This window comes from Tyto alba, unplaced genomic scaffold, assembly GCF_018691265.1.
Source record: "Tyto alba isolate M040663 unplaced genomic scaffold, T.alba_DEE_v4.0 Super-Scaffold_8, whole genome shotgun sequence".
In the NCBI taxonomy this organism is placed as follows: Eukaryota; Metazoa; Chordata; class Aves; order Strigiformes; family Tytonidae; genus Tyto; species Tyto alba.
The window spans coordinates 8,454,324-8,707,713 of NW_024881329.1; the positions used below are offsets into that span (position 1 = coordinate 8,454,324).

At 39.1% G+C, this 253,390-nt stretch overlaps 5 protein-coding genes and 1 non-coding gene across 19 annotated transcripts; 3 read left to right on the forward strand and 3 right to left on the reverse strand.

Moving 5' to 3' along the window:
• Positions 1 to 227: 227 nt before the first annotated feature.
• On the reverse strand, positions 228 to 46,564 carry SCUBE2 (signal peptide, CUB domain and EGF like domain containing 2). 3 transcript variants are annotated; one of them, XM_033006939.2, is made up of 23 exons: positions 46,521 to 46,564; positions 44,278 to 44,463; positions 43,673 to 43,795; positions 43,112 to 43,237; positions 38,693 to 38,827; positions 32,809 to 32,934; positions 32,317 to 32,433; positions 31,346 to 31,435; positions 29,590 to 29,706; positions 28,461 to 28,583; positions 26,497 to 26,613; positions 23,941 to 24,063; positions 23,331 to 23,447; positions 22,632 to 22,781; positions 21,824 to 21,928; positions 20,430 to 20,585; positions 19,868 to 20,071; positions 10,725 to 10,892; positions 7,942 to 8,103; positions 6,572 to 6,769; positions 5,791 to 5,943; positions 4,626 to 4,705; positions 228 to 3,876 (listed from the first exon to the last, which is right to left on the reverse strand). In XM_033006939.2, the coding sequence occupies exons 2-23, from the start codon at positions 44,285 to 44,287 to the stop codon at positions 3,724 to 3,726; spliced, it is 2,853 nt and encodes a 950-aa protein (XP_032862830.2). In that variant the 5' UTR covers positions 44,288 to 44,463; positions 46,521 to 46,564; the 3' UTR covers positions 228 to 3,723. The 3 variants fall into 3 exon arrangements, with proteins under 3 accessions (XP_032862830.2, XP_009963427.3, XP_032862831.2); XM_009965125.3 differs by lacking the exons at positions 44,278 to 44,463; positions 46,521 to 46,564 and having other exon boundaries at positions 22,632 to 22,718; positions 43,673 to 43,933; XM_033006940.2 differs by lacking the exons at positions 20,430 to 20,585; positions 21,824 to 21,928; positions 22,632 to 22,781; ... (1 more) ...; positions 44,278 to 44,463; positions 46,521 to 46,564 and having other exon boundaries at positions 43,673 to 43,933.
• Positions 46,565 to 51,671: 5,107 nt separating this feature from the next.
• Positions 51,672 to 123,819, reverse strand: DENND5A (DENN domain containing 5A). 6 transcript variants are annotated; one of them, XM_042784768.1, is made up of 25 exons: positions 123,575 to 123,819; positions 116,062 to 116,109; positions 103,592 to 103,663; positions 102,888 to 102,997; positions 101,522 to 102,182; positions 95,114 to 95,301; positions 83,852 to 84,169; positions 81,462 to 81,677; positions 80,292 to 80,526; positions 79,689 to 79,839; positions 78,842 to 78,935; positions 75,613 to 75,744; positions 73,799 to 73,951; positions 72,854 to 72,958; positions 70,527 to 70,611; positions 69,048 to 69,132; positions 67,906 to 68,034; positions 63,971 to 64,092; positions 61,902 to 62,047; positions 61,211 to 61,329; positions 59,838 to 60,019; positions 58,920 to 59,002; positions 57,717 to 57,840; positions 56,487 to 56,655; positions 51,672 to 55,787 (listed from the first exon to the last, which is right to left on the reverse strand). In XM_042784768.1, the coding sequence occupies exons 1-25, from the start codon at positions 123,681 to 123,683 to the stop codon at positions 55,604 to 55,606; spliced, it is 4,020 nt and encodes a 1,339-aa protein (XP_042640702.1). In that variant the 5' UTR covers positions 123,684 to 123,819; the 3' UTR covers positions 51,672 to 55,603. The 6 variants fall into 6 exon arrangements, with proteins under 6 accessions (XP_042640702.1, XP_042640703.1, XP_042640704.1 ...); XM_042784769.1 differs by lacking the exon at positions 116,062 to 116,109; XM_042784770.1 differs by lacking the exon at positions 72,854 to 72,958.
• Positions 123,820 to 125,288: 1,469 nt separating this feature from the next.
• Positions 125,289 to 141,468, reverse strand: TMEM41B (transmembrane protein 41B). 5 transcript variants are annotated; one of them, XR_006164628.1, is made up of 9 exons: positions 141,250 to 141,466; positions 139,506 to 139,623; positions 138,230 to 138,358; positions 136,391 to 136,484; positions 135,407 to 135,511; positions 132,604 to 132,742; positions 131,490 to 131,718; positions 128,052 to 128,171; positions 125,289 to 127,205 (listed from the first exon to the last, which is right to left on the reverse strand). XR_006164628.1 is itself a non-coding variant. In XM_033006823.2 (7 exons), exons 1-7 carry the CDS (start codon positions 141,329 to 141,331, stop codon positions 131,549 to 131,551), a joined length of 837 nt encoding a protein of 278 aa, XP_032862714.2. In that variant the 5' UTR covers positions 141,332 to 141,465; the 3' UTR covers positions 128,712 to 131,548. The 5 variants fall into 5 exon arrangements, 2 of the variants coding, with proteins under 2 accessions (XP_032862714.2, XP_042640636.1); XR_006164627.1 differs by having other exon boundaries at positions 125,289 to 128,171; XR_006164629.1 differs by lacking the exons at positions 125,289 to 127,205; positions 128,052 to 128,171 and adding an exon at positions 128,356 to 128,416.
• A 20,929-nt stretch (positions 141,469 to 162,397) lies between these two features.
• On the forward strand, positions 162,398 to 201,924 carry IPO7 (importin 7). The gene is made up of 25 exons (XM_033006808.2): positions 162,398 to 162,654; positions 171,828 to 171,909; positions 173,550 to 173,703; positions 174,042 to 174,200; positions 177,038 to 177,194; positions 177,835 to 177,924; positions 178,341 to 178,435; positions 178,543 to 178,627; positions 183,010 to 183,144; positions 183,658 to 183,757; positions 184,816 to 184,892; positions 185,244 to 185,360; positions 186,148 to 186,237; positions 187,333 to 187,498; positions 188,213 to 188,373; positions 189,258 to 189,386; positions 191,007 to 191,073; positions 191,153 to 191,278; positions 191,591 to 191,688; positions 193,108 to 193,203; positions 194,197 to 194,417; positions 194,523 to 194,728; positions 195,939 to 196,145; positions 196,515 to 196,631; positions 198,911 to 201,924. Exons 1-25 carry the CDS (start codon positions 162,571 to 162,573, stop codon positions 199,006 to 199,008), a joined length of 3,117 nt encoding a protein of 1,038 aa, XP_032862699.2. The 5' UTR covers positions 162,398 to 162,570; the 3' UTR covers positions 199,009 to 201,924.
• On the forward strand, positions 186,432 to 186,613 carry LOC116965103. Its single transcript, XR_004409158.1, has one exon. It is a non-coding gene; the product is annotated as a small nucleolar RNA SNORA23 (small nucleolar RNA).
• Positions 201,925 to 204,596: 2,672 nt separating the features above from the next.
• On the forward strand, positions 204,597 to 246,228 carry ZNF143 (zinc finger protein 143). 3 transcript variants are annotated; one of them, XM_042784775.1, is made up of 17 exons: positions 204,597 to 204,696; positions 205,919 to 206,004; positions 218,068 to 218,186; positions 218,934 to 219,026; positions 219,497 to 219,580; positions 219,790 to 219,870; positions 220,669 to 220,865; positions 224,788 to 224,862; positions 229,193 to 229,312; positions 230,330 to 230,405; positions 232,306 to 232,431; positions 235,396 to 235,575; positions 236,720 to 236,947; positions 238,186 to 238,334; positions 239,919 to 240,080; positions 240,905 to 241,051; positions 244,199 to 246,228. In XM_042784775.1, exons 3-17 carry the CDS (start codon positions 218,075 to 218,077, stop codon positions 244,280 to 244,282), a joined length of 1,914 nt encoding a protein of 637 aa, XP_042640709.1. In that variant the 5' UTR covers positions 204,597 to 204,696; positions 205,919 to 206,004; positions 218,068 to 218,074; the 3' UTR covers positions 244,283 to 246,228. The 3 variants fall into 3 exon arrangements, with proteins under 3 accessions (XP_042640709.1, XP_032862773.1, XP_042640708.1); XM_042784774.1 differs by lacking the exon at positions 204,597 to 204,696 and adding an exon at positions 207,619 to 210,048 and having other exon boundaries at positions 204,710 to 206,004; XM_033006882.2 differs by lacking the exon at positions 205,919 to 206,004.
• Positions 246,229 to 253,390: the final 7,162 nt, after the last annotated feature.

Genomic DNA, 253,390 nt, shown 5'->3' on the forward strand with positions numbered 1-253,390 from the left:
TAGTAGCCAGAAATATGTGCACCATTGAATAATATGGGGAATTGTATCTTCATGGGTATAGATGCAGGCTAATAATATATTATGTGAAACAGAATGCTACAGTAAGCAGATGTTCCCAGGATAAAGTCTATCTGATGTGCGATACCTTGCTACACAACCATTAATTTTGTCACAAAACTATTATTTAGCACAGCAAAGACAATTAAAAATATTACCCAAGGTTCTCATGCAACTAAAAGTTCACTGGTTTATTTCTCTTATTAAGAGTAACAGTCTGAAACATTTTACATTAATTTACAATCATGAAAAAGATCCTTACGCTTATCTCATGTAGGTGACATTATGTCATCCAGTTAACACTAATTATTATTTCAAAAGTTAAATCCTGTTTTATAAGGTTAAACACTTTTTGAATCATTTGTTGCCAAAAAATAACATCAGTCTACAACCACACAGAAAGTAGAAATTAACATTTCTACAGAGCCACTACCATCGCTATGAAGATACAATGCCAAGTGTTACAACATTCTGCAACAGTCATCCCTTCTCCCAATTTTTAAGATGGCAAAACATTCCTCTTCGCTTTTTCCTGCACACACAGGATCTACAGTAAAAGGGGAAATTTTGATTCATAATGTCAGATCAAGTGCTTCTGAGTCATTTACTTTTTATGCAGAAAACAAACAGGGCTCTGGAGCAAAAAGGATACTTCTTCAAGAAAAGGCAGGTTTTTCTCCTCAACTTTACACCATACACCACACTGATACACTCCTCTCCTTCCACAGACAATAATGAAAATGGCCCGTGCACACAGGGGCAACAGAGAAGCAAAGCTGAGATCCACCGTACAAACCAAAGGCGAGACATTGGTCCCAGAGCAGCCGTGCAGAGCTAGAACAGCGTGCCAAGATGAGATGCAGTGCAATGAACGCAGAGCTCAAGTCAGTAACTCATGCACAGAGCAAAAAAGACCAATTTCACCAATTAAAATATTTGGATGTTTCACAACTTTTGTTTTCCTGAACCCTTGTTGACACCAATCACCCCGACCTGTATGTCACTTAACAACACAAACCAGAAATGTTCGGTTCTGTAGCCTTCTTGTGAGGGAATACAGCAAGAACTGGCTTACCTCCCTTGGCAGGGAGCACACAGACCACAGCAAAGCCACTCTGCTGGGCTTGGCCCAGAAGCTGGCACACCATGGTCCTCTCCTCCCAGCACCCCACCAGCAGGCCTCTAACTCACCCGTGCACTCCAAGCAGAGCTGCAGCATCTCACCCATTTCAAAATGCTCCACTGCCACACAGAGATGGTTGGTGGGTCGTTGCGGCTCACTGACACACTGCATCTGGCATGGGAAGCCAGGAACAGGAGCGAGATAGGGGCTGTGCAGCCAGAGGGGAACTACCGTGAAATACCTTCCTGGGATCTCACCACAACAGTACACTTCACCACAGACGTAGCAAGCCTTTCTCACCACCTTTCCTCTTGTTTTGGCATTCCTCAGCCATTCGTCTCACCAATCATTCTGCCTCATACCTTCCTTCTAGATAATCCACGTCCTCCCTCCCCACAAAGGCAGTGGGGATGCCGGTCAGGATGAAGCACACACGGACCTCTGCTCCTTCCCCTCTGTTGTGCTAATTCACCCCCTGCCTCCCTCTTCCCCGCCAAGCCTGTCTGCTCCCCTTGCTGCAGGTCTGGCAGCCCCGTTCCTGGAACGGGTGCTCACCACCCTGCCACAGAAACCCACAAGCAGCTCTGGAGCAGGAGCAGGAGCCCCAGTGCAGCCAGTGAGGACACAGTTCTCCCTCTTGGCAGTAACACAAGCCCTTTCCCCCCTCGCCCAGACCGTGGCAATTCTTTCAGGGCACCAGCAAGAGGAACACAGCGTCACATCGCCCCACCCTGAGAGGCTCTGCTCCCCAGCTGTGGGCTAAGGCCGCTGCCCCTTCCCGTCACACCACCACCAAGACGTGTCCTTACCACACGGCAGGCTGCACTGCCTCAGAGGCCACAGAACAGGGCTGCCACGGCACGACAGTTCAGCAAGGCTGCATTTGGTAGTATTCATTTGCTCCTAGCAGGGTATGGAAGAGATTCAGACCCTGCCTGTTGATGAGGGTTTCATCTGTCACACTGCGGACGTGGTATTATTCACATACAACAGTTAAATACCACATACCAATGCAATGAAACCCAGGGAGATATAACTCCACACCCTAGGAAATGGAGCATTTGTCCTGGCTACACTGTGAAATCTCAGTACCTTTCCTAAGGGGGCACACAGAGGAAGCTGGGCACCCACCGCACCACTCAGCACTGCCAGTGACCGAAAGACAGAGGTCGTAAATCCACCTCCAAATGAGCAGGACTGCGGCCATCCCCCTTCAAGACAAAAGGCCCAGAAGGTTGATTACACTGAGGAAACTGTTTGCATGGCCAGAGGACAGCAATGTAATGTAAGTGTGGACAGAAAAGCACTGAGACAGCATTTTGATCAACACAGTTCTCCCTACAGGCCCTTTCAGAAGAGCCTTCCCTCACATCAGAAAAACAATCTGAGGAAAAGGACACAGAGTTTGGGAATCTTGAACAGCATTTTGTCATAGACAACTCCTGTAGCCACAGTCTGGTTGAGGAATATCTTTGTACATCTACTTTTCTCCAGCACGACAGGGAAAACAGCCCTTCTCTGCTCAACAAAGTCATTGCAAGGTGCTGAGACAAGGTAAGGAATATAAGGATTGAGGCTCATATAAGAACCTTATACAGGTTTAAACAGTGATGTACAAGAGCATAATCTATACAAAGCCTGCATTTAAAATGGAGCTTCTGTGTTCAACTGCAGGTGCTCAGAGGACAGAATTTTATACTATTTAGAAGAGCCAGTGCCTCATGCTGTTCCAGGCCCATGCACAGGGAGAGCACTGGGCTTTAGCAAAAAATCTGTTCTGTTGTAACATATGCAGCCAGACCAAAATGGAAGCGTCCAGCAGGTCAGGGTCTGTTTTCCATTACTGTGGTGCCCTGGTTTTATTCTGGTATCACTCCATTTAAACCAATAGGTCATTAGCACGAACACAGTGTGATCCAGACCCAGAGCATTCAAGCTAATATTCAACCCTTTGCTTATTCCTCCATATGCCTCATACAACATAGAGTTCAGAGAAAAATTACACCTTGTGCAATTCTTAGATTCACTGGTTTGGACCAAAACTATTTCAATCTTAGCTCTGAATTTCCTGTGTAGAAAAAGTTAAGATAGACATCAATCTTGTTCTCACTTTCATCAAGACCAAACATGAACCCAGTTTTGTTGAGGTAACATGCATTAATGGCAGCCCAGAGTTCATCCCAAACCACACTACTTAGCCTGTCTGTCTTCATTAGCTTTTAGAGTTACTGACGAAGCAACAGGGCAGAGGTCTGCTACAAACTTCTGCTTGGCACCATTCAGTTACAGAAATTATGGGCAGTCTCCAATTCAGAGACCCATAAAGTATACTTGGTACCCAAAAGGTATTATCTGGAAAGGAATCAAAATTCTGTTCACCAAAATATTTGTATTAGCTGAGAAAGCCAAACTCTGCCAAGAATGGAGCTGGCAAGCTTCCCTGGAGTTTCTCTGCCAGTGTGTAAAACACAGAAAGCAGCCCCACCTACCACAACCCCTCTGTGCATGCCCAGGGATGGTTAATTTTTTAACTACAGTGCCAACTATTTGTATGGCCTCAAAAATCTGGAAACTTTAGAGCGCAGCAGCCGAATGAAAGATCTTGGGAACATCTCTCTTGACTCTTGGGCTGTGTACTTGAAGTAGTTCTGTGGATGTGCCAACACGTCGAACAATGCTTTTATCAGTTTTTTGTCCTAGAAAAAGGAAAGCAGATTTTACAGTAATTCCACAGAGGAGATAGGGTCACTATTACTAAAGCTTAATGACTCATCAAATCCTAAAAGATTACGGGCATTTTACTTTTCAAGTACTAATGTTTCAGGGGTTCAGAAACTAGTGGAGCAAGGCTGACATTCAGGCCCCAGGGAAGTCACTGGAATTTCACATCCCGTCACCAGGATTTCTCCCTTTCTCATACTCCCAAGAACAGCATACGGTGGGGGGGAAAACAAAAAAAAAAAAAAACAAAAAAAAAAAAAAAAAAAATCACAAACCAAAACACAAACCAAACAAACACTGGATTTGATATCCAGCAAAAGAAATGTTTACTTGGGATGTCATCTATTCAACTTGCTCATGCAGCTGTCCCCTAACCAAGGTCAAAGAAGTGAAATCCACAGATTTCCCACAGATTTTTTTTTTACCCAGGGAGGAAAAGCCCTTGTTAATCTACAGACTACAAGTAGCAGCACCAAGTGCTTCTCTAAGATATTAAATCCCATGTTTTCCTAGTGGGCCTGATCCACCTTGAATCCCCCTGGGCAAAGGGTCTCATATGCGTTGCTCTGCGCAGTCAGCATGTGCTGATTTACCCCACTTCCTTGAAGTAGCACATGTCTAGTGCATCAAGGAGCAGATCTGATGCAGAGCAGGAGGCAACCTTATTGGCACAAAATAGTGTCATTTTCAATCAAAACCAACATGTTTAGTGGAAGGAATATACCTTAAGTATTTCTTGATGATTTTCAGATGCATAAAGTCTACCATCCCGAACAATGTCTTCTATTAGTTCTTGGTAATCCTCTATGGAGAATGCACAAGAAAGTAATTAGCAGGTTCACTTCACTTACATACTCAAACCTCCCTTGGTTACACATGTATTCCTAGCCCCAAAAGACCCAGTAGTACTTGGCCCTTGTATTAGCAGTCAGAGAATATTGCAAATGCGTTTCTGTAAAGAAATTACAAATACTATTCACTATGAAAACAGTGTACTCTGCTGAGCTGCTCAGCATCAATCTGTCAAAAGCAAAGGAAATCATAACGCACCTAGGATTGTAGTGCATACTGTAGTCAAGTAGCCTGCTTCAAACCAACTGCACTGGAGAAATTTATCTGTAAATACCCACAACCTTTTACTGACTACTTTCTACAGTAAGAAGTTAAAAAAGGGGTAAGAGGAAGCTTTCTTAAAAGCCAACCTCCCTGGTTCAATGAAAACTTGAAATGCTTCAAAAGGAAAGGTTTCCCCTGAAAAGTTAATGTTGATGAAGCTCTGCAGACCACAGCAAGGATGAATCCTTCACAATTAATCTGGTGTGAACAGAAATGTGCCATATCATTTCCACATCACTTACACTGAAGTGCAAAGACTCAGCTCCAGTTTCACTCCTGGTGACTCTGACTAGGATAGGGTGAAACACTTGCCCCTCAAGCTTCTTTTCAATATAGATATTTTGCTACCTGGTACTGCATTACAGATAGTAGCAGCAACACAATAAATCATAGACACTTGGGCTCTGCCCAATTCCTAACTGGGGGGGACTTTGCTGTCACCTGAAGCAACCCAGAACTGGGAAGGCACAGAAATGCATAAAACCCAGATTCTGGTTCTGACCTCTGCATTTTGCAGGTTGGAGCCCAGAATCACAACTCTTTGTTTAGGTTGGTAAAAGATTGGAAATACAGTGGCACGTAAGACTGCAGTGCAATGCAGAATTCCTTAAACTAGCTTTAAATGGAAACAGCTACTGGAAGTAGTCTCATAGTAACACTGCTGAGAGTGTTGGGTTACCCTGCTGCTTAGCAGGGTCAAGGAGCCCACAAGGAGTTCTGCACTGCTGCAGCTGCACTGGTCCTCATCAGCTCAGCTGCTGACATCCGCTTACCATCATACGTTACATAAGGAACTTGGAATCCTTTGGCACTGTTCCCTTCATTCGACTTGAACTGGATCCACAGCTTCTTAGACCTAGAAGTGAAAGCTATAGGACGTTCGTAGGTTTGACAAGTTTCATACGTGGTCACTGAGTTGGAAGAAGCTTTCAAAGAAAACACACAATAGGCAGTTATCTGACAACACTTCATACTAATGAACAATTAGAAAATACGTTAAACTACCATGACAAGAAATGCTTGCTAGTGTTAAGAAAACTTCTCAAAATGTGTCAGGCCATCAGTGGATGGCAGGCCATCAATGAGTGACTTCTTGGTCAGTAATATTTTCCCTTTTCCTAAAAAACAGTCTACTGTTTGAAGAATGTGCCTATTCTATAAACTGAAGCTGTTCATTCATCCGTCAGGCACCTGTAGGGACTAGCAGGCATCTATTCTTTCCTAACCCAGGCTAGAATTGCTTAGCATAATTAATGACTAGTTATCTTGAACCATCTACCACCTCTTAACAATATTTCTCTCAGAGTTCACTGACACATCATAGCCTTGCACCCTTGTTTCACCTGAATCTATGGAGCCAAATATCATATATATATCAAATATCAAATATAATCCTACCAAATAGGATTTCTCAATCTGTCATTTAAAGAAATTTCTACTCTTAAGTAGATGCCAGCCAGGCTACATTTAGTTTATGTAAACAGCAATGCATGTGAGAAACCTGTGTTGCACACAGATAGATACCATATGCCTCAGTAGATATTTCAGACTTACAGCTTTTTCGCATCACCAGGTAGTCTCCACACTCATCTTCTATTGGTAGAAATATTTCTGGAACCACAATGAGAATACGGCGCTTTGGCGGTGGGTTAATATTCCAAGTGCACTCAGTGTTTGCAGGATAGTCCCCAGGATAGTTTGGTGATTCAATATATCCAGTGTAATCTCCCAGTTCACCACCACACTGCCTATCTGAAAAAACAATATAGTATGCAAGACTAGGCAAAGTGAGGTCATCCTACAGCTCTCTCTGCAGTCAGAAACAGTACATGGCTGACAATATATAAACTTTTCTTTTGCATCTGATGCAGGTACAGCTCTCTTTGCCCATTTCACTTCACATTGATTAAAACACGAAGGCAGAAGCAGGCAACAATGTTGAGACATGAAATGCAGACTAGACCCAGTTAACACAGCCACAGTGGCAAGGCAGTTGTAAGAGGACAGAGAAATGGTACAGCAAGGATGCTCCACTTGCTTGTACCAGACAAAATGTTTTTACAGAAGTATCAGCTGAAGTCTAACTGGAGTCTGAGGTGTTTTACTCAGGCACCATGCCTGCAGCAGCACAAAACAGGGAATACGGCAGGCCCTTTCTCTGAACAGATCAGCATTGCTGGCAGTAAGAGAGGGTGAACTCCAGTGCAGGATGCTTTGCCTGTGCTCCCCAACTCTGTGTGGGCACATGGGTCTGGGCTCTACAGCACCGTAACAGCGATGGGCGGGTGTGACCTGCCCAGGGAACAGATTCTTTAAGTGAGAGACATGCAGTGCCCAGAAACATATTTCTATGTATGTATGTGTATATACATCTGTGTGTTTATAAGTGTCTCCAGAGGTGGCTCTGAGGAGTTACCTCTCTGCTTTCTCTTTTCTCTCTTTAATTTACTCTCAACTTCCCACACTACAGCTACATAATCTAGAACAGTGGTTCTCTTTGCAATTGCCTCTTTCAAAGGTTGTTATTAAGAAGAAATGGTTACTAGGGCTATTAAGCTTTGTGATCCAACTTCCATTCCTTTTGATAGAAGGGAAAGAAATCAGGGCACCAAGAGCATGAACTCTGGTATATGATGGGAGAAAAGATTTAATAGCAAGACCCAGAGTGAGCCAGCACCAACTGGCAAGACACAATCACTTACCTTAACAAGAATGACGGGACCAGTCTGCAGAAACAGTCTCTCATGGACCTCAGTAAGCCATGCAGGATGAGAAGCAGTCAGGCAGCAAGAGAAGCAACACCACTGCCTTCTCTCCAAGCTCCCTGGAGCAAAGCTAAATTTTGCCCTTAGGTATACTCTGAATATTAATGGTCCAGTCTTTTTATTTGTAAGAGTTCATCAAAACCATCTTGCTATACTTACTTTTGCACTGTGTTATATTTGTTGACCCATCAAAATCAGTAGTGGTGTTTCCAGGGCATGAAATGCAGTGATTTTGTCCAAACTCAGGCTGGTATGTCCCAACTGTGCAGCGAATGCACCGATGAGTTGTGGTGTTATAAAAATGGCCAGGTGAACACTGAACTGGAGAGTAATTACATATGCAGTATGGTCAAAAAAAGTGGCAGTAGCACATTAGAATGTGATTTTATACATTTTTATAGGACCTAGTACAATTTCAATAACAGAAATGTCATATTCATAAACAATGAGGGTAATAAAGCAGAGGTGATTGAACAGATTTTAGTTTACTGGGTCACTGTGGAAGTTCAAAAGTCCCAAACGCAACACTACAGCGCAGTTCTGTGTGGAAAGAGTAATAAAAGGTATGGGGGACTGAGTATAACTACCATGATTTTGTAAGCAGGACACCAAGCAGAAGAGTGTGTTACCAAATGGTCTAGCCACCGTCATTCAACTTAGAAGATGAACTGTATGTGGAAATACTAACTAAACCTTTCCTTCCTGCCAGCTAATGCCAAGCAGCAGGTGCACTGCTGCTGCACCCTAATATACCTGTGATCAGCTCACCACAAGCAGAGGTGAAAGGCTTTGGCCTTCTACAGTTGGCACATTGCACCAATATTACTGACTAAGCTGCTATTGCTGCCTTCTCTCATGATCACACACCATCTTGCGACAACAAGCCATGACTCAGGGTACAGCCACCTCCACCAGATCTGCTGCTACTTTATTTCATCATGTCACGTAAATCATTGTGTAAGCTAGACACATAAGCTATCGCCCTCACAGGGCTTGCTGAGAGTGCCTCCTGCATCACCAAAGCCAGACCCCATTCTGACATACAAACTCTTTCATAAACAGATATTTATGGAAGCTTTAGACATGAGATAGACAGACGTATGGGAAAAATCCTTTCTAGCAGACTTGTAACTTTTTTTCTATATGCAGACAGGAAGATTTTCTTCTCCCATTGCAATCTAACAATACAGGACCTCAAACACTTTTGCTTACATCTCTAATACGCTTTTCATTTGGTTTTGTTTAGCTATTCAGCATCTATGCCCATCATCATCTGTACTGAAACCTAACAGAAAGCAGGCAAGAGCATCAGCCGTATATTATCTTTGCTCTTAACCCCATCAACACCTTGTTGCTTTTTGCTTGTCCTTTTTCTTTGTGGGACTAAAAAAAAGTTAAAATAAAATCTCTTCCTATTACTTTTACCTCCTGTGCTAAGTTCCCCTCTCTCAGCTCATCATCAAAATAATTTACTACCTTGCCTTTCAAATGTAGTATTTTGTGCTGCACAGTCCCTTTTTCCTATTCATTTTAAGCTCTGCTTATCCCCAAAGAACTCTAGTCTTGTCGAGCTTTGTAAACTGGCTCAGCCTGGAGTCCTTCCCTATGTGCTCCACCCCCCAATCCAAATGCTTCAGATACAAGTTCCAAATAGTTCTTGCATCTGTGATTCCATGTCTCATGTGGCCTCTTCCACATGCAAATCCCTGAGCTCTTCATTCCAGTTAATACAAAAAATTCCTTTAATCTCCACTCTAATTTGAAAACTGAACCTCATTTATAGACCTGTTAACCGCATTTATAGACCCGTTTATGTTTACGTTAAATAAAACTGAAATCAGTTCCTCTTATCCTGATCCAAGGTTTTTAACATGTTTTTTTGTGCTTTAACTTTGCAAAATTAAGTATGAAACAACAGCATCTGTGGTTTCAATGATTCTTCACTGAAGAAGTCTATTAGCTATCACATTATTACCGGTAATATTAATTCTTCAACTATACTGCAAAATTCTTCTATTATGTTGCAATTCTCAATAGTAAACATACCTTAACTGACACTAGAGAGATCTCTTAATCCAAAGTACTTCCAAATGTTTGCAACAGGACCTTATTTCTACTCTACAGCAGTAGGTTTTCTATTAATACTTTTTCTTCAGGTGATTTTAATAAAAGTAATGTTCTTTTAGCTATGCTTTAAGACACCAAGCAAACCATTATACTGATTAACATTTTGTCTCTCTCCATGGACACATATTTTTATCAGCATTTTCAAAGACAACTTCATAGCTCTCTTTCAGCTTTTTACATTTTAGAAAACTAAAATGCTAACAAAATTCCCTCATTTTTAAAGATATGATACCCACCCAATTTTCATTCATGTGAGGAAAACCTTGGGAGCTGATTGCATGTCAGTTCTGCTGTGATCAAATTTAAAGGGCTGTCAGAGGTACTGCAGGGTTAAACTGAATGCTACCTTTTAACGTATATCTCAAGGCATCCAAGCCAGTTTATCATTATAAACATGAAGAAATTGTTTTCTTATTTATGCACCAGGACTACAATTCCCTCCTTCACATTTTTTTGTTGCTGCTGTGCTCAAACCCAAAATGTCAACAAGGCATACTGGGCTTGTTTTTTTTTTTCTTTAGTCTATTTTTTTTCTCCCTGCTGTTCCTTTGTAAGACTTCACAGATCAACAACTTCACTGACCAACTTCAATGTATCTCCCAAACCCTTCTCAAGTATTGAAAAAAATCAGTTATAAAAAGAACTGAGGCTTTATTGAGTTTCCTTGCAGACAGGCCAGGCCAGCCAACTATGAGACCACTGGAAGGAGAGATCCTTGAAAGGAGAATGACCCTTCTTTGAATTCCCCATTTGTAGCAGCAGCGCTTACTTTTGCCTTGGAGCAACGTAGTTCATAAAATGAATCTTCACCCTACCTTTGGTCTCACAGTCCTGAAACAAGAATGCACTGCTGTGTCTTGTTGTTAGACCTCCTCCGCAGGGAAAGCAGGATACTCTCCCAGCTTCAGGCTGGTACGTTCCAAGGGGACATGGCAGACAGGGTTTGAAGCCGTCGGGAGAATATTCACCTGGTGAGCACTGATCTGGAAGAGGAAGAACACACTTGCTTCAACCTGTACATCATAGGTGAAGGTATGTTAGTGAGCCTGCACGGGACCTGAAACCCCTGGTGAAACTGCTGCCCTCTATTGAGAAGTGGGAGCCAGGGTTTCAGAACTGAATACTCACAACAGACAGAAATTAATACATTCAGTGTACTCTGTAAAACTGAAACAGACACTGATAGTCTCTGGTGCTAGTGAGCTCTTCTGTGAGCTGGAATGGCTTTCACACTTCATTGCAAGGCTACACTGGACACGAGGCCTATCCAGTACTCTGTTAATCTGTACAGTGCAATTATGTAGTGATTATTTCTTCTTTCTAGCTAAAGAACTCTTGGAATCCTCCCAAATGAAATAATTTAGTACTGAACCTAAGATGCCAAAAATGTACTTCCAGATTTCTGTAAGTATTTTGATCTTAATAATATCGAATATTCATACTTCCTAACTCTTGGTGTTACCAAATTGTGTGAAAAGCTCAAGTGCAACAAGTAATTGTGCAAATTCACTAAACTAAACATTATCCATGCCTAAAAGTCCTTTAAAGCAGAAATATTCTTGACCTTCCTCTGATACTGGATCTTGGATAATGATTGGCTGTGCACCGAATTACTGTGTTCTGTATGGTGCATAGATATCACTAGCTCAATCTGACTGATTTTACTTAAACACACACCTCAATATTATCTAACAAGCCCGGCGATATTTATGGGTATCTTTGAAAAACTTCAGGACTCAAACTTTTCACAAAAGAACCGGCTTCAGTGCCAGTATTTAATAATTACCCTGCTCTGGAAAGGCACAAAACACTGTTGCAGTTGTTCAGCTGTGCTGAAAAATTCTGTCCTTTTAAAGACCTGTTACGATAATAAACTGTTAGTTTTAGTTTATAGCTCCAATAAATCACTAGTGAATAGCTGTTTTGTTAGGAAGTTAAACTGGCCTTGGCTTCATTTCAGGATATATGACTAACAACAAGCAGGGCATTAACTACCGGTCATGATCAATGATGAAGAGTTTTGTTTATGGCTGATACACCGAGTGGAGTAGTGAGTGTTCCTCCTTAGCTTAAAAATAAAATACAGCAGTTTAAGCAATACTCTGTAGCTTATCAGCGAAAGCTAGTGAAGAAGTCTTAGCTCTTGGTTCTGACTTTCCACCACACATCACTTCTGCTCTCATAAGGACCCATATTCATTTGCTCCCACACTTTTCAAGCCTTTCTTCATTTTATAAACATTCCTACAGAACACTCATCTCTGTACTCTTTGTGCAACTCAACAAACATGAATGAATTAAGGCTTTCATTGCAGCACTCCTAATAAGGTAAAGAAGGAGCACTATTTACAATTTCATGACAAGGAAAGACAATCCAGGTTAGTAAAGGTGATTCTGAGAAGTGGCTACTGACTTCAGAAACCCAGAAGCAATGGAAAGACCAGTGCAAATCTTCTCCTTCCTTCAAAAAAATTCTACGGCTCTATGAGAAATCAATGCTCTGAGTGGCATCACCAGAGACTATCTGTTCTCTGCTATCTCCCCTTAACTTGTCTTTTTCCCCTTCATTTTAATCACATCAAGTTTGGGGTGGTTTGTTTTTTGTTTTGTTTTTGTTGTTTTTTTTTTTTTGTTTTTTTTTTTTTTGCATTGGGATGTCTTTGTTTTGGTTTTATTTTGAACAGAATGCTACTTTGACACATGTAAAACCATACAAATTCAACCTTAAATTGTACTTCAGGTTTCCTGAACTTGCTCAGAGTCCAGCATAACAGTAGGCCAGTTAGCAGAGCTCAAAGTAAACCTGTCCCAGGCAGGAACCAAACCCACCACTTAGGTGGAAATGTTACATTTGAGAACTTATCCCATGAGATCTCTCTTGACAACTTATCTGCACCTTACTTGCCTTAAAACTGCATATTGTAAAACTGTTGATCTCCCTGTGCAATAAAACTGAGTTAACCTAAATCTCCCAGGATTATTTTGCAAAGTGCCTAGTTTTTGAAAATTTGCATTGCAGAAGTAAACTTAAAAAGATTTCCTCAGGCATCACTGAGATGCTCAACATGAGGCATTCTTAGATGCATTTCATGACTGAATTCTGAGAGCAAGAGGAAGGAGGGGCAGAAGCATCAGATAGTCTGTTTCTGTGCCCTACCTCCATATTGAGAGCTGTGAGCTCCAGCTACTTTTTGGTTTCCAGGACTCTGAGGACTGGGGCAAGAGTCACAAGTTATTTATCTTTCCTCATTCTGTTAAGTTTTATTAGGGAATAAAACACAACTTTCTCATTCCCCATTTTAGTACATTCCCACACTTCAGTTAACTAGCAACAAGAAAACAATACCAGGTCACTAACATTTAGTGTCTGTGGGTTCAAAGCCAAATTAGGTGGTCAGCAGCTAGGCTGCCAGGATAATGTGCAACATGATACAAAGACTATGTTTACACAAGTATTAATGCTGATCAACTGTCAGGACTTCTGCAATTTGGCAGTTTCCGTGTACTGAAATAAGACCTTTTGTTTCAACTTTGCTCAGTGTTAATCTCAGGTCCATTAGGCTGCACTGGAGCTACACGCCAACTGCTTCAGGCCCTGTTTCCCTCCTGTCTTCCACTGGCACTGGCTGTCCCAGGGATGCACTGTGGCAGGTCAGCAGGCTGGTTGGCTATGCCTGAGACAGTGCCTGCAGAGACACAGAGGGCTGACACAGCAAAAGGCAGGAACTGTGCAAAATCAACCTGGGAAAAAAGAAAACTTTTCCGTTCGATCTGAACCAATCAATTCAAGTATTTAATTTAGATTTTCCTGAAAGGTGGCGACAACAGAAAGAAAATTGTAAAAAGAAGTCCAGCTAACTACCACCGCTGTAATAGGGTGTGTAAAACCAGCTGAAAAAAAAAGCTGTGTACAGTGCAGTGGTTACAATTGTGAACTAGCTTGGAGAGAGAAAAGGATCAAGCGGAAGGACAGAAGAGAAGCTGACCCAGCATGGACAGAAAGCCATTTAATTACTACCCAGATCTTTCAGTATGAACTACTGCTTAAAAACAAGCATATCTGGACAAGAGCATCTTGCTGGAGACAAACCAGGCTGACAGAAGACTCCATCTGGAGGAGCAGTGGGCTTGTTCTGTGTGCCCATGGGGTGTGGGTTCACAGAACACCACCGCCCTAGCTGGCCACTCTGCTCAGAAATCACTGCACATTGTTATCAGAGTCCCAGCATGTGCAGTGGCCTTCCAAGACAGAGCAGGCGAGGGGAGCACTGGTTGCTTTTACAGAGGAGGTCACTGGTTTATGAAGCAGCATATGTGGTATGCCCCCTGGAACTGGGGAGAGTAGCCCTACATAGATAGGCCTATGAGGGCACTGCACATGTATCCATATCTGATGTTACTTTGTGCAATAATGAGCCTTATTCTCAAAGGTGTAAAGCACCGCTCAATTTGAAATCAATTAGACTTGAAACAAGCAAGCAACTCTGGATTAAGTTTATAAAGTATGTAAAATACTGAGACTGGGGAAATTAAGTTTTAAATATTGCTCTGCCTAGAAAAATGCATAACCCTGTCTTTCTCCCACTATGACTTCTGAGACACACCAAACACTTCAAGCCTTAATAGATCCTATGTGCATATGAGAAAAGAGGTTAACACATCCAGATACAGATTTAGCAACTTACAGTCTAATGAATACTCATTATTCAATGCAAATATTAAAACTACTCCAAGTGACGCTCTAGGTTTAATGCTTCAAGTTAAATATATCAGTTTCTTTACATGCCTACATCAAACCAAGCTTTTCGAAGCGGTACAAGCATCCAGAAAATTTGACCCGCAAACACATTCCCTGTAAACTGCTCCCAGCTCCACCCCATCTTCCACCTAGAAATGTTCTAAAACACAGGCCACTCATCTAATCCACTGGAGCACAGACCAGAGGTAATGAGGAAAGCCTGTTTAGAAGCTCACAGCACTCACCAGGGCCCAATTTAGCCTAACAGACAGACTTGGTGTTAGGTTCAATTATAGTAACATTAATTATAGAGACATTACATCAACACAGAAATCATCCCATGGAAATCCATAGGACTGGGCATGAAATTAGGATGACACAAATGAACCCTCTCTAAAAAAAAAAAAAAACAACAAACTAAAAAACAATAATAACAAAAAGCAGCCCTAAGAGTTCAAACTTTTCCTGCCATTTGTTTAAATTAAAGCAAAAAAGCTTATGAGCTTCATTTCACAAAACTAGAAACTGCATGGTCCCACCTGACACATGGAAAATACCCAGTCGAAACAAGATCTGAAGATTTGCAAATAATGACATTAAATCAGAATTCCACTGGCTGGCTTTGCTCTTTTTTCAGAAGCCTGATTGTTTTTCTCCAAATGAACAAAAGAACCAATTGCCTCTAGTAGACTTCGTTTCTGCAGCCACTGTCTTTGTTTATCTTCAATACCCACTAAAAACCTGGTCTTGAGTGTCATGCAGCTGTTTTAAAGGAAAAAAAAAATGTGAAAGCTTTTCTGATGCAAAAACAAGAAGAAAGCTGGGGGGGGGGGAGCAGGGGTTGGAAAGAGGGGCCCACAGGGAACCAGGATTAACAGTTACAAAGACATTTAAAGGCTCTTCCCTTCTTTTCAACACTTCAGTCTTTGAGCCTTTGCTCCTATAGACAAATGCTGTAGTATTTCAGTGACTGAGAAGGTGAACCCCATAAAGGAGGTCATGATCTACCAATTCACTATTTTCTTAAGAATGATGCCTTGACTTTATAAGGAAAGTCACAAACAACTGATGCAAATTGATTCTGAAGCGGCATCCTTTAAGTTATTGTGTTTTAGCATTTCACACATTTAGGTCACATGAGATGGTTATGCATCCTAAGGATTTGTGTCTTAAATCTATGATTGTCAGAGCAAGCAGGTTAGCAGAAAAATAGCACCCTTTCTCCCATTTGATAATCCATTTCTTCTTGTCAGATTTTTTATAAAATTGTAAAAAACCCTGCAACGTACAGTTCTTTTATGTAACACAACTATTCACTGTAACAAATGCAAAGGCAGGTAGCACTTTGATTTTCTCTTTAAATATCCCTCTCATTGTTTTATAATGCCAGAATCATACCACATCTAAACTTTGACATGTGGTTCATCATTTTGTATGAAAAGTTAATATTTTATTTGCATCCTTGAAATTAAGGGGACAAAACTGCTTAATGCTAAGCAATTAAATGCATTAACACCTCCCACTCAAGATAAAGCTGTGCAGCATTTACATCAGAGCAGTGTCTATACCAGCACTACTCATGCTTGCCATTCTCTGAAGTGGCAGCTCTTGGGATGAATTCACTTGCGACTACCGTGCAGCAAGGGCATGCTCACGTGTCCTTTTACACACCAACTTCAGGCAATGGTACTTTTCATTGCTTCCTTCCATCTCTTAAAGTATTCATCTATCCAACACAAAAAATACCAAATGGAACAGGCAAGGTGTCCTTTCAACTCCATGGGGTGCGATCAAGGTATGACAGAGTTTTAAGCAATGGAAAAGCAGCTAAAATTCTTGTTGTTTCTCTCTCAGTGAAAACTACCTGAGGGCAAAAGGGTCCCAATATATAACAACTTCTCTTTCAAAATGAAGGTTTCTGGTAAATCAGTTTCTGATAAGAAATTGCTAGTATTTAAACAGTTGGTCTTTGATTGTTAAATCTGTCCAAAGTCTAGCTCATACTGGAAAATGAATATTTGTAGCCAGGTTAGTGAATGAAACTGCATTTTCCCCAAGACAGATCTCCTCCTCTTGAACAAGCATGTAGTATTTACAGCATCTTCAGATGGTTCATCCAGTCTGGAAGCACTGTCATTCAAACATGCATGGGTTTTACCGTAAGATTTAATTCAGTGTGGAAAGATCACACTCCTGCTATGAGAATGCAGTGCTCTGGGAAGGTTGATGAAGGTTCCATTTTGCCTTATGCATTTCCTGTAATATACATTAGTAGAGTAGGTCTCTGCTTGTTGCTCATTGGAAACCATTCACAGGATTTCATGGTATTAATCAATGTGAGCCAATGCTAAATATGCTTACTCATTGATACAGAGCTCACACATAACAAGGTAGACAAATGCAACACTTGAACCTCTAAAGCATCAAAAAATCCCAAACAGAACTGTATGTTAAACAGCAAACTGGAAGTAAGATACACTACTGCTCAGAATCAGCAGTGAATTCCCTTTTACCATCAACAGATCTTTGAAGAACAACAGACATACACATGCAACCATTCATCACATTGAGAATGATGCAATACCTTTGAAATCACATCTAATCTGCTCCCAGTGCCCTTCTGGAACTTTTATTCTGTGCTGTGCCCCACTGCGGACAGTAAGAGTTAAGACAGGAAAATCAGGAAAAATACTACCTCACTATAAGCATGAAACCAAGTGAAGTTTAGCTTACTGACACAGCTGCAGGCCAGTTACCTAAGACAAAAGCTGTCAGAGCAGGAGTTGGACTTTCCCTCTTATACTGCTCAGATACAACTGTTTCAGACAGTGCTGTGCCAGAAGTAGTCTATCACAGGAATAGGACCAGTACAAGACTATCAATAAAACTATATTTAACATAGCCGTAACTCCAAGTATTTTGTTTTAAAAAATGCATCTGAAAACAATTAACTGAAACCTGCACTTCATTCACTATCTGTATCACAGAAGGCTTGTAAGTCCCCGGACTTACTTTTTTCCCCTCACTGTTTCCTGCTCCTCTGGGTCAGACTGAGCAAAATCCCTTTGTCAAAGTTCTCTTCCTGTCCAGAGACGACACCCACCACCTGCACTGAATCCATCTGCTGACCTGGTATCTCTTGCTATGGAGTCACTTTCTCCCCAGAATCATTAGCATGTCTAGATAAGCAGGGCCCCAATCCTGTCCAGAAGTTCTCAACAGCTCCGCAACAAAAAAACGTGACTCTCCCACGCACATTCCTGAGCTAGATTCTTCCTCCTCTTCCACACTGCTCCCACTCCATTCTCTTCTTCCCAGTCTCTTTCTTAGCTCCTCCTGACTGGCAGTCAAAGCAGCAGCCTCCCAGTGCCGCCTTTACCATACACACTGGGACAATCAGCTGCTTCTAAGGAAATGAGGCGTATGTAACAACACTGCCTCTGTGTGTACTTTTGTGTCCCCTCAGCAACTAGTGAAATTTCTGCTCGCCTTCCAGCAATATGACAAAGGATGCAGAGAGGTTTCAAAGATACAAAGTTTCTGTATGTTTAATATAAATAAACGGGGAACATGCAAGTGGAGGAGAGAGACCTGCATCCATGCAAATAAGGCTTTGGTGCAAATTCCATCTTGTGTTTGATCACCGCAAATCTACACAAGGATATGGTCTGAATACTTCAGCTAAAGAAAGGAAGATTAATTTAGTGATTGCACCTCTTTAGGCACAAGAAACTCAAACTGTAAGGCGTGAGATCCACAGGCAATCATATCTTACTGATTCCATTGCTCACAGCAGCACCTGTTAGGATGTCCAGAGCAAACTGTGGCACCAATTCAGTGACAGAAGAGGCCTGACTTTTACAAGTTGCTCTTCAAAACATTTGTCTTTATATGCTCAGTGTCTCTGTTTTAACCACGAACAAGCTATTTGTGTTCACCATACCAAGGAGTTTTCCAGGCATTCTCCAAAACCCCCCTTTCTCTCTGAACTAGCACAGAAATACCATATAAGCTTCTCATTTGTGATGAGAAATTAAACTGGTTTTGCAGCTAAAAAAAATGTCTATTTGTTTTTCCAACTTCTAATTGTAACTCACATTGCCTTCTCTACCTGCACTATTTTTATCTTACTCATTGCCAATTTGTTCAGATGAAATCACAAATGTCTTGAAAGCCATAATGTGCTCTGTACAATGGACTGGAACAGTTTTTCAAAGCATTCCTCCAGTGTCCATAATACAACAGCCTGAAAACATCCATGTAAACTCATCTTGGTGAACTTTCCGAAGTCTTTCAGACTTATTACAATGTTACCAAAAAGAAAAGAAAAAACTTACAGCTTTTTCCAACAGAATTCCTGAGTAATTTCCTAATCTGCTTGTTTGCACAGATGTTTTAACACCAATTCCTTTTTCTATTCTACAAATCCAAGTTTTTCCAGAGTTAGCAAAACATTATTGGAAAACCTATTCTGAGGGTGACTCTGGGTTGTTGCTGGAAGATGCACTAATTCAATCTGACAAGCAATTTAAAGGCTTGCTGATTCACAAAACCACCTACATGCTGCCTACCCTATGCAGCCTGAATTAGCTGTCATGGTTGTTAGGCCCCTGTTAAGATAACATCTGACCCCTCTCCTTAACTTTTGTGCTTTGGAAGCATTTATTATGGGCTGCATTACAGTGGTGCCCTCCAGTGCCACGATAATTAAGATTTTTCTTAGTACTGGCCTATAAAACCCCTGTTCTCCATTAATTTGTAACTGTCATGAAGATTCTCTGGGACTCAGAGCATAACGAGCAAAGAGAATGTGACTATCAAACTCTGCTCAACGTTTTGTTTGGAACAGGCAAGAGATGAAATGTTAAGTTCAGAAATGCAGTGTTACACTGGGTATTAAATGTAGTATTAAAAAGAACACTGGTGATGTCAAGGCCATTAGTGCCTGATATTACTCCCATGTTTTCTGCCTTTAAGCTTACTGTAGGCTGTGCATCACCTATAACAAAGTGCAATGCACTGAGTCCCTTTTCTACTCTGTAACACAGCAATTGCCAACAATAAATACATAAAGGGGCACATCTCAGTAGCACAAACAGTAACCCCTACTTCTTCACACACAGCCCTGGACAAGCATCCCATGATCCCCCCCAAGCTCACCAGAGCTGAGCAAAACAGTAAAACAGAGATGATGGTTTGTTCCTAATTTACATTTACTTACCACATCTATTACCCACATGTATCTGTCCTACACCACAAGACTGCTGCGGCTCTGACAGCTTGAGAGACTTTCTGGCCACTTCGTGGTCCATGCCAGAGACACGAATGCGGAACTGGTCCCTGCTGACTGTCTTCCGTAAGGTTCGAATGGTTTTACGGAATCTCTTTTCAGTCTTTTTCCGAGCACAGCGCACATCACATGTGTCTGAAAAGTATCAAGCATGGAAGCTGATATAAGTGACCACGCACAAAAATCCACCAAATTCAAAAGACCAACCAATGCAAATCACTGAGAAAGCAACTTCTGTGAACAAGTCTGCAATCCTTAAGGACAACACCACCAGGCTAGAAGAAAATTAATCAGATCACAAGACTTCAATCTATGGGTAGCTCTTTGATCTTTGAAACCATCCCTCACTATTTTTGAAGCAGTACAATTTATTTTCAAAACAGGAGATACTTTTTATTATCATTTTGCATATAGATAGAAGTGAAAAATACAGAAATTAAGGAGCAATCGGCAAGAAGCTTCAAACCGCACCTTGGATTATTTTCCAACCAACCTGTCACCTCCTTTTGGCTTGTTTCAAGCTCAAAGTCCGCAGTGATAAAAATCTCTCTAGTCGTTGTCAGTCTACTGAGGGCTCCATGAACTTTCTTGCCAGAGCTGCATGTTAGGTTTACATAGTGGAAGCTCTCCATTACTGAATTATGTCTCTCTGTATGAACAAAATTAAAGGAAGCAAAAGCTTGGCCAGCTATGTTATTGAACATTCACTAGAGCTCAGCTCATATGTTGTCAGGAAGAATTAAAGGGGAGTAAATGATCAACTCCACATGCCAGTAAATAAACCATCTGGCCAGTTTCTCAACTGGTACACCCTCACATAGAATCATGACTCCAGGGCACCTACAGATGTACTGTCAAGGCTGAGACTCTGGCACTGCAGCGGGTCTGGGGCAAGATCCACTGCTCAGATGAGAGCTGGGCTGCAGTGCTCAGCCCGCTTCCCCTGGATTTTGCTAGCAGGTTCTAATGAATTGCCTTTGCTTTATGCAAGGCATGTTAAAACCACGACACTGCCTACATCAGGAAGGAGACTCGAGGGAAAAAATTTTGCACTCATATGAAGCATGTGAAGAACATGTTAGCTTATACCGGTGTTTAAATTAAGTAGTGTCTATGTACACAGGACATTCAGACACCATTTTCAAGGTTTCAATGAGGAAATAAGATTAGTTAAAGAAAACATCCAGAATAAGCTTTGGTTCTGGAGTATATAACTCTGCATTGAGCATCTAGTGTAGTTTCTCACTGTTACTCTTCTAAGGACAAACAAACTGTCATGCTGATTCATCATACTGTTTAGTGACTTCTTCCCCCAGCTCTTCAGCTCTTTTTTTTTTTTTTTTTTGAAATGTACTCCTCCTCATTTTCTGCTGACTTTGTAAATTCCCAGGCTATATTTTCTGCCTTGGAACAGATGGAAGAGCTGACTTCACTGTGTCCATCTGGGGCTGCTGAAGCATAAAAGGAAGACAAGAGAAGAGGAATAACTCTTTGGGTCAGCATAAAAGACCAGGAGATGCTTCACTAAGGCATCAGACAGTAAGGAGCAGGTGACAAAGGAAAGAACAGAAAGAAGGGAGAGAGAACAGAAAGGAAAGGAAGAAATCAAAAGAATGGTTGATTTTACTGAGAATTTATTAGCATTAGTACAAACAAAAAAAAGGAGAAGGGCTTTCCTAGCAAGACTAAGGTTATCACAGGGAAGTCCTGCGATCTGAAATAACTATTGCAAGAATCATGGCTGGGAAGGAGTGCGATTCATGTGTCAGGGAAGAGGAGAAAGTTTGCAGTCCTCTATTCTTTGCTAGGGGTGTACGTCATATCTGGAAAGCACTTAACCCCCGAGATGTGGCTCTAACCTGCTTACCTGCATTTTTATATTCATACCTGGTATCATCTCTTCCAGACCTTCTTGAAACATCTCAGTCTTTTTCAAACTACATTTTCCTTCATTTAATTTAAAGGTTACGCTTATCTTGATGGCTGAAGTATCTTCAGGAAGAAACAATGACAGATTATTTTAAAAAAGGAATAGAAAATTTCGATAACCCTAATGCCACATCATACTGATGACATCAAAAATATGCTGTTATAAAGTGAAAAAACAGTCATCACAGAAAACTTATTGACACCAGCTTCCTCTTGCTGTGAAGCTGGTTCACAACTGGAATTGAATCAAAGTGTGATAGTTTTTTAGTCAAATTAAAAAAAAAAAAAAAATCAAGTCCAGATCTGCTATTGGGTAAATCAAATGAAGGTTAGCTGAAATAAAGGAGATACCCCAAACAAATGCAGAAAGTAGTTTATGTCTGAATAAAATAGCACCTCTTAGCAGTTTAGCTTTAAATGCTTTCTCAAGTTTACTGCCCAACAGCTCTACCTAAACATATTGTATGTTGCCAACACTGTCCAGTTTGGATGTCTAAAAAGACGCGTAACACTCCTGGCCTAGCTGTTTATTTCACTGCTGATTTTTTTCTCTTTCCTTATTTTTAAGTCTTAGTTTGAGTGTTGCTGATGAAGCAGTACAAGGGGAATTTCCTGCTGTAATCATGAACTGCAATCATGAAAAGGAAGAAAAAAAGAGGGAGTATAAGGGAGAGGAAAAATAGAAAGTCAACAGAAACACCCTTATTTCACAGTTATCTATTAAAAGAAATCGGTCAAATCATACAACAGTAAGTCTAGTGATTACCCTGCCAGCTGGATGCATTTGTATTTTGCTGCTTTTTCTTAAGCTGAGATGACTTGCCACAGGTGAGGGTGTAGGCATCTTGTGTTCCTAACAGACAGACCATACAGACAGACAGTAAAGACACAGGCACTGTGCACAGACTGAAGACTCCTGTAGTATAAAAGACATTTTTAATTTGTTGATCATCATCATCACCTTTGTCAACAATGTTGTTCATAAAATACTCCATCTAGGAGCCTGTGTCTTCCTCAGCAATTGAAAGGTTTCAGGAAGAAAATCAGCATCTGTCCCATAAGCACTGGCAGAGTCTGCATGCTGGGTCCTGTGGGGCGGAGGGGCTGTGCGGGCAAAATCTCAGACCCCACGCAGGGATGGAATGCCTTCACCCTATTCAGCAGCAGCTCTCAGGGCCAATTAAGGAATGGCCCAGGGAGCACGGAGAATTCTGCCCTGTCCTCCCCAGCTTGAAAAAGACAGTTGTCATGAGAAGGGAATCTGAGGGTAGAGCGGTTATAAAAGACAAGGAAAGGGGGGCTTTCCTGGGACACTGGCAGGGATATAGCCCTTTATTATCTATAGTGAAAGAGGAAAGGTCCCTGTTGATTGTCTACTACTTGGGGCTTCCACGAGAGTTAGGAGGTTTGCTACTCTTACACCCTCTACAGAATTGTATGCTTGTTTTTATTGTTTGTGACTTACCAGAAAATACCTGGACATCCGAAGAGCAGCTTAAGAAGCATCTATCACTCCCACCGCTCTTAATGCAGTGCAGCAATACCTTGGGTGACACACTACCAGGCAAGGGACCCTTTGTCTCTAAATAGGATTAAACAAATACTCACAGAAGTAAAATATCTACATACACCCTACTAATGAATTGGCATGCAGCTGCTTTTGTAGCTGGTACCTGAGAGCACTCATGCAGTTAATATGCTGTTTAGACAGAAAATCAAAGCAAAATAAAATCACTGGAAGATCACACCACATACATAATTTCCTTTTAAGCAAAGCTATCATCAGTAAACCTTCTCATGCAGAGAAACAAAAGGAAATAAAAGAATGAGCTAGATAAAAGCACAGGAAAGAAAGCATCAAAATCCCTCAAAGTATCTCCTGTTTTTCTGGGGGGATTGCTTATTTTTACCAGTTTCAACATCAGTACCATCATGCCTCACTAAAAAGTGAAGTGGAATACCAGGAACAATGACTCATACCGCTTAACTGGACAGATCAAGATTTTCAGATTTGACTATAACCACATGGCCATCAGACACATCAGGAGCAGAAATGTATTTACTAGGTACCTTACCAACACAATCCTTTTTATTCCAGTGTAATTTGTAGTTAGAGTGACACAGGCATTCATAGTCTCCCAGCGTGTTCACACACAGCTGTTGACAACCACCATTGTTGACACTACACTCATTAATATCTACAGAGGAAAAGTAAAAATACATTTAAAAAGTCACTATTGCCAAAGTTCCATACTCTAACTCCACTAGGTAAACATGTATGCAAATACTACTTAGTAGGGTTTGGAAAAGACTTCAGGAATGCTATCTGGACCACCCACCTTGAAATAATTTTGTTTTCGTGGAAATCCATTGATAAATATCAAAATGGATCAAATGTTGTCAGAGAGGAGATGTTAGGTATGTCCTTAAACCACATAATTAAAAGAATATCCAGCCTCAGCAATATGGTAGCAAATTAACTCAAAGAAAATGAGACTAAATTGAGTCTGCATTACACTGTGTTTGGATAATTAATATTTCTAATTTGGAATAAAGACAGATAACATGGACAGGATTCATAATGATCAATCCTCCAAAGTTCTCAGATAGATACAGCTGCTGTGGAACACTATTTGACTCCATGTGGGCAAATAACACCACTGTATCACCATCGTCCCTTTTGGCAAATTATCCAATTTTTGGGCCATGCCCTGCCCAATAAATGGCAACAGAAGGAGAAACCACTGACAACACAACATACTGCCTTTGGTGCAAACTTGCATGCTGATGCAGAATATACCATTCACCAGTGTATCCCAGAGGTCAAGACTGGGGCCAATACTATTTATCCTCTTCATTAAACCTGGGTGATGGGACAAGAGTTCACCCTCAGCAAGTTTGCAGATGATACAAAACTGGGAGGAGTGGCTGATACACCAGATGGTTGTGCCACTATTCAAAGGAACCTTTACTGGCTGGAGAAATGGGCCGACAGGAATCTCATGAATTTCAACAAAGAGAAATGCAAAGTTTTATGTCTCTGCTTCTCAGATCCACCCTGATGACTGCTTCATTTGTCTCCAGTAGCTTTACGGCAATTATACATACACCTACAAAGCTGCCATCAAGAAATCTCTTGCAAGTCCCAGAAAGTTTGTGCAACTGAAGGTACTCACTTGTACGTACACTTTTCTCAATGGAAATATCAAGTTCTTGTCCCTGCTTTCCCCGACCATTTGTTCCCCCCTCTAGACAGGTAACAATTTGGTACAAAACAGTGTGAAACAGATTATAAAACTGGGCTGATTTTAGGGGAAAAACATACTACTAAGAGAACTGAGTCAGCAAGGGTAGGAATGAGCAGCAGAGGAATAATGGGGAAAGAAGGGAACACCTTAAATTGGTACTACTGCCTGAGATACCACAAAATCGTCCCAAATCTTTTGTTAGGATGCTGCATGCAATGGCAACCTATTATCGCCAGCACTTACTGACTTCTTCCACATAAGTCAGAAGGTGTATACTCAGTATCCCTACCAGCTTTGACACAGCCTGTGATTGCCAGTAAATGAAGGACTTATTACGGTACAAGGATTAACATCTTCTGCAGAGGAGTACGATATGAAGAGGCCAATTAGCAGCCAACAGAAAAACTAAAGTTCCTTTTCCTCATTGGTGGCCAAAATAAATTAAATTAATACAGAGGATTTAATGAGAACAGACTTCTTTTAGCAAGTAGGACACATGAATAGCGTTACTCCTCATCCAAACAGGTTTCCCTGTTCATCAGGATAAAACGCAGTGATGTTGTAGCCCTGTAATCTTCTTTGTAGACTTTCTAGAGGCAGAGATTAGAACAGATCAGGCACACAGAGATCTCTGAATTGTTATCTCCAAGTTCAAGTGTGCTCATTCTGCCTCAGAAATAAATAGGTCTTACTCAAAATTTAGTAAGGAAATGGAGTCAGTAAGGTCTTGCCTATAGCTTATATAAAACAGGTTTAATTCCATTTAGTGTCCAGTTATTCATGCTTCCTGATGTTAATTCTGGGAATTTGTCACAGAAATATTCACACTTGACACACACTGAGGTTCTGTGAACAACTTTCTCACTTTCCTTGAATTTTTCTTGTAGGAAAAACATAAAAGAGTATTAATCTTGGCCAATGTAAATCAGTAGTAATACATTAGCTAAATTGCAATCTATATCACATGAGGATCTGACACATGCACAAGGGCAACCAGCAAAACCTTAATTTCCTAGGTCATACAGAGCTTCCTGTTCTTTTAAGTCCCATTTCACTGACTTTTCACTGAAGTCAATGAGACTTCTGCATGTTAAAGTTCTATCACATTATAGCTTTCATATCCAGGTGCAAAACATATCAGTTTGTTCTAACAGTCACAAGTGCTTTCTGGATGCAGGGTGGGAAGGGAAAATCACTTGAACAAAGACAGAAATGAGCAGGATTAGTTTCAGCTTTTGCTGTCTCTCCTTATCACGGCCAAGAGTAAAATTTACTCTGTAAGCTTACTGCATATACATAGGCTTGTGTCTTGCACAGACACTAATCAGACCTGTGGCAACAGCACTCTATCATCATGGCCTGTAGCGTCCTTTTATAACTCACCTCCACAATGTGTGAAGCCATAGAGAGCATATCCTTTGTTGCAAGTACACTCAAAGGTGCCTGGATGATTGATGCATGTGTGGTCGCATGTCCGTTCAAATGAGCATTCATCAACGTCTGCAAGTTTTAAAGGGATACATCAATATCTTTCAGCCTGACAAGGGCTGAGCTAACAAGGTTGGAAACAGAGATGTGCAGATTTATGTAAACTAAGCAAATTCTTTTAAAGCAAATAACGTAACATAATGAAATGACAACTTTTAAAAGAACAATTAGTTTGCCAAACAAGCTCTTCCTTGGCAAACACAAAAACTGCTGCAACATTTTAACAATTATGTTTGAAATAAATTATTTCTCTTCTATAGGAGAAAAAAAAATATGCTGACAGAACTCCTATTTCATTAAGAAAACTCTACATAAGTTCTGCAGAGAGAGATTTACAAAATAACATATTGCCTTTGTTTTTTTTCCCGTAAATGAAAGCAAAGGCCACATTTTTAACTCTATATGAATACGCAGTGCCTGATTTAAGTCTGCCGAAAATCACCATGTTCTCTGAGATACACCAGAAGACAGATGACTGAAATAATTTGATTAATTTTTCCACAGATCCATTATACTGTATATTTAGACTTCAATGTCTGTCTCTAAAAGCTGCTGAGATACCTGTTTTTTCCAATGTAACTTTTCCTTGACATTACAATCACTTTGCACACATCTTCTTTGTAAAGCAGTTAGTATAATAGCCTAATCATGATCTCAGTGAGTTGAATGGTAAAAAGGTAAGATTCCCATCACTTTCTGAGGTCTTGAATATTTATTATACCATCAAAAGCACCTGCAACTTCTGTGCAAATACATTATGCATGCCATGTAAGAATGTTGCAAGATACAAAAAGTTCACATCAGCATCACTGACGTATTACATCATTCTTTTTTCTTGGGCTTTGGCATGCTTCAAGATACCACTTCTGAAACAGTCTAGGGAGAGCAACAGAAGTGACAGGGACAAAAAAAAAGGGAGGTGCAAGTCTTTAAAATACGTTCATAAACAGATTCCATTAAGAAAAATCACAAGCTATCTTGAAAATCTTATGGTTTTACAGTAAGTTTGTACCATATAAATAGTTGTCCTTCTCTGTCTGGTTTAAAAAGGATAAGAATGCACCAAAAAACGGGTGAAAATTATTTTCTGTTGGCCTGTTCAGCTTTCTGAAATTCATCATTAATGTCTGATGGCTGTTGAGGAAATTGAATCATTCACCTTCCTATTTGGCTGATAGGCCTTACATTGTTTCATTGTAGCTTTTCGAAAACCACAGACCATTTTGATATTTGCATTTTAATGTATTTAAGCAGCTTAAATAGGATTGCTAACTCTATATGTACAAACCACTAAACAGAAAAGCAAATATGCTTTGTTAGTCACACAGGAGAAATCCATGTCCTCTTAAAAATCGAATGCTCTGTGATGTTTTAGGGAATAGTGATTCCAGCCTGTCTACAGGACTACAATGTCATAGATCACGTTATATATTCTTTTCTTTAAATAATGAACTCATGGCATCTAAACATCCCATTAAGAAAAAATAATTTCACTGCAATGGTGAACTAGTCACTAAGACAGAAAGAGATATTGTCTGTTTTTCCTGTAAATTATTTTAAGATCATTAATAGAACAGGGGGGAAGAATTATCCTCATAAACCTTTTTAATAACATGCTATCTCTGTCGCTTCCAGATAATAGTTCACTGTGTCATTAAACATACCTCCTACAATAGTATCAAGCCAACTGTATTAACTCAACAGCTGTTTCAGAAAGGAAAAAAAAAAAACAAAACAAACAAAAAACACCAACACAAAACTGAAGCATGGAAATTATTCTGGAGTCCATTATCACTTCATCATTGTAGTAGATGTCCAAGCCACGCTGATTTGTTCTACTGCCTCTCCAGTGCACATACCTTGACAAGACTTCTCATCTGTTAATAATTTAAACCCTTTTCTGCAGCTGCAATCAAAACTGCCAACACTGTTTTTACAGAAATGATCACAGCCTCCATTGTTGGACTGGCATTCATCAATATCTGTAACAAAAGAAGTGCTTCAGCAAATAAACACAGTACATTCAACATACTTTCACTGCCAGAACCAGAAAACAGTCACGTCCAATTGGTCAGAGAAGCCCAGAAAAATCTAGCAAGACTACTACAAGTTTTAAGGAAGATCAGATCCAGCTCTTAAGAATGATCTGGCCCATTCAGCTCCATGACAGTATTATTTGCTTTCATTTAACATATTTAACAGTTACTTCTGTGTACGTGTATTCACAGAAGACCATTTCCCTAAGTTCTGTTTGGAAACACTTTGACTTAAATGTTCTCTAACAGGTTTTAGCTTTTTAAACATTCTCTCAGTTTCCTCTTCCTAAGCCCTGCAGAAATCTCAGACAAAAAAGACTTCCTGAGCTACCCTGTCCTTTTCGTGCCAATATTAGAACAAGCTCTTTCTTTAATACTAATTGACTCAGGCATGGGGATTCCATCATTTTTGCCCAGCAGAACAATCTTAACATCTAATTACTGTAAAACGTATTCTAATATAAAACCTAAATGTCCCTTTGCTCCTTTGCAGTAATCTTGTTAGAGCTGCTTGGACCAGTATAAGTAATTCTACTCACATATCCCTGTTTGCACATTGATATTTACTTACAAACTGCTTTAATACCCAGCTGACTGTGGGTAAAATAGCAGACTATTGGACTGTATGCCTGTAAGAACCTACACCCCTACCCCTCCCACAGACTACTTTTCCACAGACCTGTATCACATCCTACCAAACATGCGCGGTGGAAAACTGAAGTCATCTTGGCAGGAGGGGTGAAAGTGGTGAGAGGGAGGGCAGAGCAGCAGAGATTCTCTGCACATGATGTATCTGATGAGATGAAAACCATGCACCTACCCCGGCTGCGGTCCTTTCTTAGGTCAGATCACACATACTGGCTTTCCTCTGGACACTGGATTACCTTCATTTGCAGGGGAAAACCTTACAGCAAGGTGTTGGTACACACGTATCCATGAGTATAAAACTCACCTTTACATGTCTTCCCATCAAACTGGAGCGTGAATCCAACAGGACAGCTGCAGTGAACTCCAGTTGATGTATCTTTACAGGTACGATCACAGCCACCATTATTTACTGCACATGTTTCTAGCCAACAAGATAAAGCTGAAGTTTGCTCAGGGTAACAAGTGGTAACAAGAAACATCATGTGATACAAGGCACAGTTCCCAGCACACTGCTATTCAACCACATCTAGTCTAGTATACATGAGTAACTACTAAATACATGTGTGGGCAAAATCCCTGCCACAGCTATGTCCACTTTTTTGAGGAGTATCTACAAACCAAGATATTGTCTCTGGATATGCTCATCCTTAAACACAAATCCCTGCTCCTAGATGATGAATCTGTTCCTGTCAGTCTGTCTCCTTAAGCCTGTACTCAACCCTGGCTGATCCTCTGACACTTCCCATCAGTGCTCAGACACCTGGTTACACTCAGCACTACTAAACCAGTTTTCTTAAATCCCTCCCAACACACCTTCACAAGCTACCTGTGCTCCCAATCATGGTGGATTACACCCACATTGAGCTTTCCTTCAGGCCTGTAATTCAGGTGCCATCTCAACCTAACTTTCCTCTAACTTCCCCCTATGCAAACTACGTCCAAATCTCAACAAACCTTTCTAGCAAACACCCCTAAAAACCAGTTCTTCACATCCAACTAAACAGAATTAACTCACTCTTTGTCATTCATCCTCTTGCAGTCGGCATAGCCACCTCAGTCAAACAACCTTTTCACTGACTGGACAAATGCAATTTTATGCAGCACATATTGATTCAGAGAGCTGCAAAGATCGTTTTCTATGTCTGCTTTTTGAAAATCTCTCTTTCTAGCTCTGTCTCCGAGTTCCCTGCAGCATCAAGCATATGGTACTTATTCTCAGGTTTTGAGACCTTTACTGGTTTACTCCCTCCCAGCTTCTCATCCCACATTCAATACTGGGAGGCTGCGTCCAACCTCCATGTGAAGACAGAGTGCCTCTTCTTTCTTCCTCTTTCTACAGCAATGTAATTTTTTTGAAAATGAGGCTATTAATTTAGATGTCTGAATATGGATTCAGGAACTCAGAGCTAGCCCTATACTTCTGGTAGTTTCTTCCTCAGCTTCCATGCCCCATGCCTTTTCTGTGGCAAATGCCAATAAGCACATTCAATCACCCCGATATCCCGGAGTAAGGGCTCCTGAGAGGTGGGCATCCACTGACCCAGCTGTCCTGAGACCACTGTGATTGTTTCTCATGCCAGTACCTTCCCAGTAGTGACAGACCCTCAGAGGCTGGCACTCTGGGCCAGCTGCAAACACCTCTAGGAAGAATAAGATGGTCTTGTATCCTAACATGTCCTTCTAGGTGCAATCCACACTGGGCCCAATCCTCTTCCATGCAGAAGTATACCTTCTGTTGAAGAGAAGTAGGTAAAAGACTGCTTCCTTCACAATCACTTGGCTAAAACTGTAGCACAGATGGGATTGTACTGCACTCCCATGATGAATTGGAACCATGGAAACATACACTACTTCAAGGGCAAGTTCCTGACACTTTCTACTGACTGTCACAATGTACAGTTTCTTATCCATTATAGAATAATATTATTTCCTTAAAAGGATGTAGAGCATCTCAGGCAGAATTCAGTTCAGAGCTATGATGGTTGCAATAAAAAAAAAGCAATTCTTCAATCTGAAAGGTTTCAGCAAACAACAAAATTATTTTGGATAAGCACTTTTACCCATAAGCAACCGTCGCTTCACCCTCTTGTCCACATCAGCTCCTGCTGTAGTGTTTCCCTCAGAAATTTCAATAGCAGCCTCTTCCGTCTCTGTAAGGAAGATGAAAAAATCAAATGAGTAAAGGTGCCCTGACCAGAAGTCTCATCTGATATCCAATACATATACACATGCAAACAGCTGCATCACACACTGAATTATCAGAGACAGTTGGAACTGACTAGGCAGAAATACTTTTTTTTTTTCTTTAATAAAGTAGTAATTAAAATCATGAAGACCGTTAAGTCAAAACCATGAGAATTCTTTGCTTTTGCTGCCTACTTAAAACTCACGTTTGCTTCAGTATTCTTAATAAAACAGAAGATGTGCTACAGATGTAGTGAACAGCAACAAGATGAAAGACCTAACTGAACTGTCATGAACTGTTTTGTTAAGAGCACACTGTCATCATCTATCATAGACTAATACAAGGACCAGTCAGTTATGCCTGAGCATTTGATTTCAATCAACAGACAACAAACTCTTCCAGAGACTGGAAGAGTTTATAAATCTTAAGTGCTTTCTTTACTGAATAACTGCCTTGCAAAAATTGTACTTTAATTGAATTCAGAGTTATGGTTTTAACACACATACTGCTTGGTTACACTCTCTGGCTCATGCTATACAAGAAACTGAACCTAAAACATCCTAGAGGGAAGGGAATCCTCTTTGGTTAGTGACAGGCCTTGTGCTTCAGAGGGACCAGTGATAGTTACAGACTGCAGTAGTACTAGGTAGCTACTCATATAGGGAGGCATAAGTTGCCTGGACCCAACCAACTCACTCATGGACTAGCGGGTTTCTTAGTTTTAGATTCCTTGACATTTTCTAGCCATACTATTATGAGGAGCATTAATCATGCACACACGGCAATGCCACACCACTCTAGAGCTAGTCATCAACAGAAAACTACTTCCTTCCACTGTATACTGACCCAGGCAGGTTTTCCCATCCGCATGCATGATGTACTTGGGGTGACATCCACAAATAGGACCATTATCAGCATCATCACATGTATGTTGACAGCCACCATTTCCATGATTACATGTTACTGGGAAGAAAATATATGTTACACCTCACAAGTACTTCCAGCATCTTTGAAAGATGGTGTGCAATTTTGTTTCCATTTGACCATCCAGTCCACTTTCCTAACATGCTCCTTTCCTGGAAACGTCTGAGACTGAAACACTGCAGAGCTCTCTTGTGGAGCTGAACTTCCCATCATTGTGAATGATGGCACAACTCCCAAACTACAGATGCTGGTGTGAGTGTCCAGCAAAGCCACTGTTTCTAGTTTAATTCAAAACGCACACAATTTAGGCATGTCATCCCAGTTTAGCTATAACATACCAAATCCCATATCACTGCAAACAGAAACTATTTGTTCACTTTGGGAAACCATAAGCATATGCAGAATGTTGCATACAAATGCAGCTCCTCTGGTTCTTGGACAGTTCAAATCCTGGTCGGCATTCACAGGCAACTCCTCCTTTGGGTGTTTCTCTGCAGATGTGGGCACAGCCATGATCTTTATTCATGCAGCTCATGCCTTCTGCAAAACAGGACAAGTGCAAGAGCATCAGCATCCTCAGCATCTCCGTGTGCAGGCAACAGCCAAATAAAGTCAGGTCAATACGCACACAGACAACAGACTGCTACTTCTGGGAAGACTCTACAGTGTTAGAACAAGTAGTATAAGCTTACAGACGGGAAAGGCAAAGTGTCCTATCCTGCAAAGTCAATGGCCCCATGGTTTCTCCATCTGATCTCTTCTGTGGCCACATTCTTTGACTACAAGGTCAAAAAGCAAAATCCCTAGATTTGTACAGCATCTGCATTCCCATCCAGTGCTCTCCCTTTATACCAGTGTTTATAAAACCACTTAATTTCTTTTATAAGAATTGCAAGATGGCTGATACATGGCAGGATCAAAGCCTAAAGTGAGGTTCTTATTTCTCTACTTAAATGAGCAGCCACCAAACACAGTAATGCCTGGGCTGACAGTCACAGAAGTCATCCCTATTTCAACTGCTGGCCTACAGAGCAGATTTCCAAAGTCATAACCTACCTCAGCAGTGACCAAGTGGTGACCAGGCAGACATGCAGATTGTACAAATGCTGAATGTCAATTCTTTTTTTTTTTTTTAAATTATTTTGTTTTGGGTTGCTTTTTTTTTTTTTTTTTTCTGTTTTCAATAAATACCTCCCAACATAACCCCACTGGGTTATTACTGGTCACAGTGTTCTGTACTTCTACGCATCTTCCCAGTCCCAGCGCCTGTTTTAACCAAATGAAAAAGCAACATGACACTAGTGACTTTCTTCCTTTTGGTGCACTTCCTAAAAACATCTTGTCATTTTTGCCTCTGACAGTTACAAGCTGTTCATGCACCAGCACTCACTGACTGCCAGAATGTCTTGTCTGGTCTTTGCAAAAAGTTGAAAGTCTATTAAACAGGGAGGAACGTTTCCTAGAACTATTGTAAAAACCTCTTTTACCTTGCCCCATACACACACAACTTAAAACTACATAGCTGCTGGCTGAGTTATCAAATGGGATCATTCAACCAAATTAAAAGAAGAGTTTTTCTTCTAACACTATACCACAGATTTTGCTGAAGTCTTCTACAGTGCTACAAAATTGGGAGAGCAGACAACTGAATGCTCTCCTCAGGTATATGGAGAACACACCTTTGCCATCAAATTCTCTGCCTTGGTGCATTTGGCTTTTATAAGACACATTACACCAAACCGCTCTTTTTTCTCAGTAAGAACACTTCATTTGAGAAGAATAAGTAGAGCATACTTTGGCTGCGAGGGCTTATCCCACATTACCTCAGTGAACTTCTACTGAGCTGAGCAGATGTACAATTGGAGAGAGAATGAAAAGAGTGACCATACTGCTAAAAAGGGATTGTGTGAACATTTCCACACCCTATATATTTTTTAAAGTTACGCAACCCTTTGTGCAGCCTTATTACTAAATGAAACAAAAGCACGGTATTGGCAAGCAGAGCTCAGCTCGTCACCATTATTCCGCTACACTTCAATTAGGTCCTTGCTCTGCACACAACTACTCTCGCCAACTGCAGCAAAAGCTACAGTACCCTTTCTCTATTAAGACAGCTTTAAGCAACAAAAGAATGGATATTGCAGAGCCTAGATTATTCTGCTCTACTGGCTTTTTGATGCCTTTCCCACAGTGAGGACTCTGTAGAAGTCTAACAAAACAATGACACTTCAAATCCTGCAGCACACAGACACAGCTCAAGGAGCCCACATGAAAGCTGCCATCCCTTATTGTGCTGTCAGTCAAGGAAGGAGACAACCTATGAGGCCACAAATTAGCCTCATTAACTGTTGTGGTTTTGTGACATTTCTGTTCTTAAGTATGCACTATGACTTGGTCTGTTCGCTCAGAGGCCTTAGAAAGCATTAAGAGAATTAGCAACTTAGTTTCTGTTAACAAAGTTATTCTTTTGTCTCTATTGAGCTACCAAAGGGAAAACTGTTCAAGCAAGTACTTTGGTAAAGTTCACTGACATCAGACAAATGGTTTAAATGCTCAATTTGGGATTGCTCCATCCTGAGTGAGCAGAATTCAATCAGGTCTCCACAGAAAGCTACAACCGCACTTCCCAAACCAGGGCACATTTTAATCACAAAGTACCCGTTGTGTGACAAGGTACATGACCAAACCCACCAAAATCTAGCTGACCCGAAAGACAGCATTTCATAGAAGATACAGACATCCACACATTTTAGCATTTACCATGAAGCTGCTGCTTGTTTCCAAAGGTAGTATAAGATTTCTACTCAGCCCCATTTTATAAGGTTGCATTAAAGAAATGTATGTAAAACCATAAATGCTCTGTGGCTGCACACTGCTTCATGGACACAAAGACTCCCAGGTCACATTGTTCCAGAGCTGTTGCAATGGCAAACTGTGGTCCAGAACCAAACTCCAAACAAATTTTGGTCAAATCCCACCACATGCTTCCCAGACACACAATTTCTCTTGCAGAAGACCCTGACCTACTGACACACAAGTGTCATGGGATGGATGAGTCTCTCGATTGCCAAGCTCACATCCAAGAGCTGAATCCAGTGCCTGCCTGACCTAGCAAACCCCAAGCCAGACAAGTCCTTTCTGATGACTGGACCTTCACAAGGCTACTCAGCAAACATCAGTGAGAGCTGATCACTCCTGCCACTGGCAAGACACGGGCAAAAAGCCAGCACGGTATTTCCCTATCAGGCCATGTTAAATTAATCTCTTACATGTATGATCTGTGTTTAAATATCTCTTCTTTACGCAGAAGGTGTAGGGACATCACCACTAATCTGTTAAGAATGTTAAGGCTCCATTTAAGACACATTCAAACAGGCGCTCGGGATGACAGAGGGAGAGGATGCAATTGTACAAAGAACTACCAAAGATTCTGAGAGGCACCCTCTAATAGCCAAATGGCGAGAAGCATCAGCACAGACAGCAGAACAGGACATCCCAGGAATGCTTTAGTCTTTTTTCAATGCTTTCTACACCCTTGTGTTAAGGCAACCTTTTCCAAAAAGCGTTCTAGTTATCACTGTTCTCCACAGTCAGAAGGGGTCTAAGAGCAACAGCTGAGATGGTCCCCTGCGTACAAGCTTTCAGTCCACACAGTGATATCAAATGTGGCTTTCATCTTGCAGGTCCAATTTGCTCCCGTTGATTCAGCCCAACAAGTAGATAGCTATGACTGTGAAATACCACAAGGGAGAGTAGCAAGATTTGTCATCTATAGCAATAGCAACCACAAGATATACATAGTTACTAATGAAAAACTGCTTTCCTTCAAATTTTTGTCTTCTCTAATACGGAGCAAGTTAAACATAGAAACAAGCTACATGTGCAGGGCTGTCCTGTCAGCTACTGTAATAGCCTCCCAAAGTAAATGCATTCTCCCACATATAGATGAAGAAGAATTTATTCAGAGTAGCCAGCCACGGAAAAAAATAGGATTGTGCACAACTTCTCAAGGCACTCAGAGTTCCTGTGGTTTAAGCAGGCATGAGGCAGAACCAGCAAGCCCCTCAGAGCACTACTGTGCTTCAGACCAACCCAGTTATATCAGATGAAAAATCAACCTTAATTATCAAACTCTCCTCTAATAGCTGCTTGACCTGGAGTCCCATGTCACAGTCAATGGCAGGGAACCCAGAAGATAATTGCAGATAGATTGGAAGGGTAGGTGACTCTTAGGCTCCCCTGTTACACCGGTCATCAGGAGCAATACAACAGCCCCAAGACTCTCTGTTTCTCCTATCTCAACTCCCATTCCCTCTTTTTCTGTGTACATAAAGGCCAGTACTGCAGACCACTAGGAAGGCCTCTCAAGCACTGATGTGTGCACTCCCTTAACTGGGCTGGAACCCAGGGAAGGAAATAGTCCCTTGTATTACAGATAAGAAGCAAAACCGAATAGATGGTCTAGGCAGAGGGTACCAAACGCTGTTTCAATCAATGCTGTGAGGTCTCAAAACAGAACTAATAAAGTATATACACTCAGAACTGCATACACAAGGCAGAGAACAGAAGACCTAGTGATGAGCAGAAAAGCAGAGAACAAAGTGAGCAGAAAGATAAAGCAATGAGATTTGGCTTACAACAGATCTGCCCACCCAAGGCAAAAAAAAAAAAAAAAAGGTGGGGAATCCCGTGGAGCACCTTCACAGTAGTGAGTGGGAGGCAGGAGGGAAACAGTCACAGCATGATAACCTGAAAAAATGGCTTTTAAAAGAAACAAAACAAACACTTCTGTATTTTAGTACAAAGAAAAAAAAAAAAGCACTTTGGACAAAAACAGTATAAGGTTTTTTTCTTAAGACTAACTTTCATAAAAATGTATTTTATTTAGTAGTTTTTAGGAAAAAATGCATTTTTTTTTCCTCTTGTTTTTCAAAGAATAAAAAAGACTAAATTAAGTGGAAATTTGGTACTACAGAAAAAAAGCCTTTTTTTGCCAAAAAGATAAAAAAAATAACTGCATCTTTAGAAATAAGAGAACAGAAGTAGAATTCCAAAGGTACGATTTAGGGAACAAACATTTATAACAGCAAATGTTGCTGCTGTTAGTTCAGGAGAATAGAAGGTACTCAAACTGCAGCAAGTAAGAATAAAGAGTCTGAAGTCCAATGCCAAGGGAGGAGAAACAAGACAAGGAATTCAAGCAACTGATTTTCAACCTTATATTCATCATTCATGCACACACACAAACACACATATCACTGCTAGCAAGGCAACGTGAAGGGAAATGCCTTGCCCCGCCACTGCAGCCTTCCTGCTTGTCCCCCGTCCTGGCTCAGCTCCTGCGGTGGCAAGCTGAGCAATGCCCTGAGAAACCACCAGGCACCAGCACACCCCGTGAGACCAGGCCCAGTACCAGAGAATCAGAGAGTACAAATTCTTAATTCAAACAAAAGATCAATTCAGCTCTGTCAAATGACAGCCACCTCAGTGCACTCATCTGTGTATGGCCATATATGTCTATAAATGTTGATTTCTTCACTGTGGGGATTTTTAAAGTGAGGTTTGTTTATTCATGCTCAGATTCCTCTTATAGTCATGCCAATGATAAGCCACAGATTAAAGAAGGTTTTGCAGCTTCAAATACTTCTTAGTAAGATATTCCATGTACAGTTCAATGGACAACTCCCTGATCTGAGCAACCACTTTAAAGTATTCCCTAAGGGCATCCAAAATAATTTTGTTCAATTCGATGTCTAACTAGATATCCAAAGCTCTCTGATCTCTCAAGGGTCGCTTCATAAAGGTTTCACTCAAAACAAAGAACGTGATTTGAATACCTTTGGGGCTGACAAACAATAAATCTCTTAGCTGAAACCTAAACACTGCAGATGGAATCTAAAAAGTACCCGAAGGTAATGCAGGTATTGCCCTGTTATTAAAGCCAATGGAAATGGTCAGAACTCACTGTCCTTCAATTTGTTGCTATACCCTGGATCAGGACACAGCTTAGTTGCACAACAGAGCGTAAAGTACACTGGAAGTACAGCAGTACAGCCTTTACAAGCACAACACTGCAGTCATATAGGTGGGATCAAAGGGGCAGAAGGGATGTAAAGAGTCTTCAAAGTCACTTAGAAGATTCTGACACACTGTTCCTTTTAAAAGGAGCAAGGACTTCAAGACCCTTCACAGCTTTGAAAAATTCAACCGCAAAATACTTTTGAAGCTGCTTTAGAGATTTTGCAGTTAGCTTCTGTCACAAACTCCTGCTCGGTGCCTGGAGGGAAGCAGCCAGTACCTTCTGAGCGGTGGATGCACGTATGCTGGTTATCACTTAGAAAGAACCCTTCCTTACAGCGACATTCGTAGCTCCCCACAGTGTTGACACAAACATGCTGGCAACCACCGTTGTTGAACATGCATTCATCTGTATCTGAAAGAGACAGAGAGAGAGAGAGAGAGAGAGATCAGCTTTGTACTAACACCAATACACTCATCTCAGCAGCAGCCGCTCAATAAGAGGTATGGACTGAACCTACTCTGCATGTAACCACCCAGGCAGCTTAGACACCTCAGGCTAGCCTGTTCCTGTTGTGCTGTCACCCTTGGGAAAGTGTATTTTTGCTGCTGCTCTTCCCCTGTGAACAGTTTGCCCAATCAATCACAGGCCTCCCAAGAAATGTGGGCTGACTAAGCAGAGTTACTGGCTACAGCTAAGGCAGAGTAGCCTTGGTGGAGCCAGAAGCAGGGCTCCACACTACACCTACGTGAACATACTCTGCCTCTCAGTGCAGCTCCATAGTAGTACTGTTCAGCAGCCTAGCACATTTACATCTAGGCTGAGCATCCATAGATGGTTCTGTCTTGCTCAATGGGACACAACTTTGGTTCCAAACCCGTCCAAGCTATAAAAGGTGTTTTTCCAGAAAGCTGCTGTCATGGTTTGAGTCCAGAAGGCAACTGAGCACCACGCAGCCGCTCATTCACCCTTTCTTCCCCAGTGATAGGAAGGAGGAAATGAAGCAAAAGGCTCAGGAATCAAGATAAGGACATGGAAGAACTCACCCATTACAGTCAAAAGACAGACTTGTTAGAGGAAGAAAAAGAACATCGATTTAATTAAAACACTAACAAACCCAACATTTAACAGACAGAGTAAGACAGTGAGCAGCATTACCTCATCTTAAAAACACCTTCCCCTCACCCCTCCCCTTCATCCCAGGCTCAGCTCTGTTCCTGATTTCTCTACCTCCTCCCCCACAGCGAGGCAGGGAATGGGGTTACTGTCAGTCCCACCGATCCTTTGTCCTCAGGGGGAGGATTCACCACATTCCTCCCCTGCTCCACGTGGTTCCCCTCTAACTGGAGACAGTCCTCCACGAATCTTCTCTGACATGAGTACCTCCCACAGGCCACAGCTCTTCCCATGCCATCCCAGCATGGGTCACCTCCACAGGCTGCAATCCTCCCAGCACTGAACTACAACAGCAGGGGCTTCTTCTTCCCACAGAGTCCCGGCCTTCTTTGGGTGCAGTCGCCCGCTCTGGTGTGGGCTCCTCCATGGGCTGCAGGTCAGCCTCTGCTCCACCAGTGGCCTCCATGGGTGGTGGGGAGGTCAGCCCTGCCATCTCACCATGGGCTGCAGGGCAAGAGGGTCTCTGCTCTGCTCCAACGCACCTCCCTGCTCCTTCCTTCCACTGACCTTGGTGTTCGCACAGATGTCCTCCTCACAACTCCCACTCCTCCTCTCAGGTTCTCCTTCTTAAATATGTTACCGCAGAGGTGCAGCCACCACTGATAATTGACTCAGCCTTCGCCAGAGGTCTGTCCAACTTGGAGACAGGGGAGCTCTGAGAAGCTTCTCACAGGGTCACTGCTGTAGCCCCCTCCCCTGCTACCAAAAACTCCACCACACACACACACAAACCCAGCACAGCTCCCCATTCTGAAGCAAAGGTGGAACAAGAAAAACACAAACTTCAAAATAAATTTAGCTTAAAACCTATCCCCTGCTCCTACTTTCACTCTAGCTATAATTCACACATCACATCTATTCTGTTGCTCAGTTTGATTTATTATCCTCCTCCCTCAACTCTAGGTCATCACCACTTACCATCAAGACTGCTGCTGTGCTGCCTGACTGCAGTCAAGGACAAGAGCAGAAGTTCTGGAAATAGTTTTAATGTTGATTCAAATATTCAATATTCAATATTCAGAGCTTCAACAATACCAGAGAATATAGAAAGGCTCTGCTCACTAGATAAGCAAGAAAAACATAGAATAGAAAAACTTCAGCTAAGCCTCTGAGCAACAGGATGTTCATCCCAACCTCCAGTTCTTTAGAATTTTACCCCATAATAAGTGCACGTTTTTGTAATCACTACCAGCAAAGAATTTTCCTACTCTAATTTTCAGAAATGCCAATTTCAACAGGAAGTAAAAATGCTCAGTTCTTTAAAAACAGGACAAAATGTTACTGAGACAAAGCACTGGTCTCATTTGCAAATTCATATGGAACATGATGTTTGCTCCCTGTTCTGTTTATTGTTCCTGTGCTAACAGTACAATGTTTTTAATTTAACATTGTAGCACTTCTAGCATAAAACAGCTGTTTTCTAAAACAGGAGGAAGAGAAAGGCTTTTAGTAGGAAGCATAACATAGTATTACAACAGATTTAATTTCTACTGAAGGGAATGAGTAAACCAATTGGATGCAAAAGATTGTGACCTGCTGTAGCAAAAAGAGTAGCTGACATATCTCCATCACAGAGAAGCTATTTTAGAGTTCTACAGCGATGTAAATGTGCAAACAATCATGAATAAACAGGCACTATGAGTCTTTAGTACTACAGATTTGAACTCCAGCAGATGTTTCTGTCTTACAGACCTTGGAAAGCTTTCAAAAAAATCATCTCTTTCCAACAAGTAATTGTCTATTTGGCTTAAACCCAGGCACACAGCCGAGATCTTCAAAACTAAGGGTGAGAGGAGGGCAACCTTGGCGTGAACAAAGTAAATAAACAGATTAAGAGAAGATGTGATCCAATTTGCTGCATGCCAAAATATTTATTTAACATTTACATCACATCTCAAAATTGGCAGGTCAGTGGTAAAAACTTCACTGTACATCAATGACGTCTCATTTTATTTTAAAAAGTCTGCCATGCAATACTGAGCAGCTTTGCAGTAACACAGCAGGTGGTAGATTTTGGTCTAAGTTATGTCTAGGTCTTACTGATCACAAACAAGCCAGCTGAAGTACGCTCTAGAGAGACTCTGGATACAAAGAGAACACACCCTTTGGTGGCACTGTCAGAGCCAGTGTGTGCATCCACATTCAGCCCTTCAAGGTAACCTTAACTGAACTCCACTGTGTGTTTACATAGATGCACTAGAGAAAAAGAAGGTGGCCTTTCTATTATTTTAAAGTATCAGCAAACATTTTGCTTCCCTCTATACTTTCTTTAGTGAAATACTTGGAACTTTGCGACTTCATCCTCTCCTCCACTTACGCGGTTAATGTATGGGCACGCACCAGGTTCCCAGCAGATAAAATCCAACACAGTCCCACTGCAGACTCCGGAGCTTTTCTGATTTGTCCCAGCAGAAGATACAGCCTAGGGATGGTGTGATCCCCAACCTGATATGCCATACACTAGCGGGAAATACCCTAGCCAAACTGACTACAGTCTTGAAATTATGCTTTGAGAGCAAGTTTCCCTCTGACTGACATGGGCATGGAAGCCTGCCCGGGCACATCCACACTCAGTGCAGCACAAGAGAAAAACTGAGCCGTCTCTGAAAAAGTAAATGGGTCAGGTACCACAGCGCAGGGCAGAGTCACACAGGGTACCCAGTGCAGGCCCTGGAAGCAGGACAGCTTCATCAACATGAGGCTCCATCCCAGGGAAGTAACTCCAGCAGCACCCCACACTGTCAACAGGCTGGCAACTCATGCATTTCTCTACACTACTGCACTGTGTGCTGAAGAATATTATCACAGTAAAACCACAAGGTCTTGTTACCCATTTTTAAAGATTTTCACCTGCGGTGCACAAAAAGGAGGAAACGATCAGGGTCTTAAATAAAGAAAAAGAGAGTGTGAGAGACTGTGTGTGTGCGCAGGGTCAAGGGAACGTTGCCAGGATTGAACGCGCTTCCAGAGTTGTGTATTTTGCTTCCCACTAACCACCCAAGGGAACTCCAAGCATTTGGCTTAGTCCCTCTGTGCTTCAATGGCCTCTATCATATACAGCTATTGCACACTCCTAATTGTCCTTTCCTTACAGCTTGCATGTCAGGAAATACTCAGGCACAGCAAGAGTGAGAAGCCCACATGCTATAGTTGTATATGAGAGAAGATTTCCAAGCCTGGAAACACACCGGAGAACTGATCCTAAACTAGCTTTGGAGCAGAAAAGACAGTGAAAGCACAAGTTCTTTTACATAAACCCATTTAGCCTAATAACAGATGCCACTTCACATTGTTTAACCCAAAGCACTTAACAGAAATGTAGCACAATTATCTTCTTCATTTACAAAGCAGAAAGAGCCACAATGGGAGGGTGTATCAGTACCAGGAACTCCTTAGTCCCATATATAACATTCTCTAGCTGAGCTGATTCGGCCCAACAGGTCACCAAAGCCTTTCCCATGGATGCAGTTAAAGGGTTACATTAACATCACCACTCACAGTGCTCACCAACACACTTCTTACCCAGGCAGTTGTGGCCATCATGAGCCAACATAAAGCCATCGTAGCAAGTACAGCGGTAATTTCCTGGAATGTTAAAACACTCGTGGACGCAGCCTCCATTGAAGTCGTTATCACATTCATCAATGTCTAAGGAATAAAGCAAAAGTCAATATGATGGATGCTTGCTTCAGTGCCATAGACAGTTAGAGATGTGACTGTGCAAATGTGAGCAGCAACTGCTGTCCAAAATCATCACTGTCTTGCAAAAAGACTGTAACTTAACACATCACTTGCTGAATGTTTTTATAGAGTGACAAGAATGCCCTGAGATTCCCGCGTAGCTTTATCTTGTAGTTTTTAAGTCAGCTAGTTACATAAACAAACAATTATTAGACCAAGTGATAAACCATGAAATCTGTTTGCCTTTGATTTTGCAAAGAAGTAGTAAAACAGGTGAAGAAACAATGACTATTTTGATTTAAAATCACCCTCCATATTCTAAGCCATTATTTTTAATGGCGCTGTCTTCTTAGAAATACCTCACCGTGACACAGGTAGAGCATAGTGCTTCCATCACTTTACCTTCACATTTCCTCCCTTCGCCAGTATACCCCACTTTGCACATGCACTTGTACAGCTTCGGGGTGTTTTGGCAAATAGCATCTGGGTGGCAGTCATCAAGCCCCAGGGCACATTCATCCACATCTGTGAAAAGACAAGATTCAGAAGGTGGAGAAGAGGGCGTGTTGCCTGTAGGCATCACTGATGAGATGAGGTAAGGCTGCGCGCCTGCTGGTGGTGCACACCCGCTCACCACGTGTATTTGTGAGGACAGAAACATGCAGAGACCGTATCTGAACTTAGATTTGTATAATGCTCTACCTGCACACAGATGTATTTGTATGCAATTCAGATAAGCTTGTGTTACACTTTTGTACCCACTTATGAATACATCCAAAATAATCTATTATGGGCTAGATCCTCCATGAGATTTAGCTGAGAGTTCTACAGAGACTCATTAGAGACTGTTAATCTTTCTGGTTAACAAAAAACGGTTATGGAAAAAGTTCTATGATCACACCCATGACATCACCCTCAGAAAGCCCCAGTGATTTTTAAACTAACAAGGGCAGTTTACAGAAATGTACTTTCAAAGTCACCACTAACACATTAAAAGACTGACTTACCATTAAACATTTGTATAATTTATAAATAATGCCAATTTTTTTTTAATATAAGAATAGTATCTGGTGAGCAGCATTGCCAAAACACCTGGCCAGCCATCACAAAGCACAGCATACTGAAGCAAAATATCCAGGTGGAAACTTCAGAGCAGAGGAAATGAGAAAGGGAAACACCAACAGGAAGATGTCCTAGAGACGAAGAAGTGCAGACAGAAGAAGAGGAAGAAAAGTTATGGGCAGCAGAAGACATCAGCAGAGGCTTTTCATACAGCAGAAGAGAATCCAAACACAGAAACAGGAAGATTTCCAGCAACTGGCTAAAGGGAAAAAACTGCAGAAGCAGCACCCCACCTAGGTACAAAAAGTGCCTCCTAAAATAACTGGATGAATATCAGTAGGAGGCAACTGCTTAAACAGTCAGCCACTTTTTATAGTGGGGATCACTTTCTAACAGGGAATTGCAGCCAGCACCTCCCTCACGTACAATTATAGCATTCATCTTTCCCGCCCCCCCCAGTCACAAAATATGCCTGTAGGTACTGCAGCAGTTGCCAACTTCAGAAAGTATTAATGTAGTTTTAATGCCTCATGGTGTTTGGCAGCGGGAAACAAGGCAAAGAGCCAGTGCTACAGCAGCAGTGCTCTCCCAGCTCTCAGGTGCACAGAGAACCAGTAACAGTGATGGGGTCCTTGAACAACACCTCCAGAGAGCTGGGGGAAGGTGGAAAACAGCCGGCGAGAGTGGCACAATCTGCTTCAATGCAGGAAAGTCAAGCCATTAAAAAATAGGGGAAGCAGTGATTTGAGAGAGCAAGTCGTGCCAGGAGGGCTGCAGGGAATTGCTGAGGGGCCCCCGGCTAGTGGGAATCAGGTAGATGGGGCAGGAGGACAGGATGGGCAGGGAAGGGAAGGCAGCGGGCAGAAGGAAGCATTAGCCACAGGCGCTGGATGCACAGCCCCTGCCCAGCCGGGCCGGGGGTCACAGCTGCCCCAGCAAGGAGGGTGCCGGGGAACACAGACAGGGAGAGGGCTTCTCTCACAGCTACGGCACGGAGACGGTTGCTAGATCTCATCCCGGCGGCAAAACGGCCGTTCTGCTCCTTAATTCTTACACTAATCCTCCGTGGCGTGCAGCGCGCAGGGAAGAACAGCAGCTAAAGCCCCCAGCATTAATGCATGCAGAAGCATGGAAAAGAGAGCTGGGGGGCGGAAAAAAAAAAAAAAAAAAAAAAAAAATCACTAGGCACAGGGAGTGAGATTTCCTCATGTAGTGACAGTAGCCTGAGCTGGAGAGACCCTGGAGGAGGGAGACAGTGAGCAAACATCGCAGCCTTAAACTTGGCAGTAAGGCGGGCGCGGAGGAGGCTGCAGAAGAGTTATCGGGTTTATTCCTCGGCGACCAAAGCCAGATTAAGCCGCGACAGACACCGAGTTCACTTCCCCGCTCCTTCGGCAGAGGCGAGGCGTTAACGGGCGCCGTGCCCCTCGGGGGCCAGCCCCGCTCGCAGGCGGCACCGCCTGGAAGCGGGCACGGGAGAGCCACCCCCCCGCTTCGGTAACGCTCCCCACCTCACCTCGGGCACGGCGGCCTCCCCCCGCCCGCCCGCCGGCAGCCAGGGCCGGGCGCCCCGCGGGGCCAGCCGCTGTCCGGGGCTGAAGGCGGGCGGGCGGGCGGCACTCACCGGGCGGCGGCATGGCGGCGGCGGCGGCGGCCGGCGCGGGCAGCAGCAGGAGCAGCAGCGGCAGCGCCCGCGGCCCCGCCGAGCCGCGGCGGCCGCCCGACCCCATGGCTGGCGCTGGGGCTGCGGCTGGGGCTGGGGCTGCCGCCGCCGCCGGGCGGGAGGGAGGAGGCGGGGGGAGGCGTCTGCGGGCCCGCCTCGCACTGACAGCGGGCCGAGCGCCGGGCCGCGCCTCCCGCCCCTGCCCGGGCCTCCCCCCCCCACCCCCACGCACAGCCCCCCCAGCACACATTCAGCCCCTCCATCCACCGCGCCCGCGCACCCACCCGCGGCACCGGCGCTCAGACACCTGCGCGACACCCCAAACACAGATGTCCCGGGGAGCCGGCGCTTCCCGAGGGCGCACCTAATACCTCCCACGCAGACCGCGGGTGCCAGCAGCGAGTGTGTTTGAGCCGGGGCTCCCCTTCCTGGGGCGGCCCGTGAAGCGGTCTCGGGCTAGTAGAGACAAGCCCCCGCAGGGGTCCCGCGTGCCTGCATCCTGTCACAGCCCGCGCGTACACGCACCTCGCCCCAGCCGTGCTTGCGTTTCTTCAGAAACGCGGTATTACAGTTTTCACCGAGTAATTACACCCCCCTACAGCGCGTGAAGTCCTGGTTGTAGGGCTGTACCACAACCCACCCATCACACCATCCCCTCCCTGCCAGGGATTTCTCACAGATGTCCTCCCTTTGGCAGGTAAAAGTGGTCTAACCATTATTCACTGAAACTATAATTTCCTATACGTTGTTTGACCTTTCAAGGGGGCAAGCACAAGCAGGCAGTGTTCTCTTCTACCCCTCCCTCCCATCCACATTTCGCTGCCTTTTCTCTTTTGTTTTGTTCTGTGAGAAATACCAAGCTATTTCTAGTTGCAAGGGTGGTTTATACACATTAGTAAATCTTCAGAGTGAAACTTTCCCTCAGTCTTTGTCTTTGTTCCCTTAATGGTAGCTATAAATTACCACTTTCCTTTCTCACTGGAGCATCAGGCTTCATTGCTTCTGAAATGATCAAAGTTATTCTCTTTTAAAATCCAATGAGAAACAACCTATTGTATCTCCTGGTCAGTTTCAGTCTTGGTCAACTCATCTATAAATGCATAAAGCTGCTCATTACACACTCCAAGAATTCTCTAGTCCCACACCATACCCCAAGCCTCCCCTCACCAACAGAAAGTAATAAACGAATTAAGACTTTCTCGACAATTTTCCATGATCTTATGAACAAACAATCGTACTTACAATGGGAATTCAGACATCCACGCACCTCTCCCCTGGGGATATCAGTCAAGGTGTCTCTACAAACAGTTCTCCCAAATGCAGGTGACTACAAGCTACCTTACAGAAAAGCTGTTACATATTTTAGGCACTTTCTAGTCAAGGTTCCTCAATGAACTTGACCAGTATTAATTTAAAACTCATCATTCATTTGATGAAAGACAAAATCTACATACGAAGAGTATAGCAGAAAGACACTAAAGAGCCATACACCCAAACCAGTAAAGCTCTCTCAGACACACTGAAATTGAAGCATCTTATTTACTTCTGTAAACTAAAGTGACCCACAAATACATGGGAATGCCCAAGTTAGATCGAAAGATCTCAACACAGCTTGGAAAACAAACAGGAACAATACTAAATTTATCTGAGATTTATGTATAAGAAATGGTTTCAATAACTAAAAGTGCTTTGTGAAGGATCCTATTATTTCACATATAATAATTTCTTTATGATAAAGAATTGCCATTAAAATACCTCTTTGAAGACACAAAACAGACAGAAGTTCAGACCTCAACTCCGATGTCTCTCTGTAGCCTTCTTAACTATTTCTGTTCAACTACAGACTCACAGTGACAGATGACAGCACTGAGTACTAAGATCTTTACTGGGAGAGAGATGCTAGAAAAATTCTTAAGACTCAACTTCAGCAGTAAGGTAAGTATGGTGAAAGAAAAACAAACATACCAGGGGCAGTTCAACAGAAAGAGAGACCAAATAGCAGTTCGGGGGTTTTTCAGCAATTAAAAATAAATTAAAAATCACTAAGTTTTAGTGAAGAAAACACCTACTGGTAAATATCTGCAAGAAAAGTATGGGAACAGGGTATTTTCATACATTATACATACTGACCCTAAAACCAATAGCAAAGTTTTTGCTCATGTAGATACTACACCGCATTTTAGTCTTGAACAAAATTTTCTTAGCGTTGCATGGACCACAGGGTCACTCAGTTACGTTTCACAGATGCTTTGGGGAAGAAAGAAGTTTGGGTGGTTTATGTTTGGAGAAAGGCTGCACATCAGAAAACTTGCCTGCTTTTTCCAATTGTACCAATGTGTGTGCTACCTTATAATCTTGCAAAAGCTAGAACTTCTTCCCACTAAAACTGTCAGCTCTCTTTGGACCACCAGGAGCACAACGCTGCTACAAACATGGTCTGCTGCTCCAAAGGAACTCTTCCATACAGACAAGATGATCCCCAATGCCCCCCTGTCCTCCTCTTTAAATATCACTCGAAGTTGCCTCACACTGAGAGATTGAGACTAAGTGCCACTGAGCATCTGGATGTAAAAACTGCTCCAGAAATTCTGCACCTTATCTCCTGAGTGGAATACTTTTGTCTGAAAATTCAGGATAAAAACTGCTTTGTGCCTTCTAATCCTTAGTAAATTTTATTATTTAATGATACGCAAACATTATTTTAAGACATCTAGATTGCCATTTCATTTGCATTTTAATGTAATGAGAAGTAGTGTGCCTGCTGGGCTGAGCAACAGTGCATCATATTGACCCAAAATGTAACACGAGTGAACAAGCATAATGAGTGCTTGTGACAGAAGCTGAAAACAACTGGGGGGTGGGGGGAGATGCCAGAACAAAAAAGGGAAAGGGGCTGACAGACGAGTGAGGAAGTACTTTCAAATATTTAATTATTCCAAAGCTTTTCACACACATTACATCGCAGAGCTGTAGTTTCACATCTTGCACACCTCTGCAGGTACAGTCTTTTAAGCAACTGCTTTCCTTTCAAATGAATCACTCACTCAAACTTTTGCACTTACTTTCCATCTTAGTATCAAAGGATTTTCCAAGCTATCAAATAGGTTGTTGAGTTCTACGTAAAATAACACATCTTCAGTAATTAGTGTTCAGTTTTGCAGTTTAACCGTGGCTTTCCTTGGGAGTGGGAGCTGCACATGGCATCTCAAACAGAGAGGAAATCTGGAGTTCCTCTGGTCACAAGTCTAAAAGACCCTCCCACGTAATTTATGCTACTTGTCTAAGTCTTTCTATGCCACTGGTAGAAAAACTTCCCTGAACCAAACCTTAGATCCACCAGTGATATTTTAAATGTTGTAGGATCTGCTTTTTAAAATGCCACTGTCATTGAAATGAAGAACAGTTCCTGTTTATTACAGGACTGAATACAGTATGTTCTATTAATGAATATACATCTTTGAGTTAAAAGGAAAAAAAGGACACTTTTTGCTACTTGAAATAACTTTTAGACGAAGACCTGCTTGGTGCAGCTCTTTGACACTTGTATTTCTTTGAGAGAACTTTCCAAGTTGTTGCTACAACAAATCGTAACACAAGTGCATTTCTAGAGCCATGTGCTTGGACCAGTTAGTCAACAATCACTGCCTAGCACTCAAACTCCCCTCTCCAACAGACATTAATAAGCATCACCTTCTAGAAAACCACCTCAGACCTGACATTTGGAAAAGAGCTGTGAACCCAGCAGCTGCACAACACACTTTGCTCACCGAGGCCCCTGTCCTTTTTGTCCTTCCCCCTTGCAGGAAAGTCTGAAAGATTCAAGGCCACCTGTGACGAAGTGAAGGTGTTTCTGAAGCTGTGCTTACCTCTCACTCCATCCGGGCCTGCCCCACGTCCATCCCCGCGGTGCCTTGCAGAGGAATTAGAAGCAGCAGGTCTAACAAGCCTAGGGAACCGAGATGGTCTCTGTTTCCAAGAGAGGCAGGTTTAGCACCTTGCACAAGCGCAGCACACCCGGCAGCAGGTCCCCAGTTCACAACTGCACCCGCCGGCCCTGCCCAAGGCTCAGGCCACCAGCACCACCGCATGCGAGCATGGGGCAGGCTGCGTTCACCCTCGCAGCATCTCCCCCCGCGTGCCCACAGGATGACACCATCAGTTGACAGTAGTGCAGAGTCATCGCCAGCTCAGGAAGACTGATGTGGTTTCCCCAAGAGAGATCTTAACACTTTTTATTTTGCTTTGCTTAAAAAAAAGCCTCCACCACAGACCAGGGGTGTGCGGGGGAAGAAACAGAGAGACGTGAAAGAGACGTGAAAGAAGCAGAGATATCTCCAAATAATGATAACACGCCTTCCCTTCTGCATATTCCCTGATGGTATAAAACATCCAATAATGATCTCATACAGTTTGACAGAGTGAACCCCACCAACTTCAGAACAGTTCTAACTTGAACCACTGTTCCCAGACTGATAAAATTATCTTTTGTATTTGTCAGCTTCAAAACAGAAATCTGTCAAAGCAGAAGTTAGCCATTGCTATCATGCAGTTCAGAAGAATAAGCAAATCTCTCAGGCTATAGCTGACAAAAGAGAGGGTAGGTTCCTAAAAAGACAGAAAAAATAACACACGTGAAGGATATGCTCTTTTTTGCAGGCACTGGGCTACTAAGGAATGGCAGAAACAGTACAACATGGGGGAAGTGGCATTCAGCCTTCTTACCTGCTTCCTGTCATTGTACATGGGGAAGAACCGCAGAATCAGTGACTGAGGTTGGAAGGGACCTTTGAAGGTCATCTTGTCCAACCCCCCTGCTCACGCAGGGATGTCCTGAAGAGTGAATTTTGAATGAAGCAGGAGATGAAAGCGAGTAAAACTGACTTAGTCTCTCTGCTTCTCACACAATTGACATATAAAACTTTCAGAACATAGACAACAGAAAAGTTACAAAAGCATAACCACAAATTAATTGTGCTCACACTTGTTTACTACTCCACTCAAATCTAAAACTTAGATTTAATATACAGTAAGGCAGGCAGAACCAGTTTCAAGGTGAGATAAACAGAGCACTATCTAATGAACCAAGATTATATTGGGCTCCACTGCATGGGTATGTACCTCAAATAATTCAACAAGTGAATGAAGGGTGAGGGAAGGAACCATACTTTTGCTTCTAGGCCAGTGCAACCCCTCCACCCAGTAATTCCTTCTCTGGGACTATCTGTCAAATTAGGTCTCACCCTGGGCAAAGATGGAGTAAAAAAGTAGGAAACAGGTAATGGAGGCAATAAAGCTTGGGCACACACATGTGCCACAGATGTTGTCAGAATCTCAGAGGTGGAAGACAGTGCTATTTTCTCACTTATCCTTATATTTGAAGCATTAGATAGTTACATCTCTAACAATTCCTGCTTCTCTATATGGATCCTCTCACCAGGCTACACTGGTGCTGGGAGGCAGGCATTTAGTTGAACACATCAAATATAAAACTGCATAAAAAAAACATCTCCTGAAATCAGACACTAAAATGTCATACATACCTGCAGTCAGGCAAAGAAGAAAAGATGATTAGCCAAATTATAATAAGAGGCTTTTGAAAATAGCACATTAATGCTATTTTTCATGTTAGAAGACAAATTTTATTGCAATTCAGCAAATGAGCTACACCTGTAAAACTGTTTTGTATATCCAATTCACATTTAATGTCCAATGGATTGAAATGTCACAGGAAAAATAAAAAAGGAAAACAGTACCTGGTTTTGTCATTATCATGTAAACTTCAACACCCACCCTTTAAAAAAACAAGCCAATGATTTCCCCAAGTAGTAAAATATAAAGTTTATAAGGTATTAATGCTTTATCTTAGTTTAACAGCCAAACTCTAGGTAAAAAATAAAGAACTACAAAGATGTGAAGTACGTGTACAATATCTTCAAGTATTTTCAAGTATCCTATAGTATCTTGCACTACGGACAAGAATCATTTAACAATATACAGAAAAAGTTAACTCTGAATAGTTGCACTGCAAGGATCTTAACATATGCATGAATTCAAAACACATCAAAAATATGGATCATCCATCTAGAAGGTACCCCCCTTTGAACAATTTGAAAAATATTCTTCATAATGAAAAAAGTTGTGGTATAGTCTTCAGTTCATGAGTATGTTTTCAGCTACAGAATGTCAAATGGTTAAGTTTACGGCAGGTAAAGACTTTTTTTTTTTATAAACTTATCATCATAGTATTTCATTACATTTAAGTCAAGTCTTTATTAATTCTCATTTTCTTTTTGTAAAAAGTATCGTTGTATCAACTTTGACACCATTAATCAAAGAAGCATAAGTAATTGGTAGGTGATAGCCTGCTTTTGTTTCCTCAAATCAGGTATCAGCCTGTAAACATGTTTGGCCAATTTAGCACTATATATTTACTGCATTATGAATTACTTATTGTTTATCATTATATTTCTCTCTACGGAATGCACGTGTGCTGTTAAAAAACCCATTCTTTTCCCATTAACTCTTAACAAAAAAACAGCATAGCCACATTAACCTGCACCTATCAAACCTGTTCCCTTATTCTAGAAAATTAATAGGGCAAAAAAAATGTTACAATTGCATTATTCTATAGCTCATTTCTGAACAAAAAATGCAATGCAAATTTTAAAAACGGAGACAGATCTGACAGAGCTCTAGTTAAAGAGTGAAAGATGCTGACTATGCCATTTGTTCCTATACAGAGTCATCCTGGTCAGCAGAGCGACATGGAAGGAGCAAATGCTGGAACCTAATGTTACTCCGTGGGCCTGATGCTGGCTACACCAACGAAAGGAGGAGGTTGGCTTGTGGTAAACACTGAAGAGTGGTAGAGATTGTCTTCTACTACAGACTGAACTGTTCTTAGATATGCCAACCAAATCTCTTCCCAAAACCCTAGAACAGGCTACCACATAGCTATATTTAATACCTGTCTTCCTTGGTGGCCTCTGGATCCAACAAAACCAACATTTTTCTGCTGCGTTTCAGAACCTTCTACTGGTCCTTCAGTGGAACAAATCCTTCCAGACTTGCAAGTCCATAGCAAAAATGCTCTGAATCCTAAAAGGATTAAGCACAGACCCCCTGTGAGAGAAGGAGAAGGGTCTATCACAAAGTCGTCTTCCCTGTGAAAATAAAGTAACTGAGGATCTGGGAAGATGGCCTCTGCATCTTCCTTTTGCATCTGGACAGCGAGCACACAGGGTGCTGTCACTGACAGACAGCACCATCCTCATGTGCTAGCCAAAGAACCCACCACTTGGGAATTTGGAGACCCTGGCCTGTGTCCATTCCAGGCATCACTAACTGTCATCATGAGGCCAAAAAGATCCACACCAAAGCAAGCCATTAAACCAATGGTATCGTGCCACTCTAGGTGAACTTCGGTAAAGAAAAAAAGAAGAAAAAAAAAAAAAAAAACACCACCTTAATTCTGGGTTAATTATCTCATGCAAGGTAAAATTAATCCATACTTAATACTATGGGAGATATGGTTTTAACAGGATCAACTAATCTGTTAAGGTCAAAATAATTAACCCAACTCTCCCTTCTTACATAGACATATTCCCTGTGAAATACACAGGCCTAGTAAAGTAGGCTTAAATATAGCTGAAAGCACTGTGGATTTTTTTTTTTTTTGCTATTATTAATACATAAACAAGTAATCTGGGCCAAGTATATAAAGATTATCCCAACATATTAATACATGAAATTCTTAGAATAAAGTATATCTGTTTTATTTTTGTCCTTCCAAAGCTGAAAAAAAAAACAAACAACAAAACCAAACCTGCACACACAAAATACTTCTGTGAAATGCTCCTGTAAGCTCCAGACTGTGAAACAATTCACACCCACCCAGCATGAGGAGTGTCTTTGACACCTGCATCTTCCTAATGCTACTGTGAAATCAAAAAAGAATCTCACTCTGATTAGTAGTGACAAAGGAACTTCTCAATTTAATAATGAAATAAATAGGACAAAAGTAAAAATAGTCAAAAATTTAATGCATGTTCTATACTTATAAATTATGGAAATAAAACTATCACAAGATGTGACTAAGCTGTAGATAAAGAAAAGGTGCTACAACATCATATGAAGCAAGAAACTTGGACTCTGCTTCTCAAAGGAGAGACAATACTGAGATAAGTTTATACAGTGGAGACCTCTTAAATACATAGCCCTGAATTTTTGTACAGTAATTTGTGATGCTGATAAAACAGCCTGTTCTTAAGTCACATATTAATTTCAAAGAGATTTTTATCAGAGGATTCAAATGAACAGAGGTGCCTTTAGGCATTTGTCAGGTTCCAGCTCTCCAATAAATCAAGCTTTCAAAATGTTTGTGTTTTATTGTAAAGTGGACTACAGCTTTCTCCACTAAAAACAAAAGCATCCCAAATGAAGCAGACTCTGACAGTAGGACCCAAGGCATATTCATTCAAACAGAAAAGAAAAAAACGTTACTACTCACTGTCTTTTCAGAAAAATTAAGAAATCCTTATATTTGTTAGTAAGGTATACCATTATTATTTCATGGGGGCATAAACATCTTTATTTAGTCACCTGGCATTTGGGGAACTGATGTCCCTCTTTATGAACAGTTAAGAGAATTACCAGCAGCAACCATATACCAAGCTTCAAAAGGCTGGTTCAAGTAGAAATATTTTTGTGTTACAAACAATTATTCCAGGTTTTTCATTTAAGGGGGCTGCACTGTAAATTCTGTATTGCAACATAAAATAGCCAGTTGTATCATAGAAGATTTTTTTTTTTAAGACAAAACTTACAAAACACAATGATAGGTTAAATAAATAAAAAACATCAGTTAAAAAACACACTTAATTTCTTCTGTGCAATTACGTACCAATATGAAAAATATTACTTTGATCTCTGCACATTTCACGGTTCAGTCTCCTGGATTTCACTAAAAATAATACTGACGACAAAAATAAAGGAAAAAATGATTTGTTGACAAGTCAGTGCTTTGGAGCTATTAAAAAAAAGCACACATCGGATTTGTAGTTCTCTTGCAGCAAAACATGACCCAATACGTTAAAAATCAAACGTTGGTAATAATGTTAATATATAAAATATTAGTTTAAAAACTATAGAATGACCTTCTCAGCAGAAATGGAGTGTATACATTGGGGTCTATGACATACAGCATATCTGAAGGCAAGTTCACAGAATGCTGAAAGGCTCACTGCACATTTTCTATGGCAAGGAAATACTGCAGCTTTAAAATAAGCTGCACAATACTCATCTCTATCTCTTTCACATGAAAGTGTGTAAAAAGCAAATCAGCAAATAAACTCTAAAATATATTTATACCAAAATCCTCTTTTTTACATTGAGTTTACAGCTTCTATCCATTTGCCTGTACTATTTTTGGAGTTTCCTTCAAGAAAAGTCAAAGTTGCATTTCAGGGCCATGAACAAGTTCACGATACAATGTACTGGCAGACAGAACATTTTGCATACTAACGAGATTCACTCCTTGTTGCCTTTTTTTTTTTTTTTTTAAAAAAAAAAAAAAAAAAAAAAGATAGCTTTTCTTGTAGGACAAGAGGTCAAATATCGATTCCTTTGACAAGAGATGCCTCCAGCGTAATGTTGAACTCCTGCAAGGTCTGCAGCACTCGAATCAAAGAATTCACAAGAGTATGATCCTTAATCAGTGCTATGTCTTCATACATCTGGGCTGTAATCGGGCAGTCTGCAAGTAGGGCGATCCAGTGATGCAAAAGGTGGTCTCTGACAAAGTGGCAATTTGCAATTTGGAAATAAAAATAAAGCCAAGTTAATTTCTCATTTTCGTTGACATAGTTTTTATTCTCTGCCTTCTAAACAGACCTACCATCTCCACATACTTTTATAAAACAGGGAAGGGGGAGTCTGTGGAACTTGTTTAAGTAGGGAGCATCTGTGAGAGACATTTCTAGGCTTCCCACCCCTCACACCAAAAGATATGGTTCCCAGGAGGCCTGGAAGTCCCAAGCAGGCTCAAAGTCACTAGCCTGCTCCACTGCTTCTGTGTCAAGAGGCTCCGAGATGGTCCCAGCTTCCCTCCTACACTGAGCAGGTGGAGGGTGGAGAATTTACTCAGCCATTAACTGGAGAGGCCTCACTGATGGATGGTTTTCTGTCTCTATCTTCTGACCTTGCTAGCCGTACATGAGAGGGAGGCTATTCACACCAGCCTACTACCTTTCTCTCTTGGTTCAGCTGCTCAGCGCTCTGGGTTACTCAGTTTTGTATCTCAGACTTCCCACATTTCACATGCCTAAGAACTCAGTCAGGGTGTGGTTTATTTGATCCTTCTTCAGTAACATCAGGGAACTGTGTAAGTAATAGCCAAACTGGACAATCCAGCAGTTGTGTGGCTTTATCTTACTAATACGCAACATCATTTTATTAAAATATCAATAACAACAACAATAAGTTTCCTTATACCTGGCTCCAAGACACACCAGCATCTGAAACTTGCCATCCTTCCCAATGTTTCTAGGGGTGTTGTTGATAGCAGTGATAAAGCGACAGAAATTCCTGGCCCTTGTTTGCCAGTTCTCTTCTGGGACCATCTCATTCTGCTCAAGGGTCTCATAGTATGTTTGTGCTTTTTCTTAAAAAATGGTGGGAGATAATGAAGTTTCATCAGTGCATATAGTAAGTCCTAAAATATCTGAAATATCATTCTCCTGTGCTTGGAATAAAATAATTAGGCACTAAGACCTTCAAATTCAGACTATTAAATTTAATACCATCTCAGTATAACACCTCCCACCGAAAGCATGCTTACAAATCCATAAGGCTATCTGATGCTCATATCACACCATTGGCAAATAGCATGAGTGTCTGCATCATGGAGGGCACAGCTAAGGGTGAAAGGCCTAGATTCAATGCTCATCCAGGAATTTCCTGAATTATTACATTTAAGCAGAGATTTTTTCTGTTTGATTCAGTCCTGTATTCCCACGTGTAAAGCTGGGATTCCACTTCCTTCCCTCTGAACAGCGCTAAAGAGGGTCTTGTATCTACTGAATTTTGAGATGCTACAGTAAAATGATGATACAAGAAAAGTGATGTCAAAGCACCTACTCAGAACACAGAAACAGCAATAAAAATAATTCCTTCTCTAAAAGGTGTTTGTGTACTCAGTTGGTTTATTCAGCCCTATGTCACAGATCACTGCGTGAAAATCGTATGCTTATGTATCCTTTATTTAATAATGTATCCTAAGTTGAATAATGTATCCTTTATTTCAATGTCCAGTAAGTACAATTAGCAGGACATTCATCTGTTGTGCTTTATAAGGCAACTCAACCTCCTAAAAGTGTGATTTATTGCTTTCACTATGCTCAATTAAGACCAAGGTTACCATATGTCAATTCACCACCTTATTTAAATAATTATTCCTCACTAATAAGTTTCCCTTACAGTATTACTGCTAGAAGGACAAAGTCCAGTTACTGTATTAAGCACAGTGCCAACTTTGGCATAAGACAGATGCTCTTCCTCTTAACAGTACGAGCTGATAAGAGCTCTTACAGCAATTCAGCTGCTGAGATGCCTCCAGGAAGAATGCTGTTCACACCAGCTGAGACACAGCAGCAATGATAAGGAACACAGATGGATACATTTCAAAGACACTAACAGGCTCTGGTATATCTTCCTCCCACTTACCTAAGAAGTCCCAAATAAAGACGTTTTTGAAGAGTCTCGGTGATTTAAATCCATGTTGAAACACTTGCTCAAGAGCTGAAACAAGACCACTTTCTCCACACAGCAACAGTGTCAGACTTCCTCTCTGCCAAGTGCACACAGAAAGCACACACACTTATTCTCTCAGTCTGGGACACAAAAGTGGCTCAAGCATCTATTACTGAGACCAGTTTTTAAATAAATAAGTGCCCAAAGTTACAGTCTACTGTCAAACAGTGGCCTCACACACGATGGCCCAGTTCTCAAGTCCCAAGCATTCAAAAATGTGTTGACCTCTCTAAGAACAAGGCTGAAGAGAGAGCAGGTTTTACCTATAATAATGACCACTGTACAGAAAATGAAGAAAATAGTTTCCTCTTTTACTAAATAATAAAGATCACAGGTCCAGTGCCTCACACTGCTTCTCAACAAAACCAACGTTTAATGCAATTTTTAAACCTCAGAAAAACCCCAAGTTCTTCTTTACGTGATGGTAAATTCTATTTTTGCAAAACCAGTGCATGGCCACTTGAGATTATTGTGTAAATATGATCATCAACCAGAATTATACATGAATTTGCTGTGCTATACTGAACTTAGAAAAGATAGGTGCAGAAAGAATAGGAGGACCTATTTGTAAAAAATTAATGACTTTTAATAGATACCCATATGGGAGCCAACATATAGAAGTGTACTTGTGCTTCACTTGTGTGGGGAGGAGGTGGGGGTGGGTGGGTGGGTGTGGGTCTTTTTTGTTTCTTTTGGGTTTGTTTGGTTTGTTTTTGTTTTTTTTTTTTTTAATGCCCCATGGGTTTTCATGTTTTAAGTAGCAAAGATAATGCAAAACAGGCATTAAAAGAGGTACTCAGTTCTCCATGTGGATGTAAAATTGCCAGTTAACCCAGAGCAAACTAAACAGGAGGCAATACTCTTCACAGTGGTATAGGCAGAATCCTTGACAGAATTCAATTAATAACACAATTGCCAATACCAGAATGTTAACATTTAAATTAGCAAAATGCTCCAGTTAGCAGCAAAACTGAATATCTCATTTTTGCTCCACTTAAGGAATTTTCAAACAGATGGCTTTTGATTCATTTTAGTTATTTTTGTTACATATTCTCCAGTGCTTACTAGTAAGATTTTTAAGACAGGAGTGCCGCTACACAGACAACTCCTCCTCACCTCCTTCTCTGGTTTGTGGAAATGCTTGACAATACCATTGACAGCTTCACCAATCGCTTCTTGTATCTGACCAGTATTTAACTCTGCAAAATAAAAAAATATATTCAGTCATTCTGTAGCAGCTTTAGAAACTGTACAAAAAAGAAGAGAAGCATGAACCAGTATGACTTATCCTGTTACTGAAAAGGTGCTGGACTGTGGGTAATAGAAATCCAAATCTACTTTTATTTACTGTGGAGGAGGTAGAAATGGAGATGGTTTGTTTTTACATCAAAGTTAACACTGTGGTGTTTCAACACAACAACAGGTGGAAATGAGTTTTACATATTAAGTGAATTTTCAGATCAGGGCTCAAAGCTAAGCAGGAACTGTGCTCTGATCAGGACCACAAAATCTGGGCATTCTGGAAATACTTACTGTGGCAGTTTCACTGTAAATCCAAGCACGCTTGGGAGCAAAGTAACCACCTGATTTATCAAGAATAAGACAATCCCAGGACAGCAATCTCAACAGAAAACTAAAGTCCATGAATAGAACACACTAGCAAGATTTTTCATCCATGAAGGATAGATAGATAGAGACAAGACAGTAAATTTCTACCTTCCTCCATAGCAATCATTCCACAGATGAAGGACAATACAGAGGCCACCACTAAGGCAGCTAAGCACTGGACCAGGAGTCCAGAGACATCTCCCTCCAATCCTGGAGGCTTTCAAAATGAGTATATAGAACAGGTTGATCAGGACTGTAATTTGGAAGTCAGCTGGACTTTGAGCAGGGTGTTGGCTAGGTGAATTTCACAGGTCCTGTCCTCGACACAGTTCTAAAATACAAGTAAACCTACAGTTCTGTTTGTAAGCAGCTCTCCTCAGGCGATGATGCAGCACTGTCCAAGGCAAAACATCCCCCACCACTCACTTGGCTTATTGTTTGGAGATATAGTGACAAATCTTCTGATCATGCTTGGTGACTGCTGCAGAGGAGGGGTTCGGCACTGCCGCTCATCGACCTCAGTGTGGGAAGTTAGCAACTCTCCCACCAGGATCCTCTCCAAGCTGCCATCATCCATTCCCTTTCCAAGCCACCTTCCACAGGGAAACCTAAGAACATAAAGGAGATGTGTGGATCAAGTCCTTCAATGCCGATCCAATTCCACAACAAAGACTTTCAATTGCAGCTGCATAACACCCAATTCTGCTAGTATAGTTATGAGAAATACGCCACTTGTCTAGCAACAAGTAACAGTCTTGGGTTTGGCTTGTGCCAGCAGAGGGAGCAAAAGTAAAACAGCTTTTCAGTTCCAAGTTTGGACTAAAAGTTGTACTAGATGATCAGCAAAGCAAACAGTGTCAGATTTTGTCTTGTATCCTAATATGTAGCACGTGATTTGAGGTCCTCAGAGGAAAAAGAGGCATAAGGTATTTCTACACACTATATATGTGTATGAATACACCCGTGCTTTCACTGAATACGTTACATAGTAGGCCAGACACAAAAAAACCCACAACCCCAAACACATACTTAAATGCCAAAGCACCAATACATCTACTGAAATTGGGATATTAAATCAGATACTAGAAAGCACACAGGCTCACTTGCTCATTATCACTTTCTATGAACCAGTGTTGTTGTCAGTTTAATCACCTTAATCAGAAAACTGAACAGGATCCAAAACCTTGCCTCTTCATTTAATTACAAACAAACTGGCACGGAAAACTGATTAAACTTACTGGACAGTTTGTCAGCAACATGACCTTGACAGTTTCTCTAAACAAAGGACAAGGCATCAAACTATGCTGTACATAACACAAACAAATTTAATTCTTACTGTAAATTTTGTTCCTTTACTTTCACTACGCAAACACAGGTTTCTAACACTCATAAGCCCTTGTGTTCCAGCTTGTGCCCAAAGGTCTCTCTATAACACCTAGAGCCTGCAGCCTTAATATAAAATACCACCTATATTTGGTAAGCGGCAAGCTCTAACTTGCTATTTCTTCTGTAGTCTCGAGGCAGATTATTTTTAAGATGCACAACAGTCAACTCATCTTCTCCACTAATGTTTTGAGACTGGACATGAACATCTACAAACTAAAAAGTCTGTTTAATATTGTAAGAATCATGACCTGTTTAATGCCAGAAGCCAAACGATCTTTCTATGCCTTCAGGTAGCAGCAGCTGTAGACACAGAGTCCCAGGAGGTAAGACCTTTCAAATCAAACAAGCCCTACTGTGCCTGCTTCCCGCAGAAATTCTACTTACCCAACATGAAATGTCAGGATTATACTTACTTGTAAGTATGCCCTGTTATTTCATTTCTGACCATAACATATTCCACTAGCCACTTGGCATACAGCCCTGAATTATCATGTCCTATTTGCACTGTGGTCAGTTTTCCCAGGTTCTGGCACTGCAAATTAAACAAAGAGTTTGTCAGAGCAAACTGAAAGAGAGCAGCATGCTGGAGGAGTAAATTTAGAGAACATGCTCAGAGAGGGAATCAGATATGTGGTTCTCCTTTCTGATTGCATGACTGATTCTGTGCTTTTTAGGGGTAGGTTGCTTTATTTGCTTCTGCTTGCTTTGTTTTGTTAAATACTGTTTTGATCAGCAGAGGGAACATCAATTGAACTAGATTTTTCAATTAAATTTTACCCAGTGCATGCACACACACACACACAAATCCGAGCACAATCACTTCTTTGTTTCCAATAGAAGATATGACACCTCCCACCATTACAATACAAAGTTGTGATATTAAGACAGTCTTGTCCACTCTTGAACTAAGGATTTGTCAGTCATTTTGCTCTGCATGCTATAAAATATAGATGAAGTTTGTTATGCATAGGCACAGGAAGTATTTGTGACTAACCACATCAAATAAAGATACGAAATGTATGGCAAGATGGTACAGCAAAGCGAGAATTTAAAACTGAACAAATAGAACATCCAAAGCATTATTTTGTATCAAGCAGTACAAACCTCAAAAGTCATTTCTAATATATTCCTGGGAATCTGAAGGACTCCTGTTTCACCCAGTTCTCCTGAGATACAAATCCAAGGATTGGCTGTAAACATTGAGCCACCAAGTTTTTTGCTAGGAACAATCAATATATGGTATGGTATCACTGCAAACACAAGAAGAAATAACACTTCAAAAATGAGAAGGATAACTATGTAACCTCTTTAATGAGGAGAGGGGGAAAAAATAAGTCATAAAATAATACTGCAGTATCATGAAATGTTAAAACATCAGAGCTGCTATTTAATCATGCTAAACACTTGCACACTAAGCACAGACTGACAATCAGGAAGTGTACACACAGCAGTCATTAAGAAGCAGAGCTGATAGCAAAACACTGTCAAGTGAAAAAAGAAATATGGATGGAATAATGCCTTCATATGGGTAAAATAATTTTTCATTTACCAGCCTCAAAACATGTCATGAAGATGGTTACTTGTCCCAGCTTAGAGACAAGGAAGACAGAATATTCATGTATCCAGGACTACACTGTAGCTCAGCATGCAACTCCTCGCTCAAATCCTAACTGTGTGCTTCTGCCTGTGCACGCATGCACACTGCACAACCAACACCAATTCCCATTCAATGACTACCCAAAGCCTTTGTCTGCAGGACTTGCTTGCAGAAGCATTCACTACTGTGGCTGAACAAATTCAGCGAAAATACATTATAAGGCTACAAGTTTCTCTGTACGATGTTGCTCTTAGTTACGCTAACTGTAAGACTTCTTGACTGTAAAGAGAACAGACAACTTTTTTCCCCCCTCTAACTGGCACCACACACATGCTCAAATGCCTTCTGGTTCCCTGGTTTACCAACAACAAATTCAACACAGTACCACCTGAGTTACTGCCCCTTCTCTGGCTCCCGAGGCACATGCTCCTTGAGGAAATGCACATGCTCTTCAATAGCCTAGCGTATCATGCACAGACCCCTATTAACCAAACTTCTATAACAAAATCCAATTTTCTGAATGGTCATTGTGTTGCTTGGCGATATGCCCTCCTTTTATAGTGCATAAATGGATTACAGTTAGGGCTTTTCAGCTGAGGCACTTAATACATTTCTCCCTCAATGTCTCCTCAGCTGTCAGTGCCCTCAAGAAAGCATTTGGTGGTTGGATTTTCTTAAAAGCTTGATGCTTGCAGCATTTAAGAATTAATTAAAATGTTTCTCTTTTTATTTTCTGTGCAGATAGACTTAAAGCAAGTGACAGTTTAACTGCATCCAGCAGACCAGATTTTAGCATTGCCCAGAACTTGCCCACAAGAGCAAAAACTATTTTGCTTAGACATCTGCTTGCTTTGTCTTTCATACACAGAAATATGGATTGTAACGTATCATCAAGCCTGAGGGGTCCTTTCACACAATCCCAACCCCTATTTTATAAGCCTTGCTAAAGTCTTTCCTCATTCTGCCTTACCAGTGAGGTCCTTTTGCAGGAGGTCACATATGCATGAGAACACTGAAACACATTTAAGCATCAGCAACAAATTAAAAGTTTCTATAGGGAATGCTTTTAAGAAAAAAAAAAAAAAAAAAAGCGGTACTTCAATGTGTTGCAGAGTTCTGATACAGCCCTCAATGAGCATTTCATTGTTATCACAAACTCAGAGACAGGCATGCAGCAAAGTAGGCTGAGCATGAAAAAGGGAAATTTTTTTTGCTTTCTTTTTAATTCCTAGCATGAGATAATATTCTTACCTTGACAGTGAACAATCCATACTGTTCTTGTTTAGTGTGATGAAAACAAGCCCATCACAAAATTTTCTGTTGAGAGCTCTCCCCCAACTAAAAAGATTAAAGCTACATATTTTACCAAGTTAGAAACTAAAGCCTTTAGTGACAGAGACACACACTACTGCCCACCAGAGAGGATCACAGAAATAGTGATACAGCATAGACAGATGGATACCAGGAAGAAAGAAGAACAATTACAGCAATGCACGTTGCTCAGAGACGTTTAGAATTTTGGATATGGACTCAACAAAATCTTGAAATCAGAGCTCCAGGGAAAGCAAATACTTACAGATTGTTGTGAAAACATTGGTAAAACAAAAGTAATCAACAGCATTGAATGACAGGAGATGATATAAGAATTGTTCTTTCTCATCATCACAGCGGAGGAATGCATAACGCTTGTAGAGTTTTCTGACAAAGCAAAACAAATAATCTGTCATAGTAACAAGATGCTTTCAGTGAAATGTTTTCTATTGTGCATATTTATTAAGTAAACTATGAATAATGTGCAAGCAATTATGAATGACAAGTGATACTGGTAGTGCCAACAGTATTTAATGTGCCAAGACATGTCGACACTCTGCAAGCCTGAAGTCTCCCAAGTGCATCAGTCTAATACATTATTTACCACTCCTTGAAAGCAAGGTTTGGGGTGGTCTAAGGGTCTTCTCCCACCCAAAACTACCCCAAAAATATGGAAAAGGGAATTTTGTACTTCCTTGGAAAAAATTCTCCAACTTCTTCTGGCCACATAAAGTGACAGAATTCAAGTAAAGAGACTTCTTCTAAGTTACTTTCAAGAAGATGGTGACATGGTAGAGTCTTCCAGCACATGACATAAGATACTTAAAACGCTGTTTTCAAAGGACACTAGAGCAAACACTAGGGCTATCTGCTTGTACTAGGTTATAGTGCCTACAACCACCCACTCATTAAGCTAGAGAATAGATAGCTTCAGTGTTGACAGTACTCAGCTCCTGACATAACCAAAATCATAGGCATGAAAAAGTGGCCTGAAGTCCTACTGTTCCCTTTTATTGGGTTGCAAATTTTTTGCTAGGACCGCAATACCATACAGAACTGCAACTTCTTTTAAGTGGAAATATCAAAAGATGTAGTTCAGTAGCTCTCTCACTAGTGGAAACACTATCACCTATGCAGAAGAATGTGCTAGAAACGGAAACAATTTTACATACTTACAGGAATTACTCAAAAACATTAGAGAATTTAATACTGCAAGTCTTGCAGCTGAGAAACCTTGAAAAGAATTTACAACCTCAACCTTTCCAAGTACAAATTTTGACTGGAAAATACCCTTAGCGTTACACATTTATATGTAACAATCACCACTATTTTTGTTAATTACACAACCAACAAAAAATACTAGTGTTGGTGAAAAATCATAAAAGAAGAGCATGTCAAGATGCATCAAAACCCAACTGACACTGGAGAAATATTCAAAACATCACAAACGTATGAATTAGGTATTAGAAATGCTGAGACAGCCATGGATATGTTGTTCTTGCCAGGGGGGCATCCTGACAACTCCCCTCAATTTCAGGTATCAATTACAAAAAAGTCACTAAGCAACTCAAAAGCCAGAAATCTACAAAACAAACAATTAAGATTAACACACACACACACATACTTTCTCACTTATATAACAAACATAACACTGGAGATTGACAGGAATGGAAATAAAGATTCTGAACCTTACATCAACATAACCTGCCTGTAGCCACAAGAGTAGCAAACCCACAAAGGTCTCAGAGGTGACCGTGTCCATGTTTCATTTGAACACTCTGAACCACATGTTTGGACAGCCAGTCCACATGGGCATGTGCTGTTCTGCCTTTTCAAAGTGCAAGATTTCTCAGTTTACTTGTGCACATGAAGGTCTCAGAGGAGCAAAGCTATGTGATTCCCTTCTGTTCCCCAGCTCTAGTCCCTTTGCAGACTAGAAAGAAACCATACATGTTTTAGTTTTTATTTTTTAGCAAATACCAAGTGAAGAAAATGGGTTAATTAAAATATCTAACAGTTGCTTCAAGAAAGAACAACACACAATCATGTTAACTGTAAAATGGCAGAAGTTGCATTTACTTAGTACTTCACTGAATTTGGCACTGCTTCCTCTAAAAACAAATGGAGTACACTTTAAATCCATGCTGCCTAGAACACTCTTCTTTAAGAAGGATATCTAAATATGCAGCACAAAGCACACACAGTTACAAAGAACTGATGTCATTCCTATGCAACTTGCTCCTTTGCCTGTCACTTTCATCTTAAATATATTTTTGCTGCTATCTCATTCTGTTCGAGAGAATCACAATCTGACAGACAAACAGTGCATTGGTCAGTGTTGAGAGCTGGGTTTTTTCTTTATTAAGGCAGGGGGTGCAGGGAGAGGTGTGGTGGTACATGGAAGGTCCTCTCACAGCACTTGTTCTGTATGGGACAAGCACTGCTAAATTTAACCTGATCTGGACTGTTGACTTCACTGGAGAGGCTTAACTTTCATTTAGAGATACAGGTAGATTTATTAGCTATCCTCAGTCTGTCCTGCAGCTTTTCTTTGCTTGCTATTGGAAGACCACACCTTCATCAGAAAGTCCAACATAATTCAATACAAGGCAAGTCTCAAATAATTAGCAGTTGGGATTGCAGGGGATTGGGGGAGGGAAGACATTCCTTGGATGGTGGTGGTAGTGGGAGGAGAGGAAAGGAAGAGTAGACAGCATAGGCTAAACTGTCTTGAGAAAGAAGTCTTCAGTTAAAGCTAATCACAACTACTAGAGCCCATACAAAAGAATGCTTAATTTCCACACAGTAATAGTATATCCAAACTTATCAGCAATACACTTTTTTTTTCTGCATAGGTTATAGTAAATAAACCTCACATTGTTACTCCTAAAACAATTAGTATTAAATATGGCCTGTACTCTGATTTGTGTAATTACTTACAAAATAAATATTTAAGTTTACAAAGGTAATATAGTATACATATGCAGAATGCAAAGGTCCTCATGCTGAGCATTTCCCCTTTTGGCCTTCAAGATGAGTACTTACAAGAAGCACTAGCACAGAGTACTTCAACAGAGTTTAAGCCAGCAATATTTGGAACTCTCTATGGCTACAAGTCTTCAGTTTTCACTCATATCCCCCTCCCCCTTCATACTTTATATACTTCTCCCATTTTCTTCCTATAGGACAATTACTCTTTAAGTAGTGTTTTGGGTCTTAATAGTTGGATCCTTTCCTATTTTTTTTTATGACTTCATATACATGAAAGTTATGTGTTTTGAAATGTTTAGAAGTAATAAAAACAAAAAATGGATCATAATAGCACATGTTTGACTATTACAAAAGCAATTCACTTTATGTTCCTAAGCAGGCTATAAATGTAAAGCATTTACTGTGTAGGAGAGGACAAACAAAGCTGAGACACTGTCAGTTTGATCTAGAGATGTGCTCTGAAAGATTTAAATGGAAGACTTCAAAAGATTACCAGATCTCATCTCGAGCTTACTGCCCCAAAATGAGATGCAAGAAATGATCACCACAGCCTTCCCAGTTATCTTCAAGGTACTGTGTGCACACCATTCATCTGCTCTCTCAAAATCAACTTCTGGTGTGGTTTATCTACGTTGTTTTATGTGGCACTGAAAGGAGTTACAAGAACATCTCAGATTTGGAAACAGAATTGAGAAGCTAAGGAACAGTCACTTCGAATCACACTAACAAGAACCACAGAAGCACATCTGCATGTGCCTTTACACTCTTCATATCGTGACAGAGCTGCAATGAGGACTAAAGCTACACTTTGCCATGCATTGCAAAAACACACAAACAATCCAAGGAAAACAAAACATCCCATAGTTACAGAAAGGGTGTCAAGATAAAAAGCTTGACTTGCCAAAGAAGTGGCATTTGGACTTACGCCCCATTTCATTTAATCCCTAGCAATTTTTGAAGATTTCACCTCAAAGTTGCAGGCAGTTGACGGTGACAGAATTGATTCTGTATCTGATGAACCCCAGCACTGAATTATAATTCCTAAATAGTTCATACACAGGTACAGAGACACAGTTGGAAGGCTACTTTATTCTATTGCTTTTGCACACTGCTAAGCAGATGAAAGAATAGGAACTTTGGGGGTTTTGAAGTCAAACAACTAAACAGGTTTAATTTTTGAAAAGCTTTGCCCAAAATAAACCATCTTACTTTGTGAGTTCATGATCTGAAAGCAGCTGTTTTAGATGCCTAGAGAGCAACTTCTTTTCCATAGAGAGACGAACCCAGGCTCTGGCCTTGCCAACATCTGTTTTGATCTCACTAATGTTCTGGATATGCCTGGGGGAAAAAAAAAAAAAAAAAAATATATATATATATATATATTCTCGGTATTTTCAAAGTGTGACAGTTCTTTTGAACCAAGCTAGGCTGAAGAAGAAATTTTGTCAAGAATGCAAAATATGATGCAAACTACTGAACTACTAGAAAGAGAGACATGATCACGTTAATATTCAACTACTACCCAAATTCCTTGCCTATCTAGCTCAAAAAGAGTAAGAGCCTGAAAAGAAAATATCTGCAATGCAGTGCCCTATTTACAAAATTCTAAACCAGGCCCATTGCCTCACATGATTTAAGAATCATTCTGGACCTTATCACTGCAATATTTATGCCTGAGTGCTTTGGAAAATTAAATACTGTCTTTGCATGCTCAGTAGTAATTTTTCTTGCATGCAAGCCACAAACTGTGTATTTTAAAAGAACAAGCATGTCCCTTGAAAATCCTCAATTCACTCCTCCCTGCTGAAAAAATCAGATGTTGGTAAGGAAAAAGGAGGAAAGAAAAATACTTTCAAAATTAATTTAGAAGTTCTGCATTATTTTCTGATGTACTGAAAAGGCGGCATTGAGCAGAACTTGTAGTTTTATTCACACTACAGTATTCAATGTTAGATAAACACATTCTTTAGGATCAAGTAAGTTCTTTAAACTGCTTTCTTCACTGAGAAGCAAAAACAAGCTCAGAGCTATGTAACCAACTTGGCAATGACTGGGAAAACACATATGCTACACCTGCACCTCTGTGGAAATAAAACAATACTGAAAACTATGTTAGGGTATTTCTATTTCTAGCTATGACAGAACAAAATCTCTATAGTATGAAACATGTTTTTGTAAAGGCCAGTGAAAAGGTTGCACTACATACTTTTAAGAATTTCAGCAGATTCCTTCCCCACATCCCCCTCCTGCCATATGAAACACAGACTTTTCTGTATGGTACACATTATACATAGAAACAAGTATGCAAATCTCATGGATTTTCTGTGTTGGTTTTAATAGTTTAAACTCACCTCATATCTTGGATGAGAGAGATTCTAAGAGGTGACATGGCTGGACTGGTATCAGACTTCCTCCTTTCTGAATCAAGAAGTATTCCTAGATTCAGAAGAACAGTATTCCTTAATAGTAGAAATCCATCTAAAGATTTTTACATCAATATAAAAAAGAAGGTGAATTAACAACAACTTGCATTCTTCCATTACTGGTGACTCACTGCTTTGTGAAGATATTGTGGCGTATTTCCACTTGAAATGACATGAAAATCTACTATGCTACACAGATGGTTATGCAGATCAGCACACACTGAGCATTAACACATTAATGGGCTTAGATTCAGCTGAAATTAGTATGACATCAAATGGCTCAAGACACATACTAATCAACTATTACTTTCTAAAGACTACCCTATTTTCATTCTGTGTAGTAAAACTGACTGGCACTGTTGACACCAGAAAACAGTGTTCAACATGTTTTACTCAGTATACCACATATATGCTTAACTAATCTATCACTTTGCATGCTCCTGTAACACTACTACTTTTTAAAATAGCACATTCTGGGTTTTGAAAGCAGTATTACTCTTATCTTTCAAATTCCACTCTAGAATCAAGTTGTATATTACATACAGCCCTTGACCTCAATCCTAAATTAGAAAGCATAAAACCAACTGTAACTTCAGTTTGATATGCAAAACCACTGTGGACCAAGTGGCATTCAGGAGACCTTAATACTTTTCAAATCTTTGTTTCTGATGGCTTACAGGACCTTGTGCATGTTAGCAATGCTCAGCTCTTTGTCTACAGCAACTTTAAAAGAAAAAAAAATGCACCCATCGCCTCCCCCAGACCCTTCGTTCTCTCCAAAGTTATACCCTATGCCCCAATCTGACACGAGAAGTAGTGTTTAAAAATTACATTAATAACCTTGGAAACAGATTGTCAGTGGATCTTATGTGCAATATTTCTTTTTACTGCAACACTTCCTATAACAAAAAATAAAATATGTTTCTTCAGTGTTTTTTGTATTTTTGTAAAATGTCTTTTTCTTTTAAACAGTAAGTTTACTATTCAGTTGTTTTTCAAGACGGAATGTAAAACTTCAAGGTGTACAGCACAATTTTATGTGCTTATGCTTGTTTTCCACCCCCACCCATAACATATTATGCTTTGCCAGTCACTAAGTGACTATGTGCCATATGGAAGATGGTATATCAGAGCAATTAATTTTAAAGCATATCTTTGAAACATCTGATATTGCTGGTATCTGACTACTACAACAGTCAGATACCAGACCCAAACAAGTTAATTTTTCACAAAATATATTGAGACAATATATCAGGTCCATATTAATTCTGTAGCGGATAGAATACTTGATTCAGTTATATTGACTGAAGGATATTTCCAAGAAAACAACCTCTGCATGGTGAAAATCTGCAGGCAGCTCTTCCACATATTTTTTTATCATCTTCTTCCAGTGGAAGCCAATCTTACCTGAGGTACTGAAGCTGCCTGATGTAGTTTTTCTCTGTCTGTTTTCTAGGTAATGTAACAGATGAGACCACAATGCAGACTTTCCCTAAAATTAAAAAAAATATTAAAGAAATCACTACCAGCTGAATGAAAAAAAAGAAAAAATTTGTATCATCATTGACAGTATCAGCCATAACAAAAACTTGCTTTAAATATCTTTCTCCCTATATAGTAATTGGTAAAAAACAAAAATGAGACACAAGTTGGAGGTGCTCAGCAGCTGTAAAGAGGTTGAGAAAGAAAAGCAAGAGTCAAATTACTGGGTTCTAACAATTCTGATAACAGGAAAAAGTCAAATGAACTTCAATGCTCATAGTTCATTAACACAACAAGAAAATATGTAAAGGCTTGTAAAACACTATGTGCAGTAGAGTCCTAAGTCTAAGGCCATAACCTGTACTATGCTAACCCTGCCTCTCCAGCAGTGAAATGACAAAAGATACAGAGCCAGCCTGAGCAAACCACCTTACACCCAGACCAAGTCTTGTGCATCTGTTCCCTTCAGGGTAATTCAGGGCTACCGATTCATCCTGTCAATTTTTAGAACCTCAAAGGATCGCCCTCAATTTCATCAGGCAAAGGACTTGGATAATCACAAACACAGTATGACAACCCAAAACACAAACAGGACAACGAAAGCTTATCAGCAAGAATACTCCAGATCTACACATTACAAAACCAACTTAAGTGTTAAAATTTGGAATACAGCGTTTAGGCCAAGATAACCCTTCAAATGATGTTAGAAGGTGCACCTTGCTCATTATGTTGCTTTCTTAAGCCTCTGGTGGCTTAAAGCAGCATGTGTGGAAATCTTTCACTGGAAAACTGAAAAGATTCTTGTATTCATCCTAGAATATTCTGCATGATAAACCAAAAAGCTTGTAAAGCCACAGAAAGGCAGCAGTAATTGAACAGGGGCTCTCCAGCACATTAATCGGAATCACTTACAGAGCAAATTAATTAGTATTATTCATAACTTTCTTAAATTATTATATTAACTTGAAATCCCAGTAAAGATTTAGCAATTATGCATTTTAGAAAAGCAGTCATATTATAAAGCCATTTTTTTATTTGTAACTTTGTGCAGAAAGAAACCATGACTGTAAAGGAACAGTTGTCAATTCAGCACATAATCTAAAATCACATAAGTGCCTTCCTAGAGGTGTAGTAACTATGGTTCAACTCTGAAATATTTTTTTTTTTAAAAACTACCTTTAAAAAAGTTTCTAAACACTTCAATCTTATAGCTCACTACAGTTGACATAAAGAACTAATGACCATGAGGGATTATTTCAGAAGTGGCATGCCTCCAGAAAATAAAGCCTAGAGTGTCTGTAATATCTGTGTTGAGAGAAATCTATTCAAAATATGCATTCGGTGGTAGAGATACAAAAAAATCCTCAATGCCTCATGTGTCTACCTGACAGATCCAACATGGAAAGCCAAAATTGCAAGTCTTATAAATACATAAAAAGAGAACATGAAAAATATCAACCAGGGAACAGTTAAATCCAAAATGGCCTTTCTCTCAATAAACACACACATGCATACACAGTCTAGTGTTTAGCAACTAGCTGCCACGGCAAGGAAAACTATAACAGATCACACAAAGCAGCAAACAAAGGATCCTGCAGCAAATAGATGTCAACAATCATGATGAATGTAAGAACTCATGCAGTATATATCTGCCCAATTCCTTTACCATCATGTTACTCTCCTTTAACTTCACCAAATAGCAATGTTGATGCAAGCTGTATCTATAAGGGAAAGGAAGATGGCCTAAGGAAAGCAGTGGGACAGACAACGGGCAAGGGAATAACCAAGGTCTTCTGGAAGTTCAGACTACTTCAATCATTAGACCCTACATCCGACAACTCTCTGTATTGCTCTGGGCAAAGGAAGGTGTGGATTCATTTTACATGTAGAATCAGTAGGTAGCTAATGTAGGACTATCAGGGTTCAGCAGCAGGGAAGAGGTAAAAGCAGGGATTGGTGGAAAGAAAGCCATCCTCATTACTATTGTCTATAGAGAAATAAGAGTCTTCCTTGGCTCATTATTGAAAAATAACATAAAATTGATGTATAAAACAGCAGGCTTTTGTGTATTTAATAAAGGCCAAAACACACAAAGAATTAGTGGTGCTTTTTTTTTTTTTTTTCCAAACTGCAGATCATAATATAAGATGCACTGTACTTCCTCCATCAGGCCTCTACTATATTCCACCACTCTATTTATTCCACCATTCAGCACTCTTTGCCAACATCTGCAATCAATCCAAAGCATTAACCTTATGTAGGGTTGGCCGTCTGGTGGTCTGAAAGGCCCAAATCTGAGTTGAAGCAGAGTATACTGATGCTCTGTCTTCTAAGACGAAAGCAGTACAGCTTCTATCCTAAGTGATATACAAGAGGGAAGGGAGAGAATCACATAATAAATCTTCACACAGAGAACTGCTATATAGTTTGAAGGAGAGCAGATTTAAACACTGGTGCTTGGGTGCTGGGAACAGAGAAACTGAATCACAGTTGTCTGGATTACGTACATTTACTCTGCACATTCTTAAAAAAAAAGTTATAATCATCACTGTCCTTGCTATTCCTTTGCACAAAGAAGAGGAAAGGATAAAGGCCTTCCAAACTCCATCTAATCCCACAAGTGACTCCAAACAGAAAAGCATGACAAACAATTATTAATTTCATATGAAAAACATCAACTTTAACTAGTGATCTTGTAAACATCACTTAACTGTCGCTACATCATTCAGAAAGAACCAAATAGCAAGGGTTTTATTCTTAAAAACTAAATTATCCTTCATGAAAACAAATTCCCCATACCATATCCCATTGACAGCACCTTTAGCACATGCTGCCTTATAGCCTAGGCAACTTCATTAATTAAAGTATTAAGAACACAAAAATAGTTTTATTTACCATCCTATTAAAAAAAACACCAAAACCCACAAACCAAATCAAACCAAACAAAAACCCCAGGTCTTCCAGGAAGTCAAATGTGGAACACATCTGCATGTGCATTTGTACATATCCCAAAGCAAAAAGTGGAGACAGACAAAGGGGCAGTAACTGACATTAAAAAAAAAGCTGGGACACACACACAAGTATTTTAATATGTCTATATATACACAAAACGTATCCTCTGAAAGCAGAGGGAGGAAGAGCATAACATGGCTTTTGGAAAGTGGGCTCTGCAACATACAGGAGTATTTGTTCCTCACCTGTTTGACTTGCAGACCGTGGCTCCATATCCTTTCTAAAAGGTCACACAGACTGGCTATCAGGGTATTCTCTTCTACACCTGTGATATTCACTTCACCATGACCTAGCTCCACAGCTTCTCGACCCATTTTTTCAACCAACATCCTCTTGGTCTCAAAAAGGACAAGGCAAAAGAAAGTTAATTCTTTCCTCGGGAACTGCAAAGATCACTTACACTTTTTCAATAACCAACAAGGAAGCACACAATAGCAGAGATTTGATAGAATAACTGGGTGTACACAGAATTTCTGAAGCTAGTGCAGGACTACATTTCTTCCATCCCTGTTTTTCAAGCCATGGCAGCACGAGTGTTGATCACTTTACAGCCTTTCCGTTTTTCTTTCTAACAAGGGGCTTGCAACAGGCACATAAGCCTCCACAGAGTAAGCCCCAACAAAGTGAACAGCAGGCCACAAACTGACAAGCTAGAGGCCTAGCAACAAGGCACTACAACAGAGGTCTTTGGTGGTTTTTAAGCCTGATGGGTGCTGGGCTGGGAGCAGTACACTCCATCCGCCTCCTCCCAAGGGAAGTGAACATGCCCAAGTGCTTCCAGGTAGCAGGGGCCTATATCATTCCTGTGAGACCTTGTTCTGTCAGAAAGAGTATATGCATTTAAGTCAAACCCATTCTGGAGTGCATCTCCTGACTTTCCTGATGAGCCACATTCTCCTAAATCATGAACAATTTCACACTAGTCAACAATGCTCCCACCAACTCTTACAGTTTCCCAGTCACAATATATTCATCATATAGCTATCTGGAAGGGAAAAAGGACTAAGGAATCACTTCTGCTCATCTCTTAAACATATTTTCACCTTTGTTGCTATTCTAAAGTAGCTCTCAAGTAAGTAATACTCCCTTAGGCACTTGTGCAGAGTCTTAGTTGACATGAAGAACTCCAAGTTAGTCTCTAGCTTCTCCTGCTCCTCACCTGCCCTAGTAATTGCTCTCTCTGCTAACAGCAGGCTCACTACATTCACTAGAGTTGCATTCCAACACTGAAAGAGCCAAGTATATCTTCAAGGACTTTCACCACCATATGCCTCTATTAAGTGAAGGGGATTATTTGGACGGTTTCATACATACAGAAAACTAAAGTGAAATCAGAAGTAGATGCATGTATTAAGCATGGTTTTACAAAAAGTTGTATACAATTGCTATATTACCTCCACTGACTTCAGGCAAAAATGTGTTTATCTGATAATTATTGTCTTTACTGTGTTAGTATAAACATTAACATTTAATTCAGATGAATATATTGTCCAATATATACTGGTAATGCAGGCCTACAAAATAATGCCAAATTTCTTTGTTAAGTGCTTGAAAACTTATATTTCAGAAGTTTGTTAAACCCACTTCCTTTAGTTATGAGAAAAGCTCCTGCATTTTCACCACAACCTCCTCTTTTGGAATATTCACGCTTGTTGAAATAGGATAGTCTCATTAGTGATAACTGAAATATGCTATAATTGACATGGGCAGCCCGATGATAAAGACCCATCAGAATACTCAATTTCTTTCCATCACTTTACATTTTCCATCATAAATCTGCTGGCAAGTTTCAACTCCTTGCAGAATTTCTAAATATATTATCTCTTCATGAATTTCTCACTACCATGCAAAAATTTTTAGATGGATACCATGCAGAAGTCTTTATAGGGATAAAGCAGAAACAGATGGCAGAAGAGGGGGGTTCAAACATATTGGCCATGAAATGGTCCATAAAGGATGGAAACGAGGTACAAGAGAACAGAATTATTCTCTGTATTACCTTATTTCGGCACTCCTTCAACAAGCCTTCTACAAACTTCCAGTTTGTTTGTGCAATTACCGATGGAGAGAGATTAGACAGTTTGGGCTGCCGAATAGTGCTGCCCAGATTCCTGGCTTCTTGGATGTACTTCTGTATTGGGGTACAAAATTGAGAAATAGAGATAAAAGTGCGAGTAAGACTACTTTGCCAAGAGAAATAGGTAAACGTATCTTTATAACCCACTCCCCTGTGCAATGAGAAGGAAAGGCTCACATCCCCTTTCAGAAAAGGCTCCTTTTTATATCCAGCATTATATTGGGCTGAGACACTTAAGGTACTATTTCACTGGAGTTCAAATCTCCATTTATGTTGTCTACCTAGCATTAGAACACACATTGCTGAATAACAAAAACACAATACAGACTGCCAAGGATATTTAGATGCATAGAGATTCAATTACTGCCACCACCACTGAGAATCATCTTGTTATTTTTTCATATAAAACCAAAGTTTGTAATAATTACTCAGACCAATACTATTCAAATGGCAGACTTGTCTACATGAGGACTGCAAGAAAATTTTGCCCAGAGCTTGGCAACATCTGAGATCTGTGCTGTGTCCTTGCATTCCTGCAGATCTATTTCTTACCCACCCTGCCAGTCTTTCAAGAAGCAGCTGCAAAATGCTAACAGCTCTCAGTTGTGAACCATCCACATTTTTGAGAGCTTCTCTGCTCCTTCCATCAAGGAATTGCCATTGTTTTCACCTCAGAGACAAGAATAATGATAAATGTTTGGAAATCTGGGTGATCACAGATTGGTTGGGGTACAGCTAACTGTGAGTAAATGATAAAGAGAAAGCCCTGTACAGGCACTGACAGATTACCCAGGATTAGTACCAATTGCAGATTAATAGGTAACTTCTCTAGCTTACACTGAAATAATGACCAGCTAAAAGTCAGTGGACAGATTTGTCAAGCACAGTATGATCTTTGAAAGAGGGGAAACCACACCTTCTCCATCAGCCTTGCAGTAAAGAGCTATGATATATACATTTAATTATGCATCTTTATCCAGAACTATGATTACAGCCATATTGTGCATTGGACATACCAGATAACGCTCTGACACAGATTTTATAGAGGGCATGAAGGGCCAATCATGCTGGTCCCAGTCTAAACATAACTGCAACTGAAGCTCTGACACGGAAAAGTCCAGGTGCTGGCAGGACAAGTTGGTAGCAAAAAGCCAAGCAGACCATGAAAAGTTTAAGTGGTAAGCACATATGAAGTAGTAAAAGCAAGCATGCAAAACAGAAAAGGAAAAGAGTGAAGACATAATACAGTGCAGAACTCCCAAGCATTCAACATAAAAATAAATTTGTAAGTAATTAATCTGAAAGGAAAAAAAAGAAAAGATAGTGTTCAGTCACTGCACTAGTGTAAACTTCGCCCTCCACTGGGCACAAATATTTGCAAGTTAAAAGCCACCAAGTCTCAATTCCAACCATTTTTGCTGGCTGCCCCAAAGCTTCAATTTGTCTAAAACTCAACACTACACTTTGAAACCACTGACTCCTGCTCAGCCTGATCTCCAGTGTTCATCTCGAAAGGGGTCCCTCCTCATTCTTTCAAACTTAATAGAAAAGTTTCTTGTGACCTGGGAGAAGCGGTCAGCACTCAATCAGTATTACATAATCAGAAAGGTACAGCATAAAACCCTAAAACACCAGCATGTCTTAACCTGGCTGTTGGTACCCTCACCTGAGCATGTATTTTTAATTTTTATTCCTCAGAAATTATTTGTCTCATGTAACAGAATAACTCCTGTAGGATAATCAACTTGTGAAAAGTCAGGTAAAAAACACAACAAACTAAAAATCCCAGAAACTAGAGGTATACTTTTGCCTTTGTAATTACCTAATTGATATCTCAGAAGTTTATATGTGCTAAACTTCGTAATTGTAAAGAAGCAATAATGAAATGACAAATCAACTATTCTTCACTTGTTATTTCTAAGTAAAAAGTACTTCAGAGTTATCTAAACATATTGAACATGTCAAAGCCAGAAACTACTCAGTTATTCTTTTTTTATTATGCATTCTTCTATTACATGGTTATGAATGACATAGATGACACTATACTTCAACAAAATTTTAACAAACTGGTAAGAAAATTATGGAAATGAGTACATTGGAAAGGCAATTAAACTCATCATTACCATAAAAGCATAAACTGGACAGACAAAGATATTTGATTTTGACAACACTATCCTAACAGACAGAAGACTACTTGAAAATTCCAAATGAAGCTTTTCTGAAGATATTTAACAAGGCAAAAGAATATTGTCCTCAATGAACACCACACATTTAAACAAAAATAAACCTTTGGGGTTACTAAACAAAAAAATGAATTCTGATATTTTAAACCAGACTACTCTTGGAAATTACCCGTACATCAATACCCAGTGTAATAGTTCACAGTCTATATGATATAAATCAGAAACTTTACTGTAATTACTTGACATCACCCAGATCTTTCAGAATCCCCTCACCACAAACAATATCTGTGTCAGCTGTAGAAGCACTGGTGAGAGAAGTTATCAGTTCAGAAGGTGGGTAAATCAGACTGTGCTGTGTAAAAACAGGCAGACATAAACTTAACAGTACAGGTGGAGTTCACATTCCCACCTTAGCATGAGGCTGTATGTCAATTTGCCACCTTAAGACTTCTTTTATGGTCTACAGAAGAAAAACAGGCAACTCCAAAAGGCAATACTTCTAATTTTAGGATTAAATTAATCACTCTCTGGATGTGGCCATATTTCCTCCACCAAACATACAAAAGCAGCACAGGGTGACTGTTATCTTGAGACAGGAAATAGATGGCTAGAAACTGTTAAGACTAATTCCCTCCTTTGCCCCCACCCCTTTTTTTTTTTTTTTTGTGATTTTGTTTTGTTTTGTTTTTAAACTTTAAATCATGTAATAACATTTTCAGGGAACTCTCCTATACATGGGACGAAATAAATTTGTCCTGAGAGGGGGTAAAAATGGCGTAACTTTTAGAGTAAGCAAACTAAGTATTTTTGGTCTGCTAAGGACCAGGAACTTCACTGGTATTAAGCACATAAAAGGCAGAGCAGAGATGGACTGCAACTGTCTAGACATTTCATTAAGGTTACAGAGCATTATTCATGCATTTAGGAAAAATAAAAAAATCAGATCTCTATAGTTGAACAATTTTCACCTCTCTCTGATCATTGTCTAGACGCAGGTGCTCTGTGTGTTGCTTCTGTCTGTCCTTCCGCCTCCACTGTGCAGGAGCATTTCTCTTTGTCCACCTACAGTCAGAGGAATATTATTAAACAAATGACAAGAGTTAGGTGAAGGGCAGGGGCAACAGGGGAAATAAGTTTCTATCTTATTGTATACTGAACATGTTGATATCAATTACATCAGACAAATGCAGCTCCAAATACACACAAGGAATCTCTATAGAAGAATCCAACATTGCACAACTAAAGGATTTCAAAAAATTACATTACATACACTTGCTTTATTCATTCCATTCTTTAATGATATCCAGTTATAATTTAAACCTTTTTCCTCTTCCCTCAAATTTTTTGTAAGACATCCTAAAATGTTTGCTAGCTCTTAACTGAGATCCAATAAGGAGATCTGCTTTTATATCAGCAGTAATTATAAGTAACTCGAACTGCATCAACTATTACCTCAAACATAATAGGGCTTTCTAAAGTAAATTTACTTCTGAAATTCCAGATTTAAAAGAGAAAAAACCAAAACAAAACAAAAACCCAACAAACAAACAAAAAAGAGACATGACTAAAAAACCCACCATATACAACCCACCCACATAATCTGAGCTGTTCTCACCTTAAAAAAAAAAAAACAAAAAAACAAAAAAAACAAAACAAAACAAAAAAACGAAAAAACACCAAAAAACACCAAAAAACACCAAAAAAAACCCAACCAACCAAACAAAAACCCACTGATTTTGCTTTCTAGTATCTCTGCTTTAGTATTATTCTATAGATCTTGCCAAGATATAACACCTGTTGTCCTAGCTTACTCACTTATTGCTTGCTGGTCCGGTGGATAAAACATCAGACTGAAGCTTGGGAAAAAATCCAAGTTCATATTTCCCTTGTCCAATTTTCATGTCCAGCAAGTGTGGGTGGACTGCAGTGTGATCTATTTTTGCTAGCCTTAACTCAATAGATTTCTCTGAAATAGTGAGAAAGTTAATCTTTTTTTAGAGGTGTCTTAATCAGACATGTAGTCACACATGCTCAACTAAAAGTCGATCTCAAATTTAAGAGAGGAGGTGAAAGTTTCTTCCTGACCCCAACAGGTACACTAATTCAAGAGTGTATTAAACATCAGAAGAATCCCCACCAAAAGGAGAAAGATTTTTAACTTCTTAAGCTCAAACATTTTTCACACAAAGCATGCAGGAAAACAGTTGAGTTCAATTAAACCTTACATTCATTTCATGTCATATCTCAGCTTCCTATATGACAGTTAGTTCCTCTCTTAAACTTTACACCTCAGCTTTTTTAGTCGATTTTCTTTGATGTTTCAAAGCATTAAACTTAACTTTAACCTAACACCTACAACAAAAAGAACTGACTAGTTTTATTTCCTTAAGTGTCAAGAAAGCAGCTTATTACTCTTACCAGCCTCATCAATGGTTGTGCATTTTTGATACATAGATGTGCGCAGAGTTGGTGTCCTAACATTCAGCAGCCTAATTTTATCCACTCTAGAATCAAATACTCTCAAAACAGGGTCTTTATCATCTTCATCATGGCACATAATCTTATTGTCAATAAAAGATGCAAACATTTGTGTCTCCAGGAATCTTGAGAGGAAAGGCAAGTAAGGTTCGGGCTGGTCCGACAAGAAAGATGCCTAACAGACAATAAGGGAGAAGAGTGTTTGGGAGTCTGCAGAGAGATACATATCCACCAAAAGCCCCAATTTTTCTAACCAAGGATGTATTAAGAGTGCTTCGGTGCCACTGAAAGCGTAGTTTTATTACCCACATCAATTTTCTCTCTGAAACAGTCTATATGAAACCAGTTCGATAACAATCACCTACTATATAGCACAACAATTATTAAACTGTGATTTTATCATGTTCTTAATCTTCTTAAAATTTCAACAGAATCCCAGAAAACCACAACAACAGTACTGCAGGTATGGATATTATGTTCTTCTGGCTAGGCTCAAAGCTTATGAAGTTGATGAGAATCTTTTCACTCGATTTGATGGGAATCAGATTAGTGTTTTAGCAGGTAGTGCTGCAACATAATCTTGACACACGTGAACTATCCAGATGACAAATATCTGATCTCCAGTAAAGAATACAGCAGTAAAATTTGAAGAACTGGGTCTTTTATCTCCCTACAAAAGAGCTAGGAATACATTTGGTACACACGTACGTAAGTGTTATGTGGGGTCAAGGCTTTATTCATTCACATATTCAGCAATTCCTCTGGTTAGAAAAAAAAAAAAAAAAAGTAATCACTACATTTTCACTAGTAATAGTTAACCTTAATGGAGAGGTTAGTCATAAAGTGAGGCTTTCTAAGATATTTTTCTACAGCAAGCTGTATTCTTCTACAGTATCCTTAAAAGACTATCTTTATCTTTCTAAGTGCACATATATATACATTTTTCCACATAACATACAAGATGTGCCTTTTTTTGGGGAACACTGAAATTTAAGGAAGAAATTACAATTTTGACAGCACCGTTTTCCATTTTATGGCCCAATAAACAAAGTCTTGGGTTTGAATACTGGTTTACTTTTTACATTGACCTATCTTCCTATTACAACTTACCTTATCAAAGTTCTGCATCTGTTCCCTGTTTGTAAACCAAGACTCCTTGTCCTGACTGGGTTGAATAACAAATACTTCATAATCTGCAAACATTTGTGTAAAGCGGTTGGCAAAAACTTCACGGATTTGAATGTTCAGCTGGTAAATCTTGAATTCTTCTTCATCACACTGAATTTTAAGGTCCTTTTTGCTACTGGTCTCCTCTCGCACCTCCAACTGAGAAAGTAAGGGAACACACAAAAAAATGTAATGTTGCTTTGTTAGGTATTCTAGGTATACATGATCTTAATGTGCCATTCAGCTGCTACTCAAGTCAACATTTCAACAAAAAATAAAAATTACTTACTGTTTCAAGCACTGTAATAAAACACCAATATAAAAAAAAAAAAAAAACCCTAGAAAGAAACATTTGTCTATAAAAGTTGTAATTTCAATAATAAGCCATAACATATTCTACTGCTGGTTGCACTGCATATACTTTAGATTAAAATAGCATAGATAACAACCACATACAGGCCCACATATGCCATCTACTTAATTTACTTTCTTTTATCCTTTAATCACCTGCATAGACTTTTTAGGGGGTTTTACTACCCCAGCATATTGGGCAAATACTTATTTCTGTCTGGTGTAACACAAGTTCAGATTTAGTACTGTTAGTTTAATACATATGAGCTTTCAAGTGAAGACAGAGATGCACAGTAAAAAGAAGCTGTGCATCTCTAGTAGCCAATTTCCTGTAACCTCAGTCATTAGCAGCATAATGAACAATTAATCACTACACAAACTAGAGTAATCTTTAATAAAATAAAATGCATTTTCAGTTAACACGTCAGCTAAGATTTATGAAAACAGCAGTATGAGATTCAAATATTCAATTCATATTAGTTTTGATAGGAATTGAGTATCTAAAAAAAAAAAACATCAAAGCCACAAACATTCATGCATAAGTCTGAACACGTTTGCTATCCCTGCCTTTGTTAATTATTATAAGAGGCACCATCACACATAATTAAGACATAATATCTAGAGCTTACAACATCTGCACAATGATGCAGTTGCTGCAGCTGTCCCGTGCCCCTTAAAGCACCTTGGTTATAGCAGTCCAAGGCCAGCTATAAATAGCATCCTACAGCCCTGCCCTCTGCCAGAACGCACTCTGCTCTTCAGCCAATTCTTCTAACCGCATCTCTTAAGTAGCACCTGGCATCTATACAGTCCTCATTAATTGGGTATCTGGCATTAAAGCAGGCTTTCATTTATGTATTTGAGAAAATTTTGACAGCTATAACCTATACACTTCTATCATCGCATAAAAGGCTAGTAAAATGGGACTTTAACTACAATGGAAGAGAATACAGAGTAGATAAGGCCTAAATGTGCAAAACTTACAATAAATTAAAAAGACCTGTACTTTTCCCATCACTTCCTAATCCATTCAGGAAAAGAACAAAATGTTCTTACCAATTTTCCCCTGAACAAGAAGAAAACAATACAAGAGAAAAACCTGAGAAGAGGAACACAGCTGATCTGAGCATCTAACCCTGTCCAGAAACTAAATGCTTCTTTTTGTAGGCAGCTCGCTCCCCACAAAACAGCTCTCTTCCCCAACCTGTTGTAGGTCACACAATTTCTACCTCTGTTTGGCCCCACCTGTAGCCCAAGTTACAGTCACACGGGTAGGAATCAGACTATGCAATGAAGAACTGGTCAAGATAATTTAAACATGCAAGAAATAAAGCCTTTGTTGAGAAAAATCTTCATTTCACAAAGGCTCAAAAAACCTACAGTGGTCTTTCAGGTAATACCTTTCATGCAAAAAGGGCCACAAATTTTTTCCCCAGTTCTGATCACCAGAAAAATCTAACAAGGGTCATCACGAGCTGTGCACATTCACTTGCTGGGAATCAGACACTAACGTACTTCAAAATACCAACCAGGAAAAAGCCCCAGTATCCCTGGGAAAAGTATATTATATACATGCAAAATTAAAAATATTCTACAAGCAATGAGAAAGAAAGATACCTACAGAAACCAAGATTGTTTTCCAACTTCAGGATTATCTGAATGTCAGTTTTAAACATGTAAATCATAAGAAATTGGTGTAAATTTAGAACAAATATTAAAACCAAGAACAAACAGTCAAGGTGCATTTTTAAACACATTATCTTGGCAAAGAAACACTTGGAGGATAGCCAAAGGCTTCTCTGCGGTTAAACCCCATTTCTTCTCTCCCCCAAGCTTGCCCTTGTCTCTACAGATGTTCACAAGGTTTCTGAACATGTTAAAGATCTTTCTGGTGAAGACAGACAAAAAGAGTCTTTGGACCATGACTTCAGACCACCTGCTGCTGCGGGTCCAAAGAGAGTGCAGATAATTTCATAGCTTACCTTTTCTAGACTCACACCTGTTCTTTTAACAAGTGCTTGGAGTCTTGCGATAGTCTCATTTTCCTTTAGCAACTCATAGGAATTCAAAGGCGATCCTGCTATGTTCCCATTTCTTTTATCAGAAACCAGGTCACATGCTCTGAGGCTCTTCATCTTGGAGGCACTTTCACTGCAGTGAAGGTTTCCCTCAGGTGGAATTCCAAAAGCCATTAGTATCTCTGAAATTTCCTGAACAAACTCAAGTTTATTTGGGAACTGTGGTAAGTCTTCTGGCAGTTCGATGAAATGGTTGTCTACATCCACAAAGCACAGGTTAGCCTGGGATTGAATTCAGAACAGGATACCATTACAATATCAGTAAGCACAACGGTCATGTTTTATTCATCTTTGAGTTTTGTGCTTATTAAAAGAATCAAATACACTTGCATTTGTTTGGCTATTTTGTAAAACAGACTTGCCCCAATGATAACTGAACTGTTTGGTTGCCTTTGAAGAAAACAGCACAAATCCTGCATTTCCAGGTCTTTCAACTAAGAAGACTTATTTTAAAGTTGTTTACTAGGTACAAAGGGGATTGAAGCATATATTAGGTACAGATCTGTTAACTTTTTGATACACATACAGCTAGATTTTAAATACATGATACTCACAATGCTATTTCATACACATGCACACATAAGGAGATGACTGCCTGTTGATTCAATTATCAATCCACTCCAAGAGATTTAACAAATGACATTCTAAAAGGTGTACTGCAGAAGCTATAATAAAGTAATCTTCTATTTTTTTGTAAGCAACTTGAAAATTAAGGCAATTCCTTGAACAAGTTTAGAAGTTTATTTCCAAGAGGAAACAATGAATTGAACTAGTTTCAATTCTGTTTTCCTGTTCTAATCTCCATCTCACTTACCATCAAAAAAGACCAAGAAAAAAAAAAAAAAAAAAAAAAAGAAGAAAAGAAAACCACCTATGTGGCTTCCACAGCAACATCAAAAGAAGCTATGCATCTTTCAAGGACTTACCTCACCCTGTATTCGGTGAGGGGTGGTTTCCCCTTTTGGCTTCTGCATTGCAATATCCGTATCAAATGGTTTCATGACATTACATAATTACATACATCACAGCAACAACCCCATTCATGTATGAAATCTGCTTGAAAAGTTAAGTACACAGAAGAAAGTTTGCTTTTCTACAGAAGCATTTCAGTTTTTCTTCATTACAGAATTAACATGGACTGCTTCTTTTCTGTTTAGCCTTCCCTACAGAAAATCCCTTCATCCAGATTATGGGGTACTTTCAACCTAGCTTCATCACATTTTTCTAGGAGGAACACTTGAACTCAGGTCTAACTATAGCTTTGCAGCAGAAATATATATTAAGTCACGCAAGTTAACAGATCTCCAGTTATTTATTATGATTCAGACGTCCAGAAGGATGGAAGCATTCTCACAATTTAATAGGAAAGAAAGAATGGGAAGAGATTATGAATGAATGATGGATGATTTCAGAAATCAGAGCAATGTACACAAGCAGTGAAGCATCAGTAAGGACAAAGTAATTCCAGCAGGATTTTGCTGTGAGACTGATCATAAGTAGACTAGAATAAACTGTGCCTAATAAGACCCCTTCATGTACGTAAACTGTTGTGAAAACATACTTAACATTAAAATAGTGTAATTCTTGTGATAGATCTAGCTCTCAGCATTTTTACTGAAGAGATCTAGGATGTCAATTCTCCTTAAAACACAAATATCTGTTGTGCTTTATTTCTTGAACTTCAACACTATAATTCTAAAAAATATTGTAATTCTTGAAGCAGAACTCCACTGGGCCTATTACACTAGATTCGCACAGAACTTTGCATGAAAAAGTCTAATTTACGTTCTGGCACATTATTGCCCATAGTTACAAAGGCACATAGAAGAATTCCAATTCTCCATTTCCAGATGTTTTAGCATTTTAATACTGGGATTGATTTCTTATGCTCAAAGGAATGTATATAAAAAGTTTAGTAGCTCTTATATAGATCCTTTCCTGTAAATTAAATCACAAATTGAATTAGGTGTTGCAAAAGAATCCAAGGTCAATAAACAGAACTAAGACCTTGATTCTGAACCAGATTCTGGTGTACCCTAGAAAGCTTTTATTTTCCCAATAGGGCAAGTGTCATTGTTCAGACTTCTCCAGTATCAACATTGCTCAAACACGGCAGGCTGTGTGTGGGTGCGGATCCAGCATGGCAGCTCCAGTGGCAGGCTAGGGGTGCACACAGAGTGCGTCGGCTCCCCCTTCAGAGAAACATTTGGCACAAAGAGACAGTATGTAAACAACCTGAATTTAGGAACTTCAAGACCCCCATAATATACATGGTTCTGTGATGATTAGAAGTCAAGTCAACCAGTATTTATCAGAACACTGTAAGCACTGCAAGATATGAGAGAATTAAGGCTGCGAAACTAGACACAGTGCCCACCAACTGGTGCTGAGGTATGCCGGGTTTGTGTGGCGGGGGTTTTGGTAGTGGGGCAGGGGCCTACAAAGGTGGCCCCTGTGAGAAGCTTCTCAAAGCTCCCCCGGCTCTAAGTCAGACCTGCTGCTGGCCAAGGCTGAGCCTATTAGCAACAGTGGTTGCGCCTCTATGATAACATATTTAAGAAGGGGAACCTGAGAGGGGGTTGGGACTTGTGAGGAAGAGTTACAAGAAGGATATCTATGTGAACACCCAAGTCAGTGGAAGGAAGGAGGAGGAATGGGGCAAGGGGCACCAGAGCAGAGACCCCCTGTGCCCCACGGTGAGACAGCAGGGCCACCTCCCTGCCACCCATGGAGGTCCATGATGGAGCCAAGGCCAACCTGATGTCTGTGGAGAAGCCCACCCTAGGACAGGCGGCTTCACTCAAAGGAGGCCAGGACTCTGAGGGGAGAAGCAGCCCCTGCTGTTGTGCTTTGGCACTGGGAGGACTGCAACACACAGGGATGACCCATGCCAGGACAGCATAGGAACAGCTGTGGCCGTGGGGAGGACTCACACCAGAGAAGGCTTGCGGAGGACTGTCTCCAGTGAGAGGGGAGACATGTGGAGCCAGGGAGGAATGTGCGATGTTCCCCCCCACCTCCTGAGAGGGAAGCAGCAGCAAACCAACTGTAACCCCCATCCCCTGCCCTCTGCACCACTGGAAGGGAAGGGGTAGAGAGATCAGGAGCAGAGCTGAGCAGGGGAAGAAGGGAGGGGTGGGAAGAGGCAGTTTTTGGATGTCTTACCAATGTAGAGATTCTCGTTTCCACACTGAAAATAAGCTCCTTGCCAATGAAGAAAAAGGCAAATTTAATGCTTGCTCAAACTGCTTATAAGTATCTAGGTTATTCTGGCGAATTCTTCCAACATTTAAATATCCCTTCTGCAGAGTTTCTCTTTAAGAGCAATACAAATAGTCTGAACACTCTTAGCCACTCATGATGATAGCTTATCATGCAATTTAATATTACATTTCCCAGAATTTGCCCTATATAGAAGCATTAAAAAAAAAAAAAAAAAAAAAAAGAAGTATGTTAGTGTGCAGTAATACTCTAAAGAGTGTAAAGAATATTTTTGGGGACGCTCTACACTTATTTAGTGATTAATAGCCCATAAGATAGAGGACTACCTAGAGCAGTATAAGCAAAGTAGATTCAGTAGATTGCTTTAGCCTCTCTCAACTTAGGGAGACTGAGATCATCCTCAAGGACTGCATAAGCACTTCTGAAAAGGCCGTGTTCCCCAGGGAACAGAAACAGCAAAGACACCTCGCTTCACTAGCCCGTCAAGAGGTATAAAAGTAACATTTTTCTGTAAAAATTAAATCGCAAGTAAATAAACTGCCAGTAACAGACACCAAAACAGTAAGTCTCACAATGCTGCTACACTCCAGATCCAACAGAACAGACTACCAGTAAGAACTGAGGGATCCCCTCCCTTAAAAAGCAAGAAAAATTAAATGGCACTTATTTTTTATGAAATTGTGGCCATCTAAAGCATTCTGCATGCCAGGAACTGGGCAAATACACAAAGCAGAAAAATAAAGGAGTTCTTCGACCACAAAGTTCTAGTCATTTTCTTTCTGGAGGCAGTGCAGTTAAGTGAGATGTGAATAGGTGACAGCTCTGTATGTTATCCTAGTCTATGGATACACTGATCATAATTTTACACATACAAAATTAAAATTATATAAAGAGAAGATATTTAGAAACATGTGTATATAGAAATATCATTTAAAGAAGATCCTTAACTTAGTTGATTTGTATTTCAGGTCTCTAGAACAGTCAAATATTCTTTTCTTTGTTGCTGACGTATAAGTTTTCTGACCAAAAGAAAATCTCCAGTAGTTACACACCACTTCAATAGCAGATTGTTACCAGAGAGGACATAAAACATCATCATACAATTAACTGTTCTCCTGAGACACAACACTAAGGAAAAAGGGCATCACATCCTCATTTAAAAACCTGTCTTTCCCATAAACTTTTATCATCACAAATAACGGGCTGTCCAAGTGCAAGTCTTATAAACCTTAGAAATGTAGGTGCGAGTAAGTCATTGGTCACGTATCTGATGCCAAAGCCTGGTTCCCTGAGGTCAACAGCACAACTTTTCACTGGCTCAGTGGGGTCTGGACTACACCCATCAATTCCAAAGCCAGAAGACAATTGCAATTCTTTAGTTTGACCTCAAGTACAATAAGGGCCAAACCCACACAGATCTAGCAAGACCTGCATCAAGCCCATATCCTTCCTTTCAGCTCTGTTTAAAAATATAGAAGGAAATTATTTAGATTCTGCCAAAAGGACATGTAAGGAGGAACTAACATTCACTAATGATGAGTAAGCTCCCCACCCCACTGACATCCTAAAGAGAAAACAGGGTTTATTTTAAACATTAATATATAATTACATGGTATGCAAATAGATGCCTACAGCAATTTAGAACAGTCAGTTCTGATAGCACAATCACCACTACTTGAATTCTCTGTGCAGCTCAGGTGCTCTAAGTACAGGTTTTCACATCCCCTTCTAGACAGTCAGTTTGAAACATAGTTCTGAGTTAAGGCTTCTGCTTGAATACAGCACTGAAAAACTAAAGATCGTTCATCTACAGCATTTCTACAGCATGTAATCACCTTTGTGTACTAGGTCCCAACCTTGCAAATAACCACCCACTTAACACACAGAAAACACAGATACGCAAATTTATACACACACAGCAGGCTTGTGGAAAGTGTGTTTACAAGGGTCCTAAATTCTAAAGGATGCTCCTGTGCCATTTCTGTAAGCAGACGGTGACCTTTTGCATTTATTCTCAGCACTGCTGTTCTTCATGACAACCCAGAATTTGTGACTGAGAACAACATACAGCTGCAGCTTTCAGAAACATGAATTTAACTCCTCAAGTGGCTGTTTAACATTGAAGTACAGGAAAACATAAAACTGATATCTGCCAATAAATTTGCAGTATTATCAAGGATCTATCACACCACCAGATAGCCTGAGAATGCATACAAAGCAGTGATTCTCTTTCAAAATAATTATCTTGCTCAGTTTGGTCTAAATGTGTTGGCATCAAGAGGAAAAAAGGCTTTTCAAAAGATTTTTCTTGTCTTCTAAAACAGCATACAAAAATAAAACCATAGACAATTTTTTAAGATTTAGCATTGAACATCTTTTTAATGGTTGAAATAAAAATACTGAGAATAAAGGTCTGCCTTATACAAGCAGAGAACTAGACTTCAGCTTTTAAAACCTTTCAACTTTTCTAAAATAAAAAGCTATTGTCCAAGACCCTTGGGATCACTTAATTAAAAACAAGCCTTTTAAATGAGATTCTACTTTTGTTTGATTTAACCAGTGTTGAAAGACTCAGTGTTGCTTATTTTCACTCAAAATAATTTCAATCTCCACCATTCTCCTCCATTAGAGTGGCAAGATGCACACGCAAATCCAGTAGCATGAAATGGCCCAGATTAACTTGCTTGTTAAAAATATATTGATGTAGCACTGTAGAAGTTTCTTTAAAGGGAAATTCAAAGACACATCAGAACAAACTTACTTTAGTACTTGCTGCATTTATGATCTGCAAGAAAGCTAGTTTAACCACTTTTTTGATCAATTTTACTGATAGACAAACCACACTTGCCAGCAACATCTGAAACAGCTAAATGTTCTTCCCTTCCGCTTTGATTTCTGAAGCACCTTATTCTAGCACCACTTCTCCCATGCCCCCCGCCCTTTCTCTTTTGGGTTCCTTACAAGCCTCTGATGCAGCTATGAGTGAAACCACAAGGTTACGGAAGGAGCCCTCAGCAAAGTGGCAATACATGCAAGAACAAGCTTAACTTTAAGTGCACTGACATGTACAAGAAACTCCAGTCTTTTCCACAATTTTACTGGGCTACAGAAGGTCACGTCTTCAAGTCATTGGTGAACTTCAACGAGTTCTTCATCAGGCACTGGTTTTTGAGGTACCAAATGGATAGTCTAAACTTGCATTTTGCTGAAGATTTTAATCATCATCTGACAAAACATCAACTTCTAGGATACAGCTGGGTTTCCATGCTCCCATGGTAAAACATTCCCTTAAAGCACCATATAAAAATATGGGAGACTGCCACCACAAACAAAACCAAGCCTTACAGCATGTGCACAAGACTTAAACCAAACCTGACCGAGTTAGGACAGTAGTATTTTCACATATATTAGCTTAAAACACTTTGAGCAAAACAAATTAGTCTTTTAAAAAACTTAGTTACAAAACCACAATCAAGAAGTCTACAGTGACACTGAGGCATCCACACTATGCTAGATAGCAATATTATATTCTTCCACAAGGCCTTCCAACTGAGAAGCACTAACGAGATTTTCTGCCAAAGCTCACTTCTTTGGCCCTTGTCTAAATTAGATGCTCCTTTCTATAAAAGCAGCTGTCCCAGGCATCCATGTAAACAGGTGAGCAGAGACACAGTTCATGCAGTTTCAAGACAAAGAAAAAAAAATTTTTTAGAACTCAGAATAAGTTAAAACATAGAACAGTTCTTTATATACCTTTTGTGCTAAGTGAGGAAAATTCTGATACTTACTATTATCTATGAATCAGGAGCCTAGAGGCAGGACATGGAAATTAAGTTCTTCATATTTCACCCCAAGGATTTCATAAAGGATCATATACATTCCAAACATTAGAGATAAGCAATGTTAAATACTAATATCCCTTTTGTTACTGATGATAAATTTCTCTTTATTGAAGTACAAATAATAGAATCCATATGCACTCTTCTACTGTTCTACAGCACCACATTTTATTCATGTTTCTTGTCACTTTCTATATCAGAAATTAAGTGTAGAGTTTCCTTGGCTCTTTAAGTGAAGGATATCTGAAATCCTAGCCATAAATCAAAGTAGTTTTGATATGAATCTGTAATCTGCAGTTTTAAATATATTAAAGCTGACTGATTAAATTATTAATATCAGAAATACTGATACTGAGCAATAGTTTCACATAGTGAGACCATCATGCACTCTGAATTCTGTTTTACACTTTAAAATGGTACATTTATTTCTTGATGCAACAGAAGGTTTTGGGGGGTTTTGGGGAAGTTCTTGTTTGTTGGTTGTTTTGTTTCTTTTGTTATTGTTTTTTGTTTTAAAGTAAACCCTCTACAAAGAAAATCTCAACAATAGTGAGCTCCTGTTCTTCCCACTCTATTTTGCCTCTCAGATAAGCAAATCTATTGGTAGAGGATAACTTTTAAGTCACCATTGAAGTCTCCAGCACATGTGTGAGCCCATTTCTATGCCATAGCTACATTCTCAGCCTGCAGTGCTAAGAACTTCAACAGTTCACAAGAAACCTTAGTCAGCAGTGACTACCAAGGGGACTTCTGAAACTAAGTCAAACCCATTGTGTACAAAGCTTTAGAAGCTTACTCTTCAAATAAGAAAGAGAACAGCTGAAGCTTCAGAAGGACAAGTCTAAATCCTGCAAATTCCATCATGTGGGCACATTGCTGCTGATATCTCAGTCCTGTGCGTCCTCCCCTCCCTGCCCTCCCAAACAATTCTGAACTCTGTAAGATACTATGAAAAATCTACGCCTCCACCTTCATCAAAGGCTATCCATAAAACAAAATGTAACTTGAGGTGCCAGATTAGTTTTTTAATACTACTTTGATTTCATTTTTAACATCTTTGTTAAAAATATGCACGACATCCTTGTCTCTAAACTGGAGAGACATGGATTTGACAGATGGACCACTCGATGGATGAGGAATTGGCTGGGTGGTCGCACTCAAAGAGTTGCAGTCAACAGCTCAATGTCCGAGTGGAGAGTAGTGACAAGTGGCTTTCCTCAGCGGTCGGTGTTGGGACTGGTACTGTTTAACATCTTTGTTGGAGACAAGGACATTGGGATCAAGTTCACCCTCGGCAAGTTTGCTGATGACACTGAGCTGTGTGGTGCGGTGACACGCTGGAGGGAAGGGATGCCATCCAGAGGGACCTGGACAGGCTGGAGAGGTGGGCTCGGGGAAACCTCATGAAGTTCAACAAGGCCAAGTGCAAGGTCCTGTCCATGGGTCCGGACAATCCCATGCACAAATCCAGGCTGGGTGATGAGTGGATGGAGAGCAGCTCTGCGGAGAAGGACTTGGGGGTACTAGTGGATGGAAAACTGACTGTGAGCCATCAATGTGCACTCGCAGCCCAGAAAGTCACCCGTGTCCTGGGCTGCATCAAGAGAAGTGTGGCCAGCAGGTCGAGGGAGGGGATTCTACCCCTCTGCTCCGCTCTCGTGAGACCCCCCTGCAGTGCTGGGTCCAGCTCTGGGGCCCCCAACATCAGAAGGACACGGAGCTGCTCGAGCGGGGCCAGAGGAGGCCACGGAGATGCTCGGGGGGCTGGAGCAGCTCCCCTGGGAGGCCAGGCTGAGAGAGCTGGGGGGGTTCAGCCTGGAGAAGGGAAGGATTGGGGGAGACCTTCAAGCAGCCTCCCAGGGCTTAAAGCGGGGACAGGAAAGGTGGGGAGGGACTCTTTGTCAGGGATTGTAGGGATAAGACAAGCAGTGACAGTTTTAAACTGAAAGAAGGCAGATTTAGATTCTATAATAAGGAAGAAATTCTTTCCTGTGGGGGTGGTGAGACAGTGGCCCAGGTTGCCCAGAGCAGCTGTGGCTGCCCCCTCCCTGGAAGGGTTCAAGCCCAGGTTGGACGGGGCTGGGAGCACCCTGGGCTGGGGGAAGGGGGCCCTGCCTGTGGCAGGGGGGTTGGAACTAGGTGATCTTTAAGGTCCCTTCCAATCTAAACCATTCTTTGATTCTATCATCTAAAAATGGATCAAGTACCTCACTTTAAACCTCCAAAGTAAGCTGATAAAGCACTTCAAAACCATTTACCTTTTAAATAATTGAAATACCTATTTGAAATTGAAGTATGTTAATTTAATTGGAAGTATTACAGTGATTTTAAAATGAGTAAATTCTTTACAGGAGGAGGACAGACTTTTAGAAGCTCGTTATAACAGTGAAAATATCCACAATACATATTAACATGCATATCCATGCATGCATTTTACTTCCCCAGCTATTCTCTCTAAAATGTATACTAACCATATTAATTAGGCCCGTCAGTACATCCACAATTTTGTAAAGATGTAGTAAACCAAAGCAATATACTGTTTTCATGGCAAGAACATACACTACTCTGTTATTAATTATACCAGTGCAAAAAAAAGAGAGGGAGAAAAGAAGGAAATCGAGATATTAAATACTTTAGTTTTCACAGAAAAACATAACACAGTTTGAAGAGAAATTTTCCTTTGAACTTGCCAGGAAAAACAAATGAAAACTATCAGCATATGGATTTGAGGAAAAGAGCAATGTTGGCATGGTGACCAGACTGAAGGTTCACAAAAATATCTTGTCTTTAATTTCATGCAGCTTTTCAAAGTTTTTTTTGTGTCAAGCTATGTTGCAGCACTGCCTCATAATGGAAATAAAAAACACTACCACAAAACCCTCTGCCTGCCACACTTCTGCTTTCCCAGTAATGTGAAGGATAATAGAAGAAAACAGACAACCAGAGAAAGTGGCAGAGATTAGAGAATCCTAGGAGTGACTTTAAGCAGGGTGTTTCCCATGGCTTACTCAGTCCCTTCCCCACAAAGTTAAACCTACAAGCAAGCACTCTCACAGACTCTCACAGGGGCCGGACCTGTGCTATGCCACAGCTGCAAGCACTCACTTCCCACAGGGCTACCTGATAGAGGTGTCCAGCTTCATGACAACAGCCAGCCAGACCATTCTGTAACGCTCAGCATTTTCTATATACAGGAGCAAATAAACCATTCAGTGGCAGAAGTCATTCGGGTGACTGATGCAACTGACTCACAAGGCAGCCAGACACCAGACACCGGCCATGGCTCCTGCAGACAGGTAGTGCTCAACCACTCTTGATCCCCTGATCCTCACAACCAGCTCAAACTCAATCTTGGCACATCCCTAAAAAGAGTATCAGTGAAGCGAATGATGGGATAAAGTAAATAAAAACAACCTCTAAGCAGTTTGAACATATTCCCAGCCTCCTGTATGAGTTGCAGAACCTGTACAGACCATTTGCTTCTCCTTGATACAGTGGCTGGTGTTAACAGAGCCTCACTACAAAGGAGGACTTCCTGAGCACTACCTCAAGTAGCACCCGTTTGCTCAAGTATATGCAGACTGCATTCTAGAAAAAAATTTAAAATGGTTTTGGTGCAGACACCTGACAGGCTGGGCCCATGTAAGCCAACCCCAGCTCAGAAATGCAAGGAAACCCAGCCTAATGTCACACAGTCAGGCACCAGCCCAGCCCAGCAGCCAGTCAAGCTTTGCTCACTCAGCACCACACAAAAGCAGCTGTACGGGCCTTCTGGCCACAGCTGGTGAAGTCACACTGCACTTCCTTGCATTTCCTAGCACTACACAGCTAGGCTTTGCAGCACAAAAATGTTCCTTCTGTAACCCCATTGCACCAACACCTGTAAAATTACAGTTTAATTTTATCAGAGCATACAGTTTCCAAAACAGGGGTTTATTTTCACCGGATTTTCTCCAGCATTTCCAAAAAATAAAGAGCTATCCCAAACAAGAGCCAGCAAGAACTTCACACTGGCTATTACATTTAGCACTAGTGTTTTGGCTCACTTCTCACTTCCTTCATAGTCATGTGGAATATTTAATCAATTGAAACAAGCTCCTCTCACCTCTTGAGGAAGTTCCAGCTTTGACCTGTCATCCAGCCCATTAGAGTGCAAACCCATGAGGTAAGGGACAGGAGCATCGAGAAAATGAAGGAGGGATGCTGGAAGTATAGGAACATACACATGTTGCCACTGAAATGGAAACATTAGTGCTGTGATAGTCTCCGCCACAGTCATCAGTCTCTGGTAATCTGAAAAAGATTAAGGAAACAAAAATTTCTTTCACAAACATTTTAAAATAAATTAAAGTTAAATAAATTAGTTTGCTTTAAAACAGAAACCACAAAACCCAGTAGAGCTGAGCAGCATCTTAATGAAAGCCCAGACTTGCACACCCCAAGCACATTTTGCAGAAACAACAAAGAGCTCAATGCAAAGTAGGTCATTCAACAAGTCATATGCAAATGAGCAAACTGAGTCTTAGCATCCATTAAATCACCTTCTGCTACCTATACCAGGGTTACCAGGAACACTAAGTATGGAAGTAGTATTGTAATCAACTAAAAAACACACTAGAAATAATTTCTCTTCTCCGTCCTTATGGCTTTCTATGGAAGCCTTGGATGAAACCCAAGGCATCTGGTATCTCCCAGATAAACATTTTTTAAAAGACTGTTTAAACGTCTCTAAAGAGTGCTGTACAGTAGCCAATCCAATAGCGCGACTGAAATAACCGTGTAGAAAATAAAAAGGATCATCTTTGTTCATCCTTTGCAACGTATGACCAAAGTCTCAGTTCAATGTAAAAACAACTCAACTCCTCCTAGAATTTAACAGCAGTGCTAAATGCACCTGTGCAGCATGCATACCAAAAGATCTTTTTATTCAGCAACTGGTGGCTAGAGCAGTTAACACTGCAGTATGCTGGGCCAACACCTTGCCCTCCTCTTTTATACTACAAAACCATCTTTAACAGGTTTTGATATCTACACACAGTTAAGGAGGAAGCAATACCAGATGAACTCAGAGTGTGTGGTCTAATACAACTCCTGGAACATTCACACTACTTTTGAACTGCCAGGCTGGAAAGAGTAGAAAACAAGCTCACAAGACTAAGACAATTCATACCTTCAGTCAAGCTATAAACATAGTACAAACTGGAAACACAGGATGCCTTTTTCATGATGCTGCAACAATATCTAATTCCAGCCAGGAAAGCAGGGGGATTGGAGGAAGAGGAAAAAAAAAAACTAATATCCTTCATGTGTGTTAGGGTGGGGGGTATGCATGCCTTCTCCTAAAATGTTCATAAAACTACAGACACTATGAAAGTGGAGAAGACACTTGAATACACAGGTGTTGAGGTTTCTGAAGTTGTTGCACACTGTTTCAGAGTACAAATGAAAACTGCAAACATAACATTTGTTCTAAACATGCTCTGGGGAAAATTAAGCTTAACTGCTTTCTAAGGTTACAGCTTTAATTCTATCCTTTAGCCATCCTCCACTCAGACTTCAGATAGCAGAAGACAGAGGGCCAAGAAATGCAGTTCCTGGCATTCATGATTAATTTTGTTTGAAGACAAAGTTGCAGAGTTTGGGATCTGCAAAGCATCCCACAACCCAAGACCAACTCAGCACAGATTCTGCTAACATCAGCCATAATTCTGCAATCTAGGCCTTCAATTTTTCTTTTCACATCCAGCTCTGCTGGTGGAAAAGGTTACTGCACAGAGCTACTTGTCACTGCCTCACAGTAGATATACTGAGACTGATGATGCCTTCAACCAAAACAAGTGAGAAACACTTAAACAGTTTAAAGTTTTTGCCAAAAGCTTACTTGGACTCAAACACGTTAGGGAACAATCAATTAATATCACCGGCAGCACTCCCCTATTCTGCTTGGATACCAGTTTCTGCCTACGCAATTACTTACTGGTTTGCAGCTTTAATCACAGCCTGACTGCAAAGAAGTGATGAATTAATTATAAGCTTTGGGAAGAAAAAGAATCCATTCCATAACCTATTTTCTTCAGCTTTAAAAGGAATTTTAAATGTAGCCATAGATATACAAACAATCCAGCTGGTTCATATTCAGCTTGTTTATCTGAAAGAACAAGTCTCAGAATAGAAACAGTGTTTTCCTATTACACAAAACCCCTCTGTCTAAATCCTGCCAGCTAATTTAAATACAACTTCTCCCTCTGTCATTAAGCTAACTTTAGTATTAGCCTTTCAAATTAATTACAAAGTAACATCAGTAATACAGAATTTCTATCCACTCAGCAGCTACTTTGTGAAACCCAGCTATCTGCAAATGCAGCTCTCTGATCCTGGATGTCCACATGGCTTAAGCCATTCCCAACTATTTGGCCTGCATGCTCACAGCCTGCAAGTAACATTCTGCAGGCTTTATGCACATCAGAAGATGTTGGACAAAAGCAAGAAGCCTGCAAACATAAACCAAAATAATCTAAATGTTTTCTCAAGTTACACCTATCCTGAAAGGGTATGGAGATTTTTTTTATTTTAAAAAAGAAGAAAGCAACACACTTCTAGTACCAAAGCACTACATAAGATGTTAAAAAAATGTCAAAAAAACTGAAATAGGGAAGATGTGCTTCAGTAGTGGTTTTGCTCTTATTTTTGAAACTAGAATATGCTTATTCTGGTGCAAATGACAGAGTCTTTTGGCCTCGTATTGTACAAGAGCACTGGTAGGGAAAAAATGACATATCACTAGGGCACTATTAATTTGGAAAGTACTTAACTGATCACTGTACAAGGAAAAGAAAAAACCATTTGATTTTAACATGGCCTCTTAAGAACACAGAAAAAGGCTGATTTGTTCTTCTAACCAGCTACTGTAAGCAGAATACATTATCCCTTAAAATGTGTATGAGAAGTAATTTACACTAATATTTACCTATATCTAGATATTTTTATTGATCTGTAAAAAGCAAGTAAATCCAGGAAAAAGAAGAATTGAGGGGTCTTGGGTCTGGAAAGACAGCAGAAGGATGGGAAGAAGGTGGCAGCTGTAAGAACCATGATTCTACCTCACCGTTCTCACATTCTACCAGAGAGAAGTCTTTCCAGTGCCTACAGAAATTCTCCGACTTAGCCAAATTTAAAACCATTACATGATCACATTCTGGAAGAATTTTTCCTTCTAATCTTCCAACTTCATGGATCACAATGAAAAACTGTTGTATTTGTCAAGCAATGTCTATTCCATATGCAACTCCCATATTGCTGCTTTAAGGCAGAGAGTTGCCCCCACAGTGGTGGACCATTACCACAGATGAGTTTCAGTATCTTCAGAAAGTATATGGATAAACCAGAAGGATGGGCTACTTGCAGGATTAAAGCTTCTCTTTAACCTGAAGGGGAACAGAAGGGGAAAAAAATATACCTACAGACAAGCAGCATGCAATGCAGTTCAGTCATGAGAATAAAGCCTTGCCTGGAGAGCTTGCTTTAGGCATGCCTGTTCATAGCACAAAGCATGGTGTAAAAGAAACATTTCTCAATATTTTTTTCTGAGCACAGGTATTCAGTATGTTAAACTCCTTAGAGAAAACATACATTTCTTTAATTGGGCCTTTTCCCTCAAAAAAGAAGAAAGAAATGCGGTTAGTAGAAGCAGTGGGTAGAAGTACTTACTATTCATGTTCATTTCTGCGTCTACCAGTCTGATTAAAGATGTGTGCATGAAGCAGCAAGTTTCCTAAATCATCAGAGGTATAAGAAAAAAATGCCCTACATAAGAGATTAGAGTTGGGCAAAATGGGACTAATACTGCAAAGAAATAAAATTAATACTTTAAATCTCCAGAGTGAACGTAATTTTAAGCAAATAAAAAAAAGATGGGGAGGAGCGATTCAAAAGCAATGCAGAAAAAACCCTTTATTTGTGCTTAAACATGACAGCAGACAGCAAATACCCTTAAAAAAAAACTGTTCAAGATGACAGTCTGTGGCAGTGGTGAATTCCATTTCTCCTTTTATTGTTTTTAGCTGTTTAGAAAATCGCCTCCAAACAGATTTCACAGCTGTCTTAATTCAGCGCACACTTTTCAGAAGAGTTCTAGGCGCTCTACAGAGATAAGGAATAAGTCCATTTCACAGATACAAAGGCAACATAAATTGCAGGAATGCAAACCAGCTCCCACAGAACCATCTGGTGAGGGCACTACCGAAGGCCTCCAGCACCACTGTGTCTGCCAGAGATCCTCAGCACTGGCTCAGCACTAGGAGCAACTTCAGATTCTTCCCTGTCTTATATGCACATGCATTCCTCTAAAACTTTTCTAAGTGGGAAACAACTCTCTCAACAGGACAATCAAATCAAGGTATTCACACTGCTGCATGGGCAAGAATGTGAGCAAGACCTTACAAAAGATCAAGCAATTTCCAATTCCACTTAGAACTGAGTACACCATCACCTGTATCTCCATTCAACACACCCTGTTCTAAAAACAGCAAAATTCAGATCTTAGTGAACCATACAGAATAAAGAACAGAAAGTATTAGTATATTCCAGTTTAAAAAAAAAAAAAAAACAAAAAAACACAAAACAAAACAAAACAACTACAAAACAAACAAATAAAAGCAACAAAAACCCACAAAAACCTAAACAAACCAAAACAATGCAAAAGAAGGAAACCTGCTGCCTGGATCCCTTTGAATTCTCTGTGTGTGCAAACAAGAAAGTCAAGTGTTCCAGAGCTATTTTGAGCTTCTTCAATTAGCCACTGATCAGACACCTGGAAAGTGTCCAAGAAAAAAAAGTTGAACCTATTAATATAACTTGGAAAGAGAACCCAGAATACAGAAGCCAAGTCCAGAAGCGAGCTGAGCTCCAGCCCAGGAGAGAAGAGTACTGGTAAGGTGATGGCCTGACAGAGACCAGGGAACCCTGTTCCACCAAGGCGATGCACACGCTGCTTTTCCCTCCCACGGTGCTTCCCAGCAGGCAGGCACGTGCGGCTCCGTCACAGGGGGTCTCAAGCACAACTACAGTCTGGGGGGACTGCGTTCCTCTTCAGGTGGAAGAGCTGATGTTTGAATCTTCCACTGGTGGGACACAGGTACCCACATAAAACTCTCTCTAAATCTCAAATATATAAACACCTAATCCATTTATGAAGAAACCGCAAGTATTTCTAGATTTTCTATGAATAATAAGCAAATTAATTTGTTTTTTAAATCCAAGAGAGTAATCACTATCAAGTACAATAAGGTTTTTTGACTGTGTTTGAATTGCTGTATAGTGTTTCTCTGATAGTTAACAGTGTTTATGCAATGCAACAACTGTGACATAATGCCTTGCTGCCATTACACACTTTTAATCACCTAGACTATACACACAAAATCCATCTTTGGCTTTAGTTTGTGCACACATCTCAACACACAAACATCTGTATTTCACGCTAATAAAAGAATGTTGCTAATAACTGCAGGTTATATTTTATAAATACTTACCATTTGTACTTTACATATTTCAGTGACAGCTGAATGGAAGAAAATATCAAAACCAAATTTCGGTAACACCATGGACTATCCCTGGAATTGCCTTGGGGTTTTCTAGGCTTCTTTACCATTACTATAAAAGTGCTCAAAATGCAGCCCGTCTACTTTAAACCATACTGTTATGGGTGGGTGGGCCTGGACTAGTGTTAGTCAGCTTGGGACGAAAAAAGGGGAAAAATTATCTTGTGACAATTCCACATACTCTCTGTTAGAGTAATGGGATGCAGAGTAAGAAGCCAAATATTCACAGATTTCAACACAGATAATGGATACTACTACCATATTACTTATTAATTGATAAACAGATGCTGTTTCAGCTTAGTTGCCACCTATCCTCTTCAAAGAAAGCTTTAACTACGCAACTTCAGCAATAACTGTTTCAAGGCCTTAACAGAGATTTGGGATTTAAAGTCAGTCAAATAAAACTTTTTTCAGGTAATTTTATTTCAATGTAACAACTGAAATATGACTTTGGGTACTCAAAGAGAAAATTATATTTGCATCATTAATTCTTCTCCAGAACTACATATAATTAACTCTGTATCTTCTCAGAACACATGGATAGTTTGGCAGAGATTGGAGGGAATTCTGCTAAGTAGCTGGAGAGGAACATGGGAGAAGGCATACTACTCTATCCAACAGCACAACATTTCCAGAAACAACAAAAAAAGGATAGTCAGTCCATGAATACAGATTATATGAAAGCCCAAAGTTTTAGGTATAGGTGTCTAAAACCAGGAGCCAATGCAACATTCTTTACAACTCTAGTTCTTTTCTTTACATTAAAACCTGCACATAGATCAGCCTGACTGCATTAGCATGCTAATGCTACTTTAATGCATCTACTCTGTTGTTTGTGTGTTTTTTTAAAATTCAAGAAACTAAAAGACCATGTGCCAATACACTACAAGATAAGAAAACAATAACCAAGTACTCACGCTGTGAATAAAGCAGTATCTGAAACTCCAACAGGGCACATGTAAAGAGTTGAACCACGTTTTCTACTCCAAGCAATTCAAAAACTTCTTTAACCGGAAAATCAAATAATGGTAGTTCACTGGTGCTTGGCCTCTGGCAGATAATTGGTCCATAAACACCTGAAAATTTTAACGACCTTCCTGCTGGAGGAAGAGGAACCTCATAGAGAATATTGTAGATGTAGCTTTCTAAAGGTAGAGGTGGCGGCTGAGGTGAAGTCACTGCTTGGTGAAGTTGTTCTAGTACTTTCTTACAAGCTTTCATGAAAGACATTGGAGTAATTAAACAAATGCACTTTGAGACATAGAGTGTGTCTCTGCTGATGTCATAGGAGTTAAAACGCTGTAGCTTTGAAACAGAAGTGCCATTGCAGTCTCCAGTGCTGCTGCAGCTATCTTTGTCATTGGTGGGTGGAGTACGAAGAATGTCATATTCAGCATTGTGCATATGATACAAGGTCTGCATTGCACTGCAGATCTGTTTGCTAGTAACTTCCTCAAAAAATGTGAGAGAAAATCCAAATGTCCGAGAGCCATCTTCACGAGTAATAATAAAAGAGTGGAACTGAGGTTCTCTGGAATCTGCTTGTGTCTTGAAAGCAAGCCCCTTAGGCATACACAGCTATAAAAAAGGGGGGGAGGGGAGATAATATCCATTAAAACACACTTTTCTCTCCCCCTGTCTCTAGAAACATTGGTGAAAATAGGATTTAGAATCCACAGACTGCCACTGCATTTCACTTCAAATTCTATCAAGTGTTACATCTCTGTACAACACAGTAATACGCTTCTAAATCAGAAAAACTAAATGAACATATTAAAAGGGTTGCATGCAGTTTCTACTGAAACTCATATCCACTTTGTTACCAACCTCAATAGGAAGAAAATAATAGAAATCAAACTGAGATGAAGGAAAGTATTTCGGTCACTAAGACCAGAAACCTGACAGAGAAAAGTATTGTATTTTAGCTAAATTAAGAAACCACACCGCATTCCATTAAACAGAAGAATCATGCACAAAGAAGATTCATTAATTGCAGATGAATTTATTTCTCTACCACTTCTCTACAGTGTAACAAAAAAGTTGTAAAAGAACAAAAATCCCTCCTTGAGACTTATCACTTGGCAGTTTTAACTTAATTTCCTTTTAAAAATAACCCAATTAAATGAAAAGGCCTTTTGAGCCTGCACAATTTAGAGAAATTAATTATTATTTAAAATTTACAATAGATCTCATACTTTTTCGTCAAAGAAAACACAGATGAATGCCTTCAATTGTTAAGATAGGTTTCTGTGTTAAATACAAAAGCTGTTAAGTGATACTGACCATTCCCACAGCATCCTGGTCAAAAGGGTTCCATTCAACATTCTCAGGATAGCGAGCAAGAACTTTGGACTTAAATGTGCGTCTTAACGGAGTCTGTTCAAAGTTTTCCCCTGCGGGTGAAAGAAAAACACAGAAGTAAATATTTCATTCTCTTCTTAAACTCAAACAAGGCCAAAAAGCAGGACATCAGCAGGTAGATGTGAGGATAAGTGAATTAAGCACACACTCCTTTTAAGAGAAACAGAAAATGCAAGACAGTTAGTTAGCATATAATCAGACTGAAGATATTAGCAAGGATTAGCACTGTAACATTTCTATGTCATTAAGTATCTGTGCTTTTCCTTAAGCACGACTATCTTGAGATTGCAGTCATGACAGCAATTCTCTAAGCTACTCTTCAGATACTTCAGATTCTTGTTAAAGCATAGCTAAAGCTTCAGTTTCAGTGGAATTTTGTTACTGAAGGAAAGCACAAATAGACAAGATGCAAACATGATGCAAGTTTAAGATAGACATACAAGTGGCATCACAGTTTCTTCTTCAAGACTTAGGAAAAAAGGGTATCCACCATCTATTAGAAGAAGTTAGCTGTGAAGAAAGAGTCTAGAAGGTTAAGAGATCGAGAACCACATAAATGCCCATGAAGATAGGGTATCAGATGAACAGAATATTGTGTGCTTTTTTCCCCACACTTTTTCCTTTACCTTCTGTTGCACTTGAAATGAAACGGCTGGCACCATCTCGGGTTTTAGAGGCCTGTATATACTGGCATAAAGCTATATAACAAATAAAAACAACACTGCATTATAAATTTTATACTGTCGACTGTAATTACGTAGCTAACATATACCAGTAAAAAACATGTAAGTATTCTATACAAAATTAGCATGCATAATAGATAGTCTACTCTCCTATATGCTTCTTATACATATACAAATTTCTCATTCCAGGTACGTATTTCTTGAAGGAGATTATCAGTATGTAACAGAAGCTCATAGTTCCTGTATACACAACCAGAATATTGATGCAGCAGTAGGAATCAGTTGCCTGTTAAATGAAAGTTTTACATGCTAAACTATAAAATACTTCCAAAGAGCAGATGATGAAACTAACTCCAAGGACAAGACTATTTCAAGGCCTTTAGAACTACATGAATTTAAGTGGCATGGTCCAACTTTTCATAGATGCTATCCACACACTAGACTGGCTGATACAGTCTTGTTTATAAGCTCTCAGATTTCCCCTATAGCAATGACTGTTCACTGTGATAGCACAGACCTTTCCGCACTAAATATTCTGAATGTGTGTAGTTGCTTTAAAAAAAAAAAAATGTGCACAACTGCGTATCTTAAAATAAACTTAGCTATCTTACTAGAATGCAATTAGCTAAATGAGCATGCAGCTGTTGACAGCTGCACTAACAATCAGGCACAATTGCATGAAATCATAAGCTTTAAATAAATCAAACTATTTCAGCAACACCTGCAAAAGAGAAAACACACTTTAACTCCTCACTTGTTTTCTTACAAGCAGCAATTACATGGCAATACAAACTGATTTCAGAATTGGTTGGGTTTGTTCCGTACTTTTACAGTAATATATAAAGTTCAATTTCTAAGGCAACTTAAAATCTTTATTTTGTACAACATTTAATTCCACAAAGTATCCATACACAGAGATGGTTATAACACTGCCTATAGATAAAGATTCTAACACACACATTATACCAAACAAAACTTCATTTCCACAGAATGTTTAAAGAAGTCCTTTGACAGTTGAGAAGTCATGTAACTCGATTTTCTTTAAACTAGGTCTTAAATATTACCTCAAACGGGGAACTTACCCTGAATCAGGACCTAGGACAGGTCTCAATACCCAAAATATTCACATCTATTTTGCTAATTCTCTGATTTTTAGCACTGAAATTAAAGAAGGGATTGTTTTGCGTGTTTGAAAAAAATACAGCTCAGCTGATTTTCATACCAAACCACTCAGCTACATTATTTATTACTTTGCTCAATAATATCATTGTTCAGAGAGGAAAAAATGCTTATTTGGGAAAATATGAAATATGTATAGAGAGGGGGATAGTTAGGAAAAAACAGAGCACACAACTTCACTGAAATATAACCATCTTGGGAAAGAGCAGATTCATTGACAGAAAGCATAACAACACTTCTGCAAGAGCTAAAAACAGCCTTAAAAGATGAAAATAAGCATTTAAAGAAACTTCCAACCTCCCAGAAAAAGAAAGAAAAATGGACATTAATGCCACACCACTATTTACTGACAGAAACATATACTCAAGAGAGCCCTCTGTAAAAAAGGCTTTAAAAAAATAGGTCAGGAGACTTAACACACCTACTATTTTCTATATTTACATCTGTGCAGCTGATGTAATGCCAACTTTTAGATAATTGAGGAAAAATGTCAGACACTTACTAAGCTGTTTTTTTCCTGTTTTTTTTGCTTCCACATACATATAAGGGAGAAAATACCTGAAGGCCGAGTTTTCTCCTGAACTTGGAAACCACACGCCACAGTCACCGGGTTCACCTATGCGCAAGGTCACACGTATCTTGGAAATAAAATCTGTGACTCAAAGACCTTTTCATTAAGATGATTAATACTGGAAATTACATGATGCCGCTCTTCCCTTCTGATAAAAATCCAAAACCCTAACACCAAATGGATGCTTATATCTTCTAAGAAGTCTTGCTCCATCTCCTCTGAAGAGACACTGTCCAAAACACACACTAATTAATGAAAGTACTAAAATCGATTTCAGGAAACCCATCGAGTCCTGATCCAGACAGAAATGTAAGGCAACACTTACACGCCTTCCTGTAATTCATCAAACAACCTAACTGTTGCACAGACACTGCTCTTGCCAGAGTGCCTCCATATTACATTTCTTTTCTAGAGCCACTCAACTCTGATACTGTATTTGTCATGTTGACTTCCACACAAGTGTGACGCTCATTTTCTTTCACAGCAGCAGCGTCTTCCATGTCCAGCTATCTCTTTTTGTAAAAACCTTCATGCATATAACAGAACAAACCACTGGACCTTCAGATTGGGCAATGCTGACTTCTAAAGATGCTGATAGGGCAGGGTATCTCAGTGACAGCTCACCAACAACACCTGGAAAGTTCAACTCAGGAACAGAAAGGTTATCTGTGCTACTCAAGGACACTGGCTACACTTTATTCCTGCCACTAGAACTCAAGAGAACCTGAGACCAGCGAGTCCATCGCCTTGGCTCCCCCTACACTTCTCTCACTAAGTAGCTAGTGGTTGTCACTAGATAGCCATCAAGAGACAGAGAAAAAAAAAAAAAAAAAAAAAAAAATCACAAACAGTATTTACTTATACCCAGAGTCAAAAAGCAATTAACTCTAAATTTCTAAATTTATGATCAGTTAGAAGTCTCAAACACAAACACTCTGCTCCAGCAAAATACCAACTGCAGCACATCTCCAGCAGGCAAAAACAACTCAGGGTTTCAAGATCTGTCTGTGTGTGAATTAGGCATCTGATTAACTCCGTACTAACTGAAATGGTTTTAATAAAAACACTGAAGACAAGAGCAGGTTTAACAAATGCAGGAGACAAACCCATCAGCAAAAACGGACAATTTTATTCTAGAACTGAGAAAATGAAGATGTACAAGATAAACTGATAAAAATATGATGTATCCCACAAGTTTCAGAGTGAGTACAAGTTTCCACACTTAGCAACTATCAAAGGACTGCAATCTTCAGATCATCCTTTTCGTAATGTTCCTCTCCTCTAGCAGAAGTGATGGTTGGAAAGTACTTCCCTTACTGATCCGAGTTACAATAAAGAGGTCTTCAAACATGATTTCTCTGTAAATAATTTATTTCTATTGTCCAAGTTCCATGTAAAAGAGATTATTTTTTTTTCTCAATGGAACACTGTATTGCCTGCCGAAGACTAGGGAGGCTTTTTAAACACATTTGATGATCCTCACATACACATTATCACTCCGCTGTTCATCACAGCATCCAAAAAGCTCTACAAAATTGAAGATACAAACCACCCCATAGACTACAAACTTGCAACCAATTTGGTTTTAAAACAGAAACAGTAACCAAATAGCTACAACTATACGATTATTTGTCAGGAAGTGTCATACAACATATACAATCCATAAACATATGAAACTCCAGGGAAAAAGGAAAAAAAACAGGAATACTTCCGTAAGTTTCAGGCCAATATGCTTCTCAACATCAAACCTTCAAAATAATAAGAATCCCATTGTATTTTGTAATGTAAATAGTATCATAAAAGCACAGAGAAACATAATTTCACTAGGAACTATACAAATCCACAAACACCAGTTTAGCATGAGACATAGTGCTGCAACTAGCAGAGGAATGGCAGTGAAGCAGAGAATCTCAGAATTTGTTTGTCATTGAAAAAAACACTGTCTATGGCATCCCACTCAAAATAGGATCAGTGAAATTATTTGGACTAAAAATAACTAGAAAATGAAGAGGGGGTTAAAGATTTCACTAACCCACTTTAGCCCATGTCCACCGCTTTGTAACAGAAGGGAAGCAAAGACCAAACCACAGACAGAGAAGTTCTTAAACTGGTGCACTGAAGAAAACATGGGACTACAGTAGAGGTTTAATGATCAACATGGATAACTGAGTAACTCCTAAAGCAGCTGCTCTTCCTGCAGCCCAGCTTGCCCACCTGCAGGCAATGCCAGGTAACAGTCCTCAACACCAGCAACCAAGGGCTCGGGTAATGCCCTTTCCTTCCTCTCCTGTCCTTCGCACTTCATCAACCCCCCAAGGTTCCACCACAGGGTGAAAAAAGAGTGAAGATGCTATAGCAATCAGTGACTTGAAAAGATTTTATCCATCTGAACTGTGGCAAAAACAAGCTATTCCCACTATTACACTATGTAGGCAGTCAGCCTCATTAAAGTCCTATATTGCTCTCTCCTTATTTGTTACCGTGTAATTTAAAAAGACATGCATAAAAGACTTAAATTCTTAGAGTAAGCTTATTTATCAAAAGGGAAGTCATCGGCTAGGCATCACCTCTGAGGCAGTCTCCCTGGCTGAGGGAAGTCCAGGACATCGACTGCTGCTGCTACCAAGACTGCTGGCTTGGCCCAGCTCTTCCCATGGCAGGCAGAGCTCAGCTCGCAAGCAGTCTCAGACTAGAGTGAGGTACACTTAGTACTGACTGGATTAAATCTCACTCAAGAGGCAGGTAATTCTCCAACCCCTCCCTCTCACATCGCTTCAGTAAACTGAATTTGATAGACAGTACTGCATGCATAAAGGGAACTACAAACCTCCTCACGATGACCAAAGATTTGAAGCACACTATATTTAGTTGGAATATGTAGTTAAAACCAGCTGCTTTTCAAAGCTGCATTGAAGCTCAATGCCACTCCTCTAACAGTCATCTAATACAATTTGCAGTGTATGGAACCCTAAGGCTTGACAGACTAACAGTTCTAACAATATTTATACCACCTTAAATGATGCTGGCCTACATGTCTAATTTGGATTTACTAATTCCTAATTGCACATTAGAACAGCTAATGCATACACTCCAAGTACTGCAACTACACCTCATTTTATTGAGTGATATTTTACTGAGTCACCTAATACTGAATGTAAGCTGTATCACAATGTAGATCTGTAGTGTACGCTGGCAACCTCTCTGGCTCTCATTTCTATGCTCCTCCCTGCTCTCACCTGTATTACTTTTCTTGCTGCTCAACCTGTGAGCAGAAGACAGCTGCATCTGTGTCATGGTCTGATGAGAATTAGCACTTAAACAGAGATACTACATGGGAGTTTCCAACTTGTGCAGCACAGCATTGCTCTGGAAATTAAATTATCCATATCAATGGATACCACTTTTCTACAAGATTCTAGAGAAAAAAAAAAGTTACAGAAACTAGAATGAATTAAAGCATTCTTCGATTCAGTAACCTGCAAGAGTCTATCTACCAAGTCTTCTTCAGCTTTGAGGGATAATAAGAATAAAAAGAGCGAATTCTGGAAGTCTAATTTTAGCTCTTTCCTGATTTACCCAAAGAAGAATCTGATTCACTGCCTTCAGTATTCCTCTTCAGGAAAAGGAGGGGAGAAAAAAAATAAAAAGGTCTTCCCAACACAGTAATAAGAAAAATGGCTAGGTTATAGCATTTGCAGTTTTAAGTACTACAGGTTTCAACTGAAAAGTGGATTTACTCTATGTGAAAGATGAAATTTTGAATTCTCAACGAAAGAGGAAGACAAGACCTTTTTAAAGGGCTGGAAAATCTGACTTAAAACTCTACCATCATAGACACACACCTCTCACTCCATTCCCTTCCCTTTTTTGACTATGGCATTTGCAAAGTTCTGCTTACAACCTGAACCACAGGAGAGTGCAATTTATGGTTGCTATCACTATTAGCTGCATGTAACTATGCTAAGTAGTAACATATTTCCTATCAAACCTTCATGTGTAGTCATGAAATGAGCCAGATCTGTACTGAAACCTCTTAATACACACACTTTAAATTCAAGCTATGCCTGCCAAACATATACATCCTTTCAGGTAGCTTATAGCAACAGAAGCAACACATATCCAGATGGATTGCTTTCAAATTTCTAATGCCAATTCACAAGAAAACTTCTACATGATTGTAACAATTCGATTTTCCTTGCTGAGTAGCTTGTTTCTTTGTAAGTATGCTTCTAACCCTAGATTTTTTTTTTTATCTTCAAAACATCAAGCAATGCATTCTTCTTTGTAACCTACACCATGCCATGCAAAGTTTCCATTCATGTAATAAGTTCTACCTAGTACAGAACAGTACTGTGTAGCTTAGGATATCCTTAATTAGAAAGGGCAAACGATCAAAAAAATGCCAGGGATACTCTCAAAACAAAACTTTTAAAAACTGAATCACAGCCTTTTGTATATGGTGCCAATTCACTATTTGGTTTTAGTTTTTAGCAAGTGACTGCAGTGCTGCAACCGTAAAAATTACACAAGACTAAGAACTGTATGGGAACTTCTCCCTGCATACTGGCTAGAAGAAAGTCTTTGAGCAGCTACTTCAGAGGTAGAGTCTAGCTTAATTTTCTTTCTCTGTTGATGAAGAAGCTACCCTATTTACCATAAAAAGTCCCCAATAAAATAACTAAATGGTCACACAACACTGATTTTAAAGAATTGTTAATACTGCCACCTTCATTTGCTCATCAAGTCACTGATCTGCTCAAAGTAATTACAAAACAAAGACATCCATAAAGCTCTACTGATTCTGATTAAGTGGTTTGTTGGTTTCACCCTGCCAAGCAGCTTCTTTAAATTCTTGTGATACAGCCTGTTATTAATTCAGTTCCTTTGGTCTTGGTGTACATTTATTGTATACATGACATCTTCAAATAAAAAATATTAGATAGCATGCAATCAAAGCATTAATCTTGTATTTTCCACATAAGGATACTCTTAGAAGAATCTTTTAGTATACAGAGGCTGTATATGTGATTTCTGCTGCCATTAAAATTAATGTCTTAATGAAGTAAATATAAAACAGCTTCAACATAAAACAGTCATATTGCTGTAATTAAGTAGATGAGTAAGAACAATGAGAGTCTGTACCAGCAACAGAAACTATGAGCCATACACTTAGGGCACCTCTCCTGTACTATGCAGTACGCTGGAGAAACTGAACTTAGGATCCAGAAGACCCTACAGAACCCCACAGCCATACCCTTTACCTCTGCAGCTTCTATACCACAGTTAAAAGAATCTTGCAGTGGTGGGAGTCATCCCAACTTGTGCAGGGTGGGGGCTTGAGACTGAGCTGATCATGACAGGTAAAGAGTGGAGGTTTTTCCAAGTCAGAAGGCAGCCAGCAAGGGGATTTGAACAGTGCATGATGTATAAATGCTATCCAGAGAACAGACTAATTATATCCTGCTTTCAATTAAAAAATATAGCACAAAGCCATACTTAGGTGAAAATGGACATCATAGGACATTTTGAAAACAGTCTTTTTCATTCTTGGATTTTGGGTGAAAACAGAGTAACTGCAATAAAATGCCTGTCAAAGCACCTAACACATGGGGGAAAAAAAGCCTGAATTGTTTCCAAAGATACAAGAATAACAGCAGGCCACAACACATTTAGAATTAAGTTAATGTAAAACCAGCAGTAGGATTCCTGGTTCAGCCAGCAATCATTCTCAGTACACACAGTAAGGCTATAGATATTAAGGTAAATAATTACATTTACTGAGCATAAAATTACTTCAGCTCTAAAATTCATGGTCCAAGTCCAAATAAATATAGTTGGCTGGCAAAACAGATAGTGCGCTATTTCTGGAATCCACACAGTAGAAAGGATGGAAGTATGATGCAAATGAGGGAAAGGGGTGGGGGGGGGGCAGGAAAGGAGCACTCAGGGGAAGAGGTGGTATGTACAGAGAGATTTGAGGACTTCTTGATTAGTCAAACTGACAGATGACCAATAGTTGACCTGGTTACATTGTAAAAGCAAATACAGGTGCTTAAGATGCACACAGATATCGAAAGACAGACAAACCAAGAATGAATATCTTAAAAATCAAAGGCAAAAGAATTCCGTTAAAAATAAGACTGGCTGTATTTCCACTGAAAATTTGGAAATTTCCAATGGAAATGATCAAATATTCTAAGTCTTAAGAGCAAAACTGGGATAATCAAACAAGTAATTAAATTATATGGCCTGTACTGTACTAAACATGAAACGAGATGGCAATCTGCTGATCCATTCTAGCCCTTAAAAAACAGACAAGAAAAGAAAAAAGCAAAATCCCCAGATCTAGCCTTCTGGAGAGCAATACCATTCTGATTTTTCAGAACCCCATATTCTAATATTGAAAAGCCCTTCTAATACATACCTAGAGAGCTATTAATATACTAATAATTAGCCAAAGTTTATTTTAAAGTCAAAACAAAACAGTAAGTTTCTCCACTTCCTTCTTTAACAAATATTAAACTATATATATCTACAAAAAAAAACCCTCTACAATGTAGGAAATAAACATCCAAAGTTTGGCAGACTAAGGTAAGATATTCATTAAACAAGAATTCTTGGAATAAAAAGCATGATTCAAGAAAAGCTGCAGCTGCCAAATCTGTAAGCAACAGCCACTCCATCAATGCACAAATGCCTTCAGATTATTACTTGCTTCCTTCCTTCCAGTTCCTCCTCCTTAAGCAGAACTGCACGTACTTCTCATTAGAGAGGACTCCCTTCCCCAGCAAACCTCTTCCTCGGATATACACAAGAAAGAATTCTTCCCTTTTATCCTAAAACACATAAACCCTCTGTCCTGCACTTCTATCCCCCCTTCCCCCTATTGCCAAGAACACCTGGCATAGCACAAACTGAAGTGGTGGTTAGACCAGTTAATTTGCTACTGGAATTGGGACATTAACAGTTTTTGAAGTGGATCAGGTTATTCATATGAGAAAATCTTCAGGACCACTTCCATTTTACTGCAGCACTGCTGTTCAAGCAACCGCAATCAGGGGTTTCGTTCACTGCCTCTAATGAATCAGGGGGCTCAATCCCTGTCTCTAGTGGCTGTCACTCCATTGGGTTTGTAACAGATCTACAACCTATGATTTTCACATCTGGGAGTTCATCATCTAAAAAATTGTTTTTGCAAGTAACTGCTCTACTTTCCCTGACAAAAGAGCTAAAAGGTAAAAAAGTCCACTGTCTGCCTTTCTAAAACAAAGGTGCAAATATGCATTATGGACACACTGCTCTCTACTTAGGTACCTATCTTAAGTGCAGCTGAAATAGATGTTGGGTGGAGTGCCATCCTTCATCTGTAAAAGTTGAAGGACTTTCTTTAGAGGAAGTACAGAGAAGAGGAAGAAAATAACCAGAGTGATGAAAGGCTCTCTTTTTTTCTTTAGCCTGTTTGTCATCTAAGGAACCCAAACTTGTTTGTAACAATCCCTGATCCCAATCCCATGAGAACACATTCCTTTCAGCATACAATATGCATTTGAACATTCAGTGGACAATACAATTCCTCCTCCTCCAGCTGCTAAAAAGGCGAGAAGGACAAAGAGACAAGTTAGCTCTCATCTGTTGACTGTAAGAGACCCTGTTGTTTTCCCATTTTCTTTTGCTTTCCAGAATTCAATAATTGTAACACGAATTCTCACTGTGAACTGAAATAAAAAAACAAGAGTTCATTTCACTAACTGGATATTTAGTGCAAAATCCACTGGATACAAATAATCTCTTGATCATCCATTGCTTCAATAGCATAAATTCTTCCAAACCCTCTATGGCAAATGAAAATTTAGGAGTTAATAGATATCCATTCATCATTTGAATTTCAGCATTCATCTAGTTGGTAACAAAACATATTGCCACACACACTCTGGAATAGTTTCAAATGTTGCAACAATGAATTTAAAGCACCACAGAAAAACAGCTGAGGACATCTGCATTCTGTGATTGTAAGGTCAGGAAACCAAAAGCTTTTGTTTTTATTTTTCTGGTACCATTTCAAGGGAGGCGGGAAGAGGTGGAACAGGGAAGTGGCAGAAGAAACAATCAAGCACCTAAGGCAGCTTTTTAAGAAATTAACAAGAAAATCTCCCCAAAAGTCTTCAGCCTGCATCTTTAAAAGCATCCTAAACCATTTTTTGGGGTGTTGGGTTTCTGTTCTGTTGTGGTGGGGGGGTTGTTTTGGTTTGGTTTGATTTTTTTACTATTTTGCATGTAACACAGGAAGACAATGTATTTTCATCAAGACTGCCTGACAGAAATTTTCAAGGAAATGTTCTTAAAAACAGAATTGTTTCACTAAACTACTTTTCTGCTTTAGCCACAGCAAAAAGACTCAGAGAAAGATATTTAAGTCTGTCTCCAACTAAACAGAAGCAGCACTCACAATTACAATGATAGCCATGTTCTCAACCATGGGGGCCGGGGGGGGGCGGTGCCATTTCCATTACACAGTAGATCTGAAACACATACAACAGAAGACACTACGAAAGGAAAAGGGTGGCTTATCTTCAGAATAGAACACAATTCTTTCACTTGTACTAGAAATATAAAACAGAAGTGGAGATAAGTGTATTTTAAGTATATTTAATATAGAAATCATCTGTTCTCCTCATGCCCATATCAGATTGGCAGACCCAGTGAGACTGCTTTGGGAAAGCCTGAGCAAACAGACACACAGACCACCTCAGCCAGCCCTCCTGAACCATGGTTGATCTCCTTGTACAGTGATGTGTCCCATCCAGTTAAATGTCCCTACTTTTTGCGCTCCTGTTGCCCTTCAACTCCATCTCTGACAACTAACGGAAACACATCTGTGTAAAAACACAAGGACCAAATGTTACTGAAGCATCCATCCAGCCCTTCAACCAAGTATTTCTATTGTTCTGGGATACCACTGAGGTTTTGCATTGAAGAGGAAAGCCATATTTTAAAACGCATGTGAAGCCTTTCAAGCAGGTTCCAGTGACACACACAGGTCAGCAAAATACAAAAAGCTCACCTATACAACCATCCAAGTGTATGAGTCCTGTCCAGTATGTTCACTTTGTTATCTAACTTTTAAAAATAGTGTTTTGCAGTAACCTGCCTTAATAAGGACTTACACCCTTCTCCCCGTCCCCCCCCCAAAAAAAAAATACCCTGTAAGGAAGTCATCAAGTTGCTTGATGGGTTTTTTCCTATTTTTAAAATTGAAGTGATTTCTAATACCAGAAAATTAATCAGATATGCTGACAGTTTGGTCAACAGATATGACAAACTCTGAGGTTTATCTTAGCTCTGGCTATACCCTTTTTATCCTCTCACCAACCATTTCTCTTGAGCTTTCTTCCATTAACATGCACCATATCAAGCTTACCTTCCTTCTTCACAAGGCATGATTCATGTTTAGTTAAAAAAAAAAAAAAAATGTTTTCAATATGAAAATCTGATTAGAACAGGAAGAACAAAGTCCAGTACTTTTACTCAGTCCTGAAAACACAAATCACAAGTCCAAGTTAACCATTCTAACTGTGTATCACCCCTTTGTTCAAAGTCATAAACAAAAGATGATGGCTTGAGGTTCTACAGAACCAAGATTATGGAATAAATCCCTTCTCTGGTCGAGCTTGAAGGAAACAAAACATTATGTTACATATAGTTTTAACTGTGGAAGACTTTATATGAAGGGGAAAGAAAAGACACACAAATAAAAAACCCAAATACCCCCCTCACACATACATACCACACAAGTACCTCCCAGAGCACGCTTGGTCACTCATGCATAATAGAGTCAGGACTATTTGTGGAGTGAATTATCAAAAGAACATTCAATTCACCTCACTCAGTGGTTACGTCCCGATTCCTTCATTTCCCAAGCCAAGATTAGGCCCTGTTTATAAGGCCTCACCTGTGAAACGGCAGCCCTTCTCAAGGCTGCTAAGACATGCAAAGGCAGACCTCTGGGTAGGGAAGGTTAGTTGGTGGATTCTGAGCATAATTCCAGGGGAGACATCAACACTGTGGCAGCAATCCAACGCTCACCGCCTGCGATGACCTCGCAGCGTGAAAGCGACCTCACAGAGCACAGGTAACTTGCACCCTCTGGATCACAAACCCCTCAGAGGTCAGGTCAGCATTCTGCAGATCATTCACATGGATTTCAGTCTAAAGAACTTTTTGAATATGGCCTCCAACAGAGCTGTGCTTCAGGGCGCCTATGACAATTCAATCAAGGGCTGTGCGTTACCAACCTCTTTCCTCCCACCGAGGCCTGGTGCTCCCTGGAACCCGCTACGCTGAACCCCGTCCAACGGGACTAGCTAGTGCTCATGCAGGGGAAGGAGGCAGGAGCACACGACCACAGTAGGGACGGGGCTGGGGGGGACACCACAACTACCTACAGTTAGATTGTCCTGGGCTACCCAAAATCTCTGCCAGATTCATTCTCAGAAATGACTGAGATACTGGAAAACAGAAAATTTGCCAGCCTTCAGCAAAACTTTTGAATGAGTTATTTCACATTTCAAGCTCCCAGACCACACACATAAAAGAGACAGAAAGGGACATGACAGTCTTAGGCTGGTTAGAGCTGGCACTGACCTTGTTAACTTAAGGGACTTACCTCTTCCCCAATGCAATTCTGATGACAGCTCAGTAGGACAGTGCTGGGCTTGGGGAGCAAAATCAGGAAACAACAGTTGGTAAGGGAGCTTGCAGAAAGTAGCAAGTTAAGGAAGAATAAGTAATGTATGCAAATAGTAGAATAGCTCAGAAAAATTTATGCTTGTAGGAGATAGAAACAATGCACAGATCGGTACATTGCAGCAACCTCAAGATCTCTGACCACATATTTCTGCAAGAGTGCAACTTTAGACACAAGCAGCAGTAACTACAATTGCAAAAAAACTTTTCCAAACTCACCTGAAGTTATGCCAAAAGAGTACCTGTTTCTGCAAACCCAACCTTTTTTCTTCACTCAAACACTGAAATATTGCTATATCTGAAAACTAAAAGGTTGCTTAAGACTGCCATATTATCTGTCTGCAGATCACTTATCTGTGAAATGCAATAAAGTTTCTTTCTCAAGATGCTTCATTATCAATATGTAAATGACTCAGTGCAAATGTACACATTGTACCTGATGGTGGCTGATCATACAACCAGTAAAAAAAAAAAAAAAAATAAACAAAACAAAACAAAAAGGCAATACCCTACGATTCTACAGGAAAATTTCAAACTAAAGGTCTTTTGCCCATCAAACCATAAGCAAACTAGCATTTTCCTGGAAAGACTAAGAATCAAGCCTTGAGCAGAAGCACTCCAAGTAAATTCTTCATCATTCATCAGTTTGTGCTGAAATGCTTGATAATTTCTCTGTGTAATAGTATTTTAAGCCTCCCAGGGTTAACATTCCAGTTTGCTACAAATATAACTACAAACCACAAGTCTGAAAGGGTTGTCAAGAAATTCAGAGAGACTAATTACTACACAACATACATCAGTAAGTAATTGCTTCTGACACTGTCACTTCATGTGCATTATTTCTGCTATATAAGCCCTGCAGGTTAGAAGGAATTCAAAAGACAAATATGAGAAGTCATTACCAAGAATACTCAAGTAGGACATGGCTAAGTCAAAAGGCAGATAAAAACATCTGTAGTGTTTTATAACTACAGGATCAATAATTTGAAGATTATGTAGAAAAAAAGTGAAGTTTTATTATTTGCAAATGGCAGTACTTCCAATGCAATCCATTTAAGATGTTCTCTTTGTGTAGTTTCTCTCTTGCAAAAGAAACTGCAAAGAAAACAAAACAACACAAAAAACCCCAAAGGAACAAAAAGCCAAATCAACCCATTTTTGCAGGTATGCCTTGCTCTAATAAGGTGAAATTAACATGGCTTTTTTAAAAGGCTTCAAAAGTCAAACTTGTAAACTTTAATTCTTTAAACACTGTTTTAGCAACTTTACTCTATTCTCAAATCAAGAACCTCTAACTTTTATCCTCCAAATAAGCTGGATTTGTAAATGAATACTGAAGGGTGGAAGAATGAAGTGTTTTGGGGGTTTTGAGGGGATGATTCTATAAAGCACACAGCTCAGTTTAACCTAAAATACAAAAATTATAATCACAAGATTGGCATTATAAAGACACCGCCTAATAAACTGTGGCTTTAAATGTAGTTCAGCAAAGTACAGCTGCTTCCCCCTTACATCATCTCTCCCATTCTTTATTCTACATATCAGCTACCCTAGCACGTCTGCCTCAGTTCCCAAAGAGACAAAAGATCTTTTTGGCACTCAAACACGGCAAACAGCTCCAGCTTCTTGGGAAAAGATAGAGGGGGTAGGGAGGAGCGGAATAAACTATTATCTGGATTAAAATGTTTCACATGCACCAGTGTAAATCCAGCCAAAAGTTGTTGCTATCTACTGCCTGTCCACAGTGACCTCTGTGAAAATAGTGTGTGGTCTCAGCTTTGGTGCTACTGGAGAGGCCCCCCACAGAGTTAACACCTTGGTTAGCAACCTCAGAGGAGCAAAGAAACTGAAAAACCTCCCTTTCAGTCTCAGAATGAATCCACAAGGGAAGAGGCACACCATTAGGGGACTGTGGGAAGATTGCACCGATACCATCCCTATCATGGACGAAGAGTGGAAGAGAGTCAAAAAAACAAAACAAAAACAAAACAAAACCCCAGAATCATAGAATTCTTCAGCCTTTGGAAAAATCAAGCAATAGCTTCCACCAATGCAATTCACTTCTGCAGCAAGTGTTGGTACTACTACCACAACAAATATAGAGAAATTTACATCCTATTTACACAAGGAATAAACAGTACTGAAGAAGAGCTTCACTGCAAGAATCACAGCTGGCTCCAACCCCAAATGTCATGTCTTAATTCCAAGATAAAAATGCCCAAAAGAGGAAAATACAAAACAGGTCACATGTCAGTCAGAAAATTACACCCGCTAATTTAAATTAAGCTTGCTCTTCTTCTTCTCTTTCCCTTTAGCCACCCCATACAAATAACTCTGAGGCAAAATAAAAGCCTGCAACTATTTAAGTCTGCTGAACTTGGAAACTAACACAAGTGCTGATAACAGCTTTACTACATGGACTACCACAAAGGAAACTACTACCCCAATTCTGAAATACTAAACAATTTATTGGTTTAGATGTGTGACAAATGCCTTCAATCATTTCATCACACCCATATTTTTTAAAAGTTTATATTGATACATAGTGCTGTTAAAATAAACCCTACCAACAGGAAACATATGAAGATAAACTGTCCTTTTAAATCTGAATCTAACAAAATAGACAAATAATGACATTTCAAGTATAGACAGAGGGATGAGATGAGACATCTCTATTTTACTGGTGAGGAGAAGCACTTGCTCTAATATCAATTTGTAAGATTAATTTTGACTGGAGCTAGGAGAATACTACATACCAGGTATCGTCTACCTTTAGAATTTCATACACCAGCACTTATAAAGTGGCTACTGTGCCAACATATAGATGCCTTTCTCATAAACAGCCCTGTTATGCTACATAATCTACACACACACATATCTTGCCTTAACACCATTAAAAACAAAATACAAAAAAAGGTATGAGAGATGAGGAATAATTAAAATGGTATCACACCATCATATACTAGAGTGAAAGGAGATCTAATATGGATTCTGAAATGGCAGACGAAGGGTGTCTACATACAGGAAGGATATTTCCTGGACACATGGGCTTCACCTAACTCTCATTTTCTCTTCCTCTAAGGATGAAGCTCACGATCAGACAAACAACTCAAAGCACCATGGTAAGGGCCTTGGCAAGAGGAACACAAGCCCATCTACTGAATAAATTAATTTTTGGACCAAACTTTAAAAGACCAGCCCAGACTGGGAAGAAAGGCAGAAAGAAATAGAGGTACTACTCTATCACTATTTCTCCTTTGTAACACTGCTATTTCTGAATTAACTATTATCGTATTTATAATATGACATTCAAGCCTCCTAAGGCATGTGCAACAGAACACCTTAGATTAGAGTCTGGTGTCCATATATTTGGTCTGAGTTCTGTATTTCAGAATAGCAACTCCCAGATACAATCACAAACAAGCTCTACTGGCAAGTGATTGTTAAAAACTAACACACCACAGAGGAGGAAAAGAAAACAAAATCTTTAGTGAAAAAGAACATAGAACAAAAACTACAACAATTCCATATAGTGCAAGTATTTCCACCATCATTCAGAGCACATCCAACTAGCTCAGCACTAAGGGACTCCAGTTGAAAGATGAGATGAAGCACGAATTCATTCTCATTACCTTTCCAGGGCATAGTCATACAACCTAAATTAAGAAACCCTATCATAATGTTGCAGCATTACAATAAGTTATATTACACAAAGAAGTTTTTTGGTAGTTGATGTATTTCATTATTTCCTGGCGGACACAAAGTTGACCATGAGCCAGCAATGTGCCCTTTCTCCAAAGAAGGCAAATGGTATCTCAGGCTGCATTTGTCAAAGCATTGTCAGCAGGTCGAGGGAGGTGATCTTTCCCCTCTACTCAGTACTGGTGAGGCCACAGCTGGAGTACTAGTAGCCAGTTTTGCTCTCCTTAGTCCAAGAGACATGGACATAGTGGAGAGAGCCCAGCAAAGGGCCACAAAGATGATTAAGGACGTGGAGCATCTCTCATATGAGGAAAGGCTGAGAGAGCTGGGACTGTTTAGCCTGCAGAAAGGAAGGCTCAGTGGAAAGTCAATGTATAGAAATACCTGAAGAGAGGGTACGAATAGGCCAGAGCCAGGCTGGTTTCATGGTACCCTGTGACAGGACCAGAGGCAATGGGCACAAACTGAACGAAACACATGAAGCTCCATCTGAACATCAGGACACAATTCTTCACTGTGAGGGTGACCAAATACTGGCACAGGTTGCCTAGAGAGGCTGAGGAGTCTCCATCCTTGGGGATATTCAGAAATCATCTGGACACAGTCCTGAGTAACTGGTCCTAGGTGGCCCTGCCTCAGCAGAGGCCTGGACTCAACAACCTCCAGAGGTCCCTTCCAGCCTCAACCATTCTGTGATTTCCTGTATGTTGGAAACGTACCTGTACCAGACCTTTGCAGCATACTTAACAGATTTCTGTCATCACTTCTGGCATATCAATACCATCTGGAAACGTGGAAACGCCTGTCAGCTCCTCTCTTGTCCAGCTCAGCAACTGACAGTGGATTAAACTTAAGTTTAAGTCAGTTTTGGGGGTTTTGTTTCTTTGTTTGTTTGTTTTGTTTCACTACCACCTAGTACATTTTTTCTATCGGCTTTAACAAGTCAGCCAGTGGGAACACAATTATCAAAATAAGAAAGGATGCTCGGATAAGCAGATGACTTGAATATGGGGGATAAAGAAGCCCTAACAATAGAGAACATGCTACCTTTAATCCATGCTAACCAATAAGTCTTAAATACAGTCTTTATATTAAAAGCAAACAAACATGTATACATACACTGTACATTTTCCATCAGCCAGGTAACTTTTTCAGGAAAAAGTGTTACAGCTGTGCTGTTTAGTAAGCTTCCAACGTACAAAGGAAAAACGCTACTAGAGCTGTCTCTTCAAGCTAAGTAACTAGACTGAGCGTCAATTCATGATATTATGCTTCTTTTATAAGTCTGCAGAAAATGCTGCATCTTCAATATTAAGGCTGAATACCTGAAACACAGAGTTTCATTAGCTTGGTGAGAACAAAGTCTGCCGGCAGCATCCTCAGAGGCCCCGGCAGCGACTGCCGGCTCCCTGCGGCGGTGGGGTAGGGATGACATCATGCCAGGCTGGGCTCCGGCAGCCCTGACGCAGGAAAGCCCTGGAGAGACGCTGTGCCCGGCTTCCCCGTGCGGGGGAAGCATCCCGCTCCCCACCCGGCACCCACCAGCTGAAGTGCCAGCGCCTCCCTCCCAACAATGGACGCTTATGAAACGAATTGTTTCAACAGTACAAGGATTCAGAATCTGTTGTTCGGAACACAAATGAGAAGAAGAAAAAAAAAAAACAACCACACAACAGCGAACAATAACCCTTTCATTCAAACAAGAAAGCCTTCCAGGAAGCACAAAGTGTTTCAAAGCTTGATCCAAAACCCACTGAAATCAACAGAGGCCCTTTCCATTTTTATCAGCGGACACTGGAAGAGGCTATAACCTGAGACACAATTTGAAAGCATTATCAGTCACGTGATCATGCATTATTAATAACACAACAAACTCAAGAAAATGCACCGGAATTCCAGCTAGCTCATACGCTGTGACGTTATCATAGATTTACCCTCCTCCCCCTTGTTTCCTCCCCTCTTTTTTTAAACCCTTTCCTCAAGTCACACAAAACCCCGTCTCCCCCATAAATACTAAAACCTATTTTCCCCCAAAACCCACATCTCATCACAAGCAACACCATTACGGTATCACGGTGGAATATCAGAGTCCAGGATACATTGCATGCTACAGCTTTATATACTACAGATGTAGTCCTTGACCGGGAAAGCAAATACAGAAAAAACATCATGCTCCAGCTTTCAGACCTGTGCACTCTGACAGAATATTTTAGAAAAGGCACTGATGTCTTCCAGTTTACTACTGGACAGCTAGCTCAAAGTAATACACTGCTGATTTTAAATTTAATTATGTGAGGCCACTTATTCATGTTCCTATCAAGATCAGGGAATATTACTGATCGTGCCTTGCACCACATTATACAAATAAATAGATCGTAAATGAATGACAAAATTATCATCAGAATCTGTTTCCAACCCAGAAATTTTGTTTACTTGTGATTTAATCAAGAGAAATCTGTGGGGCCTCACATACCTTCAATGAAATTGTATTGTATTTTGTTCTTCTAGATTTCTTAAAGTAAGTTGATGCTGTAATTTAAAAGGCCATTATAGAGCAGACCATTATGCTGTATTCACTCTTCAAGTCTCAAATTGTAGTCTACAGTTATTTTAACATTAGACAAACATGAATTCTTTTAGGGTAAGGTACTGCTCAGCACGAGGGACAGATAAGAAATTTTGTTTGAAGTCATTAAAAGGGAAGAAAAGAAGGAAAGTTTCCATCATAGCCAAAGTTCAGAAGAGTTCAATGTAAGAAGTTGGATCTAATAACAGAAATTTCACTCTGCAAAAAACAAGTGTTTATTGGGGAGGGGGATGTTAAATACAATGATGTAAAAAAACTCTCATAACCTCTTACAAAAAAAAGCTAATTGGGGAAAAAAAAAAAGGAAAAAACATATCATTGGTCAAGTTCTGCACCCAAATACACAAAATAAGTACTGATGTTCGGTCTGGTGTTCACCATCACATTTCTGTATCTTTCTGAACAGTTAAAGACACTGAGCAACAATCTAATTTAACTGAAGCCAGTACAGTGAACCTAAACCTGAAACAAGGTGTTGCTAAAACAAAGACCAGATTTTTAACCTTAAAAACGCAGGTTTGATACAGTGTTGTGGGACAGACTGATATGGTTTAGATGCATATTTGGTGCAGACACTCTCACCTAACAATTTCTCGCTAATGCGATTTGATACGGCAGGAAGAGAATCGTTATCCTATGCTGCAACAAAACTTAATACAAAATAGGCAAAAAGTCTTCACTTTCTCTCCAAAATCTGATTCATGAAGACTACCTGCGTGTTTCAAGTGTCCAAGAGCCTGACCGAAAGTTGATAAATGCAACCAAGCTCCGAAAAGAGCGCAGCAGATCGCTGTGAAGCCAGAGATGACCTAATGTAATGCCATCACCACCGCCACACAACCTCCACCTCGAGCAGGCCGTTTAAAAGCGGCACTCCCTCGGGTTTTTGGAGAAGTTCAGAGCACTCCTACAAACGCACGGTTGCGCGCAGCCCGGCGCTTCTGCACGCCCAGCGCCCGCGCAGCTACGCGGGCAGAAGCGCTGCCCGCGGCGGGGGCGGCGGCGGCTCCCCCCGCAGCGCCCCGGGGCCGCCCGGGGTCCGCGGCGCGGGGTGGGGGCGAGGCCGGACCCCACCTCCGGAGCTGCCGCCTCCCGGCCCGGCCGCTAACGGCGGCCGCCGCCCCCCGAGCCCGCGGCCACTCACCGGAGAGCTCGTCCGGCTCCAGCCCGGTCTCGGTGTCCAGCCCGCAGATCACGAAATAGTCGGCGAAGCGGCCGGGTGCCGAGGAGCCGCCCCCGCTGCCGCCGCTCATGCTGGAGCCCGAGGGGTGCGCGGGGCTCAGCGGGTGCGGGCCCGGGCGGCGCCGGGCGGCGGGGCTGCGCCAGCTGCGCCCGCCGCCTCCATGATGGAGCGGAGCGGGCAGCGCCGCACGGCATTGTGGGTACAGCCCCCAGCTGTTCCCGCGGGGGGGGGGGGGGGGGGGGGGGGCGGCCCGGGTAGGGGAACCGCAATGCTGCGCCTGCGCCCTGGGCCCGGGGGATGACGTGATGCCGGTGGTGCAAGCGGGGGGGCGGGCCCGGCCCGGCGCGCGCCGCCTGCCGTTCCAGCCCCGGCGGGTTCCCCTCAGGGACCCTGCCCCCTACGCCGTGAGGGCGCTGCCGGGGGCTGCGCGCTCAGAGCACGGTTTTGGGCGGGCGGTGCTCGGGAAGCACAGCGGGAGCGAGTTCGCTCATCGCCGCTCCCGGGCGGCTGCGGCCCCGCTGGGGGCCGGGGCAGTCGTGTCCGGCGACTGGCCCAGGCCACGGGGAGGGAGGCTGGATGCAGGGGCAGGGCGTTTGAGACTGCCTGGGTTTAGGGTTGTTAACGCCTACCCATGCTCTGAGCCCAGAGCACTTCTTTTCACTGACCCCAGAAAGATCTGAGGCAGCTTGGCTGGACTAAAACTTGGTCTCCAGGCAGTTCCCCTTCCTATCCTCACTCAGTTCTCTATTCGTGGCTTTCACATCAGAATTATTCCCTATCTTGTAAGGCTTACAAGGTGAGAAATTAAAATGTTTCAGCCCTTTAGGATTATTATCTAGGACTGCCCCAACTTAAGGTTGCATCCATAATGCTGAATTCATCAGATATTAACATGCTATCATGCATGTGAAACTTGACATATTTGAGTTTACATTGCCAAGACATTTTGAGTTCCTTGCAGGCACTAGAGACAGCAGCACATGTAAGACTTCACTGTCAATGGTCTACAGCTTTTTGCAGTATAATAACGAAGCTCTCGTTCCCTTTTCGCCCTGTGGATTGTGAAAAGCTTTTCCATCCTTCTGGGAAACAGGAAAAAGTCTAAGAAGCAATGGTGCTATTAGTATTCACTTCGTTAAGACTGTATGGGCCACAGCATGGGTTATCAATGAATGAAAGTACTGCTTAGAGTTGATTGGCAGTTCAATTTTAAACCACTAGTGAACCTAAGGGAGAGATTTCAATAAAGATAGCAGGATAATTAGGAGCAATGTTTGAGTGAAACCCTCAAGTTAACTCTACAGTAAGCACATACATTTAGATTACATTGAGCATGCCTGGTGGTTTGCAGAAGGCAGCAACAGTGAACTCAACTAGCTAAATGTGGTTGCTCTTATTCTGCTCTGGTCTCTAGCCCATTCTTGCACATTTTACTTCTCAGTCTGCTTTTGATGTGGCAAAGTACAATATATTCAGCACGTGGTAACCTTCTTTTGAGTAAGCCTGAACTGTAGTTTAACTCTTATCAAGAAGAGTCATATCCCAAGGTTCTCAAAGACTTGCAAAAAAGTCTAAGGAAACAACACCTACAGTGGGGAAGGTATGGGGGTATGCATTTGTGAAATAAAGAGTAAAACAGGGAAACAAAACATTTTTTACTTGCACTTTACTCTTCCAGCAGTAACGACGTATTTAAAAGATTTATCAAATAAAGTTAGTTGGTCCAGTAAGCAAGCAGAGGATTACAAGAAATACCGTTGAACAGCAATATTTAAACGCACATATGCCTTGCTATGGAACAGGGCAAAGGACAAGAAATATTTCACTAAAAGGAGAGTCTCAGAGTAAGAAATTCAGATTTGCTTTTAATTACTACAAGAAAGGAACAAAAAAGGAAGAACTGCACAAACCAGACTCAACAAAAGGTTAATTAATCAAGATAGGTAAGTCACCAGAATTTCTGCTGTGAAAAGCTCATTCATACTTTGTCAAATAAAATCTCTGCTTACAGCCTATTATCTCTTAAATCTAGGCATTCCATAGATATACCCAAACAGCTAGAGCTTTCTCCTCCCATTTTGTCAATGACTATCTGTCATTGTATCTTCCCCCCCAATTATTTTATTTCTGAAATACTTTTGCCTAGTGACCACAAGCAACATCTGTGGCATCTAATTCAAAGACTAGTAGCTTTAATCTTTAATCTGTCAGTCTTTTTCAGCAATGTTCCCATCACAGAAAACACCCAAAATACAGCAATTTTGACGAAACTTTGCAAATTGCTTAGATATCCTTGAATAAGGCAACAACACTCTAAACTACACCATGGATTCCTGGAAGCATTCTTTATGATGCTGAAAAAAATCTGTGGAATTGTGAAATCTGTGGAAACTATGACTCTTTAGCCAGAGAATCATAAAGATATATGAGTAAATTGGAAGGGAGTTAAAAGATTCATTGTCTTTGGCAAGGCTACCACTGTTGATTCAGCTGCTGTTTTCAATGGCAAAGATTGGGATTTTCAAGCTAAAGCCTTAAGAGAATAGTCTTTTTAAAATAGTGAAGACAGAACTTAATGTGAACAGATCTTGATTATTCCTCGTACTAGTTAATTCAGACTTATTTTGCCAACAATCACAACAGTGATTATTGTAAGAGTTTATTAAATCAGCAGTAAGAAACCAGAACAGCAAATTAGTTTCATTCAACACTGCTCACAGAACTGAAAAAGTCTGAAATAGGGTATCTGCCTTTTTTTTCTGTGCAGCTGTTTCCAAGATGAGTTAAGCTTAGAAAGGTAACAGAGCTCAAAGCATAAACACATTGCCACAGTTGTCAGGGTGCCAGTTGTATATGGTATCTTCTAACGACTTCGATTAAGATATTTACCCTGGATTCCTAAAAAAAAAAAAAAAAAAACCCACAGCCTGTGACACTTAACATTAAAGCAACCCTCTCCAGACTGCACAACAGGACACTTGAAAGTGGCTGCACTTGCTTAATAACAACGTTTGATGCAAGTGATATCCATGCAACAGACTTCTGGAATACAGCCTGTACACCAGATCACGTAACACCCATCCTCCCACACCGGGGCACAGAGCAGAAAACTGTCACATCAAGGTGCTGCACATTTCTTAAGCTCCCACACAGCCTTGTCCCTCTTCTCCCCAGCTCCAGGAACTCATACCCGGTGGTGCAGCTTGTGAGCAGGTCAGAGATGCATCACACAGGTGTATCTCCTACAAGGGCTCTCAGAGCCTCAGATGGGCAGTGGCACCAGGCCACTTGTCAGAGAGGTCCAAGTTGTTGATACCCAAGCTGAGGGCAGAGGGCAGGAATGTCAGTCCGGTTTTGTTTGCTCCCGCTTTCACTTACACTTGTTGAGGATGGTGCCCCAGTCTAAGGAGGCAGAGTCCTCCAAGATAGAGGCAAAGGCCAAGGCACGAACAGCCAAGATGTCTCTTGAAAACATCCAGTTTAATAAGATCTGCACATTTCCCACTCGTGGGAGGCCCAAGACAACACGGTGGCTGCAAAGACAGCCCAGGAACCCCTGCAAGAGCACCAGACCCAGATTCTTCCTTGTGTACTACAAAACAATGAAACATGAATTATTACACTAGGTGGAATATTTTTAAGAACAGGAAGGGAAGTTACAGTATGTTAGCAAACATACTACGCTCTTATTCATATTAATTGCCATTATTAAAAGGCCACAGCTTCTTTCAGTTTAAGTAACCTGGAGCTATAAAGCCACCAGCTGAGAGTTAGACAGAAATATGTGTCATTGCAAGACATCAATTAGTCATAAAAATAATCAGAACAATTGACTTCTCTTTGAGGGAAATTTGAAAAGCTCACTCCGGATCCTGCTCTCCTGTCAAAGCTTCTTTCGCTTCCCTCTTAACACTGTCATACTAAAACATATTGTTCACAAATCTCACGCTATGACAGAAGGAAAGCATTCTACAATTTGACCTGTATTCTTTTCAGACTTCTGGGAAAAAAAAAAAAAATCCCATTTTATTATCCTGCAAAAGTTTGTCCCGCACTATGAAAAACATTCATTACATATTTGAGGGATAGTTTGACCTCCTCTTTCTGGCACTGCCTCTGCAGTGGGTGCTAAGTAATGGACAGGCACTCATGGGACAGGATTTGTTCAGTGCTGAACTCGATTTTGAATAGAAGAATTTGACAAGAAGGTATGATTCTTGGCACTTTAGTTCTCAAAATTCCCAGTGATTACTCCATTGTTATTACTTACAAAAATGAAAGAAAAAAAGGTAAGAATCAAGAAGAAATGCATTTCCTCTTTTGCCCCTTTTTACTGTATTTCTAGTGCAAAATACTAGAGATATGAATTTCATTCCTGTGGCAACAGCTCTCACAAAGGCTTCTATTTCAGTTAGTCCTTACATTTGTAAAAATGTACCTGGAACAGCTGCTGGGTGTTTCAGTCCATGATCAGCTACCTGGTTGAGTCGATTCTGCTGGTTGTTCAGCTTAATCCAGAGTAAACTGCACAGTATGGGGCAGGCAGCATACTTCAGTTCTAATGCAAAACAGAGCAATCCATGCTGCATTTTAGTTACTATCATAAAACTAGGTTATCACAGAAACCATAAATGGTAAATAACCTCAGGAACCACACACAAAAATCTTCAAAGTAACCTAACGACAAAAACTGTGTTTTGACTGCATAATAGCATAACTCACATTTTAAAGAAAAACTTCATTTTTTTTTTAACTTTCACTTATTTTGTCTTAACCTTTCAGCAAGCTTTCAGCATCAGTTTTCTATACAAGGCAAAAAAAAGAATTTCATAAACTGGACGTAACAGAATATTAAGGAATGGTGAATAAAGCTGTAATAACTTTAGCACATAACCCTTCCATCAGGAAATCATAAAAAACCCAAATAAAATTATGCAAATGATTCTGTTTGAGGAGATAAAACAACTAAGACCCAATTGCCTTCCAGTGCAAAATACAGAAACTTGTCAAACTTACTACTGTATGTGAGAAATTAATTTCAGAAAGAAAAGGAAGTCAAGTTGACATAGGTGTTGTGAAATAAAGGTAAAACCAGAAGAAATCTCATCTACAGATGTAATCAGCTCAGTTTAATTTTTAATCAGTCATTAAAAATACCATTTAAGAACTCATCCCTTTTAAACAGGTTAATAAAAAATTAAGCTTAGTGGGAAGTTCAGCATGCTTCGTTGTACTCAAAAATACAATGTTTCATGTTTTATATAATAGCTTTATTATCAAATGGCAAGAGACATTTAGTAATGATGTCATGCAGATATCACAAAAAATTCCAAAAGATAAACAGGTCACCTAAGAGGTCAAAATTCCTTGCAACTAAAAATAAAGCTACATCTTCCTGATTTCCCGGTTTGTTTTATGGTAGCCACTGTTTTCCTGTCAAAATGTTATGGCTATCACTTGGATCACTTGCTGGATTCCCTAAAGGAAAGAGTAGGCTAGTACAGTATTCCACAGCACAGTGCTTTTTTGCCTTTTTCACAACCCTCAGAAGTAGTCCTCGTGGGGTAGGAAACTGCCTGAGACTGTTGGCAGCTGAAGATAAACACAAAAGGGACAGATTCAAAAAATGCTAAGGTTTTGCAAAAGGAAAGAACCTTATTTTCAAACTTTTTGAGGTCTTAAGGCTTTTAGTCACTGTGATGGGAACCCCATCTATGGCTGAAACACAACACATTTTTCAGTAACATAGCCTGATCCCATCTACACAGTGAAATGAACTCAGTGAAAATGTCAAGTGATAGTATGATTCACATTAAAATGAAACATAGTTCAGTCCCTCCTTTAGTGTCAAGATTCCACCAAAACATTGGCTTTATACAGCACAGAAGAGATTTTACATCAGCATCTGTTATTGACCAAAAATTAAGACAAATTTTGAGAAAAGGACAGTAAGTAGTAGGTAATTTATTCTGAGAGTTCATCTGCATGAAAAATCAACTATGCAGGAAAGTATGCTGTAAATCTACAGCAACTTCACACTCAGTAGTCCAGGGGACACTTGTTCACAACAGCTAAATTCACACTCAAGTTTACTATGGAATAAATCCCCTGGGTAGATGACCTCTGAGATTAGAACTGCAGCAATAACAATAATCACTGTTCAGTTTTAAGTGCCAATAAAGTACACTTTTAGAGTAAATTCTAAATAACAAAACAGTTGCTGAAGCTAAATGATCTTACAATAAATTTGCAAACTGAAGTGATATAAATTTCCTTACCTATGTAAAAGATACCACTTACTGTGCAGCCTGGATTTACAATAAATTTGCAAACAGAAGTGATATGAATTTACCTATGTAAAAAATACCACTTACTGTGCAGCCTAGATTTAAATAAAAGACAAATAGTGTATCAATAATATTTACTATATATTTACATGTAATACTGTGATGAAATGAAAGAATCAATTAACATTATGTTACAAAAAGAACAAAACCCTGTAAAGGTACCAGTACCTTTCACATTATCACATTTATGGAACTGTTCTTTTACATTTCAATGATCTATCATATGATGAGTTAACATGAGGATACAGATAAACTCTTCAGTCAGAGCATATGCTAACGTGTCAACTCCTATTTCAGCAAGATACTTCAGGGGCACCAACTTAAAGCATATAAGCAGCACTGGTTTCAGTAGGATAAAACGTAAATGCACACCCGAGTTCCTTGCTGATCAGGGCCTTGTTTTATGGGATTCCATTGACAATACAACAAACTACAACAGTTACAAGCATACAAGGGGAGGTATCATACACTTTACTGAGTGAATAAATGTGCTTCTACATAAAGGTGAATCACAGTAACTGACAATGGGCAACCAGCTGATTTAGACAATTGAATCATCTTTTCAATTCTATATACACTGACACAAGAGCCTTCCATTACACGATGCATTGAACATTATTTGGAATCAGCTCTTTTGTAAGAACTGCACCAATTTGTGTACCTGACATTTCTTCTAGCTAATCGAGCTGCAATGGAAATTTTATATGCTTTACATATTGCTTGAGAAATGGTAATGAAAGTTCTATGTGGTCAAACGATCATTTTCTTAAATTGGCAGGATAAATCTATGCAAGTGAAATACTGGCAAAATAATCAACATTTAAAAATTAAAATTAGAACTTCAAAAATCATCAACCAGCCATGATAAAAATTCTAACCTGCTCTCTCCCTTGCTATATCCTCTCCCAGAATAAAACTTCACAGAGGACAAGAGGGAATGATGTGACACTTTGCCTTTGTTAATCCAGTTAGTAAAGCAGATATAGGTTCAAGTATTTTAAATCCACACAGCACTAATAAATAGAAGTAAACAATCAGGATGAGAATATTATTGTAGTTAAAGTACTGCAAAACCCCTTTCTTTGAGTGAGCACCATTATTAAATTATGCTATGATTTTGGAACTCCCAAAGGCAAAAAAAAAAGATGAAAAATATTGTTGATGGGAAATGTACTCGGACCAGATCGCATGCAAACCTACAGAGAATGTTACAAAATTGGACTGAATAAAGGGTTTTCTCCTGCAAGGTTTAGAAAGCATTATCTGTAGTTTATGTCTACATGACTATTTTTGCTCTGCATATAATCAGAGCAAAATGTTACATCTGTGTTTTCACCTCCCTCATCCTGATGGCCACACACACACACCCTCCCAAAGTAAAACACTGATAGTTTGGTTACAAAACTATTTGCAGTACATTTCTGAACAAAGTTCCTTCAATTTTAGGCCTCATGTTCATTTAAAGACACTCTTATCAATTATACGCCTCCCCTTTAACTGCTTAAGATCCAATAGAAAAGCAAATATACAAATATCAGAAGTGCTGATCCTGAGATGAAGTATGGGAAATTCTGGTCCAGTTCAATCCTTATTCAAACTTCTGTTTCAGTTTCTTTTGAAAGACAGCTGGTAGAATGGAGAGGATGGCTAGAATCATGAGAACAAAGACAGAGTTCCAGGAAACAGCTTCCCCTGCTGTTGTAAGTTGGTACAGCGTTGTTCCTGCCTTAATGGCTACAAAAGATGGTGGTGCCACACCTGGAGCAGGGAATTAGAAAGGTAGGAGGGCAAAGGAAAACAAAAAAAAAAAAAAACAGCTTGTTAGGGTGAAAAATGGGAAAAAGAAAACAAATTAGTCATCCAACTTTTAACACCAAAAATTTCAGGCTTTGTTGCCTTGTACTTTTTTCTTTTTAAAAAGGGGGTGTAAATATAAAATTCAAAAGACAAAAACCCCTTATCAACAGAACTGACTTTGTCATTTTTAATACTTTTAACACCAACTCAAACACCAAAGACTAAGAAAATAATCTCTGCTCTTTAGACTCTGCAGATTTCAAGTTGTCCGTCTATAAATGGGTTTTGTAGAGTTCAAAGAAGTTTATGAAGGAAAAATATGGACCATTTCCTAAACAACAGATTACAAAGTATTTGCAAAAGTATGCCAATTACAAAACTAAAGTGTTTAGCACTACATTAGTTAAATTATTAATTCACTCCTAGGAAGATATATTATGATGAACAAAATGGAACGGGAAGGGAAGAAACAATTCTTCAGATAAAGTCACCTACTTGCTCACACAATCATGCTGAGCTCAAAACAGGAGCCTACAGAAGATCACAGTAGTATTATAGTCATCAAGTGGAACAAAAAGTTACTAATAAAGTGTTCATATGATGTATGTTTCTGTAAGCAGGTAATTAGCCTGGGCTCATTACCTCTGATCCAGCACATCAGAATAGTCATGACTACTACAGTCTTTCAATGCTATAAGCTCCACACATCGAAAAGTACACTAATATTCTAATGTAACCTTTCAGCTGCCCAGTAGGTGGTGATCTCTGCTGAACAATGCATACAGAGAGAAGCAAATAGCCCTTCTGGCTACCCCCAAATGTCAGTTCACTAGCCAAAATTCTTACCTAGAAAAGTGCCAATGAAAAATATTTTCAATGGCACGTTAATGACAGGAGATGTTATATTGATAAACCAATTGGGAAGAAAAGGTGTTATTCTCAAAAATATTATGTAGTTAATGAGGTGTTCTCTGTGTCGTTCCACCTGCCAAAACAAAATAAAAAAGAATTAATAAAAAAACATCCCTGTCTTGAAAATACACAATGATTTTGCGAATAGAGGTTTTAGGGGGCTGAGTTTTTGTGGGGTTTTTGTTGTTTTTTTGTTGTTGTTGTTTTATTTTGTTTTTTGTTTGTTTTTTTATATCTTTTGTAGAAATTCACAAGTTGCAAACATAGAAATCAGCTAAACAATGAGTGACTCAAGGAAGAGTCATCAGTGAATTACCTGTTAAATAGTACAGAAGTTAGTCTGGAAATACCAGTCTGTGGTAGAGCATGGTGATAATGTGTCTGAACCAGACAACTTAACAGCAAATGAGTATAATTTGACTCAGCAGCAGGCCTAACACTAACCAGCACAGCAACCTCTGTCTGTCTAACTGGAGCCCAATCAATACTGCCAGCGCGTCATCCTGACTCTAAAGCTTTTGCAGAAACTAGCAATGAAGCCTGTTCCTCAACCCATTCTATCCTCACTCACAATCAAACCTGAAATATAGCTGTATTCCTCACCTGCAAAGTTACACAGGTCATGGCTCTTAAGTTCCTCAGGTGGATGCTGCCAGTACAGTTGCAAAAACCTATCTACCCATACATCAGCACATTTACCCAAAAGCAACCACAGTAGCCCCAACTTTATTCACAGTCTTAATTATATTCTCAAATCTAGCCCAGCTCCTTACACTAGTACTACATCAAAGCCTCTTCTCCTTCCAGCCTGGCTTTCAGACATCAGCCATTTCAAACAAGAACTGTAACCTCAAACAAAGTTATAAGGGTAGTAAAGCATCCACCACTTCTGGCCTAATCCCAACAGACCTTCACTAAGCCTAAACCTAAACATGGTCATCTGGCCCCAGATGAAACCAAGCATGGTCTGATTGCAATTCCATCTCAAATCTCACATAGCAACCCACCCCAGTCACAACCCTGGTTTTATTCCCCAAATTTAGCTTTAACTGCAAAACTAAAGTCAGTAGCCCTGCTATTGTTCAGTGATACCATTGTGGGGGTGTTATTATTCTTAGTGAAGGACAAATATTTAAACATTGATTAATTTTGTATATAAAACATCTTGGCTCTCTCAAGCATGACATAGTCCAATTTACCTGGAAACAGTGAGATATGAAGTGCACATGTAACTACCTAAATTTAAATCACGTATCTAGTTCTACTAATAGAAATAGTAACCATTTGCCATTTGGAGAACAGCCTCAAGATTATACTGCGATATTAAGATTTACTTGGGGAAAGAGTCAAAAATACTACTATATTATTTAATTAGATTAACTGTGCAGGACAGCTCCACATCTCACCTAATGAAGAACAAGTTTAAAATATTTTTGTGTGATTCAAAAATCTTGAACAGACGACAACAGTTAGTTGCACTTCATACTTGCTGAAAAAAAATAAATTCTGTCTGAACACGTTTGAGTATCAAAGCAAGAGACATGACGTCAAATACAAATCACGCTATGATTTTGTATTGCAAAATCTTTAACTTCATCTGACAATTAACACTTGCTTAAACTAATATTACCAGATACTGTAAGAGAAAGTTTCTAAACGCTTCAACCACAATAAGATCTTCAAATTAAGGTTTTGCAGTCATACATACAGCAATAGGCTTTCTTCCCCCATAAAAAACAAACCCAGCTTTCATTAGTTCTGATGCTTAGAAAGCTATTACTCTAAATTGAAACTAGAGAGGTTTCCTATGGACATTAGCTAAACTGAAGGGGGGTAATCAGTTGCAAACTCTTCCTAGGTGAAAAGAGCTTCCTCACAGGAAATACCATAAAAGCAGAAATACTCCCCACTATTTAAAAACACTCAGAGAAAGGTGTCAGAAAGGAGTCAGAATTCTTTCTTTGAAACAAGATACATGAGCACAAGACCCCCTAGTTTTTCATGCTATTCCACTATACATTTTTGATCATAAATTTCAGCATCTCTGAATTGAGAGCAGCCCTGGGGAAGAGGACTTGGGGGTGCTGGTGGATGAAAAAATGAGCCAGCAATGTGAGCTTGTAGCCCAGAAAGCCAACCGTGTCCTGGGCTGCATCAAGAGAAGTGTGGCCAGCAGATCAAGGGAGGGGATTCGCCCCCTCTGCTCCGCTCTCATGAGACCCCCCCCTGCAGTGCTGGGTCCAGCTCTGGGGCCCCCAATATCAGAAGGACACGGAGCTGCTCGAGCGGGGCCAGAGGCGGCCATGAAGATGCTCATGGGGCTAGAGCAGCTCCCTGTGAGGCCAGGCTGAGAGAGCTGGGGGGGTTCAGCCTGGAGAAGGCTCCGCAGAGACCTTTAAGCAGCCCTCCAGAGCTTAAAGAGGGTACAGGAAAGGCAGGGAGGAACCCTTTATCAGGGGGTGTGGGGATAGGATAAGGGGTAGTGTTTTTAAACTGAAAAGGGGTAGAATCAGATTCGATATAAGGAAGAAATTCTTTACTGTGAGGGTGGTGAAGTGCTGGCACAGGCTGCCCAGAGCAGCTGTGGCTGCCCCCTTCCTGGAAGGGTTCAATGCCAGGTTGGATGGGGCTGGGGGAAGGTATCCCTGCCCATGGCAGGGGGGTTGGGGACTAGATGGTCTTTAAGGTCCCTTCCAACCCAAACCATTCTATGATTCTATCATCTGTAAAACTTTACCTGTTCTGACCATTTTACTGCTTTTTCTGTTAAATATCTGTATACAACAGGACGTCCCACTAAGTATGAAAGCATATAGCAGAATGAAGCTCCAAGTCCTGAGCACTAAAAAAAAAAGAAAAAAAAATAACAAATGAGCAGAAACTCGAATTGATCTTATGTCTTATATCCCTATTAACTACACTGGCTAGATGGACCCTGCTTCTATAGGGCCCTCCATTGAGGTTGAAGGGCTCTCCTTCAGCAGTACATACACACTCACTAAGAATGTTGTTGACTCAAGACAGTTCCTTGATTTCCAAGACATTTAGATCAAACTTAACATTCAAAGTAGACAATGTTGATTACTTTACAGTTAATATGGAGTGCCTCTGCAGTTTTATTTTATGATTTTGAACAGTGAAAGCTTTGTAAATATGGGGCACAACGGCATTAAAGAGATTCAAACTTGAAAAGTGATCAACTTGATCCTCTATACCTACTCAATTATCTCATTCTTATATACTAAGGTTCATTATGACTGTATCTTTTGTACATGACATTTTTTGAAGCTTGTCAGTAACATACATTTAATATCTTAAGTGCCTTGGGTATTTAAGCCATTTAAAAACAGTTGTGTTTTGCAGTGCAGTAACTAAAATGCTGTACTGTAATTCTGTTCAGAAATTACAATCAGATTCTGGCAGATGCTAGACAAATATAAAGTAAAGGAAACTCTGGTTGATTCACACTCAGATGCCTCAATTATTAAGAAAACTTGGAGAAACAGTTTAGTCTTTTGGATCATCAACCAATGCTAGTGAATTTTGTGGGTAACGCCATTCTTACAACAGAGCTGAGTGAGAAATCATTCATTCCTCAAACTAAAGCATACCCCTGTTTCACTCAGACTCTAATCATTTCAAACAGGAAGCTGTTCAGATGCTTGGTTGTATTCTGAATAGATTGAAATGTATGCCCTCACAAACTATTTTCCATACTTACCAGACAAACAAGAAATAACGCCAGCGGAAAAGGATAAAGAAACCCTGACAGGATACTGAGAAATATAGAACCAGGAATAGCAAATGTTTGCAAGCTGAATACATCTTAGTTAAGAAAAAAACATTTTTAAAGAGCTACCCAATTCTGAATTTTATAAGCAGTCAGGATACATATTACAATTTTAAAAGGCATAAATATAAATAGGCATAGCCTCTAAAGATCTTTACTTCAAAATACATTTACAGAACAGCACAAGAAGCCCAAGCACAGGGAAACAAGGGAGAGATTCATTATTAAACATACAAAAACAGAACACTAACTAATAAGCTGTAGTACATTTTTCTCTTTATCTGTGCTACAACTGACATTGGGGATTTATTGTGACATTACAGGAAACACACACTTCTGATTTTCCATTGTTGACTAGAGATAGGCAGTTTTCAGATATTCTCTCTGAAAAGTTCACAGAACTGTCTGAGTCTGTAACTACTATGAGTTTCGTGGAAGACTGGCATGTATGAAGGCAGCTACTATTTCCTTACAAGTAGGCATGCTGAAGTCACTAGATAACTAGGATGTAGGTTCACCAATTTCAGGCAGGATTTTTCAAAAAGGCAAAAATTAAGTTTGTGCAGCATAAGCAAACAGGCTGTTGAGTTTAAGGCTTGCTAGGCATACCTGAGACTATGATGTATTGCCCACCTTGGATAGAAATCTTATAAAGCAAAAAAAATCTACACACTATTTTATCTGAGTTGAACTGACTTATGTATCAAAAAGCCAAATAATCTTTCTTATATTAAGTCCATTACAACAAATACAGCTTTTTCTACACAAGTGTCAAGGTTCTGAGATAACTGTAACATGCTTGTCACCGATCAGAGTCTACTGCTGAGACAGTAAACGTCACATCCGCTGCTCCAGTAGTTCAATAAACTGGCAATTTCTGTTCTACTTCTTGTTAATATATAAACTCTAACATTTTAATTTGCTTCATAAATTTATTATTTGTGAATTACACTTAAAAAGGACAAGCTAGAAGATAGTTACTAATGGCACATTTGGGGCTGATTTTTCTCTGTTATGAAAGCCTCCTGCGTTAAAGTATGAAATGGACATCTTATACAGCTTTTAGAAGTTATTAACCTTTAGTTAAGTGTTGCAGTTAAGAGTGTGTTTAATGATTAATTAATATATTCAGCAGTCAGAAAAAAAGTTCACACGGAACACAGGTAGCCATTGTGTCTTCCTAGGCAGAAAGTACTTCAGAAATTTAGCGCTCTCAAAGGAAATAGAGATTTGTTTTTTGAACGTAGGCACCAGAGATGAAAGAAGGCTCAAAATGCTTTCCTTGAGAAATGCTGTAAAATACTCTGTAAATGACTCCTACATTACACTTTCGAATGTCTCAAGGAAGAACAATGCAGTAGTCTCAATTTTCCTTTAGAATCAACAGTCATTTCTAACCAGCAATTCAGTTTGCAATTAGAAAAGTTAATACAACATTAAATGAGACCAAGTATAACATTAAAGCTAAAAATCTTGCCCATAAGAGACACAGTCAAGGTGAGCCTGCATGCAAATACCCAACAGCATGTACATGCATGCACCAATTCCCTTTTACTCAATTTGTTCTAACAGTCCAAAAAGCATACTGAAACACAGAAGAAATATTTTTAAGCTCAAAGATTTTTTAATATTTTTGTCTATTTATAAAGACATCTAAGTATGTTAGCCGTCTTCACTTATGATCAAGAATTTAAGTGTCCATATTTTTCATTTATTTTACAGAGAAACATGACTACATCAAAACTGCCTTTTATGTCAGGAAAAGGATACAAAACATATGTGGCAAAATAAGCCACTAATACTTGAACATAAAATGTGTCCTTATATCTAGACAGGACTTTTCCCAAGGCCTTTGCATCATCCATATCTCTAGGAACCTTTATGCATTCTCTTTCTTCCCTGAAAAAAAAACAAAAAAAAACAAAAAAAAAGCAGAAATGGTGGTAAATATAATCAAACGGTATAGTAAAATTACTTACTGAATAAATAGGTAATTAGATACACTACATCACTATGCTACAACCTCAAACAAACCACATGATTATTGCTGTCATAATGCTCTCAGATGAACACTTAATATTTACAGTATGTTTTGTATTAGGAAATCCTCAATTTTAGGTATTTGCAAATCATATTTTTTTATTCATTACAATAATCTGCTTCACTTCTAGGATTGTGTTTTTCTTCTTACCAAGTAATGATCAAAAAGAAATCATTACTCAAATCAAACCTTGGCAACTGAACACTGGTCAGCGATTCAGCCAAGAACAACTGTAACTGCCTCAACACTTGGGTCATAACATTTGAAGTGTGGCAAGAGCAGCAGAGCTTTACCTCACAAACAAACAAAGCTTTAAGAGCAAAATCACATGTCACACCTTAATCTGGTGCAACCCTGGGCAGCACAGTTGAATGTCCTCTCTTCCTCTGTATCAGACTTAGTGATTGGACTGTTGCAAACTGAACTTGTTGAGCAAGTTAATCAGACAGAAAATTAAATACTAAAAGAAAAAAAGAAAATTGTCAGACAAGCAGGCTTCCATCTTGTCAAACTATCTACCTTCCCAACATGAGTATCAGATGCAATGAAAAGGAGAAAAAGAGAAAGTGACTCTTAGCTATATAGGAAGGTAGATGCCCCCTTTTGATAACAGCCTGGAGTTATACCAGCACACAAGGAATTTTAAAATAAACCTAGCCCTAACCAAGATGATTTGGCTCTCAACTGAAGAAGGTTTAGAACACTGGGCATTGCCATTGTTAATGTGATGGGGGGTAACTTTTCAAAACATGATATCTCAACTGCCCAACAGAAACCTTAGGTCAAGTCCAACTCTGTTTACACAGATCCTACCAGTCAGTATTTCAAAATCAAGCTTTTCATCCTGACATAGTAGATTATAAACTCAAATTCCCTTAAAAAAAAAAAAACAATTATATCTATAATTAACATGTCAGTTTAAAAATCACTTAACCCCCTGTAGGCTCCTCTACAATTTGATACTGAATGAAAAGCAAATAAATTAATCTTTCCTGACATACTTACTCACTCAGCTGTGGAAAATTTTTATATACCAGGAACATAAGGAAAGCAGCTGATAAGAAGATGGACACTAAAATAAGAAGTGATGTCCGAGCTGATCCACCTTCTGCCTGAGCTTTCCCTGAAATTAATCAAAAACAAAGTTAAGAAAAACAAACCAAAATAATACCACCACCCTCACATCTCACAACAGATTTCAAACTTATACTTTAATAAAATGTTAAGGTAAGCTCTCTGTGGACATAACCTTCCCACAAATACTTTCAATAACATATACAAAACATCGCTCACATTCCCTGAAAGCTTTCAAACAAATATTAAGTTCTTAGGCTGGCAAACATCCCACAGAAGTCAACTCCTACAACCCATAATAATTTAAGCCTCAAGTAAGAAATACATTTGTGAAGAAAAAAGTAGAGCAAAATAAAGTAAGCCAAACATATTTCTTCCTTTTTGCCACAAATCTTCTGCTAGTCAACTAGAGATTTAGCTTGAAGTTACACCTTCAGTATTTACTATGCAACTTTGAAACAGGATCTTTTTTTTTTTTTTTTTACCTCCTAAGGAATACCCAGCACAGCCACTAGCCAACGAGGTGAGATACACTCATCAGAAGAAAATATATGTAAATGCACACATACTGGCCTGGGATATACAGTTCTCAGACTTAGGAATTACACGTATTTTACATTCACATAAAAAGATTTCTCTTGCACATGTCTAAGTCTTTATTAGCCTTTAAATACTTATGTAAAAGAAGCAATAGGAATACAGTAAGTGACACAAATACTTATTAGACTGCTTTTATACTTTAGATTTTTACTAATATGATCTTATATATGCAATACACTGATTAGCACAACTGCAGCAATGCACACAATTAATTTAAACAGAGAAATAATCAGTAAGAACTCTCTGCACCCATACTAAGGTGTGCATGTGCACACATATTAAAACACTCCCCCTCCTCAGATACTGCTAGACTAGCACAACTTTGCAGTAAGCAAAGCAAGTTCTCTTGGTCACCTGAAGAACACAAAAAATGCCAAGACTGTGTTTTCATTCGCAGATGCCAGTGGCATGACTACCCTGCCAATGCACAGCATTCAAGCCGGTGGCACTGCCACCTCACTGTTGTGAAACACAGCAAAAGGATGATGAAACCCACGAGCAAAACAGGGCCCGCCGGACGAGCTGGCAGTTTTACTCGCTTTAACATTCTGAGGTCAGAGTGATCCCACAGGTGTGTGCTGGCTCTGCTTGGGCTGAAGGGACAGAAGGCAGCATCCATGTAGCAGTTACAAGCATGAATAGCTCACCAGTGGCTATTTTAATAATACCTTCTCCAGAGAGAAGGGAAGAAAAAAAAATAAAATAAAAAAAAAAACACAAATAAAGAATTATTTTTAAAAGCAACTTAGAGGACGAAAAGGGAAAATACAGCAAACTGCACTTCCTGCCACTGCCACCTTCTGTATTACAGCCGTGCCGGCAGTGGAATAACACACACACCCCACACACACACACGACGCCCCGCGTGTCCCCCCACTAGCGGAAGGGGGGGAGTGGGGCGAGCAGCCGCCCTACACCGGCCCCCGACGCCGCCGCAGGCAGCGGCTGACCGGCCCCGCCGCGGGAGCCCGCCTCACCCCGGCCCCGCTGAGGCGGCCCTCCCGCCGCCGCTCGCTCGGGACGGGGACGCTGCCCGCCGCCCGCCGCGCACTCCCGCCGCCCCAACCCCAGGTACCTTCGAGAAGCTGCCGCTGGTGCCTGGCGCTTCCCGCCGCCCCCTGGCAAGGCCCGCGCTCCGCCGACCTCCGCTGCGCCATGGTTCCGCGCCTCCGTGGGGCCCGCCGGCCGGCGGAGCAGAGTCAGGGGAAGCCTCGCCAGCCCCGAGCGCCCCGGGAAGGAGGCGGGCCCGGCCGCTCCGCCTCACCCCGCCGGGTCACGCTCCCACCCTCCCGCGGCGCGGCGCGGCACGGCACGGCGCATGCGCGGCCCTGCCGTGCCGCCTGGGTGAGATGCCGTGACGGGTTTGCGCTGCCGCGCAGGGCAATACGGGAGCACGTGCTCTGCGTCCCGCCGTGAAACGCGGCTGTGAGTTAGTGGCGGTAAATACGGTAATGCCTGCCTGCGGGGAATGTCCGCGGCGGTACATACGGGAATGGGCCTGCGCTCAAAATGGGTAAATACGGTTGCGGGGCTAACCCCTCAGCGCGGCGGGGCCCCGGCCCGGCCTCCTCGGCTCCGGCTGGAAATAAAGGCCGGTCGCGCCTACGGGAAGCGGGATAAAACCTGACTGCGGGCTTGTTTTACCCCGGTGATGGCGTGACGCGGGAGCGCGGCTTTCCAGCTGTCAAGAGGGGTTGGCGGCTTCCCTCAGATCGGGCGGCGGGAGCCCCTCGGCCGGTGGTTGGGGCGGGGCGGCGCTCACTGGGCGCGGCGACACTAGCGGGCTCTGAGGAGAAGCGGAAACCTTAATTGATTTTTACGGTTAGGTTTTTAGGTTTCCGAGCCGGTTTATTCCTCTCTTTCGAGAAAAAAGCCGCAGTGTGTCTGATGAGACGGATTATTGCTCTTTCCCGGGAAGAAAGAAAACCCCTCCAGCTCGCTCAGGATTTTCTTCACTTCCTGTCAGTAAGAAAGTTTGAAATCCCTCAGAACAACTAGAGCGTCATGTCCCAATGGTCACAGATTCCTTGGCATTCAGGCCGCATCTGACCTCGAAGCACCTATTTCCTCAGGCAGTCCTTGGGCAATAGGGCATCTCTTAACCGTTCAACTCCCCCCGCCCCCGCCAAGGGAGCAGTGTCGCCGCAAGTGTTCTCCAGGGAGAACACTGCAGACAAGGCACGCTGCATAAGCTTCTGGGCAGCCTTGGTGGCTGAGACAGACAGTGTGTCACCCTCTCCCCTTTTCCAGCTGTATCTGCTTTTAAACCTCTAGGCCTTCTTCGGTTTTTTTTTGTTCGTTCTTCTAGAAAGGAAGCTCTCATGAGAGAGCTGGACACTGTTCTAAGATTTAACTTCAGCCTCATTTATCTGAAATAGCTTGGCTGCAACTAACTTTATACCATGACTAGACATACAATTTAAATTACTTGTACAGAATTCAACAGATAAGTAATTTTATAGCAGTAGAATGTTACAGATTGTATTTCTTGAGATCATAGATCTTTATAAAGCAGTGAGGAAGGTGCAGTTCAGCAAACCTCTTAAAAGCATTGCTTTATTCCTACACTGTACAAAACCACTCGTGTTACAGTGTAAGCATCTAGAGGAAGTTGATGATTCATTTAAGATCTAGATAGTCTAATACGCTGTTATACAAGTACAGCCCCTGACAAATCCAGTGGGAGGAAATAATCCAAACTATAAATTGTGATCGGATTCCAAATAAGGCTTCAATTTATGAAGCTTTAATCTACTCAGAATTTCTTATGTTTAGAATCACATTATTTAAAATTATTTAATTAAATCGTGTAATTCATTATTTTAATATTTTTAATTAATAGTTCAGAAATGCTAGTGCCCTGAGGAGCCAGTCAGGTCTATGAATTTGTTGCTCTCGTCATTGGTGCCAGATGACAGAACCCTTTGTTTTTTCAAACTCTTTCACTAGAAAATTGTACATACTAGCAAGATGGGAACTGCTGACAATGTAGCAGACAGCACTTTTCCCCTTATTGTAAATGCACATCATGTTTGTCATCTTTTTTATTATCCCATTGCTTCTGGTACTCCAGGTGAAATGATTCAAACACTGGGACTTCTTTATTGTCTGGATAACTCCTGACAAAACATCAAATGGATACTAAACTGAAGAACGTTGGAAGTAAAATTGTAAATCGGATTCTTATTCAGAAAAATGTATACCAAGTCATCCTGAAATAGAGAAAGAGCACATACTGAAAGATGTAAACATATGTACCATGATTTAAAAGCTGTAAAGTGGGTTCTAAATGCTGCAAGAGTTATGTCTTATTTTGGTGTAGTGGTTTGTACAGTGGGGCATGAATCCCAGTTTGGCGTGTTTGTTGTTCAGTAATCACTCAGCCGAGGAGTCAGGCAGAGCCTGTTGCAGTGGATGTCTGCCATCTAATTAACCTGCTTTGTATTGTGTAGCCCCTTTGTGTTACCCCAATGCAGATAAGCTGACAAGGCAGGTTAGGCTAACATCTGACTCTTGCTAAAATCTCTATAGTTCCTGCTGTCCAAGCCACCACTGTAAGACATGCAACAAACAATTAGAGCAATACAAATTCGCTCCATATTTCCCCTTCTATTTAGTACAAGCACATGGCCTGCAGATGGTTCCCAGGACGCTGATTCTGCAGTAAGCTCCCAGTGTTAGTCTATGTCTCATTAAAAATAGAGAAGATAACTCTAATCAACCTAGTATTATGGAGCTCCAGCTTTCTGAGTTGTTGCCAGAGTGAAATTTAGAGATTCATTAACTAGATCACTTTGAAGTTGAAATGTACTGCATACTTGTATTTGTTAGACTAGATTATCAAAAGATTGTTAGACTGTTTTAGGCTGTTCTTGGTTCTCCTCGAGGGGGTTACTGCTGCTGTGAATGTGGTGGCTGTTTTACTAAACTTTGAAACTGTCAGTGGCATTTAGTACCTGCTGACAATTTAAATAGTTACCTCCAAAGATGTCCACACCTAACAAATATCAGCAGAAACTCTGCATTCACTCAAGGAAAAAAAAGGGACATGTCTGGGGAATGTTCCTTATGCTTCACTCCATAAATAAAATAACTTAGAACCTCTATTTAAAACATTAAATTATATTTATTTACTGGAAAGAAAGCAAAGAATGAAAAATACCACCATAAGCCACATCCCTTATGTGTTCAGAGGATAAAGAGTTTGGTAACTGGAACTCAGTGAGCAATCAAGGAGACTTTTGACACATGGTTGAGATCAGCACTTCTGGAAACAGCTTCACAGCGTACTGAGCACAATAGCTGTGGACTGAAAATAGATTTACTCTTTTAATATATAAACTATTCCCTATACATAATGTATACCTTCATAAACAGCATAAAATCTCCTCTGTCTTTGGAACTTCTTTCTAAGCCCTTCCTGATACAGAACATGTGCTCCACAATACTTTGTTCAGCAGAGAAAGAATGATAGAAGTGCTCTGGTCTCCAGAGTTTGATCAGTGGCTTTACCAGCAGGAGCAGCACTCTCCGTGCTTAGAGGCTGTAGGCTGAATGAGGCAAGTACCCACAAGCTTTATATGAATTGGGTTTTAGAAAATATACCTTAAATGTATGAGTTATGTCAAATTATATGTGAATCAAAAGGAAGAATGATTTTTTGACCTGATGGAAAGAAACAAAATATATTGGCAATTACTAGGGTGGCAGCTAAGTGGTCAGCTGTATGAAGTCACTTCCTTCTGTGGGTGGTTGGATGGAACGTTTTATTTTTATCAAATTGAAAGAGCTGTCTTCCCACAGCACAAAGAACTTGTATTTGCTTCTTTTTAAAATCATGCCTAGATGGACTGATGGAGCACGTGCCATATGGCTGAGTCATTGACACTGCTGATGCTTTGTAGACTGAGTCATGCTAATTGTCAGCAAGGGGAAGGAGGAGGAGAGACTGAGAGTGATCCTCCTACTCCTGAGAGCTTCTTGCTGAAAATTATCAAAAATGGGAGCATTAATCAATAAATAAATCATAGGTGTAATTTCTTGAGAAGTGCAGGTTTAGAACCCTTTTTTCCTAATTTCCCCTATTATCTTCTTTCTGACCAGCAAAAAGAAAACTGCATTGTTTTAACATTTTTGATGTATAAATGTGGCAAGAAATTACTCTGTTTCAACCAACAGCTTAAACTTCAGAATAAAGCAGCTGATTTTGCTTTGTGCAGATCAGGGTGCTACTTTGCTGACATCTCAGAGAGGTAGGAGCTTGCAAAAAAAAGTTGTAACAACCTGAAAGGCAGATGACACCAGAGCTCATCTCCCTGCCTGAGACCATTCCTGGGGAGGTGACGGAGGGCCCAGCTGTGACACTTAGCTGGTCAGCCTCCCAGGGTCGGAGTGCCTGCTAGTGCCTGGGCCCCCTCGTAAGCCACTGCAGAGCCTGAATGCTGTTCCAGCAGAAATGTGTGCAGAGATGGCACGGTGGCTCACATCATTTCTTACGTTTCTCAAAAGGACTTTGCATAGGTGCTTTCTTCCTGGTACTTCCTCCCTGGCCTGGTTAGGATTAGGGTGGACAAAGCCTGAAGTTTATGAACACTCAGCATATCGTTTGTGGTGGGTTGTGAGTCAGTCACGGCTCAGTGATGGTGCTGAGTTGTCTCTCAACATGGGTGCTGGGGCTGTTGCATGCAGAGGTGACAGTGACTTCCCCAACATAACAGTAGTCCAAATGAAAGAGAAAGTACATTGCTTGAACCAGTTCAGAAAGGAGGGTAGCCAGAGGCCCTGCTCTTGGAGCACAGCTGTGGGAAGGATGTTGGCAGTCTGATACAGTTGTTCTGAGGTAACAAGAAGAGGTCTGTAGTATAACAGTACCTACGTTCAATACCCAAGGGTCTGCTGGAGTAAGATTGCCCTTTTAAAAGTTTTGAACAAGCTTGTACTAGGAGATTCATTTTACTCAACAAAGGAATTTATATTCTGTGGCAAAGGCATTTTTTAATTCCACCTTTGCCTTAAAGGTTTACAGTCCTATGAAACCTGTATCTGGAGTGTGTTAACCAATGGAGTTACACCATTGTAATTCTCCAAGTTTGCAGATGTTCTTACTGTGTTAGAGAAAGATCTTTCCTCAGCTTCGTTTATATCACGTTGGAAGGAAATCGAGACAACAGAATCAAATACACAACTACACTGACGTAACTGGTAAACTAATCTGAAGTACACATGGCCTTAGTGATTTTTTTACTTTATTTTACCAACTTCAACGTATTTGTTTAAAGATACTATCAATATGGTATATGGACATTGTTCCAAAAAGTTGGCATCAATGTATTAAAGCACATCTAAATTAATTTAGCTGTATAGATGCAATGTTTGTATATAAACAAGCTTTAACAGAGTTAGCAATTTTTGAGAGAGTCCAGTTCTCGGTATGGTTTTTCTGGAGTACAATTAAAAATAAGCTTGAGTACTTTGTAAACTAAGCAATACCTCTGACATTTATTTGACTGTCATTCTGTCCAAATTCTAATTTAAACCAAATAAACCTATGTCCTTTGCAAGGAATGGGGTTTGAGTGTTTTGATGAGCTCATACAAAGAGTTTGAGGGTGTAACTGGTGAATAAGCATCTGCACAGAAGACAAGTTAGGATAGAATGCACCGATTAAAACAAATAGAAAAATGTCACCAAGTGAGATAAATAGAAATAAACACGTATTTGTAGCTGGATACTTCTGTTTGTGTGACTGAAGGATTAGAATTATCTTGGTGCCAGAAGGAGACTTAAAGCTTTTATTTAAAAAAGTGCCTCAGGACAGAAGCTGAAAAATGAATTAAACAGCAAATGAGAGCGAAACCTGTAAGGATTAAAATGAGTTGAATCTGAAATCCAGAATCATAAATGTTCAGATTCATTTCTCTCCTGGTATTTTTTATAGAAGGTATGTTTTTTAACTCCTATTATATATTTTATGTACAATTGTACATTTTATGTACATTATGTATGTACATACTGTACATATGTACATACAACACACTGTACACAGCTTTATGTACAAATATACAAAATATGCATTTATTAAAATAGTATGTACCTGTTTTCATTGCTACTTAATTAATTAGAAACACAGTAAAAGAAATAGCTGTGATGTTTCTATTCCAAAAGGTAAAAATAAAAGCCAGATTCTTAGTTCTGATGCAGCTCTTGTCCCTAATTAATAGTTCATAGATCACCTTAAATAGCCAGCTGTATTTTTTTTTTCCTATTGCATGTGCCAATGGTGTGCATGAAATGGGGAAAGAAACTTTTCTGGTTAGTCTGCTCATATCCTAGATTTGAATGCAAGAAGACAGGGATTAAAGGTTATTTTGCCTCGCTGGAAATTGAGTGAAACATACCCTGTAATAAGTTTATGCCATTCCAACTAAGAGTCATGTAAGCTCCATCAGGTTCTTTAAATGTAGTACCGACCTTCAGAGGCTTTACTCCTGATTCTTTTGTGGTTTTTTTCCCAGACTCGGAAAGCACTTTCTCTAAAAAGACAAAGCTCTTATTAAAAATACCTGGAAAAGAGGAAGCTCTCATCACAGTACGGGGATTATCTAGTGTTCTCCTGGCATAAATAACTTACTGTTTGTAACAGGAAGAGGGCTGAACAACTCCACCTCACTCTCAGTGAATGACCTCATCCCAACTTCTAGTCTAGCCTGCAGCATCTGAGTTCTGGAAATAGGCTCATGCAGAAAATATGTTAAAGAGTTCAGCTGATGTCAGCTCTTTAAGATAGGTAGCAAGGGAAGTAAAAATATTTCCAAATCAGGAAGATCTTTCTGGCACCTTATTCTGTCTCGGCATCTTCTTCAAAACTCTCTGCAGACAGCCGTGGAGTACAGACATCCCACACAGAATGGAGCACAGCGCTGTAGGCGGAGGCCAACATGAGCAGCAGTCCAAATCACTGCCCTGGACAGACAAAAGGGAGACAGCGCACAAGGAGAGTGAGTATGCAGAGCTGCAAGGAGAGTCCTTGCTTGACTCAAAAACAGCTGCACAAGACATCAGCCATGCAGCGCTTGTCTGGGGTTGAGGTGTTTATAATCTGGCATTTATCGTGATAACTATCACATTTGTGAATTTCCATGCAGAGAATGTATATGACCTTATTCTGGGATACAGCCATTAGTCATGATTCATATTTAATACTAGGTTAGGATTAAATATAATTATCAAATTTATACGCTGTCTGCAGCTGAGTTTATACTAACATAGCTGAAAATTCAAATATTCCTTCTAAGGAGGAATATGTTCCTTCAAGGATTCCTTCTAATGTATAACAGTGAGGTAGCTGGACATACCTGTCTGCAGGGCAAAAGTTCCCAAATTAAATCATTCCATGCTGGTAAAAACACTTCTCTTTAATCTGATCAAAGACTCAATTTATCTTTAGATGCCATTACATAATTTTCAGACAGTTTTTACAAACTCAGCCCCTACAAACATGGAATCAGAGTTTTAGCTCAGTTAAATTGGAGTCGGTTATATATTGAAGTGTTGGCAGAAATTTCTGTCTTTTGATTCTTGGTTTTGGGCACACAAATTTAAGAGGGGAGGGGGTGAAGAGTGAACCTGAGCAGGGATCTTTGGTGTCACTGAATAATACTATTTCTGTGGGGTTTTGCTGGTTTATTCTTTGTTGGACTAGTTCCTGAATGGTATGGCCACAGAATTGTTCAAAAGTAACACTGAGAATGGTGTACTGGCAGAAAAAAAAACAGTCAGAAATGGAGATTTCCAGTGCCCATTGAAACAGCCTGTGTCCGAGGCTTGTTCTATCCAATCTCAACCCCATCACTTACCGTCACCTTTTTGTGGGCCATGTCACTGTTCCTCACGTAACCACACTACAGTATCCAGCTGTATGGGCCTTATCTGGAAAGCTTGGGGTTCTTGTGAAGGTAACTCACAAAGATCATTGGTCTGGAGAGCCAGCTTCAGGCCACCTCCCAGTATTGAACACATACTGGGTGTGTAGCTTTGACAGTGTCTAATCTGCTGGAGTAATTACAGAAATTATTGCAGCAGAGTGCAACTGGGTGTTCTGCTGCTTTTCCCTCTATCCTCACAAAGGCCCAAGTGGAACCATGCCCTGGAACTCACCCAGACTTGAGCGCTCTCCTTGTGCTGTCAGGTTCTTAATAAGTAGACAAGGGGTCAGATCACTGTAATTGCCTATTGACGTTTCCTTTCTGCATTTTGCTTTTGCGCTCTAAGTAGCCTAAGCAGGTTACACTACCCTGAAGAAAGCTTCCTTTTATTCTAGTTTGCCCTGAATCATGGTCCTAGCTCTGTCCCCTAGTGCTAAGAAGCTAGAGGGGAAAATGTGCTTATGAAAAAGAATTGAAACTAATAAGATGCAAAGCAGAGAGTAAACACAGTGAAAGATAAAAAATGAGAACTTGTTGAGATCTGAACAGAAACCAGTCCAGCTTCCTCATTTATTCTGCAGCTCCCTTGGAATGTGGTCTTTATACAACATGCCACTTGGTTACCTGAACTGGGTTACCAGCAGAAAGGGTATGTCAACAGCCAGTTGCTTAATGGTATTGCAGAGTCAAATGGTTAAATTATCAGTGATCATCTTCCATCTTGTGCTCTGAGTGCAGTTTTAATCATCCTTTGATGTTAAGTGGTAAATGTGTTTGGCTTGGAAAAGGAGGAGCCAATCAGCAGTACAGGCAAATAGTTTTGAAAACCAAACCAATAAAGCATAAAATGAACTCTTGCTTCAGTGTTAGGAAGGATTTGCATGTCTTCTCATTAATTAAATAACAGAATGACCTTAAGCAGTGTAACCTGGATCATGGTAACCATGCCTGGCAAAGGAGAAATTATAACGATGGAACTTTCCAGAAGTGCAGAGTATCTGACTTTTGACCTCAGCTTCTCTGAAATTCAGGCTCAGAATGTCTCAATGTAGTACTATGTCATATGACACCATGTTCCTAGGGGTTTGTGTTCTGGGAATTCATTTCTCTCTCACCTACATAACTTGGTAAACAATGTTATGTCACACAGGGAGAACATGGTTCTGGTTTGATGGCAGAAGCAGACTGTTTGATATGACACAAAGCCTTACACACCATACTGGATAGTGCTGTGAGTGACCAGGGCAGTAGTTTACTCATCCTTCTTCTGACCCTTATGAAATCATCAGCTTGAAGTACAGCTGCTTTTAGTGTTGCTACTGAATCTATTCTCACCACCAGTGTACCCACAAATCGCAGCAGGTTGGATGATGAAAGCCATTCACTGCTCATGCTCTGAGAGATCACTGTTTTCATTGCTGAAGAGGATCACTGCAGAGACATTAACCTGGAAAGTGAGCATGTACATGTCTGGGATAGGAAGCGAAGAATATGTACTTCATCACAGTGGTACAAACGCAGAGGCTCTTCCACCTGCTCACAGTGGGCCATTTCTCACAGCACTGATGGTCAACATGCAGAATGGTAAAAAATGGCTGAATCTGGAGGCAGTGCCCCTGCTCAGGAGAGAAAGTGGATCATCTCAGAGGCTGTCAGAAAGCACTTGCTGTATGGAAATACTGTGGGAGAACGCTATGATCAGGTAGCTGAAGGTTTAGTTCTGCAGTTTTTCCCAATTTGCACTGGAAACCTGAATGAAGACTTCCAAAATCAAATGCACCTTACTTTGCAGAATTAATAATTTTCAGATTTACGTAGCCTGACCAGCAGTTATTTGCAGTTGTCAATGAACCACTGCAGGCAGAAGACTGCAGGTTGGTTGATCCTTTGCTTTATTTCCAGGTATTGCTCAGGGGTCTCAGAAGATCAGAAGAGAGAGGTCAGAGTTTCTGCTTTGATTGAAAATTTCTTCTTAGAGGAGGCAGAGAGGAAAACTCAGGAATCTTTGAAAGTAGAAACCAGACAGACAAATACTTGGAGAAGATGACATAGTGAGTGGTTAGAAACACCATTTGAGAAGAAAATGTAGAACAACAGTTCTGATGGGGAAAGAAAGATGGAAAAGTGTGTTCAGGTAATATGGGAGTGTAAGACATTGTAGAAAAAAGAATGATAAGAAAAAAGAAGTAGGAAAACCCAGTTTTCAAAAAAACCCAAAACTTCTGGTAAAAATATTTAGAATTTCTAAATATTTCCCATATTGCAAGGACTCCTGCGACCTTCACATAAATTGCATTAATTATATTTGAAGTTAGGAGGGGAAAAGTTAATAGGATAATTTTTCTTTCCTGTTATGGTGTGTTTCACAATTCACAATTGTCTATGGTCTAATGGATTCATCAGAATACATCCAGATGTCATGCCATACTTTGTTTGCTTTTTCTGTGAGATATAAAATGTCTGCAGTGAGAGTGTCCAGTATTTCTCCTGATCTGCCCTCTAAGGTCTAAGTTCTTCCAGAAACTTAACTGTTCATAATAAGCGGCAAAATAAGCAGTCCACAAGGAACAAACCTTTCACCCTTGCTATATGCAACCACACACATAGTTAGTTTTTAAGAAATATATTCAGGTCATCATTAAGCCTGTATTTTGCAATGGAAAATAATTAAAATTCAGAGGAACATCAAAGGGGTCAGAATGTGTTTAATTGAAACATTTTAGAAAAGCTGCCAACATTCTGAGAAATTAATTGCTATACAAGTATTCCTATGGGAAATTATGAAATTAATTGAAAAAGCTATAATATGACTAATAGCTCTTACTATCGTAATAAATGAGCATCATGGAGTCAGTTGTTAATCAGGATTAGAGATTAAATGGGGATGGTCTGATAAGTGTAGACTGTTTTCACCTAAGGCAGTTCTGTGTAGGGAACCACTTCATTTCAATCTTAAACATTATGCACCCAGTCCTAGACAAGTTTCCTGTCAAATAGCTTGGCTGAATGCAGAAATCCAGATCTTCAAATATTTGTGATAGGATTTGCACACATTTTCTACTGCACACAGTACTAGTTCCTTTTTGCCTGCGGACAGACTGCAGGATCAGCTCTTTGGCCCACTTCCCACAACAAAACAGGCTGAAGGCAGTGTCTGCAGAAAAGAAACGTCAGATGCTCGTGTAAGACACAATTAATATGATGTAATAATTTCTGGATAAGTAAGGCTAGTACAGGGGAAATGAATCTATAGGAAGACTGATAAGTGGTTTTATAAGTAATGAAAAAAGCTGGTATGCCATTATTGTATAGAAATCCATCTTGTAGCTGAACCAGCATGTTCGCTTTTTTATGTGGGATTCCTTCTCTACTAGTGATACAATTCTATACAAATACTCTAACAAACTTTCAGCTTGATTTAGCTGTAGTGATTTATTATTTTATCTTGTCAACCCAGCAGAAACATGAATGAAAATTCGTTTCAGATTCAGAAGCTGGGAATCCTGCTCAGGAAAGGCCGGGAGTAGAACAGCAGAATGTCGGCAAGCAGGAGCCAAGGTGTACCAGGAGCACCCAGGGAGGAAGCTGACACAGGCCTTTGTTATCCTGAGAACATGATGTTGCCCTGTATGCATCATTCACGTGCCTTCAAAAGGTGAAATGAAGGGCCAGTGTTTTCCACTTTGTTTCTTCACAAAACACATGGAAAAGACACAGAGTCTCGTTCAGCCGAAGACATGGGCATTGGCAATACACTTGTGTTTCCACACACATTCCCTGCCTTGCTGTTGCAGCTGCTGGAATTAGCATGCAGCAGACATGAGGTATGTTTGTCCCACTGGCCAGGCTAACTGAGCTAATTTTAATCTAGCTGTTGGCTACCAAGAGCCTGGAAGCCCCAGTTCTGTACTAACTCAGATAGCTCAGTCGAAGATAACGCTAATACATCTGGGCTGCTGCTCGTGCAGAAGCTAAGATAAAGGTGTGTGTCCTCTGTGTGTGTATGTCAACAGGCAGACACCCAGCTATAGCACATACCCCAGCTCTCCCACCTATTATTACACATAAACAGGGGTGCACGAACAGTCAGTCATCAAGAAACACATACATGTGCCCACAGGTAGAGCGTAAAGTTGAATAACATAGATTTTATCACTTGTTTTAATATCTGTATTTCTTTAGCCATTTACACATGTCAGAATGGGTCCCATGTTTACCCCTCCTCAGCATTATAACTGCTTTTCTTAAATAAGAAAATATTAGTATTTAAAACAATATACCACAATAGAAAACATATTCATTCCAATTTGAAGAGCGATACTGAATTGTAAAAACTTGCAAAGAATAAAGACTGTGAGTCACCTAATAGAAGTGCTACTCGAATAACATTTAAAATGGAAGTAAAAGAAGGAGATTAAAATAATTTGGTCTTATAACAAAAAAATGTACTTTTAATACACTCAAATGCTGATATTTATCTTTGATCTATCTAAGAAATACACATCTCCACACTTTTCAACCCTGATTTTTTAAATTGTAACTCTTTTAACATAAGCAGCTATCTAAGGCTTATGATCTATAAAGCTATTTCTAATAGAAAAGTGATTTGGTAAAGGAGTAAGGTACTTTTATGAAATCCTATTTATTTAAAAAATATGTATCAAAAGTTGTGCTTCACTTAGTGTAGCAGGAATCAAACAGAAAGGGGTAATATGTTTCTTTTAGTACATCTAAGTAAACTTTCCAGTTTATTTGCTGCTCACAAACTGTATCTGATCTTAATTTTTCTCCCAGTCATCTGTAAGCACTTCCCTGCCTGCCTCTGGGTATTTCTTTGATGCTTTTATTATGCGTCATCTCAAACAGGCAGAGAATTCACCAAACTACAGTCAGTCTCCTTTATTTCCAGTCAGACCCAAAAAAATGCCCTTGGTTGTGTGGCTCCCATTCTTCACCTGCCCTGTGTGGGGCCTCTGCTTTAACACAGTTCTGATTGTTTCAGCTATATATTCCATAAGGGAACCAAACTGGTCTTACACTTTTCCTGCATAAAAGGCTTCTTTTCTGTTTCCCCTGTACTATGCAGAAATCTGCTAACTACCCTCCCATATGCTTTACTTCTCTAAAAGATAAAATATTTACGTATCAAATCAGGGAGTACAGAGAATATACCTAATTGCCTGGCCTAAATTTTGATCTTAAAATTTTGCCATAGAATGGATTTTAAGGATATCTGTTTGGCATTGAACAACTGTCATCTTGAACTTGCTATTTATGAAAATTAAACGGGAAAATTTTAAAAGGTTCAATATAGTCTCTTATTTGAAGATAAACTATTATTCATGACATCGGCTTAGTAGTATACATAACTATCTCCTCAAGTTTAGGAGGGATGGAAGGAAAGGTAGATCTGAAAAGCTGGAAAAGTAAGAAAAAGGAATATTGTACCATGTCAGAAAAAAAAAAAAAAAAAAAAAAAGTTGTATTTTTTACAATAAATATATAATGAATCCAAAATGTGCAATTAAGACTGTGGTCATCATAGAGATCAATCATATTTACTGATTTCTCATACTTGGATGAATGTTAACCCAGCCATTTGATGTCCTTCATACTGCATAACAGTCATAATGGACTTCTTGACCCAACTTCATCCCTTTTACCTCTTCGTCTTTTCTTACACCTTCTTTTCCTATATCACTTCCTTCTTTTCCACCTCTGATATTCTTTCCATCTATTTTCTCCTTTTGCTGCCTCCATATTATTATTCTCTCTGATACACATCCTCGCTGCTACTGACATCCATGCTGCTCACCAGGTGTGGAAAACTGCATAGACCAAATACCTACTGGCAATTTAAAGTGCTTGAAGGAAACCGAGTTTCCCAAGGTACCGGCTTGTGGTGTCACCTCACAGCAGCATTAGGAACTGATGGCCAAGGGCGTGGGCAGCCCCTGGGCACTCCAGAGGCTCCTCAGCATGGCCCTGGCCAGCCCTGGCTGCCCCACAGCCCCCCTGGCAGCCAGGCCTCGGGAAATGCTTCACGGGCCGTTACAGCTGCTGCTGAGGGGCCACGCTGGCATGCCTTCCGAACACAGACGTGTCACGGAGGGAACTGCCTGGAACTGCACGGACTGGAATGAGTTAATAAACTGAATGCTATATTACTAAGCTACTGAAGCTCTTAAGGTGTGTTATGTAGTTCCTTGCAAATGAAAAGCTTTTCCTAAGTGCCAAGAATTTATTCTGAGTGAATTTTTAATATAATAAAATCCTAGTTCTGTTCTACTGTACTCGCTGTTATTTCATCAATTTAAATGAAAACAAGATTCGATTACAAGGACTAAAATTATTCTAAGCAGGTCTAATTTGAACTGTCTTATTAAACAGAAATACTATGCTTTGATAAATGTACATATAACTTGCAAAAGCCTCACCTGAACACATATTTAATAATACAACTAAAGTTATAGCTTAAATATACCCTTTTACTCTTAGGAAGTTTCAGAAATTTTTGCCTGTTCCCCAGCACAAATGTTTTCACAGCTATTTCTGAACAATTTAAGTTTATTGCTGAATCTTGGCTGTAAAAACTGCATTAGAAAGCTTGTGTTTTAAAAATCAGCATCCACTTGAACACTACGAAATCATGGATGCACATCCCTTATACTTAGACTTTCTATAAATTTGCTTCCTCAAAATCTAAAGTCCGCACAACATTTGATCCATAGATGTCCATTTTAGGAACCATCATCAAAAAATCAGATGAGCTTGATGTCCCAGTTAAGGAATGGTGAGGAAAGGACATACTTGTTTCTTGCAAAAGTAAAATAAAACCATGCCCATAATGGACATAAAGAGAAAATATTCTTGGAGAACACAGTGATCACAGACATTATTCTGAGGACACGTTGTATTCACTTGCAGCAATTCTGTGATCTTCAGCATGACTTTTAATTTCATGATACTAGAACACATTCCATTCAATGCATTTGTAACTGCTGTGGTTGTGCAACTGAGTTAAAACCATGAGAAGAGCATAAACTGTTCATGCCATCTTAGTGCCAAAAGTTCCAGTTACTATCTCCTGCTTATACCTCCACGGTGTCACAGATCCACCATTCTGCAGCTTTCTAAGTTTGGTGTTTTCCCTAAGGGCCATGAAATTCAATGTTTTTGTGCACAGAATTCACCATTTTCTACTGTCCAACATTGCCTGTATCTATGTGCCACTGAGGCTTATTTGAAACGGCATCCTTTTGTTTCATTCTTCCTGCATGGAGTAAAGTACTTTTTTGCAGTTTGGCAGGGAGTTACAGAGCTGGAGAGAACTCCATATCATGATAAGAGAAAACTAAAACCATAGATGCATATACAAATATAAATATACAGGCTGGGAAACAGTGCATGAGGGAAGAGGAGGTGAAACTGCTGTAGCTGCAGACACTCTTGCTCCACCACCTGTTGCACAGAGCCTGAAGCAGGTTCTGGGTTGGATTAGCTAGACTTCCACGTTGTGGAAACTGAGCCTTCAGGAGGAGATACACCTACCTTAAAAGCAAACAGCAAAATCCAAACCATCGTGCAGTCTATGACCACATCATCTAGTCCAACATCCTGTACAGTACTGGCAATTCCAGTTTTATGCACATATTTTTTTATTAAAGCCCTAATCTTGTCGGTGTGACTGAAGCACAGATTGTGTTTTCACTAAAACATATCTTCCAGAATGGCATCCAGTCTCAGTCAGAAGACATTGAGAGACAGTACTGATTACTGCCACTGGGAATTTGTTTCAGTGATTGTCGAGTTTCATCTGTTAGACATTTGATCCTGTTACATCTTTCTTCACTAAAGAGCTGTCCTGTACCCAGTATTTTCTTCTTGAGGAGATATTGTCACCTTTTTACCTTTTTTTCCCAGCTTGCTGCCCAGAGTTAACTGTTAAAAGTAAGAATTGATGAGGGAGTCCTGCATCTTTGAAGAGATGTTTAATTAAAAAAAAAAAAAATTTAGAAGTCCAGTTTTTCTTAACTCAGAAGAATCACACATCAGAGGTTTTGGTTTCTGTGTGTTGTTCTTTTTTTTTTTTTTTTTTTTTAATAAGCCATTGGTCTAAAAGCTCTACAAAATCTCTAAAAAAGCTCTATCTCCTTGGCATTTACTCAGGACCTTCATATCACCGGCTCTATTATAGTGACTGTTTCTTTGCTGCTTCATCTCAGCATTTCTACTCCTGTTGTTCTACTTGCATACACTTCCAGCAGCTAATGACCGAATCTTGTTTTCAGCCTCTGTCCCTCGGGAAACCTGTTTAAATATGGGGTTTAGCATTTGCTCAAGCCTTGCCATCTGGCTGGAAGGGGCTGGGGTGCCTGCTGTTTTTTTTTGGCAGGGTGGAACAACTATTGAGCTCATGACTGCATAAAGGAGCTTAGTGGCTTCTTTACATCCATCCTGAACAAAATTTCATCAAAGTTTACCTTAGGGGTGAAGCCAACTCCTAGCTCACTAGAGGGTATTAAAGGGAGCTGTGCAACCACGGGATGGGCATGCTGTGGCATCCTGCTCTCTTGGCTAGAGCCAACCTCGGAGCAGGGACTCCATACTGAACCACCCTTATGCTGCCCACTAAATCTGGGCTTTATCTCATCATAGTAGTGACATACAGTAATCAAGACTCCACACAACTTTTGTCTTAAACCTAACTTGGACATTTCAAATAGATCTCAAATAATTTTTGTGGCTATTTTATATAACTGAGTTTGTAAATACTTAAAAAAATATAAATACTAGAGCTATTCTCTGGCAATGTAGCTTCTGTTTCTACAGCACTAGAGGGAGAGACAAATCACTTCCCCACTCCGCCTTTTCAAACCTCTGTTTTCAGCTCAGTGACTGCGCTGTCTTTTGCCACAGTGTCCTGCTGGGAGCTCATGTCAACCCGCGTGCCTATAGTATCCCTGACAATCAGGCAATAGAAACTGGCCTGCATTTTCTGTTCTTAAATGTATAACCTCACATTTGGCTGCATTAAAGTGTATTTCTGTTTGTTGTGCAGGTTACCAGCTTGTCCCTTCCATATAGGATTGTTTTGTTTATCTTATGTCATCCTCACAAATCTGCAGTGATTTTTATGTTTATTTCAAAACTGCTTAAAGTAAGCAAACAGCAGCTAGTGGCATCAGTAGAAATCCAACAGAAACCAGTCCCATAAATAATCCTTCTTCACTTAACACCTTTTTACCAAGAACTGTAATTTAGCTAGTCCTCAGTTGCTTCTATGTGTGCTCAGGGTTACAGCCTACTATGATATTTTAAAGCAAAGAAGTCTATTCATTCTGCACCATTTTCCCAGCCAAACTAGAGAACTCCTCAAACAATTAATAACTTTTGCTTGACAATTTTACAACAAATCATGTTGACTATCATCAGTTTCATTTTGTAGTTTCATATCTGAATCCCATTTGAGTTTTTTCTTTTAAGACTAATATAAAGTTATATGCAAACTTTGCATATTAGCACACTATTTCTGTGCATACTTTTTCCTTCCTATTGCCATCTTTGACTTAGCAGAAGTAGCACCAGCTTTGTGTGCTGGTGATTCATCCACTCACTCCATGTCCAAACCCCCTTTGGATCTGTAAGACTGGTAGGTATCTTCACATGCAAGTATTTTTTTCCAAATCCTAGGTTGATATTTTGAATGCTGCTAATGCAGGAATACACTGTCTTTGCTTATCTGGAGTCAGTTTGGCTGCTGTCAAATCTGTTTCGGCACAGAACAGCTGATAGCAGCATTTATCAGTTACTATCTTTTCTTTGGAATATGTAGATGGCATAAAAATTTATGCAAAATTTTTTTAGAAAGATCTAGTGAAAGCACCCAAACTTGACGAGGCTCAAGAAAGACCCTCAATAGCTGTTCTCCCTTAATATACAATTTTTGGCTTCTGGCTTTTCATTTACCGTAAAGAGAATGGTACCCCAGAAAGGCATACATGCTAAGCAGTGCTCTGCAGTCAGCTCCAAGGGAGTATGCTACTTTATTAAAGCTGACAAATATTGTCTTTGTTATTGTTCCAACTTTCCAGGGAAAATATACATGACTGCTAAACCCAAGACAGTCTATGAGAGTATGTTTATCTTCAGGAGTAATCGCAACCGATTTGTATCCAATGTTTGAGGCTTGTGCAATACCACATCTGCCTTTTATGAGATAATTTGAGAAGCTCAGTTCTCCCACAACAGCCTGAGGTTGTCTACAAGTATTCATACACAAGAGAGAACATTACTGGGCAGCTAATCTCTGTAGCGTGTATACTTTTTTTTTCTGTTCTGAGACCAAGAATTTGATGAGGCTTGTCAGGCTAAGGGACACATTTCTATCCAATGTTAACTCTCATGATTTGAAATCTGACTTAAAAAATAAATTCTTATTTCAACTCATCTGTTGCATCTTGAAAGATATTTATTCATGCTTTGGTAGGATATTTTTCGCCTCCTATGTTTGCTAAACAATTTCAACCAAAGTCCTCACTAGTTGCTGTGCTGTGCTGGCTAGGCTTAAAGTCTCTTTTGTGCTGCTAATATCGTTCAAAGAAAGTATCTGACAGAAGCAGGTATATTTATTTCATCCCAACAAAATTTCATTGTTAAGACGCCACAGCTCACCAGTCCCTTGTACTCTGATGACAGCCATCATCTGTTAGGTTCCCCCACTCAAACTGCTAACGTCTGTTTTCTTTGATCTTTACTATTTCATCTCCCTCTTTAACACTACATTTGCCACAACACCCGTGGCAAATGTAATCCACCAACAAATCATTCAGACTTGTGATAAATTCTTTTCTAACCTTATGGATGTTTCTTCTTAAAGCTGGTGTCCAATCTACATGAAATGTCCATCTTGACCGAATCTTGCATTTATTAATTTCTGTGAAACACTTAAGCAATTAATCCTGCTGTGAGGTTAGTTATTGTTACTATTTCTGGGCAAGCAAAGATGCAAATGCAAACACCCTTGTGAATGCAAACATTTCTTGACGTACAAAGTTTTCTCTTTCAGAGTACTCAGACTCCAGACAATTGCTCACACCTGCATCGCTTCTTTTTATCCTCCTCACTTTTGTAGACAAATGGTAAGAGCTCCAGTGATAAGCTTCTCTAGCCACAGCACCTCTGCTGACAATGGTTCACATCCCATTGTGCTTTTCTTTGCAGTATGTCTCAGCTGTGTATCAGACAGAGTATTATGTATAACCAGCATATCATGAGTTCTTTGCCCTCTGAAGTACTTATTTTTCTTTTTAGAGAAGAAGTATTCTGTTTCATAAGTTGCCGGATCAGCTTAGCATCTACATTCTCTCTGGTAAGAGGCGTTATTGCTTTGCTTCTTTGATACAAAAACCACTGAGATTTGATCTTGTTATCTGTGCTGTGACACAAAAGCATGGAAAACACTTTGTTGTAGCATTTTTTAATGGTATTGAATCTACAGTATTTCACCTTGTTTCACATTTTGGTCTACATCTAGAATCGGAGTGTGACTGCAGATCTGGATAACTTATAGAAGAACATCCTATGACATCATGTCCTGAAATTATGCTATATTGCCGCTTGGGTCTTCTGGACCTTTATACCTCCTGAGCTTATTTAGAAAGTCGGCCACTCATTGCTGCTTTGTGGTTTAGTTTTATAAATAAGGCACTCATTTTCATACTTGCAATAAAAAAACCCATACAAAAGCATGTATATAGTGTAAATCACAGTTCTTAGTATTATGTAAAAAAACAAACCAAACCAAACCACCAACAAACCAGTAGAAACAAACTGAAAAATCTGGGTTTCAGTCCAGCAACAATCACAGAAAAGTTACTAATTTGAAAAATGTATATACCAAAGCAAGTCTGTTAAGCTGTTTCATACATGAAAAGACATTCTAGATAAACCTGACTAGTGCAGATTTTGCCAGCTGAGATGGCACTGGTTAAGCCGTTCTCTGGGACCGTGGCCAACTGGGAGAGGATGGCCTTCAAAGCTAAGCTGGCTCCATCCAGGCTATGTGTTGGGAACAGCCTGTGGCCCACACCAACCCCATGCATGGGAAACGTTTGCAACGGCACTAGGGCAGTAGGGTGGTAAAGGGAACCAAGTTTTAACGTGGCATTTCTTGAAACTGTTTAACTTAACTGGTAAAGAGATAGTGCCCTTTATCCATTTTCTAATTTGTATCACTTTTAATTTATATTATTTTCTATACGTATTTGCATTTCTCCTTTTCTAATTGATGTGTAGTTTCTTTCTTAATGTGCCTTCATTTCAGAGTTGTTCCAGGATGGGCTCTTTGTGAAACTTTCTTGATTGTATTATCTGACTGTTCAATAAACTCCTTTCACAAAAATAACTCTCGGAATTTCATGTATATCACTGTGTGTCAGCCCCCAAATGAAGACATGACAGTGAATGGCTCTGTATACTGTTGATTACATTTTACAATTCACCACGCGCCTAACATAAGTGGTGCTGCTTATTTGTGAATTATTGAATTGTGAATAAATTTTATTTATTCATGTAAGTGAAATTATTTTGGTGACTAAATGCTTGTAGGATAATGCCTGCAGAAGCAACTTACAGAGGACCAGCTCAAACCGTTCAGTTCTGAATCTGCAACGGAGTCAAGCCCTCCAGAAACGACAGCCCTGACTATATTGATTTTCTGACAAATTTGTGACACATCTCCGGAACTTTTTTTTTTTTCCTTCTTCTTCTTTTTTGCTAAAACTAGCAGAACAAAAGGCTGGATTTTTCCAAACGCTAAAGAATTTTTTGCACCCCGTGCCCATTACACAGCAAGTGCCTTTAAAGGAAGCCCATGCCCCCACGCGCCCCTCCTTCCTCACCAGCCATCTACAGCGCCGAAAACGGGGCCCGCCGGTGCTACCGGGCGGGACTTTCGATAAAACACCGGGTTCCGCTCGGCGCGGCGGCCGAAACGGGGGCAACACGTGTGGCGGGCCCTCCCCGCCCGCAGCGGCGGGAAGCCCAGCGCCGCCCAGCCCCCGCGGCCGGCGGCGCGCCCCGCTAAGGCCCGAGGTCGCCTTCGCGCCCTTCCGCGGGCCGGCGCGGTGCCCCGAGCACAGCGCGGCGAGGCGCGGCGGCGGGCGGCGGGCCCCCAGCCGCTGCCCTCGGCTCCGGAGCCGCTGCCCTCAGCCCCGGCTCGGCCGCTGGACTACAGGTCCCGCGGCGCCGCGCGGGGCGGGGCGGGGCGGGGCGGGCGGCGGAAGCGGCGCCGCTCCCTGGCGGCGGCGGGGGCAGCGGCAGCGGCAGCTCTATCCGGGCCTTTGGCGCTTTCCCTTCCTTTCGCGCCGGCGGCCGCTGCGAGGCGGCGGGTCCATGTGCGCACGGCGCGGCGCGGCCCCGGCCCCGGCCCCTGCCCTCCGCCTCCTCCTCTTCCCCCCGCCGCCGCCGCCATGGACCCCAACACCATCATCGAGGCCCTGCGGGGCACCATGGATCCGGCGTTGCGGGAAGCCGCCGAGAGGCAGCTCAACGAGGTGAGGGCGCCGACAGGGGCCTGGGCCGGGGCCGCGGCCGCCGCCGTGCTGGAAAGCGGAGCGGGAGGCAGGGGCCGGCGGCGGGGCCGGGGTCGGGGCAGGCCTGGGTGAGGGGGAAGCGGGGCGGGGGCGGCGGGCACGGGGGGACAGGGCTGAGGGAGTGTGCTTGTGTGTGGGGGGGGGGGGGTGCGGGGGGGCTCCCGCTCTCTCAGCTCCGGCCCCCCGCGCTCTCGGCCCCTTCCCGCCGTCGGGCCCTGCCTGGTGTCACGGAGGCGGCAGGCCGGGCCCGGCCGCCCGTCTCGCATTGTCCCCGGCACATGGCAGCGGGGCCTCCGGCCGCGGCCGGGCCAGGCCATGCCGTACCGGGCGGGGCTGCTCAGGGGGAGGGGGGGCGGATTTAGCGGCAGAAAGCGGTTGGCGTTGGGGAGGAGGCCCCCGTTGCCATTCTTGTCGGGAAGAATTTACCTCCATTGTTTTCTTGATCCGCCGGGGAAAAGATAATCTATGGAGAGATGTTTAAAATCGTCGGTGGCGCAGGCCCCGGGTGGCTCAGAGGCTGGACCCCGTCCTGCCTGGGACTTTCTCAGGGCAGTCTTTGGATGTGGAAGGCAGTAATTTGTCAACGGGAAAGGAGGTAGCAAGACCCGCATCACTTCATAAGTGCTGTTAGCATAAGAGTGGCTTGGGCTGAGTTCAGAAATAAATCTGATAACCTGGCGTTATTTGGTGTTCATACAAATCCTCTGGACTCCGGGTTCGGCAGCGCTGCCGAGGTAGGTGTGCTTCCTGGGTGTAGTGTCAACACGTGCCCAAAACACGGGAGAAGACAGGGTTCCCAATCCAGGTATGTAATCTGCTTAGACTACATTCATGTGTCATACTGGGGGTATAACAAAGCTAGCAGGTCTTAGTTCCACAGGTTTCAATTTTAGAAGGAGGTTATATTTTTGTTCTACTTGGCTCCACCTGGCAGGTGAAGACTTTTTGTTACTGATGAGACGCAGCCACAGGACTTTTAGACATTTTAGAAAAAAGGTGTTCCAGTGTTTGAGTCAGAGAAAAGGTGATAGCTTGATGGGAAATGAAGCATAAGCCTGTGTGGTACCTTTAGTTGGCCTTTTCCACAAATGGTTTTTCTTTGTTGCTCTTAAGCAGATTTTAGCCTGACAAAATACATTTAATGCAACAGATGTTCAGTGGAGCTTAGATGAAGGTGGGCCAAGTGTTCTGCTGGCAGTAGAGAAACTTTGAAAAACTAAAAGTATAGCTTCTCATACTGTAAAAATGTGTAATTAAGCAAGATTCCTGTATGTCATTTAATAAGTTGAAGGGCGAATAAAGATTAAGTACATTTGAAATAGCTGTAGAACGACTCAATGTTAAATGAGGTTTGTGTAAAGTAATTGGCTCTCTTTATGCTTTGGTAAAAAGTATTTTGGTGTTTCTTATTTAAAACAAAAATGAAAATAATGTAATTTCCTATAAATACAGTAATATATATATATAATCTTATGCTGGTTCCAAAATGCAATTTTTTTGTGTTCTATGCATGTCAATATTGATATATAGTAATGTAATTAAAATCTTTTAGCTGTTTTCTGCAGGTATTGAGTTGCTGAACATACAGGAAATTATGTTCTCTGTCAGTTGGGGTCTTCAGCAAATGGCTAACTGTTACATGAAGGACCATGCTCACTGGCAACTGGCTTTTGTTCACACTTTTGAATCAAAACATCATGGTCTATCATGTACTACACGAATATGGAATTGGTATAAAATACAAATATCTGTACCCATTTAAAAACACCAGACATTATTGAACCAGTGCGTAAGAATTCTTTAATGTTGGAAATGTAGCATCGCTGATCTTTCACAGACCTTTTGTGATAAAAATAATTGTTTAAATCAGCAAGCATTTGTACATATATATAGTTTAGTCACATGTGTGGTCTTGGGTTTGCATAGGTTTGTTGAAGTCAGTTATGCATTTTCTTGCAGGATACTGATCTAAATTTGTTAACTGTTCAGGCAGTTGTGTTACCAGTTACTATTTTATTTCGGGTATGGGGTCTCTTTCCCTGTCAGCATGAAATCATCCAGCAGTGAAAGCTATTCTTGCGCGTGGCCAGGCACACACAAGTTTTTTTATAATTTAAGTTTAGTAGTTGTCCTTGGTTGACCTTTTAGTTTACCTTTAATTTGTCTGAAGTGCCTCTGAGCTGATGGGACTGGTTTTCAGTAGAATGGTCATTTTACCTTATCAGAAAAGAACATGCTTCGGTCAGTAATTGATATTCCTAATTAATGGAAGAGTTAAGTATCTAGATCCGTCTTCATCATACCCTATCAATCAACAAAGTTTCCACTGACTGGAGAAGGGAACCGGGGTATATGATTCTTGATTTGTCCAGGCTTTGTTATTTTTCCTTTGTCCGTGGCTAAGTCATTAATTGTTCTATGCTTTATTTCTTTCACTACGTTTTATGAGGTTACATTGCCAGCAGATAAAATGCTGTGAGAACTTTTAGAGTTGACATATTCTATAAAAAAAAAATGCAGGCATTTCAGTCTTGTTGGATTTACTTTCCTCACCGTGGGAGTAAGTTATAGGAAAGAATACCACTGACTCCTGTGTCTAACACCTTCTCATGTAATTTCCAGCTGATGATGTACCCTGAGGTGTTTGCCCATCTCTGGCCTTCTGTTATAGGGGAAAGCTATATTTTACAAGGACTTGCAACCAGACTCTTCAAGTACGCTACTGGAAAGTAGCAAGAAGACGTTGTTACCTTTCGAAACAGTCTTTGTACTGCGTGTATAAAGTCTTTCCCAGAAATGGTGATGAAAATAGATATTTTTAACTATGCAGCTATGGAATGCTACTCTGAAAATAATACACAGTGTTGTTTCATCTTTTAATATCAACATATTTATAAAGACACAGTTGCTAAATAATACTTCCCTTGTAGGTTTCTTCTTTGCAATTCCAGGGAATTTATAACTTAACTGTTATGTATGTCTGGTAAGTATCTGAGATCAACCCCAGTGTGTATGAGCTATCAAGACATCTTTTTAGAGTAACAACCCAATTTTTGTGTCTGATAATGTTTAAAAAAAACCACACCAAAAGAGCAATCCCCAGTAATGCATACTTTTTTAAAGTCAAAGCTTAACAGAGTTTGTTTAGGAAAAAGTTACCCTGTTGCTTGACTGAAAATGTGCCTTTCAGAAGTTACGTTTAAGCTTTTTCACGTTCTAATATAAGCAACGGGAAAGGAAGAATGCTTTAGTTTGTTGACTAGTCACTATAGCATGCCATCAGTTTAACAGAATGCTATAGGGCCTAGTTCAGTGTCTTTCATTGCTTGCTTAATAGATACAAATGTCAGAACAATTGAATGATTAAAATAAATGATTTGGACTCTGAACTACTGGAAGCTTTGGAGTGAAAGGTTGTCAAATGGGAAAAAGCAGGCTGCTTATTATGTAGTGCCTTTCACTCAGGAATTTCCAAATGCTGAAATGCTATGTTTTAGATGCTTTGGGGTAGGTGTTTATAGTGTTATCCCCATCTTAATTTTTTTTTTTAACCTTTTCTAACACAGTCTTGGTGTGTAAGACCTATGGCTATATATTGTAGGGTGAGTAATAACAAGAACAGAGCATCAGTCTCCTGGCTTTGATCATGGGTTCCCTTTTAAAGTTGTTAGTATGACATTTTGCTGGAAGTACTTGATTATTTTCACTTCCCTTATATTTGATCTATATATTTGGGTGTGTTAGATGAGAGATGCTTTGGGGAAGGGTGGTTTTAAACTGTATGTATGGAGCCTGATCCAACACCAGAAATCCCCTTGGGGGCAGTAAGGAACCAAGGGAGCTTTGTCTTCATTAGGCAGAAGTTACAGTCTTGATACTTGTTAACCAGTACAAGGTAAAAACCTAGCAGACAGGGCGACTTGCCACTTTATCATGACTTGGCAAATAGTTACTCTGTGTGCATAGCTAGCCTTTGCTAAGAGCACATTACTTTTTCCTCTGTCAACAGAAGAGCCAACAGGCTTCAGAACGTGCAGACAGTATTCTGGTGAAATGAGCATCAAGGATGTTTGCAAGATCTGATAAGCATGTATATATTTTTTTGTGGACCTTCCACTGACTGGATCTACATATACATTGTAGCTGCATAAGAGGTGGCAGGACTAGCTTGCAAAAACTGGGGGTCAGAATGACTGCCACACCTGCTGAGTTCTTAAAAAAGAATTGAAAGAGTGCTACAGGGCAGTTTGCTGATTCAGCATGGCCTTACAGTTCCTGACCTTACCTTTCTATAAAAACAACCAGTTTCATCTCAGTGAAGTAGTTGTGTTTACCTAGTCCTGTTATGTCCTAGATCAAAAATTGCATGTAGATTTTTTTCAGAATTGGAATAGGGGAGATGCGTTGAATTTGTATTTCTTCAGCTCCTTTAAAAATAAATTTTAGCCTTTATTTAAATGCATGCTACTTTGAATAACTATATAGATAACCTAGGTTCTAGTTCAGCAATATATAGTAAGTATTACCCTTCTGTTTTGCCTTTTTGGTAACAGAAAAGGAGGTACCTATAGTAGTATCTGTTACGGTATGTTGAATTCTTAATGTCCAAGAAGAATGCACAGAGGTCTTTTTACCTGAGATGAAGCTTCTTGTTTTTATCACTTAATGGCACGCAGCCTTTGTGTGAGATATGAATAATTCTGGTATTAAAGATGAATGTAACTGACTTCAGTGAGTATCATTACTGGGGGAAAAAAAGTGCTTTTCTGTATTATAATTAACTGTTGATAGTTCGTATGTTATGAACTGGTCTCTTTAATGTTAGCTTCAAACTTCGTTTATATTTCAGATTATGTAGCTGGCATGACACTTTTCTCAGAAGTGTGTTTTAGCACATGGTTAACACTAACCCAGCTAGGAAAAAATGCAGTGGAATATGCAAAAAGATTTTATGTTCTGGAACAGTGATTGATATTAACAGACAGTGTTGCAACGTTTGTGGTCTGATAGAATACATTCCTCAGCTAGTGAGGCTGCATAGCAAAGATTGCTCTTGGGAAAAGTCCCTGAATTCTTTGGCTCCTAGACAATAAAGTCATACTAGTGACACGGCATGTTGGAGGGTTTGTAAGGGGGAAGGACTTGAGATGAGTTTTGGTTTTGTTTTTTTTAAATGTTTTTACATGTTGGGAAACCAACTTTGACTGTGACAGAACCTGTTGGTTTTTTTTTTTTTTTTCCCAGTTATCACTGTAATTCTCCAGTTTGTATTTGTAAACAGGGAGCAAGAGAATAAGACAAAGTTTTACCAGAGTTGAAATTTTAAAGTCATAGAAATTGTTTCTATTCTCCACGCAGTTTAGAGTATGTGATAGCAACCATTGTGAAATTCTGATTGGATTTCTTACTTGCCAGAGCCATGGGACTTCTGTGTAGAATGACACTACTTGCCAGTGGCTTTCACTGACATGACATCAGCATGTCCATTTCTTCTGGAGACTGGGGTGTGCATGGGCCAGCAGAATCCTCTACATTGACATACTTCCCTGATAGACCTTTAATGAATCTTCATCTGCAGCTCCCCTTTTGTATAGAAAAGTAATCTGGCTAATAGCATGCACTAAAACCGAAAGCTAGTATTTGTATAGAATATGTACCTAAAATATGTGTGTGGTTTTTTTGTTTGGTTGGATTTTTTTAGCAGTGCTATCAGTGAAGAGGAACGTGGTGTCCTGAGAGGCAGACATCTTTTAAAAATACTAAAGATTAAAATAGCTGAAATGGATGTGTTCAGTATTTTTTGAATGCTGTAGGTACAAAATTGGCACCTATGTGGTGTCTTATTTTAAGTTTCATTGTTTTTTCCAGATGCTGATAAAGCACTGGATGTTATTTTTTTAATAGTAAAGCAAAACAAGGGAGCAAGTGACAGATTATTGCAGTACCTGCGATTCTATTTCACCATTCAGTATGCACATGCCTCATATAGCTGTCCTTACTCCTTCCCACATTTCAGTTTCTCTGGGACCACCTTCCTTTCAGTGGCATGGGAATGGGGTCATTGTAAAAAGTTTGGAAGTCCGTTGTATTCCATATAGAATGTTTAGAAGTGCTAATGTAGCTCTGTGTGAATTTAGTTATGACCTGAATGGGTTAAGAGGAGGCTTTGGAAAGTACAAAGTGTTTTACTTATTCTACTTCGTATTAAAAGCACAAATTTTTTTATAGTCTGAATCTCTGCTCTGAACCACTAAAGGTGATAAAGTAGCTCATCCTCATGGTTGGTTGGTGTCTTGAGATGTTAATAAGCAAGGATGATACTTGTAAGATTTTTTTTTTTAAAACCCAAGATAATGGTATAGGTGTTTTGGTCCTACCCTTTAAAATGTGTTATAGTTCAAATAATCCAGTTATATATTAATCCCACATACTAATATAATTGGCATTTTTAGGGAGCTTCTGTAGCTTGCTATAGGCATAGGCTCAGTCCTGTTTTTTTAATGCAGAAAAGATTATTATTTGGTATTGTATTAAATTTCACTGTGTGACAGTTGTGTACACTGCTGTCTTTCTGTTTCATTTTGCTTTTGAGACACAACATTTTTGTATTCAGTTTGTTTTGTTCCCATTAGTTTCTTGATGTTAAGCAATTTCCAAATTTTTTATTGAAATGGATAAAAAGGATAGTTGTCATGTGTAATGAAAAAGTGAAAGTAATCCTTCATTTTTAAAAATATGGGATTTAATGCTTTTCAATTTCCAAACATTACATTGCAAATTTTCACTATTGAAAAGGTAGCTGTTAAGTATATCATAGTCATTGTAGAAAGACATCAGCTTGCACTTTTAAGTCCATTTTAGGCAGACTGTAATATGACCTTATTCATAGGTGACTTAAAGGTTATTGAAACCAAAAGCTTTCTTCAGCAAGTTCATAACACATTTAAGTACAGGAGTACTTCCGCTGACATTCATGTTAGGCATAGAATTGAATCCTGTGCTGAATTAGGGGCTAATGTCATTTGCTGTGTGTTGCAGAAGTGTGTCTATTGATGTTACTTAAGAAAAGGAAATTAATTGGCCTGGAGCTGTAGTAGAAAATAATAACAACAAATAATTTTTATTTTAAATGTATTTGTAGTCAACGAATACTCCTTTTTTTTTTTTTTTTTTTTTTCTTTTCAAAGTAGATTTGCTTCTTCAGGACTTTGGGGATATGAGAGGGATGTGGGTCAGAAAGATGCATGGTCATATTGCAGTGTCAGTTACTCCCAATTCATCAAAACACACTCTACAGATAAGCGTTTTGGTTGGACCAGTTGCAGATATTGCTTCTGTGGGTTTTCTATAGTCTAGATTTTTAGTGTACAGGATGAATATATGCAACACTGTGTTAACATTTTGGGAAATTCTTAAGTCAAGTTTGTTCTTCATTTAAAATCAGTTTTAGATAGTAGGAGATAGAAAGCAAGCTGTGCTAATCAAATCTTAGTACAAGTACCTGGACAAATGTCATGTCCCAGGCTGTCCCTTTTACACTTGTTTATACTAGAACGTATAGGAGATATTTGGTAGGGAAAGTTAAAGTTGGAGAGAAGAACCTGGTGCTGTAGATAGTGAGCTGGGCAGTGTTACACAGTTAGGGGGAATGCTGACATCAATTCATACTGTCAAAACAGCTTTTGGTCTTACTGAAAGAACAGAAAGGTGATTTCTGATTAATTCTCTTTATGATATTAATTTGTTCTGCTGCAGGAACTGAGACAATGATTTGTGTTTGATAGATGGATAGTGTAATTTCAATAGTTTTCAAAATACTGTTTTGTTTGCTTTATGTAGGGAGTATTAAACTGAGTAACAAGTAGGTAAGAGATGTTTTAGTTCCTAAGAGTTTAACAGGTTATGTAGATCTATGCAGTTGTCTTTTGATAGAAGTGTTGCAAAGAATGTATGAAACAATATTGACATGTAAATGAAGATAAAGTAGAAATATATCTTGGCAATTTGAATCATGGAGTAATTAGGTTAGAAGGGAGCTCTGCAGATCATCAGGTCCAGCCCCCTGAAGCAAAGCTGTTTTGAAGTTAGATGAGGTAGATGGTGGCTTGTCCAGTTGAGTTCTGAATACCTCAAAGGATGAGCTCCCACAGCCTCTGTGGACAGACTGTTCCACGCCTTGGACACCCTTGTGAATTTTTTTGTTTGTTTGTTTTGTAAAATAGGTATTTCCCTCACTGCAGCTCATGTCCATTGACTCTTGACCTTGAGGAAAATTATGTTGTTTTCTAGTTATAAAAAGTAAAATTAGTTTTTAAGGATTACAATTCACTTTTCCCAGCAGAATTAATTTAATATCTCCAGTTTTTGATGCTTAGGAAAGGTGGGTAAAGGATGCTATAATGATGTTGAGGTTAGTTTCCTCATATTGACGATACAATATAGTATTTAGTGTATCAATATCATTTCTCATTATTATAAGAAAAATCACGTTCTGTTTTCTGTGTAAGTGAACTCTTGCAAAGTTATAACTCTGCAGATGTCACTCCATTTAGGTCTCCATACTGTTGGTTTGCTGTTGTATAGTTTTGCTGACAGTTGCTGCTGTGGTGCATAAATGGTCACTTAAAGCTGTTTTTTTCTGAAAGATGAACTATGAGTTGGACAGGCTTGCTTAAAGCTGGGCTTAGTTTTAAAACATAGTTGCCATCTGTTTCTTAGATTATTATATAATGAATTCATACCTTGTTAAAGGTCACTGTAAACTTGCTGCACATGGCTTTTTCTGGCTAATTAGATATTATTCTTTCAAGTAAGTATTTGTTCTGAATGAAGAACATATTTGGTGACTGTAAAAGGCTGATTCCTGAAGCCTGTTCAATGATTTCTTCAATTCTTATTACCTTAAACAGTAGGGTTTTTCCTCCCCCATGCTGTCTTCAAAATACAGTGAGCATGAAACTTTGGAATGGTTTGGTTGGTTAGCTGACTACTGTGAAACTGTCTGAATTGCTGGTATTCTATTGATTGCATTACATCATTATAAAGATATTGTAAAACCTAACATGAGTATTCTAAAACTTAACAAGCTATGACTAAATCATGTCTTTTTTTTTTTTTTTTCCTCCTCTCTACAGGCTCATAAGTCAGTGAACTTTGTTTCAACTCTGCTTCAGATCACTATGTCTGAGCAACTGGATTTACCAGTGAGACAGGCAGGCAAGTTTTCAAATGTTTTTTCATAGTATCTACTCTGTTAGTGTATACATACAAGTACATATGCAGATACTGTTAAAGATCTCTAATGGTTTTAATCTCAAATACTCAAAAGTTGGGGGTTGCTTGAATTACAGTCATCATGAACTGTATCTGGCACCATACACTGAATAGGGAAGACAGAAAGAAAAGGCGGCTGGCTCTTCCGTGATTGCTCCCGTTTATCTGTAGTGAGTAATGGTCTTGGGGGAAACAGCATGGTTTATGATGCTAGTATGTTTAAAGGAGGTAATTTAATGATGTACTAGTAATGCTAATGTTTCTAAACATTTTTAAGTGGAAGAAATCAAATTATGTCGTTTGGAACCCTGCTGATTTGCACATGAGCCATCAGTAAATTTGGATATTGGGTGTTGAATATTAGCAACTCCAAACGTCACATTAAAGCTGCTATGATTACTTGACAGAGGTTTCTGATATGATACTTCAGTGGTTTTTCTAACAGCTCAGGAAGTGTGATCTTGATCACTTACTAGGATCTTCCATGTAGTAGACTGTTATAAGTTGTAGCATAAGCCTAACCTGCATTTTCATCTTACTGCTTAGGGGTACCATTCAGATGATGACTGAAAGAAGTTACTGCCTAACATGTATAACATGCAAAGAAAGGGGAGGTTTGAAAAAAACCTGAAAATTTACCCTCCATGTAAGCCAATTAAAACCCAAAGCAGTCTGTAGAGAGTGGAGACAACGCATAGTATACAAACAGTGCATGTTTTGCAGAGCAATTAATGGCATGATAAATCCCACTGAGGACAGATTGAAGTTTGCATCATTTCAGTCTTGTAGTAACACATATGTGCTGAGTGTTCCTTACCTTTCCACACCCTTTCAGAACCCTTTGGTTTCTGAATCTTCAGAAGGTGCATTTGAAATTTGGAAAGAGAAGGTCCTTTATGGACTTGTACATAGAATTAGATTAATAGTAGCTTTGTTATTAGTTGATCATTTGAGATTTCCTGTTGAATTTTGTAAATCCTTTTCTTTCCAAGTGCTGTAATCTATATTCTGCCACATAAGCAGTTTGGATTCGGTTGTCAAATGGTAAGTGCAGGCATTTGTGCTGGCAGCCTGATTGCTACAAAGTGCAGTGGCCCATAACCTTGGTATAAAGGAGCTCTTTTTCTCTTTAGCATTCACTCTTGTATCACAGACTTAAATAGTTGGGGCTTTTGGGTTTTTTTTTGCTTACAAGGGATATTTTATATAGTCATTAGTATTAATTAGCTTTGTTTTAATGAAAAAAATGAGAAAATAATTATAAAGGATTTTTAAGAAGAGTCTTGCTATAATGTTCTACAACTATTTATCTGTAGCACAAATAAGTGACACATTTAGTATTTTTATATGAAAACACCGTTACAGAACTAAAAATACAGATGTCACAATAAATGGGTAAAAGAGTATTAACCTAGTAAATTATTAGATTAATAATTTGCATGGTTTATGTATTTTGATTCTCCTACTCAGAAGTGGTTAATGAATTAGTAATTTCCATCAGTTTTGCTCTAAAATAGATTTGTTTGCAAAATGTGTGTTTATTTTGTATGGCTATCAGCTGATTTGCCACTTTTGTCTCGCAGGGGTTATCTACTTGAAGAATATGATAACCCAGTATTGGCCAGATCGTGAAACTGCACCAGGAGAGATTCCACCTTACTCCATCCCAGAAGAAGATAGACACTGTATTCGTGAAAATATTGTAGAAGCCATTATTCACTCTCCTGAATTGATTAGGTATGCAGTTTTAACCTGGTTATGAATTGGCTGTGGTTTCTGACTGTTGGTTTGGGTTTTTTTTGCACAACTAAAATCACCTGCATACTAAGCATCATTGTCATACACTGTGCTTCCTAAGCATAGAATTAATGTAGATGGAAAAACAGTTTTAAGCTTGTGTAGCATGTAGAAATTTTAAGTTCCTCAAATAGAGAATATTAAGCAGAAAGTACAGAACCTAAACCTTCTAAACAAAACTTGAAATAAGTTTAATTTTGGCAATATTAGCTGTTACAAGACCACAAGAATATTATTAAAATAGTAACTTATTTAATTGTTGTGCATTTGCTTTCTAGAGTACAGCTTACTACTTGCATTCACCATATTATCAAGCATGATTATCCTAGTCGCTGGACTGCAGTTGTAGAGAAAATTGGATTTTATCTTCAGTCTGACAACAGTGCTTGTTGGCTTGGAATTCTTCTTTGTCTTTATCAACTTGTGAAAAACTACGAGTAAGTTTTTTCTACCATATAAAACAGAAGAATTAATATATTTGTATTTTTTGTATTCTCTATGTATATAGGAATCATGTAGAATTGTGTGTGGGACTGGGCAAAAGTGATAGAAATCTTATTTTAGCGAATACTCTTGAATACTCGTTATACAGGTAGTGGCTTAGATATTTTCTCCGCTAAGAAATTATATCAAAACTGCTTTCATTAACAGTTTGAGATTGGAAAAAAAGAGGGTGTTTTAAAGCTTTAATTTGGTAGTATTTTAAGGATTGATAGCAGTAAGAAAGTCTGATCAAAATCCTGACTTTCGCAGAAAATGTTTTATTATTTAAACTGGGTTTAGACTCTTAAACAATTTGTACTCTAGGTACCAGTGAGAGTAAACATATAAAGGTTTAAAAGTGTGAAATCTTGAATGCTAAGAAGTTCAGAATTAGTCCACTGACTTGATTATGATGAGTTTGATAGCCTCATCCAACCCATCGTAAGAAATTTTTATCAAAGCCCACTGTTCTCACATATGCAAGGCATTAGGCTAGGATACAGGTGAATGTTCTTTGCTCTGTGTCTGGTATTATGTACAGAGCTTTAAAGCTGAGGTTGCACTTACAGAAGTTATATGGAGCTTAGTTGCTGCTGTGGCATGTAGGAAACTCATTTCAGCTGTGTCAGAAAAGTCCACTCCTGGAGTCAGGGAGCTGCAGTAGTGGAACTGATGGAATCCACAACTTACTCTTTCAAAGCACTGTCATGCATAACATTTTTGTTTCCAGTACTTGATTTAAAATACTGCATTAAAAAATTTCATTGTCTTAATTCTATGAATTTTACAGAAATTAGTGTAAAACAGGTAAATATCAGTTTATCAACAATCTTTTTTTACAGGAATGCTATAAAGATCTTTTGTAATACCATGTTTGAGTGTTTTCAGTGACTGAAAATTGCAAGTCCTGCTAGGGAAGGAAAATAAACTAATTTCTCACTTGATTTTTTATTTCAACTACTTTAACCAAATATACAGCAGAGATCTATGAGATATAAAACGTGTTCACTGATAGTGAATTATGATTATAGCAATCCTTGCTTACGGAAGAATTTTGATATGAGCACAGTCATTGCATGGTTAACTAACGTAACAGGTATGTTCATAATAATAATTGATCGAACACACAAGCTGAGGCCAGCAACTGCTCATACTTGTTTAGCTTTCTGGTGAAGTCAGCAAGGGTTGCTTTCACAAATCGTGTAGGAATATGCACATTTCATTGCTTAATAATATGGGTGCAAGCAGGTCTCTGTAGAATTTGTTAAATTACTTATGTGAAGTTTTGGGGGGAAAAAATCTGCGTAATGTTATGACTTTGATCAAGTTGTCACTGCTTGAGTTGTAGGAATATTTAGCTATTGAATTATTTTTCTTAATGTGGAAGGTAAGTATCTTGGGTCTTTTCAACATTTATTTATTTTTTTTCCTGCAAATCCAGCCAGCAAGATCAAATGGCTGCTTTTTGCATTGTAATTTTTTAATTTTATCTGATCTTTTTCAATTGTATCTTTTGCAGAAATTAGAAACTGAGTTTTCCTAAGCGACATTTAATCCTTATACTTGGGGTTTTATTTCAGAAAACACATGGGAACGATATTATTGAACAGGATTTTGGAGCTCAGTGTTCTGTAGTAGTTTTTACAGAATGTGCCATCTGGCAGCAGATGGAGTAGACTGTATCTTATATGTCTGCAAATTGGCACTGTTTAAGAGGCTGAGCATTAATATATATTATTAGTGTAAAGTCTACCAAAAATGGATTTTAAAAAACAGATAAACAAAAGAAAAACCCCACCACAAAACAAAAGCATATCAAAACTGAATCCTCCAACCCAAAAGTCTCCCACAAGAGTCCAAGAGTATTATAGTATTACTTGCTTAATCAAAACGTAAAGCTGTACAGTCTTCAAGTGATACTTTATTTTGTTCTTGTCATCACCAGTATGGACAAGATATTATTCTGCTGTGGTAGCTCTTGAGTCTATAAAGACTTTCTTCTTCGTAACTTAAAAGTTGAGGGGAAGATATCAAAATGCAGCTTAATTTCCTTTCAGGAATTTTGAAAAGCATTGAGAAAGGGAATGGAGCATTGTTTTCAGCATGGGCAACTGGTGGACTGTCACCAATATGGGAAGGCCTGAGGCAGTATTTCAAGGGGGGTTACAATCAAAGCCTGCTCCTTGTCTGCCACATAGCCTTGAAGCCTGCATTATCTACCAAACTGTTAGATCTAGGCAAATTAAATCATAAGCTGTGAGAGACATCAATGGTAGACTGTGAGGGACTTCACAGTTTACTTTCTTCAGTGTCAGTGAAGTAACCTAGCTTCTGGAAATACTCTGGTAAATTGTGAACTCTGATAAACGTCTTTCTGGAATTTTACTGATTAGCCCAGTATCTGCCATTCTTGGCAATAAATGTGTACCTTTCGCTTGCACTTTTTGTAGTGCTCTGACTGCTTTTCACCATAGTAATGGTGGGGCTGAACATGCTGTGGTATTCAAAGTGAGTAAGTTGGCAGGAGTGCACTACCAGCAGAAAACCGATATGGATACATAGTGGAGCAATGAACACTCAGCATTTTCCTAAGTTGCCTTTTACTGTAACGTTGTCTGGCTGTAGCTTTATTTCTAATTATGTAACAAGAAATTTTTAGGGTTTTTTTAAAATCCCATGCTGTTATGAACTGTAATATAACCTACTTGTGTCTACACTAGGGAAAGGTGGACTTTTAAAAATTCAAAAGCTACCTGAAAGATGTACAAAACTAGTTTGTTCTTATCTGAAGGTACAAGAAACCAGAGGAGCGGAGTCCTTTGATAGCTGCAATGCAACATTTTCTACCAGTTCTGAAGGATAGTTTCATTCAGCTCTTGAGTGATCCATCTGATCAGTCTGTCCTCATCCAGAAACAGATCTTCAAAATATTTTATGCCCTTGTCCAGGTAAAAAATAAGCTTTGTATATAAGTGCTCAGTAATTTCATTTAAAGCATTATGCGTTTCCTTAAAATAGTAAATGACAGAAATACTAACAATATTAGGTTATATCTGAATCACCCTACTATTCGACTGTGGTATGAATCACAGGGGGTTTTTTATGCTTGATTGTGCCGTACTGTTACTTTTGTACAGTGCTGTTTCTGTTGGGCATTAGATAGAATTTATGCATGCCATCCTCTAAGGTAGAGTGTTTGCTAGAAAAACAATTAGAAATCGGTTTTCTAATGACAGATCTTAGAGGCCAGCCTACATAGAATTACCAGTGTAAATGCAGCAGTTTGGAATAAAACTGTTAATATGCTGTTAATTGCCTCAGAAAGGACTGTAACATCCATTTAAAGTCATAGCATTGCACAAGCAGAATGAATTGGAGTAAAGACCTTTAGCCTTTGAGGATATTGAGGTTATAGACTAGGTTGTGCTCTTTAGCCTGGTTTTCTGAGTCATTTGCTAATCTTTCATGGCAGCTAAGTGTGGACAAAGATTTGAAAGAGGTAAAAATAAAACTGAAAGTAACATTTTCAGATTGCTTTATAATGAATTTATTTTCCTTTTTTTTTTTTTTTTTTAATATATAAATAAGTACACATTACCTTTGGAGTTGATAAATCAGCAGAACCTGACTGAATGGATAGAAATCCTGAAGACTGTTGTTGATAGGGATGTACCAGCTGTAAGTGGATTTTGACTATTTGTATTTTTAAGTTTAAATACTTCTTCATTCATTAAAATGTTAAAAAATTTAACTTTATTTCTGCATTCTTTTTTCTTAATAGATGCCAAGAAAATACATTTTTAAGCTAAGTAGGGTGTTTTAAACAGACTAGACAAGTTTTGGAAGTATGAATCTTGTATGGGAGTTCTGTTGTTTTAAAATTATAGCACAACTTATTTTGGCTTCTTGTTTCAAGAATTTCTTGACCATTTATGCAACATATATCATGGGATTTATTTTTAGATATGCTGTACTTTGTACTTATATAAACCTAAAATGCAGATGGCAGGTTAAAAGCAAAATGTGATATATAGTTGTTCAAAATACATAGAATTTGAACTTTCTGTGAACAGGTTGTGTTTTTTTTTCTAAAGGAAACCCTTCAAGTTGATGAAGATGATAGACCTGAGTTGCCTTGGTGGAAGTGCAAGAAATGGGCTTTGCATATCTTAGCTAGACTTTTTGAGAGGTATTTTCTCTTCCATTATTATTTTTTCAAAAAATTTTTTTCAAACAAATATTCCAGTCAATAATGTTGCTGCACCCTTGAATTTGCATGCTTGCTTCTAATTCTAGGTATGGAAGCCCTGGTAATGTTTCCAAGGAGTACAATGAGTTTGCTGAAGTGTTCTTGAAGGCTTTCGCTGTTGGTGTTCAGCAAGTAAGAAACCTTGAATGTGGGGAGTATTAGGATAAGTTTAGAGTTTATGGTAGTGATTTCTTATTTCATTATTTTCTGAAAAGGCTTCTTGCTCTTTTTCACAATTGAGATTTTAAAGCACATTAGTATGGAAAGCACTGATGTCTGTGGGTTAAAAGAAAAGAATGATTTAAAAAAATATTATTTTGCCATGTAGGATAATTCACTAAAAATAGCCTATGTAGCATTGATAATCTGTGGATAGAGTAAATGCTGTCATATAACAAGCCCTCAGATGAGCTTCAGTTAAATGCTATCAGTTGTTCTCTAGTTATGTGGTATAATTGACTTTCTTACCTACCCTTTTAACTCTGATTATATAGTTCTTCTTTGACTCAAAATCAGTAAATATTAAGCTTGCTAGCCTTCTACAAAAGCCTGATCAAGCAGAGGCTCACTTACAAACAGGTAAGTCTGGTCACTTTGCACTTACCTCCCTGTCTGGGAGTTGCCACTTCTAAGGGTCTGTTATACACAAAGCATACTCTGAACTATAGCAGTTTCTAACCTGATGTATTAATGTTATGCCAAACTATCCTCAATTTGCCTTTATTGGAGTAACTTCATGATTCAGGAAGTTCCACTACATGGCAACATCCTACAGGTTTCCTGGAGGGACAGAATGGACTGGTGGGGCAGGAATTGTCATCTGTCTTTCCTATAGTGCATGTGTTTAAAGTCAGTAATTTGAACTGTTTGAACTAGCAAGAAAATTCCCATGAATATTACAAAATTTTTAGATGTGATTCTTGGCTCCTGGCTGTACTGCTGATTTATATTATTTTGAAACAAGTTTTATAAAAGATGCTCCAAGTAGTTTTTATAAAATTTCCTTGTGTTGGCTCATAAATCTGTTTATATTACAGTGATTAGGTTGTAAATACAAATAGACTATTCATTTATTAAACTCTCAGGGAGCAGAATGTTTTCTTCAAATCCTTTAATCAGGAGAAGAACAGTTCTTAGTTCAGGTTCAGTTTTCTAAGTTCTCATTGCTAATGATGATGAATTACAGGACCTTAAAGAGGGAAAGTATCTCCTAAATATATGTTTTTTGAAGGTCAGCGAAAGTACTGAAAGGGAAAAGAACATTGTCACATTGAGTGTTAGGAAATATATCCCAACATTCTACTTGGACCAGTGGAGTCAGCATCATCTTCTGAGTTGCTCATCTGTCACCTGTAGATGACATCAGCTAGATAATTAGTACATGTTCTTTAAGACCTTACTGGTTGCTCTGCACTTCCCAGATACAAAGTTCTCACAAGACTGTATGGGCAAAAGAAGTCTTTGGAAAGATAAGTTTAAACAGTTCAACAAAATACTTCAGTGCTTTTTCTTTACATTTTCTTTGAATCAAATTTGATCCTTACTGTTATTGCATCTAGGAAACACCAAGAATTCAAGACCTTAAAGAAAATTGCTAAAAAGCAAGATTTAAAATGCTTACAGTTTCTTCCTACACAATAATGTAACTTGTTTAGAAACACATTATTTTTAAGGTGCTGTTCTCTATTTCTGTGTGTATGCTTAAGAAATTGAATCCTTCAGATAAAAGTTATGGAATATTTTTGAACAGGATGTATTTCTGCACAAAAATCGGAAATGTATGAAGTACTGAAGAATACAAATTCTGACAGTATGCTTCACTGAGTTCTCTTTTCTAAGTGCATGCACCCTTTTACTAAAGGAGTAATAGATATGTCATATGGGATTTCAGGTTTTTTCAAGTATAAACTTGAAACATATGGCTAATGTTATTCTCATAATTACTTCTCACTGATTTTTCTTTTTATCTGCTCTCTATCTTTTTGTCATGTGCATGTCACTGATCCCCACCACCACTACCACCTCCACCATCCCCTAAAAAATGCAGTACATTCAGCATTAGTTCTAGCTAAACTCTCTTAAGCTTTGCCAAAACAGGCTGAGCTGCCTAGCTGGAATACCTTGATTCTTATCCCTTAAGTTAGTAGCAGTTTTGCTCAAGACATTTCTAATTTTGAAAGACCTGATGAGCCAGAACTAAGCCCTAGTTGAATACTACTGCTTGGCTGTTCCTTGGCACTGCTGCAGAGTTTTCTTTATTTGCCCTGGAGCCTCCATCCCACATCCTGCTTTTCCTCACTGAAATTCTTGAACCTTTTCTTAATCTTTTTAATTTCTTATTGCATCTGAATCATGAAACTGCTTAGGTTTGTGAAGAGAGGAAAAAAACATTTATCTGAAGTAGTGTTGGTCCAAAGACTGTTTATAGGCCTCGGCTTTGTTCCAATTTCCAAAGACTTTTCCCCATCCCTTCATTGACTGTGGATGAATTTAGGCTTTTCCATGTGCTTTCCTGTTATACAGCAGAAGCTCTCTGTCCCCCCAAAAAAGAAACAACAACAAGAAAAAACAAAAACAAACAAACAAACAAACAAAAAAAAAAAAAAAACCAAAAAAACCAAAACACAACCAACCAACCAAAAAAACTTCAGATACTTCTAAAATTCAAATACACCAGCAAACTGGACCCTCTTATATAAACTTTTCCACAGAGAAGTTTGTATTACTATACGTTATGTTCTAGTTTGTTGAAGACCTGGGATTACTACTTTTCCCTAGAACAAAGAACTGCTAATTTCTTTTTTTTTAATTTTTTCCTGAGCTGCCACCATGATGTGACTTAGGCCATGGAGCCTGTCTCAGATCCATGCATTATAAAAGTTCAGTGTATGATGTTAGTACAGTGATGGTGATTTCTTTGTTGCTTATGTTGAAATTCATAAAGACAATTTTTAGTGTCATGTACTCTGTGTAAAAGAGTAAGAAACCCCAGTCTTTATTAGTTTCCTAATTACTTCTGGAAAGACTGTATCTAAGGTTTACCATGAAGGTAATGTATGTTGCAGAATTGTTCACATGTTTAATCAATTTTGTTGCCAGTTTGTTAGACTCTTTCTAATGATCAGAGTTCTTCTTAATTGACCTAACTTAAAGAAGCATATTAGCCTTATCACATACTTATGTTTTCCTGATTTTGGAAGTTACACGTTTCTGTCAATGAAGGTGTTGTTTTTGCAGAGAATCATTTTCTCTTTTAGTTAGTTCACAAGAGACTAAAAAGGAATTTTGTCATATGTATTATTTGATAATCCTTGAAACAGCTGCAAGTCTGAACATTTGCTTGCTTTTCCTTTCATATCCTAAGGTGATATCTAATGCCAGCAAAGCCTTGTAGTCAGGTGAAGGTAACAACCAGTAATTTCTTTATGAAGTCCAGGAGGCTTTTAAACATGAGCAGCTAAACTTTGAGGACCGATAATGTGTCTAGAACTTTTAGGACAGTTAATGCATCTAGAGCATGAAACAGTTTGTAAAGCTATGAATTTCATGGTGAATGAATACATCCTAAATTCAAGTGTGAGGAGGCATCTCCTTTGGGAGAAATGTTTCTGTGTATGTGTATTAAATGGTACCAATGGAATTACTTTTCAAAATAAAGAATCTCACTTTGCCAAAATGTTTTCTTGCTGATATTATAGACTGATAGATATCTTTTCAGTTCCTTCAGTTTTGGATTTTTTTTTAAACACTGTTGGTTTATGTGAAGAATCAAATGAAACCCTGGGAATGGAATTTGTAATTCCTCTCCAGTTAGTACTGCTGCTTTTGAAGGTGCAGTGTTGCTGCTGGCCTAGACTGGGCTACAAGGAAACCCCCTTGCATTACCAATACCAAACTTCCAGTGAACTGGAATTTAATTACTAGTAATGGTCCCATGTCCAATTCATGTCTTTATTTGTGGAGAGCCATTGACTTTAACAAATGTAAATCCCTGTGAATAGTTTTGAATGCCACCTCAGGAGCACTGTGGCCAGAAAGCCAAGGGGAGAGGCTGATTCATCATTCTTCATAGACATACATTCTTCATACAGCATCGTTGGTGTAAGGCTGCGCACAGGCAAGAATCAGTAGACTCTGAATGTAGAGTATTTTAGCAATCCAGTGTTTGGGCATGAATTTCTTCCCCAGAGAGTGGCAAGATATAATAATAAGCTTTTGAGGGAAAGGTCCCTTGGGCTATGGTGGTGATGAATTAGCATGTATGTTTTGTCTTACTAAAGGATCGTATTTTTAAAAGATGTGTAGCACCTGATATGAACTGCAAATTGCCTCATATAATTAACAGTGACATTTAGTAGAAGGATTAGTCAGTACCCATTTTAGTCTAATGAATAAACAGTGAGTTTTTTCTTGGATTTAGAGGGGTTCTTACGTAGGATGGTGAGGGAGAACAGAGTTCTGGTAAAAATGGTCTGTGCTCAGTATAAGCTATTGATGATATCTGATTTTTCTAGGTGTTGCTGAAGGTGTTGTATCAATACAAGGAAAAGCAGTACATGGCTCCTAGAGTTCTGCAGCAAACACTGAATTACATCAATCAAGGAGTGTCACATGCAGTCACCTGGAAGAATCTGAAACCTCATATTCAAGTAAATGATTTTCAGGGTTTAATACTTAGATGACTCAGTAGTACATGAGTCAGCTTATTTTGGGGTGTTTCTAGCCTTGCTAGAATTCAAGTTTTAGGGATCTCTGTTATAAATTGCTGCTGGAAAGAGTTTAATTGTGTTCAGGGGAGGTTATCTTGATACATGAGCAAAACTAATTGCTTTTTTTGCTCAGTCCTTTGTACTTTAACATATTAAGCATTACAGTGTAACACAGCAAATTTGGAGATGGTGTTAACTACTGAATTTATGACATTAATCATCTCCACATACCAAAGCAAATCTAATAGCTTGAACTGTATTGTAACTGTACCTTAAGGTAAAAGATCGCTCTTTTTGTAAGGTAGCACATAAAACACACTATGTCCACATAGTTTTAGAATGTTACCATTTTATATGAGAAGTGACAGAATGGACAAACTCTGAACACAGGGCAGAATAGAGAGGTTGATTTAGTAGTGCTAGCCTGTTCTCAACTTTTTTTTTTTATTGCAGGGAATTATCCAAGATGTTATTTTTCCATTGATGTGCTATACAGATGCTGATGAAGAGCTTTGGCAAGAAGATCCGTATGAATATATTCGCATGAAATTTGGTGAGAAATTGAAATCTAGTCATGTTAAAATATTTCACACAAAGATGGGTTTTTTGTAGTTTTGTGTGAAAATAGAGGTGGCTTTAATCCGTAAAGGGAAAAAAAAAAATATATAAAACCAGTTTGTATTATCCAAATAACAAAACTTCATGTAGTTAACTTTTGGATATGCTGGTGGAAATGACGTGACAGTCCACATGTGTTTCTGCACTTGAAAAATCAGCTAACTTTAAGTTTTTGTTAAGAGTCAAACAGTCCAGGTCTCACTGTCAATAACTATGTAAGTTTAATGTTATTAAGTTTAAGTTTTACAACAGCTAATATTTTAGGCCTTGGAGTTTTAATGATCTGAAGAAATTTCACACATGGCACAGGTCAGAACAGGTTTGCCATAATGGTAAATGAAACATTATGAAATAAGGTTAGCATTCCAGACTTAATTTCATGTGGCTTGCTACTTTGTTGTTGGGGTTTACTATAAGTTTATGCAGTCCTTTCAGGCTGGGGAAGAAAGAAGATACTTCAGACTTCCTGAACAAATTCCTCCCTCCGCTAGGACTTTTATGTGGCTAGAACAAGGAATCTTGATAGGTTTGAGAGTTTCGTATCCCTCAGATCAGAGGCAGACCTGTAAACAGTACAGATAATTTACAAGGCTCTGATAATCCTCTTCAGAGAAATAAGCTGAGCATTTTTAACTCAATCAATTATGTCTGCTTGCCTATACAGCAAATAATATATATGTCAAAAACTGGCCGCTGTGTCTGCTTCTACTGTTACAAAAGATTTATCTTAAAAAGCAAGGAAGACACAATTTCAGATTAGACATGTAGAGCCAGCAATCATGAATAAGGTGAAATGTATGTATTGGGAGGCTCCAACCATGTGTTACCGTTGCTTGGCCTTACAATATCTCTATTAAGAAAGCTTGATTAATGACCTGAAAAAAAATGGAGAATTGTTGCTCTTTTCTTTCCTGTTAAATAATTAGATTACAATAGAATTATGAACTGTATTAAAGGACCAAATTTTATAGCTGTTACATGTTTACTTAATAGATGTATTTGAAGACTTCATTTCTCCAACAACTGCTGCTCAGACATTATTGTTTACATCATGTAGTAAAAGGAAAGAGGTAAGCTATTCAAGGATTTTATTTAAATATGTTAGCTAGATTTAGTTTATAGCCTCTATTTGCTGAAAGAACTACTAATAAAAGTTAACTTTTCTGCTCTCTATCATATCATAGTACACTAAAATTCACATTTGGTCTTAAATTTATTTTGCACTGGTCTATTTGTGATTTTTGCCAATTCCCCCAGGACCTATCTATCAAGAATGTTGTGTGCTTATAGCAAAGTCATAAAACATTATCCAAATTCCAGCCTTGGAGCAGATTATTAGAGATTTAAGCATTTCTGAGTGCTGAGAATGGTACCTGAGACAATTGATAGAAATACTTTGACTAACCTTACATGTAATCTAGGTCTTGCAGAAGACAATGGGCTTTTGTTATCAGATCCTTACTGAGCCAAATGCTGACCCTCGTAAGAAAGATGGTGCTTTACATATGATCGGTTCTTTGGCTGAAATTCTCCTAAAAGTAAGCATAACAAATCTGGCGGTTCTTTTTGTTCTTTTTTTCCCCTCCTTTCCTTTTTCACATAGAGTGTCTTTACAAGAAATGAGAATAGCTCTTTCAGTTTACAAGTTTCTCAGTGATAGCCAGTTTGTTTTAAAGCTCTTAAATGTAACTGTTTTGATTTTTGTTGTCAGCTTAATGACACAAGTTTTATTAGGTCATGTTCAAGTTCAGGTTATTGTTTTAAGTTCCTTTAAGTCCTCTGCTTCTAGTTAGAATTACAACACCATTTCCTGCGCTACACTTAACTACATTCCCCTTTTTTGTGGAAGGAAGGGAAAAAAAATCCATCCAGTGAGAGGCTGTTGATTTAATGAGATCTTTTCTATGTATAGAAGAGAGGAAATAAAATTAAATTAGCAACCTTGCTTGATTATAATAGTAGCAAAAAAGATGCAGGGCATGGACTTGTATTTGAACCACGATTCGGAAAAGTTACCTTGATCACTTTGGTTTTTAATATCAGAGTAATGTGCTGCCAAGCAAAAGGTGTCTTGGAGTCAAAAAATGACAGGGGGAAAAAAAAGAGTCACCATTTTGACTGAAAATTATAAAAGTCCATGTAGGATCCAAGTTTAATTACTAATTTGGGACTTCATTTTTTCTTAATGGACTTCAATAAAGGGAGGAATTAGAAGTCTGAGGGGTTTGTTACGCTGGTCACACTTATGTGTAACTTTTTACTGGATTAGAAATTCATTTTTATATGAAGTCTAAAACTGATGTGTTTCTCTTCATATTCTGATAGAAGAAGATATATAAAGATCAGATGGAATATATGTTGCAGAATCATGTGTTCCCTCTCTTCAGCAGTGAGCTGGGTTACATGAGAGCACGGGTAAGGAACTGTAAGATTTACTGTTAAGATACACTCTTTGTTCCAACTGAAGAGTTCAGGAATAATCTTTAGATTTTTCCCTCTAACAAATGCACTCCTTTCTGCACCTTTCCTATTATGCTTATTTCACAGTTCAATCAGTATCAGTCTTTATGTGTGATTATAGATAGCTACTGTGTAGTTTTAAAATGGCTGCAGAATTGTGTGCATAGTTTTCCATCTGTGTCTGGTGGTACTGTCTATTTGTGTTCTGCATTTAGACTGTACTGCTCACACAAAACCTGTGGCCAAATATGAACTTGAGAACATAGTACTGGTCTAGTGATGTCTGAAAGACAAGCCTCCCACTGGCCAGCCTCCACACTCTCGAACATCTTAATCTGTTAAAAAGTTTTTCACTGTCTTAATTCAACAGTAGTTGGACTTCAGATTTAATAATTTGTGTAGGTTATGGGTATACAAGTAGTCGATAATCCTGTTTGTAGGCTTTTGTCGTGGTTTAAACCCGGTTGGCAGACAAGCACTAAGCAGCCACTCACCTTCCTCCACCCAGGGGATGGGGGAGAGAATTGAGGGGGGTGTATGTAAGTTAAGGAGACTCATAGACTGGGATAAAAACAGTTTAATACTTGAAATATAATAATAATAATGAAGAAGAAAAACCAACAACCACAAATGGGTAATGCATAATGCGATTGCTTACCACCCACCAACCAGTTCCTGGCTAGTGATCCCAGAGAAGAGAAGATCCTGAAACTACAATCCTGGAAGTGAGAGCCCCCTCTTCCTGGCCAATCCTCCTCTATACACTGAGCATAACCTTATATGATATGTAATATTTCATTGGCCAAGGTGGGTCTGTTGCTCTGGATCTGCTCCCTCCCAGCTATTTGTACACCTGCACATTGGCAGGACATGGGAAGTTGAAAAGTCCTTGATTTCTTAGCAACAGGTGAAAACATCAGTGTATTATTAACAATATCTCGTACTGAAACACAGCACTATTCTAGCTACTAGGAAGAAAAATTAACTCCATCCCAGTCGAAACCAGGACAGTTTTGTAACTCTAAATTTGTTCAACATCTTTTTTTTCAGGCTTGTTGGGTTCTTCATTATTTTTGTGAAGTCAAATTTAAGAGTGACCAGAATCTCCAGACAGCTTTAGAACTCACAAGACGGTGTCTGATAGATGATAGAGAAATGCCTGTGAAAGTGGAAGCTGCAATAGCACTTCAAGTTCTGATCAGTAATCAAGAGAAAGGTAGCCCTCTTCCTCAAAGCTACAACAAGCTTTAGTGGGATAGGCATTAATATTGCAATGTTCAGGGAGAATTGTTCTCTTCTTTCCCAGTGTTAATTCTTGCAATTGTACTTCGCAATCACTTACTGTAAATTCTAGCTGGAAAAATTTATATTTTTTATAAATAACATTATCGCAACTTCATGGTACCATAAATCCAGTTTTACAGCATCTAATCATTGATCAGAAATAGTGGCAGTATAAGCATATCTGTCTCAGCATGCATTCATTCATGTTAAAATTAATTACAAAAAAAAAAAAAAAAAAAAAAAAAAAGGTTGTCTTTATCCTGGCAGGCTTTACATGCTTAGTATTCCTGAAGCTGGCATAAAAGCCACAAAGCAAACATAAATTCTATATCAAATATTCGGCTAATTTGACAAAAATGTTTTTGTACCCATTCTTGTTCAATTAAATTTGTGTTGATAAATAATCTGGCATTCCATAAAGACTGTAGAACTCCAATTTTCATACTTCAGTTGTGATCCTCTTGGTATGCATTTTTATTTAAAAATTGTTCGACATGTTAGTATTGCTATAATGATTTATACTAGACATGACTTTGGCATATTAATGCCAAAGCACTAAATATTAATGAAGTATATATTGATTTTCTTATACTGATACTGTACTTTTGTAAGAATATAAATTCAAATATTTCCACTTGCTTTACAGCTAAAGAATATATTACTCCATTCATTAGACCTGTAATGCAAGCTTTACTTCATATTATAAGAGAGACTGAAAATGATGATCTTACTAATGTGATTCAGAAAATGATCTGTGAATATAGTGAAGAAGTTACCCCAATTGCAGTAGAAATGACACAGCATTTGGTAAGACTTTCTAGTGACTTAGGAAGATGTTTACTATGTGAAACATTGGTATCTGAAATTAAGATAGTTTTCCATCAGTCAATAGCTGTTGTTACTCTACTATGCTTAAATGCATTAATACAAGTAATTTTCTTCTATATTTAGACTGTTTTTTCTCAAAAGTGGTTTCATAACATGAACTAAATGGAAATATCGAATAACAGTTGTAGAAATGTTTGAGAAATCTTTGTACATATTTTCTCCTGATAGTGTTAATGAATTTTGGTAGCAGATTTTAGGCAGCCTCTACAATGTGACTTGGGTTTTCTGTTTTAAAATGGGAAATTAAAGAGGAGATTTTTAAATAAAAATTTGCTGTGAGAATAATCTTATGTTGTATGTAATGTGAAAATAAAATTGAATCTGCAGGAGAAATTCAGAGCTTGAATGGCTGTATCTATCAAGTTGTACTAATTGTTTCAAGAGCAGAGGCCAGCTCAGTGCTTCCCTGTTAAAGGCCTTTGCCTTGGAGTTAACACTAAATTGTTTGTGTGTCCTCTCTGGGAATGTCTGCAAAGTTGTCCAGTCTAGTTCAGCTACCAGTTAAACCTTGTGTCATAAAAACTTCTAGAAAATGTATTCTTTTGCATGGGAAATAATGTCATTTATCTTTTTATTTGTGAATGGATAAAGGATGACAGCTCAAATGGCTTAACATTCAAATTTTATCAGTCTTGAAAACAAACTCTGGAATGGAGCAGTCACCTTCTAATATTCTTACACATTTTCTTAGCAGAAGTTCTCCTTAAATTATATAGAATACCAGACTTGCACAATTGTTTTTCATCTCCAAGCATGTCCTCATTAAATGACATATGTATGGGTTGTTTTGCTATTACATGCAGGCAATGACATTTAACCAGGTGATACAGACTGGACCAGATGAAGAGGGCAGTGATGACAAAGCAGTGACAGCAATGGGAATCTTGAATACTATTGATACACTTCTCAGTGTAGTTGAAGACCACAAGGAAGTAAGTAAAAATTACTTCGAAACTCACAGGCATATACGTATAGTTTAAATTTCAAAGTCTTTTGTAGTTCAAGTGTTCCTGACATTGTTATCTGAAAAACTGTATTTTCAGCCAAAAATATTTTAAAACAGAAAACAGTGAAGTACTTTTCATGCAGTGAAGTTGTAACGGAGTGGGTCAAGTTTCTAACACAATACATGTGGTAATAGGGTTGCCACAGTATTTTCCTTAAGAATCCAGGTTCTTGTTCAAATAGGCAGAAGCAATTTGTCTTCAATAGATGGAACTCTGTCAGCTCATCTGGAAAAACTCATCTGATTTCATGAGGTCTGCCCTTCAAAGAAAATAGATAAAACTTAGGTTAGCTCTGAACATTGACACTGCTGACTTAGTCTGCCCTCTGCAGCAGAATCAATGTCTGTAAATACAGCTGTTGTGGCTATGATAAATGATCGGGTTTTTTACCTGCCTAATCTGCACTACAGAATTCTCCAGGGTGATGAAAACTTTTGTTATTTAGTTTTGTTGTACTGAATGAAGTAACTTCTGTCCAGAGTATAGCTTGTTCAAAAGATGCTATTCCTGATTAAAATCCTTCTTGACAAAGTTAGCTACTGTTTTTTGATAAACACTTTGTAGTTTTTTAGTGACTGAACAGTTCAGTAATAAATTGTACCCTCAGGGCTCTGAAGGCTTTACTAAGGAAGCAGGATAATACAAATTCTGAATGTCCAAGGGTGGAATCCTGTGCTGCCATGCAATAAACCAAGGACCTGTTCGGCTCATTTACTTGTTGCTAAAGCTGCTCAGCAAGCTTTCCATGTACTTGTTTTTGTCAGCAAATTCTTCCTATCTAAATTAAAAATTTGTGTAACAATATGCTATTCCTGAGGAACTCAATTGTAAAATGTTGATCAGTAAATATTTAAATTTGGCAACATCTCACAGAGGATGACCAGTGTTCCAAGAGATAAGGTATTTAGCTGGTTAGTTTCAAATCCTGTTCTGCATACCTAAGACCAGAAACTCAACACATATTTGTCCTTATGCAAGGTAAGTGCCCTAAACAGGTTAATGACTGTTTTGTTAGCTGTTCATGGACTAATAAATACTAACTGGGAAGTGTCTGAATCTGTAGGCCAGCATTTAGACTGATTGTCCACATAGCATATGAACATCCTAAGCTAGGTTTGGGACGTGGTTTTGTATTTGTTTTTCATTTTCATTTTTTGAAATTTTACTTTTCAGGAACAGCAAACACTTCCTGCAATTTCCATTGCTTACCCTTTTGATACATACATTTACTTACCGTGTTTTAATGGGACTGAACTGTTGCATAGGGTTACTGTCAGGCTTTTCTTTATAAAGGATTCCCTATAGTGAGATTCTTCCAATATTCAAAGATTATTCCAAAAGCTGCTCTTACTAAAAGGTATCTTACAAATCCTTAGCTAAGAGTTCTGCTTTTATACATGTAGTGCTCTAAAATGTGAGAAGTTCTGAATTGTTTTTAGGAGACTATATTGTATAGATAGAAACTGTTTTGAGTAATTTTATTTTAAAATGTGTTTAATTTCAACTCTAGAGTATTGACAACAGCCATAAATCTCCTTTTTTCAGATTACCCAGCAGCTGGAAGGGATCTGTTTGCAAGTGATTGGAACAGTTTTGCAGCAGCATGTGTTAGGTATCTGTACTTTTGTTGGCTTATTTTTTTGAAGTGTATGGGATTGGCATTAAATTTACCTAGATTCTGTTTGTTTTAGAGTTCTATGAGGAGATCTTTTCTTTGGCTCATAGTCTGACCTGTCAACAAGTTTCTGCACAAATGTGGCAGCTTCTTCCTCTTGTCTTTGAAGTCTTTCAGCAGGATGGCTTTGATTATTTTACTGGTAAGTAATACAAATAAATCAGAAAGCCAAAAGGTTTCATATGTGATTTCAACCATACAATGAATTACATCTTGATTGAAATGTTAGGAGAACACTGAAGTGAGGTTATGCTTGAAGTATTTTATTCTGCTGTTGCTGTAACCAGACTTGTTTTGCTAAGGTATCTATTACTACGTGCACATTTACCTTGATAAACGTTAAGCAGGAACTTTAATTAACTTATTAATATATAGATTTCAGCCTGATTTGAACAGTTTGTGTAATAAAACATACAAACAATCTCTAACTGTGATCATTCTTCTTTTAATACAGACATGATGCCTCTCCTGCATAATTATGTTACTGTTGACACAGATACACTTCTGTCAGACACAAAATATCTGGAAATGATCTACAGTATGTGCAAGAAGGTAAGTAGATTCCTTTGTGATAACAAACCCTGTGATCTCTGAAGTAATACACTGTTAAACTGGGTACTTTTTTATACAACAGCAGATTGTGAAACTGAGGAGTTTTGATGTCTGCTCTTAAAGCATTATGCTATTTAACATCCTCTGTGATTCCACAAATTACTGGCTTATTGCAGAAAAGTTTAAAGAGGTTGCATTAAATTTCAGATACATGCTTTTGCTAAAAGGGAAAAATAAATCATACACAACAAAAGCAGATTAAGCAACCCAGGTTTTTGTGCATGCATGTTTTGTGTAATACACTTTGTGCATATGGGCATGCAGAACACATGTATGCATATTGCAAAAGGTAGATGGTTTCTTTGATCTGAGATTTGTAGCCTTGCTATGACTAGGATACCACATACCATATGTATGCTAAAGGTCTTAAATCTATTAGCTAAAAGAAGTGGAGTAGAGGTGGAAATGAGACGGATAGGAATGGGAAGTTATTTTCCTAGGTTCATGCCAAGTCAGTGATGAAAGCTGGGAGCAGAATGTTATGACTCAGTCCAGGCACTTTTGGGCAGTGTTTCTGTATTTTTAACTTAGCTTCTCAGCTCCTCTGTATCACAGGTAGCTGCCAACTGGGCTTTCATTGTCCAATCAATATGTAGAAAACAAAGTCTTCAGGATGTTAGCCCTGTGTGAGGAAACGAATACTTCTTTATAAGACAGTGTTAAATTTTATAATCTCTAATAGTAATCTGTGAGGATTTCAGTTTTCCACTTCTGGATATCATGTGTTGTATCTGTATAAGAGCTATGGTGAACTGTCAGCTACCCTGCCTGTGGTATTTCCTGAGTAATTATTTTGAAGATATTTAAATAGTATTAGTGAGTAACTCTTGCCAGCCTTTATTTGAAAACAAGTTGCAACCAGGCTAATTGTAAATGCTTAAACATTTTCTATATATATAAAAAAGAAAATCAGCCTGTTATAATCTCTCGATGATTAGTCTTTTATTAGCTGAGCACAGTGAATCTTCAGGTTTTGGGTATTGCATGGTGTCCCACTGGATATCCCAAATTTGTAAGTTTTTACAAAATTCAGTACATGAATACATAAGAAAATTTTTTTGTGTATAGAAAGAAACCTTTGCAAAATGGCAGCTAATGCTTATACAGTTACTGTTGTAAGCTCTGCATCCCTAGAGTTACTGAATATTTATACATGTAGATTAGCTTTACCTGCATTCAGCAGTGTTTCAGTATAGTTTGATACTGAGCCATTGCTCTAGATTTGGCTGCTTCACTGATAGATGTTTATATTAGCATTGTAATAGAGTGGGTAAATTTATATCAGCTTTTCAAAGTGAAGTAGTATATAGAAAATAACTTCATAAAGGAATATCATCAACAGTATTTGTTATTTATCAGGTCCTTACAGGAGTTGCTGGAGAAGATGCAGAATGTCATGCAGCAAAGCTGTTAGAAGTAATTATTCTTCAGTGTAAAGGGCGTGGCATTGATCAGGTTGGTAACAACTTTGGTTAATATAACTAATATTTTTAAAATATTTTATTCTTAAATATGGATTGTTTATGTATTACCATGAGTTCTGTTCCAAGAAGTTTGCATAGTATGACCAATAATCCTGTGTTCTACTTCAGAGTTACTCAGTTAACAGCACTGCAGAGATAGTTACTGCACACTTTGTCCCCAGAACTCGGGATACTTCGAAACTCAGGTGTTTTTGTAAATCTGGAAGAGGACTGTTTTAGGAACATCTTGGTTCTAAAAACCGATCAAGTATATTCTAAGTTAATTATAGTGAATATTTAATCAAAATTATTCAATCTGTCAAGTTAATAGCCTTTTAATAAATAAGAATGTAAATGAAGTTCCTAGGATTTCAATTAATGCCGTAGAGGAACCAGGGACTTCATTATGTACATATGGAAGTTGGAATTTGAGAGGTGAATTTGTGTGCTTCTGCTGTGTACATGACAAGCACTGTATAATAGCTGTTCAAACATTTTTTGCATGCTTTTTAGTACTTAAGGATATGGTCCCCAGTAACTTTAGTTTTTACTTATTTGAAAGAAAATTTTGTATAGCAATTTTTTTTTCAGTGTGGCGTCTCTGAACAGACTAATCCTTTGTTTCTTGGGATGTTAGTAACATCTCTTGATTTTGTTGTGAATAGTAAAAAAGACTACATTGTTTTTTCTGGGCTTCCTATTGTACACATTTCCTCTATTCATTTTTAAAACACAAGATTATGGAACCAGGAATTGCGTCTAATGTGCATTATGTCACAAAATTCATATGCGTGGAGTAGATGAAATCTTTTCACTGTTTCATTTCATCTTTATATGACTTTTGCTGGCAACTAAAAAATATTCCCACTTTATGCCGTATTTATGCACCAGACTGGTTTTATGCCATTTCTCAACTTTAGTGTGAAATCCAAAACTACAAAATTTACTTTTGATCACTAAATTTGTAACGGTTCTCACTCTTCAGTGCATACCCTTATTTGTGGAAGCTGCATTAGAGAGACTGACCAGAGAAGTGAAAACAAGTGAACTGCGAACAATGTGCCTCCAGGTTGCCATAGCTGCTTTGTATTACAATCCTCATTTACTATTAAATACATTGGAAAATCTTCGTTTTCCCAATAATGTGGAGCCTGTCACTAGTCACTTCATAACACAGTGGCTTAATGATGTGGACTGTTTCTTGGGGTAAGTGTTTCTAATTTTGAAGACTGCTCTCTGTGATACAACTCTGTATTACCTGCTTGTAAAGCATAACAAAACTGGCAACTATTTTACTCTTTTGTTTTGTAGACTTCATGATAGAAAGATGTGTGTACTTGGCTTGTGTGCTCTTATTGATCTGGAACAAATACCACAAGTTTTAAATCAGGTTGCTGGCCAGATCCTACCAGCTTTTATCCTTTTATTTAATGGGTTGAAAAGAGCATATGCCTGTCATGCAGAGCATGAAAATGACAGTGATGATGATGATGAAGCTGAAGAAGATGAGGAAACAGGTATGGAAACTGAAACATGGCTGTTTGTATTTTTCATTTTTTTCTGATGGAGATGCTGAGTTCCTTTGTGTAATTCTTCAGAGTTCCCTAATTCGAAAAATCAAAAGCTGCTGTAGAACACTGGACATATTTTAACAACTTTTAAGTGTATCTGCCTTACATTCCAATCCCTCTTAAAAACTAACTTCCTAGGCTGAGTTTCTTTAAAGTCACATCAAGCTAGCTTTTGTGTGTGGATGCTGTCATTGCTGAAAGGAATTACAACCCCAGGGCACATTTCCCATTTGAGTGAGGGGTCAGAGTCAATGGAAGGGGTTTCCAGGAATCCTTCAAATCCCTTGTACAGTTTGGACTATGTATTATAAACTGTCCCATGAGATGCTAGTGTTTTAGCTGTGTATTGAAAAAAAACAGTTCCTGGGATTTTTTTTTTTTTTTCTGGACTAACGTCATCATCTACTTCATCAGCCTTTATAGACTTTCTTTTTCATACAGTCATTCACAAACTTTCACATCTTTTGTCATCTTCTTCATATAAGTTCAAAAGAAGGTACAACTTCCCTGTACTTCTTTCTTCCACCTTTCCCTATATTCTATTTAAGCTTTTAGATCTTGTTCCCTATTTGACCTTTCCATCCTCAGCCTGGTGTCTTTGTGAATGACTGTTTGGAACAGTTTTCCACACTTAAGGAACACTCTAAGGAATATCTGTTGGTTTTCATCAGTCTACTTACAGCCCAGTTTCTTTTTGATCCCTGATGTTGAATTGTGAACTCTCCAGACGTAATTATATATCATTCATACTATTACATTTTGTATTTCGCAAGCGTTCTTTTCAGCAGCCCTTTTGAATGTGCCTTTGAAAGCGTGTTCATCAAATTATTTCAAACTTTTTTTGGAACACAAATACTGCTTTGCTTAAAGTTTCATTAAATGCTGTTGCAAACTATCTGCATATACATTTTTCAATATACACTTCATGGCAATAAAATTTTCCTTTCCCACTTAAACAATTGGTGTGAGGGAAGTGTCTGGGGGAGGGGGAGGGAAGACCATGGCACAAGGTGAGGAGTTAAATGAGCTTTCCCCTTTCTAGTCTGCACCATACTATTACCAGTTCCATTGCCTGTTTTGTATAATCAGCCATCTTCCTAAAGAGTTGTTCTTACTATTCTTGAGAAACTTTTTTTGTGTGTGATATTTAATTCAGAGGAATTGGGGAGTGATGAAGATGACATTGATGAAGATGGTCAAGAGTATCTAGAAATTCTAGCAAAACAGGCAGGTGAAGATGGAGATGATGAAGACTGGGAAGAAGATGATGCTGAGGAGACTGCTTTGGAAGGGTATTCCACAATTATTGATGATGAAGACAACCCTATTGATGAATATCAGATATTTAAAACAATTTTCCAGAGTAAGTAACTTTATTTCCTTTGCTGGCCAACAAGTTATATTTAACTTAATATTAGTGTAAACTAAACCATTGTAAACAGTTATAAACTCGAACCTGTTGAAAGCTTCCAAACGGGCTTTCCAGTATGTGCTTTGAACAAGTTCTTTCTTTGGAGAGGGGAAACAATCATTAAACTTCCAGAGCAGTGGGAGAAGCTTGAATTAACTTGTGGTGGGAGGGGTCAGGTTGTATTAGTGTTTTTTAAATGTCTTGAATTATGTAACCCTAACAGATTATTATTCTGAATAAAATGGTAGTGAGTTAGTAAGCTTTGAGTTACAGAACATTTTAATGAACACTTTCCTTTTGCTTATGTTTTTTCTCTTGCAGCAATTCAGAATCGTAACCCTGTGTGGTACCAGGCTTTGACACAGGGTCTTAATGAAGAACAAAGAAAACAATTGCAGGACATAGCAACTCTGGCAGATCAGAGGCGGGCAGCACATGGTATTTTTCCCCCTTTATACCATTAATAGCTGCTTTTGCTGTTTGAATGCTGTTTATGTGCTCAAGAAGCGTAATACAGAAAATGCCTATAATTCAAGCCTGAGAATGTCTTCATCAAAGCAGGGTTGGTTTACGCTCCAGAGATGTTTCGAAGATCTTAAGATTGTTAGGTCACAAAGCCTCAATGCACAAATTGTATGGCATACCACAGGTGTAAGGAATAACAGAAAGGTCTTAATGAAGTGACCAAGTAAATAAAAGCATATTTGTCATAATTGCTTGGATTTGAAAACAATTGATTTGATTATCTGAAGGCAGATGAACTCTAGATATGGTAACAACCACATTAAGAGGCTGATAAATTCTCTCCTGATGTGACCTAGTCCAGCTGGGATAGACAATGATTCTATGGGTGGGAAAATACCAAATTATGGAAGTAGTATCCATTTGTAAAGCTACATCATTAAGCCTACTAAATAATTCAGACTGTTATTCTTAAATACAGATTTAAAAATATAGAAAGTGGGCAGATCTTCAGTTTCATTTTTTTGTTTTGCAAGTTTTCCTAGGTGTTTGAGAGTAAGTCAATATAGATCACTTCTTAAAGTCAAGGCTGAATTTTGAGTTATCAGTCCAGTCTCACATCCTGCATCTTACTGAGTAATTACTACCAGGTGTTTAAAAATAGAGGCTCAGAAACCTTTCAATAAAAAGATTGGTAGTAAGACTGCACATTTTAGAAGTCACTTTTGTCAGAGAACAGCCTAAATTACCTCACAAAGCTTGTACATGCCCACAGTGATCTGTTTTTAATGGTTATAAAATAGTTTCACTGTGACCCGTCAAGCACCAGACAGCGCGCTGATGAGATAGTGTACTGCTTGTACCTTTTATGAAAAAGAATGTTCTCTCAGCTGCTTATTCATGGAGCAAGCTAGGTTCAGATTATGAAGTTTAACTTGAGCAACTCGATCCTTACAGGAAATTCTTGCATACTATCAGACCATACTGATACTCCATTTAGGCTACCTACCACACATGAGGACATCCTGCTAGACGGATCTGGAATAGAATTATCTCTTATTAATGTCGCTAAGAAGAATTTCCATAAACTAAGAGATTTGTCCTCTGGGTACTATGGAACCAGGAGAGGACAAAGTGACACTCCCCAGGTCATGTTATCCCCTGTCCTTCATCAGCCATGACAACATTTTTCTGGCAGTTTCCAAAGAAACAGAGACAAAATGCAGATCCTCTAGATAGTACGAGCTGTCCTGTATTCCCAGAAATAGAGAGATTGCAACTATTTTGAGGTAGGAGAAAACTCTCTGGCTGAAAAGAAGACATTAATAAGCATTGTTATCTTGAGCTGGAAGTAATACAAACTTCTTAATTATCTAGGTTGTAGTAAAGGTAGATAAAAACAGAATTTTTTTGTGTTTTTATAGAAATGTCTAGATAGAAATGTATAGGTGGAAGTAGACATTTCTATCTGCTATTTACCAACCTAATTTTCAGTTGTCCATATATTAGAGTTTGTAAAAACCAGTCTTAGAGTAATCTTGGAAGGATGGAATATGCAGCTAGTAAAACCAGACAGCTTAACTATCACTGTTAATTACAGTGATGAATACGTGGACCTCAGATGTGTAAAGATCTTAAGGCTTGGCTGAAAATGAAAAGTGATATTGGTAGTCTTCTCTGAGAATTATGTTATATGGTTTAGTAACCTGAACTCCAAATTATCTGCTTGGGTATGGGATGGAAATGCGTATATACTAAAAAGTATGTTTCTGGTGTTTCAGTAGCTAATCCTGCTTATATTGCTGAATTGAGAGCGAAACTGAAAATTTAGCTAATGTATGTGTACTGCTTTTTTGTACGTGTTCAGTTATTGATTTGACTCAAAAGTCTATTAATGTTAATCAGAAAGAATTGGGTGCCTGCTAGCAAGTTTAGAAGTTCAGCATTCATTCAGGTCCTGTTTCTGAAATGTGAAAATTACATACTTGTGTCCAAAAGCCTAAAGGGTGGGCTTTTTAAAATATAAATTCATTTAAGCATAGCTATAACAATACTGAGAAATTCAAATACATAATTAGTCCATCTGTTGTATGGGGCCTGGCACATTTCTACTTTGGGTGCTGATTACTTTCTTGGGTAACCTCAGGTTAAACCTGTATCTGAGAGTCTCAGAATGGTCAGTCACAAAATCTTAATCTGTCTTCCCCCTTACGCACACACTAAAAATCTTCCTTCTGTTTTTTGTTTTGTTTTAGAATCCAAAATGATTGAAAAGCATGGAGGATACAAATTCAATGCTCCAGTTGTGCCAACTTCATTTAATTTTGGAGGCCCTGCCCCAGGAATGAATTGAGTTACCACTTTTCCTGCTACTGTGTGATTGTAGTGAAGAGCTTGTGTTCCTCCCAATAGTGGTTCCAGAACTGGTTCATGTTATCTACAACTCACTCTAAACTAATTGATAAATAGATTGGACAAAAGCCCCCAGAAGTGGGACCTGATCATGCAACCTAATACTGGAAAGCAAACCAGAGGTTTTTTGAAGATAGGAAGAATCTGAATTTAAAGCTTCAAATGACACACTTTGGAAATCGGAAATCAAGAGGGGATGTCATGAAGGCAGCTTTTCTTTTTCTGAGGAAAAAAATAGGCATGGGCTGCAGGACTATTAAAAATGTCTCATTTACAGTACAAGCTAGAAGGCAGACTTAATTTTTACACCCATGGCGGTATGAGTATTTGCCCAATTTAGTTCCCTTTTCTCCCCTCCTACTGGGTGTTTATTCTTTTAATGTAAATAAGGTAATCAGATAGCCTTACTTAATCTTCATCATTTCCATTTATCAAGATTGTTCATATGTAGAATATTGGACACTCAATGTAGCACTACATAACTGATAAATCTGTAAATGAATTAGCACTTTCATATTGAAACAAGCCTGCTAGCCTATGTACAAAAATAGCAAAATGTTTGCTGTTTATAAAAAATAAAAAATGAGGGATGTATTGGGGAAAATAATTTCAAGTTATTAATTTAAAATGAACTAGCCGTTTTGTACCTGGTGACTTTGTGGTGCAGTCACCTCTGGTTGTGACTTGAATTCGGTTATGTAAAAAGGGGTTAGTGATATTTCATTGCTGCTAAAAAAAAAAATAGCAACACCCTCCGTGTCCTTTGTTTTTCTTAAAGATCTCACTGTACAAGGTAAAATTTGGATACAAATGTGTACTGTAAGCACTGACAAAAAAGTTATCTTCTCTAAACCAGGTAAATAAGATGTGAAATTCTGCTCTTAAGAGTTAATTGAGGTGTATGGATGAAACATCTATATATGCAATCTGTTAAAAATACAACAACTTAATTTGGCTAATCTGAGCTATGATCTATGAATGCAATTGTTTCCCCTAATTTTGCAAAATAATATTTTTCAGCACGTGGTAGTGCAAGTGCACTATTCTTACATTTCATTCCCCCTCTTTTTGCACTCCCAGCATTAGTGTGTGCTGTTGTCTGCCTGATCCAGACAGTGTATTTGAAGTTTTGCCAATCTTTAATTTTTGAAGCCACAATTTTCTTCCTTCAAAGTTGCTATAGTAACTAGTATTTTAGCTGGAGATGCAAAATACAGTTCCCTCTGGGACCACTATTAAAACCACTGTTTGAAGAAGCCAGCAGGGAGATGCTGTGAATGGGTTGGCTTAAATGCCCCCTTTTTCTTTTCTAAAAGCAAAAATCCATAGGTTTTTGATCTTGCCTTGAGATCATTGGTGTCAGGCCTTTTAAATCAAATGTTTGTGGGTTGTTTGTTTTTTTTTTTTTTTTTTTCTTTTGGCTGTTTTTATATAAAAATGTCACCTGCTGTTACAACTGATATTAAACAAGCTACCTTAATTTAATGTAAGCCTCCAAAATTTAAATACAGGTTAAAAATAAACTGAGTTTATATCTGTAAAAATGAAATGCACATATATATATTATGATACTCAAAATGCAGTCTTCAGAAAATTGGCTTGTGTGGTGTGTTTTTTTGCATCAGCAGAGTAGCAGGAATTGGTGGTTTGGGGTTTCCTTGATGAGCTGACCAGCACCATGCTCTGCCTTCCATTTGTTGCACAACCGCTAGCGCTTCTCTGGGCAGGTGTAATGGGTTTTTCCAGTCCCTCCTCCCTGGTCTGCCTTTCTTCGGCAAATACATTACCTGCACACAGAGTGCTAATGTGAGAGACTGAGCCAGGACTATAATGCCACGTTGCCCTATCCGAATACCAAAGGGATACTTTAAAAGCAAATTGTGGACTTAAAAGGATGGATGTTGTACCTGATGTGAAAAAGCCTAAAATATTAAGCCTTGAATCGGAGTATCCATTATAGTAGTGGTACGAGAGCCACGGTAGTACTTCTGAATCTTTAGCTGACTGGCCAAGTACATATAGCAGAATTGTTTCTGGGTTGTTTTTTTTGGGGGGGTTTTGTTTTTTGTTTTTTTTTTTTTTTGTAAATGTGTAACTCATGAGCACGTACAGATGTACTCTGGCCTCAAAATAACCTCTAGACAAGGTTTTATTTTTGTAGAAAAGGGTGACAGACATAATTACAGCATGCCTTTTCCCGTGTATTCCTTGACCTTGAAAAATGCCCAGTTTGACACAAATAATGTCTGGACATCTGCTTGTTAGGTATCTGCTTATTTTGTTATGCATCCCAAACGATGTAAGAACCTTTTAGGACAGATGAGAGACTTCTGCCTCATGGCTGGAGGTGTGACAGAGCAGCAGTGAGAAGGCTCTATATACAAAGCAGATAGAAAAAAATTAGGGGAAAATCACCAATTTAGTGCCATTGTCATTTCTGGAACAGCTATATTTTTCAAGTCACAAGTCAAGGGAAGAATTTTATTTTGGTGTGAGGAATACAGTCTTACTTCAAGGGTGCTTTTCTGTGTCGCTAGACTGGTTATCAAGGAGCATCTTTTTTAAGAATGGATCTAGACCTTCACTTTCCTTTGCTCCAAGAAATGTATTTATATAAATTGCAAAACAATTTTGCATTGTTGTTGGTGGTGATAGTGCATTTTGTGATGCAATATATCAATTTCAGTGATACACTTATGTCAAATTTAAAATCGATCTTCCTCTTAGAACTTGCACTTACCCATTCCACGTTCAGGGATAATGCAACTCTAAAGGAAGAGCTGGAAAATTTAAAGCCTCTGTTTTTTCTATTATGGAAGATCTCCTTGGATTAATAAACATCTAAAGCAAATCCTTATCTTCACTTATTTCGGTGTGGTGTTTTGAATGTAGCTGTGTTCTTACAGTACTTGGGATTCCTGTTCTCGTTAACCTAGCTCTACGGTTTGTGTTTTCCTCTCAAATATTTCTTCAAGCAGTAATGTTAGGCACAACCACAGTTATCTTAACTGTTTTAAATACAAAAGGCTTACGTCATATGCTGTTTTTTAAAATGTCTATGTACTAGGTAAATTTAATACCCTTTTTTCCTGAATCATTTTAAAAGAATTATTAATAGGCATCAGCATAGTACAGCAACGCTCTGTTCAAATTCCTTGTAGCCAAGAATTAGTGCAAGATTCAAGACTTCTGCAGTGGATTAATTAAGAATACCCGACAATAAACATGCAGATGGTTTTAACCGTGCCTACTTACTGATATGTGCTAAATTTTATGGATTTTTATTTTACTGAAGGAAATTTCGTCCTCTTGCAACTACCAGTTCTTGAAGAGTATCAGCATGAAGTTTCTCAGTGCATTTTATCTTTGTATGCTTTTGTCGAAGTTCCCTTTCAGTCCCTCCTTACACGTCCTTTTTGTTGCTAACCATTTTTACCTCCTCAGCCTGAATTTGTCCCTCCATAACTCCCTGGAGATGCTGCTCAGAAACTAAGCACTTTGTACTTAGGCAGTTCCTACTGCAGGCGGTCATAGCCCTGCTGATGCTGTGTGTGTATTCAGCACTGAGACCCTCAGCTGCATCCTCTGGAGTTTTGGCAGGGGAACTGATGCGAAGGCCAGCAGCGCAGCCCAGGGACGGCTCCACGGGGGGCTGCAGGCTCCCTGGGGTAAGGACGAGGTTCCAGTCAGTGGTAGACCCAGTGTTGCCTATGTATGGGTTTTGACTTAACAGACAATGGTCAAGTTCAGGTAATGCTAGTTCAAACCTTGTACGGTGGTTAAGACTTCACCAGTTTTCCAGGACTTGGGCTGCTAATTAAGTTTTTATCTTTGGTATAGGATCAGCAGTGGATGAACACTGCTTCTGAAAATCTACGCAGAAGTGGGCATTTTGTTTATTTTAAAAAACATAGTTGGGAAGGGCACTACAGGTCTGTATTTTTGTGCGATACACTTGAAAGTTTTAACCTGAAAGCAGTAGTTAAAAAAAAAAAGGAAGAAAGGCTTATCAAAATTTGTGAACAGCATGGAAGGTCCAAGGCTCTCTAATTATAGTTACGCTGTCACAAACTATAGAAGAGCTGAGTACCTTGATCTGGGTTCTTCTCTTCCCTCTGCTCTGTGGGACCTTCCACATACCCAGAACGAGTAATGTGGAAAAACTTAATTTGTCTTGTAGTGTGGCACTCATTATGAATTACTTCACAATCAGTATGTGATTTATTTGACTTAAATGGTGTGACATTGCTTTGTACATTTCTGCATTTTACACCTAGGCATTCTCAGATGCTGATGCTTGAAACAGAAAACACTTCTGAAGGGCGAGTCCTGAGTTGTAGCATTTGACAAAGAGGTTTAAAAGTAAGCTATTTATAACATGAAGGAGTTGGTATACCCAAAACAGAATTTTATCTTGGGTATTTTGCAGTTACTGTACCTCAAATCAAACTGACTGCTGCAACTTGTATTTTTGGCAGAAGTTATCAATGAAGAGTCAGAATGAAAAACTTTAAGAAAGGAAAAGTGCTCTGTATTAGGCCTGTTTGGTGAGTAAGCTATCTTTGGCTGCAAGAATTTAGAACTATTATTCTGGCGTTTCGGGCAAAAAACCCCTTCAATGCTTTTGCATCTGTCACATTCATAAAAGTGAAGCAAGCCCTATAGAGCTGGGCCTACTGTCCTGTCAACGGTGATAGCTCATGTTAATTGCAGGTGGGTCGTGAAAAATCTGAAATAACTGTAACACCCTTTAATTACCTGTCCAGCTGTTGGTTGACTTTTAGACGTTTCTGCATCTAAAAATCACGTGAGGATAAAGATTCTCAAGTCTAGCTTTAAAAACAGAGCCCTTACCCGCAGGGGCTGGGCTGAAAAGGCTGCGTAAGGCACTGCGCCTGGCCGCTGGAGAAGGGCAGGATGCTAGCTCCTCCAGCCCCGTCTCGAGCAGTCTCCGGGCAAGGGCTCCGCTCCCCGGCTCTCTTCCAGCGGCCTCCATACCTCCCTCCGGTCCCACGCACCGCCAGCCGCGGACCCAGCGGGAAGCGCCGGCGTCGCTTGTGGGGGCCGGGGCCGGTGGGGCAGCCCGCGGCCCAGTCAAGAGCCCCGCTCTGGGTGCGCCCGGCGGCCCAGCTCCAGGCGCCGGCCGCAGTGCTGGGGGCGGCCGCCTCAGGGTGCGCCCGGGACCCGGCGCTCCCCTTCCTCGCCTCCTCCCGCCCCGCGGCCTGCGGCGGCCCCGAGCGCGCTTGCCACTGAGCGCCCTCCCCGGGGAAGGAAATGGCGGCCGCCGCCCGCGCTCCTCCGCTGACGCACAGGCGCCTCGCTCCCCGCGGCACAAAATGGCGGCGGCGGCGGCCCCGAACCCAGCATAACCGAGACGCCATGAAGCTGCGGGGCGGGGCCCCGGGCGTCTAGCCAATGGGCATTGGCGCGGGGCCTGGAGACGGCCAATGGCGAGCGGAGGCGGTGACGCACGGCGCGGCGCGCCCAATAGGAGCGGCGGGAGCGCCGGGCGCGAGGCCCGCCCGCGCGTCTCGGGGCGGTGCTGAGGCGGGCGGGCGCTGAGGCGGCCGTTTCCTGTCCTGGTGCATGGTGGTCGGACGAAGGAATTGTTGGAAAATTTCTCGGCGAGGTTAGTATATAAATGTGTTTTTACCCAGTGTGCCTTATTCTAACCACCGCCATCTCCGGCGGGGGCCGCCGCGCCGCGCCGCCGGCTCGGGCCTGGCCCTCCGCGCCGCGCGCAGGGGGAGCGGCGCGGGGCAGCGAGCGGCGGTCGCCGGGCAGCGCCGGCACCGACCGACACGGACACAGCCGCGGCCCCGCCGTCCGCCCGGCCCCTCCCCCGCCCGCCGGGCCTCCGGCGCCGCGGGGCGCGCCGGGCTGCCCGCCGGCCTCCCGCACCGCGCCCGCCCGCACCGCATCGGCCCGGCCCTCGGGGGGCCCTGGGCGCGCGCTCACACACACACACACATATATGCACGCGCGCGCGGCCCCGGACGCGGGGGCGCCCGTTGGCCGCTGCGTCACGGGCGGGGGCTGCCGGCGGGGCGGGGGGGCTGCTGCCGCGTTCCCTGCCCCGCTCCCGCCCAGCGACGCCCGGCCCTCCCGGGCGTACACTTGGGTGTAATTTAAGTTTGAATACCTTTTCCAAAAAAAAAAAAAAAAAAAATCTGGTGTTTCTATTTTGGCGGAGGGTCAACTTGCAAAGCGGCATCAAAACAATCGTCTTCAGAGCTCTCTCGGCCTAATGCGCGGCTTGACACGCGCGATTGAGAAGGAATAATTCACTGTTCTTGCGCGAAGTTGTTTATTTTTAACGTTGCTGTATTGTAGCACCGTGAGCGCGGCTGTTGCCGTGCTAACACAGGAGAAGGTCCTTGCATGGAGCTTGTGAAATGGGCTATTTTAGTTCATCTCTTTCAACTCGGCACAATACCGTGCAAAGTAATTTTAAACGTTTTACAGCTTGCTCTCATCGTTTCATTTAGCACTTGCCTAGAACTTCTAATAGAACAGGAGAATGAGAAGTTACTCCTCTATTACCTGCAGTAACGCAAAGATTTTTTTTTCTTAATTTTTCTCATAAGGTCTCGTTTGCAGTACCTGTTCATCAAGAAAAAATGACATGACTTTTCATACAAGCTAAATTTTCTGTGAAAACAAGCCTACAGTTGAGCAGCTCCTCTTACTTATAGCATCTTTTAATAGTTTGCTTTGAACTACCGAAGAATTATATTTGACGTTATATGCAGAGTGATATGACTATGTTTAAGGAGTGTTATTTCTCTTTCCAGTCATACATAAATGTCAACCCTACAGTCTTTCAAAGAAAGCGTTTTGTCTTGTCACAGAGTTCTCGCATGGTTCTGCATTGGGTGTTGTAAATCTGTAACGCTTTGAAGGACTACATACCAGATACTTCTGTCCTAGCTTCAAGGTGATTGTACCTGAAAAATTAAATATGTCCTTAACTAGTAGCTTTTTAAGAGAAGTAGTATCTGTGTAGTATATCATAGCTTTTTTGTGTAAGTGTACTTGCTATACAGCTGTAGAATGGCAGAGCACAACATAACTGTTTTTGTGGCTTTTTATTTTATGCATTAAAGTCAAGCTTTCAAGCTATATCTATGTCAGAAGCTATTCATCTGAATCACTGCAGAAAATGAAACAGCAATATGTAGTCAATAAATGATTGTTTTGGCAATAGAATGCGGCTTAAATGAGATGTAAAAATAAACATTTTAAACAGTTTTGAGTAATGTATTTCAAAATGTGTAATTTGCATAAATGGCTCTCATTGTAATGAAATGGTGTTTCATTTCTAGTATTCTGTCTGAGGAAGAGTTCTGTCTTAGAGGCTCAAATAAAGTAAATGCTTAAGTGTAAAAATTACTTTAGCTAGAAAGTCACACAGGCTTCACTCTTCATGAGTGTGTAGCTTTTGATGCTTAAACGTCAGCATACTTCTGTCATGAGCTGGCAATGCCTTTTCTCAGAGAAGATGGGCGCAGTGGTAATAGTGATGATACTCCCTGGTAATGGGTGCCAAAATTAGGCTGTAAATTTGGTTTTGTCTCTAGAACATATAAGATTATTTACTGCTTCAGCACAGAAGACTGGCCCATATTTTGCTGTCCTGTAGTGTGCAAGAGAAGAGAATTAGTAGGAGTTTGAGCCGTGAACAGGGTGTAAGCAGGCGGCTGCTGCTGTGTCTGCTGGCAGTCGCTTCTGGTGCTGGGCTGCCCGCGAGCTGCCTTCTCACCAGCAGTTCTGCTGCATGCGCAGTGGGATTAGGCTGAGGGTGCCTCCTGCTATGTTTGAGCGTGGTAATGGTCTCTCCCCGGACACCATATTTTCTGGGCATTGCTTAAAACACCATGCTTGTGTTCTTGCAGACTTATGTATATTGCCCTTAATAAAATGTATGGGTTTTGTTTTAAAGCTAAAGAGACTATGGTTTTCCACTGGGCTGCTTCTCTTACAGTGTAATCGGGCTTCATTTAGAGTGCAAGATATTGATCTTTCCCTGCTGTTGCATCTTGTCTTGGCCTTAAGAGTTTTGGGTTAAAGCATGCTCAGCATAGGTGGAGTCTTTGAGAAACACTGTTATTAAATTTTGAGGAGTCTTTAGTTGGCACCCATGAAACTATTTGTTTTCCTAAGCGTAGGGCTCAGCTGAATTTGGATGGGTTTCCACACGCAAAGTGAACAGCACATTCCAGATAATAAGGGCAATTCTTCCAGTTTCAGGCGTTGTTTTGGACAGAATGCAAATGTGAGGACGACCTAACTTGTCTTGGTGTTCTTACTTACAGTCCAGTTCCTTCATTACTTTCTTCCTGTCTGCATTTTGACTTGGGCCCTCAACTTTGATCATCCCTGTGATTTCTGCTTATGCTATCTTTTGTAGCTCCTGCTGCCTCTGTGTACGTACGTACCATAGCATCCCAGGCCAACCTTTGTTTGCCTTTCCTCGACACTGGCTTTTTTCCTGTATTGTTTTATCTCCTACAGCTCAACAGCATGCTTTCTGTTCTTTCTGCATTAATAGGTGGGCAGTGTGGTTTCTTTGTCTCTTCTGTGCTGCAAGGAAATCGGTGCACCTAGTAAAGAGGAAATGAATTGGATAGCCTATACCTGTGCCTTGTGCCGCAAAAGATCAAAGGAAGGTTTCTGCTTAACTTGGGGATCCCTAAGGTGGATCGTGATCCCAACAAATGGATCCTCTTCTGGAATCTGAGAATTCAGCCCTGAACTGCAAGTTCTTGTAAATAGAGGTGTGCATATTGTTCTGTGGATGAAGTGAGGAATCTGAGAGAGGTGCCTGTCCATGGACACCACGTTTCTGGGGAAGGAGGGTAAAGAAGCCTTATGACCTGCCATGGCACAATGGGGTTTATGGGGTTCTGCCTGTACCTTAGGTCTGTAACTTGATCTGCTTTTAGTTGTATTTACTTAAGGGAAATACGGTTTTGGTCCTCTCATTCTGTGCACCAGGAATTGTTGATCAGTTACAAGTGGAATTGGACCAAAGTGAATGCTAGCAGATTTAGTCTGCTAAAATTTTCTGGGTTACACTGTTTTTTAAATTGTATAGTTGGATTGTACTTTGCTCCACCAAGATAACACTTGTTAAATAAACGAAGTTCTCGCTTTTTAAGGGAATTTACAGTTCCAGCAAGTTCTGAAATATTCAGAGTCGACATCAAAGTTACAAATACTTATTGCTTCTCTCAGTCTGTATTGTCTGCTGAATGTTTTCCTCTGTGAATACTTCTTGAGGGGAAAACTGTTACCTGCTTAATGCTTTTGGACTTGCCCGTATCTTAAGTATATTCATACTCAGCTAACGTGGTATTACAGAGTTTCTTAGAATGTATTTAGACGTACTGTTTTTCAATTTACATTTGTAATTGTTCTTTTTTTGCAATTCAGTGTAAAGGTCTGCAATTCAGTAGGCTGTCCATTTAGTTCCTGAAATACAATTACAGACTAAAACACTGCTGTTAACTGTCATAGCTAATACTGATACATCTGTAATATAGTTAGATTACTAATTAACTCATAACCACACAAAACAACCCACTCAAAATTCCTGTTTTGTTGGCATTCTGAGCAGATTTGCAGGATTTGAAGGGGAGCAGCCAGGTTTGTTTTGGTGATGTAAATTAGACACATTTGTGATTGCTTGACAATTGAGAGTGTTAGAAGTCTGTTTGACATTAAATTAAAACATTGCTAGAAATAGCTAGTCTCAATTGTTTTCAGATTTTTAGCCCTGAAGTATTCACCTATTCATCAAATGTTCCTTGTTTTGTTTAAAACATGCACCGATATAACCAGTGGTTTTATGATTTAAGTAGCCTCCTGAAATGCTTCAGAAGTTAACTGTTTTATTTTTACCTGCAGAGAGGCATTACTGCTCTTATCTAGGAATAATTTGAATACAATTCCGACATGTCATCTGGATGCCTTCTTTATATAGCCAGTATTTTTGTGTATATGTACCTGATGGTAAGAAACAAATCCCAAAAGCCTGTAGTTTTGAAAAACACGTAGGTTCATCGGTTAAGCACTTTAAATCTGTTTCTCACTTTCTAATTGCCAGAGGGAAGAGCCATGTGGAATGGAATCTAGAGCTTTATCTCACTGACATGTGCTGAAAAATTATTTAGTTTTGTTGGTTTTGCTTGTCTGCTTTGTTTGTTTGTTTGTATTTTTTTTTTTCAGCTTTGTTAATCACATCCTCAGTTTTTCAAGTACAAAACATAAAATCAGATAACGTACCATAGGGTCAGCTTTTTTCCGATCTTAGGCCCAACATTCAGTTTCTGAGCATGCATACTTTCTTAACTATTAAAACAAAGTAATCTATTACCATTCTGTCTGCAATAAAGAAATTGAATTTTTTTATAAAAGAAGGTATGTCTGAGCATTGATAATAGAGGTTTGGCTGGGAGAGAAGAAATGTATCTTAACTTCGAGCATGGAAGACTGAGTTCAGAGAAACGTGCTGGCTTTGTTTTGATAGGTGAGTTCACATTATTCCTGTTGCAATACTCTTGCAAGCCATTCTGTGCATGCACACGGTACACAGGTGTTTTCAGTCAGTTGAATTTGATGTTTTGGTACAGGTTATATGGCACTTTCTCATGCTAAATCTATATGGCAGTGTACTAAGAATAACTGGCTCATTAGTGCATTCATCGTTGAGCAGGTGCATAAGTATACTTTTTTGTACTTTAATAAAGCTTTAATTTCTGGTCTCTGTACCTCTGCGAACGATGCTGTATGGACCTCAATTGATTGTTGCCTTCTGTTCAGGATTTTTTTAATTGGATTTCTCAGAAAACTCCCAAATCCCTTTCAGATCTCTGGCTCAGAAGGCCGTGCTGGTCATTCGGGTAGTTGCTTAGAAGCAGTGCTGTTTCAATAGTGCTGTCCAAGGGCTATATATGACCTTTGAACTAAGCATTTGCAGGTGAGGTGCTTGTCCCAGAGCTGCAGCATTAGTTTAATTAGCTTTCTGTCAACACTACTGACAGTTAATATGCTGATGGAACTACTCTGACTTACATTGATTAACCACGATTTTTTTTCTTTAATATGTTCAAAAAATGTGAAATTAGCAGTCGTAGTTGCGATCAACCTGAGTCAGCCCTGCATGTGTAAGACTTCTTGGTGGGTGGCTTTCTGATCTGCCTACACTTTTTCTAATTGCAATACTAAAATCATAGCATTCTTAGCACTTCTGCAGTGTTAAATTGCACACATACGTATATGCATAATCGCATAATATTAGTTGGTGTAAGGAGCTGTAAAGATTCTTTATGGTTAATCAATTTTTTTTTTCCTATAAAATGCAAGCATTGATCTCTGACAATACTTTTAACATTCACTATTTGTAGATGTAAACTGAATGTATGGTGATGATTTTGGCAGAAAAAGTCTGCTGGAACATAATTATGTGAGGCTAAATGTGGTTCTCACTGCTTACACCGAAGTCAGAAGAGTTGTGCTTGGTTATGGCAGTGATAAATTTGGTATTGCATTTATATGTTTTTTGTGAAGGAATACCAAAGTCCGTGGCAGTGAATGTCTGAAACTGCGTTATGATCAGGATATCTCTCTGGTGGAACAGAAAGGTTGGAATACTGCAAAGAGTAAAAAAGAGCCTTGAGTTTGACTGCAAACCTCTGCTTTGGGCAACACAAGTCTCTGCAAGTTTGCTGTGCTGCCACTTGGAGTGTATGCATCATGCTTATGCAGTGGACAGTGCTGTCAGTCTTCATTAGGTTCTTCGCCAGGGCCAGGGTTAGAGCCTGTGGTTCATAATTCACAACACTTCTTTGCTGTGTAGAAAACAGTTGTGTAATTTGCTATTAAATTGCGTATCTTACCCCTCTATCTGAATCCAACTATTGTTACCAGATTTTTTCAGTAGGGTTTTATGTTCTGTGTTTCAGCCTTGTTTCCGTTTTATATAGTGGATGATTAGCGTGGTGGAAATTGCTGTTAAGTAAGTTTTGCTTGGTTTTACAAGAGACTGGAAAAAAACCACAGTAAAAGAAGTTAAGTTTATAGGAGAGAGAGCATAGAAATTTAGAAAGGCCTAACATTAAGCAGTTTGTTATGTTTATTTACTAAAAGTCAACCTGACTAATTATAGCATGAAATCAATGTTTCAGTGCAGTGGTAAAACACTGAAAAGGGTAAAGGCTGTCGATAAAGAAATCCATGTCTCATCTCTTGAAGCATTTGATCAAAGCATCCACAGGTTCTAGATTTCATTTCTGACCCTGCTCCAGATTTCCACTGTAATACTGGAAAAGATTATCATACAGGTACATATGGGAACATATTTTAGAGAGCCTTAGTTCTGCTATGTTTTTATCTTTGAGCTTACAGCTGTCAAATGCCTTCATGTAGTAAGTAAACTGTATACTTGGGTCCTCTAAAACAACTTTCTCTAGACTAGTCAATTTTTCCATTGATGTCAGTGATTTTTTTTGCTGAGACCTAGAAGGCTGTAATGCATATTATCAGTTGAAGTGTATTTAACCAGAATGTTAATTGTAGGTACTAATTTTGATTTTTCACAAATTTTTGTTAATCAGACTAGTCTCGAAGTTACTCATACTTGTGATCATATCAATTGTTGAAGGACCCTAATGCAGCTAGTATTTAATTCAGAAAAACCGTAACTGTGTTACTGTGCTGACGAACTGGTTTTGCAATCCAGCTGTGTCAAACATAGGAATGCAATTTCCTAAAATTCCTTAAGGGAGGTTTCAGTATTGTGGTGTTATGTGTCATTTGCCATTTTAATTTTCTGGATTGGTTTTTATTTGTTTTAATAAGTTTTATAGAACTATGTTTTTGTACTCTGTGATTGTATTAAAAAAAGTAATGTCTATTTTCAAATGAAATAAATGGATATTATTTCATACTACTCAGTGCTGTTTGTGCAACGAAGGTGAACAATCACAAGGTTGCCGAATGTCTGGAGTAGCTTTTTTTGTCTGTCTTTCCCAGTTTTCCTGTGTATTCTAGATTGCGTTTTATAACCATAAACTGTATAACCGACTTCTTCCATGACTGCTATTACGAACTTTATTCCATTTCCTCTTAATCATCCTCTAAGCATCATTGTTTTCTCTAAGGAGTTTTTGCTACTGTCACTGCAGGCTTTTAATTTGTCCAGCGGTACAGTGATATAATCATTCTTTAAACAGCAATTTCCAGCTGTTACTTGCCACATTCTCCACTACACGGGGTCTCTTCATGCTGTCCTCTAAGCTGCCGGAGTTCCCAGGTGCCCTAAGCCTACTTTCTGCTCCATGGCAGCATGTCCTCTACCAGCTCTTGCTTTTCTTTCCAGGTGCCTAAATCCTACCTGCAGCTTCTTTGTTGTTTGATTCCTAGTTTTCAGCGGAGGCTCCTGTTCCCAGCTGCTAGATTGAGTTGACATAAAAACTTAGCTTTTAACATTGCATCTTTTCTTCAAACAAGTGACAGCACCCAAAAGATTATATGTGTTTGAGTATTAGTGGAGGGAAAAAATATAGGAGGCATTCTCTAGATAGGCGTCTTCATGAAAAATCCTTTATTTTTAACCAACCTCTCATCCCCTCCCACTCATCCCTCTGTTTTCTGAGTGCTGAGCATTTAAAGCATATTTGAGTTCATGGGGTTTTTCTGTTCAGAGAATTGGGGGGGGGGCAAGTAATAAAAAATAGCACTTAGATACACTTACATACATCATACTTCCTCTATTAAAGTTAGATTGGGGGTCTACATTACTGGTTCAGCTTTTGTGAAAAAGCATAATAAAGTCAGCCGTGCACATCACTAGCTGCTTTTGCTTTGTAACTAACTGTGTGAGACTTGTTTCATCCTCACTTCTTGCGACTGGCTGTTGCTTCCTTCTTTCAGACACCTTTCAGCTCCAAGATTTTTCAGTCTAATAATTTTCTATCTCAGGGTGATTTTTTTGTGTGAAGTATTTTAACTATCTTGAAGAATGGAAAGATTTTTCTCAGCATGAATACCATAGGAGTATTTCGGTGACTTATTATTTCAGGAATGCAATATGCATTACTGTCCTTATGAAAGTCTTCCCAAATATCATTAACATGCCTTTGAAAATTGCAACTGGCATATGATCTGTGACGATTTACAAGTGTGCACAAAGTCAAGTCTCAAGTTTTCACTTCAGTGGGTACCTCATGACTAAGCCTGTACTTTAGTGTCTTTTCTGTAGGACAGTTCTTGAGATTAGGCAGAATACACACACATCAATCTTGTTGAGCAGCCATGCGGGCCCCACCCCAGGGTTTATGTATTTTTCTAAAAATTGATGCTTTCAGCTGCTTTTTAACTAATGAGGTGCAATATTTGAAGTGGGAAAAGGAAATATTTATCTCCCAGCCTCTTACTGACAAAATTCCTGGCAGACAGGAGTTTTAAAAAAAAAAGTTTAGTGATGCAGATGCACAGAAATAAAAGCGGTGAGGTGGATTAGGGGAAGGAGTTGATGACATTCAGATGGGGAGAAGGGTGAAACAAATTTTCTGGAGGCTGAGGAGAAAACATTGTATAAGCCAGCAGAAAAAGGGAAGAAGAGACGATGAAAGCAGACTGGTTTCAGAAAAACAAGGCAAATGAATAAAGATATGATAGGAGACTGGATTTGTGGCATGGATGATGTACCAATAGTGTGGTGATAGTGTTTTAAATGGATGCAATATCAAAATGATTAGATATAATAGAACAGTTTAAGTTGGAAGGGACCTCTAGAGGTTATGTAGTCCAGCCATGATTAAGAAAGGTCTGATTAGACCAGGTTGCCCAGGCTGTGTCAAGTTGAGCCTTGAAGGCCTACAAGGATGGAGAGGTCATAACCTTTCTTGGCAATCTCTTCCAGCATTTGACCACTCCTAGAGAGGAAAAACATAGTAATGCTGTAGCAGAGGTATATCTCTGACAGTCTGACCCATTTCTCTACAACACAGACCAACTTTTACATCCTCTTTAGTTCTTCCCCCATCCTCTTCCTGAGAGCTGATAGTGCTGCCTGATTAGCCTGGTTTTTTCCACTGGGGAGGAAGAAGAGAGGCTGAAATTGAACAGCACATCCACTTCTGGCTGAGGGTACTGCTCCCAGTGCAGCAGAGTAACAGAGCAAAACTTACACATCACCAAAGAGTGAGTAAAAGCTGGGGTTTTGCTATTTGGGCAAAACATTACATCCACTACAGGGGCTGTGCTTCTAAGATGGGTCTGAACATGAATTGTCTTGAGTCAGAGGTGAGAAGGTGATAGACAATGGTGTGATGGATGTACAGAGCAGAGCAGCAGTAGGAGAAGACTTGAGGACTGGTTGCGGAAGTAGTTGATGTGGACATGGGACTATTAGATTATTTTGACAAGAAGGCTGGGAATACATTCGAGAAGAGGGATGTGCTGGAATTTTGGTACCCTGATAGGACTGGTTGAAGAAGGAAACTGGTACTTCAAGGAGAAGGGATGGAGCTGGAGATAAGTTAGTGGGAGGACAGAGGATCGGAAGGAGGATATATTGGAAGGGATAATTTTAAAGGAGTCAGAATTGGGAGAAAACAACAACACAGTCTAAGTTACAGCACATGATCATACAGATCATCTGGAATAGGGGAAAGTAGTGAACGTTCTGCTGTGTGCAGCAGTTCACTCTTGATTTTTTTTTTTTCTGTGTGTGATAACTATTAATCAGCCACACTACAATAACAAACACTGTATATTAATTTAAACACGTTTGCTTCTGCGGCCCTTGAATTTATCTTGCATTAATGATTTTTTTTGCTTCCAAAATAGCCATTGACCCTTTAAGCAATAGATTCTGCTCAGACCCTTTCATGACTTCGCACCTGTCTGAGTTGAACTAGCTTCTTCTCTAATTCCCCAGAGCTGAGAGAAGAGGCATAAGCTCTGGAGGAAGGGCATTATTCTATTTTAAAGGGAGATAGTATATTAAAGATACTGGGGGCTTCTTAAAGGATACTCTGTCTAACAGAGGGAATGCTCTAAAGTAGACCTGAGCTGAAAGGCCTTTGAGATGCAGTCCCTGCTGGAATTGTTTCAGTCAAAACCACTGGTTGTGTAGCCTTTCTTCTCCAATGTGTGAAATGCTCTAGCTGCTTTGCATCCTACTTCCATGAGGTGTCCTGAAGATTGAGTGAATGGAAAACATTGACAGTACAGAACACTGTTAGCAGTTTAGAAAACAGACAACCTCTGTGTACCACTAGCATCTAATACCATCATTACTTACTTTAACTTGCTACAAGCTGGCAGTACCTCCAGAGAAGCAGTCCTTGCAAACTGGTCTGGCATAAGACTTTTCTTAGTGCTAGTTTATTTTTTTTTTAGCTGCATCAGTTTTCCAATTTTATTTGCTGCACAGTACATGAACACTGAGGGTGGAGCAGCTTCACGTCAGTGCTTGTTTAAGCTGATCCTGTAGCTACAGCATGTTGCTCCGTTTTTGGTTTATAACCAAAGCACTTTTTAAGTGTTTTGTCCCTATTTTGAGGTAGGGAGGATAAATGAGTAATAGGGAAAGAAGTTACTAGTCCAAAGTCACGGACATGGAGATGGCAGAGGAGGGAGTTGAACTCAGGATTTCTTATGTCCTCATACAGTTCCTTGCTGTTTAGATTATAGTATCCAAAAAAACTTAGCTATTTCATTTTCTTCAGAAACATCTAGTATAAATGTGACTCAGTCTGGATGGTTCTTCTGCACTGGCTCTTATTCTGTTGTATTACATCTCTTTTAGAGACCTCATTTTCTATAAAAGCTTATTTTAAAAAGTATGATGGGAACAAGAATTTCCTATCTTTGCTTGGATGTTAAATCTCTCACACCTCTTTTGAATTCTGTTTTGGTTTCTGTCTTAACTATATATTTTTTTTGATGCTCAGAATTGTTCAAGGTTCAGGTTTTCTATTCTAAGCCTACATTTCAATCTCCTTAATGTTCCAGCTAGATATTATGCAGGATTTTATGTGGAAGGCGTATGTCTTACTGAATTATAAACTGATCATTAGTGGTGGGTTTCTCTTATATGATTTCTAGTGTAGTGCATGAAACAAGCTTCCTGTAAAAACCAGTATGTTAAATCCTTTCTAAAGCCACCCCTTCCACTTTCTTTGTCAAACTGCATCTGTTCCATTAACTGAGCTCTTAACAGTTAACAAAACTGTCAGTAATATTCTCACACATGCCAAGGTAGTTTAGATTCCTGGTCCAATTTCAAGAGGTAAGTGTGGGTACCTGGTATAACATCACAGTAAAAGTTAGCAGGGTTTGGACCGTAGAGACACATTTGCTTTCTGCCCAGCACTTGGATTGAAGCGCTTCAGATGGCAAAAGCAGCAGAGCTGCAGCAGCTGGGTGTCGGTCAGCTTTTTCTCTGCTGAGCCTAAGAAACTTCTGTAACTGCCTGCCTCACTAGGAAATAGTCTGGCTCAAAGTCACTTGGATGCATTTGGAAAATATTACTTGGATGTTATTTTCAACTACTAAGTTAGTGTTCCAAACCTTTTAAATACTACAGGCATGCTAGAGTACCTATATGGTACTGCTTTCATTATTCTTTAGTTTTATTATTTAGTTTCATTTATTTTTGCTTTCATTATTTGGTTTTGACATAAGCATGAGTTTCTCAGTGGTCTTAGAGACCATTGATGAGTTGCTCATTCAAGGGCAGATTTCAGGATTGTACAGGTAAAAACAGTTCAGTTATTCAGAAATGTAATCATAGGTAAAATTAAAAACCTGGATTATTCTCAGCCTTGAATTACAAAATAGCAGGTCATAGAACCATACTAGCTTTGATTGTTTATCTGTAACCTTTGTGTGAGATTATATATCTGCTTCTTATTGTAAGAAAAAATCTTGAATATCAAGAGGTTGGGTTGAGGGAAAGTTGCTTTAATACTATGTAGCCTAGATAGCAATTCCATGTGACTTTTTAATTTATTCCCCCCCCCCCCCCCCTTATCTACATCTAAATATGTTACATTATCTAAAGGGCTTGCAGAACTCAGTGACTCTTTTTGGTTTGGTTTTGAGTTTTTAATTTTTTTTTTCCTGTGGTGAAAGCCAGCATTAGAGTTAGTAGAATGCACTGTTACATATTTTTACTGCTTTATAGCTTCCTAATCTAGTAACACTGAAAATTAGTATTAGCCTTTGAGATTCAGACTTCCTAGTCTCCCATATTGAAACATGTCTGGGTGAAACATTAGTATCCAAAGAGATGGCTATATCTGGTTTCATGAGATACATGCAAAGTTGTGACTGTCACTCACTAATCAATATCCTGTTGTCTTATTGATAGATTTTATTATGAGATGCTTTATAATATTCAAAGAGAATTTTTTTTTTTTCCAACTAGAAACCTTCCTGGAATGTTTAGGGAAATTGGTAGATCATTCAGTCAGATTTACTGAAGAAGTGTCTATTTCCCAGTGTTTCGTAGATTCTAAACCTCTTAATGGCGTCAGGGAGATGTTTAACTTATGTGGTTAAAGGCCTGATGTTGTCATGGGTGACCGTGAGTGAATTGTCAGCTTTATTTTAATTCTTGGGACAAAAAGATACCATTACTTTTACTGTCATTACCATCATTATTCTTTATACACTGGTTGAATAGTTCATATTTAACTGAAATCTAAATGTGGTTGATGCACTTCAATTTAGTAACTGCTACCTGAAGTTCTTAATAGCTTAGTTAATTGGTTGACCTATTAATTTACCTATTTCAAATAACTTCTTTTCCTCTGAAGTATTTTCCAGGTAAGTCAGTCATTCATTGCATCTTGTTTATGTGGAAGGTTACATAAAGTATTTGCAGCAGCTATATAAAAATCTAATTAAACTTGGATTGTCTTTAACTAGTTCTGGTTTTGTATCTAAATTTTCTATGTATGTTTTGTGAATACTTTCTTTCTAGGTAGACAATGTTATTAGCTCAGATAAATCGAGACTCTCAGGGAATGACTGAATTTTCTGGAGGAGGAATGGAGGCCCAGCATGTGACTCTTTGTCTAACAGAAGCTGTAGCTGTGCAAGGTGAATCTTCAGATTAAAATATATTGACATTATTGTGTCTTTTATTTGAAATTCAGATAAAACTCCAAAACTCACATTGTGTATTCTAAATGAAAAATCTAACACAAATTATTCTTAGCTAACTGAGATTAAGTTCACTAATTTAATTCTGAAATGAAACAATCTCTTAATTAACATAATAAGAGTGTAAATGTGCCCAAATAATAAAAAGAAAATCTGGGTTTATTCTTACTATAGTTTTACTAATTTATACTTTGTAACTTCAGCTTATGTCTAAGCATATATTAAACTAGTTGAGTTTTAAAATAGATTGGTGATCTAGGGTCAGTTTAAAATTGATGTTTTCTGACAGCTTTATGATGTTATGTGATTAAAAACTTTTCCCTAAATCTGTTTTAGTCTAAATAAATTTGTGTATATTGATGACAGGTAGTAGTGCTCAAAACAACTCATGACCTAATTAATATTTCTCCTAAAACCTTAGCATTGTAGTTATCTATTCAGTAACTTCATAAATGTTTTAGGTAAGAGAAATAACATTCTAGCTGTCGTGTTTACAGAGCAAAATCTAGAATATCGAACCCTAGTATATGTTCAAGGTTCAAAAGCTAGAAAGCAAGAAAACTTCTCTATTACTATTTCTGAAATCATGCTTTAAGGGAAGGTTAACATTTATGGAGGTGATTAAGTGGTGATTTTTAGGGTTTGATGCTGGTAATAGTGAATATGAACTTTTTTCCATGCTAGATGGCGACAACTTGGAAAACATGGAAGGTGTAAGTTTGCAAGCAGTTACCCTTGCTGATGGCTCCACTGCTTACATACAGCACAATTCTAAAGGTAGGTGAATGACTAGAAGTAGATAGGTATAGAAATAGTATTCCCCTTTTTAACTCCGTTTTTGGATTGTAAACCTGCTTGGATTGTAAAGTCAGGTAAAAACTGTACAATATTTATGAAGTTCCAGTTCCAACTGGGAATTACAGGTATTACAGTAATGCTATAAAATAAATATTTATTTCTGATACTAATAAGATGCAGGTATCAAATGCAGAACATAAGTCAAACAAAAGTGAGATGATCTTTATACTTCAAACTCACATATCAACATTCTACCTACTGGATATGACATCAGGCCTTTTCCATTTTTTTATCCCAGAATTTTAGAGCCTCTGTATAGTCATACTGTGCTTACTCTTTACCAAACATTATTTCTCTGTGCTATTTCAATCTAGAAAGTATCAACTCTGTGTTTAAATTGTGATGTGTCATATGGAATAATTTTTAAAAATTCTAATTGTGTATTTCAGATGGTAAATTAATGGATGGCCAGGTGATTCAATTAGAAGATGGTTCTGCAGCTTACGTTCAACATGTACCAATGCCTAAAAGCAGTAGGTGTACTAATACAAGAATCTATTCTAAAATAATGTATTACTGATAAATACTGATATTAAATAAGTAGCAGTCCTTATAATAGCTTGATAACTCTTTGTGAAGAGATCCTAGGTATTTTGTAGTCCTAGGTATTTCGTGTTTAATCTTTCCAATCAATGTTTTTTTCAAACTATTGTTGAAGTATTGTAATTCTTTCTTAAAACAGGGGACAGCTTGCGCCTGGAAGATGGACAAGCAGTTCAGCTGGAAGATGGAACTACGGCATTTATTCATCACACCTCGAAAGGTAATTTTTTTTGAAGTGTGATTTATTACATTAGAGTTCAGCAGAACTTCAGCAATATAAAATATGGTACTGTTTTTAGACTTACGTGATTTAGAGTGATTCCCCATGTAGATTACTTGTTGCTTTGATTTTGTGATATCTAGAAATTTTGAAATGAGACTAGTTCAGTTCCTTATTTGAACCTCATGTAACAGTTAGAATCACAACCAGCATGTTTCACTTTTAATGTGATCCTGATCTAAAAAAAAGAGCAAGTATATGTCATATTAGTAGAGAATGTAAGCTCTTATACAGATTTTAGCAATAATTTTACGTGAAAATGTGGAGAGAAAGCAGGTAAGAATCAATCAATCAATCCCTCTTGAGCTGAAGACTGTAGAGACTGATTTAAATTTTAAAGATAGTGCTATTGATGATTTTGCCATTAGGTAGTAGGGCAGAAAATGTGACATCTGACAGTCAAGAATGCAAACGTATTTATTTTAAATGCTAACTTATATTTCTGCAGAACATGATTACACTAGTCTTGGAAATAGTACTACTTCTCTTCAGAAAGTGATCAAGTAGATATTTTAAGTATGTTTAAACTAGCATCACATTCTACAAGAATTTAATCAGTGATATTCATAGTAATATTTTAAATGTTTGTATTTCTCATACTAGTGGTTGTATTTTTCATACATTTCATACATATATATGACTTCAGGAGACCTTTTCTAAACAGCAGTAGCTTCTTATGTAACATGCAGGCATTGCTACTCCTTTTCTTTCATAACACTTTGTAATGTTATTTCTCAGATAGTTACGACCAGAGTGCATTACAAGCAGTCCAGCTGGAGGATGGAACTACTGCCTACATTCACCACACAGTGCAGATGCCACAGTCAGATACCATTTTAGCCATTCAAGCTGATGGCACAGTGGCAGGTCTTCATACAGGAGATGCTGCCATTGACCCAGATACCATCAGTGCTTTGGAGCAATATGCAGCCAAGGTATACTGAAAGACATTTTCTCTATCCATAATGTTTTAATACAGCAGCACAAGATATTTGGAAGCAAAATCCAATTGTGATCTAAGAATTAAAATAATAATTAAGAGAGTCTTAAGACTCTTAGAAGAGAACACCAAATTATTGTGACAATACTTTGCTATCATGAGCAGCTGCAGTGTCTAGTGTTGCATAAAAAGAGCAAAAGATTGAACAGTGATTTGGAAAGTGATTTAGACAACTAAATAATAATTTTCTCTAAAATACAGAATTGTAAAAGAGCCTCTTGAAAAGACCCTGTTTGGAAAGAAGGACAAAGTTAAATTATTCTTATTCAGACACTGTTGCTGGACTTTTATTTTTTTTTTTCTTGCCTTGGGAAGAGTAGGGCCTGTTGTACAGATGTTTACTGAGTTTGGAAAAAAACTTCTTTGATCCATACTTTCAATAATAAAATGTAGTATGATGCTCAATATTAATGTTGTCCACTTTACTGGACTTCTGTAAAGCATGATGTACATATAGTTATGGGTGCTGCCACTTTCATGACTTCATAGTTTAGCAGTGTCCCAGTTGCTGGATGATTGCCAGCAGTGCTTGTATTGCTTTGGAAAAAGAGTAGAATAAATTTTAAAATCTGTCCTCTAATGTCACTGAGAGTTGTCGGATTTTGGGAGAAGGCCAGTTAGGATAATTAAATGGCTTATACACTATTCTTTCCATTATGCTTGTGACTGTTATAATTGAGGAGATCCTAAGAGAGCCAGTCAGACTGTGCTGTGTTTGGCTATGCCTTCACACTTCATAAAATAGAAGTTAATTTGAGGTTAGTTGAGCTGTAGTGACAAGCTTTTACACATTCCCCAGCTACTATTTAATTTAGGTTTAAATCAGTCACAACTTTGTGCTTCTTAACAAGGTGCTATACTAATCATAATGTGTTGTAAGTTTCTGTTTTGAGGTGGTGAAGAAGAAACAAAAAATGCAAAAAAATTTTCATTTTTGTCCTATTTATCTCAACATGTGTTTTTTAATTCTGTAGTGTGAATTTGTTTTCTGTAGTGTACTTGTGTGTGTCTAGGAAAAATTTAATTTATTTTCTTCAAGCTTTCATCTCAGAACCTTATTCTGAAAGGTACTGCTGGAACCTTTAAGGGAAAGTCAGTAGCAGTGAGTTTCCAAGTATTGCACCTGTTTTACATACAAAAGCAAATAATAGCTCAATAGTCACAATCCTATCTTTCTCTTAAAAGGAGAAATGTGTTTTTCTGATTCTACTCCATGTCTGTATACATTTCACAGTGAGGCAATGTATACTTTTCATAGCAGCTGGTATAGGAACATTGAAAAAGGTACAGGAAGGGGCCACAGTGATTACCAAACTTATGAAATATATGAGGTAAGTATATAATAGAACTTCATAAAATTTTAACTGTCACAGAGAAGAGTAGTGACTTGTCATTGTCTTTACCAGTGTAAGAACTGAGAAACATCAGATGAAACTCTCAGATGGCAGGTTCAAGAAAAACAAGGGAAGAGTACTTTTTCAAACAGCACAAAGTTAAGCTATGGTACTGCTTGTAGGATATTGTGGATGCTAATATGACCCTGGATTCAAAGACTAGTTAGATAAATATATAGAAGAAAAATGTATCTGGGGCTATTAGGTACGAACATGTGACTTGTAGTTCAGGAAGTTCCTAAGCCACAAATTGCTTGGAGGTGACGAGAGTATTTCTGGGACTGTATCACAACATGGTTGGCCTGTCCCTTTACTCTTCTCTAGCATCTGCTACTGGCTGCTGTTGGAAAAAAATTGATGCAATAGATTGACCTTTAGTTTGACTCAGTGTAGGTGTTCTTGTGTTACTAACTGAAGGCAGACTAAATCTTTAGAATCTAAGACAGACTTTTAGAAGGAACTCAAAGATCTTCCTTGGAATCCTTCCAGAATTCTCCCAATACTGCAAAGAAGAGTTTTAAAATCGGGTGTCTTGCTATTTTTGTTAACTTTGAAGGTTTTCTCTTCTAAACCTAAAAGGGTGAAGAAAATTTAGAAGGCGGATTTGGAGGATGGTGGTTCTCCTCTATTCCCCTGTCCTATATAACAAATGGACATACCAAAGATCAGTAGGTTGCCCAAGATCAGTTTAGAAACTCTGTAAGGGAGTTCATACAAAGAATTCAAGAAGACCACGGAGAAGCTCACTGGAAGTGGTGGAACATGTACATTCTTCACTGTCCCTTGCTTTTCTTTTAGGCGTAGTACTACTTTGCCACATCTTGCAGAGCATGTGTAAAGACATAACTAGAGTCCTCTTAATTTGGGGCTAAGTCAGTGCCACCTTCCTCCCAGGACAAACAAGGGAAAAAGAGGTCATTGCTCTCGGTGAACATAAGGTCAGAAGATATGTATAGAATTGTGAAGAGGTTACAGTGCATACTTTACTTCCCTAAGCTTTTCCTGTGACATCCCAGCTGCTGGAAAAGTACAGTTCTGGTATTTGTGTATGTCTACACACATTCATGCACATGCCATTTGGATCATTTGTTTCCAGTGGCATTAATGAACTTTAATTTCACGTCAGCAGTTCCTTTCTCAACCAACAGGAAGTTCAGGATGAAGTGATTCAGTGCCCTGTCTGAGCAGGTTCTCTCCTCTTCCTTCAAAAATTCTACAGGAGAATGTCCCAAAATGGCTATTACTTCCTTTAAAAAACCCACCCGAGAATTACCTGCTTGCAAACTCTCTTTGCAGGCTCTCTGTAGTGTAAACTTGCCTCTGCTTGGGCACTTTCCTCTTCACTGTTTTAGCTCAGAGTTGCCAAAACTGCATTGCTCACAATTGTCTTAATTTAGAAGGATAGTACAGTCTGAAAACCTCTTATAGGACAAGGTCATCTTCAGTCTCCAAGCAAAATGTTGGTAGCTAATGCTTTGAGCCAAGGTACTTCACACAACCGTTAATCTTCTCAGGGGCCTGCTGTGACCTCCTTAGTGAAAGGGTATAAGCATACCAGCTGAGGCAGGGTTCCTGCCAAACTACTTCAGAGAATAATAAAATCACTTAGACTAGATTTATGTGTATCAATCTCAGCCTTGAATGTAATGTATTGTGAATGCCTGTGCTCAAGATAGAGGCAATTAAGGAATAGGAATCTACATAAAATATGCTTTAAATTAGTTTTTTCTGCAGTGACTAGCAAGACACTGTTCTTTGGGTATCTTATTATGGGTGTATAAGAGTGATGTATGTGAGAGAGTTGGTTGTTTTGTTTTTGTTTTTTTTTTAAACTGGGCAATTATATCTTTATTTAAATCAAAATTTCAAATTAACATCTGATGTTCTTTCAAATATTTTTATAAGTTCTTTGGAAAGCAGCAATACTTTCCTCTTCCTGCAGACTGTTTTTAAAAATAAATCTACAGAGCAATGCACAAGTCTTTGCTTAGCTGTTCTAATTTTTACTATTTCGTATTGAGATGTAACACATGGTCTTAGGTATTTTGATTCCAAACAAGTTGTGCTGTTCAAAACAAGTAATTTCTGCTTAACAGGGAGATACTCATCCCTATTATAAAAAAGTAAATGTTTTATTTTTTTAATTTTTACTGTCACAACTCAGTATTGTTAAATTTATTAATTTAATACTTTTGTCAGCCTATTAATTTAACATACTTGGTTCTTGCAGTCTTTCCGACCTTGTTTTAAGACAATATTGAGATGCTCACTTCACCTGTTCTATAATGCAGGTGCTGTAGGTGGTGATTTTCAGGTAAACTAATGTATTATAGGACAACCATGTTTCAAGAGGGAGCTAGAGAGCTATGAAATAAGCCCTCAGGAACTGTCTGTAACCCTCTCTTTTTCATATGAATACAAATAACCTGTAAATGTTTTTTCCATTTCAACTTCATTCTTTAGGTGTCTATTGATGGAAATGACAGTGTTAGTGGCACAGGAATGATAGGTGAAAATGAACAAGATAAAAAAATGCAGGTATGTAGCCCAATACAAAATAATTAAATATATCTTTTCTTTTGTCTTTTCTGCCCAGCAACGTGCATGATAGGTAGTCCTAAGTAGCCATGAACATGTCTGCTGCTACCATTCAGGAATTTTAGATCTCAAACCTATACAGATTGGTCATATGTCTCACTTTGTATAAGATTCTTTCACATTTTAAAGTATGATTTTAAAGTATGATCATACTTACTGTTTCCTGGGGTTTTTCTGTTAGAAGGTAATTAAAAATTATGTTAGATTTTTAAGATTTTTCAAGCTGACATATTTCATCAGTAAGTGTATAAGTATTTCAGAAGTTATTTTCCAGAGAATGAACTGCCTTTTTGTAGTCCTTAAAGCAGAAGGAATGCTGACTCAATTAATTATTTTTTTCTAAAGAGAGACGATTCCGGGCATATACTTGGAACTGTTCTCTCTTTGGTGACTTATACTGATTCAGAGTCCCTGAATTTTCTTGTGGATTTTGCAAGTAATCAGTAAATAAGAGTGTTGCTTCTAGAGAATGCTTAAAGAAGCAGAAGAATACTTCCATTGCTTTTTCTGTATTTGTGTTGTTAATATGTAGAAGTATAAAAACCTTTTCACTATGAAAATATTAACTTAAAAGTTCAAAGAGCAATGGAAAGTAAAGGTGCAAGTTATTAAGTCTCAAGGGTTTTTTACCTGGAATCCATAAAATTATGTAAGTGTTATTTGTCATCATAACGCTTTATTAAAGAAAAAGATAAAGCAAAACATATTCTGGCCCTCAAAGAATTATGACCAACAACAAAAATAATAAAGGCTCTATACCCTGGCATGCTTACATGTTCAAACAACAGAATAAAAAATGGAAAAGTCATTGCACTGAGAAAGTTTTGGTCAGAGAAACCCTTTTTCCTTTTTAATTTAAGGGGTAATGAACTAGACAAGGAGGAAAAATATCATCCAACATACAGTACAGTACCCATGAAAAGAAAAATGATAGGCTCACCTCTGACAGTGACCTCAAAATTCTCTATTCTCAATTTTTTTAAAAGCTAGATTCTGCAATATTTAAAACTGCAGACAATCCACTGCTGCCTGTGTGGCACCACTGTGAAACGAGTGAATAGCTAACACATGCATTATTTATGGTATTGGAATATATTCCATAAAATGAAATCAAGAAAGATAGAGGTTTGGCACATTTGTAGTTTGGAATAGAGAAACAACTCCAACAAAATACAAAACTCAGGGAAGAGTAATATAAGATCTCAGTGGTTTTACCTAGAAGTAAGAGGTTGTTGAGCACAATGACCTGTAACCAGTATCCAGTTACATGTTGATTTCAGCCTCAACCCCAAAACCAATTAAAGTGGATCTGGAGGTTGCTTTATCTTACACACATATGGCAACATACTTGCCATGTGGAAATGTGCTAATCTTATGGAGCATTATATGTTCCAAACAAAAAAAGATTTGCTTTTTCAAAAGGTACTGAGGTTTAGTCTCAAATTCTAATTCCCTACAAGGTGACTTCAGTTTGTCAACTGAAGGGTTCCAAATCTATCAATGGTCTATGAAAATCTTAATCATGATTATATCTTGATGTAAGTAGATATAGATACATAGAATAGTCTTATATTTAGATATAGTATTAAATAAGTGTACATTTATAAACCTTTTAAGTCCACAGGTAACACAAGAACAGAACAGATGTCATGCTGCTAAGCAGTCATTCAGAGTTGCATGTGGTTAGGTTTTTCACCAAAGTAAAAAGCGTAAAACCTCTCTGTGATTTCTACATGTGAAAACAAAAGACTATGTGTGACCAAATGGCTATCACATACTATTTCGTTTCAAACCTGTTATACCCATCTGTTCATACTGAAAGAAGAGTCATAGGACTGAAGTTTTTATGGGTCCAACATAAAAATCTTATTTGAGATATATTACCTTTATTGTTCTCCTCTGTTACCTGTCTAAACTCAGGATGCATTTGTGATCTCTTTTAAAATCAGAGGCTTTTCTGTCTGTTTAAAAGGACACAATTCCTATCAAGGAGTTTCACATTATTATAAAGGCGCTTTATTTGCTATGTTCTTCTGATTTTGTGCATCCTAACATCTGAATTTTTGAGTTTCTTTACAGTGCATTATCTTACAAGAACAGTAATTTTAATACTATATCTGTCCTTGTTGAATGATAATACTAACTGAATTCTTAATAGTCCTCAAGTCATACCAACTAATATATTGTGAAGAAATCCATACTTCTGCAAACACTTCGAAGAAACCAATGCTCATGATATTCAACTGAGTTTTTTCCTGTTTGGTTTATTCCCTTCTTTCCCCTCCCCCATCCTTGTATCAATCTTAATATTGGTAAAATTATGTCTTTATTTCCTTACAGATACTAGAAATAGCACATTGATTACAGAACTTTTAATTTTCTTTTAAACTTTGGCATACTTCAGATTTATAGTAGATCTTAGCACCTATATACATATTTTTATATGCTGAAACAACAAATAAATACTAGCAGGTTTACTGAGAGAAAAAACAAATTAAAAAAAAATGCTTAGGTGCAGGTGCTCAACCAAATGTTGTCGTCATGATTCTTAATATATTGAAGTGACTTCTGTGATTCATGATATCATAGGTTAAACAATATTATTGGTAATGAGTTTCTTGATTTATGAGGTTGTTTTTCCCCATGGTTCTAGAGAAGCTTTTCTGAAGTGGTAGTGTACAATTCAGCTGATTAAAAATTTCTTATTCAACTTTGCATCTTTAGTCTTCAGAACAGTCTGAATGTAACAGGGCGTATCCTTTCTGAAGAATCTATAGGAAAGTTCACAATCAAATTTCTGATCTATCTGAATGAGGAATTGGAGGTCTGTGTGCAGTTGCAGGGCTACAGGCTCATTGGGATGAGGGAGATGTGGTAGGATAGTTCAGATGACTTGAGTGCTGTAATGGATGGATACAGGCTTTTTAATAAGGCCAGGCGAGGAGCCGGAGCTGCCCTTCATGTGAGAGACCAGCAGGACTGCACAGGGCTCTGCTTCGGGATGAGTGATGAGCCAGTCAAGAGCCAATGGGTCAAAATTAGCTGGCAGACCAGTCTGGGTGACATTGTGGTGATTGTCTGCTACAGAGTGCCTGATCAGGAAAAAGTAGGTGAGGCCTTCTCCACACAACTGGAAGAAGCTTCATGTTCACAGGCCCAGATCCTCATGGTGAATTTTAACCACCCTGGTACCTGCTGGAAGAACATCACAACAGGGTACATGAAATCCAGGAGGTTTCTGGAGTTCAGGGATGGCAACTGGCAACCTAGAGCAGGTTACTGAGCAGCTGGTGAGGTGAGACACTGCTGGCCTTCATACTTACAAAGAATAATTACTTGGGAATATGAAGGCTGGGGGCAGCCTTCAGGAGTCTCCATCCTTAGAGATACTCAGAACCCATCTCAATACTGTTGGAAGAAACCTGCTGTGGCTGAACCTGCTTTGAGCAGCGGGTGCAGGATTAGAAGATTCCCAGAGGTGCCTGCCCACCTCATCCATTCTGTGAAATGTGCTTTTGACCGTGCAGAATGGAATTGGATCCATAAGAAAATGAGGGTGGTTTAAAAGAATAGACCTTTTAAAATAGTCTTGATTACTTTGCATATAGTTGTATCAGAATTTTTATATTTGGGCTTCTTCCTTTAATCTGTATAAATGTTTATTGTATATTAGTGTATGAAGAAGCCTTTAAAAGGGGTTTAAGTTGCATTGCAAAGGTATTCTGTGTCTTTTCCTGTTGCATCATGCCAGAGAGTAGAACCTAGCTCAAATTGCTTCAATTAGTTTGATCAAAACACATGCATCACTGACAAAGTACAAAATGCTTTCCTTCATTTTTGAGAAGTTCTCATAATAAGTGCATTTGATTATTGTTTGGCCTTGGCATGAACTTATCTTTGAAGGTTGTCTGATTTAGGGCTAATCTGCCTTAGATGTAATCTAAGCCTCTTCTGTCAACTAATTTGGTCATTTTAGCACTGGGTTTATATTTCAGATTTTTTTTGTTTTGTTGTTACTTGCCTAAATAATGCATGGATTTAAATTTGCTAGCTACAAGTAAGTATGTTTTACAGTTTCTTTCATCAGAACTTGTGATTTTTATTTCTTTATTAAGGACTAAGAAATACGTAGCATAGCAAAGAGAGATGAAAGAAACCTGTGAGAATCAGCTCTGACTTGATAATAAAATACAGTGTGTGACTTTTCTGATCCACTGTGGGTTTTTTAATGGAGTTTGTTTTTGTTTTTCTTTTGTTTTTTTCAAACTAGATTGTCTTGCAGGGACATGGAACAAGAGTGAATGCAAAATCTCAGCAGAGTGGAGAGAAAGCCTTTCGCTGTGATTATGATGGCTGTGGAAAACTGTACACAACAGCTCACCATCTTAAGGTGATGAGATGTTAGAATGAGCATGTTGTTATTTTGCAGGCATGATGCTTTTTGACAGATTATGTGGTTAAAAGTAACAGAAATTAACAGAGAGCCAGTCACAATGGTGCTGTTTTGTCAAATGTTTATTGGATTGATTTGACAGTAATTGGTTGTCCCAGGTTCTCAGCTGATTTTGCTTAGTGTTCTGGATAGATGGAGGTGTGGAATCATGGTAGGCTCCTATACTGCCAGCATTCAAGAAATCAGCTCTCATGTTGAGATAGTTTCTACCAGCAGCGTCACAGGAATTCTGAAATCCAGTGTTGACTCTATCTGTTTTATGTGTATGCATGATCATGCAAAAATACAAATTTTTGAAAGATTTTACCATCATAATACAAAGTCTAGGTCATCAAAACAGTACAACATCCAAAATGAAAAGATGGAACATCTTTTCTTTACTCCTTAATTCTCTTCATTTTTTGAATTAAGTAAAGGAATTACTGAAACAGTAAGGGTGTAGAGCTGTTCACATTCCAGTTTAGGCTGAGGTGATCACTTGCCTATGAGGTAAACTCCTTGCAGTTCTGCCTTGTCTCTGACAAAACACTGGAGTCAGTGAGTAATTGATGGATCATGTGTTAAAATGGTGTCCTTGCTGCAGAGGTTTCATGCAGTGTAAGACGATCATTAGAAGCACTTCGGAGTCAAAAATCAGAGAGAATGGGCTCTGAGGCACGTTTGCACCCTGTCTTTAATGTTGTTCCATGATGGGCAACTGTGTGTTTATAGAAATGTTTTTTGCAAAACTGACTGAAAGGATCAGGATAGACCTTGGAAAGATACACATTTAGTTTTAGGGAAAACATCATTACTATGTTTCATTATGTTTTTATCACTAATTTAAAAATAAGACATTTAAATGTGAATCTTCAGAAGAGAAATAAAATATATTGTCTTTGAGAATAACTGTTTCTGTGTTGAAGTAATCAAATACAACATTTCATTAAGTCAGTGTATTGGATGTCTTGACAGGTGCATGAAAGGTCACACACAGGAGACAGACCGTATCAGTGTGAACATCCTGGATGTGGCAAAGCTTTTGCAACAGGTAATCTTTTGTGGACTAGCTCCTCTTGCTTGTTAGTGTGAAGTTGTCTCTGTGTAAAATAAGGTTTTAGTACTGTCTGTTTTTAAACTGCTAAGTAAAGAACTTGGTTGAGAAAACTTCAAAAAAAGTAGTCATCATTTCAGCTAGCGTAGCATATAGAAAGGATGGAGGATTTAACTCCTAAGTTACTGAAGGAGGAATGAGGTGAAACATGACACTTTATCTTACTCTTTACCTGTCATGCTACAGTCAGATTTTATGTTGAAAAAATAGGCCTTCCTGAAGAAACTAATAGAGTAAATTAAACGAGGTTGTAATAAGAAGCTGAACCTGTTGGCTAGAGATAAACATCTGATCTTCTGTTCTAAATTTGAAAATAACTTTGGAAGATGCTGTTTTAAATGTTCTGTATTGAATTTATGTCAAAGAATTTTATGTGCCATTAAGTGACCTCTATATTTCATACAGGCTACTTTGTTCATAAATGGTGTCCTCCCCAAGATTTAACTTGATGGTGCAAAATCCTAGTATGAGGAATGAAACAAGGAAGAAAGTGAAAGAGCAAAACTTCTTTCAAATTTGAACTTCGAATGTAAATTAGTATGAGGCTTAGAAAAGCTAGGCTCTATTTTTTAAAAAAAAAAAAAAACACTAAGTTTTTTTTAAAAATAACTTAATTGACCTAATACAATGCATACTGTTTCTTTGAATAGAAACAGGCAAAAGAAATGCTGATGAGAAAGCTCAAAAGGGAAACAACCACACTTAGAGGGTTGCACTTAAGTTTAATTGCAGTGTTTTAAAGGGATTTCAGAACTAGATAATGAAATATTCTCTTCCATTGTAGCAGACTGATGTATGGCTATAAACAGCTGTTTATCTATTAATACCATATTTTTGGTCAAAGCCATTGTACCACTGTAGTTCAGCAATCCTTGCCTTTGATAAAGTTAATTTTAAGTACTGAAAGCTCCCAGTTTAAATATGAAGAACTCTCCTCGGTTGGATCATGAAATTGAGGTTTTTTAGATGTAGGAATGAATTAATGCTCAGCTTGACGTGCTTTGTGTTTTTTAAAACATTAAAAATAGGAATTTCAGCTGTTTTAAAGATGTAGTGAGAACACACTGTGAAACTAAAGCAGGTACCGTCTTCTTATAGACTGCTAGTTTATTTTGCAGATATAGACATCCCTTGTGGACACAAGTAAAATTCAAGTTCATTTTCTATAAAAGCTGTTTGAGGGTTCTCTAGTCATGATCTTTTCAGGGAAGTGCAGAAAGGAAAAGCTTGGGAAAATCCTCTTCGCAAAATAATTTACAGAGGGCCTGATTGAAAGATCACTTTAGACCAGTAGAGTTTTTGATGAGGATGAGTTCCTAAAAGTAATCTTAAGGGGAATAAGTGTCCATGACTGCTATCAGTTGGCACCTATATATGTGATGATGTTAATAATACGGTTTAAAATAATTAGAACAACTTTGAGCCGAAATAGCAGTAGAACTGCTGACTTCATTAATGGTACTGATTTTTGTATCAGCAAATAATTAAATGTCATTTTGATGACAGTGGTGGTAGGAGATAAAAAATAGATGGAATACAGAGCATACAGCTTCGTCAGAAGACAAAGTATTTGTTGACAGTATAATCACTACAGTTTATCCTTATGAAGGGAAGCAGAAGCATTATGGAAGTGTACTTCATAAATAAGGATGAAAGCTGTATCTAGAGTTCTGCTGCTCTCTATGGTAGAATGAAGAGTTTGTGAAGAGTGAAAGAGCAAATTTTACTCGTCAGGGAGCTTCCTGATTGGAATGGCAAGCTCAGTTTTTGATGGTGATGGCTTATGAGTATCCTAATTTTGCCTTTATACTATTATAACATCCTTTCTTATCTTCAGGGTATGGGTTAAAAAGTCATGTCCGAACACACACGGGTGAAAAGCCTTATCGATGCACAGAAGAAAATTGCACTAAATCATTCAAGACTTCAGGAGACCTGCAGAAACATATCCGAACCCACACAGGTACTATTATCACCCATTATTTTTTTGTTAATTCACTTAAGTGGATTTTTTTTCTCTTTGATCATTCTATGACTTTATACTTACAAAATCAGCCTGTGTATATTCTCTTTCTGAAGCCCAGTGAGCTCAACAGCATTTCAGGATGGTAAGCATTTATTGTAAATCCAGCATGCTTTTCCTGGGAAAAGTGCTTAAACATTCATACTGCCACTGCATATGCACTACTTTTAGCAATGCATCACTTACATTGTCACTGAGTCACCTAGTGCCTTTACATTTCATTTGCAGCTGTAACAGAACAAGGAACTTTTCCTCAATAATTCAGCTCACCTTTTAGAAATGGCATCGGTGTTCTTAAGTTTTGGTGCTTTAAAGGTAACTTGCATGCCAGATTCACGAAGCTTGGTAGTTCTGAGCTTGTTATCCTGATTTCCTTTCTCTTCTTGCAGCAGAAAAATGAACAAAAAATCATAGAAAAACAACTGTTACTAAAACTTTCAAATGCATAAAAAATAAAATCTGACATTTTGTCTAAAAGAAATTTAATTTGAAAGCCAAAACACAGATAAGTTCTAGACAGCGTACACTACACTCTGCAAAACTCTGTGGGTGCAAGCACATGTAAACAAGTTTGCACAATGCGTCCTTTGCTCCTGAGAGCTAAAAAATAAAATAAAAAAAAAAATAAAAAAGAAGGAAAAACTAAAAAAAAGGGTACACTTAAATGTAGGAAGAATAATCTATTGCTTGCTTACCTATTCCATTAAGTATGTTTTTCCACTGAATTTTCTGAATATCAGAGAGTAAAAAAGAACAAAAGAGATAGGTTTTTCTCAGGTTGAAAAGCACAGTGCGGGGAGGGGGAAATAAAATCAGAGAATAAAAAAATGTAAAAATTCAAGATTGCATTGAGATACTTCTGCTTTCCTGGACTTCTGTATTCAAAGAGAGTCTGTTGGGATTAGTACTATCTTGATGTTACAATATTCATTAGGATGAAGACACAGAAGTGTCATCTGTTTTCAGTTCTAGAAGAGAACTGCTTGATGGTATGTAGTACATCAAGTACAGACTATGAACTGAAAGATTGCTGTAGTATGGACAACAGCTTGATTAGCTGTGGACTGTTTTCTTTACTTATTTGTGGCCACAGAAATTGTATGGTAATTTAATTACTTAATTTAGCAGTTGAGACAAAAGACTTGAGCCAGCCCTGTGTAACCATTTACTCATTGGAGCAACATTAATAATAAAAACATAGAGTTCGGGGTGTCTTTTTTTAGATTTATGAGTAGTTGCAGGAAGCCAAAGAATGAGAAGAAAATTGCACCAAGTCCTTTGTGCAGATGGATGGAATAGTGTGTGCTCATACCCTATGCAAGCTGCAACAGTGCACCCGATGGAGGCAAGTCTGGGCTCTGAAACATTTTCATTCCTTTATCATGTAGAGCAGGGTTAGTGCTTTCTTAATTTCCTGCCTGTTTTAGCCAAAAGTGATTTTTCCCTCTCTTTCAGTGGCAGTCCAGTCTCACTTTCTGTTGCCATCAAATGCTTGCCTTGGGTTCTTCCATGGCTTCCTTAGACATACCACTCTGGTATCAGAAAAGCTGATGTGGATGGTTCCTCATAGCTGCTGTGGGGTAGGGCTTGAAGGCTTCTGACTTGCTTTGCATTTGTAGTGCTAGAAATCTCAGTCACCTGGAAACAAGTTGTTTTTCTAACAAGCACATTAGAAACTTAAAAGCTGGCTTCACCAACCGGTGGGATGACATTCTTGCGGGCATTCTTTAGGAGCAATTGTTTGGATTTCTACTGCAGGGTCTGTTGTTGGGCGGGGTTGACTCTGCAACCCTGCTCCTTTTAGGCGTGACTTGAGGTCCTGTGCTGAAGCAAGGATTAGGGGAGCCATGGTAACACAACACTGAGGCATGTATGCTTAATACATACACACTGCCTTGGCAGAAAGCTGAAAAACCTTCCTGAAACGGCTGCGCTAAGGAACGAATTACAGTTTCGTCTGCCAAGGAGCCAACTACTTTGGAGTTTTGTGGTATTAGTGTCTCTATCAGGACTTTGGTTTTTATTTCTAAGTACATAATGTATCTGCAGTGGTAATCTGCCCTCTTGCTCTCAGATTCTTCTCTTTGGTAAGCAGTACAGTGGGTGGAGTGCATTTAGCTCTAGGAAGTGTGAAATTACAGTTTACAGTGGGACATCGCATCAGGTGGCTTGAACTTCTCCAGAGTTAACCCCCTTCACTCTTCCCCTTGGTATGCTTTCATAGATCTGAAGGGTCAGGGGTATTGGGGTATTAGACAGGGGTTGGCCTTACCCTAGTGTTCATGGTGAAATGCTTTGGTGGAGTGATGTAAGTTATTGTGCTTATATGTACATTGCACAAATTGGCTTATTTTTGAAAGAACCTGTACTAGGGATTGCTTTGGTTTTGAGGTTTGAAACTTGAGTTTCAGGGCTGTCTCTTTAAAAAGTTGGTTCTTCTCATGTAAGGTTAAGTGGTTTTTATAATGAGTTTTACTGATCCATTTGTATGTTGGTTATATGCTAAATCATTAAGATATTTTTTTCATTTTATGAATTTCAGTTGACACATGTACAAATGGTATGACACACTTACTTTGGATAATGTACGCATGATTGAGGGGTGTTAAGTACATGTCAGAATATGGACAATGTGGAATCTAATCCAAGCAACTGAGTCTGTTTTATACATCATAAAGAACTAATCTAAATGCTTCATAATTTAGTTTACAGATTGTATGATTTTCCAAATATTGCCAGTTTTGCTAAACAGTACAACACTCCATGGTGGTATGTTCTTGGTATTTCTGAGGGTCTCAAAGTGAGAAGTAGGTAGCTTTAAATTCCTATATTCAGTCTAAGTGTAACTTCAGGATTTTTGTTCTTTTATAACTTTTGCATGTGTACCTTTTTCTTTTTTTTCAGGTGAAAGGCCCTTTAAGTGTCCATTTGAAGGATGTGGCAGGTCGTTTACAACATCTAATATTAGAAAGGTTCATATCAGGACACATACAGGCGAAAGGCCTTATTACTGTACAGAGCCAGGATGTGGGAGAGCTTTTGCCAGTGCAACTAATTATAAGAATCATGTGAGAATACACACAGGTATGAGTGATGTTTTGTATTTTGAAGTGTAATCTGCTTGGGAGAGGCTGTGTTATTCTCCTTAAGAACATTGTTTTGACACATTGTAATTGGGTATAGTCATGTTTATATGACCTGGCTTGGTACTTTTGTGGGGGCCTTGTCTCCCCTCAGCTGAGGAGAGTTAAGCAGTTAGGTTTCCTGCCTTGCTTTCAAGGCAGAATAATTTTGGTTTGGATACAATGTTCTTTAAAATGAATGCAAAACCTTGTCTTCAGTGAACATTGGGCTAAATCTTTAATATGGTTCTGGGGCTTGCCTCCATTGTGAGCTGCTTCTTAAATAAACAACAGTAAAGCACAAGTCTGAGCTTGACTTTGGCTCACTGTTGTGAGCCATCCTTTCATCCCAGCTGTATTTTCCTTGCTGCTGGAGCGGTGGTCAAAACCTTCTTTTTATAGATGAAGGTGAAAATACTTACCCAACTTGATTGGCAGAGTTAGTCAGCAGAAATAATTGGCACAAATTTGAAAGCTGCAAAAGGCAGTGATAGCCATATCATCTTGATAGCTTTATAGAAGAACAGACAAGTCTCTTAGAGGTACGTTTTGTATTTAAGATTACCTTTTTGTTTATAATGTAATTTGGACATTTGTTTAACTGATTTTTAAATGAAAGGTGTTGTTACATGAAACCATAATTGTTTAAACATATGCTTCCTATAGATTTCTTCAGAGTTTAAAGACTCAAAAGTAAGTGAAATCGTATTAGTGTATCAACATACCTGATCATTGAGGAAAAGTATATTTTATATATGATTATATATCCAGTAATAAAAGAACAAAATTCTCAATATGATGCCAGACTGACATCGCAGCTTTCAGCCAGTATCCTTCTGTCTTCATCAGAAGGATGTTTTAGATGAAATAACAGGGAAAAAAAGGGCCCAACTTTCACTGACAGTAGTTATTTAAAACAAACAAACAAACAAACAAAAAAGCAACAGTGAGAGGCTGCATTGATAAACTTTGTGAGCTTGAGCTTCACTGTTGCTTTTGAAATTGAAGTATGGTTGGTAGTGAAGGTGTCACTAAATATCATTTGTTGAAATTTTTTGTGCATCCCTGGATAAAGTTCTCTTTCTTCCTTTTGTTTTTCAATACAGGGGAGAAGCCCTATGTCTGTACAGTTCCTGGTTGTGATAAACGTTTTACAGAGTATTCCAGTTTATACAAACATCATGTTGTACATACTCATTCCAAACCATATAACTGTAATCACTGCGGGAAAACATACAAGCAGATTTCTACACTTGCTATGCACAAGCGGACAGCACACAATGACACAGAGCCCATTGAAGAAGAACAAGAGGCTTTTTTTGAACCACCCCCAGGTTAGAGCTTCAGTCATTGAATCTCTTGTAAAAAAATGGGTTGGATAATATTTTGCTGGGTTTTTTATAACCAAGGAAATGAAAGCATAGCTAAAAATCTGAAGTACTTAAGTTATTTAGCTTCTTTGTAGGACTTCTTAGTGTGGTAGGCAACTTGTAAACAGAAACTGGGAGAGTAATTGACCAGATCATAAACTCATTTATAGCAGTCCTGGGGATAAGAGAAATTTGAGTTGCAATCCCAGTGAACCTGCTATAAACATGAATGTGGGAGGGGAACTGTGAGAGTCTAAAACATTTATTTTTTCAACCTAGTGGATTTTTCTTAGGGATTTTTTTAAGAGTATGTGTAACACCATGGCTGGTGACAGTCTCCTGTGCAGGAGTAAAGGCGCTGCCTTGAGAATAGGAAAAATCTGTCTTTGCAACACCCTGATACTGTGCTGGTTTCGCTGTGGTTTATAGCAACTTTTGTAGACTGTCCTGGAGGCAAAGCTGAAAATAAGCTCATGTGCTGCAGTACTCCTTTGAATATGTTTTTCATGGTGTCATGAGTATGGAATCCTGTGACTAAAAGATCAGACTGAAGGAAGTACTGTGGCAGGACAAATATCACTTGTCAAATTGTGATTTTTAGATGTGACTGAAGATGAGAAATACACATGCAAACTGTTTTGGTCAGAAGAGTTGTTTTAGTACATGTATGTGGGAAACTGCACTGAATGCACCTCAAGATTTGCTGCAGTCTAATTCCTTCTTTGAAGGGAATGATAAGGTTCATTTGCTGAGGTTAAACATTTATTAAGATAATGAACTTAAGTCTTCATACAAAGGCATCATTGTGTTGTTCTGTATGTTTGTTAAGTAATAACTGTTTTTAAAAGCTGCCAGTTGTATTTGCATGGAGCCTCTTATATGGAGAGGTTGACATTTAATGATTGAATTGGGAATGATTGTCACCATTTTAATAATGGCTTATAAATTAACTGTATATTTTCTTTATGTGTAATATTTACATGTGTAAAAACTCATTGCTAAAAGATTAAACTGCATGTTCCCAAAACAACAGACTTCCTGGCTTGCTTTTGGTATCTATTTTTTCTCATCTTTTCATTAAAATTTTTCCATTGGAGTGTTTAAAACCTTCAAACCAGGCTGGCACTTAATCCTTGCCATTTGCTTTCCTGACAGCATTTACAATACGTAAACTAACCTCTTGCCTTCTTTCTATCAAATAGGTCAAGGTGAAGATGTTCTCAAAGGCTCCCAGATAACCTATGTGACAGGTGTAGAGGGAGAAGATGTAATTTCTGCACAGGTTGCTACAGTTACTCAGTCAGGATTAGGTCAACAAGTAGCACTAATATCCCAGGATGGAACCCAACATGTAAGTAACCACAGTGTTGAAGAGCTGACAAAAATACCTTGAGAATTGAGGCAGGTGTTTGCATATACTCCATGTGCTTTCTAAAATCAGTTAGGATTCTTGATAAATATGTATGTGGGTTTCTTAAGGAAGGAAGCTTCTTTGGAGCTGGGTCAATATATGTTTAGAGTTGGGCCTCCTCTGGAATACGTAAATTAAACCACATATTCTGACACCTGAAACTGTATTAAGACAAGGATAGCTGAAGAATCTAGTTTTGTAATCTCTGTCACTTTTAAAGTAGGCACAGGCTATTTTAACAATTGTTACATATATAGCATAGTTTCTGAGGTTTATTTGATTAATATCTGATGGTAGCGCTTTACACGCTGTTTGGTAGTGTGAAGTTCTTACCATTACTAACATAAACAATGATAAGGAATGTTCTGATTCGACCTCCAGTTGAAAATTCCTATGGATATATTTTTTAAGGATTCATATGGATATATTTTTTAACGATTACACATGAAATGTGATTGGGAGGGGATTTCATCGCAACTCTTTTGTTTAGCTAATGGCAATATATCAGAAGGCAAATGGGGAAAAGTTTATATCTCCGCTAGAAAGGTAGCTAAAATGCCAGTAGCACGTGAAAAATATCTTCTAAATTCAAATTGGAAATGAAATTTAAAGGGGGGCTGTTACATTTCCAGTCCTGAACACTCCAGCAATACTAAGTAAGTGGCATTTTTACTCACTAAAATGAAGGCCTGTAGAAGCCTTGACATGGAATTCTTGCATTTGTTTAAATTACTTTCAGCCTGACTTTAGTTCTGGGATGTTTTATTACCTTGTAAATCAGACATCAAATCACATATCTGATACCCTAATGCATATATACTGGAGAAATCAGTAATTTATATCATTAATTTTTTATTAATTGTTTATTCGTGGTTTAAATTCTAAGCCCTTAAAGGCTTCTTCAGTATTTCCATGAAGAAAAAAGCATGTCAGGTGGTGCTACCTTGAGTCACACTGTCCGTTATGCAAGACATATGCATAGATAATCTATCATGCAGTTATTTGGGATGTGATCTGATTAACATGGAGTTGTAGACTCTGGCGTCAAGTATGCATCCTTTTTACTGAGAACCATAATTTTATTTCTGTAAACAGATAATTGTGACAGGTCATGGACTATTAAGATCCCAATCAGTAAGATTAATGCGATCAGGTTCCTTGGTCTAAGATGGGGACTTGGCCAAAGAGTGACAGTGATTCTCAAAGAATGCATGAGTATGCCAGTCAGGCAGTGGAATAACGGCTACTAGATCTGACCAGTATGTTACTTGTGAACATGACTTTCTGTTCTGGATTGCTACATATTTTGTTTCAAATGAAGAACTTGAACTAGTAGGAGTATTCCTCCTGAGTCAAGTAGCAGGAATTTGTTTGATAAATGCTGTTACACTTAAATGCATATCATAATTTTTTTCAAACCTTACTTAAAAAAAGACGTTATGTTGCCAAAAGCTAAGACTCAGGTATGGCTTCAGCAGCAAGCAAACTACCTTTTTTTACTTCAGGAATTATTTTGTGTTTCAGGTCAACATATCCCAGGCAGATATGCAGGCCATTGGCAATACTATCACTATGGTAACACAAGATGGCACCACCATCACAGTCCCTGCCCACGATGCTGTCATCTCTTCTGCAGGAACACATTCCGTAGCAATGGTTACTGCAGAAGGCACTGAAGGACAGCAGGTAAGATATTCTGCATTCATGTATAATCTTTCTTTATAAGATGATATAAAATAGGCACCTATGCCATCACAGTTTTGTTATTCACATAGATTTACCTAAGTAAAGCGGTTTTCAACATCTGGCCATAGCATTCCCCTCATAAGAGTATGATGAGTTCTACTGCAGTACCATACATAAACATGTGGTAGAGTGTTTTATAAACGTTCATTGGGCACCACAAAAAAATTTTGAGGTACCAGTCCAGTCACTTAGGTGTTCATAAAATAAGATGTAGAAATGCTAAATGTTTCCCCCAGTCACATAGCAAATGAGTGGCAGAGCTAAGAATAGAACCCAATATGAACTGTAACTTTATCACTTTTAATATTATGGGACTGCAAGTTATTTGGCAGAGAGGAAACATTTGTTCATCTATGTATTTGTGGGCATGGTTTGAATATATAAATACAATAGCTAAGTTTTATAGTAGAAATACAGTGATATAATTTTTAATCTTTAAGTTAAAATGCATTCCACTTCTAAAAATGCACCACGTGAAAATGAAGATATTCACTAATCACTGTGCTCTGTATGTATAAATACTCACAGGCTTGTAGGCACATTTACTGAACTTCTGTGCAGTTCTGAGGGTATTTATACTTTGAGAGACAACAGGTAACTTTGAGAACATGGCAATGGTAACCTTTCTTAAAAAATATATCTTTTGCACAATAAAGTTATGCTTATGAATAATCAGAGTTTTTAATTTAACTTTTAAGATAACAATTGTATGAGATCAGTAACAGATCTGTCATGTAGTTGATTCTCTTCCTTTGCCTTTGAAGGTTGCTATTGTGGCTCAGGATTTAGCAGCATTTCATAGTGCCTCATCAGAAATGGGACATCAGCAGCACGGACACCATTTAGTGACTACAGAAACTAGACCTGTTACATTGTTGGCTACATCCAATGGAACACAAATTGCAGTACAGGTAAGACAGTGATAAATGTGTTTTGGAGCGTTTCGTCTAGAGCTAGAAGCTCCTAATCATACAACAACATGATTCAAATAAGCTTGGCTCCCCTGAAGAAAGAATCCATAACCATATGATCTGATACTGTAAATAATAGATAGGATTAGGAAGAGGAATAATAAGCACCTATTTGTCCAAAACTACTTGTAGAACTTCCAAAAAGGGGGGAGGTTAGGGGAGGGTCAAACTTCAGGCTAACTGAATCGTTCATGGAGTCACAGGTTTTCTGTGGAAAAGCGCTTTCATTCATCCTTCAGCATTATATATAGAGCTGATACATATAAAGACAAACTCTCAAGGGTAGATTGCTGTGAACTTATACAGATAAGAATGACTGAATTTGTTATTTGAACCTTGAAATGCTAACAGTGAAAAAGTGTAAACAGTTACATAGAAAAATCAATAATCAGAAATCTCTAGAAGTAGTAACCTTCTGTTTATGTGTCGAATCAGCACAGTACCAGCAGCAGTCTCTGTAAATAGTTCCTCACATTGCCAAACACTGTAATGAAGGAGTAATTTCTGGGTATGAAGGAGTTTAGTTTAAACTGGGCTAATTTAAAAGAAGGTGGAAACCAAGCACAAATTAAGCTTTTATGTGCAAAGTAACCAAAATCAAAACCTAGACAAGTATTTTCATAAACAGTTTATTCAGAGGGAAGCTTGGCTTGACTAGATGGAAGGTTGAACAAAACTTCTGACGCAAAAGATGGCCAGTATGCTACCTTACTCACCCATTAAATAACTGTGTATATTTTATTTTTGTTATGTATGATATGATGGTAGGCTAAAAAAGCTTTTGGAAATTTTAAATCTGGAAGAGTCAGTATTTTAAAAATGCATCTCTTTAAATGCCACTGTAGTCAAGGGTCAGATAAATGACTGAAGGATCTTAGGGAAATTGCCACTCCAATGACAGAAGCCAATTTTAAACTCAACGTAAAATAAAAGGAATTGAATTAGTTTAAATTTTGGGTTGCATAGTAGTATCAGTCCTGCAAAGTGCCTAATACTTTTGGTCTACCTTGTAGACCTCTTGATTCTGTGCTTAAGTATGTACATAAATAAGAAGTCCAGTGGGAATGTAATGAAACTGCTTTTGTATTCAAATTTACTGTGGAATTGGGACTCAGCACTTTGTGGGTTTGATCCTATTGTTGTCTGAGTATCACAACAGGCACACATTTTGTTCTAGAGAGCATGAAAAATCACAGGACCTGAAACAGCATACTTTTCTGTGCATACTAGGAGAAGGATAATTTTCATGGATGTCATACACCCTATGAATTGCAAAGGGAGTTGAATATATGCAACTGTCTTGAGTATGGTTTGCGTGATGGGCCTTACCTCTGACAAATACCAATGTAGAACAATATCAGTGTGGCTATGCAGAGAGGAGATGCTCGAAAGAGTTTCTGAACAAATTGGTATTAAGCAGTGTAAGTTAATATGTGTTCTTGGAAGTAGCTTCAAATAGGAAAAGAAATGTAGAAAATGCACTCAAAAATTTCATTTCTAGGAGGTAAAATATACTTCGCATGTGGAAGTAACAGCAACCTAAGTCTGCTTCCTTCATACTGTTCATATTTGCTGAAACTGATGAGATCAAAACCTTTAAGCATTTGAGTTTCAAGATTAATGCAGCAGTCTTAAGTGTATGTATGCATAATATTCTCTTAAGAGCTCAGATTGAAAGGAATTGTGTTAATATCTTCAAGCAGAAATGAGATATTGTTATTTTCCCCTTCGTTACATGGAAAGTAGTAGGTCAGATGCTGATTGAAAGTTGAGAAGCTCTTAATTCTGAACTCCTGTCTTTTGAGCTAAGTTGCCAGTAATCAAAACTGCATGTAAGAGAAAGCATATCAGAAGCCAATTGTCTGCATGAGAGAAAAAAAAAAAAAAGTAACTTATACCCTCAGCATTGTGTTCTTTGAATGAAAGGAGAACATAGGCACTCTTTGTACATGTCCCTCTGTCGTTACCAGCAGTGAAGCTTTTGGTGAAGTATCTTAATGAAACTTCAAATATAAAATACAAACAGAAGAGAGAGAATTCAAAATTAAAAGGATTGATTATTCCTAAGTTCTTGATTGTTTCTCTTTTCTACTTTGATACTAATAAATGAATCCATTTGGTTTCTAAATACTGCTAAAGCTTATAGCCTGATAGTCAGATTGAAGTCCTAAGATGATGGTAACAGAGCTCTTGATTTGAGTGGCCCCAGAATGTTATATCCAGTGACTGTAAAAACAAGTTACAAGCAATATTTAGAACTGTCTCACTAGGTCTATCCATCTGTCAAATAATCTGGTTTTACTTTTTATACTCTCATACATCTTTCTCCCGAACCAACAGGTAATGGCCAGCTTTTTTAGGTTGAGGTTGTCTTCAGTGTTCCCATCATTGGATGCATGTTCATTGTGTACATATTATAAAACTCTATGAATTCTTTCCCAAAATTGTGTCCAGCTGACTTTATTCAGGGTTGGTTGATGTTGCTTCTGACAGTGCCAAATACACTGATGGCTTTGTAGTTGCAACTACAAGGTAATTTCCTCTCTGAACTACTGTATAATTGAACAGTGTCATCATGAGTGCTTCGTTTATACAGTCAGGATTCTGCAATAAGTATATACTTTTTTTATATATTGTCATATGTTTTTTCAAATAACTGACTTTCTGCAAGAGAGGTAAGAAAAATGAAGATGTTTGTTTGCTTTACCAGTGTTAAAATGTAATTCAACAGCCACCATGACTTTTGAAAGCCTTATCTTAGCTCTGCTATGTCTGCCAAGTTGAAATATCATCTAGTTTGTGTCATGAAATGTGTTTACCATGCAGCAGTCCTTTGAAGAAAATTTATTTGGTGGATACATAGAAAGTCAGTTAAATCTGCTATCAGAAGCTATCTTAATTGTCATGCTGATTAGATAGGTGCTAGTATATATTACCCAGAAGAGGTGTGACAATACTGATCGCGCTTATTTGTGCTAAACTACTGATCCATATCTAGATCTTTGGTTTCATCTTTATTTTTTTTTATACATTTATAACCACATGTAACATTTTGAATTTATTTACGTTTAAATGCATTTGTTTCAGCTTGGAGAACAGCAGTCTCTGGAAGAAGCCATTAGAATAGCCTCCAGAATACAACAGGGTGAAACACCAGGGATTGATGATTAACTTCTAAAACTGCTACCAGAACAATAGAGTGAAAGGTATTTTATTTTCAATCAACAAAGGTCCATGCCAGCAGCAACGCATAAAAAACTTTGAAGTTCCCCGCTCACTGATACTGTGTACACATTTTATGCAAGAGCGAAGAACGTTTTGTAAGTTTTGTGTACATAACCCTTGGAATGGACTGACATAATCTACTTTCAACTGTTGTATATTCAGGAATATGGATTTAGGATTATATAGTAAATTTCCTTGTTATCCTTTCATCAGATTTCAGACTGGTCTACAAGCAAATGAAAAATTAAATAGAAGTATTGGAATTAATTTTTAATGTCATGTGCAAATAATGAAGGCATTACGGAAGATTTCAAATTTTTAAAATACTATTAAATATCTTAATTTCAGGAACCCTTACAAGTAATAAAGATGACAAAGCCTTTTAAATTGCATTCCATAAATGAAGAAGTCTTGGATTTTGAGCCTACTGTAAATCTTCGTATTTTGATTTGTTTCACACAGATTTGAGTATTCTTTAGATTACCCCCTCCGTCTCATTATTGTAAATACAGACTGTTAATGCTGGAAGTGCTAATTATATAATGTTTAAATTGGATTATGTACAAAGGAGAAACTTTGGTTGTTCAATATTAAAGGAAGTAAATCTAATGATTTTGTTTCTTTACATATTTTACTTAAGATGTTACTGTCAAATTATTATGCAATAAAATATAGCAAGATTGTATTGTCTAGATAGGATGATATTGTCATGTGACATACTGTTTTACTTTTTAATAAGACTGAAGTTCACATTATTTATTTATGGCCTTGTATAAATTTTTCCAAAGTCTATTTATCATAAACTTAAATTTTTCACATATTAATTTTAAACATAACCCACTATAGTGTATTAAGTAATTAGTGTTAATAGTAATTTTAAACATTCTAAAACACTACAAGAATGATGAAAATAGTAATTAGTCAACAAATCATGACTGAAAAGTAAATTACCTGTTTTCAAGAGGAATATTTTCAAATGCTGCATTTGCAGCATAAGTACACGTACTAATAGTCTATTTTCAACAGTTCTGAGTGCCCGCTGCTACCATTCAGTACCTAGGATATGCTGATAATCAGTGCTTTTGAAAATCAGGACACAGGCTACTAGAAAAAAGGGATTAATTAATGATGATGTAAGTACAATGCTCCTCTCCACCTATCATTCTGTAAAGGAAAAAAATCCATTGTAGATATGTCTGTAACACATAAAGTAAAATGTAACTTGAATTTTTTTTTTTTTTTTTTAATATGAAAAAGTGTCTTTACTCTTGTCTTGTTAGTAAGCTTGTTAAGCAAGTTAAAATTTTTTGGCTTCATGTAAGATTCAGTGCTTATTTTAGATGAGTGTCAAGAGCACTTCTGAAACTGAAGCCTCACATTTTACCTTCTCAAGGGAAGGATTAAACATCTTCTGAATGAAGTGTTAATCAAGTAATCATTTTATAAATATTGAGAGGTACACATTTTACATAAAAAATAAAGTCCATCACTACGTACCATGAGGTATTTGACCTCAAAAAGGCCAAGTTTTAATAAAGTGAAGTTAATTTATTGTGAATTACTATATCAGTGTGAGTTGCAGCCTTTTACGTTTTTCATACAGATGCCAAACTGAAAAGTGCAGTGAAAGAATACAGTACTGTGGGATAGATGTGGACAAAGCAAAGACTATTCTCTGCATCCATTACAAAGTAAAACTTGGAAACAGTGAGATTGTAACTTTTGTATAGGATTGAGGCTGCTTGCTCACTTAGGTGCCAGTTTTTCTGAAGTGTTGTAATTCTTGATATCCGATGGAGATAAATGTACTATGCAAGGAGGATTAATTGCCTGTCAACTAGATCAGTTTCTTAGTGCTTACACCTTTTAGAAATTAAAGATGTATCATTTGACATGAACGTTCAAGGGTTTTTTTCTTAAATTTCATTGCTAATAGTGTCTGGAAACAGTGGCTGGAATGGTGGCTTTGGCTTAGCAAAGACATAACTTCAGTTCTTACTTCTCATTTCCCAGGACATTTTCTGACCACTGTACAAATGTGAGTATTTTTTCCTCTTTCATACTAGTTGGTATGCTGCAAGGCATTCAGAACTAGCTCAGGAAAAGCTGCAGTAATTTAAATATTACTTCTCTTACTGGTATCTTACTCTTGCAAAACTCCCAAGTCAAAGGTTGTGCTTCCATGTTGTGCTAGCTACCCCTATAGAGGAAAACATACTGAATAAATAAGCCACACTGACTTAGGCTGCTTAGTGTTTAAAGACAAACTGATTTGATTATATGCGTCTTAGCCGTGAGGGCTGTATTCCTAATAGACTTGTTTTCAGAGTGAAGAGACCTGTGTGATTTTTCCACTCTGCTTCCATTCAGACCAGAGTGGAAGGAGCTGTTTTGGTAAACTGATGCTGCGTGTTGATGTCAGCAGGACTTGTAGTGGAGACTAAGATGAAATCGGGTTAGATAAGAATATTGGTGAAACAGATTTCAGGAGGAATAAAGAAAGAATATGACAAAAAGGATTGGGCATGTGGCAGTAGAAATCTCTGTCCTTTCCCCATAGATATCACTCCTCTTTTTAGAAGTTATGTCTCAAAGGGAATGCTTTGACACATCAGAAGGAAGTAATTTGTAAAAAAGGAGTCCTATAAAGTAAAACAGCTTAGTATATCACTTCCTCTTAGAAATTGGCTCCCACATTTTCAGCATTCCCAGTCAAAATTTTTCTTTCAGATTTGAATTCCAGGCCTACACCAACTCCTCCCTTAAAGGAATAAAACCAAAACCTCTCTAGACTTTGCAGTCAACTTATCCCTTTTAAATGTTTCTACAGTTCTTCACCATGGTGGGCTTTGCTTTTCTTTACTGTAGTTCAGTGCCTCTCCTGATAATAGAGAGAGGCAATTATTTTCGGTGCTCCAGGCTGATGACCTATTGTGCCAGACACACTACGCATAACAATAGGGCAGTTTTTACCCTAAAGAGCTAATGCCAAAGCACACATGAATTGGCTGATTCTGGAAGAGTGTGTTTTTACAAGAGTAAATCCTGAAGCCTGACAACAAAGTTGTAAACAGCATAATCCCCGATGGTATAATTAATCTCAGCAACCCATCAGCTGACTGATACCAGAGTTTTTCAGGCACAGTGTGGGAGAAAAGGCATGTGGTGTCTGCTTAGCACACAAGAGAAGGACAGAGCTGATATGGACCATTATCTATGGATAAACAAGATGTCTGAGCCTGAAAGGCAGTTATTCTTAAACTTTACCCTAGTTCCTAATGCTCATAACCCCTCAAATACTGCCAGGAGTAATTCATTTGACTCTGCATACTGTGTACTTCTCAGAGTGCAGAGTCAGGGAGCCTTCCCCAGGGATGGGAAGCTATGTAATCAGTATTTAGCCACCAGGAAAAGATGGTATGGAGTTAGGATGTGTTCAAGAGTGTTTCTGAATCTGGCAACTTCAGCACTACAGCAGTTGAGGTGAGATTGCACACTTTAGATTGACCATAGCTTCTACTTACCAAGATGTAGAAGTGCCCTATAACAAACCTATTCCAGTCATTGAATGGAAACAATTAAATGCTCTCTAAATTTTTCTGTGTAATTCTCAAATATAGCACAAATTAAACTTCACTAATAGTTGGGTGGGAAGCAAAATTATTTTCTTAAGCAGTAAGGTGTTGAGGAGACTGGAAATAAAGGGTAACTTGTGTCCTGTTCAGCTACTACTCCACAACTGTTTGGAACTTTAAAAATAAATATTTATTCAGCCTGCATCATTTTTGTCTTGAAAAAGATAGACAAGGCATGTGTTAATTTCTTTGCAGGTACATAAATTCAAACTTCAGCTGGTTGTTGATAGTAAGGGACTCCTATTTTTTATGCAAAGCACTATATATTTGAACACCAGATCCCCCCAAAGTATTTTTTGCTCCATTGATAAAAACGTTCCAAATCTTGGGCCCCTATGACAGGAGACCAAAAAATCAAGAGCTGCTTTCAGTTCTTGTGTCATAAATAGTAAACTATATTCCAAATAAGACATAGAAACAAGCATTTTGCTTTGTTATGTTTATTTTAAAATGTAGCTTAGGTGTTGCCAGCAGTTTGACATTACTTTGATGCTAGTTTTCATTCTGCTAGTAACGTTCACTTGTCCAAAGGAAAATCTAACAGTCTAATTAGACCATCACCATCAGCAGTAAGAGGTTGACACCTAACCCTATCAGGAATGTGATACCAGACTTTTTCAACTGAGGGTTATATTCAAAGCAGACTTTAATTATCCCAATAAACATACAAGCTTGTATCACCAAGCAAGCATTTTGTCCTACACAGTCTGTGTATCTCTCTCTACTGGAAAGTGACCCTCTTAAATCCCATCCAGCTCGGGTTCTGAAGCAGTAAGAGATTTTATATTAATTATTTTTATTCTGTTTAGATTATTTGAAGCGTTTTACTCAAAGGAATGGCAAAACATTTAAACTTTAAGGGCACAAGTGATTGTGGAATTTTTTCTATAATAAAAAAGTGCCTTGCTACTGTGAAAACCCCAGCATTTTACCCTATCTTTTGTTTAAATCCCTCACCAGCCTTTAGGTTGACTGGCTGCTGTATTTTACTTATTTTTCCAGGGAGTTTTAGACTCTTACCATGTTACTGCTTGATTCTGTACTATTTGGCTGAGAGACCTCTGAGCAGGTATATTAGTGAGGTAAGACAAGGAAAAGAGACTGACTTCCTAACATCTGGCAGATCTGCTGGCAGAATGAAACTACCACATGGCCGTAGAAAGCCCCTGGAGAAACAACAATGTTCCAAAGGTACATCTCCAGTGGGCTTTTTGCTTTGGTGTAGTTAATTCAGATTTGAATATAGCTTGTAATGACTGAAAAATCAGAAAGTACAAAAATGGTTTCTGAGACAGGATTAGCTGCTTTTTGGTTTTAAACAGATATATTCAAGACAATAAGACACAGATTTTTTGACTGTATGTAGGTTCCTGAAGATGTTGTTAGTGGGAATAAGGTGGCTGAGCTTCTTTAAACTCTTACTAAGCTTTTATCTTTTTATCTGCATCTTTAAAAAATGTTTGCAAAATGTCTTACATTCAATAATATGCACAAGAGATTATTAAAATGAATAGTAGTAAATTTGAAAAAAGGCAGAGTACCTCTGTCATGGTTTTGCATGTTCCCTGAAGGAGAAAAAGGAAGGAAGTTAGTGATACTGGTAAATTAGCAGTGACTAGTTTCTGTGCATTAGACATTTTGAGGTTTTTAATTGCAGATGAAATATCTTGACTTCTATACTGATCATTTTACCTTCAGCACACGAATGGAGCATTCTAATTGTACCTGTTTTCAGTCACAGCAATCATTCCGTCTCTTCAACTTTTAGGATGTTTTGGAGGAAATTTCTGACACGAATACAACTCTTGGGAACAGATTCTTTTGCTATTGTCTTTGTAAGCAGAGATTTCAAGTGTTGAGGCAGACATACAGTCAAAAAGACAGTCACTAAAAACTGTTTAGAGTGTGTGTTGTCATAGTCACAGAGAAATACTGAATTGTATGTGACTGCTTGGCAAAATCTGTGCTTTTTTAATGTACCTTGTACAGTATAACTTCTGAGTCTCTCCAGATCTTCCCTTAAATTTCCAGATTTTCGGCCCAGAAGCCTCTCTCTGCCTCTCTCTACCTTGGGAGGCATCCTAGGTGCTGTCAAATTCCCCATTCTATTTTCTACCTTGTTCTCTTGCTGTTATTATTTATACTCCCTGGGTGAATACATCCTTGAGAAATGCTCTACTTGCATGCAAACCGTAGGCTAAAAAGAGTAAAAGGACTGGCAGCATCAGTTACAGGCATGTCTTTGGACACAAAGTCTTTGATGGAGAACCCATTCAACTCTGGACCTTGTAATGAAGAAAAAGAGGTTGCCAGCTAACAGCAGTTAGCATCACGACCCCAGATAAAATAAATCTTACACTGTTCACGTATAAGCTGTCAGTGGCCTGGAGACAACACCTCCCGGTTGGCACACTACCACTGAGATCCGTTAGCCCTGTATATGCCAAGTCTTGCATGAACACTGGAACACCATTGCTGGCACTGGTGACAAGCACACTGGTCCGTAGGTACCTGGTGGAACGCAGGTATACCGGGAACAGCACAGATCTGCCCCTGCTCTCTGTTCCCCAGCAACAGCCTTAGCACAGGTGGCTGTAGTGTTTGTCTTCCATATAAGTAACTTGACCTTCCTTCTCTTCTGCTTTTTCATTCCATTTACCCTTCTCATAATAAAATGAACTTCTAGTTTCACAACTATGCTGGCTGATGCAGAATGAATTTCACCCAGTTTTTGGTAGAACTCTTCCAATTTGATCAAAGTGGTTTTGGGGGCTGCAGATTAACTTGTAAGTGTAGGAAATCCTGACAAGATGGCAGCGCACCCACTTCTGTGGCAGTTTCCTCTGACAGACAAATTGGCCGCTGTTCCATTTCTTTCCCATTTATCATTACTTGTGTTCCCCTGCTACCCACCAAAGAGGGAACAGTGGCTTCCCTTGAGCTTGAAAACTAGTTAAAAGCAGCTGTTTGTCAGTGAGTGTGTGCTGCCCCAGATAAGTATTTCTGGTAGCAAAATCTTCAGTGTATCAGACCGATATACTTATTTTTTAATTTAAAAGCAAGTATTAAAAAAACCCAGAAGCTAATCTTGCAAATATATTCTGAAAACCCTAGAGCCACTCAAATTTGTAGGAATATCAGTCAGGTACTGCCTGGACTTCAGGTTATGTGCTGTTAAATGTATTTGGAGGATCAGGGCTTTAGTTTGCTGGATCTACAGAGGCACAAAGGTGCAATTTAATCAGCTTCAGAGAATTTGGGATGAATTTGACTTGGAGAGTATGGTGCAGTGGAAGCCTGCAGAGCTCTCCCCACTCACTACTTCTCCTCCTGTGATAATGTCTAAGGGAATTGGTTCTGCAGTGCTTTTTAGTTAGGCTGTGTACAGGCCTCCTAATGCTAGTTATAGTGGTGTCATGGTGGACAGGATAGCAGAGTTGTCACACTCCGTCTGGGGAAAAATCGTCTTCTCTTCAACACAACCATTTATGGTCCTGTCTAACTACAGCAAAAGAAAAACTGATGCAAATTCAGAACAGCACATATGTAGAGCCTAGGAATGTGGCCCTTATATAGCAACTACATGTTTTGTTATCATTACATATTTATTCAGTACTTCCTTTTCTTACTTGCTCTCAGTTTAGAAATAAATTTTCTGTTAAAACAATTGTGTTACTGCTGTTCCTTTCTCTCTTTATTCCTTTTTTCCTCTCTTCTTGTATGTGTCTTCAGAAAGACTTCCTTCTTCGTACAAACTCTGAATAGTTCCATTTAGTTTTGTCCCACTTAAATTGTTCCAGTGGTTAGCAATTTATTAGTTAAGTCTATACAATAGGGCTTCTGAATTTCAGTTTGCCACTCAGGCTCACTAAATACCTGTGACTATAGACTCCAGAAAGCAACGCAGCACCAGTTTTATTTAGGTTGAATTTGGGAAGGAAACCACAGCTTTGACATTTCAGGGGGAGGGATGTATTGAAAGCTTAAATTCTTTAATCTTTGTTAGAGAAAAGGAAACATCATATATGAATAAAACAAGCCACAGTTAGTGGCTGGGATGTTTTAAGTCACTAGGAGTTGCTTTTCATCTCCATCTGTTATTAACTGAGAAAAAGATGGAGATTGTATTTCTTTAATAGCCTTCTCTTACATCATCTGTTCTAAAACTTGAATGCTTCAGTTAGTATTTGCAATACAGTGCATTTAAGTTTTAAAAATTACTATTTTTAATGGGATGTTATTGTGATTCTAAATTATTGCACACCGAGCATGTGTACAGCACTTGCTTTGATGTAACTGTATCTCTGTAAATGCTGCCCAATCCCATTTTCATAGGTTATGTTGGCTACTACCAGTTTTCTGAAACTAGTTTTTAGGAGGTTTCCATAATCTAAAAAATTATCTTCTTGTGCCTTCTTATTGCTTGTCCTGAAAACAAAAACTGTCTTAAGCTTTCAGGCCATTGAAAGTGTGAGAAATACAGAGAGATAAGATATTTAAGAAGAAATGTTTCCATGTAGGCTTTATAAAAGAAAAGGGTAGTGACCCATGTGTTTCAAGGTGACTGAGCTCCAAGCAAAACCATTTCACTGCGCAGGCACAGTGGGTGTTGGTGAGTACAGAGTTCTACTTATGACTGGTCTGCTTAGCTAAGTTAATTTAAAATGCTCTTATGTTTGTACAGTGCTGGTGACACAGGCAGTTGTCCCCACACACTTTTCTGGTTCAGTCTCTGCAGCGTACTGGCGAGAACTCTTGGGCACAGCTGTGCTGCCCTGCACAGCAGCTCTCCACAAAGAAATGGGTATTTTCAGGCAGAGAGGTTAAAAAGGAAGAATAGGTAGCAGAGGTGGAGTATGGGACACTAGCATCCCTATGGCATTTCTTACATCCCAAATGCACGTGGGCTTGGAGAGCGGCAGTAGTGTGAACAGCACCAGTGTGCAAAGGGGGAAAAAAAAGTATCCTGGTATTTTTGGTTTGAGCCTCAATAGAAAATCTGTCTAAAAATAATTACCTGTTGGAGATACAGGTGTCCTGTTTCAGGAGACAGCAAAGAAGGGCCACAGAGTCCTGCTGTTGACCACAGTCCACCCACTGGAACTTCAATAGCAGGAACATCTGTGCCCCGGCTGTGGCCGTGGGAGCTGCAACCGTGTCCAGTGTTGCTTCTGATGGTCCTGCCCATGGACATCAAGGATCAGCAGCCCAGAGGCAGGAGATCGGCAAACAACAGAACCAGGGCTAAGTACAAACTTTATTTTCTATTGACTGGGCCTTGGGTGTTTGAGGTATCTTTGAAGCTCTCACACTCACAGTCAGCCATGTAGAGTCCCTCTGTAGTAGTAGTCAGCTCTCTGTAGAGGTGTCCCATTTGCAGCAGATGAGGTTTTTGTCTTCAGGGAAGGAAGGGCAGGCT

Coding starts and splice junctions, on each gene's coding strand:
- IPO7 (XM_033006808.2), top strand. CDS start 162,571: ATGGACCCCAACACCATCATCGAGGCCCTGCGGGGCACCATGGATCCG. Junction 178,628..183,009: donor TCGCTGTTGGTGTTCAGCAA/GTAAGAAACCTT, acceptor TGATTTTTCTAG/GTGTTGCTGAAGGTGTTGTA. Junction 186,238..187,332: donor TGGGTTACATGAGAGCACGG/GTAAGGAACTGT, acceptor CTTTTTTTTCAG/GCTTGTTGGGTTCTTCATTA.
- TMEM41B (XM_033006823.2), bottom strand. CDS start 141,331: ATGGCGCAGCGGAGGTCGGCGGAGCGCGGGCCTTGCCAGGGGGCGGCG. Junction 132,743..135,406: donor CAGTAAAATGGTCAGAACAG/GTAAAGTTTTAC, acceptor TTGTTTTGGCAG/GTGGAACGACACAGAGAACA. Junction 131,719..132,603: donor TTTCATTGGCACTTTTCTAG/GTAAGAATTTTG, acceptor TCCCTGCTCCAG/GTGTGGCACCACCATCTTTT.
- DENND5A (XM_042784768.1), bottom strand. CDS start 123,683: ATGAGCGGCGGCAGCGGGGGCGGCTCCTCGGCACCCGGCCGCTTCGCC. Junction 102,998..103,591: donor CATTTCAAGTGCAACAGAAG/GTAAAGGAAAAA, acceptor TTTCACCCGCAG/GGGAAAACTTTGAACAGACT. Junction 61,330..61,901: donor TATTAGAAATGACTTTTGAG/GTTTGTACTGCT, acceptor TTTAATTTGCAG/TGCCAGAACCTGGGAAAACT.
- ZNF143 (XM_042784775.1), top strand. CDS start 218,075: ATGTTATTAGCTCAGATAAATCGAGACTCTCAGGGAATGACTGAATTT. Junction 219,027..219,496: donor CATACAGCACAATTCTAAAG/GTAGGTGAATGA, acceptor TGTGTATTTCAG/ATGGTAAATTAATGGATGGC. Junction 229,313..230,329: donor CAACAGCTCACCATCTTAAG/GTGATGAGATGT, acceptor ATGTCTTGACAG/GTGCATGAAAGGTCACACAC.
- SCUBE2 (XM_009965125.3), bottom strand. CDS start 43,931: ATGTTTCTGTCCTCACAAATACACGTGGTGAGCGGGTGTGCACCACCA. Junction 32,935..38,692: donor GTGCATCCACCGCTCAGAAG/GTACTGGCTGCT, acceptor CCTGTTTTGCAG/AAGGCATGAGCTGCATGAAT. Junction 22,719..23,330: donor GGATGTCCAGGTATTTTCTG/GTAAGTCACAAA, acceptor TCTGTCTGTTAG/GAACACAAGATGCCTACACC.